General features: G+C 54.4%; 10 protein-coding genes, 1 long non-coding RNA gene and 1 other non-coding gene across 15 annotated transcripts in view; 6 read left to right on the top strand and 6 right to left on the bottom strand.

Annotated features, from left to right (window-relative positions):
* The window catches only part of LOC118248460 (homeobox protein EMX1-like), a 9075-nt gene extending 2119 nt beyond the window's left edge, over positions 1–6956 (top strand). Inside the window, exons 2-3 of the mRNA XM_035547440.1 lie at positions 421–605; positions 6788–6956. Of these exons, the coding sequence (XP_035403333.1) occupies positions 421–605; positions 6788–6955 (353 nt within the window). The 3' untranslated portion in view covers position 6956. The remainder of the gene's footprint in view (positions 1–420; positions 606–6787) is intronic.
* Positions 6957–12785: 5829 nt separating this feature from the next.
* Positions 12786–104422, bottom strand: SFXN5 (sideroflexin 5). 3 transcript variants are annotated; one of them, XM_050710617.1, is made up of 14 exons: positions 104308–104422; positions 94318–94386; positions 83613–83690; positions 68549–68575; positions 67711–67765; positions 65903–65928; positions 61209–61262; positions 59794–59850; positions 58838–58903; positions 47612–47702; positions 43194–43309; positions 41092–41177; positions 32558–32675; positions 12786–13310 (listed from the first exon to the last, which is right to left on the bottom strand). In XM_050710617.1, the coding sequence occupies exons 1-14, from the start codon at positions 104362–104364 to the stop codon at positions 13233–13235; spliced, it is 978 nt and encodes a 325-aa protein (XP_050566574.1). In that variant the 5' UTR covers positions 104365–104422; the 3' UTR covers positions 12786–13232. The 3 variants fall into 3 exon arrangements, with proteins under 3 accessions (XP_050566574.1, XP_035403334.1, XP_035403336.1); XM_035547441.2 differs by lacking the exon at positions 68549–68575 and having other exon boundaries at positions 12831–13310; XM_035547443.2 differs by lacking the exons at positions 83613–83690; positions 94318–94386; positions 104308–104422 and adding an exon at positions 81836–81940 and having other exon boundaries at positions 12831–13310.
* Positions 104423–109093: 4671 nt separating this feature from the next.
* Positions 109094–141091, bottom strand: RAB11FIP5 (RAB11 family interacting protein 5; the record flags this gene model as incomplete). Its single annotated transcript, XM_035547135.2, has 7 exons — positions 109094–112861; positions 113853–114042; positions 114202–114279; positions 119796–121589; positions 129897–130608; positions 131841–132277; positions 140775–141091. Coding segments are annotated over 7 exons (3738 nt in total), but the record flags the coding sequence as incomplete, so codon positions are not given.
* A 9418-nt stretch (positions 141092–150509) lies between these two features.
* On the top strand, positions 150510–152413 carry LOC118248321 (homeobox protein not2-like). The gene is made up of 3 exons (XM_035547136.1): positions 150510–150747; positions 151140–151324; positions 152198–152413. Exons 1-3 carry the CDS (start codon positions 150510–150512, stop codon positions 152411–152413), a joined length of 639 nt encoding a protein of 212 aa, XP_035403029.1.
* A 9429-nt stretch (positions 152414–161842) lies between these two features.
* Positions 161843–166647, top strand: LOC118248427 (homeobox protein not2-like). Its single transcript, XM_035547370.2, has 3 exons — positions 161843–162005; positions 164912–165120; positions 165373–166647. The coding sequence occupies exons 1-3, from the start codon at positions 161843–161845 to the stop codon at positions 165529–165531; spliced, it is 531 nt and encodes a 176-aa protein (XP_035403263.1). The 3' UTR covers positions 165532–166647.
* A 1720-nt stretch (positions 166648–168367) lies between these two features.
* SMYD5 (SMYD family member 5) lies at positions 168368–174830 on the top strand. Of its 2 annotated transcripts, XM_035547331.2 has the most exons (13): positions 168368–168477; positions 168764–168872; positions 169535–169674; positions 169903–170024; positions 170737–170806; positions 171251–171355; positions 171838–171900; positions 172106–172176; positions 172468–172574; positions 173585–173641; positions 174025–174119; positions 174395–174465; positions 174612–174830. In XM_035547331.2, exons 1-13 carry the CDS (start codon positions 168388–168390, stop codon positions 174748–174750), a joined length of 1239 nt encoding a protein of 412 aa, XP_035403224.1. In that variant the 5' UTR covers positions 168368–168387; the 3' UTR covers positions 174751–174830. The 2 variants fall into 2 exon arrangements, with proteins under 2 accessions (XP_035403224.1, XP_050566391.1); XM_050710434.1 differs by lacking the exon at positions 173585–173641 and having other exon boundaries at positions 174612–174829.
* A 1350-nt stretch (positions 174831–176180) lies between these two features.
* On the bottom strand, positions 176181–178831 carry PRADC1 (protease associated domain containing 1). Its single transcript, XM_050710562.1, has 5 exons — positions 178764–178831; positions 178124–178227; positions 177648–177757; positions 176945–177112; positions 176181–176721 (listed from the first exon to the last, which is right to left on the bottom strand). The coding sequence occupies exons 1-5, from the start codon at positions 178816–178818 to the stop codon at positions 176601–176603; spliced, it is 558 nt and encodes a 185-aa protein (XP_050566519.1). The 5' UTR covers positions 178819–178831; the 3' UTR covers positions 176181–176600.
* A 93-nt stretch (positions 178832–178924) lies between these two features.
* On the top strand, positions 178925–191672 carry CCT7 (chaperonin containing TCP1 subunit 7). Its single transcript, XM_035547463.1, has 12 exons — positions 178925–179223; positions 180796–180949; positions 182249–182355; positions 182812–182937; positions 183820–183872; positions 184801–184972; positions 186125–186289; positions 187330–187518; positions 188131–188228; positions 188853–188985; positions 190076–190282; positions 191069–191672. Exons 1-12 carry the CDS (start codon positions 179062–179064, stop codon positions 191291–191293), a joined length of 1791 nt encoding a protein of 596 aa, XP_035403356.1. The 5' UTR covers positions 178925–179061; the 3' UTR covers positions 191294–191672.
* A 5910-nt stretch (positions 191673–197582) lies between these two features.
* On the bottom strand, positions 197583–208152 carry FBXO41 (F-box protein 41). Its single transcript, XM_035547445.1, has 12 exons — positions 207431–208152; positions 204192–204402; positions 203761–203840; positions 203330–203640; positions 202908–203149; positions 202571–202686; positions 202194–202346; positions 200569–200664; positions 199428–199546; positions 199050–199208; positions 198620–198735; positions 197583–197645 (listed from the first exon to the last, which is right to left on the bottom strand). Exons 1-12 carry the CDS (start codon positions 208150–208152, stop codon positions 197583–197585), a joined length of 2388 nt encoding a protein of 795 aa, XP_035403338.1.
* A 6422-nt stretch (positions 208153–214574) lies between these two features.
* Positions 214575–216357, bottom strand: EGR4 (early growth response 4). Its single transcript, XM_035547413.1, has 2 exons — positions 216219–216357; positions 214575–215905 (listed from the first exon to the last, which is right to left on the bottom strand). Exons 1-2 carry the CDS (start codon positions 216355–216357, stop codon positions 214575–214577), a joined length of 1470 nt encoding a protein of 489 aa, XP_035403306.1.
* Positions 216358–241510: 25153 nt separating this feature from the next.
* On the bottom strand, positions 241511–244713 carry LOC118248478 (uncharacterized). Its single transcript, XR_004778760.2, has 4 exons — positions 244625–244713; positions 243384–243575; positions 242130–242229; positions 241511–242044 (listed from the first exon to the last, which is right to left on the bottom strand). It is a non-coding gene; the product is annotated as an uncharacterized LOC118248478 (long non-coding RNA).
* An 8377-nt stretch (positions 244714–253090) lies between these two features.
* Positions 253091–253161, top strand: TRNAG-GCC (transfer RNA glycine (anticodon GCC)). Its single transcript has one exon. It is a non-coding gene; the product is annotated as a tRNA-Gly (tRNA).
* Positions 253162–256009: the final 2848 nt, after the last annotated feature.

Raw genomic sequence — 256009 nt, 5'->3', positions numbered from 1 at the left:
CCCAATTTTTTCCTTTTGATTTCTCACTTTCTCCCCTTCCTTTCCCCTCTTGTCTCTCTTTCTTTTTTTCATCCTGACTTTCCCAGTTGCTCAGCCCCCTCCCACATTTCTTAGTCCTTCTGTCTCTTTCTGCTCTTCTTTCCCCCTTCACCCCATTTCTCTCCCTGCTCCCTTTCTTCCCCAGCTCTGTCCGTGCCTTTTCTCTCTCCCCTTTTCCTCCTCTCTCTCCCCCTTCCCCTTCCCCTCCTGCTCTGCCCCGTGCCCAGCCGGGAAGGAGACGAGCCAGGCGGGATCACCGCGGTGCCGGGGGGGCTCCCACCCATCCCTACCTGCCCCCAGACCCCCCGATCCCCCAGGACCCCATCCCTCATGGTGCCGGGGGTGCCGCCGCGGGGCCTGACGCTGCTGCTCTGCCCGCAGGGAGCGAGGTGTCCCAGGAGAGCCTGCTCCTGCACGGGCCCTTCGCCCGCAAACCCAAGCGCATCCGCACCGCCTTCTCGCCGTCCCAGCTCCTGCGGCTGGAGAGGGCCTTCGAGAAGAACCACTACGTGGTGGGCGCCGAGCGCAAGCAGCTGGCCAGCAGCCTCAGCCTCTCCGAGACCCAGGTACGGCACGGCACGGCCCGGCCCGGCACGGCCCGGCACGGCACGGCCCGGCACGGCACGGCCCAGCACGGCCCGGCACGGCACGGCCCGGCACGGCACGGCACGGCAGCAGCTCCGCGCCGAAACCGCTCGGGGCCGGGGCTGCGCCGGGCGAAATCCCGGCTCCTGTCTCCAGGAATCGTGCACGGAAATTGTGCTGGAGCTGCACAGGCATTTGGGGTCAGGGTGGGCTTTTTTGGTGATGGGAAGCTGCTGCCGTCGGCCGAGCAGCGTTTTGGCATCACGGCCCTCTGCAGCGGGGCTGGGGCTTGGGTAGGGGCGCAGGTTCCCCCCCCCCGCAGTCTCGAGTCGGAGTCGTTTTCCAGTGTTATTCCTTGTTTGCTCGGGTGTTTTGCTGCGTGCAAAATGCGTTTTTAAAAATCCAGTGACCAAAGCAGCAGCGGTGTCACCCCTTTGGCAGAGAGCTGTAAAAATCCGCCTTAACCCGGCCCAGTTTTGGGGTCTGCGGACAGCCCCAGCGGCGCGCGGGACTCAGGACGGTGCAAAGAAACGTGCCCGCGGAGGGTGCTCGCCCCCAGGGCTTGTTTAGCTGCAGCTTTTGGATTTTAGAAAAGACATCGCACAGGCGTTTGGCCCTCAGTGTAGGAGATGAGGAAGCCCAGGAGGACAGGGGGATGAAGGCGAAAGGGAAAGTGTATGGTGCCAGGGGAAAACAGGGGGATTGGGGCCGAGCAGCCCCGCACGCTGGGCACGCCGCTGCTCCCAAAACCCCGGGCGAAGGCACGCCGCTTCTCCTGATATCCAGTAATGGAGTCAACGGGGAGAGTTTCTGCCAAATTCTGGCTGTTAATTTGGCCTGTTTTCCATATCCATTTAATGGAAAATAAAATATATTCATTCCACTGGAAACTAAAGGCAGAGCCGTGGGTGTTCCTCGCAGCCGCCTGCCTTGTCCTCGCCCAGGCTCCGCCGGCTTCGGCACGAGCGGCTGCGAGCAAAACCTGCAAATGCAGCCCGGCGAGAGGGAAGTTAGCAGGGAAAATTCCCTGTAACGGGGACGGCGGGCGGCTGCAGCACAAGGAGATTTAACCAAAAGCAGGCAGCCGGGAGGACGGACCGAGCCCCGTAAGGGCACCGCGTCTCGGGGATGCAGCCCCGAAGCAGGGCATGGCAGGAGCTGGCACCCCGGCTCCGTCCCCCTCGCGCCTTTCTTTGCTGCTTCGGCCACTTCTCGGGGCTGAAAACGGTGCTAAGAAAAAGAAAAAAAAAAGCCGAAAGGTCAAAGAACAAACAGCAGCTTGCCTGGGCGGGAAGGGCAGCTGCGGGGTGCCCGGGGGCGCTCAGAGCCCCTCGCATTTTGCACCATTGCCCCGAGCCTAAACGCAATTTCTTGGGAGAAAGCAGAGGCATCCGTCTCTAAATCCGCCTGCATAAACAGAATCGCAGAGAGAGGCAATATATGTATTTTTACACACTGCAGCCTGGTTTTTAGTTCTGTATCTCCTCGTTGTGGGGAAGCTGCGGCACCGCCGGGTCGTTGTGCACGGGGGGAGCCTCGGCCCCGGGACCAGGGCGCTGCAGAGAGCGGCTGCAGGGAAACCTCCTCCCTCCCAGCTTTGTGCCTTAAAATGTATCTCTATATTATATATTCTTTAGATATATTTATATAGATAAATATTTATATATATATTATATACAGACGTTTTAAATATTCTGTTAATTACCCAGAGGGAAATAACCCAGCCGTGCAGAGGGCTGAGGTGTGGGACCGGGCACTGACTGAGCAGGACCGGAGGGAGGGAGAGGCAGCCAGGGGCTGCTGGTGGTTACCCAACATATTTTATATCCTGTGACCGTGCTGCTGTCACCCCCTTGCTTCACGGTGCGGGCAGGGGATGCTGAGCCCCACAAACCCCTCTAAAACCACCGCTGTGCTCCATGCAACGCGGTGGCATCGCACCAGGCGTGCCTCCACCCGTGCCCCGTGCCCCGTTGTGTGTCCCAAGTGGTGTGCGGACGAGGTTTTTTTTTTCATTTTGGAGCTGTGCGCAGGGGCTGAGTGGGGCTGCTGGGCCCGGCCCCCGCTTCCTCAGCCGCTTTTGCCCTGCAAAGGGCAGCTTGGTGGTGCTGAGCCGGGTCCGGCAACACCTGGAGCAGCCCCGGGGGAGGTGAAAAGGGTCCCAGTGTCCTCCCTGCAGCAGGAACCGCCTTGGGCCATGGGGGGAGCGGTGGGGACAGGTGATTAACCCCTTCCCAGCCCTCCTCCCACCAAGGTGCTGCCTCGGCCTGGGACGACAGGCAGAGGGGAAAAAAAAAAAAAAAAAGGGGTTTGGAGAAAAGGCAGCGGCGGGGAGCAGCCCACGGCAAACAGGGGTGTAGTGGGATGAAGCCGGGGGGCACGGCGCAAGAGGAGCCGGCCGCGGGGCGTGCGTGTGCCGGGATGACGCAGAGGCGTGGGGACAGCGTGTGCCACGTAACCGGGCCCGCGGGACGCGTGGGACGTGCGTGTGTGGGGCTGGTGCGACACGGGGAGACGGCGTGCGTGTGCCGGGCAGCGTGGGACAGGACGGGACACGGGGACTGGGTCGTGCCAGGCTGGGTGGCGCAGGCGGTGACAGCGCCGTGCCCATTGCCGGTGGCATCAGGCCGCCCTGGTTATCTGGCTTCGCTGGCCACGGGAGTGTGCCGGGCTGGGAAATCACTTTGCCGAGTTAATTTTGCACAACGAGGCCTCGTGCGAAATTTTGCACGCCGCAGGCTGAGCCTCCCCATCCCCGGCAGCACGTGGAGCGAGCGCTGGAGGAAACCCCACGCGGGGTCCCCTGCCCAAAGCACCGGGCTCCTGCCCAGCTGCGAGGCGTGGGGTGATTGTGGTGATGCCATGTGTGACCCCGTGTCCCCCCCGGCGTCCTGCTTGCAGGGCTGACTGCCCCACAGCCCCCGTGGGCCGGGGCTGCTCCGAGCAGCGGTGCCGGTAATCATTGACAGAGCGGCCCCGTGACCGTGCGGTGCCAGCGGATGCCTGGAAGTTACAGGAGGAGAAAGATGGGACGCAGATAAACCCGGAGAGCGGCCGCGCTGCAGGGGCGGGTGGGTGGGCCGGGTTCCCTGCGCCCTGCTGGGGCTGCAGCTCCTGGGGGAGATTTGGAGCCCCCCGACAGCTCCGTAACACGGGCTGTCCGCTCTCCCCTGCTTGGATTCACACCGTGGCAGAGGGGTGTCCCCATGGCAGGACGCCTGGAGGCTGGGAAAACAGGGGTAGGGGAGGCAGCGGGAGCCTGGGGGCCTCCAAAGGGGACGAGGTGGCAGCTGGGGACCGTCCCTATAAGACGGCTCTCGGCTCGCAGGGGTGCACAGCGCAGCCCCCCCGGCCCTGCCTGGTACACGAGCAGGGGGCACGCTTCTTGGGCACGGAGCAGCAAGGTGCCGAGCAAGGGCGGTCCTGCTTTGGTGCCCTCGCTTTTGGGGCGCTCCCTTCCCAGCCCTCGTGTCTCACTAAAGCAAACTCCCGAGTTTTGGGGTGTTTTTAAAAGAAAAGGCGGCATAGCCTGGCCGGGGCTTTGTGGCATCGCACCGGGGCTTCCTGCGCTGCACACCGGTGGGTGCAGCACCACCTGCGCCATGGGGGTCCCAGCTGGGGACCCTGGAGGTGACAGCACAGCACGAGGGGGGTGACAGCGGGGCTGGTCCCGGGGTCACAGCTGCTGCAGAGCTCCTCCAGCTGAAATGCTGCTGCTGGAGCCTCGTGCTTATACCGACAGCATCGCTCCCGTCCCGGGGCTGCTGGGGACACGCGGCCAGCCCGAAGGGTTGGGGACAGCCTCGCCGCAGAGCCACCTCTCCGGGTGCTGTCGGCCTCGTGCGAGCAGAGCTGGGAGAAAACCCCGAGGCAGAGCGGGATTTCTTGGTGGACGTGGGCTTGCCGTCATCGCCCGGTGGTGGTAACGTGCGGGAGCGCCGTGTGTGCGCCTGGTGTGTGCGCACAGCGTGCTGCGGGTGGGACGGTGAGCCCACCCCGGGGGGGGCAGTGGGGACCTGGGGGCAGGGACAGCCGCAGGACGTCTGCTGGAGCCGCACAGACCTCCAATGGTTAATGTGGAGGGGGTTTGGGAAGGGCCAAACCCCTGCTTGGGGGTTTAAACCGATTGCTCCTGGGATGGGGCTTCCGAGGGGGCAGGTTATCCCCAGCTGCCCGCTGGGGGGGGGGGTCTCACAGTGCCGGGGTCTCACAGTGCCAGGGTCTCCCACTGCGGGGCTCTCACGCTGCTCTCCTCGCAGCTTTTGGGGCCAGGAACCCCAGGGCCAAGGTGCTGTGGCTCCGTCCAGCTGAGAAACTCCCCCAGTCCCGCAGCCACTGCGGGTGAGACGGCGTCGGGACGGGGTCCTCCGAGCTGAACGGCGCTCGGGAGGACTCAGGAGATGCCTCGCACCCAGCTCTGATTGCCACAGAGCCTCAGCCAAGGAGCTTAATCGCTTTATACCTTGGTTTCCCCTGCTCTGCCTCAGGGATAAGGCAACTTCCCCGCTCCCAGAGGGCTGAGAGCATTAATTAAAGTTTGCAAAGTGCTTTGCGGTTGGTGAATGAAAGGCGCCAGCTCGGTATTGTTCGAGAAATGCCCCAAAGCGAGGAAAGCAAATGGTTTGAGTCCGGGAGGGGGTTATAACAGGCTGCGGTGCCATAAAGCAGCTGGTTCGGTGGAACGAGCACGCCTCGGAGTCACCGAGTGCCCCCCTGTGTGCCGGGGGGGGCTTCACTCCCCTGGGAATCAGGGGCTGAGGGATGACCTCGGCCTCCTGAGAACCCCCCCCAGGAGCAGGAGGCGAGCACGGGCTGGGAGCGGTGCCCGAGGAGTGGGGATGAAGGGGGCACGATCCGGGACGTGCCCGGTGCAGGTGATCGCTCCCACCCGCTGCGTCGCGGGGCTGGCATCGGCGGCCGAGCAGCGGCACCTAGTGTCCTGCCAGGGCCCGCGAGGCTGGGCGGCATCCTGCAGGCTGCTCAGCATCCCGCATCGCTGCTCAGCATCCCACACAGCTGCTCAGCATCCCTCATCGCTGCTCAGCATCCCTCATTGCTGCACAGCTCACTGCTCAGCATCCCGCACCAGTGCTCAGCATCCCAAATTGCTGCACAAGCATCCCGCATCACCACAAAGCATCCCGAGCACCCCACAGCATCCCGCAGCACTGCACATTTCACTGCTCAGCATCGCGCACCGCTGCTCAGCATCCCGCAGCACTGCTCAGCATCCCCCGCCGCCGTACAGCACCCTTCATTGCTGCACCGCATCCCACACCACCGCACAGCGTCCTGCACCATTGCCTGCTGCACTCTGCAGCACTGCACAGCATCCCGAATCGCTGCTCAGCATCCCACGCCACTGCACAGCTCACTGCTCAGCATCCTGCATCGCCGCACAGCACCCCGATCACCGCACAGCACCCCACATCACCGCACAGCACCCCACATCACCGCACAGCACCCGCCAGCACTGCCAGCAGCTCCCTGCACCGCCGAATTCCCGGCTGATCTCAGCCCGTGCCCGTGGTGCCGCGTCTCATCGCAGGAGCTGCCCCCGAGCGCGGAGACGCCGCTGCCTCTGCAGGCTGCTGGGGCAGCCTGGTGGTGGAAAAAGCTTTCCTTACACCTAAATGCTGTAAATTAATCCTCTAGGCTAGCTCCCTGGTTCTCTGCACTCCAGCCCGAGCGGCTGAGAGCCTCAGACCCTTCCCTCGGGCTTTGCGCACAAGGGGCACAAAGCGACGGACCCGTGCGATGGGCCAAGCCCCAAAATGCCGGTTATTGCCCCATTTTATTGGCCCGGGGAGGCGAGGGGCTTGGTCGGGCTGCACCCGCAGCTGAAGCAGGGCCAGGACCTGGCGATGCCACCCCAACCTGGGGGCATGGTGTGCGGGGACAGATCCGTGTGACCTCCAGGAGGCCATCGGAGCCACCCACGGCACCGGGCACCAGGGTGCTGAGCACCCGGTCCCATCCTGTGAACCGCAGCAGGGGAAGGGTCGGGAAGGGAAACTGAGGCAGGGCTGGGAGCGCTCCCGCAGGGACCGGGACCTCTTTGTGGCCGCTCTTGGGGGAAATGGAGAAATGGGAACCGCTGGGGTCCCCACGGTGCCGGGACCCCAGCGAGCGCCTGTCCTCTCCTCTCCTCGCTCTCCCCCAGGTGAAAGTGTGGTTCCAGAACCGGCGGACGAAATACAAACGGCAGAAGCTGGAGGAGGAAGGGCCGGACTCGGACCAGAAGAAGAAAGGCTCCCACCACATCAACCGATGGCGCCTCGCCACCAAGCAGTCGAGCGGAGAAGACATCGACGTCACCTCCAACGACTAAGGCAGGGACAGGCTCCTGGTGCAGCCACCATGGAGAGGAACCCGGGGGACGAAGGGGGGACACGCGCGGCGGCACCACCACGCGAACTCTAGGGACGCCACCGCCCAAGCCACCGCCGCCGGTCCTCCGGGGCCCCGCCGGGGGCCCGCACCCCGTTCCCCCCCGCCGCCCGGTCCCGCGGTGCCCGGGGCATCCCTCGGGGGCGCTTTTTTGGGAAGCCCCCGCCCGAGCCGAGGAGGAGGAAGAGGAGGCTGCCAGGGCCCCGCGCCCCGGGACACGACCGCGCATCCTCCTCCGCGCTGGAAGCCGCCCGTCAGCCATGAGATCAAATCAAAACGTCCTACCTAGAAGCTCAATGTGCCCAGCCCTGGTTTCTGTTTGTTTTTTTCTTTTTGTTTTTTCTCTTTTTTTTTTTTTTGCCTCCCTCTCCCTCCTCCTCCTTTCTCTGTCGTCGTTTGTTTTTTTCTTTTTTTCCGTTTCGTTCCGTTTTTACACGGTTCCGTTTTAATTTATTCTTTTATTTTTGTGCCTGTGTGCGTGCGTTCACCGTCGTAGGTAGTCAGCAGCTGTAGCGTGTGTGTTACTGCGTGGAAATAAAAAGCAAAATGCGCTCCAACCACGTCTCGTTGCCTCGACCGCCCCCCTCGCCCACCCGAGGAGCATCCCACGAGGACGTGGCCGCCGGGATGCCGGCGTCACCGGCCACGGGTGGCGTCCCCGCCGCGGTGGCATCGCCGCAGGGTCCCCGCGGGGTGAGGACGGTGGTGGGAAAGCAGCAGAAGAAGGGGGCTGCTCCCTTGGGGGGGGGGCGGGGGGGGGGCCCTGCGACTCCGCCGGGGTGGCCGCAGGTATGCCAGGTATGCGGCGGCTTGGGGGCTGGCAGCCCCCTCGCACCTGCGCCGGGGATTGAATGTCGAGGGAGAGGCAGCCCCAGAGCCGGCAGGAATGCCCCGGCCCGACGGGAAACGGGGCGCTGGGGGCTGCCCGGGGACCCCCCCCACCCCCCTCCCCGGCACCGGGCACTCGTGGACCCCAAGCTAGGAGGGATTTTGGTGGGGGGCGGGGGACGACAAGGGTCGGGCACCCTCCTGCATCCCACCAGGGTCTGGGGGAAGGATGTTTATAATAATTATATACATATATAATACGCAAATATAGTAGTTATATATCATATATATAAATATGTGTATATATGATATATACAAGTATATATACAAATATTATTTGATATATACAAATATTATATACCAATATTATACACACACACACACACATATATATATATAAGATAAAAATTGCTGCTCTTCGGGAAGGGGCAGCCCCCTCCCCACGTGCAGACAGAAGCCCCGTCCCTGGAGCAGCTCCCCGGCCAAGCAGCACGATGAGAATTTGCGTTTTTTCAAGGCGTTTGAAGGCCTCGTGGCACAGCCCCAAGGGTCCCACGGCCCCGCAGCCCCCTTCGTTCCTCCCCGCCTGCCCCCACGCGGCAAGGACACGCCTGCCACAGGCGGCAAAGCCTCGAAACGCTTTTATTCCAGACACGTGGAAGTGTTACATAAAGTGTCGCGGTCGATAAATCCATTGAGAAGGTTAAAAAGAGGCCCCCCCACCCCCCCCAACCCCCCCGGGCGCGGTTGGGGGCCGGGTGCGCGCGGCAGCGGCTGGAAGACGTGGCCGGGCGGCGATGCCCGCGGGCTGCGGGGCGGAGGAGGCCGACACGAAGCAGCCCCACCGCCAAAAATCCCACGGCAGAAGGGGACGGCTCCTAAAAGGATGCAGGGAGGTGCCACGGGCTGCGGGTACCCGACGGCGCCAGGAGCGCTTCGAGCCGATTTCTAGGCTGGAATGATTTGTTCGCCGCTCATCCCCGGTCGTCGGGGTGCTGGGTCCCCACGGCGGAGCTTTCACAGGGACCGAGGGACCGACCCCAGCCCCGGCACGTGGCACCGGTGTCACCTGAGGGCTGCGGGTGCTGCGTGGCCCCGTGCCTGCTCCAGCCTCTGGATGCTGCGCCGGCCGTCCCAGCACCGGGGCCACCCGCCCTTGCCTCGCCGCACGTGGGGATGGAAAGCAAAAAAAAAAAAAAAAAAAAAAGAGCAAGGAGTGAAAAGCAAAGGAGCTGTGAGTGAGGGGAAGCAAAGAAACCGAGAAAAGGGGAGAAGCAGCCAGGAACACCAAAAAAAAAAAAAAAAACCCAACACAGAAAATAGGTTTGGGTAGCGGGTGTGCATGGGACATGGACGCTTTGTGGGGTGGCTGCTGTGCCGGGTGCTGCTGCTCGTTCCCCCCGTCCCCAGGCAGGGAAATCCGAGGCGGTGAGGCCGGCAGAGCTCAGAGCTGGTGTCTGATGACCACAGCTCCAGGAGGAGGGCAGGGCTGAGCCGTTTCCCATTTCCCATTTCCCACTGCAGGCTCCAGGGCACCGGCTCCAGAGCCCCGTGGCTGTCCCCTGGCTGTCGCTGGCCGGCTCGGGGAGCAGCCGCCAGTCACCCCTTCCAGGAGGGAACCTTAACTCCTTGCTGGCACCTTTTGCTGCAACCTGGTCCTCATTATTTCTTAGTTAACATATCCAAGAAATCAATTAACTGCGACATTTCTAATTAAATACTACAGGAGATGATCATCTCATTATTATTATCTGCTGAGGTGAACAACTTGATGTGTGTGGGGGGGGTTTTTTTTTTTTTTTTTTCCTTCCCATTTCTTCCACTTCCCCAATTATAGGAAATAATAAATGCAAATGGTTGGGTTGTTCTCACAAACCGAAGGCTCCTTTTGTACATTAGGAAAGTCAGAGGGATTAATTAGCTATTAAGTGAATGTGCACAATGTTATCATTAGCTGTTGTGTGTATTCTTTTTTGGCACGATTTGCTGTCCTAATAAACAGTACTAATGTGCTACCACTTCCCCAGTGCCATGCTTTTCACTCCCCAGACGGCACCGAGAGTTGAGCACGACGCCGAGCCGACATCCCCCCCGCGGCCCCAGCGCCAACCCTGCCGGCTGCCACGTGGGGTGCACCAAGGGTGAGCGTGGCAGTTCCCAAAAGTGACACCGGCCACCCCGTGTGGCCCCAGCGGGTCCTGCCGTGGAGCATCCCGGCCTTGGATTTGGGGATTTGGGGTCCGGTGCGTGGCCAGGGGCCGGGCGGTGCCGAAGCATCTCGCCGTTTTCGCGTCCCGGTGCCCTCGTGCTGGGGGACGCTGCCTCTCTCCTGTTCCCCAGGGGAACCAAACGTGCTCCTCCTGCACACACCTTGTCCTGCTCCCCCAGGTGAGGGGACAGCCCGGGGGACACCTGGGGAAGGGCAGCAGAGGGGAGGCCCGAGCCCCGCGTTGGGTTTCAGCTCCGCCGCTCTCCCGGATGCGAGCACAGCCGGACGCACGGCGCCCTCCAGCCCGCACGGCGTTTTGGGGGGTGCGGGGCCAAGCCCCCAGGCCTGCAGCCCCCCGGCACAGCCCTGACCCCACGAGCACCGCTGGCACAAGCGGTACCTTGCGGTGCAACAACCACGGTGATTTTGGCAGAGTTTAGAAACCGTGCGGGACACCCCCCTTGCTTTCCGGATGCCCAGTTGACCTGGAAGGAACAAAAGCTGGAGATGGGCTGGGTCGGGGAACAGCACCGCTCTGCTGCCGCCCCTCGAGCCGGTCCTTACCCCCTGGAGCAGAACCCGGCCCTCCTGATTTTGATTTACAGAGCAGGGGGTAGCAGTGAACCCCAGGCCTATCCTCTGAACCAGCGCAGCCCTCGCTGTGCGCCGCGGGATCAGCCCTCCGCTCGTTAACTCAGCGGCGAGCCGAAACGCTCCGCAGGTGAAGTGTGCGCAGGGAAAAAGCCTCCGTGCGCCCCTTCCCTCTCACAAACCAGGAACCGGCTCCTTTCCTAGGCAAAACCTGCCCGATTCCTGCTTTTTCCCCTGGTACCTCTCCTAAAGAAGTGCAGCGAGCGGGGCCCCGGCTATTTCCCTGCGCGGCTCCATAATTAGCCGTGCGCGCTGCAAATTACTCACTCCATCTGCAGACCCGGCAGGTAGCGGAGTTCACAGCCACGAAATCTTTGATCTGTAATTACGATGTAAAAACCAAATCACCGTCTCCCTCCTTGCTCCACCCCTCAGAAACCACCCCACTACAAAGCGAAGTCTCCATCACTCCCCCCCTTAAAAAAAACAAACAAACAAAACAACAACACAACCCACAACCCGAAGCCCGAGATAAAAAAAAGCTTTGCAGCATCTCAGCGGAATGGCTCGGGCACAAAACCCACCGTGGGGGCTTCTGGGGAGCTCAGCTCTGGGCTCGGCTACGCCGCCAGCCCCCGGTGTGTGTTTAAGACCAGCTCCTTCCCCGCTTCAGGCACATCCTGCAGCACCCCAGGGCGCTCTGCGCCTCCCCACACCCAGCGCAGCCCCGTTTTCGGGGTGACCCCTCTGCAGCGGGATCGCGGGGCGACGCAGGAGGGCAGAAGACACTTCCCCAGATATTTAGTTTGGGGAAAGTGCGCTCCAGCCGTGTGCCAGAGGGAAGCGCTCCCCAGGGTGCTGCTCAGCAGCTGGTTTCGCACGGGGAGCAGCAGCGCTGTCGGTGCCGCCGTGCCATCGCGCCAGCCCCCTAAAAATCCTGTAGGGATCCGAGGGGTGGCCTCACCTGGTGCTGAGCATACATTCATCTCATCTAGTGCATTCGAAGAACTCTGCTGGGCCAGGTCCAGCTGTCCCTTACCCCGGTGGAAATGCAGAGCGCTCCACGAGCTCTGCGCCCCCACCAGCGCCAGGGAATGAAGGGGAGCTGGGCTGCCACGGCTCCGGCTCAGCCTGGTGCGGCTCCAGAGAGAGCAGCAGACGGGGGGGGGCTGAGCCCTCCCGCCCCCAAACATTGCACCACATCCTTGTGCATACATTCTGCGTCAGTGGCAATTTGGTTTCCCCCACTCCCCCCACCCTCCCCAGACCCCCCCCCCCAACCCAACAAGGTGGCATTGGCACGATGGCGACGTGTGCATTCAGCTGCGCCATCACCAACACGCCTCCATCCCTGCAACATTCCAGGCAACCACGACCAAAATCTGCTCCCCTGAGCCTCAGGGAGTCGCCTTGGGGTTTGCCCTCAGGCAACAGACACTGGAAAGCCAAATTATGCCCCCAAACCCAACCGAGAGCAGCCAGGGGACTTTTGCTGGGCCACGGGACCAGGCGCCCACAGGGGACGTGGCTCCCGTACCCAGGAAGCACCCCCAGAGCCACGTCCATGCACGACAGAGCAGGATTTGATGCCCTGCCGGGGGTTTGTCCCACCTGACGTGAAGCACCTCAAAGTGGAGCAGCCGAAGAGCGAGACGGACAGACGGACGGACACCTGCAGGGCGCAGTTAGCCCCTCTGCCCGAGGCTGTGGCATCAGGAACCCCTCACACAGCTGCACCCAGGTAGCTTGGAGCGACTGCCTTACCTGCAGAGCGCCTGCACTAGGTGGGACAAACCCCATCTGTTACAGCTGTGCCAAGAAAAGGCGGAATTAAGCGCATTTTCGCTGTAAGATCCCTTCCCACGCAGGGCATGTTGGCTTTCCAGCCCCTTGACCCCCTTGCCACCATGCCTGGGGGCAGGCTCACGGCACACAAAGCCCCGCGGCTGCAGCGAGTGCCGGTGCCACCAGCACCGCCGGCAGGAGGAGCAGGGACGGGGGGCACGGGCTGTGCCCCCGCGGTGCTCACCGAGCTCCCCACGGCTCAGCACCGGAGCTGCTTTCGTGCGCGATCACCGGCGCAGGACGGCCGCGAAATCGGTACGGGACACTTATCAAACGCCCGGTGAGGCACTCGAAATTCATGCACCCGCTGGGCTCTGCGGAATTACTTCTGTGCAGCGTCAGTGCCGGGGTTTAATTCGCGTTGAGAACAGGATTTGCTCGGTGAAGCCTACTCTCGTGTAGTTAGGTATAGCCAGGGAAACGTCCCGGAAACTTCCCTCCATGCAGTGCTAAAAGTTCAGAGATTATTCCTTAGCTACTTCTCTAAAGTGTTTGAATGCGATTTCTCGCTGTTGCTCCTGTGGCTACGTTAAAACGATTTCAGTGTTAATCTTTTTGAGTGGTGTGAGGTGTCAGTTCTCCCCAAGTGTTAGTTCGCTCCCCGATCTCCGGGAGGGGCAGTACGTTACTACCGCTGAGCTCTACGCTCGTTTCGTCTCCTTGCTGTGTTTTATCCCAGTCGCGATCTCCAGCTTCCCCCGGCCCTCCCCAGCTCTCCTGGGCCGGGAAGGTGCGCAGCTCCCACTTACAGCCCCTTGTTGTAGACCACAGTCTTGCTGGCGGTGGCCATCGCGATCTCCGGCTCCAGCCGGGCCGTCTCGATCTGCAGAAACAAAGAGGAGAGGTCAGAGCTGCTGTGCTCGGCAGGGCCGTGTCCCCAATGTGAGGGGGTTTGCGGCCGCAGTCCGGCCCTCTGGAGTCACTCAGAGTTGTAAATGTGTGTGAAGGATGCAGTAAGAGAGAGCGCGCTGCTACCTGGCGCGTTATTTCTGCCTTTCCATGCCCTTCAGGACATGAAGTCCTGTACTTTGAGCCTCAGAACACCCCTGGGTAGATGGACGTGCATCACAAGAAGCGATGCCCGCTCTCTGCCTCAGTCCCCAGAGAACTGCAGAGCTCCTCGGGGGTTCCTTGCGCACCGCTCCCCAGCAGGCGTCCTTCTCCCAGGCGGGTCCCTCACGCCGTGCAGGAACGGAGCCAGCCCCGGCGCTGCAGCTGGCACCTACGGGACCCGGTGGCCGGAGGGGACAGGGGACAGCAGAGCCCGGCCAGCCCTGCCCCAGGGGGGGCACGGCAGCTAAACCCCGGCGTGGTGCCCCTGCGCCTTTCCTCCCGGCACCCGCCGCCGTTCCCCCAGCAGGCACTCGCCTCGAGCAGACTAGACACCACACTCGGCGTCTCTGGGAAGCGCTCCGATGCACAATTTAGAAACCGCACTGTTTTGTCCCTGCTCCTTTTTCTGTCTCCGCGAAAGCACCAGCCCTCGCCTATTTTTTTTTTTTTTTTGTATTTTTTTTTATTTTTTCCCCAGCCAGATCTGCACGAAGCTTTCCAGCGCGCTGAGCTCTCGCCGAGCCGCCGCGTCCCCGCCGGGGAGCCGGGTGCTCCCCGCGTCCGAGCGGGACGGGGCCGCGTGCGGGACCAGACTTTTGGAAATCCTCGACGTCGAATGGGTGCCGCCGCTGACACAATGCTAAGGAACCCACGTTAAAATCGAGATGCTTTTGAAAATGTTTAACCTAGTTAGACAAATTAGCAAAAATTTGTGCAAAACAATTTAGGTATTTAAAATATTCAATGTTTTTAAAAACTGGAAAAACTGTTCTTAGCTTTCAGCTGCAAAAACCCAACAAAATATAACATCAAAGCAATCTTAACATGAGGTGCAACATAACCCTTCAGCAAAGCTGTTAAACAGCTACTGGAGCATCATGGGAAATAGCACTTCATTTATTCAAATGCACATATGTCAGGTTTTTGCACCATATGTCATTCCAAGCTATTTACAGTAATAATTAAATCTTAATCAACGTTTAACCTCTGTAAAATGTTTGAAGGGATCTAATCACCCTTCAGACTGCACTAATGAAGGAGAAATATATAAACATAAAAAGAAAATGATGCATAGATAGCACACCAGAAAGAACAGTAATTGCAAAATTGTATTTCTTTTAAATATAATCAGCAAATTATGTAAAGTAAGCCAACGAGTATTTTAAGTGAAGACATCTTGGGTGTCAGAGGTGTGATCAGCTAATTTTGTACTGCTATCCATAACAGATGTAGCATATTTTCTTTTAGTGCCATTATTAGCAACTTCACCATTTCTTTCTGTGCTGCACCACAAAGTGAAGCATTGTGCTGGGAGAGCACCCGGCAAAGGTAGAGGGGAGGCTACTCGCACGCACACCGGCACCCGGGGATCCATTTTGAGAGAGGATTAACTCCGGTCTGCCCGGCTCTGACGCAGCTTTTCTGCCTATTGTTTTCCTTTCCTTCTTCCAGATACGGAGAGAAAAGCTTCTAGATGTGGAGATGGGGTGGCTTCACCCCGGGTATGGAGACACGGAGGTGAGAAGAGCTGGAGAATGACCTGGCAGTGGCCAACCCACTTGGGTTGGGTTGGCCCAACCCAAGCGGCCGGATGCCGGCGTCGGCAGGGCTTGGGGACGTGGTGCAGCTCGTAGAGTGAGTTGGGAATGTCGAGGGTAGGAGAGAGAAGTTCAGGAGAGGCACCACCGTGCTTGCAAGAGGCTGCGGCGAGGAGAGAACGAGGGATGTTTTGTTCGTGCTCTCTTGGGACACAATTCAAAAAGCGGCGAGTACGACTCCAGCTGAACAGCAGGAAGAGCATCCTAGCGGGAAGGAGCAAAGTACTGCAACCAAATGTTTGGGGAAGGTGCCGTGTCTCTGCGGTGGGAAGCTTCAAGCACAACTCAGACAAAACCCATCAAGAATTTTTTAAGCGGAGTTGCACCTGTCTCGGTGGAAGGAGAGAGATGAGAGAACTGCTCGTAGGTCCTCTCGGCTTTCTTCCCAGGGGTCTCGGAGGGAAACGGCCTCCTTCTAGAACATGGCTGAGCCCCTCCATCACAGCAAGGCTCTGCGCTGAGGGCCGGCTGGGATGGCCCTAGGAGGGCAGGATCGAGGTGGGAGCTCAGAGACAGGTTGTGGGGTCTGAGCAGAACGACAAGGGAATGGATTCCTAATGGGACACGTCTACGCGGTCAGGGACCCTTTTAAAGACATCCAAAGGAAATAAAACCAATCGTCGGCACTGGCTTGGGGATGAGTGTTACTGAGCGCACCCAAGCCCCTTGCTGAAGCCTGGGAAGATGTGAAATAAATGCGATGGAGGGTGACTGGTTGAACCGGAGCAAACTGCAGATCCTTTTTAGGTTGACTTTATTAAAGCAGATACAAAGATATGAAAACCCTGCTGTAGAGCCTCAGCTACATGAGCTCCAAGGGGCATCCCCACCAAGGAGGCAAGCACGGGAGGGACAGACCCCCAGCAGCACTGGCAAAGCTGTTCAGAAGGGCGCTGGGAACTACTGATTCCTCTCCCTGTGAAATCGAATGCAGAAGAATGAGGAGATGTGTTCAGATGGTGGGTTACAGATATTGAGGTGACATTCACTAGTTGACCTTGCATGTCCTGATAAATTCTTTAGATCCATCAGGATTTTCTGAAGGAAACTGGAAATTCACCTATTTTGGTGTAGACTGCTGGTCTAGCTGCCCAGAGTCCTGGACCTGGACATGGCATCGTGCAACGGACGGGGAGAGCCCAGTTTCTTGTGTCATGTTTCTTGTGTCTGTGCTTCAAAGAAAACCCCCAGGCTGGGTCCTTCTTGGTCATGGCCATGCGAGGAACCCCTCGAACAGGGAATGGCTGCCGCAGAGGGTGCTCTGAGGAACGGGTTCCACACTACGCGATGGGACCTGTCCCACCCCATAACTGTGTCCTTCCAAACTGAGCACCCACCATGGCACTGGGTTTGAGTTGTGCCCATCCTCTTCCTCCCAATGAGGAAGTTCTTCTTGTGCTGGGTCAAAGGAGGGATCCCCTTCCCGGCTCTGGCAGGACAGCACTGAGGTCCCTAACAGAAATAGGACCTGAGCAATGACACCAGGAGAAGACAAGTCCGAGAGGGACACAGGCTCACAAGCTGCATGCAGGAAACCATGGTGTATAAACCCCACTGCTAAAGGGTGCTGAGAAGGGGCTGGTTTTGGGGAAAAAGACAGGCTTTCAGGATGAAAGCTGCATGAGCACCAGCGCAATGTTGACCGCTGCTATCCTGACATACCAGCGTGGGAGATGCTATGATGAGAGAGCGGGAGAAAGGGAATGGCTGCATCCCCCGGGGGCTACTGAAAGCTTTGTATAGGGGTGAGGAGATCCTCGCTGAGGACAAGGCCAGGGTGCAACCAGAAGAGTGGCACAGGAAGGGGCCGCTGCTAGCTGCAGAGCATCGCAGCACCCAGGAGCTCCTCTAGCAGATAACCAAGAACAAAAAAGGTGTCCCCTGACCTCCAGGCCCCTCCAAGCGACTGTTTATAAACCAGTATCACCCAGGTAGTGCAGGCGGTATGGCACCGCTGGCGTTTTGGTGGCATCCCTGACCTGGTGAAACCCATCCCCGCCGGGGGAACAAAGCCGCCGGGAAGGGAATCGCCTCTCGCGGCGCCCGCCGCGCGTGATTCCTCTTCCCCGCCCCCCCCCCCCGCCTCCGTCTCTGCCTTGCAGTGGGAGCCTCTCTCCTCTCATCAGCACAGACAAGGCTAATTGGGGTGATAAAGAACTGGCTCCGAGTGCTGGCGTGGGCTGGAGGAACAAATGGTGCGGTGGTCACAGCTGGTGCTGCGGAGACAGCGAGGGAGCGAGCGCGAGGCAGGCTCCCGGCGCCCGAAGTTCCCTCAGCCCATGCTGGATGCGGGGCTGCGAGGTGGGGGGCTGTGTGTGTTTTGCATTCGCTGCTGACACGGGTGTAACGTACATGCGCGGCCGGTGAGGCAGAAGCAGGCAGAAAGCAGATGCTTTTTGTTTGGGGTTGATACTCATTTCTATCCCAGCTCGGGAAAAGGTGTAGAAAGGAATGTGCTCCGACGAGCGCAGGGAGAGAGATAGGTCTAGGCGCTCTGCCAGGGATCCTGCGACGATATGGAAGGCAGCTAGGGGAGACAGGAGCAGATGGATTTGGCATACAGCTCATCACTCAGCCAAAAAGGGGGGGGGGGAGGAGGGAAGAGAGAGAAGAAGGAAGAAAGCAGCCAATTTTGGTAGGGGGAGGGTCATGCGGCCTGACGGATGCTGCACCGCGAGGAGGGGGAAGGGAGGACCAGCCTGGTCACCGCATCTCCTGCTGCCTCCGCAGGGCCGCTGAGGAGGCCTGGTGGTGGTTTGGAGGCCGAGGGGCTCTGCGGGCCCTGCCAGCCGCCCTCTGCCACCTCCTCCCGGGCCACCAGGCAGCAGGGCAGTGGCTGAGGTGACGCCAAGGATGGGATTTTGTAAACGAAGGCACCAAGCGGCTGCTGCTTGGTGGTGCTGGGCCCAGCGCGCCGCCCGAGAGAGCCTGGGGCACGGCCAGCACCGCTCGCAGGCTCTGCTCCGTCGGCTGTCTGAAGACATGGGGAAAAAATGAGGTGAGCTGCACTATGGCCACCAGACACCTCTGCTTGTAGCTCAGTGCAACCACGGTGTGAAACCACCGAGCTCCTTTGTGGTGCCTCACGGCAAGCCACCGCCGCCACACGGCCACCTAGCCGGGAGGCAGAACCTCATCGAGCTGGCTTAATGTGTTTCCTCGGGGTCAAAACCAGCCTGACTGGGGTTTTGAGGTTTTGTTCCTGCAGTAAAATTGCCTAAATGTTGTTCTTTCAGATATTTCAGACCTTCTTTTCTTCTTTTAATTGACAGTAGCTGAAGGAATACTACTAGGACCAAAATCACAAATCTCTCCTGGAACCTGTGCTTAATTTTACAAGGCTTTCCAAAACTAAAAAATGTATAAAGAATAAGTTAAAGACCGTAAGGTTTTTCCTTAAAAATAAACTCTTTCTGAAACTTTTCCCAGCTGTCAAACAATAAAGCGCCTCACATGGACCCACTTGCTAAGGATAAAGTTGAGGAAATCAGCTATGGAGCACCACCTGGAAATGCCACAGACCTACCGTCAACCCAAGGTGACCTGACAGGTGAGAGATTTGGGAAATGATCCATCTCACCCCAAAACCCACTGGTTAAATCAGAGATGTTTTTCAGAAGATATGCAGGCCAGCTTCAAGGCCTCAACATCCTGCTTCAGCCAGCCTCCTGCTTTGCATTTGCCTAAACTCTCACTTCCAGCGTGGCATTTATTGATCTGCTGCACCAAGGAGCTCTCCCCTGCCAGAAGTTTTGACCCCATTAAAGTTTTCAAAGATCATCAAATCGCCTCTTTGTTAAGTCCTGCTCCTTTATTTAAATTTATTGTTTGCAATACTGATGCTAAAGCTCTTCTTGAGCACTTTAAAGCTTTCCTAGCTGGACACACTGGTTGCCTCGTGACTGATGTGCACAGTAATAAATAACTGTGTCAGTAACCGAGACTCAGTTTGCTGGCTAAGTCACAATCCAGGGGAAAAGGATTTTCAAGCAAACATTTTTGTTAGGTTTTCCCTGAAATTAATAATACAAATCAAACGGAGTTTACTAGAAAATGTCTCTTCATTTTTTGTTTCTCTCAAGTCTTTTAGGCTCCCCTCTTTTAAAGAAACATTCACAGCTTTCAGAAGAAAAAGAAATCATCTCTAGTCAAAATGTTTTCCTTGAAAGCACGGAAACAAGCTATTCGGCTCCCTTTGCACCCCTGATGCTGGCTGGGATACCAAGGAAATTGCAGCAGAGCCGGGACAGACACAGCTGGGGTCAGCAGTCGGGTGCCCCACGGGGCTGTCCCTGGCCACAGCGTGTCCAGATACGGCCGCACCTCGGTGCAGGAGCCCGGCCATGGGCTTGACACCATCCCCATCCCCATCCCAGCTGAGAGCTGATGCAGGGGTCGCAGGGCTGGGTCCCCCAAAAGGCAGGGATCAAAGGGAGCTGCGCCGCTGCTGGTGCAGAGAACCGAGTGATTCCCCGGTGAGGGTTTAGAGCCTCCCTTCTTGCCATCCCAGCTTTGATCACCTCCTTTTGGCTGACACCTCGAGGCGCTGACATCCCCCCGAGAGCTCGCAAAGCTCCGCAGCCACCGACCCATGCACGGAGCCACGGGTGGGCTTCTTCAAGCTGGGCTGCCCCAGGAGGAAGCATCCAGCTCCAGGACGCTCGCGTCTCGCTGGCTCCGAGTCCCCGGGTCAGGGCAGGGGAGACACCACCAGAAGATGCTTTGGGAAGGTGGGGGCTCTGGGAAGGTGGTGGCTTTGGGAGGAGAAGCCAACAAGGGCCAGGAGGTGCTGCACAAGCAAATAGAGTAAGCCTCTCTGGAGCTCTGAACCTGTCTATTTAGGAAAAAAATGAACATTTGTGATGTACTCCTGTAACCACCAGCGTCAGCGTGGGCTTGCTGCTTCTGAAGAAGTCAGGCACAGCCTCAACCCAGGCATCAGAGTAGCCTCGGGCTGTAAAAACAAGTGAATGACTGCAAATACGACTCAGTGACTGTAACTACAACTAAACCATTGTAAATACAGCTCAACGACTGTAAATGCTACTCAAAAACTGTAAGTACAACTCAACAACTGTAAATACAACTCAAGTGCACTCAGGTTGAGCAGGTTCGGTCTCTACCCACCGAAGTTTTCCTCTGTTACTCGCATGCTTTGTAAAACCGAGTCAGTAGCAGACAGAGCTGAAAAAAGTAGACAAGCAGCTCGGGAGAGCATTTGATTTGCACCCCCCTGTCACTGCCTCGTAGGTGGATTCACACATACATATGTAAAGTTAGGAACAATGAGACAAGCCATGTAACTTGCAAGGCTTATTGTTCGGCTGCAAATCTGGAGCCCCCGAGCTGTGCCTAGCAGATGGGCACCGTCAGCTCCCCGCGATGTATAGCTTTGTGGTGGAGCTCCCATCAGAGACTGCATCCAGAGCCCTGTTTGCAAACAGTGTGTTTTTAGGGATGTGTCATGGCTCTGCAGCAAACCAGGCTTACACTGATGTGCAGGGTGGAAATGAAAGGACCCGTGGCCACTCCAGAGCTAACACAAACTCTCCTGACCCTGCCCGTGGGGAAGGCAACCATTCAGTGCTGGCTTCAAAACCCGCCTGAGAGGTGAGGAACAGAGGTGCTGCAGCCTCTGCCCCTGCCCCATCGGCAGCTGCCAGGCCATCAGCTTCTCCCCAGCTCACGGCGGCACATTTACACCAACGGTGCATGTTGGTGCTGCCCCCAAACCTCTTGCTGAACCTGGAACAGGCATTAAGAAGTGCCGTTGCTTGGGATTAATTTTCTCTCTCTTTTCTTTACTTTCCTTGAAACAATAAGGAGGAGGAAAACTGGAGTATTCGGCTGTGCTGGCTCTTGAGGGCTATCCATTTCAGAAAGTTTCTCTGGTTTCTGTCAGGGATGCTGTGACCACCAGCAGCCAAATTCTGCTGCCTGTAGGACAAGGCAGAGAACAGAGACTCTTTTCAGACCTGACTGGAAAGGGTCGGAATGTGGCCACACGCGTACCCTGCTACGACATCTGTTAGATATAAAGTATGTCGGTGCCGGTGCCGGTGCCACAAGCTCTTCACACTCTATCACATCTGCTGACACCTCTGCACCATCCCCTGAACACGTCACTGCTCTTAGCAGAGCACGAAATGCAAAGTGTCAGCGGCACCTTGGGTGCCATCAGGTTTCTGCACCGCGACGAGCAGGAATATTCCTCATGCTCAACAGCTGTTTGGATAGAGACGTGCAATTGCTTCTGAGACAGCTACGAGGCTTAGGATGTTACCGCCCTCACCTTAAATGGGAACAATTGACCCTGCCCCGAAGCAGAATGGGAGAGTTTGCAGGATTTATGGGTCAGTTATGGGATAGCACCTTTATCACGGGGTGGGGGGGGGGGGGGAGTTTTTACCTTCAGCTCTGCGGATCTGCAAGCACGCGGCTGCCTATGCATGGAGTTGCAAATTAGCGTATCACAGCTTCTCGAAAGAAAAATAACATGCATCGCTTCTCCATTAAAAAACAGCACAGTAATCGGAAGGGAAAGAAGGAAAACGTGGCATTTTAGGCTCCTGCCCATCCAGGCTGGAGCAGAGCACCGCTCCCGCGGGGCGACGAGCTCCCCGTGCCCAGCGGCACACGTCTACCGGTGCTGCAGGAATGACCGATGGTAACAAGTCAGCAGGTGGGACGAAATATATGGCAGCAGGCACCTAAGGCAGCTTCAGTGCTGGGCATGTCCCTGCCTGTAGCTCGGCAGTCCAGCAGGTCCCTTCACTCCCAAGCTCCATCCCGCAGCCAGGTCAGTGGCAAGGCACCGGCTGCAGCCTTCCAGGTCCCCGTGGGAAGCCTTCTGGCGTCTCAAGGTGACACTGGTGTTGAGCAGGCTGCTGAGATGAAGGAAAACCTCTCGCAGGAGCTGGGCCCACGGCCAGCACTGGGCTCACACTGCCCCAAGACCCAGTTCCCTGAATGACCCCACCTCCAAGTCCCTGCAAAATTGGGGGTTTTTGTCTTCTGGGGAAGGAGAGTGCTGCCTACCGCACCAGAAACCCCAAGTATTAAAACAAACAAAGGTTTCAAAACCATCAAGCTTTAAGTAGCAAGACCAAATAACAGTTCTTTCTGAGCTGGAGAGAGAAGCCAAGACAAAGGCACGATGCATCTTCCATACAGTGAAGAACCACATAAAAGGGCTTCGCAGGAACTAAGACGCCTCTTGTCCTTTCTGATGGAGAAGATCTCTTCATGTGTAAGATAAATGCTCACGAGGTAAACTCTCTACAGGAATTTCTGCAGGAGCTGCTCCCAAGGTGGGTCCCGGAGGCTGGTACCACAGCAGCAGCACGGGTTCTGCCCACGGGTCGGCTGTCTACGGGGTAAGGAGAGGCCACCCCCCCAGGAGAGGCCGTCCTCCCCAGACTGACTCTGTAGGGCATTCAGTCTACACCAGTAAAGCAAAAGAAACTTCTTCCTGGCCCAGGGAAGAGGCTTCACCTTACAGGACGCAGACTTTGTTGGGGAACGTTCAAGGCAACTGATGAACGCAAGAGTCATCAGCCCGTCTGAAAAAAAAAATCCGGAGAACGCCCCAAACTGCAGAGTTTAGGGCGAGCTCAAGTCACTGCGCCTTGCCAGAACGGAAGGCATTTCTAAAGAGAGTTAGAGTTGTCTCCCCTCTTCTGGAAGAAACAAAATCCTGCGTTTGAATGTGGGCATGATAAATGTGGCAAGTTCCCTTTTGATGAAAAGGAGCAATTCGGTCCCTTCTCGTCATTGCCCCTCAAGCACTTCTGTCGAGGAAGAGACCATTTGCTGCTGCTCGGTGACAACGTCAAGCCCTGCGATTCCCTAGCTATCAAGAAGGACCACGGTGGGTACTGCAGGATTTAGGGAGGGCCTTGCTGCTTTAAAGAAGCCAAGCAAGTTCCTCGGGACCCCAAGCCTTCGACGCATTTCCTTCCCTTGAAGGACCAACAGCCCCAATTAGAAACAGGCCGTTAGATCCGAATGATTTAAAAAGCAATTACAGATAATTATATATACGGGGGAAATGTGATTAATAGCTCGTTCTCTGCAGTAACCGAGCATGCTTACAGCAGGCAAGTCTGGACAACCGGCTGCCTTCCTTCGCTCGTATCCTTGATGTCTCACTTGGAGTAATCTGAGGTACGGCTGCTTCAGAGGAGCTAAAACAAGTGTCTGAGGACATGCAGGAAGCTGCGAGACAGGGATAAGGCAGGCAACAGCCAGGGAAGAGCCGGGGATGAACCCGGCTGCACCAAATACAGAAGCTGCTGGTGAACAAGAAAGGGGAACAAATTATCGGGGTGGGCTGGCAGAAAGAAAGAAAAGGTCTCAGCTTTCAGGCCCAGAGGAAAGAAGCAAAACCAGAGCCCTGTGGGAGCTTGGACAATTGTACGGGGCAGGAGGAAAGCGGGATGAGGTTGGACTGGATGATCTTGTAGGTCCTTTTCAACCTCATGCTTCTAGGACTGCCACCTCCGTGCGCTGCTCTGCGACCAGGGCAGGAATCCCGGGGAAGTGCTTCGCAGGAGGCGCTCTGTTTACAGTAGGTGCTGCTGAAAGGTGTCCCGAAGAAAGACAGCAATTAACAGGCCTGGAAAAAAAAATGGCTTCTTTCCACAAAGAGCCTTTTAAGTGTGTTTTTCGAGCCACTTTAAGGGTTAATGTTTAGCTGTTTATCCGGAGTTGTCGGATGTCAGCTCTTTCTTTTGACTCCTAATGGCTTATAGCCATCAGGAGGTGAAGACTCCTCAAAAGAGATGGTGTCAGGAATGTTTTTTTATGCCCACTAGCACCCACACACCTGCAGGAGCCTGTGCTTGCAGGATAGATAGTTTACATACTTGAACCTGTATCCCAGGGACAGAGATATAAACATGAAACCAGATCCCATCCGACGGGGCCGTTGAAGCCCCTGGGCAGTACAAAGGGGTCCTTTCTCCCACACCCACCTCCAGTGACCACAAATAACAGCTCAGTTCGAGCCGTCTCTCCCCACTAAGAATAAGCTCTGCTGGTCCAGATTTTAGGGCTGGCCCCTGACAGGTTTGCAGCACCTTTAGCTCCAAACGTTGGTTGTGAAACAAAGGGCCGCTCTCAGGAGCAGACTCCAGGAATCAGCCCCGTCACAAATCAAAGCCCCTCGGACAAGGGAACGGGAGAACAAAGACACCGGCTCCCAATCAATCAGAGCGCTGCTCACTCGTGACCTTCCCCAGGTGAGAGATGTCATTGAGCCTAATAATTACACCGCAAGGTGCAAACAGGCCGAGCAGTTGTAAATCTCACCACCGCAACGTTTCCTACGGGCGTTCAAAGGCAGCTGGTGGAGCTGATGCCCCCGGAGACCGGATCCTTCCGCTTCCTGCGCTCTTCCCAAAGCTTCAGCCCTGCTCAGACGAAATCTTCCCTCTTCCTCCTGCTAAACCGAGGCAGCAGCACGGGTGCAGGCAGGGATAAGGGGGATAAGGGCTGCGGTGCAGGTGTGCACCTGGAAGTGCTGCTGCAGCCAGCCAGACAAGCGCAGAAGGAAATCACTACACCGCGTGTCTCCCCCTGCTACAGTCCCCAAAAATAAAATAATAAAGAAAGCAGCATCAAACAGAAGAGATGGGGAGTTATAGTAATGAGAATTTATCCTCGGGCACCCTACTCTCGGTGTCCCTGCTTGAGCAGGGCGCTGGACCAGGTGGACCCCGAGGTCCCTCCCAACCTCAGCCACGATTCTGTGAATTTGGGGCTTTTTGCTGGGAGTTGGGAGCAGGGGGGCAGGAAAAGGATGTCATGGTCGTGGAATCTGGGCTTCCTTGGGTTTGTTTGTTTGTAGAAGCGCGGATGATGGCTCAGCAGCTCCGGCTAAAGCACGGCTGGGAGGGGAGGGCAACTAACCTTGAAGCCTCCAAGTATTTAGGAACACCTTCAGTGTGAGACATGCTCAAGAACAGGGTTTAAGGCACGTTTAAGGCTGTGTCCTTCCAGCCTGCCTGCGTGACCTGAGCTCCCCCAGAAGCCCTGCTGCCACGCTGACTTGGGAATTTACACCATGGAGGCTGGGTCAGACCCTGAAAGCTAAAGGGAACACAGCAAAAGCTCCGGGCTTCTTTCTTTGTCTGTCACACCGAAATACTTCCAGCCATGCACAGACTCTTCCGTGCTCGCAGTCTCCTGGGCAGCAGCCTTCCTGAGAAGCACAATTAGAAGGAAACCTGAGGTTGTTGAGGGATCCTGCAGCACAGCAGACGAGCTGCTGGGGTATTTTTGTTCCCCGTTGCTTTTACAGGAGAGGTGTTCTGCAGATGCCAGGCTGGAGGTGTAAAGGGAAAGCCAAAGGGTATGGCCAAGGGAGAAGCAGTGTGTGAAGTCTGGCTCCTCGAGAAGCACATGCTGGGTCTGTAAACCCTGCCTGACAGCTGGGGTGGGTGAAGAAAGCCTAAACACAAGGAGGGCTAAGCTGGGAGCACATCACCTCCTCCTGTGCTCGACGCTCTCGATGAGAGAGGGCTCGGGGGAGCAGAGAAGGGATGCAGACGTCAGACAAGCAAATGGTAGAAGTGCTCCTGTTCCAAGTCAAGGGATATTGAAACTTTCCAAAAAACTGGCTGTTTAGCCTCGAGTTCACTTTTAGTGCTCACCCCGTAGAGTGCAGCCTCAGGCCAGTGGCTGCTTTTCCTGCTCAGCAGATTGCAGACATTGCACGTCGCCTTCTTGGGGTGCACGGGCGAGGACTTCTGCGGTGCTGTGTGACAAGGTCCCAGCTCTGCGCCAGCTACCGAGACGAGGGCTCAACTCACGGCAGAACTGAGTATGGGGAACTGGTCCCACAGTGCTTCACGCTGCTCTGGTGAAGATTCACGGCCAGGGTTGTGGTTTGGTTTGGGGCAGGGAACAACTTGTCACAAAACGAGCTGGTGACAATCACTTCCACCTCCAGACTTCAGGTCCATGCCCACGCTGACAGCGAGGGCAGGCTGCCCCAGAGGCACAGGAGGACAGATGTACTCCTGGCTTTGTGTACACCAGTCTCTGACTATTAAAGCAAAGGCTAGAGAGATCTTTGCTTTCCACCGCTCAGCTGAGGCACGGTCCCGTCGTGCTACAGGAAGACACGGCTCTTCTGTAATGCAAGATTAAGGCTATGGTCCTGTAATTCCAAAAACCAGCTCAGATAAGCCCCATGAGTCACAAATCAAAATAAACTAGAGGTCCCAGACTAAAACTAACGCACCACGACCCCCTGAATACTTGCAAATGGTCTCTGACCATGGGACACGCAGGGCTACAGCTGCACAGACCAACAGGAACCAGAGCACATTCTCCCTGGTAGAGCCCAGCTTCCACCCATATGGCTGATCTCTTCCCCCAGAGAGGGACGATTTATTGCTGCTCATCGGGAGCAGTCCGTAGGAACACTACCCCCAGCATCAGCTGGGAGGCCGAAACGGACCCAAGAGGATGCAGACAGCCAACCAGACTGGCCACCATGGGCCACTGTATACCTTGTATACCTGGAAACCCTGCTGGGTTTACAAGCAGAAACCTGCTTTATGACTTCCGTAGGCTGCTATTTCTTTGAAAAGACAAGCTAGCAACTTACAACGGGCACTAATGGGCTCCAGCAATCACCTCCACGTTTATAGCTCACATGGAAAATAAAGATACTCACGTCTGTGTCACTAGTTACTTCGCTGTAATAGAAAGAGCGCGCAGAGAAACCTCAGAGGAACTTCTGAACGCTTCAGAAGTCAACAGTGGAGCATCATCTGCGTGGCAGCATGGAACCGAAGCCGCAGGGTACGGCTTGAATCCTCTTCAGTCTTTGGCAGACACACAGAGCTGAGCTCCTAGCCTCCTGCCAGTCCTTAAGGACCTCATGGCTTCTTCTCTAAGATCGACCTTCATTTCCTCCAAGAGCAACCTCCACCCGAGGGTAGGCTTTGGCCAGCAGCACGCCCAGGCTGCTGGACCCTCAGGGAACGGTTCCTCAGACCCAAAAGCAAAGAAACCCCACAGAACTTCTCACTTCTCAAACATTTTTTTCCCCATGGCAGCTGGCAAATCCTTTCCTTTGCTTCTCGTCCAAGTTGGACAAAATTACTGCAGAGAATCCCTCCGGCTCCCCTCCCCCTGCGCAATGCAATCCCAAGGGAGAAATGGTTTCATGGGGACCCCCTGCTGTCTTGCATCTGATTTCCCTCCTAAGTATGGTATAGGGAAGCGTCTCGAGGGCTATGGCTGTGACCTCCATACAGCTCTTTTGTCAAGTGCCATTTCATTAAAAAATCAGCCTTTTAACTGTGGACACATTTCAACCTCACCAAATCTGCTAATTATTGACAGTTGGTGAAGAGGAGATTTCACTTGTTCCTCCTGTTAAACTGCATCTAATTAGTAATTACTGGTTCACTGTCATCTTTACTGCAATAATCCCACTGCACATTGGCTCATTAACCTTTTGCTTTTCTAAAGCAGCCTGCCAACAAGATGAAGGCTAAAACAGATTGGAAAACAATAGCTCAGCCTTGGATTTTAGGCTGTTTATTCCCCTTGTCCTGGAGATCCAAAAGGAAGATTATTTTTAAGAAAAGGCTTTCAGCTGCAACCAGCCTAATTCCAGAAGATGGCTTGTTGTGCCCCAACCAGCTATCAAAGCCCTTTAAACTTAACCTCCGGTGAGGGCACGTGTATTATACATGCGTACAACCCTTCCTAGTGGAAGGGTTTCTCAGCTCTTGCCTTGGCTCCATTTCTCACCTGGCTTTATCCTTCTTTTAGCAGCATGACCCGACACATGGGCCACGGGATAAGGCAAGCTCCCGGGGGTCTGCAGCCCTCTGGAAGCTCGAGAGCATCCTCTCAGGTGCTGAAAAATGAACGATCTGGGTGAGCAGAGCCCAAAGGGAAGAAAATCGGTGGAGCAACCCCATGGTTATTTCTTTTGCTGCTACACTGAATTTCATTTGCACAAGTCCCATTTTCAGTTTGGAACTGTCACAGCTGTTTCTATTGGCAGTGCATAGCTGAGTAGGAGTTGTCAGTGGGGATGCTGTAGGATAGGCAGCTAGAAAAGAGATTCCCCGGGGGGCATGGGAGGCAGTTCGAGGTTGTGGGCTAAATGCATTAACTACACGTTTCTCCCAAACTTAACAGAAGTGAATTATTTAATGCATATTGATGTATTTGGGTTCTGGAGTTAACACTATGTTGGGATGAAAAGTGTAGTTCTCGGTGTCTGAAGCGTGCTCTATCTCAAGGACCTGTCTTTATGGTTCACACTAAGGTTTTATTTTTATAAGGTGATCTTAAAAAACCATAACACCTAGAAAAACGCTCTAATTCTGGAGCACCATGGCAGGCAGCAAAGGGGATTCCATCTGTACAAACTGAAGGAAGATTTGAGGTCTTGGTTAGACCCAAAAGTAAGTCTGGATGCATTATTTTTCCCAGGGCGTGAAGGCTGCTTAGCTCCACAATTTTCATTTAGCTGATACTGATGTTTCTGTATGCAAGCAGAGCTGAATTTTGATTTCTCTTACGCTACTTTAAAACAGGACTAACTGAAGCAGCTACATCTGGGGTACTTTGAAGCAGAATCTGACCTGGTTGAGACCAGCCGTTTAACTGGGGCATGGATGCCAAGGCACCGTGTAACCAGAATGGGACCACGCTGGTCCGAGGTTGCTCCCCAGCTGTGAGTGGCAGCAAACCCACAGGGGCTGCCACTCCAGAAGAAGTTATTTGGCAAGACAGGGAAGGGACATTTAATTGACACATGATAAAATGGCTGCATTGATATGGGACACTTATTAAATATATCACAAGGCTTCAATTCTGCTTGAAAACTAACTGTAAGTTTGAAACATGCTCAAAAGCCCCTTTTGCAGAGAGGATCAAAAGCTCCCATGCTAAAACAAGAGCTTAATAACACATCAGCTTCTCTGTTTGCTCTCTGACTAAAGAAAAAGGACTGTGAATGTGTGATTAAGGGCAGAATTTGGCTCGTTTACAATTCCTGTAAGGGTTGCTGCTCAGACCATAATCATATTTTTGGAACAGAACACGCCTATTACATCTTGTCGTTAATAATTTACTCCCCGGGTAGAGCTCATTATAACAGCATCATCTCTGCTGTGTTATGCTCCTGGCTGCTTCACCTGCTGTAGTTATAAGGGAAAGCACATACACACACACGTACACATATACACGTATATACCTACAGAGAGTGAGAGGTTGGTGTTTAAAAACTGTTAACTTAGTTACCTGGTGAACGGATGGACCAGTAACCAAGAAGCCACACATTCTGAGAAATATTCTCTGCAAGGAAATTCGGATTTCATTTCCAAGATCGTGAATAAAATGACTCTAGAAAGATTCTTTCAGGTAAATCACTTGCTCTGCTTACCTGAGCATCCCCAAAGCCCCTGACCACTGAGGGTGTCTCAATGAGATTGATGAATGGGAGGAACGCCCTTACACACTCACACACATTTATAATGAATGCAGAACTAACTGGGAGGCTGATCAGCCTGGGCTGCTTTGGAAAACCTGACTCCTTGGTGTCAAGAGAACCGAGGTCCAGCTGTGCGAGTGGAGCTCACGCCAGCTGAGCAAAGACAAGCCCTCAGTGGGCAATGAGCCTCACCACCAGCTGTAATGGTATCTCTTCATTGACACGATGCGTGGGCAGGGAGCACATCATTCTGTTTGATCTACTAATCAGCGCTGATTCATGTTTACACTGCGGATAACATTTCATCTGCTTTTAGAAGGTCATTCTCAAGTGATGCTGTACGGTTTTCACTATTGACTGATGCCTGCAATTTGTATATCCTCTGAAGGAAGAGAGACCTTAATTTTTCTTGTGGGCTAGAATTCATTCAGCTGTTAGCATCAACACAGTTTTTCAAGCTGCAATATCAGATACAACACGTTATAGAGTATCTGTCACCCATGAAGTTCAGACTATAATAGAAAAGGTAGAAAGACCCTGTGAGCTTCATTATTAAATGAGGAAACTAAAACAATGAATATTTTTAGAGCTCAAAGTGTTTACCTCTGAATGCTTCAGATACAGGTCCCAAAACTTTCGTTCCCACTGACCTTAGCTGGCATTTACTATTTCAAAGAATTGTGTGTTAAATGTTGCTTACAAAAAAATACTGAAAATGTACTAAACAATAAGTTTCAAAACAGAATTGGAGGGTCAGATTCCTGTCTGTGTTGAAAGAAAGGTTTGGTTTGGCCAATACTATTAAACATGCGTCATCAGTGAGAAGGGAGAAAACATACAATGACTGCTGATAAAGGTTAGAGATGACACAAAGACTGAGAAAGTGGTAAATAATCAAGAGCCCGAGATCCAGAGGCCTCTAGCTCACATGGCCATCTGTGGAAAGGAAGCCCATGTGCATGGTACTACGGTCAATAACGAAGCTGCCTCTGGAAGCAATGAACGTATGGGACATCTTTTTGGGGGAACGGTGTCAATGCTGCCTTTGGGGTAAATGACATGTTCCTCAAACAGGTGCTAGGCCTGGAAATACTTCTCAATCTTTCATAACCAAAACCTCTGAGCAGAACTTGGGATCACGGTAAATAACTGATGGACAAGGAGCTTTGGTTGAGCTCATGCCAAAACGACTAACGTGCTCTGTGGACGTACAAACTCAAGCAGAAACAGGCAAATCACACTGCCCCTGTAACTGGAACTTATGCAATTCCTTACTGGAATACCATGTCTGGTTCTCGTGGAAATGCTCCAAAAAGGATGTTGACTAATTAGAAAAAGTTTAAGAAAGAACCACACAAATCATTAAAGCAGCAGAAAACATGTCTTTTAGCAAGAGACTCCAAGAGTCAGATACGCTCTGTTTCTAACACAGAAGATTAAAGGACAGTTTTATTTCAGTCTGTAAACAGCTAGAAGAACAACAGAAAATTGGTAACACGTTTTTCAGTCTTGCAGACAAGTGTACAACAAGATTCCCTGGCTAGAAGTTGTGGATAAACCAATCCAGACTTAAAAAAAAACAAAAACGGAAGTAACCAATAGAGACTGTGATAGGGACTGTGATACGTGTTCCTGATCGATTGTTCCATATGAAACAAAAAGAACTTCAGCAAAGCCCTTCGCTTTGTTTGATAGAGGTTTTACCCCTTTGTAAGTGACCCTATCTGCAAATCTACAATTTTATAATCTGCAAATCTACAAGCTCCAAGCACTGAATAGTCAAAATTCATGACTCACAAAAAAATACACCTTCACGGTTTGCTCAACCAATTTAGGTACACGTGATTTCATTAGCCCTTCTGCCTGTTTCCTTGGCTAGTTTTCCTCTGTTCGCTTCCCTTACAAAACTCCCATCCTACCTTCTCCTCTTGCATTTTAGTGCCCACAAGATGCAGTATCCATCCAGGGAAGTGCTTTGTATTTTTTCCCCTGAAAACCACCCAGGCTCAGAGTAAACATTATTCCGAAACGCCAAGAATGTAGTGGAGACTGCGAAGTGGGGAGAAGCCTTGCCCCTGAGGTTGTGTCTTCCTGGAGCCAGTCTAGAAGACAAGCAGCCAGGAACCCTCACAGAAGCTCTGGGAAAGTAGGTCCACATCAAACGTGTATCCCAGTGGCAGCTCTGAGTAATGAGATATATACTTATTTTCACCACGTGAATACCATGGAAACACCCCTGCCATAGGGGCAGCGAGCTGAGCCACGTTCTCCCTGGTGCGGCTCAGCTCTGACTAAGCTCAGGACCACCCACAAGACAGGACAAACCCCGCTGGAGCCACGGGGCAGAAGCCATCAGCCAGAAATAAAAAACATCTCTCGATGTGATCTGACCCCGCCAGACCTCGGTACCACTGGAAGAGGAACCAGACACCCAGTTATGGTCAAGATGCTTCTCTGAGACGAAGCAGGCAGAACATTAGCCGCATACACTCCCTAAAATGCTCCAGCCTGCTTGCCCCACTGCTCCCTGGTGTTTTGATTGCTTCGCAGTCCAAACATCCTCCGTACAGGAGAAGCAGATCACTGTGGTGGGGTACAACAGATGTGATGGAAAGGAGGACCACGCATTGTCCCCCCTTGTCTTTAAAAGGTATGTTTGCTGGGTGGAATGAGGATTCCTCTTGGAAAGTACATCCCGCCACATGATCCAACCACTGGTAGAAGCTGGGGCAAAGCCGCGTGCTATTAATCTGTGGTGTAGCATGTGCTAACAGGAGGGACCAACATAGCCATCACCTGACCAGTGACTCGTCAAGGGAAAGAGACAGCAACCAACTTCATCACAAAATGAATTGGAGAAATGAGACCGTTATCCAGAAGGCAAAACGAGCCGTGGCATTGGTAAGCCATTCTGTGACATCCCACTGCAGGGACCAGACAGGTACTGACCTCGGACATCTGCGGGAAGAGGCTGATGGCCAAGGGGAGGGCCAGGCCGAAGGCTGCGAGGCACACGAGGCTTTGCACGGGGAGAATCATCCGGGGACGGGACCTCAGGAGGGATGTCCTGGAAAAGGAAGGCTCTGTTAGACCATTTCATGGACCGGACCCACCAGCCTTCCCCACGACTGGTGCAGGTTCCTCCTGGTGGGTCGTCCCAGCTGAGAACACCCACAAAGGATCCTGAGTCCTGCCCTGAGCTTCTGCATCTGCTGGGGTTACACGGTCCAAGGCCATTTAAGTGCTCACTTTCCCACATTAAACAGGACCACTTCACGCATGCTTCCCCCATTTCAAACCATATCACATGGGAGTAAACTGCACAGGAGGTGATCCGGCCACACACAGGTGCTGCTCGCTTTAAGGCTTCGGAGGCTGTCAGCGAGCAGAAGGAAATTAGGCTCTTGAGAGACACTGGGAACTCTGTCAGCTGCACCACACAAAAAGGCTTCGTTAATGGGGTAATAAAGTAGTAAACTTGACAACGCCTTAATCTGTTCAAAACGAAACTTCTGCGGAGTGGGTGATAAGGATGCTTTACCACCGGCTGTCCCCAGGGGATATGTTTGAGTTCAAGCCTTGTTAACAGCAAACTTGTGAAGCTACCTGCATGGTCAGGTTCTGATAATGACCCATTAAGTGACTCTTCCAAGGCAATTAACACTGAATGACAGAGACAGCATCTTGCTCATAGAAGATGGCATTTTAAGTATATTCCAGGATACAGGACCTTGGATGGTTTACAAACGTTAGGGGATAAAATATAATTCTTGAGGGGATTGTTCGGAAGCTATCTGCACCAAAATGACACCTGTCATTAACTTTTTTTCTACCAATCCAAAACAAATGGAAATAAGACAAGTAGATGGTGAGTTCTGCTTGAGTAGTCAGTGGATGTTAACAGCGTAGAGGGGCAGCCAGATTTGCCACTGGGTCATCAGCTATGGCCTTAGTCCCTTAGTCCCAAGAGTCCGTATCTCCTCTGACCATCCTTGAGGATGCTGATGCCTCAGGGCCATCAAACATGGGCAGAAATCTGCTAGTTAATGCCCTTCCACTGGGACGAGAACACAAAATCAAGGCAAACAACCCTTCCCACATCAGGACATGCTGCTAGCCTGGGATACGAGCGTTTGGCGCACACACACGTTACTTTGCAGGTGCATCTCCCTGCGCAGCCTGTGCCTGCAGCCCATGCAAGAAACCGGATTACTGCAGGCTGCAGGCACACACCTGATGAATTTTAACAGAGCAGCTGATGTGTGGGAACTTGTTACCCTGCCGTAGGTTGTCTGTGTGTCTGAACATTCAGACTCCGTGCCCTTTGCTAGCAGCGCTTGCTGAAAGCTGTCTTCATTGTAAAAAGGCTTGGGGAAAGTGGGGAAGGAAAACAAGATCTGGAGACATAACTCCTCCGATATCTCAATTGCTCCCTAATAAGCTAACGAGACAGAATTGATCCTATCGATTTCTGAAAGCCAGGCTTCTCTTCTTCAGTACTTGGCTACTTCGCTTTGCACAGAACATGGTCTAAATTAAAAGACTCCTGCTGAAGTCCACAAGTGTTTGTGTGAGCCAGGGAAGTACCTGCTCCCTACCTTGCTCCATGCTCTACCTGCATTCACCAGCTACGGTTCTGTAAATGAGACATTTGGGAATTGCCAGCGATGAGTTGTGATAACGAGTCCCTGGGACGCAGACAGACAACTACTGGAAGTGATTTATTCTTCTGCTAAAGCTGCCGTGATCCACGAGAGCCCTCACTGAGAAAATCCTAAGACCAGCCTCCTCCAAGCCTCCCTGGAGCACGGTTTAGAAGCAAGACATCACTGCTTGTACCACCCTGACACCTCAGTTTGGAAGCTGCACCCTCTTTAATTACTGCCCTGTTGGGGACCTTATAATCACCCAAGCAAAAACTCAACCAATTTAAAGTGATCCCTGGCACAGCCCCCAGGTGTGATTTCCAAAAGTGCTTCAGACCCAGGCCAGTTCAAATTACAATGGCTAACCTTCTAATTAAGAAGAGTTATGGCTTGATTTAAAAAGGAGAGGGGACTAATTAACACATGTAGTGTAATGTCTTAATTGGGATTCGGATTCTAAAATTTGCGCAGTTCAGAATAAATGACTCATAATTAGTTGAGAGGTCACTTTTCTTCCGTCCCTAGGATCGTTGCTCTCGACACAGATCTCAGAAGAATATTAAGCTAAATATTGCTTGCTGCATTTTGGTAGCTGCCAAATGTTATCAGAGCCCCTCTGTTCAACCTTCCCTTCCTGGAAGTGAATGATGAGATGTTTCCCGGTGGTTTCACTGCAGAGTATTATAGCAGATTAAGAATCAATAAAATTAATACTCATCTGTTGAGGGAATTAGTTTACAGCATTGTCCTGTGTGCTCTGCCTAGATCATGAAGGTCTGGACCTTTAGATGCTCCTGACAGCCCAGCTTTGCCCCTGGCATCTCCTTTAGCAGATCGCTATATTCACACGAGTGAATATTATATATATTCACAAGAATGAATATTACCTTAATGGTGCAAAAGCACATGAAGCTGTTCTTGGACAAGACCAGCAGCTTTATGTGCTGCCCTGTACACGGGACAGGGTTGGCAAGGCTCTGGTTCAAACCTTGGCACTCGGATTAAACTCCAAGAGACTGAAGTCTGCACCAAGAGAAGGTGTCATGTTGGAAATCTGCAGAGACACAGTAATATGATCTATTGTTCCCGCTTCAGAAGCCAATTTGTTTATGCATTTGCCTTTGGATGAAAAAAGAAGGTCTATTTTTGCGATACTTTCCTCCACGCCTCTCTCTTCTTCTTTTTTTAAAAGATTTGTTTCTTTAGCCCCCTTCAGAGCCCCCTAACCCTTCTTCTTTCTGCAATTTGCTTCCATAAAATTTGCCTGGTGGACAGAAAAAAGGCAGCAACGTACCGGGGAGCTTCTGGCTTAATAATTCCAGGTAGCACTTAGTGTGAACGGATGTACCTAAACCAGCGAGCCCTCACGGGTAACTTCAATATGCATGAGCGTGCGTGTACGTAGGTACAGACACAGACACACGCATACTTGTACAGACAGTACATCTGCTCCGCAAAGACAGTGTGTTGTAGCTCTTGTAAATACACCTTCATTCAACTTTCATCACATTGTTCATTAGTGGTTTAAATTTTGCATAATTTGGCAGCTGCCTCTGGCGTTTTTCAAGAGGTACTGTAATTTATTCCATATGGAAGTCAGTCGCTGTACTAAAAAGGAGTTATCAGGTTCAGTGAACCAGAGCTGTATTTGTCTAGAAGGAGGTGTCAGATGCTAAACTAAATATGACAGGAGTTAACCAAAGTCTCCCAGCTGACAGATTCTGTGGGGTTTCTGTAGTGTTTGGTATAAACAGGTTCAGAGCTAATGCATACACTGCAAGACGCCGAGGATGCCAGCGGGGTAAGAAAAGCACGGGAGGCTGAGGCTCTGGGTATCCCGAGGCACCCAGGCTCCTCGGAGCCCAGGGCTCTGCGACCCATCTGACACAACCATAACATTTGGGGTGACTGTCCCAGCCCAGACTGCGCACCCCAAATCCCTGTTGTGCTCAGAACTTGCCGGAGCCAGCACCGTGCCACGTCTTGCTTTAGAGAGACCTTTGCTGCTCTCTGCAGAGGGTGTTTGAGCTTTTCTCACTCATTTGGGGTCGTTTCAGGAAAGCTGGGCTCCTCTAACAGCCCGCGGCTCTGTCTGTCACTCCGTCTGGCTGGGCCACCAGGGCTTTGTCCACGCTCAAGAGCATCTCCTGCTCTGGCTACGGACTCAGAGCCTGCTCCAGGGGACACAGCAGATGCAAAGGGAGCGATGTTGGGGGATTTTTCTGCCTGATTGACATAATTAAAGGAGCAGTTTCAATGTTTACTTTGGAAACAGCCACGGCAGTTTAAGGTGTCACTGCTGGCAGCTGTTTGGTTCAAACAAACTTCACCGAGGGTTTAGCTGGATGGAGAGACTTTGCACTTGAGGAGGAAGAAGAGCACCTGTAGGAATTGTTCTGCAAGCAGATCTAAAGGGCAGTATCTCCAGCAAAAGGCCACGAGCACAAGGTCCAGGAGGATCTCCTACCTCGCTCTCATTTCTGCAGTGAAAATCATGGTTTAAGGCTAAGAAAGCCACCACCACAGAGCCATGGTCTGAGCACCGAGTATCCTTCAAGACAATCCATTGCTCACACTTCAGTCTGGCTTAGCCATGCCTGAGCAGCTCTGCAAGTTGATCCAGCCTGGGAACATCCTGATTTGATGAGATTTACAGGAGAACAGCCCTGACAGCTGCCGTGTGAGGATGCTGCTATGCTGTGGTGCTAGCAGCTCTGCGAGCCTCAAGATCAGGGTGATGTGGTGGTGAAGGAGGTGTAGAAGAGTTCCTCTTTCAGGGACACAACTCTTCTGCTCCCTGCTTTTCTCAGCTCCTGCCCACCAACAGTTCCAGCTTTATCTCCCCTCCATAAGCTCTGCACAGCAACTCTGGGGACTTTTCCTGTCTAGCCTGACATACGTGAGCTCCTGGAGCCTGTCCTCAGGCCATCTTCTGTGCTTCAGACCCTTTGAGGTTGCCTGTACTGCGAGGTAGAGGACAGGCTTTAGGACAAGGAGATAAGGAAGAGAAGAACTCATGTTCTTCTACCTCCACCGCCAGCAATAACCTCCAAGTGTCCACAGCAGACGTTGCTGGTGGGCCGAGCTGCAGTCTGCTTGTCCATCACTTGTCCAGAGCACGTGAACCAAATGACATCGAATTTCAGTTTTCCCACCAAAGAGATCAGGGGAACCCAAGGCTGGACGTACACAGATCTGGATGCTCTACACACTGACCGTCTGCACGGTGGGCTCCAGTTCTGCAAGGAGTCAGAAACCTGACAAAGACTACAGGAGAAGCCTTGGATGATGGCTCTGTAACTGGTCCTTTCTGGGAGAAAGCTGTGCAGGTTCTCAAATTCCATCACATAAAAGGATTCACAGAAGTGTATGAATAAAGGAAAATGTTTGAAGTGCACAAAATCCAACTTAACGCAGTAGATGTGGTTGTCCTCACATCTTTGTGACACAGGGGTACTAACGAAGTTTTCTTTTCTGATCTGAAGTCAGCTGAGTTGAGATCCCACAGATGACTCTTCTCCATCTTACAGACAATACGAAACCAATATTCTTCCGTATTAAAGTTGCCAGCACGGATATTATTTATAAAACTTAAATGAGAATACATCTGCACAAAATAACTGACACCGTGTTCCCCGCATGGCATATGTAGTCTCAAAATAAACATTGATTCTATATGTTAGCTGCCTCAACAGAGCGTCCAAGCAGCAGGAAATGCATGAAACATGGGGAAAGAATGGAGCGCTGCGGCGCTCGGCAGTGGGAGGTAACATTGAATTACTTGGAGAGCAGAGAAGGCGGCCCCGGGAGTTAAAATACACAGCAGGCAAAGAGATGAGAGAAGCCAAGAGAGCTGAAAAAAATGGCACAAGAGACGAGAGAGGCAGCTGGGGGAGTTAAAACATGCAGATGGAGAGATGGCTGAGAGAGAGGAAAGACCTGGATCCAAGTGGAAAGACGACGACCAGGAACTGGCCACTTAAAATAAACTTTCTGAACGCCGAGACACAAAGGAGGGAGCAGGTTTGGATTCCAAAACCGCTGCTGGGAGAACGCGGCTTGCTCCTGGGGTGGTGCGACCCCAAGGCAGCTGCAGCACGGTCACTTGTTGTTCTCATTTATGGACACCGCAAGGGCTTCTGTAAATAAACTGATAATACATGGCTGGATGTGACTGCCAATATAAAGTCTAACTAAAGTTTTATTGCATTAAAAAAGTTAAACTTTTCACCAAATACTCCATTTTTTTCCCAACATGAGGTTTCACTTCTGTCCGTGTCCTTCATTTAAAAAGATCTGAGAGAACACCTGGACTGCAAACCCCTCGGATATGGGAAGGGATGTCTTCCGTGCCAGGTGGATGCTTTCACATCCCACAGCCTCTGCATGGCCAAACCACACCCCAATCCCTATCCCTGTTGTTTCTCACTCAGACTTCCAGGAATCCAAAGACATATAAAGGGAAATAAAACTGTAGCCATGAAGCTCTACGTAGAATTTAGGCAAAATCAGTGCCCATACATCTTACATCATTCAGGGGTGGTGAGAAGGAAACCATTCTCTTGCAAACCTGGATGAAATCCATCAGATAAAGCGATGAGTTTTTGAAGAGAACCTTGTGTATGTCCACACTTGCTTGACAGATAATCTCAGTTTCAGTACGTCTTGCCTGGAGCACGTGTGCATGGAGTAACCCACACGGTATCAGTGCAGGAGGTGACAATGCCCAAGTGCAAAGCAAGTCTTGCTATTAGTTTTATTTAAGGTTGTGGTCCACGATGGTCCTCAATGTCTCCTGTTGTAGGAGATCATTCTTTGACCAGGTTTCTATGAAACTTTGAGGCTTTGCACATAAAGATTTTGTCTGTTCATGATAAATGGAACAGCAGAGATCCTCTGAATGGCAGGGATAGAAGTTTGTCCTCTGGGGTGATCCTGCCTGGATGAGCTGGTCACCAAGGTACAGGCAGACAGGAACAAGTGACCGCGCTAAGTCAGCAGTAACAGCCACAGCCACCTTGGTGCAAAGCCTCAGGGCTACAGAAAGATGATGAGAAAGAGCCCTGCGGCAAGAATACCACAAATCTGCAATATTTCTTAAGTGTCTGGCATGTGGACAGATGAAAACAGGAGTCCTTTAGGCTGACAACAGCAAAGCGGTTTTGATGGGATTATAAAGGTTGGAATCAGGCATCAAACACAGCACAAAATCATCAGGGCTGGAATCTACGCCCGGTCCTTGTGGGTCTCCAGCAGCCACCTCCAGCCAGTGGCTGGCAGCAAGTGCTACCAAGACTGTGCCCTGCTGCAGGGAGCCACCATGGTCCCTTGGGAAAAAGAGAAAAAAACAGAACGTGTTGGCCAGCAAGGGCTGAAAACTCATTTCAGAGTTCCCAAAACAGCATTTGTTGCTATATTTCTCCCCACACCCAGGTCATGGGAAGGACTGATCTTGGTATGAGGCTCTGAGTGCTGTAGGGGTGCAGACAATAAATATCTTTTAGAATTTGGGTACTAAAAATCAAACTCAGGATTTACAGAAGCAGACCCAGCCTTCCGTTAAGGAGAGAAAATTGCCCAGGGGTGTTTCTACAAGGGCACACAAGGCTAACCAAAGCTATGGGTCAATCCCTAATCATGCTAATTGCTATTTACTTTGTCAGTGGAGTGCTTTAGAGCAGCCATTATCAACAAATTTGTTTAAAGAGTGTTTCCAGCTTGGCTGTCCAGACAAAGGCAGCAAGCCCTTTAGCACCCCCATCTTTCAATGCACTAATCAGTCTCCAAAGAAGGCAAGGTGATCCCCACACCAGCACGGGCCATTCACGCTGCGTGAGCCTCCATGGGATGGGATGGGATGGGCAGGCAGCTGTTAGCAGGCAGATCCTGAGGAGGAGCCCCAAAGGACCCAACAGCTGGGCTCCAAATATCTCTGAGCAGAATTAAAAGCAGAGGTGTTGGGAAGCAAGGTGGGGAGAACATCCAAGGGACGGGGCAGGTCGTTGGGGTTTTTTGTTAGTAAGAAATGTGGGGGATGGTTAGACTTGAAATAATAACCCTACCCACTCTCCTAGCACCGGTGCTCCATGGCGACATCTAGCAGGAGAGATTCCGTCTTAAACAGGGATGGAAAGCAAATTTCTGCGGAAAGTTGTGATGGTTTGTGCTCTGCCTCTCTGCTTTGGCAGCACAGGGGCACAGCTTGGAGTTAGCCAGGGCTGGAGACAGGCAGGAAGGAGAGAAACCCAGCAGAGGTCCTGTGGTCATGAATGAAATGGCAGTGGTGAATAGAAACCTCGTATTTGCAGTCCCCCGCAACGTGAGATGAAGGAAGAAGCTTGATCAAAGATGGGTTTAAAACAAACTAAATGAAGTCTTTTTACCCTGCCGTGCCTAAGGGGTTATTGCAAGAGAGCAGAAATGAGTTCAGCCAGGGCATAAACGAGCCCCACAGTGGCCAGGACACAGCACTTGGTCCCCAGCGCTGCCTGAGCACCTTTCCTCTGACCCCATGTGGCAGCTCCAGTGTTTGCTGCACGCAGGACCGAGAACTTCTGAACACTTTTCCACTGAATTCAGAGTTTGGGCTCACTCTGACCCACACAACATGGTTATGCAAACTGCTGGAGGCTCAGAAAGATGATTTAAAATAACTACACCAATGTAACACTTTACCAGCCTACAATGGCCAAAAATGCTGGAACATGAAAACATGAATAAGCCAAAAAATGTCTTTGATGAACAAATTCTAAGAAATATCACATCATAATACTTGCTGAGGATCTTTCCCCCCTTCCCCTTGAAAAGTACCCCCCCTTCAGAGTACCCACCACTTACTTTTCCAGTATGGACATAATAATTGGAGGTAGAACCAGTATAGGCATCGGCAAGACCACTCTAGTCAGGGCCGTTTCTAGCAGTGCCTGGAAAGGAAAAACAATCAAACAGACCCGAGACATTTAAAACAAATCCCAGGAGGTACCTGCGCTGCACAATCAATGCATGGAAATGGTTTGGCTGGCCTTTCTTGGTTGCATATGTGAACAGATGTATCAACACCCATTTTCAACTTTGCTGTCAGCTCTTTGCACAGAACTGATTTTTGCTCTGTTGCTACAAACGATGGGTGGTTATAAATCCAGTGGAATAAACAGAGAGATGAATGCAGGGAGCGGGGCCGTGCACCTAGCAGCTTCTTTGATGTTACTTTGTGTGACCAAAAGTGCTCAACCACCTTGTCGTATTTCCACACAAACATCTTGGTGCTGCCTGGCAGATGCTGCGAGGAGAAATATCTCAGGATAGGTTAAGCAGCAGCCTCAATCCTTTCTCCTTTAACTGAGTATCAATTTCAGTGAAGTACCTTAGTGTTTGTCTGAGACTAGTTTCTGTACTTTAACCTGCAGTGGTTTACTGAAAAGCACTGTAACAAGCCTGGCTCCTTTTTGCAGTAGGATGTCCAACTGCAGAGCTATCGTCGTCCCTCCATGGGTGCTTTCTCCCTAGCAAGATTCACCAGGAAGCACCAAACAGAACAGCTTGGCAGTGTGATACATATAAATCACCAAAACATCATCATCGGTGCTCTAGGAAGGTGTATAAACATCACTGTGCCTTCGTCACTTACCTCTTCCAACCACTTTTGGCAGCATCCACTTGGGATGCCCTAAGCACTGTGCCCATGGGTGGGGCTTTGCCAGACTTAGGCAAAGGTTACCGTAGGTTTGGGATGGGAACGCTGAAATTTACACATCCGACCAGGCTTGGGAGTACTCAGTCCTCCTAAAGTGGGAGGAGGTTTCAGAGAGGCGCAGATGTGACGCCAAGGATCTGCCAAATTTTACACTACAGAACCCAGCACTGTGCTATTCAGGAAGATGCACCAGGACAAGATGGCATCTGAGCAAAAGTCCTCAGAAGTCTGATGCCTAAACTCCACTTAAACCAGTACCTTCAGTTTTAATACTTATGTTCCATGTTGTCTGTCTTCCCCTAGACCATTAGGATGGAGAGGGGAAGCAGGGTCTTGAAGCCAGTAATGTTAAGTGAGGAAAACTGGCTCAAACAAGTATCTCTGAGCCCTTCAACAGATTGTTTTAAGCTCCCTGTTAAACATCAATATGGAGAAATATTAGAGATCTCCCATTTCTCACTGAAGACTGTAAATCTGTACATTAATTGCTGTCTATGAAGTGCCTTAAGAGCCTTGGACAGAAGGAGCGAGAGAAATGCCAAGCATTATATTATTAACTCCTCTGCCTGGGCGTGTGCTTCTGTACACGCTTTACATTTCAGATTAAAGCCCACTTGGAAACGACATGCCTCAGACAATCAGATGATGCTCAGAAGACAAAACTATGTAAGAAGGGAAGAAAGGGGAATAATTGCAAGCAGATGGCAGAGCGTAGAAGGTTACAGGGGAAAACAAACCAGGTGTTAGCACGAGGATAAAAACATCTGGCTACCCTCACAGAGCTTGGGCTGGCAGTTGTTAATGCAGCTTTAACATGGCAAGGGTTAAAAAGCTCCTCAGCTTGAAAATGAAGTCTTCCTCATTTAGAAAAAGGTGTAAGTTATCTTTGCTTCGTATTCAAAATGAACTGCTTACAAGTTTCCACAAAGAAATCCTAAGGCTGTGAATGCATCAGGGTGGTCCAGGATCTTCCTGATGTCAGCCTGCTCCCTTTCAAACCACTACACCAGGCACTGGGTGTGCCATGCTCGTGTCCACCAGCACGCTCACTTCTGTGGCTACCTTACTGCATGCGTGGCTACAGAGGCATTAAGTTCTGCTGCTTAATTCTTCCTGCATGATGAGTACAGGTAATTTCCAGCTCTTTCAGGTCATCAGTTCCTACAGCTGTGGGAGCTGCTGAGCCTGAAGGTGAGCTGTGTACGTGCTCATGTACGTGTTCACCAGGTGCACCACAGGTACATACGTGTTTTGCAGCGATTCTGGAAGACCCAACGATGTTTCCGTTATTGTCCAGGACATCAATTCCTTCTTCCAGCTCCGTGTGCCTCATCAGGACAACATTGCAGATATTGGCACTAGCTGAGGATGAGAAAAGCATGATGATTAGCAGTGCGGCCCTGGTCAATACCAAATGGCAAGCTTCTGTTCTCCACGACATCCCTTCAGCTTTGATTTCATCAGTCTGCCAAGAAGTTTCTTAAAGTCAAGGACTCACTCTGGTACTGAGAGTGAAATGTGATTCTGGAGTGTGAATAATAATCAAGATCATTTCCTTTTATTTGCCACGATCAGAAACACATCGGCACAAAGAAATAGCAGCATTTCTACACCTCATGTTTTGATCTACGAGGCCAAACCAGGTCCTTGCAGTGGGCTACCAGCCGGCACCGCTGGCTGACAGCTGCCTCATCTCATCTCAGATCTCACAGCTGGGTTTAACTCCTCTTACTACGCCAGCAGACAAGCTCTTCTGAAATAATGAATTTTGGCAGGTGTGAGGGAAATACAAGGCAAGGGATTCCACTGAGCCACAAAGGACAGCTTAGGTCCGAGCCCTCAGGAGGGCAGAAGTTTCCTTTGAACCAAAGGAGACAAGGTTGGGTCGCTTTCATGGACACGTAACCTGTTAAGAGTGGTTCTGCTGACTATTTGCATTTCTTCCGTGTTCTAGGGGGAAAGTGGCCCTGTGGACATACTCTGTAGAGCTGGAGCTGTGGTTGTTTGCTTAATAACGCTTTTCCTAGCAGGGACAAAAGCCCCGTGCGGGCTGGCCAAGCTCACTTCAGCTGCTGTAACTCCTCGAGGCGAGGGCAGCCCAGCCCAAACCTAGTGATGCTCCCAGGGGGGCACTGGCTGACTGCCCCTGCAGCCTCCCCGATTCCCCCAGCCCTGCCGTCTGCCGTGCACGGGCTCTGAGAACTCCCAACGGGCACCTCAGGGCCGATGCAGTTCAGTCACCTGGCAGCAAAAGGGGATAATTCCCCTCTGGGAGGGGTGGAAGGACATCGCCGCCTCTTTTGGTGCCATCGAGCTGGCTGCTGAGAAATCACAACCCCGCACCTGGGGCTCAGGTGGGGACGGGTCTGGTCCCCTTCCCCCAAAATCTCCCTTTGCCCAGCTTTCTGCACTGGTGCCTTCTCAGAATCACCCCAAATCCTGCTCCTAGAGCGACGTGTGGGGCTTGTGCTTCACAAACATCCTCCCCAGGAGCAGCTCTCCCCCGGGGTCCCCGCAGAGGTCTCCAAGTCCCTGCAGGGAATTCTTAAACTTTTCCAAAGAAGAGCTGCTAATTCCTGCAAAACTTTTGTTTCTGATAAAAACTGGCATTTTCCAGCACACCCCCCCCCCCCCCCCCCCCCCCCGTTTCATTTTTCCACCCAGAACTACTGCAAGCCCACTGTTGCTGCGGTACCGCTGCTTCCAAAAATGTGTTTCTGTGCTGCTTGACGGGTTAATATTCGCTAATTAATCTCAATTCATGTCATATAACAAATGTCTAATTTTTTGCGGGTGGTGGGTGGGTGAGCCCTATATGAATGCAGCTCCCTGCAATCAAGGATGATTTGTGGTGACAAATGCTCCTTACACTCCAGAATAAGAGGAACATACACACACGCACACTCTGTCTCCCTCTTTAATATTCTAACTACTGGACCACTCTTCCCATCTATCAAACTCCCTGTGCTACCAGCCCTTCAGCTCACTAACCCGTGATAAAAAACAAAACAAGCATTTCATTTAAGCAAGTTTAGTCCCTTTTTTTTCCCCCTTTTTTTTTTTTTTAAACACTCCCATGCCCTGGACTTGTAGCTGGCAGCCAAAACGTGCCAGCAGCGATGCTCTGTGCTGCACAGGTTGCGAGGCTCGGGGTGAGGTTTCCAGACCCGAAGCTCACCGGACACCAAAATGTGTCTCTGAGTCTTTGCATCCTACTAGGGCTTCCTTGTCCAGATCCCAAACTCAAGACATGTACTCAACAAATTTCCAGCATGTTTGCTTGAGACAACCCCTGGTTTGTTTCAGTAACACACGCAGAAAGCAGGAAATACCGCAGGCTGCAGGTAAACTTTGGCTTTCTGAAGGTGTCAAATGCAAAGGGAAATGGGAAATGCATAAATACATGCGTAGACAATTTGATTTTCAGAATCTGAAAAAAAAAAAATGGTACCACAGCACAGAAACTACTCTTGTGAAAACACTTACTTGAAACTGGATTTGGGTACAAAGCAATCCACCGGTGAACTCTCTCTGTATATATTTCTAAACCAAAAGGGTGCTCACCACACAGTAAATATGCCCACGTACATATTTACAAAATTCACAAATTTAACCCCATTTACAACAGAACTAAACCAAAAAATAACCAAACCGCTGAAATGTTTCCTGGGAGAACAAAACCGTCCCCCTCCTCACCTCCCTTCCCTCCAAGGGGCATCGTTCCACCAGCTGTAACCTCCTCTGGAGCAGGCCTGGGAAGCAACTTTATGGGTTTTGGGTACGTGGCTCTCTTATATCCTTTTTGATGCCCTTTGCCACCTAGACTTCTGAAAACGGCTCCAGCCCCTTCTTGCTCAGCCCTGGGAGCAGCCAGGCTCCAGAACACACCACCACCACGCTCCTTCCTGGCGAAATTCCTGCAGATTTGGCCCCTGCACCAAAAACCCTCCCGGTGAAGAGGTGATGTGCTGGGGTGGCTGACACCGAGCATGAAGCCTTTTGTGCCAACCCAGCTGCACACGCGGAGCTTTGGCCACCTCCACGGGCTGCCCCATGTGCAGGTTTGTTAAATACGTCCTGCAGGCAGCATTTCTGCTCGGTTTGCTGGGTGAAGACAACAGCCTCAGGGCCCCGAGGAGATGGACACGCTGCCGAGAGCATCTCAGCCCGGGTCGGTGGGATGGGGAGAGGGAGGAAAGAAGATGCGAGGGGAACCTGCTCAGTCCTGTGCACGGTGGTGGAGCAAGAGGCTAGCACCAGCTTCTGGCTTTTCGCGTAGAAAATGTTAAATCCTGCCCTTCTGCTGAGGGCTGGCAGCTCAGAAGCAAGGGGAAGGCGTGTCTTAATTAAACAGTTTGTCCAGGTCTGCAAAGCAGCGACTTGCAGCTTTCAGAGCCGCAAAACAGCAATTAGTAGGAGGATTCCTGGTGTCCTGGCACATAATGAAGCATGACAGTACACAAATAAAAGAAGAACGAGAGAATTAATTACAGGCTAAACAAATTAATTACGGGCCCTCAATCAACGCTGACACGGGCGTAACCTCCTGCTCCCGACACCTTGGGACACAAACAGAAGAGCCCGGCAGCAAAGGCTTCCCGCATGCATCTCTGACTCAAACCCAGCCTCCGAGCAGCCTCTCGGGGCCGGTGCTCAACTCTCGTGCCCTCCTGGCTCCAAAAAGCAAAAGGAAGCTGAAAAGCTCTGAAAACAGGCTCCGGGGAAGCAACAACAACATCCACAGATGCCCTACGTAAAAGCTGAGCGCTCAGAAATGCGACTGAGACCCTAATCCCCGTTGTCCCTGCTCTGCTCGAAGGGCAAGCGGCTGGTTTTCTAGTACAAAAAGAGGAAAAAAAAGCCCCAACAACCTGGGAACTGCAGGCAGGAGGGGCAGAGCAACGGGCTCTGTGCAAAAAAAGGAGCAGAAGGACCAGAGGAGGAGACCCGGTCATGCTTGGAAGAAGCTCTGAGAACTTGGACTGCAAAGGAAGAAGCTCGAAGGAAAGTTTTGGATTAAGGAGTTTGAAAAGGGACCTGCACCCGTGAGCAAAACCCTTTGGCAACTGATTTCCTCTGTGCTTGGACAAAAATGTGTTTGCACTGTCTTTATGACAAAAATCATAGGTATAGGTATAAAATAACCCTGACACCACTGAAGATTTCTTCACAACAAAGCCAACTCACAATTTGCTGAATGCTGCAGCCGCTGGATTTAGCAAAGCCTGAGTCCCCCACGTGTCCCCAGACACTAGCAGTTTGCTGACAAACCACAGAACATTATTTTGTGCCCTAACAAGCCCGCAGCAGCCTCAATTCTCCACGCACATTGGTCTTTTTTTTTTTTTTTTTTTTTCAATCAGCGGCTCTTAGAAATCCATGCATTCAGAGCAGGAGCATTTCACTCCATTTCTATTGGAAAAATAATTTTAGAAAAGCCCATGGTGGTTATTTCAGCTGCCTGGGAGAGGAAAGTGCAGCTGGATGGGGCTTTGCAAGCTGCCACATCACTTCTGGGCTGAGTTTTCCTGCGGCCCCGTGGCTCAGCAGCATCCCGGCCGTCCCCACGGGGACGCAGCGGAGAGGCAAGAGCCTGGGACACGTTTCGGTGCTTTGTGCCGGCGTAGGGCGAGGTGAATACAGAGAAAAGGCAGGGTTTCTTACCGACAGCAGGGAATGGCACAAACCTCTGGATCAAGAGACGCGTGGCGGGGGTAAACTTGTTCGCTCTCTGAACCAGAACATTAAGGCCCACCTTTGAAAAGAAAAAAAAAAACAGAGAAAGGGCATCATTCAGCTAGCAGGAACGGGACAGCTGCCACAGCTTGCAGACAGCAGCAGCACCCTTCGCAGTGACACACTGGGGTCTCTCTCCATGCTCCTTTTGAGGACTAAATCCCCGGTGCCACAGGTTTTTGCTGTGTTGGGCTCAACCCTTGATGAAATTGAAGCCATTTCCAGCCAAAAATCAGGCTACAAAACACTGCAACGCCCTTACAGGAATGCCCCTCGCTGCGTTTTTACCCCTTCCACCAGCATTTTCCCAGCTGCTCCTTGCTGACTTTCCCTTCTAGCACAAAATTACTGGGGCTGGGGGGTCCTAACCCCAAAAAACACCAAACATCCCTGGTGGTGGTTGCTCCAACACAACTCATTCCTCTTTGTGGGGCCATACAAACCCCTGCACCCCGCTCCAACGCAAGCATTTGGGCCATAACGGAGCTATTAAGAGGCAAGAGATGGTAGGCAGCTTATTGTAACCGCAGATCTTTTTTTTGTTGCCTCCTCCAGCACTTGAATAATGCAGATTTCTACGGTTTTGCGGGGATCTAAGGCATGGCAGACGTGCTGCAGGCAGTGCGGAGGAGACTCTCTGCCTTCGCAGCCGTGCCGTTGGGTATCGGCGATAGTTGGAGAACCTCCACCAGCATTTGTTTCCAGCAGAAATGGGGTTATTAATTAAACCAACCCCAGAAATGGGGTCATTAACTAAACCAACCTATTCGCAAGGAACGGCTTCTGCCTTCAAATCACTCCCCCCCACAATATTTATTCTTTCTCAGCCGAAAAACAAACACACGAACGAAACCCAACAGCCCCCAAGCGTGGGAATTTTCGGCCGAAAATGGAACTTGTTCGCGGTGCCTGGCCAAAACGTTTTCAGCCAAAAATGCAGCAAAATTCCAAAAAAAAAAAAAATCAGCCAAAGCCAAAAACCTGCCAACAAATAGTGATTTGGGGGCTTTTTTTTTTTTTTTTTAAAAAAAAAAAAAAAAGCAAAGCATGGGAGAACATATTTTGCAAGCTGCTACATTATACATGCATCCGCAGCGCATCTCGTCTCTTTGTAGGCTGCGAGGAAGATGTGGAGAAGCACAACTGCTGGGCAAGCCCCGCATAAGCACAGCCCTGGTTTTCAGCACTCATGGAGCATTTCCAGAACCCCACAAGGCCTTCACCAAGACCCCAAAGGGAACCCTTCCTCCTGTCCTTTGCCACGTCGGCTGATCCCAGGAGAGTGGCGCCCCCGCGGTGTTTCTTCTTATTCCCGGCACGAATAAGGGTTTTGTCTCCTTCTTCTTCCCACTCAAAACTGACCGAATGCTATTTTCTTACATTTTCCGAGTACTGGGACTCGCAGAATCTGAACGCTTCCAGACACCAGCCTAAAAAACGTGCCTGGAAAAGTAAAGCTACAACAGTTCTCAGCTGGCGTCGCTGGTGCTGCCCCGTGGATTCGGGTATTTATAGCCCGGAGACAGCTAATCTGTGTAGATCGCAAATTTCGTTGGGTTTCCAGCCTCTGCTTGTAGGTTTGATGGAAGGATTCGCACGGGAAGTGGAAGAGCAGCAGCTCTGGTAACAGACAAGATGCAGCCAAGCCTGGGAGCTCCTCCACTTCCAGCAGCCACCCCGCTGCGAATATGAAATTAAACCTTGCTGCGGATTGAAACCCCATCTCTCAAATCCCCAACACGAGGACTACATTTAGGAGACTAATGAGGCTCTGTTTTTAACAGTTTTGATATGATTTTGGCCGACCCGTGGTCCCCTTCCTGCAGGTCACCAAGGGGATGGCAGCACCCCCAGGACAGCGCCCAGCCACAGGCGGGCGCCGCCCGATCCCAGCCCTCCACCAGCAACAGGCAGGGCTAAAGGGGTTTAATTCCTAGGGGCTGCCCAAAGAACACCGACTACAGAGTAAAATTCATCCCCGGAGCTGAGAAAACAGCCGCGGGAGGATTATTATCAGCACGCTGCCTACAGCCTGAGTCACAGCTCCAGGATCCACCACGCTGGCGCTGCGCAGACACGTAACGGCGTCAGGTGGGATTCATCAGAGCAGACGTGGTGCCTCCAGATGGGCTCACTTTGCAGCCCAGCCCAGAGAAATGTGCCTTTTTCAGGGTGTTTATTCTCCTCCCAAGATAGACATTTACGTGTGCTCCGATGAAACACCCCCAGCGGTGCCCATTCAGCTCTGCTGACTGTGAAAGGAGCCCAGGGACTGAGCTCGGATGAAGATATCTACGCTGGCGATGTCTAATTTCTGGCAAGACAATGTATTTTAAACAATGATTTCAGTGCAGAACTGGTTCAGGATATTCCCAGGCTGCAGCCCAGACTAGGGGACAGACCCAGCTCTTTTAAATCGCTTTTTTCTTTGGGGGGTTTTTCCAACAAAGCCTTTGCTCAATTTGGTTGATGGAGCATCCCGACAAGCTGGGGAAAGCTCAGTTTTGGGGCTGTGTTACAGCACAATTGCTGCTGAAATCCTGCTCCACAAAACCAGGGCTGCACGCTGCTGATGCTGCTGAGTGTGTAATAATCACCCACCATTTCCCTTTCCTTTTCTTTTCCTTCCCGTCCTAAAAAGTTCTGACTTCATGCCCCCTAAGACATGAATTTAAAAAGCATGGAAACCACACGACAAAAAAAAAAATCCCTTTTTATTTTGAAAGTTAACTAAAAATTATCCTTTTTCCCCTCTATGACTATTAATATTTTTGAATATTATATTTGAATATTTCCTGAGAAATGGGATTTGCAGGCCTAAGGCTGGCAACTACTGAGTCACTTGATAGAGATCCGACCCCACTACTCCTAAACCAGTTCCATGGTGGTAAATACATCAACTTGCAAAGTTCACTTGCAAAGAAGTTATTTCACTTAATTTTGTCAATATTTATAAAATAGGAGGCCACAAACAAGGTGGATGCTGCTGGGCAGCTCTCCACGTTGGTTAGGTCTCTGCTGATTTAAGGGATTCGACTTTCCCAGGTTTCAGCAGCTTTTGGGCAAAAGGGAACACCACAGCACGAGCTGCTCCCAGTGACTTAGAGTCAATGGGGAAGGAGGGAATGGCTCTAAGGAAGCTTATCCTTCAGCCCCCAAATCACCAGATTGCTGAATTAAAACACCACAGCACTAATTGGATCTGATGAGCCCCATCCAGCTGAACTAAAGAAAAGAGCATTAGGAGAAGGAAGGAAAAAAATCATTCATTAGGGCTGAGAGGTGAAGATGGAGGCAGAGAGAAGGGAAACTGGGCCGCTTACCAACTGGAGCTTTACCAAGGAAAGGAGAACAGAATGGAGGAGCACAGGAAAGGGAAAGCAATAACGAACCGGGTGGAAAGAGAACGTGGAGAGGAGCAAGAGTAGGGAAGGAGGTAACGTTGGTCAGACCCAAAATGACGGCAGAAGGGCTAAGAGCAGCAGCCCCGCAGCTGGATGCTTTAATAGAAGAAAATGGCACAGTTTGGAGAAAGAGGTGAGAATACAGGAGAGGTTTGAGCAGAAGAGAGGATTAACAGGGATAATGAGAGAAACTGGACGTGGCAGATGAGGAGGAACAAAGAGGAGGACGGCAGGTCCCATGCCCAAGACCAGAATTTGGTTTAACGTGGAGTTTTCCATGCATCCGGGTCCTGTTCAGCAGCAAACAACGCAGCTGAGCCTCAGTAGGCCCGAGTGGGGTAGGAGGAAAAGGCATGGAGGAAAACAAAGGAGCCAAAGGCACACCAGTGAGATGAAACAAGGGAGCAAATGCTGCTGAGGAGACCAACGTGCAGAGGGTACGGACAGGCCGGAGCCAGGCTCTGCTCAGCGGTGCCCAGGGCCAGGCCCAGAGGCCGCGGGCCCAGCCCGGAGCCCCAGCGGCTCCCCCTGCCCCTCAGGCAGCACTGCTGGGCCGGGCGGGTGCCGGAGCCCTGGCACAGGCTGCCCAGAGCTTGGGGGGCTCCTCCTGGGGGAGCTTCAGCAGCCGCCGGGACGTGGGGCTGGGCACCCTGCTGGGGAGGCCCTGCGAACAAGAAGGCAGCAGGCGAGGACCCTGAGGCTGCTACAAACCCCTGAGCCCAGAGGCAGGGTGAAGGGCACTGGGTGCCCCCCAGCACACCCCATCCTACGGGTGTCTTTGTCCCCACCACATCAAAGCGGCCTCAGCGGAGTGTGAGGCTCAAGGCTGAGCCTTGGGGAACAGCTACGGCAGCTCCAACAGCTTATGGGCTACATGTAGGAGCTGCTGAGGACCACAAAAATCTCTTCTGGACCTCGTAGCTGTGAATCACATGGGGAGGCGCAGCAAGGGGAACTTCTGAGCACAGGTATCGACCGCATCGCTTCATTTAAAGAAGTTTAGGCAGCACACCAAAGTTTACCACCCACTCCTCCAACCGACTGCGATTTCCCTCCTGCTCCCATAAAGGTTTGTCCCCAAGGGGGTCCCGGTCCTGTTCCCGTCCCGTGGCAGCCCCGGGCAGTGGGAGGCTCACAACCTGATTACGGGCATCACACCACAGCCACAGGCTGTCAATGCAGCTGCGCCGCGCGACTCACAAACAATTATCGGGAAGAGGGAGCTGGGATTAGAAAAATCCACAGGGGCGCCTTCACCTAGAGAGGAGAGCGAAAAATGGTGTGTGTGTGTGTGAGTTCAGTGCCATGGGGAGGAGGGAGAGCGAGCGGCCAGCTATGGCGATGGCATGAGAAGGAGAGGGTGGACGGCTCTGGACCACTACGTGAGAGCTCATGGTCCCAAGCAGCGATGCGCAGAGGAGACTGAGCACCTCCTAGGTCCAACGGGTGCTCCTGTCCTCGCTGAACGAGGACACGAAGTTAAGATGCTGAGTTTTTTTCTGCTCTTGAATTTTCCAAGTGCAACGAGCCAGCCTAACTCTAATTTATCTCATTACTGTCTTAGATTCTCCTCTAGATTTGGATAAATGCCCTGTCCTCAAGCATCACATAGCTTTATTTTTTAAGGACAGAGCTGCAGCATTTAAATGCAATTTTTTATTATTCTCACTCCCTGGTGGCAGATTTTTAAACCTGCACACTGAAGCACACATATCCCCTGTGAACGGCATCAGCTACACTGCTCGCTGAGCCGCGGGAGTCAGGACCGCAAGGCCAGGTATTGCCAAAAGCTGGCTGCGACACAACCAGCACAATGCTGATATTATTTTACAGCTATAATCTTAGGCTCGAGCAGTCTTCACCTCTCAACTTCCTCAGGAGAGGGTAAATAAATCTTCCTGCTGAAATCCTACGTGGTTGCAAGAATATCTTAGGCTGTAAGGGGTCTTTCTAAGATAAAGCACATTTTGATTTTACAAGATGTTGACTTCTTCTGGGGCAGAAAAAAAGACAGCCTGGCTTGAAAATACCATTTTTGTCCATTTGTCTTGAAGCAAACTCTGCTTTAATCTCTCAGACACAAACTGGGCTTTGCTGATTAGACTCCTGCACTGTTGTGGGTTTTTTTGGTTGGTGGTGGTTTTTTTACAGCTAAATATAAACTTAGCAGATCTACATTTTGTGTAACCTCTGTGCTCAACCCGTTCTGACTGCAGCTGAGATTCCTGCACAAATTATAATGCATGAACCCTGTGAAACTACAATAAAAAATCTCCGGGACAAATGACCACGATTCAAGAAACCAGAAGCTACGCAGAAACCCTACAGAAACTACAAGAGGCCCCAGAAGCCGCATTTCCAGGAGTGACAAAAGCTGTTCAGAGCTCACAGTGCACAGCAGCTCCACACATTCACCAGCTCTGTTTGTTGTTTTGTTGTTTTTTTTTGTGCAGATTTAGACGCGCAGCCCGGGCAGACAGCAGGGCATCCTCGTGCAGACACCTCTGCAGGAAGCTGCTGCTTCTTTTCCAAGAAGCGAGTCGTATTTTCTTGGAAATAACATCACCAAGGCGTCTGTACAGGAGAAGGCTGCCCCAGGATGACCTACAAGACATCTGCAAGGAGAGGAGGGATTTCTTGCTGCAAGAGCGGGCCTTCAGTGGGCAGGTAGGCAGGAACGGCTGGAAAGACAGACCTCCACCTTGGCTCAGCTCCTTGCAGCCTCAGGTTTGATTAAGCCATCAGTTTTTTGCCCAAAGCCAAGCAGCACTCGCCCACTGCATTTCTACTGAGCCACTGCGGGGACACGAGGGGTGACACGCGGCCGGAGGGACGCAACACCTCCAACTGCTGCAGCTGTTGGCTGGATGAAAGCACGTCCAAACCCACAAACCAACATCATGAGGATCAGTTGTCCTAAAACCCATTTGTACAAAGCCCTACGCTACCAGTATTGCTTTTTTTCCCCTTGTGTTCTTCCAGGATACCACAAATCATGGGGCAAACCCCTGTCCCTCCAGCCTGGAGGTACCCGAGCTCACACACATGCTTGTGTTTCCCTTTTTATCGGGGGAGAACTGAACCCCTCCTGGAATCTCTGGGCTGCCCTACCTAGGCAGCCCCAACAGATGTTTCCTGGTTAAGCTGCACACTTCTATATACATAGGACACATTCTGCCTGCCTGCCAGGTTTTCTGGGGTTTAATCATGGCCCATCCTGTGGACAGGAGAGGACAGCAATGTACGTGGCACCTCCAGGGCACGTGGAGTGGACAACAGATGGGCAACAAGCTGAGCAGCACCACACCGCTTACTGGGGGGCATCAGAAACGTGGCCAACAATACTGAAAGGAGAAAAACCCCTTGGAGGACCTGCACAGGGTTTTCAGCATCCGAAGGAGCAGGTTTTGGAGTCGGTCTTTCCACGTCCAAGACATGGAAATCAGTGGGAAAGCGAGAAACCCAGCGACTCACCACCATGGTCTCCTGGTCCCCAACCCACAGCTCTCAGCACCAGTGACATCCCAGCAAGCAGAGCATCTGCTCACAGCTCTTGCCTGATCAGGTTTGATTTGCATGCATTTAACTGCAGCTGGAAGAACCACGTCGGGCTGAAGTCAGACTTTAAGGCCCTAATGCCAAACAGCTGAGGCAGAAGCAAAAAGGATCAGCAACACAGGGGCAAATCAGGTTTGGATCAGAAACTAAGAAACATAAAATATGCAAAAAGTTATCAACAGCACTAATAATAAAGTTGGTTTTGATTAAGTAGCGTTTTTAACCTTTTAAAAGCTTGACAAAAGTAGCAGAGAGGGAGTGTGTGTGTGTGTGTGTTTCCCTGCTGGAAGGATTTTCTGTGTAATTACAAACCCTCTGATTAGTATAGTTCTTGGCGCTAGAATATTTGGGGAAAAAAATAAAATATTCTTGGTCTTTCTCAGTTCTTATTACTACTCTCTGCCTTTGCTTGCCTTCCTCAGGAAAACCAGCTGGTATTAATTGTGCATCAGGAACAGCAGCCAGGTATCAGAAACCAAGGCCTAATCCCAGGAATCCACTCAATTGTTAAAAAACAAACAAACAAACAAACAAAAAAACCAATTACCACTCCACATTCAGAAAAGCTGTAAATCTGGAACGATCAAAACAAAAGGCAGGAGGGAGGCTTGGGTATGGAGAACACGATAAAAATAAACTCAAATCGCAGGAGGAGGAACACAGATCTAGGTTACCTAAGGGTAATCAGAAATCACAAACCATAGGGCATCCCAAAAGCACAGCGCTGAGACGCCAGGAGTGGTGAGTGCTGCCTGCAGAGGTGGTGCCTTCAGAAAACCGAGTGCAACTGCCACGTATGAAGAGCAAGGGGGTCAGAGGTGGAGGAAATCTGCTACATCAGCTCTTCCACCTCTTTACCTGCAGCCAATCTTAAGGTTACTCCTCCTGATGTCTTCTCTAACCTCCTTTCAAGTGATCACTTCAGCTGATACCATACTGGAGAAGAAACACAATCCTGGCAGAGCTTTCTTTACCCAAAGCTGAACCGTGAACTGGGTGGGGAGTAGGTGGGGAAAAAAGGAGAAAAAAATATTGTAAAAAAGAAATACTGACAAATATTGAAAAGGAATATTTAAAAAAGCACATTAATTCCTCTAAACTCTCATCCTGAAGGACTGCAAACCAGGGGACCCAGATCTAGAGCTGGGTCCGTGCTGCTTCTCCATGACAGCAATTTCCCCCTCTCTCTCTCTCTGAAATGGGAAAATAATCAGGTTACTTGCAAAGATTCGCCGAGGCTTCTAGTTTAATTGCGAGAAGCGTAAAGCCAAAATCTGCTCTTCCCTCCACATGAGAAAGCCATTCGTTTGTCCCTCGCTGTGGATGAAGCCACAGAGGGTTAAGCCGACGGGAGGCACGATCACAACTCGACTGATCTGTCACTCCACCAGCCTTTTCCCTGCGTCGCTTGCCAACTGCAAACATGGAAGGGGCTCGCTTTAATTAATACCGGGTCTCAGCAGACCACTGGAGGCAGTGGCACTTGTTTTCAGGTCATCTGGTCCTAATAGGCTCACACTGGGAGGTGATCTGTTGCTAACTGACAGCAGAGATCAGTTAATGAGGGCTGAGGCCTCAGAATCCAGGGTAATGAAACTTGGGGCTACCGCTAAATTATTTGTCATCATCATTAAAAAAAAAAAAAAAAAAAAAAAAAAAGAAAGAAAAGAAAGAAAACTGCTTCAGGAGACGCTGGTTATTAATCTAGATATTTACAACATAAAAATCACTCCCTGCCTGCAGGATTTTCTCTAGGCTGCTGTGTGGGGATTTGAGTATGCAACAGGGATCAGCAGGGCTCCTCTGCAGCAGCTCGTGCGTCGGTCGTGTCCCTAACAGCTCCTCTGCACGGGGACAGCGGGGTGGGCAGGCTTCACCTTGGCTTCGCAAGTGTCCATAGCGAGCACACCTGAAGTGTCAGAGCTTAATCCGACAGAAGCAGACCTCCTCCAAACATCAGGAAGCATCCATAAAACCTGCTGTCCCCTGCTGCCCCCCCGGCCACATCAGCAGGTGTCGGGAGGGCTGCTGCCCCCTACGACAATACTTCTGCCCCTCAGAGCTCCAAACAACTGCTATGCCACCGTGCACAACACTCTGCACGCACAGGGCATCCCCGTGGCACTCCAGCTCGGCGTGCCCATCGTGGCGTGGTACCTACCATCAGCAGACTGACGAGCCACCCACACGCGTGTCACTGGTGGTGACGGCCACCCTGCAGTTACAGCAGGTCGCTGCTGGCTTGCAACGACTTCTTTTATCCCCAGGTCTTGGTTTTCACCCTGCTTCAGGGAATGGGTGTTTCTCCCACCACCACTGGTGGTCCCACAAAAGCCCCTTTGCAATGTGAACCTATCTTTCTGCTTCAGCTCCTCTGCAGGCAGCACAGGAGGGACCAGAGATATCAGAAACCTGCATCAGCTGTCCCACCACGGGACAGTGGATTCCTTACCAAAGCCTGTCAGCTCCTCGGGGTGACAAAACTGCCAACATCACTTCTCCATTGTCTCCTGCCCTCTATCTGCTCCTGTTGCCAAAACGGAGAGGAGCATTAATGCCAGCAAGGGGAAATTATCTGTTATCATCCCTCTGCTGCAGCTGTGCTTGCCGGTGGCTGGTAGGCAGGTGGTGAGCAGCAGGAGCACGGCAAGCTGGAGCGCTTTGCTTCACTCAATTCACAAGGTGGAAAAAATTCTGAAGTAAGGACCAGAAGGGATAGTGACGCTCTCCTGTGCTACGCCAGGGAACAGCTCACAGAGAACTGCTGCTAACTGAAGCGCTGAGGGTGGTGCGGTGGGGACCTGGATGTCCTGGTATTTCAGCTGCAAAAGCACGGGGCTGGTGTGCATGCATCTACACGGGGTTATGAAGTGTGGGAGCTCACATCAACACAAGGCTGGTCAACGCACACGGGGCTGGGTTAATTCTAGTAGAGGAGCAGAGCGGCAGCCAGTGAGCAAGCCAAGCCAGAAATACGGAAAGCTATTGGGAAGAAGAGTATCTGGTACAGCTCCTGCCTCCGTAATTCTGCTATCAATCCCCAGCCTGCTCTAGAGAAGAAAAAGGGGTGACAGTTTTAAAATAAAAGAGAATAGTTTTATAATGGATGTAAGGAAGAAATTCTTTACTCCCCAACCCTGGCAGTGCCCAAGGCCAGGCTGGACGGGGCTGGGGGCAGGGGGCCCTGCCCATGGCATGGGGCTGGGGGGCTCTGAGGTCCCTTTCAACCCAAGCCACTCTATGGCTCTATGACTTTATGAACTGCACCCTGTAAAGAAATCTAAACAAGCCCATGCGGCCTCTTCCTCGGGGTGAATTAGGGAATGTGGCTACAAACAGGGTGGGGAGCAGGCTGAGCGCTGACTCTTCCCATGGCTCAGTCTGTTTGGGAAAGAACGCCTGGAGAAGAGGGGGAAGAAAAAGCTTCCCGTGGGATCTTTAATGTTCCAGCAGGAAACACAACCATACATTTCAGAGGCTTATCTGAAAAGCCACCAAGGGAAAGAACTTGTTTAAGTTGCTCCTGAAAAATGCACCTGCCTCCTTGGGAATTAGCTGCCAAAGACGTGAACTTGTGCTCCTGGAGCATCACACCGCGATTCTGACGATTACGCCACCAGACCAAGATTTTAGCAATGTAATCATTTAAAATCGCCTCTACTGCAGATTACTTTAACTGTGACTTGAACACCAGGCTCCAGCTTGAACGCTGCCCGCAGGTAAAAGACGTCACTTGGAGCACTGCCTCTCCTTTAGATCGAGGTGCGGAGCCACCAGGGGACCACCTCCAAAAGCTCAGCACATCAGCTCTCACACTGTCACTCTGCAGCCTCAGGGTCACTCAGGGGCTGGCATTTTAACTTGGGCTAGGCTAATTCACCAGAACCTGATGCACACATGGATAATTTGAGTCGCCCAGCAGTAAAGCCACAGTGCTGAGGCGCAAGCGGAGCACAGTGCAGGACATGCTGGAAGCAATCACTGGTAGAAGTCTCCTTCTGCTGAAAAGTTTGGGCATGCATGGACAGAGACATCTTATGGTTAAAATATTTTCTTGTTATTTGGACTGAATTATGTCAATTAAAATATAAACATGCTTGGCAATTCAAAGAAACATCTCACAGGCACTGCAGTACTACTGTAAGGGAGCAGTTATGAGTAGGGAAAGATACAGATATAAAGCGTTACCCACTGCTATTGAGACAGCACTTATGACAGCTCCCAAGTAGCCCTGGATGAACTTGGACGTCGGAGAAGGCTTTGGAAAGAAAAACAAAACATATTTTCAATAAACAAACTTCTGGTTATTAAAATACAACCAAGCTCCTTTTTTTTTTTTCTTTTTTGTATTTGTTTTAAACCAGAGACAGGTTTAGTTTTGTCATATTGTTCGGTGACACATGGTCTGTCATCTAGCAGCGGCAAAACCAAGGAACATTCTGACCTCATGAGCAAGGTTAAAGGGAACGGAAAATTAATTGGCATCAGAAAATTATTATAATAGCAGCTAAAAGAAAGTAAGTGAATGAAATATAACAAATGGTAAAAAAAAAAAAAAGAATAATAAATTGGCATTCTAATCACTAGCGGTGAACCCCAAACTCTCCACATAAAATATTTGTCCTCAAAATGTTATCTCAATGAGTTGGATTCTTTCCATTTTAGCTCTCTGTCTTGATGTCCCACATCCCAATAAGAGATGATCGACACTTAAGTAATGGGAAGAAAGCAGGAAGGCCACCACCACGTCCACGGCACCGTTCATGGCAGCACCGCTAGGAACATGTAGGAAGTCCTTACGACACGGAAGTGTGATCATGGCCCCTTCTGCTATCCAAACACCCAAACAGACATCATCTTCGTGTTCATTCACGTATCAAATTAAACCATTTCATACCAGTTAGACTATATACTGGTTCAGCACGAAGGCATTGAGCATCGTTCATGAGCCTCGTGTGCTTTTGAGATCCTGCTGCCATTTACAGCTGAAGTTTAAAATGGAAGTGTATTCAGGAGAATGGGCAATCTATAAATTCGTCACAGTGCCTACTCCGCAGTTTCTATTAACAGCAAAGAGACAAGACTTATGTCTCCGTGTCAAAACAGAGCTAACGTGCAGCACGCGCTGCATATGTTGGGTCTCCTCACCTTTGTCGCGTTGCGGTTTGCATAGTTGACGCATGCATTGTGGCTCTGATTCAACCACTGAAGAGGAAACAAAAAGAGAAAGAGATAAATATAACTTCACAAAAATAAGATCTACGAACACGGGAGCGACATCTTCGTTTGGGCCTGCCTGTGACTTGCAATATCTTTTCAAAGGCTTGTGCACGCACCAATTCTGATCTGATGCCCTTCAAAGCAAGATAGAAAAACCAACACACGCAGTTTTCACCAGCTCTGCTCCCATACAGAAGCACGTGCACAAGCTCTGGTTCACAAAAGTAAACAACTAGATCTAAAAACAAATCTCAAGATCGTGGTATGGAGCAATTTAAAAGCTAACAGGCATAATCTTCACCTAAAACCTCGTGCAGTATCAGCGTGGGGCTATGTGGGGAATGACTCTGACATGAAACCCTTGCAGAAAATAGTGGAGGGGAAGCATGGATACTCTCTGGCTCAGGAGTTTGACGCTTGTGATATTACTGAAGCAAGAAAGAATAGGAAATTCAAGGAAGGACCTCCAAAATATCACTCCAATTTGGGGCTAACTGGTTTGATACTGGGTCCAGCAGGCTACGAGCTGGAAGAGTTGAGACCCATCCATAAACCCAGTGCCTCAAGCACACTACACTCACCGGCTGGCCTGCTGTGACCTCCCTCTCGAGTGGGCTTGTTTTGATTTTGTGTTGGAAATAATCTATCTAGTTTTAAAAGGATCCCCCCTCCTTTTAAAGCTGAAGGCTTCCCCTGACCGCATTTGGACCAGCTGCACAGAGATGGGGGAGCAGGAGCTCCAAACTTGAGCCACTTACAAGACACCTTGCAGTAGCTATCTCCAGATAGCTGATCTACCCTAAGTCAACTCTTTCCATCTTCAAAGCCCAAAGCCAGGGGAGGGAAATTGCCTTCCAGAAATACGAACTTAGAGCTAAATACACCAAATCATAAGTTACTGGGATGTACCTATATATTCTCAGTTGTGCAGACTTTCTGACATCCTAGGCAGATCTAATTCTGCTTTGACACTTCTTAGCTGTGTAATTCTCTACTGTCAGTTACACTAGATCATAAAAACCAATTTGCAACTAAAAATGAAAATAACTTTTTTTTTTCAGTTAGTCCTGAAATATTACTTAATTGGGGTGTTTACTGTGGTTATAACTCATTCATGTGCACACTCCCTCCCCTTACTCTTAGTTACTTCTCCCTTATGATGGCATAAATTGCTGGGCACGAGAAAGCAGACCCAACACTTTGCTTACAGCCCACTCCAGACCTGCCAAACCCTTCCGTGATCATACCCAGCCACATCACCTTCCTCTTAACAAAGTCAGAGGCTGCTTTCCTTTTCCTTACATTCTCCACCCATTCAGTGCACGGAAACAGATGAGCGTTACCTGCCAAAAAACAGTGGATGCCAGCGTCTGGTTGGGCAAGAGAAGACCAACAACCTGCAAGAGAAGAGATTTTCATGTTAACAAATATACGGTTGGTTTGGGTTTGTTGGTGCTCTGGTAGGCGCGAAAGCAGGAAGTGTATTTTTATTGACTTTAAGAAGTTGTCTTCATTTATGAATTTATTTCATGGTGAGTGGCCAGAGTACAAACCAAGAGCAACTGGGTGAGGGAACAGACCCATCCCTCCAGTTCTTCTGAAAGTGCCCATTCCAGTAAGAAGTGATAAAGGCTAAAAGGGAATAGATTTAGGACACAGCCCTATCGTTTCCCCCCTGAACTTCCCTTCAGCCCACTGTCTTTCAATTTTTCAATGGGGAAAGTGGGTAACACAGCTGCCCCTAAGAGCTCCACAACTTTAATTATTGCTTGCAACACACCTCTAAGAGTCTGTCAGCACAAACTGTCTGAAGATTAGTTCATTAAAAGTAAACGATTGATTTTATCCAAGTATTTCTGGAGTATAACCCAAAAGTCGCAGGAATACAAGAGTTCAAAATTGCTCCTATTGGCAGTGAAGTTTTTTTTTTTTTTCTATTTTCCTTTGGCACATTCTCTGTTTCAAGCACAGGGAAGAAATGAGATTTGAACATCTGAAGACAGGAGTGCCACCTGGAAGCACATGTGCTCCTGTTTGGGAGCCCTGAATTCTGTTTGAAGAGAAGGGAACTGTTGATGTGGCATACTCAGGAGCTGCGAAAACTCCTGCCTGGGTTCTGAGCTGCGGCTGACGACGGCTCGAGGCAGCCTGGCCCCGCACATCTGGCGAGGTCTCTTCCAACCTAGATGATCCTGTGACTCTGTGTACCGCCGCTGCCACGCGGATGCGAGGTGCCGCAGGCTTTGCAAAGTCACCCTGAGCAGCATCTGAGTGCAGACGTGTGTGTGCTGCCCATATGGTCCTGAGAGCATCCCGGAGATGTCTCAAAATACCGTGATATAAAATAGTCTCTGCCAGACTCCTTCCTACCTCGTTTGGTGGCAACCTTTCCTCTTCAAGTGTAAGAAGCTGAAAGAGAGGAAAGAAGAAGAGGAGGAAGAGGAAATTGAAAGCTGGGGGACTCCCAGCAAGGAACCCAACCAAGAGGGACAAGAAGGTGAGTTCTTGGGTAACAAACAGCCAAGAAGTGGTACTTCTTGGTACTATCATCTCCATTTTCTCCCTTCCTGAGCCTGAAATGCCCGATAGCTTCTGAAGACGGTCTTTGTGGCACACAATCACACTTGCAGCTTTGTGAAGGGTCTGAAGACCGAACGACTCCTTTCAACTCCAAACACGTTGATTTTCAGGATGCTCGGGTACTGATGTGAACTGAAACGTCTCTAAGGCATCCGCGCACCTGGGCAAGAAGGCTCCGAGGTCACTCACTCGCAGACCATCTTCGGCACCATTTTCTTTAGGTTTGCTCCAACAGAAGCCCAGAAGACAGAAAACTTCCCTGTCACGGCACGGGGAGCCTGCCGCACGGCGGGACGAGCTCAAGCTGCCTCTGCACATCTGCAGCAGCAGCAGTTGAAGAGGAGGCAACTTCTACGCTCGAGGACATGGAAGAGAAACAACAACAAACCAAAGGGTACCAGGGTTGGGAGGCCTGATTTCATTTACGCCTTCTTTCCTTTCTCCTCCTCCTCCAGCTTTTCCTCCTCCAGCCTTTCTGGAAGTTGCAGCTACTTGGTGCGCTGGCTGAAGGCCAAGCCATGCGAGTTCCCACTAATTTGCTGCTCCCGTTCAATCTGGGGATCTTGTCCTTAATTACGGAGCCGCCGGTCAGAGCCGAGCGAATTCAACAGGCGGTGAACCTCCTCGTCCCCGGGACCGACGCTCACCCCAAAAGTCATCAGGCTAACGAGGCTTTGGAGGAGAGGGAAGGCGGCAAGCGGCTCCCGCATTGTCAGCCGGAGCTCGGCGCGAGAGGAAGAGAAGGGAAGGGAAAATAAATAAATAAAAAAGAGCACCCAAAATCTGTATGACTGAAAGAGGCACGTTTAAATGCAAACTCTCCATATGTGCAAGAGTCTGTCAAGAAATGTACAGTTTCACTTTTAATTACTGTCAGGGGAAAAAATAACTAAGAAGGAAAACAAAATATACGGGGAAAAAAAAAATAAAAAAGGTTCTAAACACCAGAAAAGTACCGACTACAAAATTTAATTGCCTATCAGGTGTGAACAGCCCTCTGTGGCTGCAAAGCCAGCGTTCCCGGACGTCTGCTGGCTCTTTGCACGTTTGGTTACGGGCTCCCAAAAGCGAGCCCCGTGCCCTGCCTCCTCGTCAGGCGCCTGCGATGGACAGGTGGGACTTCTCCAAGCGTTTCCAAGTGGCAGCGAGGCCTCCCGAGCCTCCCGTCTGCCTCTCAGAGGACAAAGGAGCGGGGCTGCAAATTCCTTCGGGCCCTTTGTCGCCGGGGTTGTTTGGAACCGCAGGCACTGCAGCCGGGTGCTGGGCCGGGAGCTGTCGGAGAGCAGCCAAAAAACACGAACCTGGCCAAGGGGCCGGCTGTGCTGGCACTTCAAAAAGGGGAAAAAAAAAAAAAGAGGAAAAATGAAGTGTTCTGCTCTGGTTTTAAATGGCTGGGGAAAACGATGTGCCCCAAGGGTGCCAGGCTGGGTTTCCTAAGTGCAGAAGAGCCTCTTCCTTGGGTGAATGCCTCCTCCTGCGCTGGAAACCCCAACCAAGGTGGGGGGAAACACAGGGAGAGTAAAAGGATGCCCAGCAGCTGCCCTGCCATGACCGCTGGCACATCGCACCCCTGTAGCAAAGGCAAATAACGCAAGCAGCTTGGTTTTGTGCCTCGTGGGCTGAAATCCAGGTAGGCAGAGACAAAGTGGTCCGTCCTTACACATACCCCATCCTGCTGCTCACTCCAGTCCCACCGTGCCCCCGCAGCCCTTCGGGGGCTGAGCCACGAAGACGGCCACGAAGGGATGGAGACCACATAAAAGCCAACGATGGCAGCTCTCTGAGCCGGGTCACTCTGCCCAGGGGACCGATACAGGCAGAGAACACACAGCCACAGGATTTGGTGGTGTCAGGGGAGAGGCTGCTTAAGCCAGAAGAGAAGCGATTATTCTTGGCCAGACCTTAATCTCTTCCACAATGAGCTGAACCGTACTGAATTATTTTGCATTAGCTATAGGGTGGGGGGGACAAAACCCCACGGATAGAGGCAGCGCTGCGTATCGACTGGTGGGCAGCAAACCTGGTAATGCATAAACTGATCCCGTTCTGGTTTGGGGTGGTTAGGTGACCCCAACACACTGGGACAGGCAGCCCTGGAGCAGCGGCACGCCGCCACGGCTTCACCGGCGCAGATCCCACGCGAGAGCTCGCCGCAGGCACACCGAGCCTCTCTTGAGGAAATCCCATCCCCCTATGCTAAATGCAAGACTCAAACTGTTTTTATGCTAGAGCAGGCTGCCAATTTTGTCACTAAATTTCACAGATCGATTGGCATAAATGTTACATTTTAATTTTAACATTTGAAACGTTTGGTTTTCTTTTTTTCCTTTTTTTTTTTTTTTTTTTAAATGACAAGAGGTTCCAGTTTATCCTTTACAGCTAGCGAAATTGGGCTCATCTGACAGCTCTCGGCTCCTCTGACAGCTCTGGATTTGGGCCGATTTCATTGTCAATTTGATCGTTAACTCGTTTTTGTTTAACCTTTTCTTTTAAAATGCCCCCTACAAAGTTACCGCCACGATGTTACACACGACAACAAATAGTACCAGCAGGGCTGGGCTCTGCCTCCAGCTTCCAGCCACCCTGCTACCACAGGTCGGGAAGGGATCGCTACCTTTCAGCGAGCTTCGTGCCACCGTCCCCTAGGTTTAGGAAGATGAAATTTAGCAGATTTTGCTCCTTCGACTGTTTTAATGCACTTGACCTCATAGGCTGGGAGAAAAGCTGGAGGCTGCCCAGAGCAGGCTTCATTTATTCAGCTTTCTGGCACCAGCTTGGGTGGTTTGGGGCAAAACTCTGCGCCCCAGCTGGCCCATTCACAAAAGGAGGTTAATTAATAGCTACGGCTCTGAAGATGAGCTAGGTTTCAACGGGAGGAGCACGGGATTATCTCCCTTCTGGCTGTCAAGAGCACCCAAACGCTTGCAAATTTCACAATAACAAGTACCAACCACAAACGCCCTCAGCAGTAACCCCACGTAAAGCACTCGCAGCTTTAACTAATCGAGATGAGGAGACACAGTGCTGGCCTCACCGCACTGCAGCTCCCCGCGTTTCTCACGGCCGGGAAGCGACTTGCAAACCATGCAAATAATAATGGGGAAAAACAAGAAAAACCCACAACGCCTCCAAAGATGAATCCACGAGTTGCAGAAGTTGCAGGCAATGAGCTCATCCTGGTCTTCCCTTTCCAAAAGGGAAACACGGAGCTGGAGACGTTGCGGAGACCAGCGGGAGCGGTGGGAGGTAGACAAGGAGCCTGGAGCACGCCGCGCTGCGGCCACAGGGCACATTTTGCACCACCAAGCCCCCACGAGCGTGCGAGGGGAAAGGTGTGAACCCCGTGTGAATCTGCGGCGAGGCAGCACGGCGGAGTTCGGAGAATGGTGTGCGGGTGCTAAAAAATGCATTTCCTGTTACTCGCAAACAAAGCGGGGAGGGATGCTGAAGTACTTACAATGGGCGTTCCGAAGGGAATGTAACCTATTAAAAAAAAAAAAAGAGAGAGAGGCATGCATTTTAATAGGTCGTTTGGGGCTGGAAAAACATCACACCTAAGAAATCTAACAGCGCTACCATTTTAGGGTACAAGTCACACCTGGCACGGCAGCCTGCTCTCGCGTCTACCAGCCCGCGCCACCACAGGCACGGAGATGTCAGCAGCGAGCATCAACAAGAGCAGACTCCAGGTGCTTTCTAAATCTCCTTCCCATCCTCTTTTTTTCTCGGGTCGGGGTCTACGAGTTTCCCTGAAACTTATAAAGCCTCATCTAGACCCTAAAACTTACTCCAGTGAACCCAGCGTGTGCCAGTACGTAGTGTGAGCACTTCAGAGGGGACAATGTACGTTAAGGAGCAGGACCATGGTGGGTCCTCCCCCTCCTATCTCTCCAATAACAACTTCCCAGCAGGGGAGCTCATTTATTTCTGGGTCACTTGAAAAAGGAACAGGGTATAAGCACCCTGAAGAAAGCACATTTACACGCTCAGGAGTGGAGGAGATCTGGGCAATTTTAATCATAGGTATAAGTTAAAGCTCTCTATTATGGAGAAGGCTTTACCCCAAATCTTGTTGAGCACCACAAAAATCAAATGTTTCACGTTCTTCCCCTGTTAGGACTGCCAATTTTTGTGCTAATTATAATTCATCTCAACGACTTCCACCAGAAGGTCTCAGGATTTCACCAACATTACTGAATTAACCCTCACAGGTCCAACTTAAGTCAGGAAGGGCAATGACCCGAGAGGATGAAAGATTTTTCCAAAAGTACAGAACAAGGCAGCAGAGGTCCTGGCTTTCCTTCCCTGCACGTCACCTCCATCTCAACCTTCCTCAAAGAACAGGAGAACAAAACCCATCGGCCCCAATATTTGTCCCCATGGAAATATGGAGCAGGTGCTATTAAGGAGGATGCTGCCCATCCCTTTGGGAAAGGACCAGAAAGGACCAAGGTGCACTCGCAGCCTCCGGCGAGCAGTGACCCAGCGCACAGCAGAGGTAGCTGCGGGTCTGTGCGCAGCAGAGGGACACCCCAAAACGGGAAGGAGGAGGTGAGGATTTAATGATTAAGCAGCCAGCTAAGCCAGGAACAAACACAGCTGATCCTTCCCGGGCTTCCCGCTGCTACAGCTATTACGTACGTTTATTTTTTAGTGTTTATTTTTAAAAAAAGAAGCTGCACCAGGGGAAGATCAGGCTGGGTATTAGGAAAAATGTCTTAACCATGAGGGTGGTCAGACACGGGCACAGGCTTCCTAGAGGGGTGGTTGTGCCCAATGCCTGTTGGTGTTTGAGGCATTTGGATGCTGCCCCCATAAATATGCTTTAACTTTTGAGCAGCCCTGCAGCGGTCAGGCAGTTGGTCTCAAAGGTATTTGTGGGTCCCTTCCAACCGAAGTGCTCTGTTCTGGTGTGCACATGGAGAAACAGGGCTCATCCTGCTCGATCCTGGAGGGTAAAACACCACGCTACTGGCTGGGCAGCAAGCTTCAGCGTTTACTACAAAGCTAAAATGACCGCTACAGCGATGGATGCCAGAAAGGACATCAACATGGTAAGGAGAGGAGAACTCTGAGCACTAGATCTCACGTAGGTATTTAGGATCCTAACTCACCTTGATTTCTAAGGGATTTAGGCATTTGAGTTATTTTCTGGTCCTAGCCTAAATACATACAAGATGCACTGCAAAACCAGAGGGAAAAACGATAGCATTTCGTACCAAGTCCCAGTGAAATTAATGAGTGCCTGGTTGGGCTATACTCTACCTGACATTCTGAAAGGCATGAAGATGGTCTCGTTTGTGTCGGGGTGGATGATGGCCTGCAAAACAGTCAGCAAACAGCCACGGTGAAGGCACAGAAACCACAGGTGAGCTGCTGAGGACGCCGCCGGCCTCACCGTGCCCATGGCTCTGCCAGAGGCACCCGCTGTCCCGAGGCCTCCTCCTGCTGCTGCCTTCCCGTCTCCTTAAGTAATTTAGCATAAACTACAAATCGATACGGAAATAATTTGGTTTGAAATACAGAAGTGTTGCTTCAGAATGTGTCTGAGCTTGGAGCAAAGCCTGCCGGCGTGGCTGGCACCGTGAGGGTCACCCAAATGAAATCCTCGTGTGCCGTGGGCAGCCCAGCCTCCACGGAAACCCTAATTCTGGTCTGCCGATGAGCAACAATAAAACTCACCTGGCCCACATGCTTTTTTTTTTTTTTGTAAAAAAAAAAAAAACAAATTTTACAAGGAGGCTGTGTTAAGAGGCAGGGGACGACAGCCTCCGTCCCTCCGTGATCCGGGAGCGCAGCGGAGGGAGGCGCCGCACAGCCACGAGCCTCACCGAAGAGCTGCCAAACTATTTTTGAAAGGCTTGGAGACAAGAAATCTCTTGACAAGACAGGAAGAAGAAAATGAAGACATCAAAATATATAAATACAAAGCAAAAAAAAAAAAAAAATCAGACTCTTGGGTGGCAAACAGTGCTCGCTGCATTTACATGTCTGTGGCAAGGCAAAACAGCAACTGGCAGAGTCACTGACGGAGAGGGGACAGCATCACTCAGCAAAAAGGGAAAAAACAGCAACGGGAAGGAAACACAAAAAAGCGTATTACCTGCTTTATTTTTTGGGCGGCCCACAGCTAGAAAAACAAAAGAGAAAGTGACATTGAGAAAAGCAGCAGCGAGAGCTTTCCCCGTCCCGAGGTTCACGCCAACCCCCAAATATTCCTCGTGTAGCTGCTGCATTCATTTTCTGCATCCTCCCGGACCTCACACTCGTGTTTAAAGCTTTTACACAGACCCAGCTCCTTCCGTTTCATGTGGCCGGCAAGACACCAGGCAGAGAAGTTATTCTTTCGTATACTGAATGATGAGAAAGAACAACCCCAGGCTTTACAGATCAGGAATTATCTTTGAAACTCTGCTGTGCGTAGATCCCAAGGCAAATTTAGCCCAGCCTTCCCCTGAAGGAGCTTCCTGCGGAAACCAGAGCTTGCCGGGGAACAAAGGTGGAGCAAGCAATGCAGGGAAATAAAATCAAGCATCTCTTCACATAAACCCTGGACTCAGAGCAAGCCACCACGAGTTTTCGTTTTTTTACAAGGGAAACGTTTTTGCAGAAAAATACTCGTAAAGGGGAAAAAAATCTCATTTAAAACTCTCCCGGGTGCCTACTGTTATTTACTGATTGCAAGTTAGCAGCAACAAAACACCCCAAATCTGGCTCAGACAGCAGAGATCTACGAGAAATAACAGAAGAAATACAGGAGAAACAACAGAAGCTGTACAGGAGATGCAGATCCAGCTGATGAGTAGGGGACCACTACCAAGACACCTGGCATACTCTGCACGGCTTAAATGCAAATGATAATCTGGAAAAAAAAAATCCCCATTTCGATGTATACATTTCTAGAGATGGACAAATAAAATGTGACTCCCAACAGTTAAATTGCCTTTGCTATTAAAAACTGTTCTACCTTTTCAGCTAAGGTCTGGCTTTGTCTCCCAGCCACCAGCCTGCGCTGCACCTCTGTCTGACAGCCTTCAGAGCCGTCTATTTTTGTTCTTCACTCAGGTACTCAGAGCTGCTAAATCCCCCCTGTAACCTTCACTTAAAGAAAAAAATAAAACAGCAGAGCCAGGAGACTGGCTGTTTCCTTGGCAAGGCACATTTGCCAATCTCTTAACCACCCTCGTGGCTCTTTTACATCTCTCCAATTTGTCAACATCCTCTTGAATCGAGGACGCCAGAAAGCAGACAAATTATTCCAACAACAGTTGTACGGGTGCCAAACCAAGGGTAGGCTAACCTGATGATTTCTGCTCTTGCTGTTGATAAATCCAAAGATAGTGATAGCTCTTTTCGCTCTGAGAGCTCGTGTTTGTCTGACTACCCACCAGCTTACCTACCCAAGCGCCGCGGGCTCATTCTGCAGTCCAGGCAGTCGCACTTGGATTTCGTTATTGTTACGGCATAAATTAAGCACAGCTCTGCCATTCCTCTTTACCTAAGCATTGACTCGCTCCTTCCCCAAATAAGAAGCCATGGAAATGCTGCTGGAGTAAGGTAATTATTCGGCTTTACATAGCACGAGTTGACCCACTGACACCAGCAGCCCCAGGATTTCACTCCAAATCCAGCTCTCGCTCCAGAGCTGGAACTCCGTGCTGAACGCCACCGCGTGCGATGAGTTACTGGAGCATCTAAATGTCACGGGCTGATGCACACATCCCCAGGGCTCTTCCCTGGGGAAAACGTCCCTTTCTGAGGAAAATTGCTGTTCCCCATTTTACAGATGAAGACACAACAAGGCAATCTTTGTGCTTGGCAGGCACACAGCTGGATCTGCCCTCATTAACCCCAAAATCCAAAGGGTGGGAGGCCGCATGCCAAGGCATCGACCAAGGCTTTTCCCCACGTGCCACCCACCAGCTTGAGGGTTTTGAAGGGACGAGCACGCTGCAGGTGCCTGCTCAGGGTGTCCCAGCCATCCTGTGGCTGCTCAGGTCTCGTGCATCTGAGCTGTGAAACCAAGCCACGAGATTTTCCTCTCTGACTGCAAGCACCAAGACCAGCAAAAAGGAAGAGGGATGGTTTCTGAGCCAGCGCTATGGCTTTTTTGGTCAAGTTATCTAATTTCATTAATTGATCCCAATATTTATGCATTTTCCTGCTGCAGTGCAAATATTGTTAGAACATGTGATTTCATTACTTCTCAGAAAGAGACTTTACAAGATGCACCTGATGAGTCACCTAAAGATTCTGCCAGCTCATTTTCACTTCTTTATCCTCTAATTCATTTTCTGCCTGCAGCATCTTTCAATAGCTCCAGTACTCCGAGGAGTCTTGCCAGCTGGGGAGCTCGTTTCTGAGAGCAAGGCTCTGGTTTTGCTGGGGATTTCATTCACGCTCTCTCCGGCCATCTTCGAGAAGCAGCCAGATTTTGATCTCATTTACATCAGCATGAACCCACAGCATCTTCACCAGAGCACGTGGAACAGCTCCAGATTTCTGCTCAATTTATGTCAGAATCGGGTCCATCATCTCTAAATATAGCCTGCACAGGGTGGGTCTCCTCTAGCAGATGTTCCTCCTTTACATCTTACTCTGTATTACTGACTCAAAGCTACACAGGGATTTTGCCATCTTTGTAATTCAGAAGCAAGAAACAAACCTGCTCACACATGGATTTACACCAAAAACCCCAAGGACGAGGGTGCAGGAGAGTTGGAGCAGGCAGCAAAGGACAGTTGCTCCAGCCTGTGGCCAGCGGAAGCTACCAGCAGGACAAATCAGCCTCTGCTTCACGGAGGCATCCTTTATGGCCGTGAAGAACTCCAGGACCCTTCACAAAAATGCTCCCAGCACCAGCATTTTACGATGCTGAACTCACGGACGAGGTTTCCATCCATCCTTCGCAGGGTTCTGATTTTTCTATCATTTTTCAAGGAAGGGATTCACACCACTTTGTTCACCGCCTACAGCTTTAAAAGGCATGAACTCAGGAACTGAGCTCAGTTACACAGAAATGTTTTGTGCTTATGGGGTTGAAGGAAGGGTATCAAAGACTGCCATGACCTAAAGAGATCCAAAGCTGCGGTAAGGAAATAAAGAGGGGAACAACTCTTGGGGAATAGATGTGGTCTTTGGTTGACAGGATGTTCATTAGCATTCCTTACTTAGCAGCAAAATCGCAGCTTAGACATAGCCTTCAAAAAAGTATTTATTTAAAGACTATACCCAGCCCAAATCTATTAGCTAACACCTGCCACTACAAAAACAGCACACAGGGTACCAGCTATTAAGAAATTAACTATCTTCTTATCAAAACCTGGGAAATTTCACGGTCCTGGACTCAAAGACGGGATTTTTTTTCCCCTCTCTACAGTGCAAGTTTCTCTTAGGTTGGAAAGCTGTGTTTGCAAACTGTTCACCCTCGACTGCAGCAGGCTCCAGCACCGCTAAAAGGAGCGGCCACCTCCGCCCGAGGCTGGACCCTGCCCAACTGCTCCTCCGCGAGCTCGAACCCCGCAGGCTGAGGTCAGGAGAGCTCCGACAGGTTCACACCACCACCGTGCTGCCAGAAAGGCCTCCCTGCAGTCCGTGAGACACAGCAGACTTGTGAGATTTGTGTCAGGAACGCGCAGAAGCTGCTCCAACGCTCCCCTCCTTCAGCTGCACAGCGTGGCAGTAGGCATCCAGTGATCTGAAATCCTACAGCAAACGCTCTGGATATGCCATGTCAGCAGTAACCCTATGTAGAAAAAAAATCCCTTACCGATTAATCACACTTTAATGACAGGGCACAGCTGTTTTCAAAGAGTTAACGAGGAGTCCCACATTTGACGGGCCTAAGTACAAGGGAAAACACAGCGGCCTAAGCGCTGCAAAACAAAGTGGCCTACCTGCGTTACACTCCGCACCATCACCCACAGCAGCTTGCAGAATTTCCCTAGTGAAGGCAAAGTAGAAGAATTCCTCTGAAAAGGGTTGTTTTGTCCCTCGGTCAGAGGCAAAGCTCCCTCTCAAATCCGCTGGTCCCGTTTTGCTCCGGCAGGGAGGCTCGCACCCCTCCACCAGGCCCTGCCTGCACCCACAAGGTCTCATTTTAACGAGGTAACAGGCTGGAGTTGGCACCCCGTCACAAAGTGCCAGGAGTTTCACACTCTTGGAGCTGCAGGTTTTATTAAAGTGAAGCTCGGATTATCTATCCCACACTGAATTCCAAATATTGGGTGTCGGGACCGGAACGTGTGATGCAGCAAAGCTGAAGAACAAGAGCAAGCTGCTTTGATGTGAGGGACAGCCTCCAAAACCAGAGGTGATTTTCACTGATCCCAATTGTTTAAACGACATGAAACCAGGGGGAATAAAAAGAAAATATTGTTCAAGAGGCCTAACTTACTGTACATGCAGAGTTCACTAAGGAATACTTCAGTCCAAAGACATGGGTTGGGCATCGTGTTACTGGTAGTAGTGACTGAATAAATTTTACTTCATTCTACATCCCTTAACTGGTAGTCATATATGGTCAGAATAAGACGCCAGGGGTGAGACTCATCCCCTCTAACAGACATCTACAACATCCTAAGTATTTTCTGCAGCACATCCTCTGGATGCCCTTTGTGTCAGCAGGCAGAAATCGGGCAGCTCCTCTCACCCCCAGCAGAGGAGCAGTCCTGGCTGCACAAGTGCACTCCAGCAGGGCTTCCTTCCCTCCGCCGAATTTAGGATGGACCCTACACGATGAGTTCTGGCTCAGATTGGCCCAAAATGTAAAACACCCCGAAGCACCAAGCTCGTACCAACATCAGCACAGCTTGCGAAGATACGGCACCTTTTGGATACCAACGGGAGCCTGACAAAAGTTGGAGATAGTAGGTTAGCACATTTAGGAATCCCAGAATTAATCGCTACAGCTTTTCCAAACAGATCTCCCACAGATGTAACCAAGCAGATCCAGTCTTTCAGCAGGGCCAGCAGCCTGAACCAGGACCACTCACCAGCAGCTCCACTACGAAGTCAGCAGGGTTCGCTCATCTTAACCTTCCCTGCAAGGTTAAACACACTGGTAAAGTCGCACAAGCCTTTTGGCCAGCGGTGCTGTGGGACATTTCCGTTTGCTTCTGCTGCTTCCATTTCCACTGCTTCTTGCAGTGCTTTTGGGAAGAAAGTCACATCTGTAGCACGTGCAGCTGGAGAGAAACGGCCATCCACGGCCCCACCACTGAAGCCCCATTTGCTTAAACAGGAGGCCCATTATAAACAAGAAGTGTTCTCATTGACATTATTTTGCTTGTATTTCACTATGCTTCTGACAGTTTTTTTTGTTTTCTTAACTTTTTTTTTGTTACAGACGGGGACCTCCCAAGTGCCCGCTGCACTGCACTCTCCAACACATCATCCTCGCTGCCAGCACCACATTTTTCTCTACTGCCTTCCTAATTATTAAAAGCATTTATGGTGGTCAGTCCGCTCCAGAATGCTCTGCTCTCTGCTGTTAAGAGGAAAGGAAACACCTATTTTCAGTATTTCACTACACCCAAACACCAGCGCCAAACCCAAGGCAGTTCAGTGCAGCACCTCCTGCTAAAATGTGTGCTGCTCTGCTCCGCTCCCCACCCCTACTCCCTTTCCCATGAGAGCAATCACGCATGCTTTGCATGGCTTTCTCCCACTTCTCTCCAGCTCCAGTCCTAAAACCCACATTCCCACTTCTTGAAAAGTGATATTTTACACAGAGACAAACGCACAGCACCATCTCCAGCCCAAGCATTCAGCTGGGGCTGTAAATGTACGGATTTACGGCGGTGGAATCCCAGACCTTTTGGCTCTGCATTTGACGTGGCTGAAATGTCTGCAAACCTGGTGATGTGCTTAACCCTACCCGCTAATATTTATGGAAATCTGATGTCTGGCTTTAGTAATAAACATGAAAAACAGAATAACATAACGCACTGCCTGCACTTGCTCCTCAGAAGGAACTCTTACCAAAGGACCATCCTCAGCCCCGCTCCTGGCGGGATTTACCTTAGAAAGGTTTTAGCTCTAAGGGGACAAAGCTCAAATAACACATGCATGGTGTAAATCACAACATGTCTCTACACATTTCCTGCACCTGGCATTGAAGTAAATCAGCAAAAGAGGCACCAGAAGCTACCACCCTTCTTGGATGCCAATGGAAATCTCCTTCCCCATCCTAAGCACCGTTACGTCCCAACGTCAGGAGCTGTTGCCCATCTGCAGAACCACAAAACCTTTGAGCAAATGCAGGAGTTGAGGCTGAGACACCTGCCTGCACCGCAGGCGTTGGGAACCGGATCGGAAACCGCGAGCAATTCCCATGAAATACACAGATACAAACCCAGTGTAGGTGGAAACAGAATCAAGTCCTAACTGATAAAAAAAAAGATAGCACTTAAATAACACTTTGCAGCTTTGCAGCACTCGATAAACATTAACTAATTAATCCTTACAGCATTCTACTGGAAAGATTTAAACAGAAGAAGCAGCACTCACAGAAAAGCATCGCTTACAACGGGGTTGGGGAAGGACTTGGATGCCATTACATGGTTTAAAGCACAGCTTTGAAAAGCAGGCTTGCTAATGCAGCTAGGTTGCTCGATATCAGATTTGTTTCAGCTTAGTTTAGCCATATGGAGCTTGCAAATCTAATCTGATTTGTAATCTAGATGTGAATTGAGATAAACTCTCCTAATCCTCAAATGATGAGATGAAGCAAAGCCAGTTTGTAACTGAGTAAGAACATCAGGGGTAGAATTTACAACAGTTTATTTAATGGGCATTAACCTCCAGCACTTTTGCCTGAGCTCCCCAGGTGCCTGCTGCCCTCGGATAGTCTGGAAATGATGCCCTAAATGTTTGAGCCAGCATAAACCAGGCCACAGAGAACATTTAGGCTGCAGAAGAGAGAAGGTCCAAGCTCTGTCCTTGGAGCACCGAGCAGGCTGCTCGCTCGCAGAGACAAGGAAGCAGCAGGACAAGCGATATATCTGCGCTTTATTGTATCCTGCAAGAGACCAGAGGAAAAAAAGTACAGTTTACTGCAAATGGACCTCTTCGCTCTTCATCAACACTGTTAAGAAAAGCTATTATTCTGCAAAAGGGATGCTGTTTAGTCTCTGATAGATTCATTGTTCTCTGCTGTGTCTGGGACAGCGTGAGCAGCTCTTCCCGCTGCTAACATGATTGAAGGAAGAACACAGTAATAAATATATGCCCATTAAGCTGGTGAGTCTCTTTTCACTTCACTGATACTAATGGGGAAGAAATGAAACAGTTTCAAAACAGCAAGTTGCCAAAGCTGCATTTGGAAAGGCTGAGGAGTGAGAAGTCACAACTGACACACCACAGTTCATGCTCCGCCAACGCTCGCAGGAAGGGGCTGGCTGGAGAATAGCGAGTGTCTGTCTCCAAGGGACCATTTCAAAAAGCTGCATCTTTCCTCTCACTACAGATCATTCAGTTTGGAGTGGTTTGTTGTTGGTTTTTCCCCCCCTCCGAACACCCCCCTTATGCTGAAGCTTTCAGACCAGAGTTGCAAAGGGTAAAAAATCATGTAATATTGCCGTCTCGCTGTTATCTTGATTTCTAACAAATAGATTTTTATGCATCTTAACATATATGTATAAATAAACAGTCAAACGAACGAGGAGGTTTCCTGCAGCAAATCTAGGGACCTATGTCCTGAGGTCCCTTCCCACCTGAACCAGCCTGTGATCTGATGGCAGACAAAGAGGAAGGTGTGGATGGATCAAAATCTAAACACCTGGTGTCTCAGAGCTCCACGGATTTGCAGCAAACGATCAGGATGTTTAATTCTGGTCTTAAGAAACCCAGATACATGTCCTACCTCCATCACGGACTTGCCTGACCCCCAGCAGCTGGAGCTGATGCGTGGCAGTGGCACCGCAGCCCCCCCGCGCCTCCCTGTTTCAGGCACACAGCCACTGAGTGAGGTTCATGCAGAGCAGACAGAAAATATAGGGAGCTGCTCAACTCGACAAATGAAGCATTTTGGGAGGGGGGGAAGGGAGCTTTAGTTTTTATTAAGATCAGCTCTCTGAACCAGCTGTGCCAGTGCAAGCGAGCAAGGAGGTGGGAACACATGGCCAGGAGGAGAGGAGGCAGAGACATGGCAGTGCTGCCTTAGATCAGCTCACGCTGCCATGGCATCGCACTTTCCCTTGCAATATTCTGGGCACAGAACAAATTTGTACCCGTTTGCGGATAAAGTTCAGAGAACAAGAAATTCAATAGGTGCTGCCTCTACTGGGGGGGCAATGAAAGAAAAAGTCATCTCCACGAGGCGAGCAGCAGCACAAGGGCTGCATTAGTTAATTGCACAAGTTTTTAAACCTCTTATCGGTGCTGCGCTGACATGAAACAAATTAAGATCTTGCACGAAAAAAGCACCGCTCGCACTTGTGAGCCCTCGTTCCGTGCACACCAAGCACCCTCCGAGGCTCCTGCTGGCACGGCGCTATTCTGTGGCTCTTTGCCTCTCTCTGCTGGCAGGACCAAGGGGAAAAGCTGGGGCGCAGCCGGAGACCAGGACCAAAGGGACACAGGGGAGGTGGAGGAGGGCAGCAAATCTTCGTCGCCGTATCTCTTAGACTGTATTCCAGTTCCTGGTTAACACAGGTTTTTAGGACAGAGCAGTATGTGACTACAAATGAGGCAAATCAGGGCTCTGATCCTAGCTGGACCCAGCCTGGTATCACACCAAATACTGACCAGCAGCAGCACAGACACAGAAGCAGCTCGGCAGCTATTTCTAACACCAATCTCAAAGGCAGGAAGAGACCTCCGGGCTCAGTGCACAACAGAAAGGACACGTTTTGCTGGGCTTGCTAGCTGTGTAGCTCAAGCATTACACTATTGCAGGGAATTTTAGCAATGAAAACGAAAGTATAGGGCATTCTGGGGAGAAAGCTAGAAGAAACGAGCAGAAGTTCGTTAAGAAAATCTCCCCAGCACTGATGCAGACCTTCAGCTGGTGCACTGCTGTGCCAGAACACCTTTGCCCACATCCCATGTTTGCCAACCATTCCCAGGGCTTTACTGTGCTCCCTCCCGCAGCACCAAGCGCGATCACCACACAGTGAAAAGCAGCTGTGTCACAAACCAGGCATGATTTAAATCCCTCTTTATCTGATAGCCGCCGAGAGTGCTGCTTCTCTTAACTTTTACCACTGCTGACATGCCAGCATCAATCTGTTCTTCCAATCTGTGCTGGTCTGTTGGACAGGTTGGGAAAGGGACTCACACACACAGAGGACACAGATGCAATCCTACAAATTAGTGAAAGAAGCCTGGGGATAAAGGACAAAAGCCACATCATTATGCCCGCAGTTGGTACAGCCTTTTGGTTTTGAGGATAAACCTCAGCACCGATGCTCCTGAGCTGGAGAAAACGCCCCCTTTTAAGCTCGGTGTCTCTTCACCCGTGTTTATCAGGCTGATATTTGACAGCCACTGTTTTTATAGGAGAGAGCACTCCCTCAAATGAAACCTTTTTACTCCAGCGGAGATTCCCTCCAGGAGGCAGTTGGGGGAATTGCCTGCCCTGTTTAGAATTGGATATGTTACAGTCTATACCTTCTGCTGCAAATTGGCTCGCGGTGCACTTGTGTGTGTCATTTTCACCTACCCACTCGCAGATCGCACCAGCCACCGGAGCTCCGTGCGAAGGGCCGGATCCTGCCAGCCCCGTCAGCTGCCGGTGGAAACCGGCACTAAAACCGGCTTGCAGCAGCGGCCTTTTAACACATCCTGCTCCCCCTGGTCTGTAAGGAACGCAAGCTGAAAAGGTCACTCGAGTGTAATGCGAGCTCACCTAACGAGGAGCACCAAGTGCTGGAGAACGTACCAGGGAGATGAAGAAATCCCGACAGGAGAGCACTGACACAACGGTACCTACGGGGCTGGGAAAGATGGGACAACTGAACTGGTTTCTTCCCTTAACACAAAGCCCACAAACCTCCCTTCTTGCCCTCTTTGTGGATCCTACAACTTCTCAGCTGGTCCCATCCGAAGGAGGAGAAGTGGGATAGCAGGGGACAGCAGCAGGGCCGTGCCAGCCCTTCCAGTGCACCTGACCCCTACAGAAAGAGCTGAACAAAGGGCATCGATACACACGGTTGCCAAACAGAACCAAAAAACAGAAGTTTACTAAACCCACGAGTACTCCCGAAGTTTTCCAAGCAGGATTTTTTATTTCTAGGCAGAAGAATCTTTGTACTGGAAGGTTCTCATTCCGGTACGAGCAACAGCTGCTTCTTCCATCAAACACTTGTGAAGCCATGGGATCCAAACATCCAACACAGAGACACGCAGCACTCCCAAACCCCCCAGCAGAAGACCAAACCTCCCCAAAGCCTTCAGGGAATTTGTTCTCCCTGCATGTTTTACAGTTCTCACCATCTGGATGAAATATCTAACCCAAACGACCAAAAGAACAGAAATACACTCCAAATGGTGGCATTACCAAAAATATATATGTTTTTAAGAGAAAAAGCATGAAGTCATAAGAGCCTGTCAGGGAGGAGGCTTAATTACAGCGTGGGGTATTGCCACTACACAGAATGGTTTTGGTTGATGGGATTTTAATAAGCAGAAGTTAGAACCCAGCTACCCAGCTAAGCCAAACCAAGTCCGGCTGTCAAACGTTCAGAGAAAAAGTTGGGTAAATAAGCTGAGCTGAGGAGGAGGAGTTTGCAGCGTGTCTTCTTGCCCAAGTATACAGCACTGCATAAATAATCATCAGGCAGCTATTCATCCTCCGTTCTGCTGAGTGCCTAACTGAGATAGCAGCCACGGCAAAAGTCATCTTTTAAAAAACATTTTTCTAATATGGAAGAAAAGCTCTGTTTTCCCTCAATAAAAAGCTATCAGCAGTCTGGCAGCTATCGACAGTTAAGAGATCGATTCTTCATTTTTGCTAATGATGCCCAAGAAATAGGTTTTTACCACCTTAAGTTAATGGTCACGCTCCTGAGCGGTGAAATCACTCCAGTTCAAGAGCGAGTGCAACAGCTGCGGGATTTTAGGCTGCCCAAAGAGGTTGGGGGGCTCCTCCCTGGAGAGCTTCAGCAGCCGCCGGGATGTGGGGCTGGGCACCCTGCTTGGGTGCTCTGGGACCCTGGGATCTGACCTGAAAGCAGCCGAGCTGGGAGTGGTGGTGCCTTTGAATCACTTCACGGAGAGCTGGAGCCAAGCCACGTTTCTTCTGGAATCTGGTTTAGAGATGGCCACGGGGAAGTGGAGCAAAGTAAGATTATGGCTCTTCGGAGATTTTTTTTTTTCCTTCAGATGGTCCATAAATGTTCCACTTCAGCTCATTTTGAAAAACCTGCTCTGGAAGTGCCGAGGAGAAAGCCTAGTCCTACAAGAGCCCTGTCAAGAAGATAAGCGTTGAGGAGACACTTGGCGTTACATAGCTTTAGGCTTCTACATTTTCCATTTCTCAGGCAGTAAAACCATTTCAGCGAGCAATAGAGATTGTGCTGAGCTGTTGTTATGCTTTCAGCTACTGCCTGCCATCCTTCCTGAGAACCATGAGTTTCTGAATGAGGGAAAAAAAAGGAGTTTGAACACTGTCAAACGCGCCGCACCACAAAAGCGGATCAGTCAGGAGATTAGCGAAGCGGCTCTGTCAAAACAACTCATCTTCTCCATCTCGAAGCTGATATTTGAGGGGGGCTGGTGGGTTGTTCAGGAAGCTAATACATTAAAACTCTGTCCAAAGTCTTATTTTAAAGGCTCCTAAGGCGATTATGACTTTAATGGTGATTGTGAAGCCCAGCAGCCCATTCAGACATCTCGTCTACCCACATGCCTTACCCAGTCTGTGGACGCAGAGCCCGTTATATGGGTAGAGATTCCACCTCTAAGGGGCTCCAGCAACCAAACCCTCTGGATGAGCTCTTAAAACAAAGAAGATGAAGTTGAATGTTGTGCTCTTGAGCTTCACATGAAGCTCTGCCCAGCCTTTTTGACCGTACAACTCAAATAGGGAATCAGCCTCTCTCACATCACGATGTTAGGTGAGCCAGGCAGGTACCCAAGTACACTCTTCCTGCCTACAACAAACACCGGGTGACTAGCTCTGTTCAGTCAAAAAGGATTCAAATAAATAAATAAATAAATAAATAAACAGTCAAAAGAATCAAGTTACCTCTCATCTGCCAGTCTTCTGCCAGCACGTGGCAACTCCACCAGTGCCTCAGAGGTGTGCGAGACCTACCTGGTCATGTAAACTCAGGTGGCTCCCTCTTTTATTCCAACCTCAGCCCATGCATGTGAGGCACCCGCCGCAAAATGGGCTCCTCTTAGAGCAGCCTCGATTCCTTTTCCCAAATTAGCCTGGAAGAACTGTTAATGCCCTGATGCCCGAGCCCATCCTGCGGCTCGTGGTGCACGGAGAAGCCACAGAAATGGTAAAACTGAGCTCAGGGAAAGTAAAATAGGACTCTCCGGGCACCTTTGGTTCCTGAGGGGGAAATCTGGGGTGAAATCCATGCAAGCGAGGTGTCTCCCCTCCCCCAGAGCGATCAGCCAGCACATCGTATGTTCTGCAAAGGCACCAGCAATTAATGAGACACGTCCAGCTGTGTATATCTGGCACTCTCGTACTCAGCTCAGCACCGGCAAGCTTCCAGCTCCCCAGCTCCCCCTGCATGCTCCCCTCCAGCCTCTGAGATAGAAACCAGCGGGTGCCTACAGGAAGGGTTTATTTCTGAACTGGTGGCTCTGCTCGAGAGGAGGAAGATATTCCACCCGTTTAGCGACAATGCTTCTCTCACCAAAGACGACCTACAGCCAGATTTTGAGGATTTTCCCCTGCTTTTGCTGCAAGGATATGCATGCAAGTAGCTTGTTCAAGCCACCCAAAAGCGTGCTGAGGAGGAGAACAGCGCTCAGACACACAGGGCTGAGGTTTTTCAGGTGTGCCCAGAGGAGCAGCACAGCCTGAAAGCCACACCAATCCCTCATCCCCTTCAGGTCCTCCCAGCTGACCCCTATCGGAGCGGTTTCGACACCAGAAGCGAACAGTCCAGTTTCACAGGCTCGCTGGGATCTACCCACGGCTTGCTTGCCTTTCCCTGCGGTTTTCTTTAATTAACACTGCAAAGAACAGTAAAACACAGCAACAGGCACATGCTGCAATCTCATGCCAGGCTCCTCTTGGGAGAGCTACTTTATCCCACAGTCAGCAGAAGCTACTTAAACCCCTCCAATATAATCGACATTGCGATGAAAGCAAACTGTGTCAAGATTTTACTACAAAAAATATTGTTTTTAAAACCAACGTGCTAACATTTCTCTAGGAAAGACATTTCTGGCATCATTTTCTCTTTCCTCCTCTGCCCCATACCTTTATTTTCCACTTGAAACCCTCTGGCTTGTATAATAAGGTTCGCCTCCTGCTTACACTGTCCTGACTGAAAGAAGCAAGAAACGTGAGGCTTCTGCTTGCTCTCTCTCAGTGCAATTCTGAATGAACTCTGGGTACATCCTAGGCTTGTCACTACGCAGACCCAAAATGTAGGTCAAAAGTCTGCGTGGTTTGCCTCAGCAAATGACTTCACTTCATCTGCCTGAAGGCAGATGGGAACTGAGTCATCTGCTGCTGCATCATTCTTTGCTTTGCTGCTTCCCTCAGTCCTGGTTGCTTTTTTCTTACCATCAGATTACGGGTGAATGCAGGCGCTGATATCAAAAGACCAGGAGAGCAATGCCTTGTCTTGCACATTGCACAGGGAGGGGATATCTCCTGTTTATTCTTCATTAAAGCCATGCCTTTTTCCCAAAACAGCACCCACCACATATGCTGCCACGTTTTAGAGTGAATTCAAATGTCTTTTTTTTTTTTTTTCGTTTATCTGCTATAGTCATCTTTCATGAGAATAAGCTATTATACATGAGCATTAAAAGAAATAAAGGGGTTATATGACCTGCGGGCTGTAGGACAAGAGCACAGTACCATTTCCATCACTGTCTGCACGGGAGGTGCACGGGTCCTTTGCCACGGCCGCTTCGTACAGCTCCTGTCTGCCAGTCTGTGCAGCTCTGTGTTACCTTACACTGCGTGGGGCTCAAGGTTTTTGTGCTAGATGCACAAACACACACCGCAGTAAAGCCCCTGGCTTGGTGTTATGGTCAGGTGTGCACACGTGGATGAATAAGGAAAAGAGTATGAGATATAAATACCTGCATCTGCAAGAACAAGGCTCAGAAAGCAGTCTGGCTCCTCTGCAATACTTATCCGTGCTTTCACGAGTTCTATGTGTTCATAAAGATTTGATAAATGTTCAGAAAAGAGGACTGACAGGGTCATGGAGAGATCACCCAACCCATCCCTCTGTCCCAAAGCAAAATCAGGTTTTACCAAAAAACGACCCTTTTCTCAGCAGCTATCTAAGCCATGCTACGGTCTTGGCATCAGCGTGGTTTTTGCAACTTGAGCAAGTCTAATCCACGCCTCCATCCCAAGAACAGGCACATTACCCAATAAAAAGTACCACTACTGAATGTACAATCTACAACGTGAGGATATCCACAGGGTTATACGTAGCCCAAACAAGTTATTTCAGTAAAGAAATGGTAATTATAAGCAACAGGAGTACAGTAGGAGAGAGTGCTTATGCATCACTGCTGCTGGTGCAAGAACCTACAAACCTGACCACAAGGTTTCCCTCACCTAAAAAGAAAACTACATTTATTTTTTCTCTTCAATTCTGCAAGCCCCTTTTGCAAGGGGAAGGGAAGCAATAGTGTTGGCCAAAGGTAGTCAACAATTGTGCAAGTCAGAAAACCCAAGATTTCGACTTGTTCTAAAGACAATTTTTGTATGCTCATTTTGCAGACCCCTTGCTATCGTTTCTGTTCAGCAACATTTATACCGGGGGAACTTCCAAGCAACCCAAATTCCCTCCAACATGCTGGCAGTTGAGCTGCAAAGGACCTGAAGAACCACTGGAGCAGGCAGCAATCAGCTCAACAGAGCCAATCTGGGATTTTTCCAGTGGAAACACCAAAAACGTTCTGCAGCAGTGCATTCACTGCAGACACAGCTTGAAGCACCACCGCGTTCCCCCCCTCTTTAGGCTGCACGAAGCAGCAGAAATGTAAGAAAGGCTTTTTCCTCTCACCTCTTTGTTGGTGACTCCCGGGGGCAAAGTCCCATGCTTGTAATCCTCCAGCAGCTGCACGGCTTCCTTCAGGCGACTCTGCGAACACAAGAAGCACGGGTTGCAACATCTGCTCAGCACTGAAGCGTTTTATTGAAGGCAACGGACTCAAGCTATAAAATCCTATCTTCTTTCATGAAAACCTTATGATGGGTCCTTTTATAAATTTACACACGATATAAAAGAGATGCGTGGACATTTGCTTTGTTGGCTGGCACAGCCTTGCTGTTTGATACCTAACCATACATGTAGTATAGAGGAAGAGGGGAAAAAAAAAGGAAAAAAGAGAAAATACAGAAAGTCCCCTTTGCAATGCCTCTGTAGGAGGCATCATACAAACCTGACGGTCTTCACTGAGACCTGATAAACCTCGGAGCAGAATGAGTTCTCCCTTGAAGGTAGAAAATGGATGGGTATGCTACGTTATGCCCTAATGCGTCCACTTTACCCTAACTCAGAAATCGGTATTACTCCACGTGAACTCTCAGATGAATATTTCCTGGTGATATCCACAGGGAAACCCCTCGACACAGCTGCTGCTTTGCCCCCTGCCCTCACCCAGCACACGTCTCCAGAGGGATGAGCAAGGCAGGTGCTGGCACACGTTCAGCACCACCACTGGGGACTCAGCACCCACAGAAAAGCGACACCGCAGCGAGTTTCGGCCCGATCTCAGCAGAGCTGTGCGAAGACCAGCAGCCGTACTGCCTCCAGCACCTACTGGCACGCAAGGCAATGCCCCAGCACCGCTTTGTAACCGCATGCTGAAGTTCAAGTCACTTTATCCTAAATTCTGTGACACTTTCCTGTACTTCAGACAGACATCAGAGCGCCACTGCACTGAACTCTGCTGCTTTTCCACGGGACTGTTACGTATTCGTGCAGACGGGGTTTGTGCAACCAGCCTTCTTCTCTCTAAAAACACCACAAGAAGTCATCAGTGCAAATAAAGTGAAAATCTGACCATCAGTGAGCATGCCTGTGAAATACCCTAGCAAATAAATGGATGTGCAAGTGAAGATCTTCTTCACGTTGCGATAAAATAGAAGGATAAATGCATTTCATGTGTTCAGGTGATCACAGGAGCACCAAGCCTTGCTACCAGCCTGGCAGAAGGCAGAATCATCCACGTACTTCCAGGACAGTTACTCATATATCTATATAAAAGGTTTTCTGCCTTTGAAGCTAAGTTTATATACTTAATATGTATATATATAATTTATGTAAGTTTATACAAATTTATATAAAACCATGTCTAAGCATATATTCTATTTTTTAAAATCCTTTACATATATAGAGCTCTTGAACTAAAAAGCCACAGGACAGGCAAGTACAGCTTCTTTACTCCAAGCTACAGAGGAACAAGGCAGGATACAAAGAGCTGCTTCGGTGGGGTTAAATCTGCTCATCCAAGCCTGCAGAAGGCACCAGATCACCGAGCAGTGCCTCCCAAATATCTGAAGCCAAACAAATCACTCAGCCGAGCATTTTCAAAGGACTCCTGCAGGTTATCTGTCACCCAGATGAATAACACCGCCTTCGGTTTGATGTTTCTGCACTGGCTGTTGTTTTGGCACCTTCTGCAATACTCGTTCTGTATTTATGAAGTGTCCTCTGGCACATTTAGCAGCGTGCAGCCGGACTGCAGCTCCCCTGGAGCCCCGTGGTTTCGGCGCAGCGGTGCCACGGCGCAAGACGAGCATCCTCCGGCTCCGTACGCACTGCCATGCACGGGAGGGCTGCAGGAGAATCCTGCTCCGCCTTCCATCCAAACTTCAAAGACTCCTTTGTGGTCCCCTTGGAAGTGCCAGCAGTTACGCCAGCCTGAAAGCGGCGACTCATGAGTGACTGTTGTCTCTAAAACTCCTGGCACACCAGGGAAAAGTGGCGATTCCTTCATGTCCTGGGGCGAGCGCGTTGCCCCTGGACCTGTGGCTGTTTTCACATGGGCTGAGCTCGCACCCTCAGCATCACACGTGTCCAGCCCTGGCACTTCGTGTGCCCGCAGTTCGTTCCTACCTGTTCCTGGCCTTGGAGATGAGGCTCGTAGGTTTGAGTGCTGACGCCGAGGTCAGTGCTACCACCCGAGGCTCTCCAGTGTCACTAGACACACGTAACAAGTGACAGTTTTCCCGTTTTCTGCCCGATTTCTGTGTTTTCAGCCTGAGCAGGCTCCCTCTGACTCAGCCTGTTCCTCGCTCCATGCCTGAGATGCCCCGTGGGAAGGGCTGCTGGTTGTCCTCACGCTCCACCACGCCACGTGCCGAGGGCTTCAGGAGGTGGCCTGGGCTGCTCTCACCAGGCAGAACATGGATCCACTCAGGTCCTGGCATCATCCTCAACTTGTAGCACACTCATCTCCCACCCCGAGGGGCTCCAGGTCACACGGAGAGCACGAAGGATGTCCGGGAAAGACAGCGAAGACCAAATGTGGACTGTGTTTCAGTAGCAGGCACGAGAGCTTCTTTTGCTCTTCTATACCCATTTTAGGGGGGCATTAAAGTTGGAAAACTGTGCCAGGGGGGTTTTGTGGTGGTGGCAGTGGGTTTTTTCCTCCGGCTTTCACAAAGGGTATTGAAGATGAGCAATGAGCAAGTTTGAGAACCTCCCCCTTCTTCAAAGGCTAGGCAGTCACCCATCTCGCCTACGAAGAGTGGAAACCCTCTGCCTTGCCCCATGAAACAGAATAATTTTAAATATAAAAGCTTCACCATTGGCACAGAAGAAGCAGCCACCTCACTCCAACTTTCTCCAACAGCAGCCACATGCAGATGCACGGGGAAAATCAAGAACAAGGCAAGCAGGAACCAGGTTTCCCCCAAGCAGCTTCCCAACCTCCCGCTGCCTTCAGCCAAGGCAGACGAGCTTTCTGTGGATCCAGCCACCTTCAGGGCATTTCTCTTCCAGCTGCTCGTTCAGCATCCCCTCGAAGCAAAACGCCAGCATCCAAGGAGACTGAACGGCCACGGTGTAGGCAGCAGCTACCGCTTGTGTCCTAACCCTCAGCCCCCTCCTCCCTTTAAGAAGGTTTAAGCCAAGTGCTCTCAATGTTGGGCAGAAAGGAAGGGTTATGAATTAGGACGGCATTTCCCGGGGAGGCAGTGCTGGGATGGGCTGTTATTCCAGAAGGACAGGGATCTCGTACAGGAAGGAAAGTTGGCCTTGAGAAATGAACACCGGGGACGAGATCCAACGGCACAACCACGTGGCCGAGCACTTCTGGGCTGGCCCGAATTTCTGCCAGGTCCTTGGGAGCTGGAAACGACCCACGAGAGGCAAGAGCACGGGCTGGTCACCACGAAACTGCGAAGCAAAGTAGTACCGTGAAAAACAAGTAAGGTTTTTAGGCTATTTGTACTAAGAGCAACAGTTACACAAGGTCATAACAGGACGTTAGCCTCTTCTAGTTCTTCGTAGCTCCTTGTCTTAACAGCCCCATGGTTGTTATCCCATATTACCTCACGTAGGAAAAGCCATTACCTCACCCGAACACCAATAAAACATAATTGTATATAGGATTTTAGATATTCCGATAATCCAGAGGTGAAAAAACAGAGACACCTGACTGCCTAACGACTGCAGATCCGGGGAAGACAACCCTCGTTGCCTCCAAAGCTGGGAAATCAACCAGCGATGCCAGCACAACATTCTGGAGAGCCATTTGGGCTCATTATCGGTACAGTTTTCTGCCGCTGAAATTACCTACGCTGTGTGTCTTGCAAATTATCTACACAGAACAGCATGTAACTCTGAATGAAAAACTGGAAGTAAGAGATGAATGGGTCTGTGTTCTATTTTTTTCTCCTTCTCTTGAGGAAATCTTAGTAGTTACTATAACAACCCTGGCCAGATCCCATCTTGTTTGGTGTGGTAACAAACAGAAAACAAAAAAGCCCGATTTCGCTTTTAAAAATCACACTCTTCATGAATTTCCCCTTTCAGCTCAGTGGGGGGAGAGGGGAACTTTCTCAAAGAAAAGTCCCAGGCCAACGCTGCTGATGGCTCCTGAGATTGACAAAAAAAAAATGGTGCAGAAAGCAAGCAAAAACGTTAAACGCAAGGACCCCGTTAAGGAGCTGCCTTTCACGCAGCTTAGAGGTCTTCAGATACTTTCAGCAAACAACTCAGCCTCAAAATTTTGTTAGGGAAAATGCACGGTTGCCTCGTTCCCCCTCTAGAAAAGCCAAACATGCTCTTTTAACTAAAGCCTCCAAAAAACAACAGCGACAAAACCCAACAACAACAGAAACCCGGGAACTTTTCTGCATGCAGCAGCTCAAGATGCCAAGCAGCTCCACTCCCTAGCTTTTAGCACGAGAAATCATTATTAAGAGTTGGTAGTGTCTAGGATGACACTGCTTTTCCCTTTTAACAAGGGGAAAATGAGGTCTGCCTACAAGGTCACGCTACCATTTCAATATTTATTGTTGCTTGCTTCTTCTACTGATATCTGTAGGAAGAAGTGTTACTGGAATTTTTACAGCATCGCTTAAAAAAAAAAGCACAACCACAGTTTTTACTCGGATGTATCATTTCCTTCACCCCCCTTTCCTCGTAAAAACTAGAGCACTTCTAGCGGTGGATTGCGGGGTCTCAGCTCTCACAATAGGGTGCTAGACGGACCATCTGCACCCAGGGAGCGTTCTCACAAACCCCAGCCCAGAAGCGGTGCCAGGGATCCACCGAGCTCAGCGACTCGGCCGCGCACAAACTCCCCTCTTCGTGCCCCAGCAGCGCAGCCGAAGCCCCGTCCATGCACCTGGGGGACACCACCCAGCACAGCACCTCGTTGCAGAAGGGCTCAGTCTCTGCCTCATATGAGCACAGCCCCAAAAAGTCTTGAGAGCTACAGCTCAGCTCCTTAATAAGCGTGCCCTGGGCTCCCACTGATCCATAAGCCTGGGTTTTACGGTTACAGCTGTGCTACTGAAGAAGCCCAGGCGTGAGGCTGCAAACCAACATCAGTCCTGGTCAGATGGCGGCACCATCTCTAGCACGGCTTTGATTCAGACCAACCACCCCTCTCCCAAGCAATCCCCAGTCGTGGTCTGGAGTTACCACGGGCCAGGAGCGCTGCCAGCGGGCTCCTTTTGGGGAGTAAGAGAACTCAGCCGCACGGCACAAGCCTCACCAGCTGGCTGCACGGCCGAAAGCCAGTCCCTGGCTCAAGCTGGCTAACTAGTTTAGCTGTAACCCTGAGTTTTCAGAGCAAAGAACAAATATAACCTGTGCTGCCTTGACTCAGGGCAACAGGCATTGACCCGGCAGGTCACTGCCCAAAACACACTTGCAGGACTCCATTGGAAGAAGAATTGGTCTTTGTAGAAAGAGTTGCTGAAGGATCACATTATTAGGGGTTTACTTTGGTGCTCCAAAGAAAGGAGGAGAAAGAACAAACCCGAAGATGCCAGCGGGACCTTAGCCCCCACCATGCTGAGCTGATGGCCACTGCCAGCAATCCATCGGTGGCACCCCCAAGTCCCTCGTGGCCATGGCTTCAGCGCTCCGGTGAGATAGAGGACAACTGCATTGGGTCCCACGGATGACTGCACACGTGTGTGAATTTATATATTCGTATCAGACACCTCCTTCCAGCACGTGAGCTCTTCTCCTGTTTCTTCACCTTGCCCCCCGTGCGCGAGGGCACGCCGATTCTGTCTCCAAGATCTGCGCCTCCTCTCCTCTTGGATCTCAGCTGATGCCTACACATGGCTCAGAGCTGCCTCCAGAACCCCATATGTGCACAGAGAGACCAGAATAACAGTCATTATGCCAGAAGCACTACAACATTGCTGTTACAGAATCAACAGAGAGGGAGGCGGGTTCTGCACTCCAGCCTTTTAAGACAATGCAGCGATGGGACAGGGCTCGCCGGGACAGCTTGCGCCTCGCCCTGCTTGACCAGGGCTTGGTGCTGGTGTCAGCCCCGCGCTGACCGCTGCGTGCCTGCGAGCTCTGCTGCTCCCAGGATCCGACCAGCCATGACTTACTTGGCACTCGATCCAAAGCAAGAGTCTCCTGGCCACCAGCGCCACAAACTCAAAGCGGGATTCGGGAATCCAGCTGTGCTCTGCCATCAGCAGCTCCCGGCTTCGTCTCACTGCTCTACGGATGATCCATACGGCAGACTTGACTCCAGCTGGCCCTATTGTATTGGATCTACAGTGACAGACAACAGGAGCCAGAAACTTTTTGTTCAAGTAGAGCCAGCAGATGTGACACTGAATAAACACAGACAGTCAATCTGCTGAGTAAGAAGGTATCGTTCATATAAATAACATACATCTAATCCTGCTTCCATTTTAAACCCAAATATGGGAATGCAAGATGCTCGGCGCTCTGTAGATTTATGCTCTGAACAATGAGATAAAGTAAAAGCAGATAACACGCAGCTCGGTTTCATTCTCATTTCGCTTTTGCTTTGAATCGTTATCAGATCCACAGCTTTCCCCACCAAGAGCTTCCCGCAGAGCGTTAACAGTCTGTCCAGGCTGATGTCAGATGGGATAAGTTAGCCTTGTAAAAATATCTGCCGGTCCCTCCTGCTTCTCCCGATGGGCCTTAATTACGGAGCAATTAAAAGCATTACTCCAATCGTTTTAACCTCACACGTTTGGGAAACAGGCGTCGCACCCACCGAGGGGTTTCTCGTGGTCTCAGCAACAGGCCTTGTTGGGCTTGACCTCTGAAATGACACATTTTCTGCTGGTTGGAAACGCCTGCAAATTTGCAGCTGCAAAATAAATTATTTCATTAGAAAGCTAGCCACGAGATGGATTAGCACACGAGAACTTCTCCTCTTCAGAGAGCACAGGCCATGCTGACACGAGCTTGGTGCCCCGTTGCAACACCCTATGCAGTTGGAAAGCAAGTGGAATTGGTAGGTGAGTTACAGATACTGTTCTACCAGAAACCCCTAAATATAAACCCAAAGAAACTGGTGTTCAACCGCCCCTGCCCCGCACAAGCACGCGCTTTTTGTGAGTTCAGACTTCAATACTCCAGTATTTGGCACGCATCCCTCGAGGATGAATGCTTAAGAACCTCTAAAAGAGGAGGAAGTTTTTAACCGAGTTAAGAATTTGCTTTATTAAAAAAAAAACAAAAAAAAAAAACACAACAAATAAGAGAGGACTGTCACTGAGACTAATTATACTTGATATCGCTGTGCTGGGTTTCTCCTACTCCACGGAATCGCTGTATCCTTCCCCAGAGCACAGCCACCAGTAGGATGCAATGATGCAACACGCGGCAATTAAAAAAAGGACACAGGAAAAAAAAAAAACAAATTATTACATTTCCCAGCCTCTTCCATGGGATTAACCTCCGTTCTCATTAGAGGCTCATTTATCTACTTTTTTCCATTCGCCAGCGAGCTCCTCCAAGACAAACAGCAATTGGTTTGTTCCCCGAGAACCCCGGGCCTGAACGATGCAGCCATCTGTCAGGGGAAGGAGCTCTCCGTCAGCGGCTGCTTTTTCATCAAACCCTTTTAGATTTTAATTTGCCACTTAAATTACCAAGTGAAACCAAACAGCTTTCAGCTCCACGCGTACACACGCGAAGCATTTTGAAGCACGGGATCAGATACACAGAGCCCAGCCAAGCAGCTTTCGTGTTCGGAGAGGTGCTTCCCGTGCCCCCATGTGTTGGTGTCTGCTTGGCCAAGACGCTTCCCCAGGGAGGAAGGGCTCATGTGGACCTCACAAAATGCACTGCAGAAGGTTTCGTGAAGCATTGCTGTTCTTAATTCAAACCCCCAAGGGAAATGGATAAGGGTATTCCCTTCCTTAGACAGCCACCAAGCCATTCCTGAAGACCACGGATGTCAAAGCCATGATTTTTAGACCCCACAGAAGGAAACCAAACCTCCCTCGTTTGTTGGGGTTCTGTTTGGGGTCCAGAACTGCTTGAGTTTCCTGGATTTTCTTTTTTTTTTTTCTTGTGTCTCACCTTCTTAAGAAGAATCACATCAAGAGAGCCTCTGGAAAAATTAGATTATGCCACCCGATGGCCCTCCACCTGCAACCTTACCAACCCCTTCAAAAACTTCCAACAATTTGAAAAGGGAACAGCGGGAAGGTAGAAAAGCACGCAACTGAGCTAAAGGAGGGATCACCTCGTTTAAGTCCAGAGCAGTTATCCAACTCGCAGATGGCTTACCCAAATTTAAGACACCCCCTCTATTGAACAGGCAGCAGGAGCGAGGTAATTGCCCTCAAATGCAGAAGAGATTCAGCCCTCTGAAAGTAAGAAATTCATGATTTCTTGTGAAACCACGGGAAAAGGGAAGCCTTCCAGGATCCTAACCGAGCTGTTTTCATTCTGGGAGCAGAACTGATAGCGAAACACACTGACAGAGTTACGGGTTTGGGGTACACGGCGAGACCAGACTGAGTTCCAGTGCTCAAGCTACTTAAGCTTTTTCATCATACTACCACAACTACAGCGTAAAATCCATCCCAAATGGGAACCCATGAGATTTTCTTAAACCCATAGTGTAGCTGCAAGAAGTAGAAGCGCTAACTCGATCAAGTTCAAACGTGTCTCCCCACTTCGGGGACACACAAGAGGTAGGTTTGAGAATTCTGTATTTTGTCTGTATTAATGCCATTGTAAAAACTAAGAGTTTGGTCTTGTATTGTACGTTAGCCAGCTGAATAAAAACACACACACATGCTACAGATTTAAATGGAGATTTGAGAATGAGCATTATTAAAACACGTAACCACTCCCAAAGCAAGAGAAATTTATCCAAGCAGAAGTGGATGGATTATCTTCACCCCACGGAACTTTCCTCCAAAAAGAGAACAAGAAAATAACCTGTGGCATAACAAAATACACCAAAAAGATGGCCAGGAGAAAGGTGAGCAGAACCACCTGCATCTTTTGGCCCACCAGAAGAACCTCTCTTCCACAAGACCTCGTGGTGCAGCCCCAGGACCTGTGTCCCTCCCCAAAAATCCGCAGCACGTCCTACCCCACGCTCTGTGCCCCGGGGCAGCTGGCTGGGAAGCAGAGTGCTCACCTGCAGCTGCAAACCAGCCGGTCACAGCTCTGCAGAGCTTTCTAACGCACACTAACCTGGAGAGAGAGCAGTGTTTCAATGTTCGCCTAGACCCAGGTATTTCTGAGCCTGTTTCCCCACTGTCTTTAGATGCTTAATTAGCATTCTCAGCCGATTACAGAAATGGTCAAAGAGTTTCTCTCCCTCCTCTAACCTCCACTTCCCTTTTGCATGTGCTCTTCGTCGCTCCGACAAGCATCATTAGGTAGTGGTAGTGCAGGCTCTCTGCATCAGCTTCTGAATTTCAGAATCAAAAGCATGAAAACGGAGAGAGAAGGCTCACAAGTTACACCCAGCAGCCTCTGCCTCACCACAAGTGCACAGTGCAGGATTCGCACGCTCCCGCGCCTCCACCACACGCTGCGTTGCTCTTAACACCAAGTTTCTGCAAGGGAACAGCAGCACCAAGCCTTCAACGTGTAGTTAATGGGTTTGGATTCTGACCTGGGTGCTTACATCCTCCCTAAATAGGAGCTCTAGCACCTGCAAAGCGCCCTGGATCCTCAGGTTGGGATTTTCATTCCCTTTTATCATGACACATGAGGGCTAACAGCATCTTTCTTGAGTCATGATGTTCTTTTCAAAGAGGCCACCTCCCCACGCTGAGCTCTGTATCAAGGATGGTGGCTTTTGAAAACTGATTTCCTATTTGATCTGAACCTGTGCTTTTACAAATGGAAGCATAACCTTCAGTCTGGTGGTGTACAAACAGCTGTTTTATTGTCTGCAGTTCTCCTGAGCACGCATCCAAAAGGTACTCAGAACTACACGACACATTTTAGCCTTGTGTTTTTGAAAAAAAGCTAGCGGATTTGGGGAAAAAAGAATTATTTAAAGTTACAGCAGATCTCTTCCTCCCCCCTCCAGTGTGCAAGGAACTGGACACAGTCCATCACTGGCTGTAGTGGAGAGATCAGCGCCCAGTGTTCTGAGAACTAGGCAAAAAAAAAGAAAAAAAGAGAGAAAAAAAAAGAAAAAAATCTGGCCATCAGGCAGGATTTAAAACCACCAGCAGAAAGAGGTCTTCTAAGGGATTTCTTACAATTAGCTGACGATTTTACGAAAGCGGAGAAATGCAATAATGCTGGACAACACTGAAAGAAATACAAACAGGCCAGGAACTCTAATGCTTGTTAAAAACAGGATAATAACTAAGGAAAAACTACTACACCTTGCTCAGAAAAAGTCTTCTTGAGCAGCCACTGAAAATCTGCGGCTTGTGCCCACCCAGCTCACGTCCTCCACGAAGCACTAGGATTTGCTCTCTCCTCTACTCACCTGTATTTTTTTTTCCCATGAAAATTTGTACAAGTTTTCCCTCTGCGAAGGCTGCATCTGGCCACTGGGTCAGATCAGCTCAGGGGCTCAGCAGACACAGAGGGAGAGGGGCAGACCGAGCCGTGTGGATTCACCAGTGGCTAATACAGCAAGCTGCTGCTCAGCCCTATTAGGGCTTGGCTGGGCAATCAATCAGCTGCGAGACACAAACCCACTGGAAACCTGGCTTCCTTACCGCTGCTGCTCACAGGAGAAACTGTTTTTAATCCAAACCTGTCTAATAAAGAGTGCTTTTGAGAAAGCAAGGAGCATACACCTTACCTCAGTAACAAAGAGAGTGCGCGGATCGATGATGTCCAAGAAGTGCCTGAATCTGCCGTAAAACGAAGTCTGGAAGAGAAGAACAAACAAAATGTGTTCGGTTAGGAACTGCCTTTCATCTTCTGCGCAAAAATAACTTATTTCCTCCGCACAACTAAGTAGCAGCTGAAAAGCAATGGCAGAAAAGCTGTTCGCTGTAACGACAGGAGGTCTGGAAGGAGGAGACGAGGACTTCAGCCCGGGGTTGCTCCTAAGGGGACACCGCTACAGGTGCTTTAATGACGGGTTGCTATCAAGCTGCTAAAACACCTCTGCTCTTTCCCCAAAAGAAGCACTGCCTGCTTTGCCTTTTGCCTTCCCCGTGGGACTGACGGGAGATGCCTCGTGCCTGGGGAGTGCCCAGGCAAGGCTCCAGACCTGGCGGTGCTGCCGAAGGAAGCCCCAGCCCGTGGGGTCTTCAGCACCACCGTGAGTTGCTCCTCCTCATCCCACTCCTCACGAGACAGGCGAGTGATGGGACTGAGCACAAAGCCAGTTTCATGCCTCAGGTTCACTGCAGGACTGTCCAGGTGCTAAATTAGGGCTGGGTTTCCCGGTGCCAGCCTGCACAAACGCAGAGTAAAAGACGGACTGTGAACCTTAACGATTTTAAAAACAATCAAAGCTTTAAGGTTTGGGCTCCTTCCTATTTGCGTGCTTGGAGAAAATCCAGTTAGATACATTTCCAACCTGCAGAACATTCAAACGTTGCAGACACCACACCGAACCACATACAAAACAAAATAATTGGTAGGGTTTTATGGAATTAGAGAAAAATCTACATTCAACCCCACCATGCTCACGTCAGGCAACCCTTCCTGCTCCCAACATCCTCACAGTCTAGGGAGAAGAATAACTGATGACCAAGTGGAGTAAAGCTGATAAAGGGTAAAAAATGAATAGGAAACGTTCTCCAAAGCCAAACAGCTGCTGAGCCTGGAACCAGAGAGACAAGGGGAGGGCGAGAGCCTGGTGCTGAGCCCGGGTGCAGGATCCAGACCCCAGGGAATGAGCCGGGTTCCAGCAGCTTGCACTAAATTCACACCCAGACGCCCGGAGTGCAGCATCACTTGGGCCCGGGTTCACTCCTACGGACGCAGGCAGACGTGGGCTGGGTGCCGGGGCTGCCTCCCCGCAGCCCAAACCCTCACCCAAGCAGCCCGGGCATCGGCGAGGACGGCCAGCCAGCCCGGTTTGGGGGCCGGTCGTCTTCCCTCGGCTCCTCCCGAGCAGGATTTGCACCCAGCACGTCCACAGAAAGGCCACGGCCGTGGAGCTCCACGTGCTTGAGCTTCGGGATGCCTCCGCACGACGGCCGCGGGGAGACAAACCTCTCTGCGTGTGCAGTGCAGGAGCTGCTGTAAATAAAGGGTGGAACGCGGATGCAGTGTGGGAATGGCATTTAGTCACAGCCTGGCAGCATTTTATGAAGCCTGCTGGTTCTTCTCCGCTGAAGCCGTCGAGCACAGAGGCATACCGATGCCACTGCTGACTGATTCGGGCAGAAATCCCTCCCTAAAGGCAGCTCCCGTTGGCACTGCTGCAGCCCCCCCGCTCTCAGAGCTCTGCGCCGTTGTCTTCCCGTGCCCTGCACTAAAAAAAGAAAAACCTGCAACTGAGCACAAACAGCTTCACATAACTTCAGGAGGAAAAAAAAAAAGAAAAAAAAAAAAGCCTAGTGGTTTTTAATTAGCGTTGATTTAATTAACACTAATTCTGGTACTTTCCAGCTTTTTGAGCTTGGCATTTCGCTACCTTGCTTTGATTTTCAGCACAAAAACCTCCGCGGGTGCCGGTGCCCCGCAATCACCGCTGCCCGGTGCTCGCAGCGGTGCGGGGCCGAGCGGTGCCACGGGTCCTCTCCCCTCTCCCAGTGCCCGTCCTGCGCTCTGTGGTCTCACGGGGGAGCCCAAAAAGCCTCAAGCCTCACCCCAAAATGAGGCATCCGTCTCCAGGTGGTGCCCGAACCAGTTCGCTCTGCGCTCGGACAAGCCCCAAAGCAAGGGAAGGGCCATTTGAGTGGGGCCACGGATTGCACAGCAAGGTCCTGAGCAAGAAAACTTGAGAATTAAAACTCAGCACCATCACGCAGAGCTGCCGGCCATCCCTTCAAATGCTTACAGCCACCAGTCCTGTCTTTGAGCACGCAGACTGCAGAAAAGCCCAAGACTTCTTCGCGCAGACCTTTCAAGTTCCACGAAGCCGGAAAAGCACTTTTTCCTCCCGTCTTCCCACTGCAGGTTCCCGGATGGCTTTGTGTGTCCTTCTCCAGGAAGCAAAGTTGTGTTACCCTCCTGGCTTCTTCCTCTGAAGGAACAGACTGGGACCCGAGAAGTGACCGCGGACAAGCAGCGGGTGGCGTGCCGCGGACTTGCTGGGAGATTTTGGCCGCCGTGGCCCTTCCTCAGATATCCCAAAGCTCCCCATAGTGCGAGCTAACCCAGGACCAGCTGCTTTCCTGCTGGCAAACAGGGCCATTCAGCATTTGCTTCTTTCACCCCCACTTCTAAAAGCAGTGGAAAAATGAAGAAATTCTCCTCCTGCCACTGCGACTTTGAAGAAGGGGCGGTGGGAAGGCAGAGGTGCTTTCTCCCTGGGCTGAGCACAAGGCAGAAACCAGCTCTCGGGAACATCTCTGGTCACCAGGGATGCAAAAAGAGCCCCGCTGAGATGGAGCCCGTCCTCCCCGCCCTACGGCAGGCAACAAGACCCGACTGATCACCCGCGGCCTCCACTTTCCTCCTGAATTGTGCAAGTGCGTTTGCAGAGAGCTCACGGCGAGCTCGCTTCTCCTCCTTGCTATTCACGAGCTGCTTGCAAGCGAAAACCGCTCTTAAAAACCTCGCACAGAGGGAATTCTGGCACTCAGACATGACCTAATCTTACTGCTGAGGGCTTTTTCCACACCGAGGTTGAATCTCCAGCACGGCAATTCAAGGCAAGCCCTCCCAGCCCTCTTCTCCCGACCCCAACCAGCAGGGCCAGCGGCAGCCCTGCAGCAGGGAGGACGCCCTGGCGGCTCCCCCTGCCCCTCAGGCAGCACTGCTGGGCCGGGCGGGTGCCGGAGCCCTGGCACAGGCTGCCCAGAGCTTGGGGGGCTCCTCCTGGGGGAGCTTCAGCAGCCGCCGGGACGTGGGGCTGGGCACCCTGCTGGGGGGGGGGGTCCCTGCGGTGTCCCCGCCGGGTCTGGGTGCTCCACGTCCCCCAAAGACGCACAGTGCGAGGCATCTACGGATGTCTCGCCCCGCTGTCTCTCATCCGAGTTCCTTCAGAGGAGGCGATTCTGCGTTAAACCTCAGCTACTCCCACGTCCGGGCCAAGATTTTAAAGAGCAGCTCTGTTAATCAACCGGCTGGAGAAAAGAAAAAATTTAATTGGTGTAAAAAGCACTTTTCTGCTTCTCCCCCTCACATGCGCGCACGAGGAGGGCTCTGTCACAATCACAACTCTTCACTTGGGGAGGAAAAATGCAAAAAAAAAAAAGCTCAGCTTCGGACAGGGAACAGCCACGTCGCAGTGAGGTGAGCACTGGGGAGCGGTGGATGGAGGTCCCAGACCTGACGCCTCGGGGTCACTTCGCTGCTCCGTGCCTCGCGTCATGAAAACCAGCACAAACACAGCCTGGCAGCGTGAGTTTGAACCAAAGCTCACGCTTGGGAAGCACGTAAAACCCGAACCATTCTGAAATTCAGAGGCGAGTTAAATTAGATCCGAGTGCTGCACCCCAGATACAGCCCCAGATGCTTCATGGAATTCACTGCAGCGCTGCTACTCGGAGCGGGTGAGGATTGTGCTCTCCAGTCCTAATCTGAAATCCTTTCCTGCAGGTACCGAGCTTCTGCAGGATAAGTAGGAAATTAAGAGCCAAAACCACAACGGACTGTCCTGCGGGTTGACCACAGACAAGAAGCCTTCAAGAACAGCTTGGTTCCAGCAGAAACAAAGAATTGGTTTTCATGGTAGGGCTACGAGCACCCAACCCAGAGACCCCTGAGCACCTTTACTTCCAGTGACGCGCTGACGTTTTACACTGCCTGCTTGCTCCCTGCCTTCACTGCACTTCCTACGATGGCAGCATCGAGTTTAATGGAGAATAAAAGCCAGGAGAAATCAATAAGACCATGACAAAATTCCTTCAGCTTGAAATACAATCACCTCCCAGATTATTTTCCTACAGCAGCCAAATCCTTTGCACGTCGCTGGTCTTTGCTGCACTCCAAAGCCCCAGGCGCGTCTCAGAGATCAGCATCACTGACTGCTCAGGTTCCTTACAGGATTTTCTGGCTCAGCTAAGAGAAAGGAGAAGCCCCTACTAAGAAAGCAAGCTGATTTAAAATACTTGGAAGAAATAAATTCAGGAACGTTATCACAGAGATATTTTTCTTATTCTTTTCTAGTTAATATTTATCACAGAGATATTTTTCTTATTCTTTTCTAGTTAATATTTTTTTTAAATCTATTCAACATTTAGTGTAAAGTTAGCTCAGAGCAGACACTGCCGTGTCGTCCTGGGGCTCCTGCAGCAGGGATGCCTCACCAAGAGCCCCAGCCTTGGGAAAACGAGAGCCCGACGTCAGGAGAAGCACAAGATCGCGGCTCCCAGCTGTTACACTTTTCTTCTGCAACTGCTTGAAGTTCCGCCGCTGCTAACGCGCGCTTGCCTTCCTAGGCTACGGCCGCTTGCTTTTTAAGCTCTGTTAGTTGAGGGGCTTTAGGATGCGGGAAGCAGCCCCGGTTTTCTGGTCCGTAACAGAATGATCTCAGCAAAACGCTGCTGCTGCAAGCCGGGGAGCAGGACACGCAGGGGAAGCCCGGCTGCTGTGGCACATCCCTGCCCTCGGTGCAGATCACAAATCCCCGTGCTCGGGGATCTGCTGTAGGTCTTCACGAAGGAGCACCCTGTTATCCCTGCCAAGCCACGGCTCAGCCCTTCTCCCCCCAGCTACGACCCGGTACCAGGCTCCGGCAAACACTTGCTCATTAATTATCGCGAGGTCTAAAATGAGGGAATTTGACTTTATTTGCACGCCAGAGCACTCAGCGTCATTCCCTGCTCCACCGCGCCTTCTTTCGCTTTGAATCATCCATGGGCCACTTCTTTTCCTCGCCTCTACCCCGACCCTTTTTCCATGCCCCCGTGCCCACGTTGTGCCTGCCATCATCCGACGAGGGACAGCAAGGTATTTCCATCTCCCTCCGTGCTTCACACGTCAGGCAACCAGCCCCAGATTTCAACGAAAATTCGGGATGGTTGCTTTCCAACCGGATTATTTCCGGGGATGGAGCCTGCAGGAGCTTGACCTTCAGCTCCCAGCTACACCCAGCGTCTCGGTCGCCGTTTTATTCCTGTAACATCTGTTGTAGTAAACTGTCATTTGGAGGAAAACTGCATAACACACATTTCCTGTGATTAATCGGGGCTATTTTGGTACCGCTTCTCACCAGCCTGCACGCAAGATGAAGTTCTGGGAATATTAATTCCCTGCCACGGCACGGCAGCGCGTTACAGCTCCAGCTCCATTACGTCGCTGTGCTGCAGCCACGCAGGATCCAGCTGACTCCAGGACAAACGCTAGAAGAAGCAAAATACTTCCTGCAGGCTCTAGAAATTTGGAGAGAAGGGTAAGTGACCGCTAGGAAGCACTCGTTTAATCACCTTCCTTTAACGACGGGGGCATTCCTCAAAACCACGCGCTGGAAGAAGAGGAGACGTGCTCAACTTTACTCACTTAATTACAGTGTGATTGTAAAAGGGATTTAATTAAGCCAGAGCAAAAGGCACGCAGGCTTGTTGTTTTTCTAGCTAAAAATCAGGCTTAGGTCAGCTTTAAATTAATTAGGAAGAGATTTAAGCTAAAGCAAAGAAAATATATGTTATAAAACACAAGCCATCGAGCAGCTGCGCGCTGGCAAGGTACGGCTGTGAAACTGCACGCACGTTTACGATCCACCCCAATTACAGATTTAGGCTTAAGCTATGGACCCTTACAACGCTCTAACATTGACTTTAGAGTATTTAAGGGCCCAGAATCTGTCCCTGCATCTTCACCTGCAGCAACAGGCAAGGGTTTAGATGTCCTCAGACCCAAAGCAAAGAGACAAATCTTCATTTTCACCTCCTAACAGCTGGCACTGCAGCTCACGGACTTGTCTCGTGGCCGGCAGTTTGCTCCTGGGTTGTTTTATCCCTACACGATTCCCAGCCTTTACCTTCAGCCGCCCAACCCAACCCAACCCGACCCGACCCACAAGTGCTCGCACATACAGGGGGTCTCAACGAGGGGATTCAGGGTGCTGGGAGCCTGGCAGGATTTACACCTTGCAGCACAGGACACAGACAAGCAAACTCCCTCTTGAAAACCCAGTCCTGGCTGACAGAGATGTAGAAGAGCCAGTGGAAGGCTTTTCTGGCAGATCCTACAAGGTCAGCAGCTAAACACCAAACCCAAAGGTGTCTGCACTTCCTCTTCTCTACAGCGGCCGCAAGCCATCCTGAAACGTGCTTCTGTAGCCTTTTAGGAAAATCCCTTCCCTGTCGCGGTGGTCTCATTCATCTTCGGTGGAAAATAACTTCAAACCGGGAAGCAAGAGCAGGAACTTCCCGTGTAACTTCCCGGTGTTATAACACAGCCCTGGTTCCTCGCGCTGCCTGCATCAGGGCTTCCAGCGATTACCGCCTGCAATCAGCAAGCCATCAGGCTCCCGAGAGGCGTATCTGATCAGAGCTCCTCTATCTGGACGTTATTGCAGGGCAAGGCTTATTGCAGGGCTTATCTCGGACCCAGGAGGCACACGGCTCTACTCAGAGTAATGAGGACGTGTTGTAAACTTCCCAGATCAAAGTACGCGGGGAGTAGGAGAGCATGATTTTCAGCACTGACACCCTTAGGAGATGTTTCTGGGATGAGCGCGTGGCGAGGCCCAACACGTAAAATATCTGCGAGGTCAAGCTCTGAGAGCAGCGTGCTGCCACCGCAGTGCCACGAGTGACATCTTTGGCCAACAGAACAAAAAACATCCGAAGTGCATCGGGTACTTGTGCCTGCACGAGGCCCCAAGGATGCTTACAGCTCTGGGTTGGGTTTGCTCCCCTTTATTTCCCTCTCCTTCCCCTAAAGGATCTCAGGTACGCTTTGCAACGAGGACGACACACGTCTGACTTGTCGAGGACGCTCACCTCAGCCGGGAAATCAGCTCACCTCTTGCTCGGCTCCCTCTGCACTGTTTGCAGCCCTCCCCACACCAGCCAGGACAGCCTCGTGATGCTTTTTAGGGGGCTGACCCCAATAAAAACCCCAAAGTTTAACTTGCACTACCTGCCTGCAGCAGTTAAGACCGCTGTTTGGCGAACCACTGTGCCCAAACCTTATGTAGAGCTCTGCTGGAAAGGTTTCCTCAGCTCTTCTGCTGGAGAATGCATTTAATTTGCTGAGAAGAAGCAGGAGCCCTGGGCTGCAGGCAAAGACCCCGGAGCTTTGGGAACTTGTGTTTGATGTTTTGGCTCAAAGACAGGGAGCACTTAGCAAATCCTTTTTAAAAAAAAAAAAAAAGGAAAAAAAAGAGTATGATTAACAAATTAAAATGACTTGTCAGAAAACTAAGCCCTTATCACACATTCTCAAGCCTAATGTCCTTATTTCTTCTTTTACCTAAAAATAACCTGCTTCCCTTGGGAGGCAAAAGCTGCTCCCAGCAAAAGAACCAAAAATGTGACTTGACAGATGCGCCTTGCCTGAAGAGCAGGAAAAACAAGTGAGCTGCAAAGCAAGAGGTGGGAGAAGGGGAAACAAGTGCCAGGGCGACGCTGGGGATGTGTGCCTCCCATCAGCTGCCCTAAATGCTGCTCCAGTCCTTAACCAGGGCTCTGGATCCCAGCGAGGGAAGGAAATCGCCTCTTCTCCTCCGAACCACATCCCCAGAACACCGAGTTTGCTCTCCGAGGTTTTTGTTCCTAGCACACAACTTGTCCTTGTTTGTTTTTAGGACAAAGCTGCCCAACACAGCTCCCCTGCGTCTCACACGGGCATTCTTCCCCAGCGCCATCCCGCAGCCCTGGAGACTGAGGTTCCCTGTGGGGAAATAAATACCAGCTCGCTACGAGGACAGGTCGGGATGCTGCAAGTCAGGGAGCCTGACGGGAGCAGATTTGACCACAGGACCCAACCAGGCGCCCCCTCTCTCTTGCTCCGTGACCCCACAAAGCTGCCAGACCCCAAATCGGGCTGCCTGGATGCGTTGTGGACATGTTCCCTCCGGTGGAAACGCACCCAGCTCGTCTCCCTGGCGTGGCGGTGGGGAGAGAGGACAGCTCTGCTCAAACGCAATCATTAACATCCTGCCATACCCCTCGAAACATTTTCTAAATGTTGCTACAAGTGACAGTCGCTCCTTAATGAACAGAATGCACCGACTCTGTGCCTGACGCGCTGCCAAGTGTGCCTCGAATCATCTGTGGTGTCTAGAAGGGAGTAGTGTCTCCTCCTCCTCCTCCTCCTCCTCTCCTTATTAAAAAGCTCCGTCTCCCCAGCCTGAGCATCCCTCGGTTCGTGTAGCCGAGCAGAACCAGCCCTTGGCTTGCTGCTGGGCATTTGTGGCCCCAAGGAGGTCCCTGCACCACCTCCTGTCCTGCACCTAAGGGAGAGCCCAGGGGTAAGGTGGCCGGGACGGGCACGCAGACCCGCCGAGCGCTGGCCCCACACATGAAAACAGCAACCGGACTTCTCCTTCACCACCCAAACGGGCGGCTTCGGTCAAGCCAAACTCTGGGATCTGCAATTAGCGAGTCAGATGGTTGGCAAAGAGCGGGTCCTCTGCAGATTTCGTGTGGATGGTGGGAAGAAAGTCTCCTTGGAGATCTCCCCAAAAGCCATGGGGGGAGGACGCATTAGCGAGCAGGCTCCAGCTCCTCCTGGGTTTGGTAACCGCAAAGCCTCCTTGCTTTTCGTGGCAGCCTCGCCCCGCTCCAGAGAGGAATCGGGAACATGTGAAATGGGTTGTGTGGACTTTGAGAGCCACGTCAGAAGTCTGATACGGCTCCACGGAAGCAAAGCGTGAGCCGCACCACGGCAGGGGCACTGATGGTAACTCAGGAACAGCAACTTTGGGGTGTGTGGGCGCCAAACTGCCCTGAAACCTGCACCAGCTTTCCTCACCTCCGCCACATTTACTGGCGCAGGCTGTTTCAGGCCTTTTATCCCACAGGATCTGGGGTGGCCGAAACACCACCAAGCTCCACAGGATCCTGGTGGCACAGCTCCCCAAGGACCCCCCCCCCCCAAGCCCCACGCAGACCCAACCTCCCCTCACGGAAGCTCCTTTCCTCACAGAAAGCAGCCATAAATAAATAACGAAAACTCCACCTTTCCCTCACACTTCACGTTTTTTATTTTAACGGACTAATCACCACACTGAGGACCGCCTCACACCGGCGGGGGGGGGGGGGGGGGGCAGCGCCCACCCCTCAGGGTTTCGGGCACCATCTCGCCCCTCACCTCCACACAACCTTGGGCTCTCAGCCACCTCCGCCGGGGCCTGGCCCAGCCTCGCTGCACCGTACCCGGGGACAGGCGGCCACGCTGCGACCCCTCACGGGGACAGGCGAGTGACACCAAGGGGTGACACCGGGGGACCCCCGCCCCGATTTCTCCCATCCCCAGCCGGGTCTCGAACCCCCGACCCCAACGCCGCCGACCGCACGCCCACCCCCCCGCGCCACAGGGGCACGGCGGGAGGCGCCAATCGCAGCCCGCCGCGGGGCGGGGCGCCGCGGCTTTGAGTGACAGCTGCGCCAGCCAATGGAAGGCGGGACGCTGACCAATCGGCGCGCAGCCTGAGGCGAGGGGGGGAGAGGAGGGTGCTCTGCCCCCCGGGGGGGGGGGGGGGGGGGGGGGCGCCGTGAGGGGCCGCTCCTGCCGCCGGGCCCGCCCCCCTCCCGCCGCCCGGTGACGGTACCTGCTCGAAGCGGGGCTTCCCCAGCTGGAAGGGGGGATAGTCCGCCGGCTCCGCCATTCCCTTCGCGCGCTGCGGGCGCCACTTTAAACAGCCTCCCCCGCCGCCGGGCCCGCCCCTTGCGGCGTCGCCGCTCTGATTGGCCGCGGCCCACCGCAGCCCCCGCGAGGCACGACGGGAAATGTAGTCCTCCCCCCCCCCCCGAGCCGGCGCATGGCGGGGCGAAGGGGACGCTGGGACGCGGTGGCCCGCTGCTGCCAGCCAATGGGGAGGGCGCGGCGGCGCGGGGCAGCATGGGAGATGGAGTCCGCAGCGGGGCACGGCGGGAAGCGGGGTTTGGGCGGGAAGCTGAGGGGAGCCCTGAGGGGCGAGGGAGGAGGGCTGCGGGGGGGGGACGCTCGGAGCGGGCTCCCCTCAGCTGCGGGGCTCCCCCTGCCCAAACTGCCATTAAAGCTGTGGTTTTTGGGCAGCGAGAGGTCCTGAGGGAGCAGCCAAGGGGGGTTGGTGGAGCAGCTGTGACACAAACCCCTCAGATGTCTGCCCGAGCACCCTCCGCACTGGAGGGGTCCCAGTCTGCCCAGTCAGAAGTGGTTAGAGGAAGCAGCATCAAGGAGTCCGTGCTCCGAAGGACACGTACAGGATATTTCAGTCTTTCCCCTGCTTCAGCTGCCACTTCTCACTGTCTTCTTCCCTGTTCTCATTTCCGAGGAAGAACTGTTGAATTTAGCAACCACCAAAAACCAGTCTGAGGCAACACACCACGCCCGGGTGACAGAATTACATTCTTCCTTCCCCAAAAGCACGTACACCTCACAGCGCACATCTCAGCCCAATTCTGAAGGAACACACTCCGAAGTGTTATTTACATTCAAATGCCAGGGACACGGCAGCCACAATATGCACAATATGATAGAGGATGCACAGGAACGTGACATGGATAGCAGACACCTGCCTTAACTCCAAAATTGAGAAAATAATTGCACATAGCAAGGTGAAAGCTCAAAAGCCTCTGAAAAAGAAAAAAACCAAAACCCTCAGGTTTCATCGTATCCTTGTGAAAATAATATTCTTGCTTTGATGGGAGCCTAACAATTGCTATTGACCTCTAAAATATATGATTAAAAATAAAGAATGGGAAACCTGGGAGTAATAAGTTTACTTTGATGCAGGCTTACTTATCGGCTTCATCAGTATTATGATTTGTGGAGATAAAGGCAAGGTTCGTGTGGGGCTGGGAGCAGAAAGGGTGCGTATGAAGCAATCTCTGGAATCCTCTTCTCTAGATTAGTGGAATAAGAAATGCCCGGCCCTTCAAATGCCGCTGAAATTGTTTAGAGGATTAGAATCAATTCTCCGAGGAAGAGCAGAGAGCCGGTGACGACCCTGAAGATGCAGATGAAGCAGGGAATGCGGTCAGGGTATAAGAGGAAGGCTTGGTGCAGCAGCAGATTATAGAGCAGGTCAGAACCAGAATTTCCAGCTAAAGAGAAATTAAACCATATACCTGATTTTATTTATTTATTTATTTGCCATACAGGGAAAAAACAGCAGAACATTTTGCTCTGGGGATGCTGCTGCTCTGCTTCATGGTTGTGGCTGCTGATGTTTGGTGCTCTCTTTTCACGTGCAAAACCAGTTTCATTCTTCATTTTTTAGGCTAATTCGGCACTGATCCCTTTCACTGAATCTCAAATCTCTCTTGCAGCTCCAGGCAGAAAAGGGACCCAGCACCATGCCTGTCACAAGGGCGATACCTCACGGCATTACCACAGCATATAAACCATCAGAGCTGGTCGTACAGTGGGTCAGAGGCTCTGCTGAAGCTCGTGCTGGCCCTGAGGCCCTGTGCTGTCTCATCACCACTCTGTCTGGTCTCACTTTGTGCCCACAGCCCCTTGGCCATGTTTGTTTGAGGGAGTCCCGTGGTGTCACACAGGTTATGTGGGAAGGGAAGGGGTGAACCTGGCTTTACCTGAGCCTTAATCCACAGTGGGAGCAGAAACTGGGATACACAGCCCAAAACAGCACGCCAAAGTGCACTTACCCTTTGTACCGGCACGAGAAAGGATCGGACTGGAACAGAGAAAGGGCATTTTCTCATTTCTTGTTCCTTTTCCATTAGAGATACTGTCGAACCCATTCCTTCACAGAACCCCAGACTGGCTGAGGTTGGAAGGGACCTCTGGAGGTCATTGGGTCCAACCCGTTGCTCACGCAGGGTCCCCTAGAGCAGTACCCAGGACTGTGTCCAAGTAGCTTTTGAATATCTCCAGGGAAGGAGACTCCACAACCTCTTTGGGCACCCTGCTCTGCACCAACCTGCCCCCACAACAAAGCCTGATGCAGTTGCAGGCTGCCGGCCTCCCACATCGCCTCCCTTTTTGCCCTTTCTCTGCATAGCTGTGTGAAAGCACAAAAACGTGACCCTCAGGGATGGACAGATGATGAGCAAAGACCTGGTCCCACAACAAATTCTGCTTACTGCTGCGTGCCCAGTGCTGCCCTTGTACCTTGTCCTCGGAGTTAATGGTTTGCTTCCTCTAATTAAACCCCGCTGCAGTGAGCACTCGCTGCCTGCTGGCCCAGCTGTGTGACCAGGACAGGGTTTCGTGTGGTTTAAACCTCATTTTGACCCCACAGGACCCTGCTGCCCTTCTTACCCACTCCTCGTGGTGCGGTATCAGTCCTAATCCCAAAGAACGGTGTGTAATTAGGATTTGCTTTCTTCTAGGCAGGGTCTAACACTGCTTGGAGCCCTAACACTGTCTTAAAAGGGAAAAAAAATCCTGTTGCTATGACTGATATTTTATAACACAAGTCTTCTTTTTCTAAAGGTTTTATTCTGTATTTCACAGAAGTTAACCCAGGAAAATCATTAGGGCTCTGCAATAAATACGGGTTATAACCCAAATCTCTCAGCCTCTATACCAGGGAAATCCCCCTCCCTCCTATCGCAGCGAGAGCCAGATAATTGATACAATCCCTAATGTTGACACACTAAATGTTTTATAACAACAGAGGGGAGAGAATCTGTTTATCTAAAACCACATTTGGAGTGACATAAGACTATCACTTTTTTGGTTAAATACCAGAAAGAATATCAATTCTTTGGCTGATATCAATCTAACCAGATCCATTTAGACTGACAACTCGCGTTTCACTGGTTCGGGGAAGGAGGCGGGGGGGGAGGATTTGCTTCCCTAGATCAGGGACTGTTAAGTCAACATTGACATTGCTTCCCGTTTTGGCGGGGGGACACGCACACACGACAAAGCCCCCAGCCACTGAGCAAACTTGTCTGGAAAGCAAAAAGAGAGATTTGGGGGGGCTCAGACAGCCACCCCGCCCGTGACAGCTGGGTGCAGAGCCGGGCTGCCTGCTGGCTCTGGGAGAAAGTCGCAGGAACATTTCTTGTCGGCTTCCATCTGTAAAGCCAGATTTTGAAGAAAACTTGCGGCGGGCTGCAAAACTCAGGCTTCGAACAACAAACGCCGCCAGCTCTTCCTGCAGGGACAGGAACCATTTGCCTTAGTCCCGAGTCAGTGTGTGGAAGCTTCCAAGCCGCCAGAGCGGTTCAGAGCAATCCTGTCAGCTTTAGCAGGACTAAGGTCTTAAAACCCTTCCTTTTTTTTCTTCCTCGACAGACGCCCAGCGATCCTGCCTTCTAATTACTGCCGCTCTGCTCCACCCCGTGCGCCCCTGCCACCGGCGGACAGCCCGACCAGCCCCGTCATTTCGGGCTGCCTTTATTTAGGATAGGCTTTCAGAGGGTCACGGGTCAGCAGCGCCCTGATCCCGCTCGGCGGCGTGCTGAACAGTTCCCCCAGCCGATCCCGGCTCTCGGGGCTAACATGATCCCCCCGGGCAGGTGCTGGGCCCGCGGTCCAGCTGGGGGAAAAACAAACCGGGATTAGAGCTAACGAAACTCTTCTGTCTCTTACAGCAAAGTCATTTACTGAAGCTTAATGGAGGCTTTTTTTTTTTTTAAAGGAAAGGGCATGAATGAAGGAAAAAAGCAGGCCTTGGAGAAGGAAAACAGCTGAGAGGTAAAACAGGTGTGTGGGATTAGGGCACAGAAGCTGAAGGCAAAGGTCTGGGCTGCAGATCAGCCCTCTGCCGAGCCAGTGTCTGCTGCACAGAGGGCAGAAACAAGCACTTCGTGCCCAGGAGGAACAGGTAAAAACCGTGTGCTCCCGTGAGCAGTGGCACAAACAGAGCCGGGTGTCCTCACCAAGCGCCCTGAGGCTGAACTCTGGTGTCTGTGCTGCAACACGAGCTCTTTCTGAGCTCTTTCTCCCTCCAGCACCGTGCTGTTAGGGTCTCCCTCCCCTCCTCAGCTGCCGTTTTTCCACAAACCCTCAGGAATGCAGCAACCGCCTCTACGCTCCCGCAGCATTTTGGCCAAGTCAGCAGCCAGGGAGCCGCAGATCCGAGCCCCCAGGGCAGCGTGGCCGCCCGAGCCGAGCTCCTGCAGTCTCTCAGCACAAGACACAGCAGCAAAGCACACGGAAGAAAGGTAACGGGGGCTTACACCCCTCTGGGTGCAGCCATCAAGCCACGCAGGGGCAATATTTGGAGAGGAACTCAAGGTAACCCTGCAGCAACAACACCCCCTCCCAGCCACACACGGCAGCGGGTGCTTTGGGACTGCTAATGATGCTCATCGGAGTGGAAAAGCTGCCGGAGAAGTTGGGCACCAGCCTCCTCCTTCAGAAAATAAACAGATAAATGTCACTCACTGTCCAAGTGCTATCAGCACAGACGCTGTTGTCAATAAATCAGAAGTATCTAGGAACAGCTTGAACAACTTTTATTATTTTTTTTTTTTAAAGTGCTTAAAACGTAAATAACAAGCTCTTTATAAACATTAGTTGCAACTATTAAAACATGAAACACACAGAACCCACTTCCCACGTACGCGAAGTACAGGGAAATCAACAACTCCCCGAACCCCAACACTTCTCTCTCCCGTTTTGGGGATGTTTCTCCACCCCACGTTTACAACACACGACACGCGCGGCTCTTTCTTCACAGACAAGTCGTAAGGCTGGGTCTACGTCACACTCCGGTACCCACGTCCCTTCAGGTTTCTTCCAGTTTAAGGATATACCTCGGCTGGTCTTCCGTCCCGTAACTCCGGGCCGGAAGGGGCAGCAAACACAAAAATTAATCACTCGGCCAGAGTTCTTTAAAAGCAAGAAGCCCAGTTGTGGGCTGACAACAGAACAGAGCAGATGAGAGCAAACCCTGCGGAAAACCTGTGAAACAGCTTGAATGTGGGAAAAAAGAAGGACGGACCAGGATGCAAAAGGCAAAATACGGAGTTATTGCTACGGCTGTGGTTGAAACCGAACCAGTGAAACGCTGCGGCTGGCCCAGGCGACTTCGTTAAAATCCTTTTGTCTGCTCCTTTCAGCAACGGGCGACAGAGCCCCGGGTGTCATCCTGCACGCCGGGCAGCACTGCTCGCCTCCCTGTCTTCAGATAACCACTGAATATGGATCTGGGACGTGAGCAACCTGAGAACATCTCCGCCAGTTATTTCTCTCACCCCCCGCACCTAAGAGAAAACATCGAGGTCCCCACAACCGGTCCCTCGGGTGGCTTGGAGGTTTTACTTCGAGGTTTTAGCGACAAAGTTACACAGACTCTGCCTTTAGCGTTGGCGCGTGGTGTAGTCAAGTGCTTGCTCTTATGCAGAGAAGAAAAACTGCGGGGAGGGAACGTTCTCGGGGTGGTGGGGTGGAGAAACAGAAGACGAGCACCTGTCAGATGCCTCCTAAACACAAGCAAGCGGCGCGCAGCGGGCAGGCGGCAGAAGGAAGCACGTGTTGCTGCGGAGGCCGCGCACCTGAGACGGCGCTCCGTAGCTCTGAGATCGACTTGAAGATCTAAAGTGCAAAACGGTGGAGCTTCGGAAGAAAAGGCAGAGCTGACTGAGGCAGAGCGGGGCGTACGGAGGCGGTTAGACGCGGTGAAGAGGAGGAGAGAGGCAGGGAGGAGGCGCAGCAAGCTCCTTAAAAACATCGGCACTTGTGTGTGGGGAGCACCTGCGGCGGGGAGAAGTCCAAGGAAGCAGCGGAGCCAGCGTGGACACTGCAGGACTTCTGCCCTGTGTAATTTTCTGTCCCCTAGTAACGTCCCTTTGACGTGAGCTTGTACTGCTCGACATCCCTGCCCCCTCTCCCTGCCCTCCTCCCCACGCTGCGCAGCTCTCCTGACGCCGTTCCAGCTGTCCACAACTCCCTGCCCGGTTCCAGGTGAAAGCGAAGGCTTTTCTACAGGACACGGGCACCCAGACAGGGAACCCTGCTCCCAGGCCATGGGAGATTTTGATTATATAGGCAAAGAGAAGTTTCTTTTTTCTCTCTCTCTATATAAAGAGTGAAACACCTTCCCTCAGACCCTCACATCTTACACCAGAAATGCAAGTCCCCGCATCTGAGACACACGGAGGGAGGAGGAACAGAAAGATGCAGGTAGAGAGGTGCAAAACCCCAGATTACCTCCCTGTTAGGGACAAGGGCAGGTCCAGGCTCACAAATCCTCCTTTTATTACGGTGGCGTGCAAGCTAGATATGACCAAATACCGTCGCCGCCATCAACGCCAGATCCCCTTTTAAGCTGATACCTCCTACTTCCAACAGCCTCAGGCTGCGAGCGCGACCCAATCCTGTCTTCACGCAGCTGAATTTTGTCTTGTAGTATCTGCCATGCCCTACGCTCAGCATCAGCCCTTAGTATCTGCATCTCCCCTGTCACAGAGCTGTCCACGCAGCCTGCCTGCCGAAGACCAAAGCAAACAGCCCACAGGGACGGGAAGGCTCTGCTGATTGCTTTTAGAAATAAACTCACCTAGTTCGAATTAGCAGGCAAAAGCTGGCCAAGCCACGTTACACTGCGCTGGAAATTGGATTTCAGAGCCTTTTTTTGGTAGGAAACTGCCATTGTTCTTTTGCGAAAGGCACAATTTTTCAGTCACGGTATACACGGAAACAAGTAAGGAGAAAAAAAAAAAAAAAAAAGAGTATGAAGTTTAAAAAAATCCAGGAACTTTTTAAGATCTACAGAAAAGATGCCCTGCACGTTGAGACAGCTCAAGTCCCACACGCACTGATCCTCCGCCTGCACGGGCACCTTGTAGCCAAAACACCGGCACAAGAAGAGAGGGAGCAACACCTCTGACGTGCCCTTCCCCAGCATCTCCAAACCAAAAGCTGCGCCGTACTCCAGGGGCCAGGAGCGTTGCTCACCAGCCTCAGACTGTCACCACCTACAGCTACTCCACCAAGCGTTCAGGGAGCCTTTACACGCTCACTCCAAGTTAGCAAGAAGCATTCAACTCCCGAGAGAGCTCGCCTAGGACGTCTAAGGGTGGGCCCAAGCTGCCCGAGACCCGACACGGGCGCGTAGATGTGATAGAACTCTAGCTGCTTTGGGACTAATACTGGCTCGAAGGGGATCTGCGCTGATTGCCGGGTCGCTAGCTGTCACAGCATGTGCTTGCGTGTGTCGGGCGGCTGCCTGACCTGCGGGGATGTCATGCATAGAGGCGGCAGGGCAGCCGGGCAGCCTTTGCACACTAGCTTCGGTCCCTATGGCATCTTCCTGTTGCGTTGAGAACGACAACACGAAGTCGGTGGCGGGGGGGGGCAGCCGGTGGAAAGCACTTCCTGCAGACACAGGGCCGGGGGGGTTAATACTGATCCGAAATTTCACCTGTGGTTTGTACGCACGGGTGGAGGGCCGGGCGGCGTGCGAGGAGCTCTCCCCCAGCACCGACGGTGCACAACAGCATCCGACAGCAGCCCCTTGCCCTAGCTGCCCTGCTGAGCACACTCAGGGGACAGTGACGGGCCGGTAGACCCTCACCCGGTTCAAGCATCCCCAATTTCTTCAACCAATTTAGCCCTGCCCATCGGCCAGGGCACACCAGTTCAGAGAAGAGACCGCGGAAGACTGTAGGCAGGAGAGCAGCAGCAGCATGACGAAGACGAGGGCGAGGTGGCCGCTTTCCAGCTCTCAGAATGCCCACGGACCACTTGAAGCATCGGCAGGATGAGGGCCTGAGAAGGTGCCACTTGCACAGGAACCTCAGGAGGCATCTGCCTCCCGCAGAGGGCTCTGCTCCTCCCCATAGGGCGGAGGAGGACAGCCTCCCACCCTATAGTTCCCAGGAGCTGGGTGAAGCTGGGGCTGGGGAGGAGCAGACCACCTTTCCTGCTAAACTCTGCGAACAGAAGCCACCGGAGCCCTCTTGCAAGAGGAGGGGGGGAGTGCAGGGATGTTTGCAGCGCGGTTATTGGAGAAGTGCTCTAGGCAAGCGCTGCTGGGCTCCGCGAGGAGGTTACTTGGTCTTGGCTTCCCCCAGCGGGATCTGGAGGAGCGTGGGGGACTGCTCCATGATGCGCACCAGCAGCTGGTCAATGTAATTCTCCAGTTCCTGGATGTGCTCCTCCTTCTTGCTCAGCTCCTTCTCCCTCTGCAGCAGGAGCTGGATGAGTTCGTCGTGGGTCAGGTGGTAATACTTGGCGGACTGGTCCAGCACGGTGGGATCCTGCGGCAGAAACCAAGAGGAACATTCAGCGAGTCAAAACCACCGCCCCCTTTAGCGTTTGCAAGGTCTAGCAGCACCCAAAGCGGTTAAGTTTTCCCTGCGTCTGTCTCGTTTCCAAATCTGACCTGATGAGCATGGGACGTCCTGCAGCCACCACGTCTCACCTTCCCAGAGCAGCTCGCCCACACGCCATCGGTTGTGCAAGAACACAGGAGGTGGAACAACCGCCCGGACATCCAGGCCCGTACAGCCTGGATGCACCTCCCAAACGGCTAAAAGCTAAAGGCATGGGCACAACGGAGCCCATTAGCCTGGCAAAATGAGACACGGCATTAGCTGCGCCGGGGCTTCCTCCTCTTTCCCCAGTCCCCCAGCAGCAGGCCTGGGTGATGGCCCGAGAAGAGAATTAAGGGCTGAAAGAGCCCCCAGGAGCTCCCACGGGATGAAAGCCCCCGGGCAGTCGGATCTCTCAGCAGAAGCAGCGCAGGGCAGCAGGACCCAGCCAGAGCTCATCCCAGAGGAGCTGAGACGCTCGTAACTCACAGCGTGCACTCCCCACAGCACCACGAAGGGCTTTCTGGGTACAGCAGGGATGCACTTCTCTTTCCACCCACGTGAACCCCAGCAGCAGCATTTTACTCGTTGAGCTGGGGAGGCAAACGGAGCAGCAGCAGACAAAGGGAAAGGGAAGGCACCCCCGTGAGATGCAGATTTTGCTTGCCTCAACACACCACCATCTGAAACACAGCCAGGCAAGCAGCATCTGAACGAGGCTCCAGGAAGCATCCTCCCTCTGCCGGGAGAAAAAAACCTTCATGCCCTCAGTCAGGCAGCTGCCAGGACATCCTCCACCTTCCACGGCTTGCAGATGACCAGGATTTGCTCACGTATGGTACAATAAAAACCCAGACCAAAGCCGACGGGAGAACTACACACCACCACGAGCAAAGCAGGGGGCAACGCAGCTCGGACCTTCGCAATCGGTTCCTACCTTCAACTTCTTGGAGTCCGCTTTCTCCGGGTGAGACGACGGGGCCACGGGCTGGATGCTGCCCGTGGTGACCGTCTTCAGCTTCTCCAGGCCGTTGCTCAGAGCCGCCGTCAGGCTGGACTTGTGCTGCTGCTTCTTCTCGCCGGGGGCCTCCTGCACCGCAGCGCTGATGGGCTTCACCGGGTGAGGGCTGAGGGGAACAAGGAGGTCGGGAATTTAGCATCCTGACAAGCTGGGGAGCGACGCTGCTGGCTGTCCCTAGGGGTTTTAAGGAGGACGGGACCCACTTAGCAGATTTGGTCACCTCCACGCAGCTAAATCATCTGCGTACGTGTTGCTCAAAGCTCACCTGCTCCAAGGAGAGAAGAGCCAGCGCCCTGCAGAGCCCACAGCACTCTCCAGCGCTGCTTCCACCCCGAGATGGGACCTGCACAGACAAGGAGCCCCAGGGTGAAACTCCTGGCGGCCAGGTGTTGGCCCGGCCGGGGGAAGCTTAACCCAGGTCCCACGTAACCAGGGGCTGCTACACTGCCCGGATGGGCCTTTGGTCACCCAGGAGCCCCCAGACGAGTGCCTGGAGTCACTACTAACGTGTCAGCATGATCCTGAACCACGGTGCGTCAGTTCCTGCCCTGTCCCAGCCCAACAGCCAGGCTCCACCACAAAGTTTGCCCCCTTCCACTGGCCACAAGGGAGGGCAAGGAGAGTGGGTCTGAACGCACCTTCTATGTCAGCTCTAGACAAACTACATTTTCTTTCATTTTTCCTTCACCCTTTACCCAGAAGATTGAACGAAGTGCGTTGCTTTTCAGCACGATGGAAAGAGAAGTGACCTGACAGCACCTCCCTGCAAGGAACGGACAGACCTGTGCAATGTACTTGGGATGGAAAGATCTTAAAAAGATCTGAAAACCTACCCAGGACCTCCAGGAAGCCTCTGCACTCCTCGGGAGCAGCAGGCACCCTACAAAGGGTTATAATCCGAACAATTCTGCAGGGGAAGGGGGATGTTGCGTTCACAGGGCCTCAGCTCTCGAGCGAGGCAGGCAAAGCACAGCCTGTCTTCACAAACAGGGACCTCAGGCGTCGGTGGGACGAGGTGTGGGAGGCAGAAGAACACCCACAGTTACCGTGCGAGCTGCCAGCCAGGCTGACAGACGCCTCTCTTGTGCTGTCAGTGCCTGGCTGTGCTTGATTTCAGCTCCCAAAGCAGAGCAGGCGGCTTTCAGCCCCGCTGCGGGTCAGAGCTGGCAGGTGAGGCTGTGACGGAGGTGGCATCACATCAGGCGTCTGCCCCAAGTCCCCAGGGCTGGTGTCCTTGTGCCTTGTCAGCAGTGGCGGATCAGGACGTGCCACGCAACGTCCCCATCGTGCTGACAGGGAGAAGTTCTCTTCGTATCTAACGTGCTCTCCAACCACGCCGCCGCCTCCTGTCTCCCATTTTCTAGGAGAGGACAGCGGCGGTAACACCGCCCGGCTCCGACAAGCCATTAACACCCCTTGTCAGAGCTGTCCAGCTGCACGGACAGGTCCCACGCAGCTTGGAAAGACAGAGAGGGATCCTACAAACCTGGGTGGGAGCCCACTGAAACGTCAGGGCTGGGGAAATCACCGTTCTGCACGCCGGCCTCGAGCACTCAGTGCCCTGCCTTAACTCCTTTCACCCGTAACGGTAAGCAGCACGATGCCTCCCAGCAGCTGGCTGCATCCTTTTGTTGCTACATAAGATGTGCGAGGATGAACCAGAGCGGACCAGAGGCCACGAACAAACCCTGAAAGATGTCCCTTCCCAGTCCTTTTAAAAAACAAAAAACAGAAGTAATGACTTTGCTCGAACCACGGAGCAGGGCTGCAGAAGCAGGAGACACACGTGTAACAAAAAGCCTGCCGGCAGTCAGACACTTGAACCATTTCAAACACCTAAAGGCATTTTTCTCCTGCGCCAAACTCAAAGGCCACTCGGCAAAAAGAAAACCAGCACCAGCCCTGGGACGGCAGCGGGATAACCGGGATGTGCTTCGGTAGCAGGGGGACGTTTCCCACGGCAGGGCTGATCTCGAGCAGCTCTCGCTCCTGTTGCCAGTGGGAACACACGAACTTCTGCAGAGCTGGAAAACACTTAAAAAAAAAAATAAAAATCGTTATCCCATTCTTTGCCATTGCTTCCTGGCAGCAGGAGAAGCCTGATCCACAGGGTCGGGTAGCAGGGCACTGCCAGCAGCACCCAGGTCGTTTCACGGCCCCATCCGAAGTCCCGCTGGGTCTGCTGAGATGTGGGACCCGTTTCCATCTGCGAATCCACCGCTGTGTCTCCAGGTGATCGTTAATAAGATGAAAACTAACGCCTTTGAGGTGAAACATCTCAAGGTGAAGGCAGCACGACCCTGGCACCTCTCCCTGCTCTTGAGCAAGCCTCGCCGGGTCGCGGCACAGCTTCCAGCGCTGCTCCCAAGGTCGCTGCTGAGTGCAGTCGAAGTCTGGGGGGATTTCCCCACAGCAGCTTAGGAATTAAGTCCTTTATCTTCCCATTAAAATGCTCCTCACAGAGAACAAGGCAACAAAGGACAAATCCGAGGAAACCGGCCTGACTCTCCTTGCTGTGCCCGCAGCACACCGCACCCGAGGGCCACACCTCCCTGCAGAGAGGGGTTACAGAAGGAAAGGGGTAGAAAAAAAACTCGGGAGAAGCAACTCCTCTCCTGAATCTACATGTGGATGTGGCAAACCACTCTCCGAGCACCAAGCGCTCCACGGGAATTGCATTCAGGTCACCAAGACTGGGACGTGAGTGGACCTGAAGCCTCATTTTGAAACAACAACACTTCTGCTGCGCCCTCAGCACGGGCGGCACAACAACCTCAGCACCAGTGACACTCCCAGTCCTGCCACCTGCAAGAGCCGTCACTTGCCACCGTCACGCATCCCCTGATCAGTAAGGAGCTGCCGGGCTCCTCCGAGGCAGGGGAACCCCCCCGTCACCACGGGCTGGCCTTCAGGTCCCACCTGCACCAGGGGACGTGACCGCAGCCACCTTCCCGGCAGCGAAGGCGCCCTCCTGCCCTTCCCCAAAGGGCCAAGAGGGGAAGCCCCTGCACACCCCAGTGCTGCCGCTGATGTTCCAAGCACCTGCCTTACCTCAGCGGCTCTGGATTTGCGGCAAGAGCCCCCTCCCATGCTGCAGAAGGGCTGGGGAAGAGCACGTGCTCTTCTGGACTCCCCGTTCCCCGGCTGTGTCTTCAAGGCTGGCCCCCAAGAAGCCGTTGAGAGGAGGCAGAACCGCAATGGGACCAGGCAGGACGCTGTCACTCGCAGACACACACGTCTACCCGCTGCCTTCACGAGACGACCAGCAGAGAGCTGCGCCGGCCACCAGGAGGGGGACGTCACCCCATCACACCAGACCCAATCGTCCACACCACGCACCGCTGCGTCCTCTCGCCGGTGGAAGAAGAGGCTGTGTCCCAGCTGAGCCCTTCTGCCTGCGCTAGGTTTGAAGCCTTTCCTTTGTCCTTCCACCTCTTTTGTACCATATCTTTTTTCTGCACGCCTCGACTGCGCTCATAGATGCTTCTGGGAAAGGCAGGTGCCACCACGGGGACCTCACCTCTCCCCCACAAGAGTTAGTCACGTCTCCCCAGCCCTGGAACGCACTCAGAGCCTCCCCCAGAGACCCTGGTAACTCTTCCAAGGTCCTTGAACCATAACACCAAAGATCCAAGCCATCCCTGCCTTCACAGGCAGAGGAACCGGATCTGAGATGCCCAAGGACTTCTGAGACCCGTAAGGTGACAGAAGCCAGCACCGACATGATGAGATCCAAGCCCCCTTCCTTCCCACGAGCCAGTCAGGCCTCGAGTGGCTGCACAGGGTGTCCAAAGGTGTCTGTGAGCACACGCTATTGGCAAAGAGGTCCTGGCCCTGCACTTCTCTCCCTGCCCGAGTTCAGCCTTTGGGATGGCAGGACACTTCTCTTTCCATGAAACACTAACACGACTCTGGACACCTGCTGCCTGCACGTTTTGAACAAGGTGATCTGATAGAGAATGAGTAATCCAGTTAAGAAGTATTTAAGGAACTGGCCTCGATAAAGAAAAAAAATCACTTAACAGACCCACCTCTTGCTGGTCTGTGCTCCCAGCATCATTCTGCACACCAGCCTCACGCCAAGGAGGGATCCTTGTGCAGGAGGACTGGAGCTCAGGTAATTGCCACCATCCCCATCCTCCTGTCCTCTCTCTCCCCAGGAACATTACCCACGTTATTCTTGGGCCAGAAGGGATTTTATCATTTCAGCACCCCCACAAAGCTCCATTTGCCTTCTGTTGCAGGCTGTTCAAATCACTGCTAGGAGAACCAGGTCCCCGTGTAAACCGTGAGAGTTTCCAAACACAGGGAACCTGACCCTTGGTGCTCTGGGCAGCCGGAGCCTGGGACAACCTTCTCCTGCCCAGAAGGACCCGAGGAAGGGCTACCACCACAGGAAGGGCTACCAGGGAAGCCAGAAGAAATATCGAAGGACACAGAGCAAAGACTCCATGCCCTAAACTCAGCACCTTTCTCCACTTCACAGCGTTTCCACCAGCACGAGACCTGGGAGGAGGAAGAGAGCTTTCTTTCCTCCACCACGGTACCCCCCTCCCAGTAGCCCCATGGCTAAGCCCTGCTTGGTTCCTTACCGATGGACACCTTGGCAGAAGGGAGTGGGAGATGGCATTTTGCCACCACCCCGGTGAAGCTAATTTTTATTTTGGCTATGGAGAGAAGTTTTTAGTACCTGGAGGTTGCTTTAAAAGGAAAGAAACCAAAGCTGAACTAATGGAAGGGGCAATAGCTGTGCACATGCCATGAAGGAGCTCACGAGAGCTCTAACAGCTGGAAGCTCTCCTGGCAGCCATGGGAAAGGCACCCGGTTTGCAAGCAGGGGGAAGATGATGGAGCCAAAATCAGCACCGAGCGAAATGCGGATGCAATTTGTGGCTGCATTTTCAGCTGGGGCAGATCTCGGGCGTGTCAAACCTTTCGCCCCGGATTAGAGCAAAGAGGGGACACCAGTGGCCGTTCCCCACCGAGATCCAAGAGAGCTGAGGGCTTGGGCTGCCCAGGCAGGGCTCTCGAGGACCACCGGTACTGATCAGGAGGGGAAGGAGACGGAGGGCACCTCCGTGGCGTCAGCACGGCCGGGAGCTGCCGACACCGAGCCGGGGGGTCCCCGATAGGAGCAGAAGGGAGACGGGGTTACGCCTCTACCAGATACACACCCTTCGCCTTCCCCGGAGTGCTCACCTGGTCGTCTGCTGGCAAAAGGGCTTCTCAGCTGGCTGTGTCTCCCTGGGCAAAACCACGAGCGCTGAAGCTTGTGTGTCACCGGACTGCAGCAAAGGGCAGGGCTGGGCTGCTGCTGCGCGGCTGGTGGCGGCAGGGACCCCGCTGCTGGCGGGGCACGCGACAGGGGAGGGGAAATCAAACTGCTCGGGGTTAGTCGCAGCCACGAGGAAAGGGGTGGAGAAGGCCAAGGGCTGGCTGGCATGCAGGGAAGGAGGCTTGCCTAGCGGCTCCCTGGGGAGGTTAGTGGGCTGGAAGCCTTGCTGAAGGGCTTCCTCGGGGAGCTGGGGGAACCTGAAGCCCCGACCGAGCCTTTCGGGCAGCACGGCTTGCGCGGGGAGGCTGTCTGGTGGCTTCTCCACAAAGGGGTTGCTCGGGGCAATGGGGCTGACTGCCGGAACAAAGGGATTGCCCGGGACCAAAGCATCCTGCTCGCTCCTCTCCTCCGCTTCTGGCTTCCAGAAGTCAGCCTTCTTGAAGTCTATCTTGCCGTCGGCCGAGCACCGGCGCCGCGGCCCCTCGGGCTCGCCAGCGGACGGCCGGCCCTGAGCCTGCCCGCGCCGCCCCGCACCGTGCCCCCACGCCGGCTCCGGCCGGGGTGGGCTGTGCCCACGCGCTAACCTTTGGGGACAGCCCGCTGCCTCCTGCTCTTCCAGAGCCGTCCAGAAGGCTTCAGGCTGGCCCGAGTCTAGCCTGGAAGACGGGGTTAATCCTGAAACACTCAGCTCCTCGGGGAACTGCTCCTGCTCCGTGGCCGTCTCCAACTCAGCACCGCCTGCCGGCCCCGGGGATAGAGGGGGTAAAGCTGGCTGGCTCCAGCTCTCCGGGGAGAGCTTCGACGGGCAAGTCTCAAACTGCTCGGCCACATCCTCCCCACTCGTCTCCGACGGGTCTGTCCCCAGAGAGGTGTCCCCTTTGGCCAGCTCCGCAGCTTTTGCCCCCACGTCAGGCTCTGAGTCTGTGGCAGCACCCTCGGCATCCCCAGAGGCCGGGATCTCAGGCGCAGCTTCGGCGGTGGCGGCCCCGGGTGCAGTTGGGCTTGGAGGAGCTGGGACGGCCGTCTCGCCGCTCCGGTGTCTCCTCGGCAGCTCCACGTCCCCCTTCAGACCCTCCACACCTTCCCGCCGCTCCTCGCCGCCCTGCTGCCTCACCTTCGGGTCGCACACCTCCTCCTCGCCGTCCCCTCCGCCACCCGCGGCCGCGAACCACCTCGGAGGTTTGGGGGGCGGCGCAGACGCCGACGCATCCGAGCCGGGCGCCGCGTCCTCCTCCTGCTCCCCTCGCACACCCGTCCACGGGGAGAGGACGACGTGCCTCTCGCGAACGTCGGAGCTGAGCCTCACGCGGCCCTCGCCGGCCTCCAGCCGCATGCTCGCCTGCAGCCGGTACACCGAGGTCCTGATGTCGAACGTCTCCTCCTGGCCACCGGCGCCCTGGGGGTCCCGTCCCGGCTCGGGGGCCGCGGGGAACCGTCTCACCGCCGCCTCCGGGAGCACCCGCGGGGGCACGGCAGCGACGTTGCCCCCCGGCAGCGTTTCGGAGGCGGTCTCGGGGGGGAATTTGCTTCTGGGCAGGACGCAAGCGGCGGCGCGAGGACCGCTTTTCGCTTCGAAGGTGCCTTCGCTGAGGAACGGCCGCTGCCCGAACGCGCTCTCCTGGCCTATGCTTTGGGTGCTCTCCGACGGATCAGGAGCGGTTTCGGTGGCGATGGTCATCCACCCGTTCTCCCCCGCACTAGAGGTTTCCTCCTCGTTACTGTCCCTGTCCTCCCCGCCGCGTTTTTCAGCAGTTCGTGCCGCCGAAGCCTCCTTCTCCCCCGGGTTTCCTGACGAGAACGCAGGCGCCCAAACCATCGGCGTGCTGCTTTTCCTCCTCCTCCCCCCCGACCCCGCGGACACGGGGCTCAGCACGTCCTCTATCACGGTCGCTTCCTGCGTTGTGCTCACCAAGTTCGCCCCCACGTCCAAACCGGAGAAATTCGTCCAAGACCGTAGAGCCGGGGGCATTTCGCTGCCGGTCTGCGGCTCGGCCTTTTCGAAAGCCTTCGCCCCCTTCTCGGCCGATCCGTCCGTGGGGCTCGCCGCGTCGGGATCGTCGATGAAGGCCATGCCCTCCGCCGCCACCGAAGCCAACAAGTTTTCCTTCTTCGGCTCCGGGTTGAGCCTGCTGGTGGCAAAGGCGTCGAAGGTGGCGTCCCACTCCGAGAGGGGAGGAGGACCGGCGGCGGCTTGCTCGTCCGGAGGAGGAAGGTCTCCGTGCGACGGGGGAGTGGTTTCTGGGACAGGGACGCCAACGTTTGGGGCTGGAGGATCCCTCTCCGGGTCCGTGAGCCTGAGGGAGGCAGAGGGACTGCAATCCGCAGAGGAACACAAGCTCCCAGCGACCTCTGTTGAAGCATGCGGCCCAGGCGGGAAACTAGAGAAAAAGTGAGTAGGTGAAGGAGAATTTAGTACCTGGCCAGCGAGGAGGTCCTCAAAGAAGGGATTGCTCTGCAGGGAGCTGAGGAAGGGGTTGGTAGGGGACAAGCAGCCAGGCTGGCTGGCTCCAGCAGCGGGAGGGAGGTTAGCGTTCAGCATGCTAGCGGCGGCGGGAGGAAACCGGGCAGGGGAGCGGGGAGGAAAAGGAGCAGGAGCAGCCGAGCTGGTTTCTACCTGAGGAGACACTTCCAGGCTGTGGAGGGAAGACAAAAGAGTCCTCCTGGTTAATGCCGTGACAGGGCTGCAAGCACACGCACCACACACACGACAGACGCTCCGGCTCAAAGCAACGCAACGCTCGGACACACGCTCGTCTCTCTGGTTAGGCAGAGCGATGGTGATGGAGTCAGTGCGTGGACAGGGCATGCACTACGACAAGGAAAGGGCGGCCCTTCTCGAACAGTCCTCCAAGCTTCCCCCTCCTGCCTCAGCGAGCCCTACGACTCGGGAGCCGGGGAGGCTTCCCCACCTCCTGCGGCCCAAGAGCTCATTTCGTTTTCTGTCCCCTGCCGGTGCACACGAGGGGCCGGGCTGGGGTAAGAGCGCACGAGCAAGTCTCTCCCAGCCTACCCAGAGCGTTGTCCGAATGCTCCTTCAACGGCAGGCTCGGTGCCGTGACCGCGTCCCTGGGGAGCCCGTCCCAGTGCCCGACCACCTCTGGGTGCAGAACCTCTCCCTAACACCCAGCCTGACCCTCCCCTGTCCCAGCCCCGCGCCGTTCCCTCGGGTCCTGAAGGTTTTCACGTTGTGCTGGGCACGGCGCGGACACCCCGCGACCGCAGTGCTCCCTGCCCCTCGACTTACCCGTGCTGGGACGGGGCCGGGCACCACGTGGGGCTGCGCCGACCCGTAACCGAGCCAGCGGTGCCACCTCGGGCTGCATCGGCCACGGCACAGCCAGGCCTGGCTGGGAGGCGGGGGGAGTCCTCACGGGAGGATCGTTGGAGGGGGGATAAACACAATTTTCCTCTCTACTTTTCAGCCACCAGTCCTCGTGGAAAGGGGGATCGCAGTCCGGGGGCTCTAGAAAGGTTCCTCTGGCCAAAAGCCCACGGGCAGGCGGAAGTGACCCGAACCCCAGCCCTCCCAAGGCTCTGCTGCAACGACCCAGCCAGCGAGGGACAGCGCAGGGACGAGACAACAGGGCGCGGGCACCGGCTGCTCGTGCAGACGGGACGGGCAGGCACCAGCCCTGTGATGCTCAGCACCACGAGCTGGGGGAGCTGGTGCAGGTCTGGGCCTTGGTCTGCCCCCTCGGAACCAGCTCCTTTTCCCCGCGGAGCTTCAGCGACCCTGCTCTCGGCTTGGGAGAAACGCGGACATCGATCAGCCAGCACCGGGCGCATCGAATTTTAATCGAGGATGAATAAAGAAGTTTTATAAAGGAATTGTTCCGCCAATACGCACGGGGCACGTGCAGCCCGGACCCATCGTGGCATCAGCCCGCCTCACTGTCAGCGCCCTGCTCAACGGCAAGGTGGCTTGGACAAGTATTTTCACTTGTTATTATGGATGGTTTTGACACGAAAAAAAGCTAGGAATATTTAAAAGCACCAAAATGCCACCTTGAGGCAAACGCTAACGATTCGTGAAGGTGTCCTGGAAGCAGAGGGCTACGTGCCGGCAGCGCGCCTCTGCCCGCAAGCGGTGCACGGTGCATCAGGACCTGCTCCCACTGCAGCAGGGCGAGGGACCCCCTGCTCCTCTTCTGGCAGCTTCAAAGCCCCGCTGCAAGCCCCAAAATACCCCGACAACTCCTCCTTCCTGCCCTCGTTTAAGGTAGGTCGCGCACACAGCGAGCGGCCAGGCTCTATTAGAGCAGTTCCTGCGCCTCCTGCTCCTCCTTCCCACCACGGGCAGGTTTTACCCGGAATTTTCATCCTGCCTCAGCTCCCTCGTTGCCCAGCTGGGAAGCGTCGGGCACGCGAGGTGCCATCCCTCACCACCCACCGAAACTGGTGTCAGTTCTGAGCTCGGAGATGGCATTTGAAGGGCATCTGCCCGCACGCACGCAACCAAACCAACTCCGGCACGCACCAGACACTCTGCCAGCTGCTACTTAGCAGAACTAATCATTCAGGCACCAAAAAGCCCCCCCAAAAACCCTTCTTTTCCACTCAAATCAGCATCTCCCTCAGCGCTGCGGGCACAGACAGCTCGTGGGTGCCCTCTCCTGCTGTCACAGCAGCAGTGGTGGCCGTGGCACGGGTGCCCATCCCCGTCCATCCATCGTGTCTCCGCGTCTCCCCCCGGCACGTAACGGGGAGGACAACCCACCGGGGGCAGCCAGGCGTGCACCACTGCAGAGGACAAGTCTCTGAGCTGCCCAGCTCCTCCTGGGTGCTTTAAGCTCACGGGGAACACAGCAAACCTCCAGGAGAAGCGATGGGAGAAGGGGATGCAGCACGCGGCATCCTCGCCGCTCTGTGCTCTTCCAAACAAACAAAAACAAACAAAAAAAAAACAAACCAAAAACCCACAACAATGGCCACGAGGCAGCAGAAGGCAGCGTGTCAGGGGCTGCACGGGGAGACGGGGCCACCAAGGTGTCCCAAACTCTCTCTGTTTGTTGCTTGCCGTCCCAAAGACCGCCAGGCTGCTGCTGGCGCTGAGCGGTGCCTCCACCCTCACGCCTTTCCGAACGCCGGAGGTGTGCCGGGCACAGAAACGTCCCCGGGGCAGGAAGCAAACCCGTGCAAACGCTGCGTGGCTCCCAGCCCCTCGGCTGGGCGCACGTTAGCCGCGGGCTCTCCTTCACCACTTGCTGCAGGCTGACCTTTTCCTCCGATCTCCCTCGAACTGAGGCTCTCCAGAGGAGCGCGGTACCCGCGAACAGCCTTCATCTGCGGCAGGAGCCCGGGTGGAACCGAAGGAAACGCAGCCAAGTTCCCCTTCCGCCCCCAGGGACGGGGCACTGCGCGGGGCAGAGCACCACAACACCCGCTTGCAGCTTCCCTGGGATGCTCACAGCGATTTTGGCAGCTGCTGTCCCAGCCCAGGGGCTTAACTCGAGCAGAGCCCCCCCAGGGGGCTGCGAACGGAGGCAGCAAGGGGTAAGCCAGGAGACGAGACCTCGGAGAGACTCCGCACGCCACCGCCCTACCTCTGCTCCTTGTCCACACTCGTACCCTTCAGTGATGTGCTCCAGACCAAGCTCCCTCATCCACGATTCTGCCCAAGCAGCGTTTGGTGCGCAGGAAGAGCGACCGAAGCCCGACCCAGCCAGCTCCGCCAGGCCCCAGCATTAAACGGCTTCAGGGCATTGACCAGACCACCACTGACCAGACCACGCCAAGCTGAATGTGTAAAACCAGAGCTCAAGTCCATCGTTTATTTATTTATTTTTTTTTCCCCGGTGAACATCCCTCCTCCAAAACCCCCTGCCAAAGGGGGATTTTCACCGCCCGTCCCCGTTCCTGCTGGTGCCCGCCGGGGCTCGCTCAGGGGCTGCACGAGCTGCTCTCGGGTACAACCTCCCAGCAGCATCCACCCCCCGGCTCTCCAACGCACCAGTTACACCAGTAACCAGCATTAACCTCCCTGCTCTGGTTACCGGCCCGGTGCTGGCAGCAGACCCGCGCTCCCCAGGAGCAGAAATCCTGCAGAAATCCTGCTTCTCTCGGAGGGAGGACGCTGGAAGCGCGGCGCTGAGGACGGCACGCTCCTCTAGAGGGAAACCTCCGCTTGCAGCAGCCCGACGGAAGAGCTCTGCTGACTCACCCACCTCCTCCCATCCCCAGCACGCCGCTCCGCCAGCCAAAATAAATAGCGGGTACCTTTCTGCCCTCGTTTATTTGTTTGGCAGCGCTTCCCAGGCGCATTTTAGCCTCCCAGCAGAAAAAAAAAAATAAAAAATAAAAAGAGAAAAAGAAAATATTGCTGAGCAACCGCCGGATGGAAAGTCTATTGGAAACAGCTCGTTCGGTGCAGGATCTGCCCCCCCCGGCTCGCAGCCTGGGTTTGAGGCTCAGTGCAGCCACCCCAGCCCTGCGGTTGCAGAGCTCCGGCCCAGCCCATGGGCAGGAGGGGGTGGGGGGGGGGGGGGGGGTAACTGCGCTCTGCAGATAAAGGAAACCACACTTGGGCCGAAAAAAGCAGGGTTTTGGGGAGGGCAGGGCTCGAATCCAGCTGTAATGCATCGAGGTTAAGAGCTGTGCTGAAGGGGGGATGGAAAATCCCTCTGTGGGCCCTAGGAGAGCCGTGCCCCCATCACCTGGGGCCAGGATTTCCATGGACAGCCTGGGAACCCAATGCATGCCCCTGCCCGGGGAGGGGGTGGAAGCCCCTGAGGCACACAGGTCCCCCCCCCAGCACCTGCAGACGGGGTTTTGGTGGCTGGGCACCGCTCTCAGCGCCACGAACCTCCCATCCTTGCCCCAGGACGGACGGACGTGCTCTCGGGAACGCGGCACCGCGCTGCCCCTCGTCCCGACGAAAACGGAGACACAACCTCGAGATTTGCCCCCCCCCCCCCCCCCCAAAACCACAGGCATAAAATAGCAGCAAAAAGCAGAAGTAGCGTCGGAGTGCAAGCAGATGCGAGCTGCTAACGGCTCGCAGGGGGGGCAGCGGGGCTGTGCCTTGCCCGGACGGCTCCAAGGCAGATGGGTCTCACCAGGGCTGAGCTGGTGCAGGCTTAGGGCCTGATTCACCATCCTGCCTCACGTCCGTTCCCGGAAAACACACACCCAGCGGGGAACGGGCAGGCACAGGCGTTTAAGAGTCATTCTTCACCCTTGAAGGCTCCTGGCAAGGGAGCAGCGCCAGCGTGTCGCACGTGGACTCGGGAGATACGGCGATGGGGTGAGGCGAGGGAGCAGCAGCGCCCCCAGGGGCGCACCCAAAGCACCCTTGGGCCAGAAGGGAAGACATCCAGCTCTTTCCCCGGTCCTTTTTACCCCGTGCTTGATCCGAGGCAGATGTGAAGTTTTGCAGCTTGTGCGGACGCAGAACAGCAGAGATGCAACCCTGGTGGCTCCTGCGATGGACTCGCCTGCAGCACCGCCGCGATCCGCGGTGCCCTGGTTCTGGGGGCACGGAGCTCCCCCGAAACCTTCTTCCGATTTCCAGCATTTCGGAAATGAAGCTTTTTACGAGCGCGTGATGAAGAGCGAAGAAGTCGGGTCAATATTTGGCCTCTGCTGACTACGGAAAGAGGAGTGACAACCCAGGTGGGGAAAGGTTTTACGTTTTCCTCCCATGAAAGCAGAAGGAAAGGGCTTTAATCCACAAACGGTGACGATTTGTAAAAAAAAAAAGAGGGCGCAACTTCTCTTTTTGCCTGTTGCCAGGCACAAGATGCAGCCCCGTTTTATCATCCCGATTCACGCCGCAGGAAGCACGACCTGTGGAGCTCTGATAACGTTGTGGGAAAGGCTGAAAATACTCAAACCGATTGTTTTAGCCCCAGGCCTTGCCTCAAATAAACCTGCTGAGCTTCTTCCTCACATACAACTCTCGACCACCGCAACCCTAAACACAACAAACACCAAACTGCCTTTTTTTTTATCCAGGCCTCCCTCTCTCCTCCCACTTCCATTCAAGCTGATATCAAAGCCCCGCAGACACCAGGGGTTAGCAGAGCCTGGGTGAAGGCACGGGGGACAAAGGCACGTAAAGAAGGGCTGAGGACAGAAACACCCCGGGTAAAGCACGGGAGGTTTGCAGCGATGGGTCAGCAAGAACAACCCACGACAGAAAACTTCCCCGAAGTCCAAAGCAGCCTCGAGCCAGCCGCTTCCCCGCTCTACAAAGGGAGGGGTTTTGCAGAGCAGGCAGCTCGAGACGAGCTGTGCCGGACCTGTCTTCGCCGCAGGCTGATTTAAACCTGAACTGTAAGGCATCTTTCTAATTACAGACCCTTTGACTAATTACAGGGTGAGACTGCCGGTCTTGCAAACACGACGGCTTTTGATGCTCTCTTCCCCACGGCCCGCTGCAGGTGAAACTTGACCGAGCCACGACGGGCACCGAGGAGGCACCGAGGCTGCTTGCTTAGCTACAGGAGCTGCAGAGCTGAAGTTTCCAGATCAGGAGAGTGGGAGGGGAAAAAAAAAAAAAAATCCTTGCTGCAGCTAAGTCAAAGTTGCAGCATAAAACTGCTCGATTCAGAGGACGGTTCCCTCTACGAAGCAAAGGTTAATCCGTCTCCAGATCCAGAAGTTACCCTGGTAAATGAGTAGCAGGCTTGCTTCTCCTCCGGATGCAAATGGATGCCTACAAAACACCCACAGATAAGCCCTGCTAGCTCTTCGATCGCACGCCTGAGAGAGAACACGCGTTTGATTATTGAAATGCAGACGGCATCGGCCCCTGTGTTCACCCCGGCACCGCCAGGACCTAATAAACCTTCCGACAGCTTCGGCTCCAACCGGCGGCCCGGCCTGCGAGGTCACCCAGTGTAAGGAAGGGGAAGAAAATGAGAAAAGCGAGAGTTCTTCATAACAGAAGAAGTAACGATGCTGTAATTAGTGGCTTGAGGAAGAGGAAGATCCGGGGAAGCAGGACTAAGCCTCTCCGTCTCCCTGTGATGATGGGAAGGACGTTTTTGCACCCGAGACTCGGTCGCTGGCTCCCACCACCCAGCCCGGGCCACATCAAGGACAAATGCTTCTTACCGGGCTGCCCAAAAGGTGCTCAGCCACTCTGTCCCCGAACCGAAACGCTGCGGCTCCTCGCTCCCAGCCCAGCACTTCGCCATTCTCCATCAGAGACTTCGCCAAACGTTTCATTTAAGCCCCCCCTGCTGCACTTTAAGCTCGTTACTCCCCATCTGAAAATTGCCAAGCGCAATTAGAGCCCGTTCGGATGCTGGGGAACGTCCCAGAAGGGTCCCCTGTGAATCTGTTCCCTCCAGCCCGTGCTGCTTCAGAGGGATTCCTATTTTGGGGAGCAAAAACCTGCAGCCGGAGGAGTTTCTCCTTATAAGACAGCCGCTTGTGGACGGGGTCCTCATCACGCCCGAAAAGAGGCGCCTGCAAAGCTGAGCTTGGGCACGCCACAGCAAACCGAGCCTAAGCAAAGCTTCGGCTCAGCTGGAAATTAAAAAATAAAATAAAGCAATCCTGAACGGTAATATTCTGTCCTTCCCCAGAGACCAGCTTCGTTTGGCCTCATGCAGAAGCAAACCCGCAGCAGGCAGCGCTCCTGGTAGCTGCAGCCTCCTGGGAAGAGGACGACGAGGATGTGCGGGAGGGAAGGGGCTGGCACCAAGCTCCTGCCACCCCTTGGCCTTAAAGGCTACGACGGCCACGAAACCCTCCTGCGGGTGGAGAAGGTGACAATTTTGGGGGCTGCCCCTGTCCCGGAGCTGCTCAGAGCCCCGTGCGCACCGGAGCAGCTGAAGTCGCGTGGAGCTGGCTAGGTGGAGGAAACCTCCTCGTTAGAAGCTCGGCCCGAACGAAAACCCCTCCGCTTAACAAATTAGGTTAAAGTCAGCCCAGATCAGAAAAATCCCGATAACGACTCGGCCCTCTGGATTCAACCTGCTGGTTATTTCCTCCAGCTGCTTTTAACCCCACCGAGCAATGATAACACGGCACCGTGCCCTCGGTCAGGCCCCGGACCCCCAGCTCAGCCGCTGGGGACTCTGGGGACAGACGTGGGCATTTCTGTGACAAACCCAGCACCAAAAGGGCACGGGCACCACGTCGTCTGTGCCACGAGCAGGGGCCGAGGACCTGGGGGGATGAATCGCCACGTGGAGGGAGAACAGTCGGAGATTTGTAGTCGGGAGCAGGGAAGGCTGGGGCGGGATAGGAAGAGGAGAGAGCAGGGCTGGGTTAGTTACTTCAGAAATACTAATTAATACCTCCGATTAACAAAGTACCGCACCCCGGGCCAGAGCAGCGATGCAGAGGGTGTGGAACGTCAATAAAAAAGCGACTGCGTGTCGCTGCGTCCCCCGTCCTGCTCGGGATGCTAGGGAGCTAATTAAAAGGGAACAGATTTCTGCCTTGCCTTCGAGGCCACGGAAAGCCCGGGCACGACCACGCCGCAGGGGAATTCACCTCCCCTTCCCCAACCAGGGCACAAGGTGGGGGGGGAGCACAAGAGAGGCGAGGATCCAGGGAAAATATCCCCCCTTTTGAGGTGTACAACGCCAAGGGAGCATTCCCCCCACTACGATCCCATCTGAGCGAGGGGGGCTGGTCCTCCAGCGGTGCCGGAGAGCATTTCCCAGCACAGCCGCGAGGTTGGGGCAGGCGGATCCCAGCCCGGGCACCGACACCCGCGTGTCACTGACCTGGGTTTCTGGGGGCTCTCTTTGGGCTCCTTGGACGCGAACCAGCCGCCGGCCCTGCTCCTCTCGTCGCCTGCCGCGGGCGAGCCTCCCGTTTTCTCTCCCTGGCCTCTGCCCCCGGCGTCGCTCTTGGTGCCCCCGTGGTGGAAGAAGCCGCCTTTGGGTTTCTTCTCTTCCTTCCTCGATTCTTCCGCCTGCTTCTCCTGCCGCGCCTCCGCGGAGACCACCAAGGGCGCCGCAGCTTGGGTGGGCTTGCTCTCCGAGCGGCCGCTCTCCTCCATCCTGGCTCTGCCCAGGTGGTTGCTGAGGGTCACGGCTTTGGTGGACACCTTCAGCTCTTCCTGCAGGACTAAGCTGGGAGGAGACGGGATGAACCTGGGCTCGTCTCTCTGCTGCGTCCTCTCGAAGCCCCCCCAGGGTGCTTCGGGGGGCTCCGGGTGCAGGGGGGCGAAGCCGAAGCCCTCCTCCGGCCTCCTGGGGCCGCCGGGCACGGGCAGCGGCGCGGAGCTCCGCGGGGCAGGCGTGGGGCTCTGCAATGCAGGCTCGTCGCCGTAAACGTGGCTGCCGTTGATGCAGAGGGAGGACCGGGACACGGGGTCGCTCTTTGGCTTCAGGCTTTGGATGGCTTTCGGCTCCAGGACCGGGCTGACCTGGGAGACGTCGTCGCTGAACGCTCTCTTGTGGGTCAGCCTCGGGGACGGCAAGAAGTCCCTCACTGCAGGGACAAAACACAAAGCAGGTGAGGCCCCGCGTGAAAGGCACGAGCAGCCTTATCTGCTACTTGCAAACGCCGAGGAGATCTGCAAAATTACACCGTTTTTCTCCCTCCCAGGCTCTGCCAGTTACTGGAAACACAAAGCACCGGTCCCGAGCACGAGGCTGCACAAGCTACACAACGCACACGCACAGCACCTCCCGCTGCGGGATCCAGACACGGGTCTTTGCGAGACAAAACCCTTGTCTGAGAGGATCCGAGATCTATAATAAATGCAAGAAGCCATCCAAAAGCTCCTTAAAGGGCTCATGCTTCGGTGTGGCTTAAGAGTTCGCCTTGACCAAAAGCCACCGAGCCCCTGAGCTCCGCTCCGACCGCCAGGTTTGCGTGGCACAAGTCAGGACGGCGCAGCGCCTGCTTCTCCCTCCGGCAGCTGCTGCCAAATGCTCAGCAGACTTCAGAAACTCCCCGAGGAATCGCATTAGGTGATGCAGAGCTGCTCTGCCCTCCCCGTCTCCCTCACCACGGCACCAGCCCGGTGCCTCCGCTGGCTCCGGCCGTGCCCAGGACGTCACCCAGCAGCGCGTAGCCCGGGACTCCCACTCCATCCGGGAACCGGCTGTCTCCAGCCCATTAAGCCACTTAATTATATATTTTGTTTTCAAGGGACAGCAAGAATTAATTCACTACAAGGGCCTTTTTTGTTTGCCAATCGCCGCCCTCCCAGCGCCAGGAGCTGGGATTGCTTTAATCACCGGGACCCGGTCACTGCTTCGCCCCCCCGGCCGGCAGCACCTCGTTAGGCAGCACCTCGTTAGGCAGCACCGCGCTGCTTCCCTCCTCGAGGGCCTCCGCTACGAGCCGGTGTTTGCGACCTGTTTTGGGGTGGCAGGGGGGAAACGGCCCCACGCCACCCCTGCACCCTGCTGCCCATAGGGTTGGTGGCGCGCGGGCTCGTGGCGCGCAAGGGGTGCGTGCAGCAGCAGCGCGAACCAGCCCCGCCGAGCAAGGCTGTCTGCCCACAGGCTTGGCGTTAAAAGCAAAATTTTGGATCTTTTCCCCCATTCTGGCAGGCAGGGAGAAGGCCTCGGAGGGCTCGTGCAGGACGCTGCTCCTTAGGTAAGCGATTAGTTAACAGATTTGCGGGAAAGCCGCAACAGCAACAACGAAAAGAAGGGAAAAAAAGGCTGGGGGGGGGGGGGGGAGGAGAATGAAACCCGTGATCCTCTTACCAGAGCGCTCCGTGGACAGGCTGCTGTGTCTGCTGGGGGATTTGGTTACCTCGGCAGCGTTTGCAGCCAGGCCCAGGCTGGCCGAAGAGATGGTGCTGTCGGAGCCCAGCGAGGTGTTGGACTGCGTCAGGGACGACTTGCGCAGCTTGCTCTTCAAGAAGCCCTTGATTTTGGACTTCTTGCCCCCGATGTCGAAGTCATCCTCCCCGTCGAGGGCGCCCACGCTGCTGGGGATGATGGCAGAGGCCGACTCCAAGTCGTATTTCTTCTTGCCCTTCACCTTGTCCTTCAGCTTGCCGAAGGGCGAGCGCGGCTTGTCCTTCACGGACAGGTCGAACATGCTGGCCGTCAGGTTGTTGCGCACGAACTGGACGCTCACTTCGACCTCGCCCCGCTCCTTCTCCTTCTTCCCAGCCTTGGAGTGCAGCTTGTGCCACCTGGAGACACGGAGAAAAGAAAAGGAAAGGCGTCTCCGTCACCTCCCAGCGCTGCAAACCCCAGCACAGGGGTTGCTGTAGGGCAGCAGAGCTCTGCCACCGTCCCCGCGTGTGCGACCGGGCACACACCGACATCGGGCACCCCCGTGCATCTCAGGGGGATGTTACCAGTGGCCAAGCTCTCCTCTGCCGTCTGGAAGGTTGCTGCGAGCCCACTTTTTTTAAAAAAAAAAAAAAAAGACAGCTTTGTGCCTGCTTTTTGGTGCTTAGAGGCAGTGACTCAGAACAAATCCTTCCGTTCGGGGTCGGTGCTGCCGTGGCACAGGAGCTCAGGGGCACCGACACGACGTTATTCCAGTGGTTAGAGATGGAGGACGCAACACACCTCCACGCCTTTTGGTTTATATACATTATACTCTCTATATTTATATAATACCACCCCCCAATACCCCAATTCTGCAGAAACGTCACCAGAAACGAAGCAGCCAGAAGCCCAAAGCGGAGCCAAAAGGCTTGTCCCTATCTCACGGCCCTAAACGCAGACTTTGGTCGGCAGCTCTGCGCACAGAGATGGGGCAGCACGGGACACGGGGGAAGCAGTTCTTCCTAAAACTGCCGTCCCGCACCCACCAGCCCAGCATCCTCCCCCCCCCTCCTCCCGCAGCGCTGCCGGGGCAGGACGGGCTGATCTCCGCACCCAGGGCAACCCCCGGGTGCCCCGAGGGCACGATAGGGCTGTGCCACGGGACAGGGACCCGATAACGCCTCCGCCACTTATCACACGGCTGCGGGAAGGCAACGAGACCCGGACGGTCCCGGGTTTGTCCCCGCAAAGATTTCCTCCCAAACCCCCGAGGCAGAGGAAGGAGAGACGGCCGTGGCTTTGCTGGCCCCAAAACCCAGCCCGGGGATTTGCAGGGTCCTCCAGGAGCTGGAAGAAACCTCTAAGAGGTGCGTTAACCCCGTCCTAGTGACTTCCCAGCAGCTGAAAATCCCCGCCGAGTTTCCCATCCTTAGCGTTGGCTGGAAAGGAAAAGATAGGGCAGGAAAATGTGAAGCGACGGGGGACGGGCGTGACCCTGCTGAAATCACCGGGGCGAGGAGGAAATTCGAACCACGTCCCCGAGCGGTTCCTGAGTTCCCAAATCAGGAGCAGCAGCGCTTCACGGGGTGAAATCCTCCCCGAGCCCAAAGCCCTGTCCCAAAGCTCATCCTCTCCACCCCCACAAGATGCCAAATTTAAAGCATTCAGCACCAAACCCTGAGGCTTGAGAACACCCAGGGCTGCAGGAAGACGCACCGAGCCCGCAGCCGGACCTGGGAGAGGTTCGGAGGGGGGGGACGAGCGACGTGCGGCTGACTCATCGGACGGGAAAGATCCCGAGAGGCATTTTTATACCTTGCATCACCCCGTGGAAAAGAAAAAAAAAAAAAATCAAGAGCGAGAGAGAAAATCTGGATGGGTGAATGCGAGGAAAGGCGAGGATGAGGAGATGAAACAGCCCGTGAAGCCCTGCACCGCATCCCCCGTCCGTCCCTTCTAACGCTGCAGTCATTAAACCTCCTTTGGTTGCTCGCCGGCGACGCCTTTAAAAGAACAAGCCTTAAACCTGCCTCAGAAAAATACCAGCTCGAGGAAAACCTCTGCTTACACTGGCACAGGACCACGGAGCTATTTTGGGCTCCTGAGAGCCAACCGGCAGCCGGTCGGAAACACACCTCGGCGAGGGCGAAGCGGCATTTTTGGGCAGGGCTCCCAGCGGCTGGCACACGCTGAGCCTTTCCACGTCGGGGTTGTTTGGGGGGTTTTGTTGTTTGGTTGGTTTTTTGGTTTTTCTTTTTTTTTTAATCCTCCCAGAGGCCTGCCCGTACCTGAAGGGGGCTGCGGGAAAGCTGGAGAGGCGCGCTCAGCACCCCATCCTGCTCCTTCCCTCGCGCCCTGCGGCTGGCCACGAGCCCCCCAAAGACGCGGAGCGCGTTTGCCCCCTCGGGCACCGCGTTGGGTGGCGCAGGGGAAGGGCTCAGCGAGCTGCCCGGCAGAGGAAACCACGACCGGAGAACTGGCTCCCTGCAGGCGCCCCGGTAAAGGGGAAGCAGCTGGGGCCCCGTCGAGCTCTCCGGATGCAAAACGTTCCCTCCTCCTGCTTCGGGATCACCGCGCGTCGGCACCGATGCGCGCTCATCTAGGTCAGCGCCCTTCTGCGGCACATCCGGAAGCCTTCCCCGTGCCGAGGCTCCGCTCTCTCCTCCCGCTCACCTCCTCCAAGGAGAGCGGCGAGAGGCAAAAGGCAGATCGGGGAGGAGAGCCCAGCAGCTATTTTCTGCCGCCGGGATCGATCGGGAGGCGCGGAGAGCAGCGCGCTGCCCCCACCCTCCCTCCGGCAGCGGCCTGGGTCGGAAAGTGCTGAGCAAAGAGGAAAAATAAAAAAAAAAAAAAAAAAAAACAAACCTCCTGGCGCGGAAAGGGAGCGGAGGAGCCGGTGGTGAAGGAGGGCAGGGGGCCACACCGAGGAGGCCGCGCTCGGGGTCAGCGCCTGGCCCGTGCCCTCCCCGCTCCTGCGCGCGAGTGACCTGGATGAGGGAGGCTGGGAGCTGGCAGGGCACGGACCGGCATTTCCCTCCTCGCAGCCAGCAGACAAACGTCACACGAAGCCTGCTGTCCCCACGGCTGGGGAAGCTCCCAGCCCTCCGTCAGGCCACGGGTGACCGCTTACAGGCGGCACGGGGAGCGCCCCGCGAAGGCGGCGCTCCTGAAAACGCCGCGTTGGGCATCCGAACCCGAGGGCGAAGGCGCCCGGGTGCTCCCAAATCCGCCAGGGAGAAAATGTGTTTGGGTTTGAGAGACACCCGGCTGCCTCGGGCTGTCCCCCAGCTGCCGAGATGGCTCGGGGGGCACGGAGCCAAGCCTTAATGGAAATAACCGTGCAGGGGGGACCCCAGGGGGAGACCGAGCCCAGGCTTCCCGTCCCTCGCCCCTTCCACGGCCCCCCACGACTCCTTCGGCATCACATCACGCACCGGCGGCTCGGCGGGCGGGCGTCCCAAATTCCTGCAGAGGTCTGATCCGAGAGCCCTCCCGCGCGCCCCGGGGCACCTTCGGCGGTGGTGTCCCAGCCTCACTGCCGGACCGGTGCCAGCGCTTCGCCAGCGGCAGGGTTCCCGAGAGCCTCCTTGGGCGGCCAGGTCACTTGGAGACCCTCACGTTCGGGGATGCAGGCAGGGAAGGACGCACGGACAAGGGGGTTCCTGCAGCTCTCCGGCAGCCAGCCTCCTCCCCAAAGCTCATTTGGTGTGGACGGGGCGGCCTGAGCTGCGGGACGGAGCCAGACAGCCCAGCACGGAGCCAGAGCCTCGTCCCCGGCCGCACCAGCCCGTCATTTACTGCTGAATCATCCCTGCACCAAGGTCAGCCCCGCTGCCAGAGGAGCCCCACGTCTTTAATTAGCGACAGAGACAGGGCTGGGGGCAGCCCAGGGCCCCCGGGGCGGGGGGGGGAGAGCAGGAGAGCGCAGAAGAGGAGATCCAGGGGAAAACCCCAAACCTCTGCAGACGGGGCACGGCTCCTTCTCCCGAGGGACCGCGGGGAGGAAGCTCACCAAGCCCAGAGGGGAAGCAGAGGGTGGGAAACGGCCCAGCCGGCCCCGGAGAGTTTGGGCTCCCCATCTGGGTCTGCGTTTTCGATGCAGCTTCCCCCGCCGGGGCGGGGAAACTTTTCCGCCGGGTAGGTTTGTTTCGTGGTGGTTTTGGACGGCCTGGTTTGCAAGGCGATCCCCGCGAGCCGCCCAGAGCACGGACGGAAAACAAACCCAGGCTGATCCCCCCCCCGCGGACGGGGAAGGAAGGGGAAGTCCATCTCTCCAGGCGTTGTTCCTCCGAGAGCTCGGAAACAAGCCCCAATGAACTGCTCGTCAGGTAACGGGGCGCGCTACCGAGGCGACCCTGCCCTGCTCATCCCGTGGGTCCAGCTCCGACAAGACCAGCCCGGCACGTATCCTCGGCGCTGAGGGCACGAGGTCTGTCCCAGCAAGGTCCTGAGCATCCCTCACCACCTCCCCTTGGCTTTGGGGGCCTAGGGGTGGCCCCAAATCCGCGCCTGCCACGTTCAGGAGCTGGAGGAGGGAGCGGGACAGAGAGCAGGGATGGGTAGGAGCTATCGGCAGCAGCAGCACGGGAGCAGCCGCGCGCAACTCCACTGCGCATCAATTTGTGCTGAAAAGCCTGGAGAATTTCTCCAGCCCGGCACAGGACGGGCAGGGAGGAAGACGAGGGGAGGGAAGACGGAAGGAGCTGTAAAAAGGAGCGTGAAACTTTTATGAACGGAGAGGAGAGAGTAATAGCTGGAGACAGCGACCGGGCTCCGCAGCCGTATTCATCTGCTTACGCTCCGGGGCTTCCAAGGTTTGCATCCTCCGTGCCTGTGGATGCCCCGACCCGCCAGGCAGGGGGGATTAGGACCGCTCTGCTGGCCCCGAAAGCACCAAGAAGAGGAAGAAGCGAGCCCTGAGCCATCTCCGTGGGATCCCAAAGCGAGGAGCTGCTGGGCAGGCTCCGCCGGCGCACCTGCAGATGCTGGGGCACTGAGCAGGAGGCGAAAATGAAGGCAGGGGTGGGCAGGAGCAGCACGGTTTTTTCCTGTGAATCCTTCTCCAACAAGCAGGGCTCGCACAGGGAACCAAGCGCCTAGAGGCACGAGGCTCAGAGCAGCCCGGAGGAGCACAAAGGCTGGGAGAACACCCAAACCCTGTGCCCCCGCCAAGCCCCGAGCTGCAAAGCCCTGGCCAAGGAAGCCGATCCTCACGGACACGGGCAGCAGGCAGAGCACCCCGACCTGCGTTTCGGCAGGACCGGCCTCTCCTGCCCCTGCCCCTGCCCGCGGGGTTTCGACACAGCACAGCATTTCCTGGCTCGGCCCCGCCGCGGGGATGCAATGACCCCTCGGGGCTGCCTTTCCAGCCCCCAAACGAGGATTTCGTCACAGCCCACAGCATCCGAGGCCCTCACTGTCGGTCTCAGCCACCCCCGAGAACCCGCTTTAACATTTTTCACCTCCCAGACCCGCTCCAAGGGCACGACCAACAGCTGCGGAAGGACCAAAAGACAGCCAGGGAGCCCTGGCGGGGATTTGGGGACCGTCCCTTCACCCCAAGGATGCTCCTCACCCCTCCGAGGTCCCTGTCATGACCACGGGCAGGGGTGATGGGACCTCCTGGGGGTCTTCCCCAGCACCCCGGGGCCACCCCGAGCTCAGGGCAGCGTCCCCCAGGGTGCCCCAAGGGCTTTAGCTAGGAAGGGTCGGCACCCAGAGGAAAGGCATCGCAGGAAGGATTTGTGCCCCTGGCCTCAGGCTGCTTCCACGAGGGACATTTCCACGGGTGACTTTGCACCAGGGCTCCGGGCAGGGATGGAGAAAGGATGCCAACGGGACCTGGTGCTGTAAAACCCAGAATTTTGCTCTTTGATGCCCCAGCTCCAGCATCCACGTGTTTCCACACGAGCAGGGCTCCATCCTTCCCACCAACACAAGAAGCCACCACCACAATCAACGCAGAAAAAGCTCCGGGCAGAGCCCTTTGACCAACAGGGTTAAAGCCAGGGGTTAAAAATAAAACCACAAGTCAGAAGTGAGGAACGATGCTCTGCACCGCGGCTGTCGCCAGCCCTGAGCCGTGGAGCCTGGTTTAAGCGCTGGGATACCCAAAAAGGCCACGGGAGCCCTCGGGCTGCTCCTGGGCGGCTCCAGGAGCGGATTTTCCCCCAGACAAAACAGAGACGTTCAGAGCTGAACGAGGCAGCTCATAAATGCCACCGGACGCCGGCCCACGGCCCCGCTCCGAGCCACGGGTCCAAGTTTGACGGCACTTTTTCCATCGGGCTGAAAACAAGGAGAAAAATCACCACCGGGAAAGTTTCCGCCCAGCAAAACTCAGCAGTAAAACGAGAGCAAGGTCAACATGCTGACAAGCGAGGCCTGTTTTGGTTTGTTGTTGTTTTTTGTGTTTTTTTTTTTTTCTGCTCTTTTTTGGGCCCTTTTCAAGCCCGCAGCAGTTTCATGCCTCGGAGCAAGGGCTGCAGATGGGGACCTAAAACCAAAAGGGCACCGAGGGAGCTCCCCGTGCCCCGAACGCTGCAGAAAAAGGGAAATGTGCGGGGGATGAGGGGCAGGAGCAGGGCTCAGCCCCACCGCATTCACCAGCACGGTAACACCAGCTCCCTCCCTGCCACTGCCCCACCTTGTCCCCACCAGGGTTATCTGCATGGCACAGCCCGTGCCTGGAGGTGGGGAGTCTGGGCTTATTTTGCCATTTATTCTTTTTTTTTTAAAGCTAAAAACTTCCTCCTAAACAAAGCTGTTGGTGACGGGGCCGGGTGAGGTGCCAGAAATTGGTTCCCCCTGTGAAAAACGCGCAGCCCCGGCGGCGTGCAACGCTGCGAGGCGGACAGCGAGGAGATTTTTTTTGTAATATTTGCCAAAAAACAAATGGTTTTGACTTGCAAGCTCCGCTTTGGGGGTTAACGTGAATGTAGATGCTCAGGGCGCAGCCGGAGATGCCCCCCCATGTTTTCTATGCTTGCTCCCATTCCGGAGGCCCCGGGCGAAGATAAAAAGCCTCGAGAGCTCCAGCGAGGGGAAGTCGGTTCTCCTTATGCAAGCAGAGCTACAGGAAGGGAGGGAGACAAACAGCAAAAAACAAAAAACAGGGCACCCCCGGCCCTGAGCCCCAGGGCCTCGCACCCCAAGGCCTCACACCCCAAATCCCACTGGGGCCGCGGGCACGCAGGGCCCAGCTGGGGCGGACCTTGCCCCACAGAGCAGCGATCCCTGATGCCCAGACCTTTGCCACGAGCCCGTTAAACCTTCCTGGGATCACCACAGGCCCCTTAAACCCTCCTGGGATCACCACAGGCCCCTCTCTTCACAGGGCCGTGACGCTGGTTTGAATTAGGGCCGAGCTGAGGGAGTCAGGCCCGGCTTCTCCCCGGCGCCGCCCGCTAATAAAAGCGAAATAAACGCCGGGGGGGGAGCACTCAGACAGCAGCTTCGGGGTTTGTCCCTTTTTCTCCCAGTTTAGGGCTAGCAGGAGTGGCTTGCAGACACAAATGAGCCACAGGAAAGAGCTCGTGACCCCCTTGCACGCTCGTTGCACTCCCGTCAGCGAGGCCGTGCCCGGGTAGGGGGGCGAGGGATTCGTGGGCCAGCCGAATTCCTCGGGTCTGGGGCACAGAGGAGCTGGGTGTGCGTGGAGCCAGGCTCAGAAAGTTCTTCCCTGAAGGAATTTCATCCGCATTCCTGCCTCTCTGCTGCCTGGCAGAACGCTGGGAAGCGTCAGGCTGTTTTTAAACCCTTCTGGGAGGAGGAGGAAGGACGGCAAGTCCTCCGCCCGCAGGGGGATCCCTGCTGGAGGCAGCGCCTCATGGGGCTGGGAGCAGGACCCCGGGATGGGGAACAAGACTGGGACAAACTGGGACATGGCAGCGAGACGTCCCCGGGGGCTGCAAAGCCACCAGACCCCGCATGGATCCATGCCACAGTCTCCTGGGGGGGCCTTGTGGCACCCCAGTTCCCGGAGGAGGAGGGATGCTGGGGTATTTCCAGCCCCGTGACTACGTTTGGGGTGATGGGGAGCCCTGTGACACCTTTCTTGGTGCTCCCACGGACCCCGCAACACCTCATTGCCTTCAATCCCCTTTGGGGTACACAGGGATCCCATACCACCCTATGCCCTGTGATGCCCTTTGGGGGCTCAGATGGACCCCGTGACACCCCGCCTCCTGCAAGCCCCTTTTTGGGGCATGCACAAACCCCACAACACCCTACGCCCGCGACACCTTGCCAGGGCCACACAGGGACCTGGTGACACCTCATTGCCAGCAATCCCATTTTGGGGGCACACACAAACCCCACAACACCCTACTCCCTGTGACACCTTTCTGGGGCCATGCACGGACCCTGCGATACCTCATTGCCTGCAATCCCCTTTTTGGGGGCACACGTTGACCCTGTGACATGCTGTTGCTTTCAATCCTGTTTTTGGGGCACGCATGGACCTGGTGACACCTCGTTACCTGCAGTCCCCTTTTGGGGGCACCCAGGGACCCTGCAAACTGTTGTTACCCGCAAACCACTTTTTGGGGCGCGCACAAGACCCCGTGACACCCCATTGCCTCTGACTCCCCTGTTGGGGCCCACACGGACCTGGTGACCCCTCCTTACCTCCCACCCCCATTTTGGGGCCCACACGGACCTGGTGACCCCTCCTTACCTCCCACCCCCTTTTTGGGACCCACGCAGCCCTCATACACACCCCCCCCCCTCACCTCCCACCCCCATTTTGGGACCCGCAGCCCCCCCGCCCCCACTCAGGACGCTCCCAGGGACCCTACAACACCGCCCCCCATACAACCCCCTGGGGGGGGGACCACACACAGGCCCTACGACACCCCAACCCCCCCCACCCCGGGATGCCCCCCCCTCCCCCCCGTCCCCTCCCCCACTCACCCCAGCTCCGCGGCTCGGCCGGGGGGGGCCGGGCAGGGCAGGGCCAGGCTGCAGCGCCCCAGGAAGCGGTCGGCCCCGAGCAGCGCCCGCTGCAGCACGGTGACGGTGAGGACGGGCGGGGAGCCGGGCCCGGGGGGCAGCTCCAGGGCGCAGCCGTCCTGCCACTCGGCGCTGCCGCCGCTCCGCTCCGCCACGGCCGTGCGGTGCCGCTGCCGGCCCAGCTCCAGCACGGCGTACACGTCGCCGGGACCCGCTGCTGCCGGGGCGCTGCCCCCCGGGGCCGCCGCCGCCCTTGCAGCGCAGCCCGCGGGCCCGCACCGCCGTCACCTGGACGTGGGTGGGCAGCCAGCACGGAGCCGGCTCGGCGGGCAGAGGGGCGGCCCACAGCAGTGCCATGGCCGGCACGGCTCGGCACGGCTCGGCTCGGCTCGGCTCGGCCGGGCACGGAGCGGCGCGGCCGGGCTCGGTACAACGCAACCGGGCTCGGCCGGGCCGGGCCCCGAGCCCCCGCTGCCGCTGCCGCAGCCGGGCCGCAGCGGGAGCCGCCCTAAGCCCCGCCCCCGAGCCGCGCCCGTGCCAATAAGCCACGCCCTCTCGCCCTAGGCCACGCCCACATCGCCAAACCCACGTCCGTTCACCCCCAAACCACGCCCGTTCGTGCCCAAAGCCACGCCCACACCATCAAAGCCACGCCCGCGGCCCCACCCATACACCCAAACCACGCCCCCTTGACCGTAAGCCACGCCCACATCGCCAAACCCACGTCCGTTCACCCCCAAACCACGCCCGTTCTTGTCCAAAGCCACGCCCACAACACCCAAACCACGCCCCCGACCCCACCCATACACCCAAACCACGCCCGCTCACCCCCAGGCCACGCCCACATCGCCAAAACCACGCCCATTCACCCCAAACCACGCCCGTTCTTGCCCAAAGCCACGCCCACCTCGCCAAAGCCACGCCCACCCGCCCCCAAGCCACGCTTGTCTCGCCCCAAAGCCCCGCCCCAACGCGCGGCCCCGCCCCCTAAAGCCCCGCCCCCGCGCACAAAGCCACGCCCCCGTGGCCCCACGCCGGTTGCAGAAGCCCCGCCCCCTCTCGGTGGCCACGCCCCTCCTCGGGTGGGAGGGGGCTGCAAGGGGCGGGGCCCAGGGGCTGGGAGCAGGGGGACGGGGGCGCTGCAAGGGCGGGTGTCGGCTGTCGGCTGTCTGTCACGACAGGGCGGGGGGGGGCCTGCCGTGTGTCCCCACATCCTGCGGCGCCCCTCTGCGCACCCCGGGGCTGCTGCTGGCAGCGTTCCCCGTGCTCGTGCCTGCTGCACCGTGTGCGTGGGTGTGCACGTGTGTGCGTGCACGGGCATGTGTGAGCATGCACCTCCTTGTGTGAGCATGCACCTGCTTGTATGTGCACGTCTGTGCATGCACGGCCATGGGTGTGCATATGTGGGCATGTGTGAGCATGCACCTTCTTGTGCGTGCATGCATGGGCATGGGTGTGCATGTGTATGCATGCACATGTACGTGCACGTGTGTGCATGCATGGACATGTGTGCATGTGTGGGCACGTGTGGGCATGCACGGGTATGTGTGTGAACGTACAGCATGTGTGTGCATGCACATGTGCGCATATGTGTGCATGCATGGACGTGTGTGCGCATTTGTATGCATGTGTGTGTGTGAATGCACAGGCGTGTGTAAGCATGTACCTGCTTCTGTGTGCACGTGTGGGCTTGCACAGGAACGGGTGTGCGTGCACAGCCATGTGTGAGCGTGCACCTGCTTGTGTGTGCGTGCACATGCATGTGTGTGCATGCGTTGGCATGAATAGGCATGTGTGTTCATGCACTTTCTTGTGTGAGCATGCATCTCCTTGTGTGTATGCACATGCACATTTGTGCATGCACGGGCATGTGCGAGCATGTACTTTCTTGTGTGAGCATGCACTTGCTTGTGTGTGCGTGCACATGCATGTGTGTGCATGCATGGGCATGAATAGGCAAGTGTATTGGTACGCTTGCCTGTGTGAGCACGCATCTGCTTGTCTGTGTGTGCACATGCATATTAGTGCATGCACAGGCATGTGCGAGCATGCACCTGCTTGTGTGTGCATACACGTCCATGTGTGTGCATGCACGTACAAGTGTGTGCATGCACAGGCATGCCCATTAATGCGTGTGCATGCACTTGCTTGTGTGAGCATGCACCTGTTTGTCTGTGCGTGCACGTGCTTGTGCGAGCGTGCACCGTTTGCAGCAGGAGCACCCCGCGACCCTGCACCCAGCAGACCGAGCGGTGCAAAGCCTCCGTGGTGCCTTGCACAGCGCCGTGCCCTTGGACACAGCCCCGGTGGCAGCAGCACCCGGTGGCCCCGCGGGGCTGTTCCGCAGCCGGGGTGCCACCGGGCCCTGCACCACTTCCCCCTTCCTCTAAACACCCGGAGCCATTTCCCACGCAGCAAACGGGAGCGCGCACCCGGCCCCGCTCCTAATAAGCAATTAAAAACCTCCCCGGCGAGCCTAATAACCTCACCGCACGGCAAAAATCCGCCTCTCCCCGGCCCCTCAAGCAAGGTCACGCCGAGAAACCGTGCCGGGGCTGTTGCACCGTGCTGGTCGGGGTGTTCGGGGCGCTATCGCGGGGCGATCGCAGCCCCCCGGGGCCAGGGCCCCGATGCCACCGAGATAAGGCTGGCGGCGGTGGCACGGGTCAGCGGGACGGGGCCGGGGCCCTGCTCTATCGGCCCCATCGCCGTTCCGCTCGGCCAGCGGTGGGGCACGGGGCCGACCCCCCCCCCCCTTGCGCTTATTTTTCTCTCTGCCCTGGCCCCATGCAAATTTCCCACTAAAATGTGCCTGCAACGGGGACAACAACAACAAAAAAAAGATTTTTTTTTTTTCAGGGAATTTCTTATCGCCGCCGAGACGAACCGAAATCCAATTATACCTCCGGTGCCGGTGCCCGGCCCCGCTCCGCTGCCGCCTCTTATCCCTGCGCAGCATCTGCCTTTTATTTTTCCTTCCTTTGATTGTTTTTCCCCTCTTTTTTTCCCCCGCTGATTATCTTTCCCCTTGCTACACCCCCTCCGCTGTCATTGCCCCGTAATTGTGTTTGTGCCCCCCCCAAACCCTTGCCCTGCCCGGTTTGCAGCTCTCGTTTATTCATCTTTAAATAATAATAATAAAAAAATCCTGCCAGTTTCATATTTTGGGCATAAAGAGGTTTTTAATTACCCCTGAATCAGTGTTTTTTATTATTATTCCATCCCCTGGGCTGGGAAAGCTGCTGGGAAAAGCGGGGTGACGGGTGCTGCTCGCCCCACGGGGACACCGGGGTCACCAGGGGGGTGTCCCCACTGAGGGAGGCAAAGAAATTGCATTTAGGTTAATTAAATTAATTAATCCATCCTGGGATTAATGGGGGCAAGGGATGTGCCGGGGAGGACCCCAAATCTCCGTCCAGAGATGGGGAGCACCCCAAATCCCCTGCCCACGGCTGCACATCCCTCCCATAGCCCTGCTGCCCTGGAAATCGCACCCAAACCGCCCCAAATTTCGGGGACAGATGGCCAGGGCACTCTGCAGACCCCCACAGGGACGAATTTTGGGAAGGCTGCGAAGTGCCCCCCGCTATAGGGCTGCGCCGGCGAGTCCCCGCTTGCAAAACCCGGCTGCAAAAAGCCGGCTGCCCCCCGGGGTAGAGGGGGGGGGCTGGAGCTAAGACAAATAAAGAGTTCAAATGTGGAACGATTAAAAATAAAATAAAATAAAATAAATCGAAAGCGGGGGAGATAAGGCGCGGGCGCCCTCTCTCCCTATTTAACATTCATTGGATTGAATAATCAGGCCTCATTATCTCAAATTGTCTGCATATTTGCCCTCAAAATGCTAATTTGAAAGTTGGCTGCGAGCGCCGTCTGCCTATTTTGACTAAAATATTATTTTGCTTTATTGTGCATTGTTTGTAGCTCCAGGGGCATTTCCAGTTTCGAACCGAAAGGGGAAAAAATTCAAAAAAAAAAAAAAAAAAAAGAAAGAGAGAAAAAAACTATCAAAGGCTGGCAGGGAGGGGACCTGGCGGGCCCCGCGCCGCCTGCAAATGGCATTTCCAGGCCTGCGAGGGAAATTCGAGGCGTTATCGGGGCCGGGAGGGGATGGGCGGTTTATCGTTAATCTGGGGAAGGGAAATAGGAGAAATAATTCTGTTTTATTATTCCGGTTTTGCAGCGTGGCACGGCTCGGGTTGACCTTTCCGGAGACGCTGCTGCCTCCGCGTCCTTGTCCCCGCCAGGATGAGGCACGGCACGGTGGGGGTCCTCCGCCGCACCCCAGCAGGCGAGACCCAGAAACCGCGGGGCCGACCCCGAAATCCTTCAGCGGTCCCCAAATCTCCCGAAGGACCCCGAACCATTACAGCTGCTCCCGGGGGGGAAGCGGCGACGCGGAGTGAGAGCAGAAATCTCTTGCCGTCGTTCCCCTTCCTACAAGCCAATCGATAGCTCATAATGCGGGAACGACGTCCCGAGCTGAAAACCCCATTCACGGCCGAGGATTAGGGTGAGCGAAGGGCAATCGCCTCGAAACCGCCTCAATCCGCCGTTAGCGATGCCGCCCTTCGCCCGCCGGCTTACCCACCGCGCTGCCGCCCGTCCCCGGGGACGCGCCGCCGGCGCTGCCCCCGCCGCGGCGAGCTGCGAGCGCAGCGGGGATTAGCGGGGGGCCGCGGGGCCGGGGCTCTCGGTCGCCCTTGTGTTGACAAAGCACGGCGGCAATCCCCCGCCATCAATTCTACTTGCGCCTCCGGGGCCGGCAATGACACAGCTTTTGACTTTCCGGGCAGATGGATGGGGCGGGAACCGGCCCTTCTTCTTTTGGGGTGCAGCACGGGGGGACCCCAAGGCGCAGAGACCCCCGCACCGTGCCCGGCAAGGAATAAATAACGGGATCCCGGGTGTCTCGCGCCACTTTTTGCCCCATTACCCCATAGCCCACAGGTGGAGGAAGGCGCCCCTCCACCAGCCCGTGGTCCCGAATTGATGCCGCCCCATAGGCAGCAAAGATGTGCCCCTTTTTAGGGCTGGTTGGGGTTTTTTTTGGAGCTGGCTGCAGCCCCGATGCTGTCCCGGCTAGTGATGGGCTGAATTTGGCCACCGTGGGGGCTGCCAACGCGTGGGGTGCTGTGGTCACCGTCCCCACGAGGTTTGTGCAGCTTTGGAAGCCACACAGCTTGGGATGGGCTCTGGGGCAGGTTCCAGCCCCAGGCTGGGGTCAGAGTCCCCATCTGTGCCCCTAAAGCAGCCGCGCTGGGGGACAGCACCCCTGGGTGCCACAGCCACCCTCCTTGGGTCACCCTTGGGTTGCTGTGGCATGTGGTGGGACCGCACCCAGCTTCCTCCCAGAGGTGGTCCTCACCCTCCTGGTGCCACCTGGGGCTCAGCCGGGGGGGCGCGGGGCTGATGGTGGCACCCGTGCATGGAGAGGAGGCTGGGTGTCACCCGCCACTGGGACCCCCTCTAGCCATGCAGTGTCTTGGGAGAAAATGCATGGCCTGGGGGTGTCCCATCGTAGGGTAGGGTGTCCCATCCCATTGTGTCCCATCCTGGTGTGTCCCATCCCACTGTGTCCCATCCCATTGTGTCCCATCCCATTGTGTCCTATCCTGGTGTGTCCCATCCCACTGTGTCCCATCCCATTGTGTCTCATCCCATTGTGTCCCATCCTGGTGAGTCCCATCCCATTGTGTCCCATCCCATTGTGTCTCATCCCATTGTGTCCCATCCTGGTGAGTCCCATCCCATTGTGTCCCATCCCATTGTGTCTCATCCCATTGTGTCCCATCCTGGTGAGTCCCATCCCATTGTGTCTCATCCCATTGCGTCCTATCCTGGTGTGTCCCATCCTGACATGTCCCATCCTAACATGTCCCATGCCACTGTGTCCTATCCTGGTGTGTGCCACCCTGGTGTGTCCCATCCCATTGTGTCCCATCCCATTGCATCCTGTCCTGGTGTGTCCCATCCAGGTTTATCCCATCCTGGTGTGTCCCATTCTGGCATGTCCCATCCTAACATGTCCCATGTCACTGTGTCCTATCCTGGTGTGTCCCATCCTGGTGTGCCCCATCCCATTGTGTCCTATCCTGGTGTGTCCCATCCCATTGTGCCCCATCCCATTGTGCCCCATCCCATTGCGTCCCATCCTGGTGCGTCCCATCCCACTGTGTCCCATTCTGGCATGTCCCATCTTGGCGTGTCCCACCCCAGGATGCCCCATCCCTGCAGTGTCCCACCCCGCCGTCCCTTCCCGGGATGTCCCCTCCCGGGATGTCCCACCCCAGGGTGTCCCAGCCCCGCTGGGTGCCACCGCAGTGTCCCCCCCGTGTCGCCCCGTGTCGCCGCCCGGTGTCGCAGCGCGGTGGCGCAGTGGCCTCTGGCGGACAGCGGGGGAACGGCCCCGGCCCGCCGGGACCCGGCCGCTGGCACCCAGCGGGACCCCGCTCCTGGGGTCCTCCTGCGAACTGGGACCCTGCGAACTGGCACCCTTACTAACTGGGACCCCGCTAACTGGGATGCTCACCAGCCAGGATCCCAACTAACTGGGATCCCCAGTAACTAAGATCCCCACTAACTGGGATGCTCACCAACCAGGACCCCCTCTAACTGGGATCCCCAGTAACTAAGATCCCCACTAACTGGGATGCTCACCAGCCAGGACCCCCTCTAACTGGGATCCCCAGTAACTAAGATCCCCACTAACTGGGATGCTCACCAACCAGGACCCCCTCTAACTGGGATCCCCAGTAACTAAGATCCCCACTAACTGGGATGCTCACCAGCCAGGACCCCCTCTAACTGGGATCCCCAGTAACTAAGATCCCCACTAACTGGGATGCTCGCCAACCAGGATGTACACTAACTGGAACCCCACTAACTGGGATATTCACTGGTTGGGACCCCACTAATTTGTATGCTCTCTAGCTGGGATGCTCACTAACTGGGATGCCCACTAACTGGGAGGCAACTAACTGGGGTGCCCACTAACTGGGGTGACCAATAACTGGGACCCCACTAATTGGCATCCTGCAAATTAAGGGGTCTGCTAACTGGGATGCTTCCTAACTGGGATCCTGATAAATAGGAAGCTGCAAACTGGGATCCCCGCTTACTGACTGATGCTGACTGGGATCCCTGCTAACCAAGATCCTCACTAACTGCGATCCTACTGATTGGGATTGTGCTAACTGGGATTGCACTAACTGGGATGGCTCTTAACTGGGATGCTTGCTAGCTGGAATGCTGACCAACTGGGATGCTCATCAACACGTCTCCCCACTCAGGGGGACCCTGCTAATTGGGATGCTTGCCATCCGGAAAGCTGAGTAACTGGGATGCCCCCCAACTGGGATCCCTGCTAACTGGAATGCCCGCTAACTGGGAAGCTCACTAACTGGGATGCTCAGTAACTGGGATGCTCAGTAACTGGGATATCCACTAACTGGGATGCCCACTAACTTATCCCGAGCCACCAACCCCACAAAAGCCCTGAAACAGAAAGTGAGGGAGATTATGGAAAAATGACCCGGGCAGGCACATCGCTGTGGGTGTCTCTAACCACCCTGCACCAAACCCCCAGCCCCTGATGCCGAGGACCCCGACACCATGCTCTGAGCAAGACTCGTTTCCCCCATTAATTTCCCCTTAAATTTTAGTCCGCCTCATAGCTCCGGATGATTTCATTTGCAGGAACACCTCCGTCTGCTGAGGTTCTTAACCTCCCAGGGCTCCTGGGCGAGGAGACCCCCTTGAAACTGGCAGGGTATATATATATATATATATATATATATATAAAAAGGTTTTCCTTCCGACTTTTAAAACATCCTGGCTCGTCACCGCAAGCAGAGCTCCTCGGGCACCTGATGGCAGCGGGCACCCCGGCTCTCCTCTGCTTTGTATGGGAATTTCAGCTGCACTGGTTAAAACACTGATTTCCCCTAAAAAGTGGGGTGTCCCTGGCCCCCAGCAGGGCCACTCCTGATGTCCGCTGGCTTGGGGGGGGGGGTGAGGTTGGAGGCCCCATCCCGGTGGGCAGACGGGGCAATCCACACCGTGCCCAGACAGCCGGGCCTGGGCTAATGACCAGCAATTGATATTAATTAGCTCAGGAGCTTCCCCCCTCCGACAGCAGGGCCTTGGGGCTCAGGATCAGGCAGGAGCCAGCCAGGTGCAATGCCCAGGTCCTGCTCACATTCCTGGGTCCAGACCCGGCTGAAGGAGGCAGTGACCCCCCAAAAAAGCCCTAAAAACCTCCCCCCTCCTCTCCGGGGCAGGATTTTCCCACCTGCCTGCCCCAAAGCACCACAGGGTCCCATCCCGGTGCATCCCATCCAGTGTCCCCATTTCGGTCCCGTGTCATCCACATCCCACCCCCCCGGATGCTCTGAGCCCTGTAGGCAAAGAAAACCCCCGGGGGGGGGCCGGGGACCCCCACTTTTGGGGCCGGGGGTGTTTGCTCAGTGCCATCACACAGCTCCGCCAGGAGAGAGAGGAAAAAGGGAATTAAAAAAAAAGGGAAAGCACCTCCTAACCAAACATGCACCTCGCCGCGGCGGGGGCCTCCTGCCTTTTTATCTCGGCCCTTTCAAGGCCGTAATTAAGAACTAATAACGCCAAATCTGCCACCCTTTCATCTCTGCCCCCCTCCCCAGGGCCTTTATTTGCCCCTGGCCGCAGGGGCTGCGGGGTGGTGTCCATGGGGCAAGCCGGGGATGGTGGCCTCGCGGTGGGTTTTGGGGTTTTTTGCTATAAAACACCCAGGGAGCCTTCAGCAGCCAGCCCCGTAGGGAGCCGTGATCTCGTCCCCACGGTCCCCAGCCCCATACGGAGCCGTGATCCCATCCCCACGGTCCCCATCCCATGCAGCTGCTGATCCAAGGATGCTCCGCGATGCTCAGAGCCCCCAAAATGTTTTTTCCTCCGTGCCATAGCGATGCCCCCGTTATTCCCAGCGCAGGATCCTGGCTCCCTTGGGAACACCGAGCAAGGGGGGGGGGGGGGGGGCTCGAAATGCCCCACAGATGTGGGTCCTGGCCCCCCAGCTCCCCCCGCACCCCATTTCCTCCCCAATAAACCCGGTGGCGTCCTTTGACCGGGACCCGCTCCCCCGCCGGGCTGGGCCCGAGGTGTGACTTTTCCCAGCTCATTAGGAAAAGCCGCTCGGTTTTAAGCATCTCAGGCCCTAATGACCATCTGAATCCCATCAGCGGGGCCCTGCCGGGGGGGGGGGGTGGGACCCGGTGAAGGGGGGGTGCCCACCTCTGCCACCGCATCCCCGGGTGTCCCCGGTCGTGTCCCTTCACCTGGAGGGCCCGGGCATGGCTGTGCCCCCCCCAAAAGCAGGGGGTGCAGCCAGCTGAGGATGACGGGGGGCGGGTCCAAGATCTGCCCCCACACACACCTCGAGTGTCCCGGGGGGGGCAGCTCTGGTGGCTTCGGGGTGTCCCCCCCCCCCAAACCCCGGGGGGCCGCATCCTGAAGCGGAGAAGGGGGGGGGGGGGAAACAAACACGGTGGGGGCGGCCGCAGGGGGGGGGTGTCCTGGGGCGGTCCCCGCCCGCTCCATCCCATCCCATTGCATCCCACCCATCCCGTCCCACCCCACCCCATCCCATCCCATCCCATCCCATCCCCTACCCCCCCCCCCGGCCCTATAAAGCCTGGCTGTGCAGCCCCAGCAGCCCCCGCCATGCCGCCCCCGGCCCCGTCGCCCCCCTCCCGGCCCGGCCAGGCCTTCACCATCGCAGCCCTGCTGGGACGAGCCTCGCCCCCCCCGACCCCAACCCCGACCCCGACCCCAGCCCCGCTTTTGCCCCCCTGGGGACCCCTCCGGGACCCCCCCCCCGGTCCCACAACCCCTCCCCGGCCGCTCTGCGCCGCCTGCTGCGGACCCCCCCCAGCCTGGGCAGCTCGCCTGGGAGCCACAGGTAGGGTCCGACCCTCCCCGGGGGGCTGGGGGGGAGGCTGTGGGGGGGGTCCCCAAATGGCCACCTCCGTCCTTATCCCCCTGGGGACCCCTGCCTGCTTCCCCCTTGGGGACGTTTCTGGGTGGGGGAGCTCCTTCCACCTCTTCCAGGGACACCCCCCCCACCCCCCCCAGGTCTTCAGGAGGGACCAGGGTGTGAGGAGATCCTCTCAAAATGGGGGGGGGGGGGGGACGGGACACATATGGAGAGACCCCTTCTGCTCCCAAGAGGGGACGGCTCCCCACAGGGAGGTCCCCTCTGCCTCCCAAGGGAGCCCCTCGCTCCAAGGGGGCACCCTCGAGGAGATCCTACCCCCACCCCAACCCGCCCCTCTCCTTCCCCCCCCCACCCAGGCTTCCTCCTCTCCAAGTGCTGCTTCCCCATCCTCAAGGCCAAGGCCGGCAAGGCCAAGCGGGTGCGGACCATCTTCACCAGCGAGCAGCTGGCCCGGCTGGAGAAGGAGTTTGCGCGGCAGCAGTACCTGGTGGGCGCCGAGCGGGGCCTCCTCGCCTCCGCCCTGCACCTCACCGAGGAGCAGGTAAGGGCCCGGGCACCGCCGAGCTCCAGCAGCCCCCAAACTTTCCCTCGGCAGGCTCAGGGGGATCCCAAACCACCAGGCTTTCATCCACGGCGGGTGGGGTTTTGGGGACGTTCCCAAAAATTCCCGTTAAAAGGGTGGGCAAGCCGAGCCACAAAGCGGCCACCTGCTGGAGGGGTTGAATTTACGTCAAATCTAAGCATTTGGATCTTATCCCCCGCCGGCGGGCTCCGGCTCGTCGGGGTGGGACCAGCTGCTGGGGGGACAGCTTTTTGTCACCTCGGGGACAGACGGTGGCAGGGGACAGCAGTCATGGACAGCCAGGGCTTGTGTGGGGTCCGGGCACTTGGGGGGAGCCATACAGGGCTTGGGTGAAGGCCTTGTAGGGCCCGGGAGCTTGGGGGACGCCGTGTAGGGCCCAGGCACTTGGGGGGCGCTGTATAGGGCTCAGGGGGAGGCCATGTAGGGCCCAGGTACTCAGGGGGAGCCATATAGGGCTCAGGGGGAGGCCGTGTAGGGCCCAGGTACTCAGGGGGAGCCATATAGGGCTCAGGGGGAGGCCGTGTAGGGCCCAGGTACTCAGGGGGAGCCATATAGGGCTCAGGGGGAGCCATATAGGGCTCAGGGGGAGGCCGTGTAGGGCCCAGGTACTCAGGGGGAGCCATATAGGGCTCAGGGGGAGCCATATAGGGCTCAGGGGGAGGCCGTGTAGGGCCCAGGTACTCAGGGGGAGCCATATAGGGCTCAGGGGGAGGCCGTGTAGGGCCCAGGAACTCTGGGGAAGCCTTGTAGGGCCCGGGGGCACTGCCTTTGGCTGCTGGTCCGTGGCAAAGCCAGGTTCGAGCACCAAGCTCCGTCTCGTCTCTTCCTAAGGTGAAAGTCTGGTTCCAGAACCGGAGGATCAAGTGGAGGAAGCAAAGCCTGGAGCAGCAGCAAGCCAAACTGGCCAAGATGGGCCTGGCCGCCCCGCAGAGGAGCCCCGACTCGCAGAGCCGCCGCGGCGAGGAGGAGCAGGACTTCCCGGCGGGGGCAGAGGACCTCCAGGAGGCCGCGGCCCCCCCTGCACAGACTGTGGCAAAGTGCTGCTGAGCCGCCCCGTTGGGAGGTTTTGTTCCGTGTATTATATGTTGTTGTATCATAGCTGGCAGGGAGCGTATCTAATATATACCGGGCACCGGTTATTTTTGCAGTGCGAAAATAAATTATTTATGCGAGGCTGGGTTTAGAGGATAAAGTGGTTGTGGCTGTTCCTGGGTTCCCCCGTGGGGCTGGGAGTCCTGCCCTGCTGTGGGGTGGATGGTTAACCCTTGCAGGCCATAGGGTCTGTGTCTGGGATCATCATCGGTGGAATAGGGGGGATGTGGAAGGGGTTTGTCCATGGGACCAAGTCCTGGAGCCCCGGGGGCATCCCACACACCCCACCCACTATCAGCCCCCTTACCTGGGCTCATCCCAAAGGCAGCGGGGTGCTCAGATGCCTCCTTTGGCTCTAAAATCGCTCAGGACCTTTGCAGACCCCCTCTGTCCTGCAGTCCATCCACCTGCCTGTCTTTCCTGCCAGCAGAGTTCCCTTGTAATGCCCTGCTCTGCCTACAGCTCGCATCGAGCGGGGACTCGGGGCTGCAGCGATGGCATCCTGCTCTCTGCAGGAGCCAGGAAAACTGGGGAAAAACGGGGAAAATGCTGGCCGGGGGATGAGCCAAGGCTGGATTCCCTGGGGTGCCCCCTGCAAGGGTGCAAAGCAAGAGACTTATCAGGGGCCCTGGACTTCGTAGAGAAGGGAAATGGGGAATCCCAGTCCCTGCTAACCCTGCCTGGGGATGGGAAGGATGGGAGCCGGGTAGAGAGTTTCTGCTGGCAGGTGAGAAACAGGGAGAGGACAACGCAGGGAGAGGAGCAGCGCAGGGAGAAGGGGATGGTGCAGGGAGAAGGGGACGACGTGACGGAAGCTGCCCTTTGTTCCGGCTGTTTTTAGAGCCGGGATTAGCCGGCGTGTCTCAAAGAGCCCAAACCGTGCTAATGTCTTCACATGTCTGATGGGAGCCGAGGGCGCGCCGGCGGGTTTGACCCGCTAATCTGGCGTGCCGGTGGGTTTATTGCAATCATCCCCGAGACAACAGGGCTTACGGGGGTGTTTTAATATCGCCCGGCCGGGGGCCGAGCTGATTGAGAGAGTTAAGTTGTTCTCAGGACACGTTTAATCCCCTGGGAACTGGCAGTGCTCAGCATCGGGCAGGATCGGGCCCTTTGGACCCGTCCCTGTGCCAGGCGATGCCCCTGCAGCTCAGGCAGCATCCAACCGGGGAAACGGCTTTAATTAAAACTGATGGGCTTGATTGACTTTTTCAAATGCTCCGAGAGCTTGGCAAGGTTTTGGGCTGGATAAAATCACCTGGGACAGAGTCTTTGCTCCTTGTGTCCCCTGAGGGTCCTTCTGCCCTGCAGCCCACCAGTCCCTTCCCAAGACTGTGCACAGTACTGCTGTTCTTTCACCCATCTGGAAAAAAATTAAATGAAAAAAGGGTTGGTTAGTTGGTTTTCAGTGGCAGGCAATTACGAGGACGTGAGAACTGAGCAGCCTTATTAAGAGGATAAAGGCTATCTGCTCAGGACTGCAGTGCTGAGCCCGCCCTAGCGAGCCCAGCTCGGTGCCTGCAGGTAGACGAGCCGGAGGCAGCTTGCAGGACGGTCGCTGGCTGTGCCTGGGTGGATTTATTTGCCCAGAGGAGCACGGTCTGCACACGGACGGACGGATGGAGGGATGCGGGGGATGGATGGAGGGGCTGGATGCTGGCCTGCTGGCGTGGATGAATAGGTGCGAATGGGTGGCTGGGTCAATGAGACGGGGTGGGAGATGGAGGGAGAGATGGCAGAAGGGATCATCGGGTGGAGCCGCAGCCCTGCGGCTCCCCCGTGCCCCCCGCTGCCCTTCCTGCCGGGATTATTCCTGCTGAGCACACGGCGACGGCCGCGATCTGTTTGCAGGGCCGGGTTTGCTCAGGGCAGTAGGAATTAGCAGGGTGCTGGAGCAGCCACCAGCCACGGGGTCCCTGTGTCCCGGGCACTTTCCCAGGCACATTTGTGTCCCTTCCCCAAGCTGGCAGCCCCGTTCTCCTCCTCTGGCTGTCCCCTCACCCTCTCTTTTTGCTAAATGGGATTACGGCGTGCCGTGGAGGGGTCGGGGTGCTGGGGCCAGCAGCCTGCCGGCAGCAGAGGCTCGAGTCACGGGGCACCGGGGTCGGCCGTGCACGTTTCCCGGCTCCGTCTCGTCGTGTAATCTTGTTAAATGGTCAGGGAGCATTTCCCCCGCTTCTCCCTCCCCTTTAATTCCCGATTGAAACATCAAATAAAGCTTCCCGAGGCTGCCAGCAGCTCCACCTGCTCGGGGGAGAGGAAGCGCCACCGTGTCCCACCTTCTGCAGCCTTATGGGGTGAATCCACCCCGTGCTCGCTTTGGGACACCTTGGATTGCCTGGCCCTGCTGGAGTGGCACTGACCGAGGGGCTCTCGGCATCACGCTCCCAGCTGGCAAGCAGCGCCTGGCTGGTGCATGAAAACCGGGTGAAAATGGGGCGACCTGCCTGGAAACACAGCTGCAGTGTCCCAGATCTCTGAGTTTAGGGGTCACAAACCTAAGGGAACTATCTGGGTTTGCCATGGGGCCCTGCCGCAGCCGCTGGTGCTCCTGGCCCTGCTCCTTGCCTCCTGGCCCAGCACCGGAGCAGCTGCCTCCCCTGCTTTGCTCTGCTCCCAGCCACAGGGCTCCGAGGAACCTGTCTGGTTCGTTTCGGTGAGATGAGCAGCTGGGGAAAAGAGAAAAACGAAGAAAAAATCAAACTAAATTGCACCATTGGTCATGGGGGTGGGTACAGAGGCCAGAGCCCGAATTCCTCTGCAAGGGAGATCCCGGGATGGTTTGTGGGGACGTTCCCAGGAGGGTTCTGGTGTGGGCAAGCCCTCTCCGACTTTCAGGAGAACGACTTTTTATCCTGCTTGTCTTAACCCCTCATTTTTCCTTCTGCAGACCAGAGCTCAGTGGAGGGACCACTTAAGCAGCCCCTGGGGGCTCCCGGGTGCCAACCCCTGGGCCCTTCTCCCCTTCCCACCCCCTGCTGGGGCAAGGTGACATCGGCTCAGCCCTCGATGCACGGCGACATCCCCACCCTCTGCAAATGGTTGACTGGGAATGGGCTTTTTTTTTTTTTTTTTTTTTTTGGGGGGGGGCTGATTTTATTATAAAACTCGATTGCATTCAATCAAGTCCGTCCTGATGGGGTGGGACGGATGAAATAAGGGAAATGTGGGAGGTGCGGGACTGGCGGTGGGATAAAGCGTCCCCTGAGTGCCGAAACACCCCGGGGCTTGGGCTGCCGTGCCCCTTGTGCCTCAGTTTCCCCAGCCGCAGAGGCTGGGAAATGCAGCCTCAACCTCTCGGACCATCCCCTCGACACCCCGCACCCCTGCCGGGAGCCCAGCAGGATGCGACCCCCGCGCTGCCCCACCTTTCCCCCCGCTCCCTCTCTATTGATTTAATAAGATGGAGGGGAATTAACGGGGCCGGAGCGTCGGAATAATGAAAGATGAACAAAGGGGCAGCGCTAGCAAAGATGCTGCCAGCTTTTAATGATGAGGCCGGGCAGATCCCCTGCTAGCTGTCCCTTTGGAGTGGCGATTAAGAACATACTGTTGTTGTTAAGGCAGGGAGATAAATCCCTGCACCGTTTCTGATGTGATCAGCCGGGGCTTCTCCCTACAATTTGTGATCCTATTGTGGACGGGTGTTTGCCCTGGGCAAGGAGAGTCTGGGAACCACTTATGAACCATCCTTTGGTCATTAGCCTCCTCATTAGGAGAGAACAATGTCGGGGAGAGAAGATAATTGAAGGGAGCAGCGGGCTGATGGCGCACTCAGGACTGTCCCAGGGCTGCCTCGGTGCCGGGCTGGTTTTCTAATTCCCAATTAATTTGGAATGCGGGGCTTCGGGATGCTCCTCGTCCTCGCAGCTTCGTGGCGAGCTGGTGGAGAGTTGTGGCGAGCATTTTGGGGTCCCCCCAGACACTCAGCAGCCAGCTTGCCGCAGCCCCCCAGGGCTCCATCCCGCAGTTTTTGGGGCAGGACCGGCTGTATCCCGCAGTTTTTGAGGCAAGACCTGCTGTATCCTACAGTTTTTGGGGCAGGACCTGCTCTATCCCGCGTTTTTTTTGGGGCAGGACCTGCTGCACCCTGCAGTTTTGGTGCAGGACCTGCTGTACTCTGCAATTCTGGGGGCAGAACCGGCTCCATCCCGCAGTTTTTTGGGGCAGGACCTGCCGTACCCCGCAGTTTTTGGGGTGGGGCCGGCTGTACCCCACATTTTTTGGGGGGCGGGACCGGCTGCAGCCCGGTGCCGGAGCACGGAAAGCCCCCGGGGACCGGCTCGGGGAGAAACAATTCCTCAGGATGCCTGACGTTATCAAGTGCTAATGGGAGCTGGATGGGGCTGAGGTGCTTTGCAGCCCATTACCCCAAATTAACCTGACAATGCAGCCGGGGCCAGCGTCTGCGGGCCGGCTGGGTTGTGTATTGCCTGTCTGGGGCCGGGGGCCAGGAGGACGCTGCCCTCTGCCTTCCCCCAGCAAGCGGGGGCCCCCAGAAAGGAGCGTCCCCTTTGGCAGGCTCCGTTTCGGGGGCCTGCACCCAGCGGCCCGGGCGCTGGCAAGCAGAGGAGCTGCAGCGAGGCGATGGGAATGGCGAGGACAGGGCGAGAGGAAAATCCCCTTCGCAGGACGGTGCCCGGCACATCTTCCTCGGAGGAAACACCCTCCCAGCTCCTCCCGTCCATCCTTCCCTCCCCGCGCTGCCGCTTGCACGGGGCTCTCACAGCCCGGCCGGTGGCCAGTGGAGCAAACCGGGGGCGAGCAGCAATTTCCCCGCAGCCAGCAGCCACCCCTGGCGGTGCCGGGCGATGCAGGGAGCTGGCCGTGCTCCTGCCGCCTGCGAAGGGGGCTCCTGCTGCTGTGCCACGCTCCCAGATGCCGTCGCTCCCTTCCTCTCCCCGGTTTGGGTCTGTTAACGGCACCTCGCAAGGTGCTGAGGGTCCCCAAGGCAAAGCGTTCGGTGGCCGGATCCCTGCTGCAAGCGGGGCTTGCCAAGGGCAACCAGCACCGTGCTCTGGACCCCGGGGCCTTGGTCGAGGTGGCAAAGCCACCCCCGCGTCACGGCCCAGCACCGGCACAGCTTCCCCGAGGAGAAAGCACGCGCGGAAATGACACCTGGCCCGAGGAACTTCTCTTCTCCAGATTTATGTGATGAGGGGCTGGACACCTCGGTCAGCCCCCGGGGGAGAGGGCCCCGCGTCGCTTTGCGCAGCGGGCACGAAGCCCAGCTCCCCTCTCCCCATGGGGGGGATCCGTTTTGGGAAGGGGGAGCCACCAGCTCCAGGACCCACACGTGGGACGCGGCTTGGGGAGGGGGAGCCAGCAGCTCCAGGAGTCCCCCGTTTGGGGACGTTCCCCGCCGCCTTTCCGCGGGCACCATCGCGTCCCCGCTTGGGACGTTGGCTTGTTGGGATCCTGGCGGGGACGGTTTGGAGAAGAGGCTGCAAAAATCCGGCACGGGGGTAAAGCGGTCTAAGCCGAGTTTTGTTGCCCTAAAGCAAAAGGCCCAGAGCTCATCTTCTCCCCGCTAGGCCCTGCCCCAGAGGATGCTCAGCGCCGGGACGATTTTCTGCCCCTGGCAGGACGCCTCGCGGCCCGGGTTACGAACGCGCCGAGCCCCCCGCTCGCTCAGGTGGGGTTTGGGGGGAAATTTCCGCCCCGTCTTTTCGCCCACCGGGAAGGCCTCGAGGCTCGGGCCCGGTGGCGGCCGGAGCCCGACGGAGGCTGGGTGCGAAATTTCTCAGGGGCGAACGAGCGAGGGCGGCGGGGCGCCCAGGACCGGGGGGGGGGGGGGCAGAAAAGACGAGGGGGGGAGCGGAGGAGGAGAGAAAGCAGCGGCCGGGGAGAGACAAAAATCCCCGAAGCAGCGACCCGGTTTGAAGAGTGGGGCGTTTTCTATGGGGGGATTGTAAAATGCGCTCTCTCTGTCCCCTTTGCAGGGGGGAACGGGGGCCCCCACTCTATCTGATAGTCATTAGCATCAATTAGCCCCGTTTGAAGTAGGCAACATCTTTGTCTCCGTGCAAAAAAGAAATAAAAAAACCTTTCAGGGAGCCCATAATAACATCTGGAGCAAGGAGAGGCTGAGCTCAAGTTCCCCACTTTCATCTCTTGCCGAGGTACTTGGAATGTTAATGCAGCCCCATTCTTTAATGGAGTTATCAGGAAATGCTTTTCACCCCCGTCCCTTTGCTCAGGGGGGATGTTTACAAAGGGCTGGGGGCTTTTTTTGGTGTTTTGTTGTTGGGATTTTTCCCCCCCCCCTCCCCTCCCCTCAGAAGCTTCCCCCTCCCCTTTTATTTTCTGCGCTCTTGAAAAACAAAACTGGGGGGGGGGGTGGGGGGGAGAAAAAAAAAAAAAAAAGAAAACACCCCCCCCCAAAAATAAAATAAAAATAAAAATAACAAAAATAAAAATAACAAAAATAAAAATAAAAATAAAAATGAAAATAAAATAAAATAAAAATAAACATAAAAATAAAAAAATAAAAATAAAAAATAAAAATAAAAAATAAAAATAAAAAAATAAAAAATAAAATAAAAATAAAATAAAAATAAAATAAAAATAAAATAAAAATAAAATAAAAATAAAATAAAAATAAAAATAAAAATAAAATAAAAATAAAAATAAAATAAAAATAAAAATAAAATAAAAATAAAAAATAAAAAATAAAAAATAAAAGAGGATCAGGGTCCGTCCTTTCATCTCCCCCTCGCAGCCCCTGCAGAAGCGCCTGCGGACGGGGTGGGCCGGAGCGGCTCAACCTCCCCTGCTCGGCCTGGCTGCTGGGTGCTACATTTCCCAGATCGTTACCAGCGGGTGAAAATCTCCAGCTTTTTAACCGAAATGCATTAGCTGAGCACACAGCACTAATGGGCAACAGGGCGCCTCGTTAGGCGGCTCGAGCGGGAGAGGCCTTTTGCCGCCTGTCCATCCCTCCGCCTCGGGCCTCGTCCGTCCGTCCGTCCGTCCGTCCGTCCTCCCCACCACCGCCGCCCTTCTGCCCATCCCAACGCCTGCAGGGCAGAAACGCCGATGGGCAGAGCACCTCTCCCGTCTCTTCCCACGGGGAGCGAAACGGTGGCATTTCTGACTTCCTAGAAGGAGAAAAAAAAAATAACAATTAATGCTTTCACAGCCTCCTAACGTAAAAAACAACAAAAAAAAAAGTTGTCCAGGAGAAGTCACGTATAACCGTGTTTTAATCCCCGTTATCTGGGCAAAGCGGAGCCAGGAGCTGTGAATCCCTCGCACCTTTTCCTCGGTGGAGCTTTTTTTTTTTTCTTTTTCTTTTTTCTTTTTTTTTTGGGGGGGGGGTGGGGGGGTGGAGGGGGGAGAGGTTTCGGCGCTCGCCCAGCTTTGAACGTGTGATTTCAATTAGGCGCACGGTTACCCGCCGGCAGGGCCGGGGCTGCGTGTTTGGATAGGGGGCAATAAAGCGGCAGCTGTATTTATTCACCGATTTTTGAAGCCGCCGTGGAAGGCAGGATGCTAAAAGGGGAGGAAAAAAAAAACGCGTTTCAAAGGCCGACGTGAGGATTTCCTTTGTCCCCCCCGGAGGCTCCCGTAGCCATCGCCAGGGTGCTGCCACGCCAGCGGGGGAATCGCCGCCGAAAAGGGGGCCAGCCCTTCAGAAAGGAATCAGCCCCAAAATTTCCTTGAAACGCCCCAATTGCTTAAAACCCCGAGCTGCTCCTTCACGGGGAGGCCTATTTCTCTGGCTCGGGCGGCGAAAAGGAACTTGGGAGCGCGAGCAACCTGCGCGGATCCCCCGTTTAGGGCAGGGTTTGCTGCGGACGGGCCTGCGCGCGCAGGGACGCTCAGCGCTGGGTTGTTAAAGCCAGGGGGGATTTTGGCTCCGTGTTCATAACCCGATCGCTCCGCTCTGGGGATCCCCCTGCGCTCGCGCAGAGCAAAGCGAATTTTGGGTGTGAATTCTGCGCTCGCGGAGGCATCCGCGCCGGCTGCGGCTTTCCGTCGGCTCCGGGGGGTGTCACGCCGGGGGGGGGGGGGGGGGTGTTGTGCCACCCACGCCAGACCCCGAAGCACGGTCACGCGCCTGTGCGAGGATGGTGGTCCCGCGTCCCCAACGTGTGTGTGTGTGTGCGCGTGGGGGGGGGGTGCACAGCCCCAAACACACCCACCGCCACGTGCACCCCGCGCGCGGGGGGCGATGCTCCGCCGGCACGCGTGGGGGTGGGTTTGGGGTGCCGCGGGGAGAGGTGTGGGGTGCCCATGGGGTGTCCGTGGGGGAAGGGGTGGGTGGCAGTGGAAGGAGGGGTGCTGGAGGGTGCTGGCGGAGAGGAAGGGGAGTCGGGGGGCGAGGAGGGGAGTCGGGGGGCGAGGAGGGGAGTTGGGGAGGGTTTGGGCAGGGAGGGGCGGTTTGGAAGGAGGAGGGTTGGGGTACGCGTGGGTGGGGAGGGTGGGGTGTCCCTGGGGGCGTTGGTTTGGAACGGGGGCTGGGGGGGGGGTGTCGGGGGGTGATATGATGGAAGGCGGGGTGTTGGGGGGGGGTGGATTTCGGAGGGAGTTTTTTTTTTTTGGGGGGGGGGGGATGATATTTTGGAACGAGGGGTGTCGGGGGGTGTTGTTATGGAAGGAGGGGTTTGGGGGGTGTTGTTTCGGTCAGAGGGCGGTCGGAGGGCTGTCATTTCGGGAGGAGGGGTTTGGGGGGGTGTTGTTTTAGAAGGGGGGGTTTTGGGGGGCCGTTATTTCGTAAGGAGGGGTGTCAGTGGCTGTTATTTTGGGAGGAGGGGCGTTGGGGAGTGTTATTGCAGAAGCAGGTGTTTGGGGGAGCTGTTATTTTGGGAGGAGGGGTTTTAGGGGGGTTGTTATTTCGGGAGGAGGAGTTTTGGGGGGTGATTATTTGGGGAGAAGGGGTGTCGGGGGGTGTTATTTCAAAAGGAGAGGTTGGGGGGGTGTTATTTCAGGAGGAGGGGTTTGGGGGGTGTTATTTCGGGATCAGGGCTGTTGGGGGGGCTGTTATTTCGGGAGGAGGGGTTTGGGGGGCTGTTATTTCGGGAGGAGGGGTTTGGGGGGCTGTTATTTCGGGATCAGGGCTGTTGGGGGGGGGCTGTTATTTCGGGAGGAGGGGTTTTGGGGGCTGTTATTTCGGGAGGAGGGGTTTGGGGGGCTGTTATTTCGGGATCAGGGCTGTTGGGGGGGGCTGTTATTTCGGGAGGAGGGGTTTTGGGGGCTGTTATTTCGAGAGGAGGGCTCTGGGGGGCGTTGGCCCGGCCGGGGGGGGGGTGTCCGTGCGGCCCGGAGGTGTGGGGCAGCCCCCCGCCAGCCCCCTGCCCCCGTTTTGCATACGGGAGCGCGCCCCTTCCCCGCCGCCCCATATAAACCCCTCGGGCCGGCTGCCGGCAGCAACTTCAGGCCATGCCGCCCCCCAGGACCCCCAGGACCCCCTTCCACATCGAGGCGATCCTGGCCGCCCCCCCCCGGCCCGGCCCCGCCGCCCCCTGCCCGCAGCCCCCGAGCTGGCCGGGGCCGGGGGCGCTGCCGGGGGCCTGGGGCTGGGGCTGGGGCTGGGGCTGGGGAGGCAGCGGCGCAGGTGAGAGGGGATCCGGGGGGGGGGCCGGGGGGCTCCCTGCTCCCCAGCCCCGTGTCGGGTGTGTGTGGGGGGTGGCCGGCCCCCCAAAAATGCCTTTTTTCCACCCTTGCGGCCGCGGTTTCATCTCCTGCAGCCTCTCGGCCGACCCCCGGGTTAAAAGGGCTGGGCTGGAGGAAGGGAAGGGGGGAGAGGAAAAAATCCCTAATAATAATTTCTCCCCCTTCTCGCTCAGCAATTATCAGCCACGTACCCCCGACAATAATTGGCTGGGGCGAAGCCAGCCCCTGGTGGGATTTAGTCCCTCCCGGTCGCTTTAGGGGCACGGGAGAGCCCCCTTGGCTATGCCTAGCCCCGATCGAGGGCTGCTTCAGTTGAGGGAACTGATTTTTTTTTCTTTCCGCCCCCGAAAAAAAGGTAGGTCAGGGGTTGGACTAGGTGATCTCGGAGGTCTCTTCCAACCTAGGTGAGTCTGTGATTCCGCAGCGCGTGGTGGTGCCCTGCGGTGTGCCCCAAAGCCCTGGGTCCCGCTTCTCCCGCAGCCGCCCTGGGCTTTGGGACCGCTTTGGGACCACTGGCAGCAGTTTCGCAGCACCTGGCCCCCACAAGTGGTCGTGTTCCTAAGTGAGCACCCGAAGAAAACGTGGGTAAAATTTATGCTGTGGTTATGGACGATGCTAACGCAGCACGCTCTGCGTTCTCAGGGAGGGGCACGGTAAGGTTCTGCTCAGAATCATTAATTTACTTTAAGGCAGTGCCTCTCTGCAGGATAGCTGCCCCCTTCTTTTTCTCGAAATTGTCTGTATTCGGAGCGTGTTTCTCTGTTGCACGGGGAAAACCTGCAGCCAAGCACAGAGTTCTACCTGTACTGGGACCTCTAGCCCGATCCTGACAGCTACAATATTCAGACACCAAAAATACGTGCTATCTGGATCTTTTTTTAACTACTTAGTATAACTATTTAACCTATTAATTCTTCTGCCAGGCAGCATCTTTGTAACTATGTATGTTACCGGATGTGTTATGTCAAATATACAGATATGAAAATATAGTTGATTGTATTACATATACGGATACGAAAATATAGTTGAACAGCTTGCGAGACTATTTCCACAAAGTATTTCATTTGAAATCACACACGCTATTATCCCAAGTACCAAAATAGGGAAAAAATTTCACCGGTCAGCCTATCTGAATGCTGAAAATAGTGTAAGTGCAGTTAGGGTTGTTAAGCTGGCATAAATCCTTGCACACATGCAGAACTTACGCACAATTAATGAGACGAAGTAGGTCAAGGTGCCCGTTTGTGCCTGGAGAATGTCTCAGTCATTACAGGATAGGAATCGGCGTCGTTCTTTACAGCGTGTCCCTGAAAGACAAAGGAGTTGTTGGTTTTCCAAGACCCGTTACACCGCCGAACGGCCGGTGGCTGTCCTTGCTGCACCCTGGTGACGCCGTGCGGTGACACCGGCTGCACGGGGCCCCCACGGGCTGCCCCAAATCCAGCTCCTGCTCAAAGCTGAGCCGATATCCCCCCGCCAGGTCGCGTTGCCTGGGGGCTGAGATTTCAGAACGGCGCTGGTTGTGTTACTGCCCTGCTCCTGCGCACGCAGGCCGCATGGTTTTCTTTCCATCCAGGGAAGCCCCATTGGCTTTGAAAGCGGGTTCTCATCCTTAAAGCGTGTCTGAGTGTTGGCAGGACAGAGGCTGCTGTAGCATCAGACGTATCTTGCCAGGTTCCTAACACCTTCACCAAGTGTATTTTGATACCTGGGGGTGTTCTCCTGGCACCAGTTACCACCAGTGACCGGGGTTCTCAACTGTGTGCGCAGGTCCCACTGCCTGGAGCCTTTCTGGGGCTCAGAAGAGGGGCAGAGGTCCCCGATCCAGCAGCCTGGGGACTCGACCGTCCCTCAATGCTTTACACCCAGCGGTGCAAAGCCCCCACTAATGTACCTGTGTGTGCCGTAACTCCAGCACCAGCATCTTGGACGCGCAGTTTCCTACCTTGACAGCTGCTGTCCCCTTTGCTCGGTCCTTGACTGAGGTCTCTGCAGTCCTGGCGGTGACACTGGGGACATCTGGCTCGTGGGCAGGTCCTTGGGGGGACAGGGCTGGCTGCAGGCAGAGACCTGGGGGTCACAGCCTCACTCCTGTTCATGGAGATATGTTCAACTCAGGATCCGTGCGGGCAGGATGAGAGATTTAGGACCAAGACGCAGCACTGCTCTTAGGCTGGTGCCAGCAGATCCTGTGATGGTGGTGCTGTTTTGCGTGTTAATTAGGCAATTATTGTTATCATCAGGCCACAACTAGGCAGGGGGCTGTGCTGGACACAGAGAGCAGATCCCGCTGATGATGTTCTGGCCCCTTCACCCTGCTGAGGGACTGGGTTGAGGAGGTGAGGACCTGCTCTGGGAGCAGCTCTCCTGCATCGGGCCAGCTTCAGTATCTTCCCCCTGCTTCTGGCTGGCTGCAGGTGCCGAGGGAAGGGTAGGAGCAGGGGGCTGACGTTGGCAAAACCTCCCCATGAGGCACTTGTGATTAGGGACTTCTGGGGTGGAGGTGGCATTTTTGCATTCAACAGCTCCTGATGGACTTTATAATGTTACAAGGATCCTGTAAAAGGGCTAAACCCTGCTCATATCGAGTGCTGCCTGATTTCTTTGGGCCTGGTTGCGTGTCCAGGACTGTTCTAGGTTGTACCTGTCTGTAGAGACATCCCTGCTTTGCTTTTTGTGCTACTTCCTCGCAACCCCCTTCAGTGCAGTGTGCTGCAGGGCAGCTAGCTGAGCTTGGATTTCAGCTAGAGCAGAAGCAAGCAGGGCATGGCACTTGCACTGGGCTGGAGGAATGGCCTCGACCATGCAGACCGCTTCAATCCCCGTTTCTTGCAGGTCTGGAGTTGTCTCACTGCGTAGGGACCGATCCCCTGGGCCCCGCTGGGCCCTGGAGGTCCGGGGGGCCCTGCAAGATGAAGAGGGTCCGCACGGTCTTCAAACCAGAGCAGCTGGAGCGGCTGGAGCAGGAGTTCCTCAAGCAGCAGTACATGGTGGGCACGGAGCGAGTCGACCTGGCTGCAACTCTGCATCTCACGGAGACTCAGGTAAGAGACGGGGCAGCTGGGGACGATCCTTTTTATTATTTATTTTTTTAAGGAGAGCTAAAAACATTTAAGTGCACAAAGCTGTTTGCATGGGAGTTCGAGCTGGGTAGGACTAATGTAGAGTATTAAGATCCTCTGGAGACAATTTATGCACTATAGATCCTTGCATGACACTGGATCTAAAGTTTTTCTGCTCCTCCCAGTATGTTTCTGAAGACCTCGGGCTAAGCTGTTGTGCCGTTTTCCTGCTAGGTGAAGGTCTGGTTCCAGAACCGGAGGATCAAATGGAGGAAGCAGAGCATGGAGCAGAAGAAGGCAAAGCTGGCGCAGTTTGGGGTGATGCAGCCTGCCTCCGCAGACTCGACGGACGTCAAGGACAATGAGGAGGACACAGTGGACGTTGAGCTTTGAGCAGCTGATGGGATTCCGCTGCCACTCTTATTTTTGCAGATGTGCCTGCATGATGGAGGTGTACTGGGGGTGCAAGCACTTCAGTGCTTAAACCTCTCAATCTGAGAGAACTGCAGCTGGCTGGGAGGAGCCCCCCAAGTGCAGAGACCCCTCTTTGGTAGCCACGTACCATCGTTCCTGGGGTTCATCACCAGGCCAGCTGCAATGATGGTGCCATCGTTGTGGCAAGGTGTGTGATCTCGTTTGCTGTTGAAGTGCCAGGGAGCACAAACATTTTTCTGTAGAGAGGCTGGGGTGAAAATCAGGTGGTGTCTGTGAAGGCTGTGAGCGTGAGGGCATTTGAACACAGGGTGTTGCAGGTGACCGTGTGCTCCTAAGAGGGAAACCTGTGCTGGGAGGAGAATCAGCCCTGGTTGTTTCTCCTGGACATCTTGATTCCCATGTTTGATACTGAGATCACAACAAAAAAAAAGTGAAAGTTGTAAAGTCCTTTGCTCCCACCCGTAGTATCTTTATTCTTGTCATAATCGTATTTATGCTCATATATTATCCTTGCAGTATGATGAACGGGGTCTGGGCCTGCCCCTGGAGCAGAAGTGCCTCCTGTCCTGTGCCTTGCTGTATTTTGCCTTCGTTTTGCCTTCCAAACCCCTGTGGGTCTCTCAGCCTTCTGACACTGCCTTACTCTCCACGGTGTGTGCATGCTGCCGCAGCAGGGAATAAGGGGCTCCTCCGGCTTGCTGAGGTGCGGGGATCGGGGCTGTTATAAAACAGCAGCTTTCCAACACCTCTGCTGGTTCAGACGGCCCCCTGCCCCTCGGCCAGATGTGCTGATCCCGGCCCAGACGGCAGCTGCTCTCTTCTGTCCTCGTTATACACCACGGTGCTGCGGGAAGCAGCACCTGGAGCGCTTGGCGAGCACATCTGTAACCACACGCTGTTCTATGGTGGGTGGAAGGGCTCTGAGGGGCTGGGACTAAATAATTGTTTGGGCTTTCCCGTCTGTTTTAGTAATTCTTTGGGGCTGGTGTCCACACCAGCAGCAGCTAAGCACGCTGGCTGTCACCTTGCAGTCCCAGGGTGCTGCGAGCTCAGGATAATTCATTGTGCCTCCTCCTGACCCACAACACTGTATATCACTTTACTCTTATATTGTTATTTATAGAAATAAGGGTTTTTTTTTCTTGGTGTTATTTATTTGATTTGTTTCTTAATAAAAATAGCGTATTTTAAAAGAGAAACGGGACTGGGTGGGGTTGGCAGGGTTTGGCATCACCTTGGTTTCTAGGTGGGGAACGATGCCTTGGTGGCTTCTTGCCCCACAGCTGCCGAGGATGGGCTATCCATCCTTTTTGTTGTGCTTGGTTTTCTGTGTTTCCCAGGAAATTGATTTAAAAAAAAATAAAAATGAAAACCTCCTAATAAGACTCCTGTTGTCAAAAAGTAACAGCTGCTTTCAAACAGCAGAAGACATCAAAATGTGCTTTCTTCTGACCCATTCTCATTCCTGACATGCCAATACAAACACAAGCATTTCCCCCTCACACGCTTGTGTGTTTGCCGGTAAACCTGTGCACTGACATCGGCTTGAATACTTGGAGTTGAGCAAGGGCAGCTTTTAAACTGATGAGCTGAAATTTAACCTGTGAGTAAGTGTCAGAAAGCAGGGGGGAAACATATTTCCAACCACTTGAATTTTCATGTGGAATTTATTCAAACAAAAAAAGCACATGTATTTCCATCCCCCCCCCCCCCTTTTTTTAATGGAAATTGATAGCCCATGTTAAGGTTGAAAGTAGATATTTTTTGTCCAATTCCTGCGGAATTGGGGCTGTATTTATAGTAAATGCCACATTGGGTTAGCATGGGCAGAAAGGATTGGGTCATGGCTCAAGCTGATACTCCTACACTATGACTTCCCACTGAAACCTTACAAAAAGAGGACACACAGCGCTATTATTACATTAATGGCTACTCTTGCTGCTGTTAGCGTGAATATGCTATTAAAATAGTAGTCAAAAGGTAGCATTTATTCACCTGTGCACGCGTCCTTGTCTGCAGGACTGCGGGCATGGCTTAGCAGAGCAGCGCTCCCAACTGGGGTTCACAGGAAAAAAAAAAGCTAAAACGATTTTAACCACTTGGAGCAGAACCACAAGCCGACAGTGACACCTAGTGACACCGAAAAAAACCCCAAAGCTCCCCAAAGAAACCATCCCACGTTCCCAAACCCGCGATCAAGGTGGGGGCTGAGTGGAAGCGGGCTCTGGCAGCGCCGGCATGAATTAAAGTACGATTAAATACAACTAAACTCTCTGTTTTCATGGATTTTAGGTTTTTGCAGACGGCCAAGCAAGGGAAAGCAAGGGCGCATGTTAACGTGTGTAAATTTTGTGTTTATTTTGCAGAAGGCTGGGCCAGCTTTGAGGGCAGCTGGACGTCTCCTCACACCGAGAGGGGCACAGCGCCTTCTCGCCTGAGAGGTGCTGTCCCTCCCCGTCAGGGTGGTTAAAATAAAACAGAAATTTATAGTGGAGAGCCAGTCGCGCTCCCGGCTGACAGTGGAGGCTCCCCGGCCCCGTTTGGAGGATTTTTTGAGGTGGTTTTTTTGTTTTTGTTTTTGGAGGGGACCAGGGTGGCGGCGAGGTGAGGGGAGGGCTAAGATGGCGGCTGGCCCCCGTGCGCCCTCCGGCCGCGGGGCTGAAGGGGTAAGGGCGGCCGCGGCCCCGGGCCGGTGAGGAGAAGGAAAAAGAGGAGGAGAAGGAGGAAGAGGAGGAGGAGAAAGAGAAGGAGGAGGAGGAGGAGGAAGCGCTTCCCGCCCCCGGCGGGTCAGAGCGGGGAAGTCGCCGCCCGAAGATGGCCGCCGCGGCGGGGGACGTGTGCGGCTCCGCGGCGGGAGCCCAGCCCGGGGCCGCGGCCGAGGCTCGGTTCATCAGCAGCGCCAAGGTGAGCCCGGCCCGAGGGGCGTCCTGCCCTCCCGCTGTCCCTCAGCTCTCCTCCTTCCTTCCCTTGGCCCCTCGGTGCCACCACAGCCCTGATGGATCCCAGCGGATCCAGTTGGTAGAGGGGGAAAAGCCTCGGCGCCGCCTCGGTGGGGTCGCACCCCGCCTCGCCTCAGCCAGCGCCGTGCCCGGGTGGGCTCGGTTTTGGGGTGAAAACCTCCCCGGTGGGGTTCGGTTTGGGGTGCATGGCCCCTTCCCGGCTCCCGTGAACCACGTTTCATCCCTCGCAGGGGAAAGGCTTGTTCGCCACCAGGAGCATCCGCAAAGGGGAGACCGTCTTCGTGGAGCAGCCGGTGGTGGCCTCCCAGTTCCTCTGGAACGCCCTGTACAACTACCGAGGTGAGGCGATGGCAGCCGCCGGCTTCATCAACAACTTGCCTTTTTTTTTTTTTTCTCTCCAAAGGAAGGGGTTTTGGGTTGGTTTCGGCACCGGCAGGCGTGCGGCACTGCTGGCATTTTGCTTTGCGCTGAGCTGTCGACAAGCTGAAGGAGCAGGCGTGGTTTGAGGGGATAACCACCCAGCCATCGAGCTGGAAAAAAGCACCACGTGCCACTGGGAGGGTGAAGACCCCGATTTTTGGGTGGTTTGGGTGCCGATCCCGATTACCCCAGCACAGGGTACAGCCCACAAGGATGCCAGTGTTCTCTGGAGGTGTGAAAATGCAGAGCACTGGTTGGAAGAGCAAGGATTTAAACTTTTTTAGTGTATGTGGCTTAAACTGCTCTGCTGGGCTGGTGCTTTTGGGTCTAGGGCAGAAGGAGAAGATGTGGTGTGACTTTGAGAAAAGAAATGCAAAAGTGGGGTTTGTACACAAGCCGAGCCATGCCCTACGTAGACCCTGCTGTCTGCTGAGCTGTACCAGAGATCAGCAAAATGAGGATGCCTGTCACGTGTATCATAAGTCCCTTAAACACCGGGCTGTGAGCATGCTTGTCTTGTGTATCATATGGCCCTTAAACACACGTCTCACTGGGTGTCTGGTTGTGTTTTCTCCCCACAGCCTGCGATCACTGCCTGCGGGCTTTGGAGACGGCGGAGGAAAACGCCCAGCGGCTGCTGGGGAAGAGCTCCCTGGTGCTGCCTCACCCGGAGCAGTGCAGCATCCGGAAAGACCTGCACCAGCAGTGTCCCCGCTGCCAGGTATGGGGCTACCGGGAGGGATCGTGGCCTGGCTGGGGTCGCTGACTCCTTTATAGCATCTGGCCAGGCCCTCAGTCCAGCCTTCTTCCCCAAGATGGGTGTCTGCCTTTCCCTTTCTGCATCGCTAAAGAGCTGGGGCTCAGACGGTCAGGGAGGGGACACAGCAGGGCCCAGGAGCCCTTTTCCTGCCGCTGTAGCCAACGCTGGGCGCTGTGCCCCTCGCTCTAGGTGACGTACTGCAGTGCCGAATGCAGGCAGGCCGCTTTGGAGCAGTACCACCAGGTCCTCTGCCTCGGCCCGTCCCGTGATGACCCCACGCACCCCCTCAACAAGCTGCAGGAGGCATGGAGGTAGGGGATCGACCTGCCTGTTGCTCCACGGGCAGAGGCGGTGGCTCTAGTGTCACAGGCTGGGTGACACTAACTTGGGACCAGGGCTGAAGACCGTTCTTACTTTGCATCCCTGCATGGGGTGGCTGGAGGGACCTGGTGGCTGTGGGATGCTGCTCTGCTCTGCAGCCCTACCTGAATTTGTGTCGGCGGTGCTGAGGTTTGGACACGGGCTGAGCAGTTCTTATTTTTTATCCAGTAAAGGGCTACAGAGTCCTGAGCTGCATATTGCTCACTCCTGCAATTTTATAGCATGCCTGCACTTCTCCATCTGCTTGGAGATCCGCCTCACAGAACTCCTGCACGTACATAAATTGCTGTCCCTGCTTGCAAAGGACAAAATGGGCACAGAGGGGAGAAGTGACGTCCTTGCCCCAAACCTGGTCACAAACCCCAGCTCTTGTTGCAGTCTTTGGCTTTGTGTGGGACCAGGACTATTCCCTGGGCTCTGGTTTAGCAGAGTTGTAGGGGATTATTTGTATCCTCTGAGCTGCAAGGAGGGTGCAGGCTTCTTTCCCTGAGCAGCGCTGGGTGCCCATGCAGTGGCACTGGGCTGGCTGCTTTGGTGATGAGTTCAGGCCTGACCACAAAGATAGCAGCTGCCCCTGCCTCCCTCCAGATTTTTCTTTCCATACCAGCACTGATCTCATCTTTCTTCTCTGTTATTCTCCAGAAACATGCATTATCCGCCGGAGACTTCCAGCATCATGCTGATGGCCCGGATGGTTGCCACTGTCAAACAGGTACGGCTGTAGTTCGAGTCCACGGCTGCTGGTGTGAGGTTTCTTCCTCCTGCTGTGGCTGTTATTCCCAGGGACCGATCTCTTTTCCAGCAGCTGGCAGAGCGCTTTCCTTCTTGAAGAGATTTCAATGTCTAGCGATCCCTGGTTGTAGAGGCAGCAGGCAGCAGAGGAGGCTTCAGTGTCCTGAGCCAAGCAGATCTTTTTTTTTTCCATACCAAATTAATTAGGCAGGACGGAACCCTTCCTTTGGCTCTGGTTCTTTGGCCTGGCTTTCTTGATGCTTTCGCTGGCAGTAAACTACTGCCGTGCAACTGCTTCTGGTGGCTGGACAGAAAAGCAGGCTGGACACCTCTGAGCTCAGCGGGGCTCGTCCTCTCCTCCCGCTCTCCTGGCAGGGGAAGAAAGCGGTGTCGGTGCAGTGTGTTTGCTTGATTCCTGTTTCAGGCTAAGGACAAGGACTGGTGGATCAAGGCCTTCTCCCAGTTCTGCAGTAAGACAGCAAACGAGGAAGAGGAGATTGCGCACAAACTGCTGGGGGACAAATTTAAGGTAAGAGCTTGGCAGCGCTTGGGTATGTTGAATGTTGGGAGTTCTCCAACCTGCCCTCTTCTTGCCTGCGTCAGGGGCCCTGTTGAGGCTGGGATGGGAGGCACTGGAAGTCCTCGGCACAGAGTAGGGTGCGGAGCTCTGTTTGGGGCTGGCTGAGCTGGCAGAGGGGAAGCGGATTGCTTAGAGGGCTTTGGGGTTACGATGCTGCAGCAGAACCTGCCGTTCCTTCTGTTGTGGGGGTGCTTCAGCTCTGGGAACGGGACAGGGTGATATTTAGCTGCTGAATATCACCTCAGCAGGTGGCTTTTGCTGCTAAAATGAGTGGCTTTTTGCTGCTCTAAGGACATCAAGCTCCAGCCTTGCAGGGAAGGACGAGGAACCTGACTCCTGAGCCTCCTGCGCTGTGCTGGGCTCGGCTGTCAGCCTGGGTCTGACTCCCCGTGGTGGCGATCCGCCCTAATGGTGTTCCCATGTTCCGCCAGGGCCAGCTGGAGCTGCTGCGTTTGCTCTTCACCGAAGCCCTTTACGATGAGCATCTCAGCAGGGTGAGTTGAGTTACCTGCCAGCTAGCTCAGGAGCATGGCAGGACCTTCCTTTGGGTGCCAGTTCCCCTGGGTCACGCCTGCCCTGGGACTCTGCCCCTTTTTCTTGCTTCCCCCAAAGCTCCCGGTGGGGTTTGAGGCGCACGCAGGGTGAGGTGCTGCTGCAGACTGGCCTGGCCTCAGCTGATTTCTCGTCTCCCTTCTGCAGTGGTTCACTCCAGAAGGCTTTCGGTCTCTCTTTGCCCTCGTTGGGACCAACGGCCAAGGCATAGGAACCAGGTAATGGGGCTTCCTGGGTGCTTGTTGCAGGGCTGTGCAAATGGGGCGTGGAGAGGGTGCACAGCCTGCAAATCTGCATTGGCCCAGGTAACGTCTGGGTTTGGACACGAGAGGTGGGAGCAAACTTAAAAGCAGTCCTTCATTTCAGCTCTGTCCAACCCTCTGGTGCCCCTCTGCCAGACCGTGGCCACTCGAAGCCCCTGAGTTTACCCTTAGATCCCCCACGTGAGGTCCCACCGTGCCCCAGCGGCGCCGCGGGGCTGTAACGGCGTTTGTCCCGCTTCCCGGCAGCTCTCTGAGCCAGTGGGTGCACGCTTGTGACGCGCTGGATCTCCCCATGCTGCAGCGGGAGGAGCTGGACGCCTTCATCGACCAACTCTACAAGGACATCGAGAAGGGTGAGGGCCTGCTGCGGCCGCGGGCAGCCTCTGACAGCGCCGCGCGCGCGGCTCCGCCGAGGTCGGCGCGGTCAGAAGGCTGACCTGAGGGATCCCGTTCGGAAAAACACGCTCAGCGCTCGGAGACCCGCCCGTGCCGTTTATTTGGCTGAGGACAGGGACAGGCAGGGAGCGCGCGCGCTCGAACGGGGGGGGGCGCAGATCTTCGCGTCCTTGTGGTGGTTTTACCGTGCCGGGCAGCTGGAACTCCACCGCAACCGCTCTCTCGCTCCCCCCTCAGAAGAGGAGGGGAGGAAGGAAAGGAAAGAAACAACTCACGGGTTGAGATAAGGGTAATTTAATTAATGGGAGCAAATAATTATTAGGGAGAGATTATTATTAATTAAACAATTTAACTAAAGGGGAAGAGGGGGGGGGAAAGGGGGAAAAAAAACCAGGGCTGCGTGGAAGCGCAGAGGAAAGAAATTACTCTCTACTTGCCACAAACGAGCGACGCTTGGCCGCCTCCTGGAAGCAGGGCCTCAACGCACGTAGCCGGTGTTCGGGAGGACGGACGTTTTCACCAGAGCCCACCCCTCCCCTCTTCTTCCTTTTCCCACCGTTTATTGCTGAGCGTGGCACCGTGTGGCGCGGGACGTCCCTTGGGCTGCTTTAGGTCAGCTGCCCTGGGGATGTCCCTTCCTCGCTTCCTTGCCCACCCCCCAGGAGGGTCAGGGAGAGTCCCGATGCTGCGCCAGCCCCGCTCAGCAGCGGGCGCGACGCCGGCGTGATACCCAGCGCTGTTCGAGCTGCCAGTGCAGAGCACAGCAGCGCGTGGGCTGCCGCAGGGAAAGTGAACGGCCCGGCCAGACCCGCTCCTCCGTTTCTCCCGGCGGGAAGGGAGCGGGGCTTTGGAAACCACCCCGAAAAGCAGCGCTGGCTGGGGGCGTTCTCTTCGTGCTGCGCGCGTGTGGCAGAGCCAGGACAGCCCCCACAAAGCCTTCCTTTACCCCCCCCCCTCTCTGCTGCAGAATCGGGGGAGTTCCTCAACTGCGAGGGGTCGGGTCTCTACGTGCTGCAGAGCTGCTGTAAGTAACGCGAGGGCTGCGAGAGGAACCGGCAGCCCGGGGAGGGTCGCGCCGTGCCGGTCGCGCCGTGCCGGCCTGATCCACCTTTTCCTAGTCCCCAGGGTGAGCGGACAGTGCAGCGCTGGCGTCCCCAGCGCAGGTGGGGTGGCTGCAGCGTTGCGCTGCCATACCCTTCGCCCGGCTGCGGCCCCTCCCGGTTGGAGGCACTGCTTCCCCCATGCCCCTGGCCACCGGTAGCCGAAGGAGCAGGGTTCGGCCAGCGAAACCGGCCCGGTCCTGAGCCGCGTGGGACGGCTGGCACAAGCCCCGCCGGCTGTTTTGGGTTCCCGGACGTTCCCTTTGTCTGGAGAAGCGCTGGCAGCGGTGGTTGGTGTTCCCCCCAGGTAACCACAGCTGCATCCCCAACGCCGAGACGTCCTTCCCGGACAACAACTTCCTCCTGCATCTGACGGCTCTGGAGGACATCGAAGCAGGAGAGGTGAGACGGGCGCGCGTGGGCGAAACCTGGGGCGGGGGCGCAGCTCGGCGGAGACCTCCACGTCCCCTACGTTCGCCACAAACCCCAGTCCTGTACCTCTTGCGTTGTCCTGGCGCAGGGCGGTTCCCTGGCTGTGGTGAATTGGAGCCTCATTCCGCGTGGGCGCCGCCTGACCCCACGTTCCCACGTGGCTTTTGGGGTGACCGGTACGACCTGTGCTGCTTTGGGTTCCTAGGAAGCGGCTCTCAGCCCGGCCCTTTTCTCTTTGCTCGCAGGAGATCTGCATCAGTTACCTGGACTGCTGTCAGAGGGAGCGGAGCAGACACAGCCGCAACAAGATACTCAGGTAGGGGCTGCCTGAAGGGGCAGACGCCCCCCGCCACAGCTGAGCGTCATCGTTTTAGCCCCCTGCGGGCCGCCCTGACCCTCTGCCTCGTTAGACCTGTGCCCGTCTCACCTCCCTCCCTCTTTTCTCCCGCCCCCCTCCCCCAGGGAGAACTATTTGTTCGCCTGCTCGTGTCCCAAGTGCCTGGCGCAAGCCGACGACCCCGACGTGACGTCGGACGAGGAGGAGGAGGGCGAAGGGGAGACGGACGACGCCGAGCTGGAGGACGAGATGACCGACGTGTGATCCTGGCCCCGGGGCGAGAGGAGAGGGACGGGAGAGAGGAAAGGGTCCTCCCCGAGGCAGCAGCTTTAATATTAAAACAGGGTTGTGTTGTGGGGTCGGGGTGGGGGTGGGGGGGGGCGGGAGAGGCTCTGTCGGCGTGGGGCAGCGCGGGGGGAGCCGGAGGCGGGCCCCGCTTCCACCTGCCCTCGTGCTCTGTGCGTGCGAGGCCCCCCCCACCCTCCCTGCGAGGACCGGGTGTGAGCCAGCAGCCCCCTGCCTCGTCCCGGTGTCCCAAGGGGCCGGCTGGTGGTCGCGGGGGAAGCCGGAGAGGCCCCGGGGTAGGGCACAGCGCGGTGCTCCCGCTGCGGCCACCCCCCCGAGGCTGCTCCCGGGTCCGTGCCGGGCGCGGAGGGGCGCGTCCTTTCCTACCCCGCAGGGACGAGGGGAGAGCGCGCGCGTGTGTGTGCGCACGAGGGGTACTATTTAATGTCTGTGTTAGCACTATCTACGCACCGAGGAGCCGGGGGGGGCCTCGTCTGTGCTCCGTTCCACGCCTTGAGCTCGGCGAGCAGCGAGCGAGGGGCGAAACGGGCGTGAAGGTGGGGCAAAAGTGCCTCGGGGCGGCTCAGGCACCCGAGCGCGGGCCATCAGTCCTCCCTGCCTCAGCCCCAGCCTTCGGCCGACGCGGCCTTGCTGGGCTCTTCTGGGGGGGGGGGGGGGGGGGGGGCTGCCGCTGCCACAGGCTGGGTCGCGCAAGCAAATCCAGCCCCAAAGCCCAGGAAACGTTTGGGGGTTTCGCGGCGAGCCGTCCCCCAGGCTGGCGGGAGGAGGGTGAGCGCGAGGGGCGGCCTCCTGCTTCCGCGGGGGAAGAAGGACGCTCGCTACCGGGGCCCCGCACCGAGACGTCGCCCGTCCCGTAGCTGGGTGCTGGGGCGGGCGGTGTCCACGCGGCTGTAGGGGGAAGGAAACGGCTCCCCGTGAGGGGCTGGGAAGCACCCGGGGGTATTTTATTTTTTTTTTTCCCCCCACCCTATGTGTTTTTTTTTTTTTGTTATTTGTTTTTTGGAGCTGTTTTCCAGCCCGTTTCCTCCGGGCCGGCGGCGGTTTGTGGGACCGAGGGCGACGCTGCAGCTGGGCGCCTCCGCCACGACCGTCCCTGCCAGCCCCGCGCCCTTGGGTGTCGGTAATAAACTGAGCCTGGTGAGACCCAGGGCTGCGTCGTCTGTGCGGTTACGTGGGGGGGGGGGGGGGGGGGGGCGAGAGCAGGTACAAAAAAAGGCTGCGGTTTAGGGTGGTTTGGGGGCGCGGGGAGGGCTGAGGGCAGACGTAAGCCCTGCCGCAGTCGCAGGAGGCAGCTTGGGAGGCATACTTGGGGGGGGGAAAAAAAAAGGGGATGGAATTGTTCTTTTATGCACAGCTGCTGAAAAAAAAAAAAAAAGAGGAAACCCCCCCCCCTTCCTCTAAAACTTCATTAGCTCAGACAAAAATACACAGGGGCCGGGCGAGCCCTGCTAGTACAGACCGAGCCCGTATCAGCCGCCCCCTCCCCTCCCCTGCGGGCTGCCTCCGTGTAATACCGCGCCCCTCGGAATCAGCAGCGCGCCGTTGGCATCGTTAAAGTGTTCCTCGGGGAAGCGCCGGGCCGTCCCCTCCCTCCCAAGAAGTCTCTGCAAAGGTTGCTCGAGGTCCCACCCTGGGCGCTGGGGTTTTGCCCAGCTCCACGCCGGCACGAGGATCTTCCCGTCGGGCCGGGAGGTGGGATTTCGGGAGCACAGCGGGGGTCCTGTCCTCACAGCCGGTCCCCGGGGCGAGCTCCAGGGGTCCCCCCCCCCCGCCCCCCAAAGTCCTCGCTCTGCCGCGGCCTCCCGCCGCTACCAGAAGGTCCAGGGGGGCTGCATCATCTCGTACGTCGGGATGCTGGTGACGTTGACGGGGATGGAGATGACGGCCCACGGGAGCCCGTGCTGCTCCAGCGAGCGCCTGATCATGTACCTGCGAGGATAAAGGCAAGGTGGGAGGGAGAGCGGAGCCCCAGCGCACAGCACAGGCCGCCAGCCAGCTCCGAAACTGGATGAAACGTGACAAAACCCACCAAAAATCTGGCCCAAAGCTTGGGTGGGAGACGGGGACCTCCCCCGTTCAGCGGGAACGGGACTTATTCAGCCCTTCCCGTGAGGCTCGGGCCAACCAAAGGCCCCTCGGCCGAGGCACCTACCCGTCCCTGCCCAGGAGGAAGAGCGCGGGGATGTCGGCCGTCCTCCTGGTGCTGTCCTGGATCATCTCGATGTAGAAGCTGTCGTTATCGTAGGCGTTGTCCGCGATGATCACCGCCCGCCCTCCGTGCTCCTGGATCACGCGCGTCTTCGACAGGAACGAGCAGCCCCTGGGGCACGGAAGCGTAAATCTCGCGTCAGCAGCCGCAGGGCTGATGGCGTTGGGGGGGAGCGAAGCCGGGAGGCGTGTGGGTATCTGCCTCTGGTTCAGCCTCCGCAGCCGGCAGGGCAGCGGGAGGTGGCACCGCTGAGACAGCAAGTGCTGGAGGCGCCCAGGGCAGGGACTGCCTCCCTGTCACCGTGCCACTCCCAACGCCTCTTTGCGTAAATCGGACTCAGATAAATAAAAATAGACCTCTCTGCGTCTATTTTTAAGGACGCGACTGCCCACGTTTTGCTTGCTGGGCCACTTTCTCCTAAGGGAGAAAAAAAAAAAAATACAGCTTTTTCCAACTGTCTTCTAAGAGCTGCCACACAAAATGCTCAGGGCTGAAAGCATCCCCCCCCCCCCCGTTTTCCACACGTGGATAAGGTCACAGGAAGAAGCTGGGGGTGACGGCAGCACGTGTCTGGGCCCTGGCACTGCCACCCACTGCCCCACGGGCAGCTCCCTCCTGCCCCGCAGCTCCCGCAGCGCAGACCTACCCCCGCTCCACCAAGGCGATCTGGTCCTGGATGAAGACGCCATTGTTCAGCTCTCCGCAGGCTTCGGGGGGATCCGCTGGGACCAGGTGGATCTGGTCGTACCTTGTGTTCTCCGAGAACAAGACAGGCAGGGCTGAGCGGGGAGGGGGGGGGGGGGAAGCAGGACCGCTGCTGCCCCCACCCCTCCGTCCCGCTGCCCCCTGCCCCGCTCGTCCCCCTGTGGGATGTGTCCTGGGGAGCTTTAGGGCTGCCAGCTGCCTCTCCAGCACCTCCCTCCTTCCATGGGAAGGCTTGCGGAAAAGCGATTAGCTCCTTTTCCATAAAAACCTTCACGTCAGCGGGCCCTGAAGTGGTGAAATGTCAAGGTGGGGGCCCCGCAGTGAAATGTCAGGACGGGACCCGCGTTTATTCCCATGCTTACAAACACCCCCGTGGTGAAATGTCGGGATGGGACCCGCGTTCATCGCCGTACTTACAAACACCCCGCCGAAATCCTTGGCCGGCGTGGCCGTGAAGATGTAGCGGATGTCTCCAGGGCTCAGCACTTGGAAGTACAGGTACTCGTGGATGCGCAGACCTGCTGGGGGGGGGGGGGGGGAAGAGAGCAGTGAGAGGCCGAGGCAACACAAAACTCCTGAAAAATTAAAAAAAAAAAAAAAAAAAACAAAGAACAAAAAACAAAGAACCACAAAAAACAGAACCCGGGCAGGTGCTGAGGGAAGCTGAGGGGCGCTGAGGGGCGCTGAGGGGGGTTGAGGGGCTCTGAAGGGGGTGGAGGGGGGCTGAGGGGGCTGAAGGGCCCTGAGGGGGGCTGAGGGGCTCTGAAGGGGGTTGGAGGGGGCTGAGGGGATCTGAGGGGCGCTGGGGGGCCCTGTGGGGGGCTTAGGGGAGATGGGGGGCGCTGACGGGAGCTGAGGGGGCTGAAGGGCTCTGAAGGGGGCTGAGGGGATCTGAGGGGCGCTGGGGGAGCCCTGAGGGGGGCTGGGCTGGGCTGGGCCGGGCGGGCCCCGCACCCTCCGGCAGCGCCTGGTCCCGGCCCCGAGGGTGCCCGGGGGTCTCCGGTGTTCTCCGGGGGGGGGTTCCCGGGGGTCCCCGGGGGTGCCGGGGGCCGCTCACCGCGGGCCGGGCAGGAGCAGAGGCAGAGGCAGAGCCACAGCGAGCGGCGGAGCATGGCTGCGCCCGGCCCCGCCCCGCTCGCCCCCGCGCCGCTCCCATTGGCCGCGCTGCCCCCATCTCGCCTTCCCATTGGGCGGCGTCGCTGTCAATCTCCTGAGAGGCCGAGGGGGGCGTTGTCAGTGCCGGCCGCCTCGGTCCTCCAGCGGGCCTGCCAAATAAAGAGCCACCCGCCTGCGCTGCTCGTCGCAGGCCGCGCCCCCTGCAAAATAGTGAGCCTTCGTCCCGTCGCTGCCTCTCTATGGTCATCGGGGGACAGAAGGGCGCCCCCGGCGGGGCCCGCTCTGGCCTCCCCGCACCACCGAGCGCGGCCGGAAGTGGTTGCCTAGCAACGCGCGGGGCATTGTGGGCGCGGGGCCTGCCGCAGCCGGGAGCCGCCGCGAGGAGCGCCGCCGGGATGATGGTGAGCGCCATCCGCCGCCATCCGCCGCCATCCGCCCCGCCGCCGCCCCGCCCGGCCTCCGCCGCCCTCCGGGGGCCATCGCAGGCGGGGATGCGGCGGGTTCCGCCGCGCTTTGGGCCCGCTGATGGCGGCGCGGCCGGGCCTGCGGGGGCCGGGCGGCGGGCGGGGGGCTAGGCCCGGGCTTGGGGGGCGGCCGCGGGGCCTGCCGGGAGTTGTAGTCCGGGGACGGGGGGGTGCGGGGTTTGCTCCCCCGTTGGGATCCGTCCCCCGGGGGGTGCGGGAGGGCGCCGGGCGGTTCCCTTCGCGTGGGGCTTCGAGGACGGGGCTGGCTGTGGCACTCCCAGCCCTCGGCTCGTCACCAGGCCCTCGGCGGTGGTCGTGTGCGCGGTGGTTGTCCTGTGGTTCTGCTCTCGGCCTGGTTAAAGCTGGGGGTAACAAACTGGGGCTGTGGCTGGACTTGGGGCCGTGCCGTCTGGTTCCCTTTGTGAAACCTGGCAGTGGGTTCGTGGAGCACAGAGAGGAGCCTGCTGGGGGCTTCGATGCCCTCTAGGCCCTGCCTGTGTTTCTGAGACCTCTCTCCCTGTTTGGCATCAGGCAGGTGTGGTCACTTAGTTTGCGTTCGTCTACCGCGTCCTCTCTGAACGCATTGTTCTCCAGTTGTTCTCCTTGGGGTCGCATGGGCTGTGGCTTGAGATGTGGCAGGGAAAGGGCCGTTAGTACCAGAAGGACATCGAGGCCCTGGAGCCTGCCCAGAGAAGGGCTGTGAAGCTGGAGCACAAGTCCTGTGAGGAGCGGCTGAGGGAACTGGGGGTGTTTGGGCTGGGGAAGGGGAGGCTCAGGGCAGACCTCATTGCTCTCTGCAACTGCCTGAAAGGGAGGTGTGGGGAGCTGGGGGTCGGCCTCTTCTCACAGGTAACCAGTGATAGGACCAGAGGGAATGGCCTCAAGCTGTGCCAGGGGAGGTTCAGGTGGGAAATGAGGAGACATTTCTTCTCAGGAAGAGGGGCCAGGTGCAGGGATGGGGTGACAGGGAGGTGGTGGTGTCACCGTCCCTGGGGGTGTTCAAGGGAAGGTTGGACGTGGTGCTTGGGGGTGTGGTTCAGTGGGTGACAGTGGTGGTAAGGGGGTGGTTGGACCAGACGAGCTCGGAGGGCTTTTCCAGCCGTAATTGTTCTGTGATTCTGTTGTGCCGAACATCCTGCCGGCTTAGCGATTACTGCATGTGCTGTCCTCTCCAATCTGGCATCAAAATCAACCTCAGGGAGCTGCGCTGCAGTGAGGGAAGCCGAGAAGTCTTGTGGACAGTTACAGGCTGCTCCCAGGGAGGGGGCGTGCTGGAGGCATCTGGGTGAATTGCAGTTACCCCGCGGAAGGGCTTGGAGCCCCGCTTTGGAGCAGTGGGGTCAAAAGCAGTGTGACTGGTGCCCTCTGGGCAGAGGGGTTTGAGGGGTCTGTAGGTTTTGGCCTTGGCCTCGTGCGGTGGGCTCGTGCTGGGCTGCGCCAGAGGCAGCTCTGGGCTGAACGCAGACCGCTCAGATCGGGGTACCAGCCCTGCCGTGTGTTCTCCTCCAGCCGACACCGGTTATCCTGCTGAAGGAGGGCACTGACACCTCGCAGGGGATCCCCCAGCTCGTCAGCAACATCAATGCCTGCCAGGTGATCGCCGAGGCCGTGCGCACCACGCTGGGGCCGCGGGGCATGGACAAGCTCATCGTGGATGACCGGGGTAAGCAGCCCTCCTCAGCCAGGCGCCTCTTGCTGCTGGCGGGCGTTCTGTAACGCGATTCAGTTCGCACCTTCACGTCTGTTAAACCAACGTAAGCGTTTGTACAGGATTCAACTTCTCTGCCCCGTACTCGTCTCGGCTCCCAAGGCAGGGGGGCAGCCCCTGGCTCAGGGCTCGGTTCAACGCCTTGGTTCTGGCCCCAGCTGTCGCAGGTGTCCCACCTGCCTGCTGCCCCGGGGTTCGGGCGCCTCTGCTTTCGTTGGGAGGCTGCTGAGATCCAGGGTTAGGGTGACTCGACGCACATCTGTGGCAGGAAGGAGGAGCTGGGTGTCCTGGGCGTGATCCTCGGGTATCCCTGACTCTCTCTCTCGCCCTCTGCCCCCCATCCCATCGTTTTTATAACGAGGCTCATAATTCGCGTGGGGTTGGTTAGCTCTTGGTTTGGCTGAGCGAGCGTGGGGTCAGTGAATGTTACTGGGCTTATTTTTTGTGTGATGAGGGATGAGACTCACCCCTCTGAAAAGACTTGCTTCGAGCCACTAAAAGAGCGGGTTTTTTTAATCCCTGTTACTGTAAGGTCTTAGAACTCTTTTAATATTTTTTACAAACGCGAACTATGATAATTGCATTTAAAAATGTCACTTGAAATTTCAATATTGTTTAAATTTAATTTAAATTTTAAAATTACTCTATGGATAATGTGCTTTCTAGCCTCTTTCTTTAGGTGAGTATCAGGCTAGAGTATAAGTTTTTGTTTTTTGTTTTTTAACTTGAAGACTGTTCAGAAGTAGAGGGAGATGAATTTAAAGCCTCTCCCTTAACTGTTGCGGAGACTCGTTCTGCACTTTGACAAGCTACGCTTAATTTGCTCCAGAACCGGGCTAAAAGGACGCTGTCACTGTGGGATTTTTCCTGCTGACGCTCTGTGCAACGGCCGTCCTGGGCTCTCCCCCTCTGTCGTGCCGTCCGTGTCAGCCAGCTTAACAGCTCTGTGTCTGGCTGTGTTAAAATATCGCGGTGACCGCGTTGCAGGTCACACGGAAGAGAAAAAACAACGCAGTAGTTTGGCTGAAAATAAATAATTTTAAACGGAAGTTTGGGGTTACAGCCTGTGGTGGTTTCAACTCGGCGAAATTCACAGTGATGGAGCCCAGCGGGGCTGGCTGGTTGGTGTTACTCTCGTATTCAAGTCCCTTGAGGTCTGCAAAGCTCCCCAGCGCGCTGACGCGTCCCTTTTGCGGTGCTGAGGGCTGTATTTGGGGCAGCCGAGCTTGATTTCCTCGTCTAAATCCATTGCAGGCAAAGCCACCATCTCGAACGACGGCGCCACCATCCTGAAGCTCCTGGACGTTGTCCACCCGGCCGCGAAGACGTTGGTGGACATCGCCAAGTCTCAGGATGCCGAGGTAGGAGGGCGGCCCGGCTGTGTGCGGAGGCACGAAAGGCAGCAGCGGGCTGGCTCCTGCTGGCACCGGTGTGCGCTTGGCGTTAGCTGGGGGGGGGATCGATCACGCAGTGCTGACGTTTAGCTTGGCTTCGTTACTGCCGCTTTTGTTCTCGTGGTAGCTTTGCGATCCCGTGTGCTGTTTCCGCCAGAGGTGGGAAGGGGGTTGGGAATTTCAAAGCGCCGAGTTCCCATCTGATGAGCACGGGGAAGTGGGAGGTGGGAGATGTCACCGCGCCCTCAAACGGGACGGAGTGTGAACCCAGTGGTTCACAATAACCAAAGAATCCAGCTGCGGATGCGTGAGCAGAGAAGGTTGCGCCGCCTGCGCTCCTCAGGAAGCCCCTGCGTGTGGTTTTGAAGCCCTTACCCCGGCAGCTCTGCGGGCGGTGACACAAAACCTTCCCTGTCCGCGCAGGTCGGCGATGGCACCACGTCCGTCACTCTGCTCGCTGCCGAGTTCCTGAAGCAGGTGAAGCCCTACGTGGAGGAAGGCCTCCATCCTCAGATCATCATCCGTGCCTTCCGCACGGCGACGCAGCTGGTAAGGCGGCGCCGCGTGCTCTGCCAGAGCGTCTGGGGGGGGGGCGCAGCCTGTGCCAGGGGAGGAGGGGGATAAAATAAAACCGTTCTTCCAGGCCAGAGCCAGTGGTGAAGCCGAGTGGGGGTGACAGTAGCGATCTCCTGGGGTCCTGCTGCAAGCATCAGCTGTTCTGTGGTATCACCCAGCTGTTATTGCCAGCCCCTGCCTCTGGGGCGCTGTTCCCCTCTCTGTTTTTTCCTCCAAGGAAGAACGAATAGGCGGGAAAATTCACTTCCTGGTCTCTGCTGCTCCTTGTACGCCTTACGTCTCGCGAAGCAAATCAGTCAGTCAGGCTGAATCTTCTCTGGGGGTTAACTCCCCTGGTTGTAATGCCTTGGTGGATTGGAGAACTGGGTTGGGAGGCTCTTAAATGCGCAGAGATAACGGTTCGAAATCCCACCGGAGTTTTTCAAAGGCGTTATTTTTATGGGTTGAAAAGGAAGAAGCCTCTTAACGACCGCAGTAAGCTTCTGGTAATTAAAACAGGAAATAGTACGGCAGGTGGGATCTGGGAGCTCTGCTCAGAGCGTGGGGTGAGGTTGTGTATAAACGTTCTTAGCTGTCCGTGCTGCTGCTGGTTGTCTGGTGTGTGTGTGTGTGGATGGGGCTTCCCAGATCTCCGCTGAAAGCAGCAGCGCAGCTTTGAGCCTCTCCCCTTTCTCTTAAACTTGCTGGGTTTCTTACAGCTGCTCTGCTGGAAGGGTTGGAACAGTGAAGTGCTTGAAACTTCGGTTATGTTGAGGGAGGGAATAAAAGACGGCGTCAAATACAAAGGGAAGTTGGAGATCTGCTCAGCTCACAGGCACGAGTCGTTAACCCAGCTGTTGGCTTGTGTTTTGGCAGGCTGTGAACAAGATCAAAGACATCGCTGTTTCCGTGAAGAAGGAAGACAAAGAGTAAGTCTCCCTCGTGGATGGCCTGGTTGTGTAGCTGGGCTTCGCTTGGTGGCTGCGAGGCGTTTCTGCCTTCTGCTGGGGCTCTGGCTGAGCTCTTGAGGTCGGGATGAGCAGCTGGGGCCCCCCACCGGGGTTTTTCTTGGGCTCTCGGAATTTCCTGCTCCCCCAGGGAAGGGGCCGTGCTCGCACTTGGGTTGCAGCGAAGTGGGGCAGCGTTTTCCCGAGCGCTTGGAGGAGGCTGGGTACCAAAATGAGCGGCCTCGTTTCTTCTGTCGAGTGACAGCGGAGACTTGCAGCGTTTGGTGCAATCACCGGCAGCGTTGAATGCTCGGTGCTTCCCTTAAAACCAAATCCGTCCTTAGCTGCCGAGTACCTGAAGGGAAATGGCTAAGAACATTAATGAAATAATTACTGAAATGAGATGATAATGCTAGAGGTGACTTTCTCCCTGCATTTTATGCTCTCGTCTGTGTGGTTAGACCTTCCTAGCACCTCGAGTAGAACTTCACGTTGAGCTGTGTGGCCCTATTGAATACACCAGAACAATTCTTGCTCTTTCTGCTCTCCTGTTTCCCTGGTGTCCCTTCCATCACCCGCTCTGCCACGACTTGTGTTACCCGAGGGAACGCTCGGAGAACCTAAATCCCTCTAAAGTTGTCCCAGACTTCATACCACCTTTGGATGAAGATGAGGGTGCCCGAGCCCCCCTGTTCTGGTCAGGCGTGTGGTATCTAAAAGCCGACCAGCCCCATTGGTACGGGTCTGATGTCCAGGCGTTACAAGTCTGTTTCGGCTTCCACGTGCCCTGCTTTCCCCGTCCGTGGCCAGGAGCTGATCCCTGCCTCCTCGTGTGGGTCTGTCGTACACGCAGTTTTGGGGTTTCGTGAAAGGAATCAGCAGCAAGGCTTTGTCTTTTCCTCCCCTGCAGCGAGCAGAGAAGCCTGCTGGAGAAGTGCGCAGCCACAGCCCTGAGCTCCAAGCTGATCTCCCAGAGCAAGGACTTTTTTTCCAAGATGGTGGTGGATGCTGTCATGATGTTAGACGACTTGCTGCAGCTCAAAATGATTGGGATAAAGAAGGTGCAAGGAGGTGCTCTGGAAGTAGGTGCTCTCGGAACCTGTCTTGAGGGGTAGGGGACAGTGGCTGCAGCCCCTTTGAAGTTTGGCCTGCTGCTTGGCCCGCCCCTGCTGGAGGGGAAAGCCTGCCACAGTCTCTGAATCGTTATTCTGTGGCCGTTACTGTCTGTAAACACTTCTCACGAGCATTTTCATTGAGAGGAGTCGTTACCGTTACCCCATGATCTTGCCCGGACACCTGATTTAGTGAATTAGGAATGTTTCAGCATCTGTTCTCCCTGTGTCTGGGCCTAGCGGTATTCTGGGGCTTGCAGAAATCGGCCCCCTGGGCAGGGGGGAGTCTCAGTTTTGCCCTTGTATTCGCCTCTCAGGCTCCTCGGAGACGTGTCTGTGGCTGGGGCAGATAACTTAGCACGCTGCTTTTTGGGGCTGGCTTGTTTTGGGTCCTGGTCACCCTGCCCTGTCAGCACGCACAGAAAATCTGGGCTTTGCCTGGCTGAGGAGGGTGAAAGGACGGATGCTCCCTGGGCAGAGCTGAGTGCGCAGTGAGGTTTGATGCCCGTGGCGCAGGGGATTGAGGCGCAGGGGATTGAGGCGCAGGGGATTGAGGCGCAGGGGATTGAGGCGCAGGGGATTGAGGCGCAGGGGATTGAGGCGCAGGGGATTGAGGCGCAGGGGATTGAGGCGCAGGGGATTGAGGATTTCTCTCCTAGCCACGAAGTCGAGAAGTTCGCTGAAGGGGGCAGTGTTGGGCAGGGTAGTCCTGCTGAGGAGCAGTCGTAGGGATGGTGGTGGAGCTTGTAGAAGCAAACCCGGGGGGGGAAAAAAAAAGGTGTGGGGCTGTGGATGAGAAGTATCTGTCTTCAAAGGGCAGAAATGGGAAAGACATCAGAGGGAGAACAGATTGCTCCATCCCTCGGTCTTAAGATTGTGTATAGCGTCTTCGGCTGCAGCGTCGTGAGGGATAGGGAGGAAACGATAGAAGCTGGTTCTGTGAACAGAGGGAAGAAAATATTTGCCGCTTATTTGCTTTAAAAGTGGGTTAATCAAAGGAGACAGCTGTTGGTGAGCGCTTTGTAAATGAGGACTGAGAAGCAGGGAGTCTCCCGTGGGAGTTGTTAACCCCGCTGAGAAAACCTTGGGAGGCTGAGCCTAACAAACTTCCCCCTCCTCAAGGACTCGCAGCTGGTGGCCGGAGTTGCCTTTAAGAAGACGTTTTCGTACGCCGGGTTTGAAATGCAGCCCAAGAAGTACCAGTCTCCCAAGATCGCCTTGCTGAACGTGGAGCTGGAGCTCAAAGCGGAGAAGGACAACGCTGAAGTCAGAGTGAACACGGTGGAGGTAAGAGCTGAAAGGGGAGCCTCTCCTTCCTCGTGCCTGCCAGCTGGGAGCAAATGTCAGGGAGCTGGGCGCTCTGACCGCATCTGTCCCTCCCGAGAGTCCCTGCTGCGCTGCGCTGGGGGAAGTGTAACAGACCTTGAGTTCCAGAGGCTTTAGGGCGTGTTTCTGCTCTCAGTTACAGCCAGCAGCTGGGTGGTGACTTTTTTATGCCTAACGAGTGGCCTCCCAGGGAAGTCTTAATTAAGCGGCACTCAAAATGTGGAAGAAGATGCGTGTATTTAAGCCAACGAGGTAGCAGTTCAGGCAGTGGATCTCTTTCCATCTTGTGGACATAACCTTAAGAAACGAGGTGTCAGAGAGTGACCCCCTTGGAAAGTGCTGCGTGCGCTTGGCTCCTGCATGGCCGCGGTGTCTAAAAATCCGCGGGCTTTGCTCTTTGGGTCTTGGCCCCGCTGTGATGTCAGTAATTGTTTCCTTGAGGTTCTCCTCGCTGCCTTGGCGAATGCGACTTCCCGTCGCGTTCAGCGGCTGCGTGTGGCGTTGCTGCGTGCTGTCAGCAGCTCTCCTAGCTGCCTGTGGCCGTGCTTCACTGAGCTGGAACGCGGCGGGCTCGTGTGTAAGGCTTGTCAAGCACGGGCGCGCTGCTAAAGCACGGGGTTTCTCCATGTCTTTTTCCTTTCTGAGAGAACGCCGAATTTCTTCGCCCCGGTGTCTGTGCCCGGCTCTGTAAACACCTCTGACATCAGTACAATCCCTTCCTCCTTCCCGTGTTCCCTCTCTCAAGCTGTTGCTACCTTTTTCTTGGGTCACGCAGCCCCTTTTTCTACTTGGCTCTGCTGCCGGCAGCATTTTAACAAACGTGCTTCTCCGTCGTAAGATGGAGTGACCCAAAACTGCCTCTGAGTCTCGGGAAGCCGTCGGCTGCCACGGCCACGCGGAGCAGCGTCAGTGCTGCCTTTCCTTTAGAAGAGCCCGGGTGCAGTGGGGTGCGTTTAATCCTCTGTAACGCCAGTGCTGGCCGTTTCTCTCCTCCCTGCCAGGACTACCAGGCCATCGTGGATGCCGAATGGAACATCTTGTACGACAAGCTAGACAAAATCCACAAGTCGGGAGCCAAAGTCGTCCTGTCCAAGCTTCCTATCGGTGACGTGGCTACTCAGTACTTCGCGGACAGAGACATGTTTTGTGCTGGCCGTGTCCCGGAGGAAGATCTCAAGAGAACTATGATGGTGAGCTGCCTTGCTCTTGGGGTAAAGACTTGAAATTCAGCTCGAATGGTGCCAGGCTGGTCATGCCATCCCCAAAACAGGGCGCGGTCAGCGACTGAACGTGCAGATTGAAAACAAAAATCACGTGGTTTCTTTGAGGAAACGGTCGTTGCGTAAAGCTGTAGCATCCTGAGTAAGCTGCTCCTTGGTGGAGTGACCGATCACAAACTGGCTGCGGCTTCGCTGCTTTTTAGTTTCCCGGGTGTTACACCATATTAGGTTCTGCACGCTGCGTTGGCAGAAGTTTCTTTTCCCTGCTTCTTGCCCGTTCTGCTGCGAGTGGGTTTCTCTGAGCTGCCTTTGTGTTGCTGCTGGACCCCAGAGCCCCGTGAGTCAGCACTTGAAAGAAGCGTAATCTCATTTTGCTGTCGAGGGTCACTTCGGTTGCTGGTAGCCTGCCTAGATACTCGAGATGGGGGGGAAGTAGATGATTTTTTTTGCCTGAATCTGACCCGCGGGGTGGTTCTGCATCAGCTAAAAGGCTGGGCTGTCGCAGAAGAGCAGTAGCCTGCTGGGCGAATTTGTCTTGTTTGTCAGTGCTGGTAACGCCACGCTTATCTTCCTCCCCTGCAGGCCTGCGGCGGTTCCATTCAGACCAGCGTGAATGCCCTGTCAGACGACGTGCTGGGCCGATGCGAGCTCTTCGAGGAGACTCAGATCGGAGGAGACAGGTAAACGTGCCGGCTGCGAGCCTGGAGTCCCGTGCAAACACTCCGATATTAGCTGGAAAAGTTAGGGTGTGAGTGTTAGCAGGTGCGAGCGTCTCTCTAGGCGGTGCTGAAAGCAAGACTGCATCGTTACTTCTTTGTGTGAGGCTGAGGAGCAGCAGTCAACTCTCGTTCAAGTCTTACCTTACCTCTCTTACGTGCTTTTTAACGATCTTTTCCCTGGTGCAGCGTAGAAGGCCTGGTGGTATTTCATTCAAACTTAAAAGCAGCGCCTTCCGGGCCTGGTGGCGGCATCGTCTGGTGTCCCGCGGCGCCACTTCACGCGGTGTAAATGAAGCTGGGTACCGCGCGGTGGGGTTCTTCCTGTTGCTAGAGGAGAAATCCTCTTTTGGGGCCGTCTCCGAACATCTGCTGCGCTCCCGCCAAGTGAAAATGAGAGCGCCGGCTTAGTGCAAAGCCTTTAGCAGCAGAGAGCAGATTTCCCTGGGTCAGCTGGCGTTCCACTCGTGAATCTCGCTTGGAAAGAGCTGCTCTGTCCTCGTGCTGCGCTGTGTCGCTGCTGAGCCCGCTGAGGAGCGGCGCTGCCTTTTGGTCGCCTCAACCGTTGCTGTGTTGTGCCCTTGGCAGGTATAACTTCTTCACAGGCTGCCCGAAGGCAAAGACGTGCACGATAATCCTGCGAGGAGGCGCAGAGCAGTTCATGGAGGAGACGGAACGGTCCCTGCACGATGCCATCATGATAGTGCGGAGAGCCATCAAGGTAGGGACCCGCGGAGGTGCCTCCCTGCTGGCTTGGGCGGGCCCTGGGGCTGGAGATCAGCCCTGGCACAGCCGTAACGCCTTCCAGCAGCCCTCTCACGCCCCCCGGCGCTGGCTGAGGTCTCTCCTACTGGAATTCTGCTGAAGCAGGGAGCCGCAGCCCGTAGACCGAGCGTGCAGACAAGCAGCGCCTGACTGATTAACTCGATTGCCGTCTTCTCTGCGGCACTGCCAGCTGCTTTCCAGGCACGCCTGGCTTTGTCTTCTCTTTAGTTTTTAACTCAATTGCCCTGGCTGGGTTGCTGCGTGTTCTGTCAGCACCTTCACCCTGACAGGGAGCAGTCTTTGGGGTGTGCTGGGTAGGTCTGCGGTGGATGTGAGTAGCAAGGTTGATTTTGTGCCTGAATTTCATCTGTTACAAGCCCATTCCTCCCTCTCTCGGTGACTTCCCGGAGGGATAAGCGTTGGTGACCGCCCCCTTGTGTGAAGGTGGGCTGGTGGCACCGAGAGGGGGGTCTGAGGTGTGGGGGACTGTGCCGTGCTTGCAGGGTTGCTGGTCCCGTGTTCCCTAACTGCAGGCATTTCTGGGTTGTGCATGATAATGTGTCGATGTGTGGTGGTTTTTTTTTTTTTTCCTGTGAGGCTGAGCGCCCGTGGAAGGAAGCATGTCAACATTTTTGGAACTGTTCTGGCTTCAGAAAGAACATCCTGATCTCTCTACTTACTGAAGCAGACAGGCAAGGGAAAAAATAGCTAGTAGGAGAACTCGGCTGCGAAGCGCTGCTGCGAATACCTTCAGTTCTGAACGCTTTACAAAAATGAGGGGTGCTTGTGCAGCACAAGGGAGGCTGTGGTCTGCCGTGCCCTCGCTGGCACAGCGTCGCCCAACCACGGGACGGAGCTGCCGGCAGGGGCCACCTGAGGGTCTCGACCTGTTTCTGAAGTGTGATGGCCCAGGCCGGGGGCTTCCCCTGGGACTGCAGTGCCTGCGTTGCCCCGCCGCAGGACGCTCCTGGGAGAGGGGCTTTCCTGCTCTCCCCGTTCCCGGGACAGGAGCGCGAGCGTCACCTCTTTTCCCTGTCTTTTTCCAGAACGACTCGGTGGTCGCCGGCGGTGGCGCGATAGAGATGGAGCTCTCCAAATACCTCCGGGACTACTCCAGGACCATTCCGGGCAAGCAGCAGCTGCTGATAGGAGCTTACGCTAAAGCCCTTGAGATCATTCCCCGCCAGCTCTGTGACAACGCGGGCTTCGATGCCACCAACATCCTGAACAAGCTGCGAGCCAAGCACGCGCAGGTGGGTGCCCGCCCTTGGCAGAGCCGCTGTAATTCCTCTACGTTTCTGCTGGGCTCGTGTCCCCTTTGATGAAATGCTGGGTTTTGTTTTCAGATGCAGTGTGGGCTTGCGGCAGGTTGCTGTGAGGGGAAATGATGTGTTTTCCCTTTGATCGCAGCTGCCGGGTGACTTTTTTTAGAGCTGGGAGTTCTGATTTGCTTGTTAAAAATGCCTCGTTTGTCAGGAGGGAGGCTTCTGTATTAAACATGAAAGTAATTAGTGGAAACGTTGGCTCCGCGGTGTGTTTTCCAGGGGAGCTGCAGACTGGAGGTCCCCGATTACTTGCGATCGCTTCAGATGTTGCGGAGCGTGTGCACGTGAGGCCCTAATTCAGGCAGTTAGGTCTCGGTTTGCTGCTCGTGCCCTTTAGCAGCAGTTGTGTCGCTGTGGCATCACCTGTGTCGCGTGTCACGCTGCAGATGACAGCGGCGTTGGGGGGACTGCTCTGAAACGAGCGGCTGTGGGTAAGGGGATGAGACAACAGCGAGGTGGAAGGCGGTTGTGAAGCGTTCGGCAGCTTCTTTGTGAAATGGAGCAAGTTTCCTGTCCTGTGAGGCTTCGCTGCCACTGTTGGCTGACAGCTGAGCCTTTTTTCCTCGTGTTCTCCTCAAATTTCCCCCCCCGCCTTCGTACAGCAAGGTCCAGTCTTCATCTCCTCGAGTGTTTGCATGCCCTTGCTTCTCGGGACGTCATCCCTGAACTGCTCCGCCCTGTAACCAGAGCTTCTCCCCTTCTCTCTCCTGCCAGGGAGGCATGTGGTACGGCGTGGACGTCAACAACGAGGACATCGCCGACAACTTCGAGGCCTGCGTGTGGGAGCCGGCCGTCGTGCGCATCAACGCGCTGACGGCCGCCTCGGAGGCCGCCTGCCTCATCGTGTCCGTCGACGAGACCATCAAGAACCCCCGCTCCACCGTGGACGCCCCTCCCGGCGGCCGGGGCCGGGGCCGAGGCAGGCCCCACAACCACTGAACCCCGCTCTCCCTTCCGGCGTCCCGACGCGGCTGGGGCTCTCCTCCAGCGTGCAGATGGGAAACGATTCCTAGCTTAATTAACAGGCCCTTTACCAGATGGTCACTTCGAGGGTTCGCAGGCAACCACTGGCCTCGTTTAATTAGAGTCGAATCTTGGCAGGGGCAGCGGCAGCCTCCTGCGAGGTGCCCTGCCCCAACATTTCCTACACAGCACTGATCCCCCGAGGCTCGCCCCGCGGAAGCCGTGCTGGGCAGAGCCCTCCTCGATGCTGGCAGGCAGCGCGGCGAGCACGCCTGGGGTTTCTTTGTATTTATACGTCTTTCTGCTGGGGGTTTGAACCCGGGCTCAATAAACGAATGGCAGTGTTTCCGTGGCAGGCTTTGGTGGCTTTCTTCTCTTTGCTGCTTGCTTTATTCTACAGGGTGGTAGCTTGAGGTTGTTGTACCTTTAAACCATTTTTTTTCCCCCATTTTCCCTATCGATACGGCTCAGGGACTTGCGTTTGCCTAACGGGCTGCTTGCGTCCTGCCTTTTCTTCGATGGAAGCTGGTGCTGGGGTGCCAGGGGAGTGCTCCAACAGCTCCAGCCCTGGCTGGGGGCTGTGGGGAGGAGACGTGGGGCTGGTGGGGCTTCAGCGATGGTCCTGGGGCTGGGGCTTCCCCACCAGGGAGCAGGGGGACACGGGCTGGGGCTCTGGAGGTGGGGCAGGTCGCTTGAAAACGTAAATGGAAGGCAGGGGGAGAAATTTATGTCTGTTATCAGCCCTTTGAGATCTGATATACCTTCGAGATCTCACTTAATTAGTCGAGCTGATGCTCTGTTACACCACCAAACGCGTTACTGCTCATAAAGCGCTGCCATGCAGTTGGACGTGATCTCTGTGGGTCGCTTCCACTCGAGCTGTCCTGTTACCTGCTCTGTGCAGCACGTTGTACTTCAAAAGCGGGGGCAGTTGCAGCCCTTGTGTAAAAACCCTCCTGCCTTAGTTTCTTAGCCTGGCCGTTAAAACACCAACGCTCCGGAGAGAAAACACCTCTGCTCTCCAGCTGGGAGGTGTGAAAGCAGGGGTTGGGCGTCGAGCGGGTTTGGGAGCGGTTGGCGACATCCCTGCAAGCTGCCCCGCGCGTGGCAGCGCAGCCTTGGCCGTGCCCTTGGCTCCTGGCCCCGGCTCCTGCCCTACGGCTGGGTGCTGCTGGATCCTCTGCGAGGAGCTCGGCTCTTTTCAGCCCCTGGCAGTTGGGCTTGGGTTCGAGCTCTCCCTGTGCTCGTCGCTGACTCTGGGCTCTGGCAGCATCTTGCAGCTGGGCGCTGCCAAACGCTCCTGAATGCCCTGTGCCCACGGGGAGAGGGAAGTAACGGCGGGAGGGCTGCCTCCAGTAAGCCTGGAGCAGCAACTGGTCGCACTGGTTTGGTGCTGGACTCAGGGGTACATGCGCTGGCCTGGGTTCCTGGTAGCCCCGGGGTGAGCAAAAACCCCACCTCGGTCTCAAGAGTCTTTATTCAACGCCGAATCATAAAATAGCTCTTTACACGCTTTTTTTTTTCTTTTTTTTCTTTTTTTTTGTAATTCTTTAAATACACATTGTTTACACTCGGCAAAGTTTCAAAGCAACAACATCAAAGTGCGTCTACAGGTGATAGTACCAACCAAAGTGCTAAAACCACGGGGGCCCGCGGCCGAGGGGCAGCAGCCGCGGGGACACCCCGCTGCCACCCCCGGAGCCACCGCGGCCACCCCCCTCCTCCGGCACCTCCAGCGTCGGGGACCCATTTTAGCATCGGGGGCGGCGCGGCCGTGGGATGTGGGGGGGGGGAAGGGACGTTTGGTTCTCCAGACACTGGCACATCGCTGCGAAAGACTAAAATAGACCTAGATTTATAGAGAGTTAAAAAAATAACTCAGGAGGCAAAATCGCTAACTTTTGGGGTGGGGGTGGGACGGGGACACTGTACAGAGCGCCTCGGGCATCGCTCGCCGGGGCTGAGCTTCGGCTGGAGCAGCCACCAAGGGAAGTGCTGTAGGGCAACGATTGCGATGCGGGACGTGTGTCTGTCCCTCGGGGAGCCCCTCCGCTGATTATCTCGAAGCAAGTGTGCGTTGCCCTCGCTGCCCCACAGCGATCCCGCCCGCCCCCACCATTGCACCCGCTTGGCCCCGGCCCCAGCCCGGATCCTGCCCCCTCGGGGCTCGGTCCTGAGGCTGGATCAGAAAATCCCATTTAATTTTCCTGCTTTCAGGCAGTTTTCCCCTCGCTGCTGTGCGGCAGGGAGGGGTTTGCAGCAGCTTTTCCTCCCGCTGGTGGGGACGGCCTGCGCCGCCGCCCCGCCACACTTTGGTTGCAACAAACCATTTCCAGCTGCTAAAATCACCCTGCTCCCCGTTTTTTATTTTATTTTTTTTTTTAAAGCATGTTGTCATTTGGCACCGATTCCCAAACGCTGTTGCTCCACCCGAACCTGCAGGTTTTCAACCCAAAACGAGAGGCTGGAGCCATGTGCCAGCTCCCAGCAGGGGCTGGCTTCGTCGCGGCTCCTCTTAGAGCTGAGGGAAATCACTCGTTGCCTGCTTTGAGATGAGCCTAAGAGCCTTTATCAACATTTTTCATATATTTTGTTTGTTTTTTTGTTTGTTTCAACCTAATTCAGAGCCTTTCGGCTGTGTAAGACCTGGCCTTGCCCGTGCCTTGGGCAGCAGCCAGGGCTGTGACCCGTGGCGACATTTGGGATATTTTTCCCTTGCCATCCGCCTTGCTTGCTCGACAAATTTAAATCCTCCTCGGACGGAGCCGACGCGGGGCTTTTCTCCTCTCCTGGAGCCATTGCAGCCCTGAGCCCAGCTGCAGGGGAGCAGCCGCTGCCCTGGGTGCGAGCGATGGATGCAGAGCAAAACCCAATGGATGAGGGAGGGAGGCAGAAAAAACATGGATTTGGGGTGAATTTGGCCCCCGAGCTGGCTTTTGCTGGTGTTATTCCTCTTGATGCCCCTGCCCAGCACCGAGGTTCAAGAGAAGGGGAATGCGGCTAACGTTGGCCATGGGACAACTTTGGGCAAGCTCGCTAGAAAAGAAAGAAATCCCCCAAAACTGGTCCTGTGGGAAGCCACCACAACCCCAAAAGAAAGCTGCTCGCCCTGGACCCCCTGGATTTTGCTGGGGATTGTCATCGCAGAGCCCCAGTGGGGCTTCTCTAGGTTCTGGTATGGGGTTGAGCTCACGCTACAGCAGTGCCTTCCCTCCCGGCACCCTAAAGCGCTGCGTGATTTCAGGGTGCTCCTGGGGGATTTGGGATTTTTGGTCTTCATCGTTTCCAGAGGGAACAGGGCTGAAGCCCCACGACCGAGCGGAGAAGCCTGCGGCCACGGGCAGCATTGCTGAGCACCCATGGGGGGGGGGAGAGGGTGGGCGATGGGGGCTGTGGGGCACCCGGTGGCACCATGCCCGTGGGACTGGGAGCCGGCAGGGAAACCATCACTGAGACACCGTTAATGAGCTCGTTGCCATTAACAACCTCGGCAATTAAGAGCCCCCGGGAAGGCTGGGGAGATGCAGGGCTCTCATTACCACCAAGCCCACGTCACCGTGTCAGATGCCTTCATCCCTGGCTGAGGAAGAGGAGGAAGAGGAGGGGATGTGTCCAAGCCCAGGCATTGAGAAAAATGGGGGAAAAACCCCCTCACGTTCCATCTTCAGAGCCTTGAAGCCGCTCAAGGCCTTGTGTCGTCACGGGTTTTTGTAAAAACGGGGCTTTGCCAAGCCAGAAGTTGGACTTTTTGGGAATGCCCCAGGGGGAGGCAGTTGGTTTGGTCTGGTCTTGGCGACGCACCGAAACACCGATTTGGGATGAGGCTGTCCTATGTGACAAAACCCTCATGGGGCTGGGGGACGGGGACGTCACACAAAGCCGAACCACCCACCGATGCCCCACACCACCATGTCCACAAGCCAAAATGTGCACCGACAACACCAGCAGCCACTCTGGTGGGCACCAAAGGTTTCTCCAAGTCCTCAACATCTCCCCAGCCTCTCCCCAACCCCATCCTCGCCTTCCTCGCAGCCTCCAGGAGCCAGCAGGGACCAGCAGCACACCTGGGGCAGCCACCTTCAGCCTTGGGCCACGACTCTCCGACACGATAGTCTTTAAGCATAGAGTGTATAAACATGCTGAGTATATAATTTTCCTTTAAAATCTCTTTTTTTTTTTCCTTCTTTGTTTTTTTTTTTTTTTATAGAAATAAATACTTACTTTGTTTCTTTGAAGGGAATTTCACAAGTCTCTGCGCTGTTTCCAATGGGGACGTCCCCACCAGGGCCACCACGCTCGTGGGATGGTGACAACAGCGGCGCATGGGGCCGGGGGCTGTAGCTTTGCTGGGTGGTTTTTTTTGCTGGTGGGGGCACCCCTTGCTCCTTGTGCCCCCGTTTCTGCATGTCCCAGCCTCCCCGGGGTGGAGGTAACCCGTGGTGGGAGCTTGTCCCCAGGACGTGGTTGTTTCTCGCAGGCAGTTTTTGGGGATCCCATGCTTGGTGTGCACAGGGAGTCAGCGGGGGGTGGAGGTGCTTCACGTCGGGGGTTACGGCCAAAAAAAAGGCACGCGACCCTACCCTGCTTTGGAGGAGAGAGTGGAGATGGGATGAGGAAGGGACGAAATGGTCTTCTGGGGTTGGAGAGCCAGGAGCTGCCTCCACCCCACTGTCGGCCTCGGCAATTTGGGTGTTTTCTATTGGGGTCCCCATGGGTTGCCAGCATGGTCGGAGCTCCTCGCTGAGGTCAGTGATGTGGGTGGGGAAGGTGTACAGGGACGGGCCTGCGGTCTCCTCCATCCCAAGGGGACGCTTGGTGGCAGCCCAGCACCCTGGCAGGGCTGGAGGAAGGGGAGATGCTCCGGGAAGAGCCGACTCTTCTCAGCCCCGCACGCACCACAGGTGGTCCCATTGGCCAACAGGCACCAAAACCTTCAAAGATGGCCCAGAAGAAGACAAATCCCTCCCCATATCTGCTCTTCCCAGTCGGCTCCTCTCGGCATAAGGCGTGGGGTCCAAGCACGCCTGGTTGGGGCCGTGGATAAGGGCACCAGGTCCCTGCTGCGGGCAGTGCTGTGATGGGGGTCCCCTGGGGTCTTCTCCCCAGGGCTGAGGACGGAGATGCCTGACCCTGCTGGAAGCCTTTCAAGAACCTTCGCCTTTGGAAAAAGAAAGGTGTTTGGTGGCTGACGAGGTCGCAGGAAGGAGATAGTCAGAGGAGCAAAAGCAGAATTATAAAAGAAGCAGTGGACAGAGATATGGGCTCTACCAGGGTGGTTGGGCTGGTGCTTCCTCCAGATGCTTTGGATTTCAGGATGATTTGGCCTGGGTTTCTCCTTCGGGCTGCTGGGGATGGCGAGGAGACGACAGATGTGGGTGTCCCGTGCCAGTCCCTCTCTCCACACAGGACAACTGGCTCCAAAAGGAGCCTGAGCAGGTGGTCAGCACTGGTGGGGATGGGAGCATGACCCGTGTTTCCTGGTGGGCGAGGACCTTGGGGCTGGTTTATTGCCTTGGCAGGGAGGGATGGGTGTGTGTGTGTGGGGGGGGGGGCGAGGCTGGAGGCCTCTGGACGAGTGGCCTTCTCCTGGCGTCCTCTGGCTCCTGCAGCCCCCAGACGCAGCTGTGCTGTGCTTGTGCTGTCGTGGCTGCTGGATTCTGGGCAGCTTTTACCCACCTTCGGGCTTTCTGTCACAGAAATGTGATGAAAGTGAGCAGAAACCCCGCAGGAAGGCTGGGCACTGCTTCCTGAGGAGGAAAGGCCCTTCCCAGCCCTCCTCCACCAGCCCACGGAGGGGACAGGACAGTCTGGTGGTGACACACTGGGCCCAGTGCTCTGCAAAGAGCCCACGGGGGTGGCCTGAGCCATCCTCAGCTCCCACACCAGCAAGTGGCCAAAAACCAAACTGAAAAAACAACCCCCAAAGAAAGAGAGTTCAAAGAAAAAGACATTCCCCAAACAAGGATCCTTGGCGATGAGCAGCCGTGGGGTTTGAAGCCGTCTTCCCTTCAGGGAAACAGCACGGGCCTGCCCCTTTGGGCAGCTGAAAAATTCCCCTAAGTAGCACCTTCTGGCCCGCCACACGTCCGTGGAGCTGGCCCCAGGGCGAGCACGGGCTGCTCACTAAGGCCTGGAGAGTTTTGGGTTTTTGTGCACGGGCCAGCGTCTCCGGGCTCCAGGAGCGCGGTGGGCTTGGGTTCGGTTGTGCGGGGCCTCTGGCTCCGCCGGGCAGGAGAGGGAATGTGCTTGGTGGTTCCCTGAAGGTCTAGCAGCCTCCTTCCACCTTGATGTGTAAGATCTTGGAGAAGCCGGGTCTTTTCCTCAGGGCCTGGAGAAGGAGCAGAGAGTGGGGTTGGTGTGGGATGTGACAGGCCCTGCTGCCCCACGGGGCCGGTGAGGGAGAGGGGAGAAGATCTCGTGTCCTACCCATGGGAAGGGGTCTGCCGTGGTCCCACCCCACCACCCACACCCCGTGGGGACTTGGGTCCCTTATGGGACTGCCTCAGTGCCCCTGAAACCAGCTCTGGGGTTGGTTTCTGTTTGGTTTAAGGCACCTTTTCCAGGCGGCAGTGATACTTGGGGGCAGACAACGTCGACACGCAGGCAGCATTTGCGTGGCGTGGTGGTGGGCAAGAAGGGGGCCTCCAAAACTCCTCTGCAGGTGCCCGCGAGCCCAGGGGTGGATGTGGGTCTGGGTCTCTGCCCCCCAGTGCTCCTGCGCCAGGGCTCAGCAGTGCAGGAACCACACGGGACGTGTGGCCCCCATCTGGGTGTGCTGGTGGGCCTCCATCCCCACCTCCTGCCCTGCATCTCACAAGCGTTTCACCTTGTGCCCAGCCCTCTGTGGGATGAAGGCAACCAGAGGATGAAGAGAAGCGGAAGAACCTCTCTTTTTCCTCTTTTTTTCCCTTGGGCATGGGTGGAGACGTCTGCTTTGGGGACCTTGCCCAGACCCAGGACAGCCCAGACCCTGCCGAGCATCAAAAACCAAGTTCTGCAGCTCTGTGTAGCCAGCACTGTGTAACTAAAATTACCCCTATTTCTCCTTTCATGGGTGGATTTTAAGTGACTTTACAGAGATAAGCATGTAAGTTGTGCTGGGAGGGAAGTAACAGCCCTTTTCTGCCCTCGAGGAACAAACCTGCAGTGCAGCAGAAGGATTAAGGCAGTGGGAAGGAATCGCAGCACTCTAGATCTTGTTTTGGTCTTAGGGATTTGGGTCTGAACCAGAGCAAGTCTTCACGATGTCCCCCAGAGAGCCAAATGTTCTCTACTGGGTGACCCGGGACCAGCACCCCTTACCTGAAGCTTGTTCACCATTTCTTCAAACATCTTCTTGGCCTCAGGGCTGTGGGGTTCCTTGAAGTAGTCCACAATGCCCACCTGCACGACGATGGACTTCAGGTTCCGGCACACACCTGGGGGCAGAGACACCCCATTACTGGTGGGGACAGCCTCCCTACAGCTGGGTTTAACCCTACAACCCATCCCGTGCTCCTCAACGCATCAATATTCGGAGCAACCTCATCCTGATGATGGAGGAGACCTACTCTTGGTGACCAAGCCCTCTGCAGGGAGGATGCTAATCTACGAGAGGTCCCAGCACCTCGTGGTGTCAGCAGCATGTTCCTGCTGGTGGGGCTGGATGGAACGGTCTGCTTTGTGGATCTGTGGTGGCATTTTGGTCAGCAGATGATGTTACGAACCCTGCTCCACGAGCATGGCTACTCACTGTTGAAGTGCAGCAGGGCTTTGGGGGTGACCGGCGTGGAGGTCAGCACCAGCATCTCCAGCCCCTTCAGCCCCTCGCGACACATCTCAGCTGCGACCTCCTGGTTGATCTCCGCCACGTGGTCCAGCTCCAGGACCTGCAGCCGCATGCAGTTTCGGGCTGGAAGGACAGAGAGCCCACGTCAACAGTCCCAGGAAGGGATGGGGACAGCCAGCGCCAGCGGGGTGGTGGGAGGAAGGGTGGCAGCAAGGAGAAGCAGCGTCCACCCGTGGTCCTCAGGAGTCCGTGGGGTGGATTCATGCCCTGAGATCACCCTGGGGTGCACCATGCCCTTGGCCAGGGCCCTTCTCCCTGTCCCCTGGGAGGAGAACCACCTACCTAAGGAGGCCAGTCCCTGGACACCACAGCCTGCCCCTCCGATGCCCAGCGCCCGCAGGTGTGGCCAGCACCGGCCGATCATCTGAAGGCAGCGGTTGCTGAAACGCGTTGGCTGCTGGCTGGGGAGAAGAAGAAGAAGAAGGAAGAGCTGGGGAGGGCTGGCAGAAAAGCTCACCTCCCACCATGAGCGTCCCTGTGGGTGGCATGGCCACGCTGGCAGGAGGTGGCCCCAGGGCAGATGTCTCCATCGGAGCAGCTACCCCAGGCTGAGCTGCAACCAGGACAGAGCAGGAAACAGGAGATCCTACAACCAGGGCAGAGCAGGGACCAGGAGTTCCTACAACCAGGACAGAGCACGAACATGCACGCAGCCGAGTCCTTCTGCCCCAGATCCTTCACCTTTGGAGGTCCGAGCTCTGTTGCCTGCAGTGATCGAACTAGCAGCAGGTGGAGAAACCTACATGTCACCTGAGGTGTCCCCCAGGGAAGAAATAAGTCATCAGGGACTCGACATCGAGCTTCTCCTGCTGAGAGATCCCCTTCTGTACACCTTGATCCAGGCATTGCCTTGATGGAGGGCACGCCATCACAGCAAACCTCTCGGGACAAGAAGAGATGCCCAGGAGGTGTGCCCGGCCCCATGGCACAGAGCTGAGTGACCTGCCTGATTTCTCAGCTAGCCCTGTTTGTGGTGTTTCCCAAGCCATGAATTCCTGAGCACCCAGGTGTCACAGAGTGGGGAGCCCCCAGCATCTTCATGACCCAAAAAAAGAGAGGAGCTGCAGTCAGTGACTCCGCAGTGACTCGACGCCCTTCTGAAATCATCCGGGCCCTTCAGGCCTGCTGCTCTACAAGCAGTGAAGAGCTCAGACAAACATTTGATGTTCAGTGTCACCACCAGAGTGATCACGGCCCCTGTTTCATCTCTATTGCTGGCAGTCTCCCCAGAGACATTGCTGGCTGGCAGGGAGGTTCCCACACCCAGCATCTCTCGGTCTTTGCAGCCAGGGATGGGGCTGAGCTCCTGATCCCCCAGGATCCAACTCCCAGGGATCCCACAAGCAAACGTGGACCTGGGACCCGACTTCTCTCCAGCCTCCATACTCAGCCCAGCCCCTGCCAGCCTCAGTAGGACCCTTACCACGGGTGCAGAGGTGCGACCTGGAGAGAGATGATATCCCTGCAGCCTGCTCCGAGGGCCCAGATGACTTCGTGACCCACGGGGTCCGTAGAGCTCCTGGAATGACACAGAGGACACATGGGGGGCTGCCCAGGGGGCTGTGCCTGCAGCCTCCACTGCATACAGCCCACAGCCTGCCCGGGAACCACCACCCACACACGCAGGAAGGCTGAAGGCATTTCCATCTGGAATTGGGTTTACGGACGTGTAATATCTAGAAAAATAGAAGGTGAGGTGAAGCTGAAGTTGGGTTTGGAGGTGAGGCTGAAGGTGAGGCTGATTGTGGAAGATGAGGTTGAAGGTGGAGGCTGAAGTCTTCCAAAAGAAAGGTGGCACATCAGCCGTGCGGTGCTCAGGTGCTTGGATGAACGCAAGAGGTTGAACTGGGACTGCCCAGGCCATGTATCCTTGCAGAGCAAATATTATGCCCCTGCAGATCCCGCTGGGATGGTTTCACAAATACCTCCCCAACCAGCGTTTGTGCCGTGCCATGGGCTCAGGGGAGCTCCCACTGACACCCGTGGCTCCCTGAACCGAGGCAGTGCAGCAGCGATGTCAGGGATCACTGTCCCGAGGCCACCAGCCCGGGCTGAGGTCTCCGGCCACATCCCCACACTGATCCCTACTGAGGACTGAGGCTTCCTAACTCTGAATGACCTACTTCGAAACTTCAGGCGAGCCTAAAAATAAGCAAGAGGTGTTATCGTGACCGTTTCACACATCTGCACCGAAGGCGCCTGCCGAGAGCCCCCTGGGCGTGCGGTGGGTTAATTGGGCGTGAGTCAGAGTCACAGGTTAGCGATGTGCCCTCGAAGGGCTGGTGGCCGAGTCCTTGGGTTACAACACCTGGTGGCACCATCCTGCCTCGCAGTGTGGGGTCCCTGTAGCACCCAAGCACCTGGTCCAACCCTTGGGGTGCCCTGGGCACACCTGCCCACCTGAAGGACTCTCCATCCTGGGGGGGACGAGGAGACCCGCTGCCTGCAGGCGACATGGGGTGCTGAGCCTGAATGGTTGCTTGCAGGGGTCAGTGGAGCAAGGATTGTCCTCCCTAGGGGAGGAGGAAAACTAAATCTTGCCTCCACAGGAGGCAGAGCCTCCTCGGGAGGTGGCCAAGGTGCAGGAGCAGCCCCTGAGCTCCTCCAGGACCTGGGCACTGCCATGGGCCTTGTGTCCTTGCCCTTGGGCAAGGTATCCACGGTGGGTTTTGGTGATTCCATAGCACACCAGTCCTTGTATCCAGGATGGAAGGACCCCAAGGGCTCTGCTCCCGACTGGGAGCCTTCAGCAGGCAGGCAGAACCTCACTGGGACCCCATTTTGGTGCCCCTCTCCTCCTTTGTCCATCTCTAACATAAAGCAGCATCCCTGTACCGAGACCCCAGACACACTTCCAGCTGGGAACGGGGTGGTGGGAACGGACCAGCAAGGGAAATGTCTACCTGGGAACATGCCAGAAGAGGATGAGGGTTGCAAGAACAGCTCTTGAATTGCTCCTTAGGGACACTGGGGGTGGCGATGGGCATCAGAGGGGTCCCAGCACATCCCATGGATGTTCCCTGCCTGCTCCCCGCGGGCTGCCCTTACCGGTAGGTGACGGCCTGCAGGGCCCGGCAGTAGCAGCTGGCCAGCCAGAGCGAGCGGTCGGTCAGCACGTTGGGGCAGTGCGAGATGCGGAGGATGAGCAGGTTGCTGCCCGTGGCCTTCAGCAGGGACTCCAGCCCGGCTTCCAGGCAGCCCCTGAGGGGACGGAGGCGGGATCAGGCACGGGGACTCCTGCTCACGCTCCCTCCGGCCACCCTGGGTGGGTGAGGTCCCGTGGGGGTTGGATGCTGGGTCCCAAAACCCACAGCAGGAGCCAGGGGGTGATGGAAGGCCACCAGTGGAAACAGGTCATTGGTGCTCGTGGAGCATCACCATCCCTGGAAGGGTGCTGGGGGGTGCCCGTGGCCGCGGGGACTCACCGCGTGCTCTTCATGTAGTCCTCCTTGCTCTCCTTCTTCCCCCGCTGGCGTGGCTTGAGGTTTTGGAGGGTGAGGGAGTGCATCTGGGTGCACCACTGGGACAGCATGGCCAGGAACTGGGGGACAGGGGTGGCTGTCACGAGGGGGCATTTTCAGTGATGTCCCGTCCCACCCATCCTTGGCTATCTGGGGCAGGTCTGTGCACACCCCACCGCGCGCACACACAATCGTTTCTGCATGCACAAACATACGCATGCCATAACTCTGTGAAAATGCACGTGCAAGAGTGTATGCATGTATGCCCTCACCCCGGGCCGTGCCACCCCTGTCCCCGTACCTTGGAGGAGACCCTGGCATTCTCCAGCAGCACCCGTGTCCACACGGCCGGGTGCCGGGCCACGAACTTCCAGTCCTTGCACACCTCGGCCGCCCGCAGCAGGGTCTTGGTGTCCAGGTAGGTGAAGATGCAGAAGAGCGCTGCCCTCATCTTGAGGATCTCGGGGCTGATCACCTCGCTGGAGTGGACAGGGCTGCCCCTCTCCAGCCGGCCCCCCTTGCACATGGCCCCCTCGGACCTGGCTGTGGGACACGTGCCATCAGTGCCACCGGCGAGCCGGGGAAGGGATGCTCCTTGTGGAGACAGGGAAGAGGAGAGAGGCGACCCAAAACCTCCACGCACCATGATGTTGCCCAGCATGGTCGCATCCCTGTCCCCAACCTCACACCCTCCCATTCGCAAGCCCCCCAGCGCGGTCTCACCAGTCAGCCGGCAGCTGCCGGGGGGCCGGGATGCGGCAATGCCGGGCACCTCCGGGTCCCAGCCCTCAGCCTCCGACTCGGTGGTGCGGGACCCCACGTCAGAGACGTCGCCCTCCTCGCCCTCGGTGCTGTTGCGGTAGGGCCGGCGGTGCCAATTTTGGATGGCCTGGCGCCGCAGCCCTGAGCCCCGGCCGCCGTCCCGCGCCACGTAGGGGTGCCCGTCGGTTGTGTCGTCGGTGGGGCACGGCTCCGCGCTGTCGCTGTCGTAGCAGCCCGAGCTCTGCGACACCGCTTTCGCCCTGCTCGAGGCGCTGGGGGATGGAGGTGTCCAACCTCAGTGCCCGCCACCAGCCCCAAGAGCACCCCAGGGAGGGAGTCCCCTTCCCATGAGCACCTCCCATCCCATTAAAATCCCAAATGGGCGCACTCACCCGGTGCTGGAGGAGGAGCGCTGGTTGGGAATGGCGTAGGGGCCGTGCACGGCCGTCCCCGGCCCTGGGTGCCTCTCTCTCTGTGGGGAGAGGGGACGTGAGGAGCCAACACGGAGAAAGCCATTGGATGCAGGGAATGCGGGTGTCCTCATCCCCCATCACCCACCCAGCACCACGGATGTGTTGGTCCATGCCCACATGGGATGCAGAAGAACATCCCCAGCATCATCCCTGCACCTTACCAACCCTCACCCCATGTGGCACCCAGACACCAACCAAGACCCTTTGGGAATCCCCCCGCCAGGGTTACCCGCATCCCCACGGGGGTCCCCGTGTGTCCCCCGCTCAACCCTTTTGCAGCCACCCGAGAAGCCACGCGAGCGCTCGTGCCCGGATGCGCGGGGTGCCCGTGCCTGTGCCCGCGCCGGTACCGGTCGGCCAATGGCCTTGGCGCCCGGCGTGCCGCAGCGCCCCAGGCTGCCGTTCGGGGTGGTGCCGCAGCTGCTGCTGATGATCTGGAGCTGCTTCTCGGCGCGGTCCGCACGGTCCAGCAGCTCCTCGATGAAGTGCTGGAGGCGCACCTTGGCGTTGGCCTCGCGGGCGGCCGTCTCCTTCAGGAACTGGTCGATCTGCAGCACCTCCCTGCGCGGAGGGGACAGGGGGTGACGGTGGCACTCGGGTCCTTCCCCACCCAGCCCTGCTGAGCACCTCCACCCAGCCCAGCAGCTGGGCAGGGATGGTCCTGTGCATCCACATCAGCCTCATTTGGGGCTCTCCCAGCCCGGATGGTTCCACATCTGGACATGCTGGGGACCAGGGGATGCTCCTGCATGCAGCATGGATGCAGCCACCTTGATTAGGTGGGGATGGTGTCTCCAGCACCTTCTCTGGGATGTACACCCCAGCCCAAGCCCTCGCTGCCAGGACTGGGGTCAGGCCCCTGGGCACGGCAGAGCAGAGGGAGGAGGATGAAGTTGATGCAGGATGGCAGAGGGTGGCAGTGGTGCCCTGCCTCATTTGGGAAGGGCAGATTGAAGGGAATGAACTCAAGGGCAGCCTGAACACTTAAACCCCACTCAGCCCCATATCCCTGGCTGCACCTTCAGCTCCTTCATTAACGTATTAATTAACAGGAGCTCAGAGCCTTGAGCCTCTGGATGTGTCCTGGCAAGGCATTTGCTGTACTGAGGCACTGCAATGTTGTCCCCAACACGCAGCGTGCACAGTGACCTGCTTTCACCCCACACATGCGTGAGCCCAGGCACGCACCCTGCTGCTGACTTCATCCGATTCCCAAAAATATGTGTGTATACGCACAGGCACACTCAGCCATCACAGCCCCATGAGCACGTGTGTCCCATAAACACGTGCATCGGACACACTGCTATCACATCGCTGCAAATATGCCTGTCACACGAACGCACGCTTGCACACCCAGGTGCACACACACGCACAGCCATCTCGCACACCCACCAGTGCATCACACCCACGTGCAGAGCCACTCTTACATGCCAAAGCACCACGGAAACACACACAAAAAAAAACCCACACCCTGACACACACACACAGCGTGCACACCCATGAGCGCACTCACCCAGACACACCCAGCTGCGTGCACACTCAGCACCAATCACTCCCCGTAATCTTCCTGCCACAACTGCGCAGGTGATGTACACATGGATATACACACACACAACAGCTCTCACACCTTTGCTCAGACTGACAGATGTACAACCACAGCTCTGTGCTCCTGCCTTGTGCACACCCAGCCTTGCACACCTGGCTGCATGCATGCCCTGGAGTACGAAGGGGAAGGAGAGGGGGAGGCAGCCCACAGCGATGCAATTCATGTTGTTGGTTATTGCCCTTTAATTACCAACTAATTGCCCTCAAACCTGCCATTTGCAGGGAGAGCTCACCGGCAATAATTTGGGAATGCTCCTGGTGAGGGGTCCCTGAGACTTGGAAGGCAAATGGGGTGCTGGCACGCGGCTGGCAGTGTAAGGAGATGCTGATGGTTATCTCCCGCGTCTCTCATTCCCATGGACCGAGTGGAAAAACACCCCTGGCAAAGCCAACGGAGCCGAGGTGTAAAAAGCCTCCCCGTGCCAATGGCTGCAGGGAACAAACGTCACCGGCCACTGCCAAGGGCTCTTGGGTGTCATTGGGCGCATGGGCTGGGTGTAGGTTAGCCTGCAACCTCCCCACCTTGTGGCTGATGAAGCCTTACTGGAAATATTAATTTAAGCTTGGGGGGGGGGGCGGTCAGACAGATATATAAATGGCAACACAGATTAATTTTTTTGCTCTGGAGTCCCTTTTTTTCCTGCTTTTCACAGGGGCTACCATGAGCCCCAGCCTGATGCCAGCTTGTGGTCTGTTCCTGGTCTGCCTGGAGGAGGTGGGGGACCTATGGGGATGGTTGATGGGTAGGAGGGTTTCTCTAAAGAGATTTAGATCCAGAAGGTATTTTTGGGGTATAAAACTAGGTTCCTAGGTGACAACAATGTCCATGGACCGAACAAGCCATGCTTGATCCACTGGTCAACCTCTGTCTTCCCCAATTCACATCTCTCCAGACTCCACTCCAGAGCTGTCCACCCTGTTGGCCCTCATCCTGCCACTGCACATGCTTGAGATGCCCCTGGAAAACACCCCATGGGGCAGTGATGGCAGCCCCCAAACCTCCTGTTCCATACACGTGCACCTTCCAAAGGAGAGGTGTCCCCTTATCCAGCGTCATCCTCCTCTGCACCCCAGGATCACCCCCAACACCAGCAAATCCCATGAACACACACATTGCTTCCCAGCCCCAGTCATTATTTTGAGGGCAAAGTCATTAACGGATGTGTGGAAGATGGTGGGCATCAAGACAGCTCTTCGAGGAAGCTCCCCATCACTCCCAGGCCAGCACAACTGTGACTGTCCCCCTTCACCTGCTCCTTGCTGACTTTATGGACACTACCACGACCTCCAGCTTGGCCAAGAAACTCAAGAGGAACAAGGTTTGGTTGGGTGACACAGATGAGCAAGGACCCAACACTTGACTGGGGGAAACTCTAGAGCAGCCCTGGGGTGGGAAGGGCGGGGGTCTGAATGGGGAACATGGGATGAAAATGCAGAGGGCAGTGCCACAGCCCTAACAGCGAGTGGAGGTCACACTGCTCGGGCTACACCACCCTCCTTCTGGGAGAATAACCCTGAATTTGGCATGGCCAAGCTGGCCCTTTTCATGTTTATGACCATGGGGTGGGTCAATGGGTCACTCCATGAGCACTTCACCTGTGGGGTTAGTGGGGACGACCCAGTCCTGATGCTGGGGGACTCCAGTTGGCACCAGAGGTGGGCTGGAGCAACGTGGCCACCACTGTGTTCCTCAGCCTGATGGCCACATGCATCCCCAGTTTGGCCGTGCCCTGGGGCACTGGTGGCTCTGGGGCAGTCTGACATGATGTGACAGCTTGGTCACAGACATGGAGGAGCTCAGGTGTAAGTGGACACTGCCCACATGGGATAAGAAACAAACCACGATGAGTGATGATGCCAATGGGCATTGCCAAGGGGCTCGCACCCAAGCACTGCTCAGAGGGTTTGGTGACAGTGTTTGGGACTCATTCCCAGGGCTGATGTCCCCTCACCCCACCACAAGGAGGAGGAACGAAGGACTCACTGCTGCTTGCGGGTGAGCTCCTGCTCCTTCTGCACCAGGTCCTGCTTGAGCGAGGCCAGCATCTCCACGCTGACGTCCACCTGGCGGGACAGCTCGGATGCCCGGTCCTCCAGCTCCTGCTTCTCCCGGCTGAGCCGCAGGCTCTCCTGCTTGGCTTTCTCCAGCTCCGAGCTCTTGCGGTCCAGCTCCACCTGGAGCCGGCCGACCTGCGAGGCGATCTTCTGCTCCACCTCCTCCGTCAGCTTCTCCAGCCGCTTGTCCACCTCCAGCTTCTCGAAGGCACGGATCTTCAGGCGGGCCAGGCCTTCCTCGTAGGCAGCGTCCATAGCGGCCGGCGGCGTGGGGGCCGGCGCCACGGCTTTGCCCCGGGTGAAGATCTCGGTCAGCGGGATCTCGATCTCGTGGACATAGCGGGGCGAGGGGGAGGAGGACGGGGCCGGCTCCAGCTCCTCGGCGGGGACGAGGTCGCAGGAGAAGCGCTGCTCCTTGCCTTGGAAGGAGGTGCTCTCAAAGTAGTCCCGCCGGGCGGCCGGCGTCAGCAGGGCCCCGTCGGCGGCCAGGGGGAAGACGGCGGCATCGCAGATGCTGTTGGTCTTGGAGAGGACATAGAGGGTCTCATAGGTGTGGTTGTACTCCAGGTGCGCCCGCAGTGAGGAGAGGCTGCGGAAACGCTTGTGCTCCCCGCACCGCGGACACCGGTAGGGCAGGTCCAGCGAGGCCATCCCTCAGCTACGCGCCCCGACGCAGGGGAACTGTGCGGCCCCGCTCATGGCGTGGGACAGACGGACGGGTGGCACGTGGGATGGATCAGGGAAGCCCGGATGGTGGGGCCACGGCTCCGCTGGGGCATGGTGGGGTGGGAGCCCTGGGATGGGAGAGGGGGTCCGGCAAAGTCCTGGGGGGGCATCAGCATCGGGTGGTGCTGGGCGCTGGAAGAGAGAGAAGGGTTAGTGACGCAGGGATGGCGAGGCCCCAAAAGTCCTTCCCTGGTCCTTCTTCTTGGCACAACCTTTGGGAAGGCCCACAAACCTTGGAGACATGATCAACCTCTTCTTGGGAAAGGTCTGAAACCCTTGGGAAGGTCCACAACCCTTGGGAAGGTCCATAAACCTTGGGAAGGTCCACAAACGTTGGGAAGGTCCACAGCCCTTGGGAAGGTCTACAACCGTTGGGAAGATCCACAACTGTTGTTGGGAAGATCCACAACTGTTTTTGGGAAGGTCCACACCCCTTGGGAAGGGCCACACCCCTTGGGAAGGTCTACAACCATTGGGAAGATCCACAGCTGTTGTTGGAAAGATCCATGACCCTTGGGATGGTCCACACCCCTTGGGAAGGTGCACAATCCTTAGGAAGGCTCACAGCCATTGGGAAGGTGGATAACCCATGGGGAATCTTTGTCCATCAGCCCTGGGCTTGCCACAGAGAGGTGTCCCGCATGCCTTCCTGCACAATCACCATGCGAGCGGCCTCTGCGGTGCCAGGGATCTCCAGCCCAAGGAGCATCCCTGTGGTTGGATCCCACCTCCTCCAAGCAAAGGGTGACCCAGTGCTGATAGCCCATGTCATAGAATCACAGAATAATTAAGGTTGGAAAAGCCCTCCAGGATCATCTGGTCCAACCACCCGCCTACCACCACTGTCACCCACTGAACCACGTCCCCAAGCACCACGTCCAACCTTCCCTTGAACACCCCCAGGGACGGTGACGCCACCACCTCCCTGGGCACCCCATCCCTGCACCTGACTACTCTATTTGAGAAGAAATTCCTCCTAATTTCCAACCCGAAATGTCACCCCACAGCATGATTTCTCTCCCACAGTCACTTCTCCAGCCCCTCACCGCAACCATTAGGTTTCACCGCTGCCCACGGGGATGTTCCCGTTGGGACTGTGGTGGGACTGATCACAGCCCGTGGTTGTGATGGGATCACCCCACGGGTGCTGGGCTGTCCATCTCCCCTTCCCCCTGCTACAGGCACAGGTGATGCTCCTCAATCCCAGACCAACCCAGACCCATGGGGATTTGTCCCGTTTGTTGCTTGGCCACAAAGCCCCAAGATGTCCCCAGGGAGGTGGTGTAGGGATGAGACATCCCCAGGGGCCAGATGGGGTCACCTCGTGGCTCCACACACCTCAGGATCCTGCTCCCCATGAGGTTTTTTGGCCCCAGGGCTGTGGGATCCCCGAGCTGTGGAGCTGCAGAGGACAAGCTGGCTTCCCATGCCGAGTGTTTCCATGGGGACCTGTTTTATCCCCTGCCCACAAACCCTTCAAGGTATCGGGGGGAAAAAAAATACCCTTGGGGAACGGGACAAACCAGATGAAACCCAGCCGCCAGAACCGCGCCGTTTCCCGCGCAGGGCCGGGAGCACCCAGCTATCGCCTCCTCCTCTCTCGAGGAATTTGGTTTAATTATTTTAGGTTGTCTCCATGCACGAAGCTGCTGGCCTGGCATGGGATTCCAGCTTGAAAAAAAACACAACCATGTTTCTGCCCCAAAGAGATGCCGTGGCTGTTCCCCTCCCCGAAGCACTGAGGAGACCCATGGGTGGGAGCATCCTTGGCTCACCCCTCTGCAATAGCCTGCAAAGGGCAATTCCCTGCACCCTAAAACCCCTCTGAGCCTCTTTGCACCCCAAAACCACGGACCTTCAAGAGGGCTAAATCACCACTGAACCCTCCTCCACCCAGGAGGGTGGCTGTCCTGCTGGCTCAGAGCCACCAATATCCCCCGGGGCTCAGCACACACCTCAAAACCATTTTTTTTTAAGGGAAAAATTAGTAAGGGAAAGAAATCCATGCAAAGAACAATAATAAAAAGAGAACACAGATGTGCAGGGTGGATTTATGGAGCTGCCTGGCTGCTCCCGAAGCCGTCTGCTGGCCGGGTTTGTATTTTGGGGTAGTTACAAAACGCATCCATCCTCTCCCCTTAACCCCTCCTGGCTCAGCGCTGGCCAGAGCCCAGAAGCACAAAGCACGGCCGGGAACTCTGGGTTTCCATCGGTTGCCTCTGGTGCTGGGGGGATGATAAAGCGCTTTTCTGCTGTAGGGCCGGGGCCACGGCATCGTGCCGCCGGTGTTTCAGGCCTGGATCCCTGCCCGCATCTCCCGGGGTACCCGATCCGCTTCGCTTGGGATTTTCCAGCCCTAAGCCAGGGCAGGATCCGACCCAGGCGGGTGCGATGCCCACACCGCCTCGCCCCTCGTCCTGGGCAGAGCCCAGGCTCCATGAAAACCTCTCCTGCCTCCTTCCCCTCAATGGTGACCAGGATTTGGGGTTTGATGCCGCCGTGGCCGCCCCACAAACCCGCAGCATCCCGAGCCGGGCAGCGCTCGTGGCCACCGAGAGATTGCAGCAGCAGCAGCAGCAGCAAAACCCATCCCTGGGCTGCCTTGGTGCCGCTACCTCCGATCCATCATGGATCCTTTCTTCGCATTGTCTGGCTTTTTTTTTTTTTTTTATTTCCTACCCCCAGTAAAATAAAATAAAATAAAATAAAATACAGAATTACCAGCAGGCTCCAGCTGCTGGGCTGGAGGGGGGCGACGGGGAAGGAGGTGGCGGGTGCTTCCCCATCCTTCCCCAGCTGGGGCTGCAGTGACAGCAGCGGGGGGGTGCAGGGCGGCCGGGCCCCCCCGGATCAGGGCACAGCGGGTCCCCCATCGCCCCCCCCCCCGGCATCAGCTTTGTCCCCAAGGCCAGCGGCAGCCCGGGACCAAGCTACCCCCCGGCTCAGCATCCCTCCTACCTGCTCCTCGCTCCTGCGGCCAGGGCAGCATCTCTGCCGCTTCCCCGTCCCCGCCGAGCCGCGGGGGGGAGCAGAGGAAGGGAAGGGGGGGCCCCGAGAGCTCCCACCCGCCCCGGTGCACAAAGGAGGCGGCTTCAGGGCTTGGTCGGGGCGGAGGGAGGAGGGCTGCGGGCTCCCGGCCCCGCGGGCAGCAGCCGGCTCCCTGCGGCCGGCAGCTCCATGGAGGGCCCTGGGGAAGGGAAGGGAAGGGGGGGGGGGCTGCGGGAGGAGGGGGAGGACGGAGGGAGGAGGAGGAGGAGGAGGGTAGAGGCTGAAGGCCCCCGCCGGGGTGGGGAGCGGGGGTGCTGGGCACCCCGGGGCGCTGCGGGGCTCAGGGGGGGCTGCGCATGGCGAAGGATGGAGGGATGGAGGGAGAGGGATGGAGGGAGGGGGAAGGATGGAGGAATGGAGGGAGGGATGGAGGGATGGAGGGAGAGGGAAGGAGGGAGGGCGAGCGCTGGCAGCCGCCTCCTCCTCCTTTGCAGCCTGAGCCCGGACTGTTCCTCGCTGCCGCTTTCCTCCCGCACAGCTCCCTCTGCCTGTCTCCCCACGAACCTCCGCCGGGCCTTGCTGCTGCCATGCGGCCTCATCCTGCACCCCCCCCGCCTGCCGTTCCCCCCCCTGTGCCCCCCGAAGCCATGCCCCAGCCGCTGGCAGCTCCTGCCTGGCATCACCCCAGAGCATCCCCACCAGGCGTTGGCACCTGCACGGCTCCTTCCCTGGTCCTGGTCTGGTCCCCGAGCTCCAAGGCTTGGTCCCTGGCTCGGTTCTGATCCAGAACCTGAGCGCCTCGGCTTGGTGCTGAGCCTGGTTCCCAAACACCGTGGCGTGGTCCCCAGCTTGGTATTGGCCTCACCTCTGAGCGCCCCGGCTCGGTCCTTGGCTTCATCCTGACTCGGGCCCCAAACACCCTTGTCCAGTCCCCAGCTGGTCCCCGAGCACCTCAGCTTGGTCCTGATCCAGAGCCTGAGAACCTCGGCGTGGTCGTGCTCTGGTCCCTGACCACCCTGGCTTGCTCACGATCCAGTCCCCAAACATCTCGGTTTGGCCCCCAGCGGGGTCCTGATGTGTCCCCTGAACACCTCAGCTTGGTCCTGGTCCGGTCCCCAAGCAGCCCTGCGTGGTTCCTGGTGCTGAAGCTGCCCAGCACCAATATATTTCATCGTCTCTGACGGGGACGTGGCTTTGGATGCAGGTGGAGATGGCAGTGTGGGACCAGGGTGCTGCCAGCCGGGGGGAAAAGTGGATGTCCCCATCCCTGGGAAGCCCTGGGGTTTGGGGTGCTCCGGCCAGAGAGCAGAGGGTGAGGCTGGAGCTCTGCCCTCTCAGAGCTTTTGGGGCCGGCATCAACAACAGGCGCACTTCTGGGTTGACCAAGGCCTTGCGCACCATGCATGGTAAGTGGCACGGAAGGCTTCTTGCTGCAGGGTGAGAGCCACCGGCACCCAAAAAATGGCCTTTTCCCAAAGAAAAACGGGTGCTGAGGTCCCTATTAACCATATCTTGTATATCCCCCAATAAAAAGAGTGGTTTTTTTTCATGGTGCCCAGGGCCATCCGCATCCCATGGGGCTTGCAGGCTCGATGGCAGCAGAGAAGGGAGGGCACCGGTGGGATTTCTCACCGCAGGTTTGGTGTGAATTTGGCGGAGATTGGGGGTGCTGAGCGTTGTTAAAGTAAAGCCGGCAGGTGGGGGGACGTGGTGTGTGTGCCGCTGGTGTGGCACCGCTGTTGGTGCCAGCAGTGCTCGGGGCCAGCAGGATCCCACCCGCTGGGTGTGAGCACCCTTGGGTGCCATCAGAGCCCCGAGCCTACGGTGACAACACTCTCAGGGACAGGTCCGAGGGGACATTTAGGAACTCCCCCTCCGCCCGGTTTCCCTCTGGCCCCTTCCAGCAGGGCTGACCCCATCCCATCCCCGGAGGCAGCCCCGGGGGACCCGCAGCCCCGTCCCTCCCCGTCTCCCACCCGCGGTGTGGGGCAGCAGGTTCTGTGGGGCAGAGACGTGGGACAACGGTGTCACTTGGGTCTAGCTCTGGGATGCTCAGCAAAGGGCTGGGGGACACGGGGGCTGGAGAAGGAGATCTCTCTCCTCCCCAGGGCGGTTTGGGGACAGATCCCTGCTTTTCTGGGCTGGGAGAGGGCAGGAAAACAACCTCAAGCCCTGAGGTCCAAAGAGGGGAGCGGGGCTGCATTTTTCCCAGTTTCTTCTGGGGTTTCTCTTTGTTCCCCCTTTGCCCAAGCCTTGCTGGAACCGGGGGGACGCTTCCACCCCGCTGCTCACATCGACACCCCCACGATGTCCGTGCCTCCTTCCCTCCATCCCACCCCAGCCGCGGGGACCTGGCGGGCTGGGGACCTGAGGCTGAGCTGGCTCCGGGGCTCCAAGTAGGACAAATCCCTCCAGGAGCAGGATTTGGCCGCTGCCCAGGGCCGCCCAGCATCCGTGGCCCCGGCACTCCTTGCAAAACAAGCCCAGAGCCACAGCCCTGTTTTCGGGGCCCCTTTCCCATTCCATCTGGGGACAGGACCCTTTTCCCGGGACGAGCTGCCCGCCTTGGGATGAGGGATGAGGACCGCAGGCTCCCCCGCTGATGGATTTTCCCTCCCTGCTAATTATTTGGGCACCTTTCTCCGCGACGTGGCAGCTAAAGGTGAAAAACGCAGCAGAAATCCCGCTGCCGTTGGCCGCCGCGCAGTTTCGGCAGGCAGAGAGCGAGCCCAGCGAGGCCTCAGATCAGAACAAACGTTTAATTATAAAAATAGACGCGATTCTCTAATATTCCCCATAGAATCTCTTTACAAACGGGAAAATATTCATAATACCAACATCACCGCTACCAAAGGGACCGCTGCCGCAAAAGGCAGGCGGTGGCCGCGCCATCCCCACCGTGTGGCGCCGAGGGCACCGCATCCCCGCAGGGGAGGTGCTGGTTTACACCATTTACTCCGCGCCAGGAGCGGGGTAACTCACGGCCCGGGCGCTGCAAAGGCAGCCCCAGCCGGGCTGTCCGTGGGTGTATAAAAAAATCGGCGGCGATTCCTTTCTGTACATCTTTTGTTCTGTTCCTCCTCGGCGCAGGAGCTGTAGGAACGGCTCGGTCCTTGCGCTTTGGAGGCGGCTCCGGTGGCCGGAGCTGCTCCGAGCCACGGGTGCAGAGCGCGGCTCAGCACCGCCTCGGCCCTCTCCGCCGCGCTGCTCTCCTCCTGGCACAGCCGGGCACGGCTCGCCCGCGGCTGGCGTCCTCTCCGGGGCCACCCCAGGGTGTTCCCAGCCCAGCTCTTCCTCCAGATGCTCGGGGGGGTCCCGTTTCGGGCAAACGCCGTCTCGCAGCGCTCAGCGCGGGGGCTTCACAGCGTCCCGAAGGAGAGACCCACCGAGAAGAAGCCCAAGCCTTTGAGCTTCTCCTCCGTCCGCGCTTTCTGCTTCAGGTGGACTTTGCTGTGCCGCTTCTTCTCGTCGCTCCTGGCGAAGCGGCGGCCGCAGGTGTCGCAGGAGAAGGGCTTCTCGCCCGTGTGGGTGCGGATGTGGGTGGTGAGGTGGTCGCTGCGGCTGAAGTTCCTCAGGCAGATGCGGCACTGGAAGGGCTTGTGGCCCGTGTGGATGCGGAGGTGCCTGTTGAGCTCGTCGGAGCGGGCGAAGCTCCGCACGCAGTTCTCGACGGGGCAGGCGAAGGCTTTCTCGTGGGGCTTGGGGCAGAAGCATTTGGAAGAGCACTTGGTGCGGCGAGGCTTCTTCTTGGGCTCGGCCAGGGCCGGCGGGGCGGCAGGCAGCAGCGAGGGGATGGAGGCCGGGGCGGGGTGGCCCAAAAAGTCCGCGGGAGGGACGGAGGGCGAGGGGTGGGGATGGAGGAGCTCGCCGGAGCTCAGCAGAGCCGGCAGGACTTCGGGCTGGGCCAAGGAGGAGTCGAAGTCCGGCAGGAGCTGGGGGGCGAGGCTGTGCAGCTTGGCGTCCCCGAAGTCGCCGCGGGCCGGGAAGTTTTCGGGCTCGCAGCCGAATCCCAAAGAGGCTCCGGGGAAGCAGCCGGGGTCCTCCGCGAGGCTGCTGAGCTCCGACTGGCAGCTGACGGACAGCACGTTTTCCATCTTGGAGCCCAGCGGGTGGAACATGGCCTGGCCGCTCTCCCCGGCCGGGAAGGCCTCGGGGGAATGGTAGCCAGCGGGCAAGTAGGCTTGGTGCTGGGCCACGGGCTCCCACTGGGCGCAGGAGGCTTTGAACTTGTCCAGGGACGGCGAGCCGGGGGGCAGCTTGATGTCCTGCTTGGTGTCCAGGAGCTTGGGCTCGAAGAAGCACTGCGAGGGGCTCCCCAAGGAGGGCTGGGGCTGCAGGGGGTGCGTGGCCTCGGCGGTGGGGAAGGTGCCGTAGCCCTGCTCGCCGAAGGGGGCTGGCACGGGGACGTTCATGTCGGGCTGGCAGCCGGCGTAGAGCTCCAGCTGGCTCGGGGGCACCTCAGGGCAGGGGTAGAGAGCGTCCAGGTGCCTTTGGTGGCCCTCGGAGGGGGCGAAGGGGGAGATGCCCAGGATCCCCGACATCAGGTTGAAGAGGGATTCCTGGTCCTGGGGGTGCTCCGGCACCGCCTTGATGAAGAAGCTGCCGGTGTAGCTGAGCGAGGGGGAGGGCTGGCTGCCCGGGGGGGGGTAATCCGCCGCCCCGCCGCTCACCGGGGCGCCCAGCAGCTCACCTGGGGACGCAGAGGGGACGATTGTTAGAGGGGATAGAGGGATAGAGGGATGCTGGGATGGGGAGGGGGGAGATGCGGGGGAACGGCGGGATGCTGGAGCTGCGTCACCGCGTGGTCCCCATCCCAGCCGGGTCCCCTGTGCCCCCCCCCCATGGCAGGACCCCCATCACCCCCACCCTGGGCTGGCCGGGCACTGCTGGACCCGCAGCCAGGGGCTGGGGGGGCAGAGTTGGGGACGGTGCCCGGCTCCTAGCTGGAGATGTCGCCCCCAGCGGGGTCCCGCATCCCTGCCCGGCTCCCCCCCTGCCCTTACCTCCGAGGAATTCGGCCTCCGCCAGAAGTTGCTGCTCGGTCTGCCCCAAGCCCTGCAGCTCCCCGGCTTTCATCTCGCAGCTCTCCTCGTACTTGGAGTAGAGCGGGTCCGGGCAGGAGAAATCCATGACGTTGAGCATCTCCCTGGGAGGCACGGTCGGAGGAGAGCAGCTGGGAGGTGCTCGGGGGGGCTTGGGCCGAGCCCGAGGATGCTCCGGGGGCTGCGTGGGGTGAGCCGGGAGGTGCTGTGGGGTAGCCGGTGTGGTCCAGGGGATGCTCGGGGCGATCCGGGGGATGCTCAGGATGATCCAGGGGATGCTCACAGTGATCCCGAGGATGCTGCGGGGTGATCCGGAGGATGATGCAGGGTACCTGGCGTGGTGCAAGGGCTGCTCACGGCGATCCAGGGAATTCTCGGGGTGATCCAGGGGATGCTGTGGGGTACCCGGTGTGACGCAGAGGATGCTCAGGGTGATCCGGGGGATGCTTGGGGTGATCCGGGGGATGCTGCGGGGTACCCGGCGTGGTGCAAGGGATGCTCGGGGTGATCCAGGGGATGCTTGGGGGGATCCGGGGGATGCTCAGGGCGGTCCCGGGGATGCTCGGGGTGATCCAGGGGATGCTCGGGGCGAGCCGGGGGATGCTCGGGGGGATCCGGGGGGTGCTCGGGGTGCCTCGGGGGGTGCCCGGGGTGCCGGGGGCGGTGTGTGCGGGGGGGGGGGCTGCGGGCTGGGGCAGCCGTGCCCGGGGCCGTGGGGCGGCAGGGGCCGGCGGAGCAGCGCAGCCCGTGCGGACGCCCGGCTCGCCCTCCCCGCCGCCCCCTTTATAGCTGCCGCGGGGCCGCTCCGACCCTTCCGCCGCAGCCATTTCTGGAGTCCCCAGCGAGGCTGCCGTGACGTAAATGCCCAAATATGGACTCAGGATGTAGGCTAGGGAGCCCCAATAAGGAAATCTCTCCCGTGACGCTGCTGCCCCCTCCCTCCCCCCCACCCCTCCCTCCGCCTTTTCTCCAGATTATTTTTTTTTATCTTTTTTTTTTTTTCCCCCTTTTCCTTCCTCCTTCTCTCCCCCCCCCCCTTTTTTTTTTTTTTTTTTTTGCCCTAATAATCGCGATATTTTTAACAAATCGCTGCAGGCCCCGCGGTGCCGCCGGGCTTGGGGTGCATTGCTGGGTGCGTGGCTGCGTGCATGGCTGCACCTGGTTGTGCATCTGTTTGCGTGTGTATTTCAGTTGTGTGCGTGTGTTTGCGCGTGTGTTTTATTTGTGTGTGTGTGTTTTTGTGTGTATTTGTGCCCGGACTCTGTCCGTGTGCATGCACATCCCCCCCCCCCCCCCCCCGTCCCACCCGCACCCCCCACCACACCTTTCTCACCACCACACCCGTGCACACACACACAGGTGCAAGCACACACACACACACACACGTACACACATCCCTCGCCTCCCTCCGGGCTCAGGTCACCATCCCCACGGCCGGGGGATGCTCAGGATCCGGCCCTCGCACCGCAGCAACGCACTCCCCGAGCGCTCGGGCTCTGGCTCCCCTCCCAACGTGGGCTGCTGTTATTCCAGATTTACATCTCCCCAGGCTCTTATTCGCCTTATGCTATTTTTTCCCCGTGAATGCCTTTTGTTGCTCTTGTTCCTTCTAGAAGCGTGAAAGGTGCTGGGCTTGCGATTCCCCCCCCCCCCCCCCCCTGCCCCGTTCCTCCTTCCCAAGGAGGATTTTGCAATGCTTTCCCATTTCTGCTGGCATTCTGCGTTTGGAGCCGCGAGGCAGATCCTGGCTGCGCCGGCTTCTCCTGCGATGGGGCGAGCTGCCAAAACGAGAAGGCAAACGCTGCGGCCAGCTCCCTCACCGTGTCCCCGTCCTCCTGGTTCTTGGCTCCTGGCCACACCGGTGCGATCGGCGTGGGTTCAGGCTGGGAGAGGGCAGATCCACACCGCAAACCCCACCGGCGCATCCAAGGGGGACGTTGAGAGGGTGGAGCTGGTAGGAGCAGCTCTTCGGGAGGCTCCTTCCACTGCTGCCACGGTGCCCTGAGCATCCTGAAGCATCCACTGAAGGAAGTGTGGAGGCTGCTGCTTGTCCTGGTTTGATTTTGGAGATTTCCAAATTTCCAAGGGCAACTTTGAGCCGGAGCCGAGCCCGGCAGAGCGGCGATGCTTTGGGGAACCGGCATCGAGCATGGGTGGTTTAGCCAAGGAGGGGAAGTTTTTCTCCAGGCAATTCAGACCCCACCACAAAACACACGTGGAACAACAATTACAGGTGGTTTTGGAACAAACCCACCACTTTTGAGCAGAATGAAGCCGGTGAGGAGGCCGGCGTGGTCCATGAGCATCACCTACTGCATCCGCGGCACCAAGCGGGGCGCCGGCAAGGGCGCAGCGCTATTCCTGGCTGGGGCCGTGACTCAGCGCCTCACCTCGGGCAGAGCACTTCCAGATGTGTCTAGCAGTGCTTCCCCACGCGGGGGGCAGGCTGCTAAGCGCTGCCTCTGTAAAATGCGCCGAGATCTCCGGAGAAGAGGTGCAAAGAGGCGTTAAGCCTGGCTGGTGATTCAGGGAGTGTCAGGGGATGAGCTGCGAGGTTCAGGCTGGAAACAAAAGAGGGGATGGAGAGAGGTACAGGACATTGTCACTGGTGGAAATGGTGAGCAGGACAGAGTTATTCGTCGCTTCCCAGCTCTCAGGAGCTGGGGGAGTCCAGTGCCACGGCCACAACGCAGATTTGGGGCAGGCCAAAAGCAACGCTTAGCCCTGCAGGGCTCGACGAAACCGAAACTCACGGCTCCAGGATGTCACGGAGACCAGAGCGACAAATGGGTTCAAACAGTCTGCCTGTGGCTGCTGGCCACAACCACAGCCTCCTGTTCATGAGATCTGCTGCTCGCTGGCGGGACCCAACCCGGGGATGGACCTTGGGGTCCTTGCTCTCCTCCTCCCCCTGCCCTGGGCATCTCTCCGGGGATGTGCCGGACAGCCCCAGTCCCTTTTCTCCTGGAGGTGGAAAACCCTGTCCCACCTTTATGGGATGCCAGGCAGCAAGGGCTGACGTGCCCCACATGTCCCCCGCCACCGCCACGGGGCAAGGGCAGCCCTAGGAAACCTCTCTCCATCCGGAGAGCTGATCCTAAAATCGTGGTGGTCTGAGTCAGGAAAACAACGGTGTGTTGTTTATGTAAGCCTTGTCTGCCTGGGGGAGCACTGCTAATCCTCCAGGGGCGGCTGTGGTGGTTTGGGTATGGTCCCACGTACCCTCTCCTTTTTTTTCCTGCTTAGCTTGAGAGAAATAAAACCCCACTTGCATTTGTAAATCGGTCTCTAAATGACCCTCTCTGAAGGCAGCTCCTGTTGGGGAGCGTGGCCGTGTTAGCGAGGGGAGCATCAGCTCCGGCCGGGGAGGTGATGCTGCCAGCAAGGGCTCCAGCGAAGCGCATGAGGTAATAGAAAACGTGACTGGGAGCGGAGCCAGGCTCCGGGGCCAGCTGCTGGCACAGCGCCTTGGTGCCCAGGAGGGTCCTTGGCCGGGAGGACGCGGGATAGCCTTCCCGTGGCGCACCGTGTCGTCACACGGGGACAGGAGGGAATCCATGCGCCGCCGCCAGCTCCCCTCCTGCCTTGCAGAGGCACCCGGGCAGATAACAGATTTCACCCCCGATTTTCAGGTCCTCTCTGTCTCTGCTCCTTGCAGGAGCCTCTGCTGAAGCTCTCCAGGAGTGGAAGCGATTTGGAAAGCTGTTGTGTGAGCTCCAAGCGTGTACCTTGCCGTGGCGATCGCCCCAAGGAGAAAGGGTTCGGCTGCTGTCAGGGCATCCCTCCCTGCCTGCACCCCCATGGGAGCACCCTCGGGGCAGCCACCGACGACCCCAAAGGGAGCAGAGCTTTTGCTCTGGCATTGCCAGGAACCCAAAGACAGGACGCAATTTGCTCAGTGCCCTCTGACCCCTGCTGTGTGCGCACCCCCGTATCTTGTCCCCAGCTCGCCCAGGAGCGCAGCCCCCCCGGGGGACACGGTGCCAGCCCGGGGGCTCCCCGGCCACCTGCAGCTGGCTGGCACAAGCCACCAGCCCTGGCTCCAGCCTGGGTGAGTGTTCACTTGGCGAGCTCCTCTCCGGTGCCTGCTGGTCCGCCCAGGCATTTCCTCCAAGCTGGACCCCAATGTTTTTTTTGGCCTCCCCCCCACGACACACAGATCATCACGACAAGCTGCCTCCCCCCCAGCGGGGCTATAGCATGGAAATCAAGTGCAAATTCTTGGCTTTGTCTCATTTCTCCCCCAGCTTTCACCTTTGGGGGCTTGGTCTGGGCTCTCCCTTATGCTCCAGGGGGACTCTAGCAAGGGGCTGGATGCTCCTGGGACTCCCAGCCCTTTTTGAGGGAGAAGGTGCTGTGGAAAGGAGGCAAAGTGTCCTCCTGCTCTTGCCCTGCCTTGCCTTGCCATGGCCAGAAAGGAGCTGGGGGAGGCCTGGGGAGATCCCTCCCCACCACAGCCTCCCAGAGGTGGAGTTGGGCAGCACGGAGCTGAGGCTGGAAGTCGTTTCTCCAAAGGGATGGACTAAATGTGGGTCATGGTGATGCCACACGTAGGGAAAGGGATAATTTCCGTGTGTCTTCTTCCACATCCCAGGTATTTATGTCTCCTGCTTCTTCTGCACTAGACCTATATTTAATAACCCTTTGTAGTTTTTTCTCCGTTGTCTAATTATGTTTTGAACCCTTAGCACCCTGTGCTCATCCCTGTGGGTTGAGGAGCCTCCAGGCACACCGGGATGTGTGCGATGAACCTGCCGGCTGCCCACCAGAGACCGTGGCTCCATCAGCTGAGCCGCTGGTCCTGAATATGCATCAAGATGTTTCTGTGATTCCTTAAACCACCCCCACCAAAACAAAAGAAAACAGCAGAAGACAATGCTATTTCTTTACAAACCACCCCAAATTTCCCTCAGCTGGGCCCTGGAGAAAGAAAAGGGAGCAGAAGCCTGCCCTGAAGCTGGTGATGGACTTCACGGGGGGATGGATGGTGAGATGGGATGGGGCAGTGACCCATCTTGGGGTGGCTGCTGGAGGTGGCACACCGATGGGTCGCTGCCCCACTGCCGGATTTCTCCTCTTCGCTCTGTGCCACCCCTCCAGGGAGGGGTACATCGCCCCTTTCAGGAAAACTAGAATGCATTGCTCCGCATTTCCATGGCAACTGGCACACCACCAGCCCTGCTGCCAGTCCCTTCCCTGCTCGGCAGAGGGGATGCTCGTGTGACGGAGGGGACACCGAGAGGTCGGAGGGGATGCTCGTGTGATGGAGGGGACACCAAGAAGTCACAAGGATTGCCTCCACCTCCCACCCATGCCACCACCGAGGACTTTTGCCCAAGCGCATCTTTCCCCTAGTGGCTTCAGCAGATTTGAGCAGCATGTGAGGCTCTGTAAGATGTCTGCCAAAAGGGCTTTTTTTTTTTTTTTTTTTAATTATTATTTTTTTATTACCTGGCACGAGGGAGGAGCAGCTGGCTGGAATTTCAGAGCTGAGCCCGGCGGGAGGTCGGGGCGGATGGCTATCTCCCTCCAGGTTTTATGTTGCTGCACATCACCATATTCAGCGGGCGCTCAGCGACAGTGCCGCCTCTTCCTGACCTTAACATTTATGGCTTCTCCTGCATCCTTGCTTTTTTACCAGCTTTGGGGTGAAATCCCTCCAATTCGGGTGCTGTGGCTGTTCCCTGCAGCCCGGGAGCAGGCGAGGATGGCGGAGCAGCTCGCCAGAATGGAGCTTTTCATCCTAAAAATAGGCTGGGAGGAAAGCAGCTCTTCTCCTGCCCCCCAGCCCACCAAATGATCACACCCAAATCGATCCCAAAGGCAAAGCACTATCACTGTGAGCTCGCAGGGAAGCAGAAGCAGTGTTTCTGCTCTCTCCTTCATCACACATCCTAGCCACAATATTTTTAGTGTTGGTTTTGCATGTGCTGCTTAGGGGCAGGGCAATCAACTGGGCTCAGGACAAGCACCGTGACTTTGCCAGGCAGCTGGTGGGCACGTTTCCCTGTAATAAAGCAGGAGGGGACGATTTCCTCAACTTCTTTCCAAATTCACGTTTTTCTCTAAGAGTCTCTCCACCGCGGTGCGTTGACTGGAAAGCTGCAGGCACTTCAAGCAAGCCCTCCTTCCAGGCTGAATGAAGTGATTCACTGAGCCCCAAATAAGCCTTTCTCCACTCGCTCTCACACTGGTTTTTAACCACCTCTAAAAAAAATCTGTATGTTTTTAATAAAACAATATTTAAACTGAACCATTGGGCTGTTTTATTTTTAACTTCTGAGTTTCCAGAGGGCTTTGACCAGGACCTTGATGCCTGAAATGAACCAGCACCAGGGGGTTCCCTCAGGGCTCTCAGCCCCCCCAGGACATCGCAGGCTGCCGTGCCCCCAGTATCACAGGGCTCTGGCTTTGCCAGCACTCTGGCAGAGATGCCCTGAGCGGGACACAGACGTCCACTGCCACCCTCCACCCGAAACAGAGCCGCCTTGCCATCAGATAAGGCTGCTCATTAACAAACCATTGCAATAAAATACCCTAAGGACGGATGCAGAAGAGCTGAGCTGGCTGCAGAGGTGCTGCTAGCAGAGGGCAAGTTACCAGAGCCATTCCTCCACCCACTGGTGTGAGTTAAGTGACATGGCCAAGGACACACGGAGTGCCTGTTGCAGAGATGGTGGCCAAAGCTTTTCCAAGCACTGGCTGCAAGCCGTGCCCTCGAGCCCCCTGAGGTTCCCAACCTCTCTGATTTTAAGGGGCACCTGGCCCAGTGCCTGCCTGGTGAGGAATTTATCCCACAGCTCTTCATTTGTGAGGGCTGTCCGCTTCCTTGACCAGATCCTTTTCAGGAATGTTTCCAAGACTCCAGAGAAACACACTCCAGAATCATTAATCAGTGCAGCATAAAGATTTATTAACTCTCTTCTCCATGAAATAAAACCATCAGCCTCCGAAGCCGGCTTTCTGTGCCATCAATTCTTCCTTCCAAGTAAATTTAAAGGCTGTCACCATCAGCTGCTAGAGAAGGCAAATCCATCTATCAAGTTCTGATTTGTTGCTTGTGGTTACAGCATCGTGATCTCGACTCGCATCCAAAATACGATTGTGAAATGATGGTAGGCTTTCTTTTGCCATTAGTATTAATTATATTAATAAAACTTGATGATATTCTTGCCAAAGGTTGGAAGTGCATGGAAAGTCATGGAACTCTGCGAATTGACTGCTCTGGCCTCTTGGCATATAATTAGGAAAACTATTAAACGTGGTGTTTTGTGCAAATTAATACAAGCTGCATCTATTCTGCAGTGCCCCCGTTCAGCTACAAGAGCAGAAGTTCCCTTCTCACATGCAGGCAGCAGGCTGCTCAACCTAGGCATGAATGGAAAAAGCATCACTCTCAAATATATTTGCTAGAGTGCATTTTTTTTTTTTTACCCCAAAACCCTCTCAGTGGAAAAATACTGTGGTGCAGGAGAGGGGAGAAGTCAGTGCATCCGCTCCTGGCCTGATGGGTTCCAGCCACGCATCCATCACCCTTTTACCAGCATTGGCTGGAGCTGGGAACAGATCAGTAGGTAATGAGGCGAGGAAGCCGTATAGGAGCATTAGGCTGAGCTGGAAAAGGATGGGGTTGAAACTTTCCTATAAACTTGAATCACCACAATGACACACATCACCGGGAATATTTACTCGTGTCACCTGGAAGAGAGTCAGGAGGAGGAAGGGTCTTGAGTGGGCCTCCACGGGGCGCTCCATGCTTCAGTCTCTGAGGTGAGCAGGAGGGTTTTTCTTTGCCTTGGAGCTGCTGAAAAGGGACTGGAGCAAGGCCGAGCATCCCCCGCAGGAGCCTCCTGGTCCTGGGACACTGCTCTGCAGGGCACACCGTGAGCAGTCTCCTCTTGTCTTGGCTTCCTTCAGCTCGTGGTCTCATGGCTCCTCTCAGCCTTCCCTGGTGCGTCCTCTTCCCATCATCGCCCGAAGCTGGTGATGCCAGCTGGGTTGAAGGGTTTGTTTGCATGGAGGTCCACCTCAGCTAATGCCACGGCCTCTAGCATCAGTTCTGCAGCTTATATCCATCTACAAGTAAGCACAGCAATTGGGAAATTACCAGTGATTAAATCTGGGATATAAGATCGAATCGTGGAATGGTTTGGGTTGGAAGTGACCTTGAAGACCACTTGGTTCCAGGGGGTACCCTGCCTTGCTTTGGGCAGGGTCTGGGTGTCCTGATGCCAACAGCCAGCTGCAGCCAGCATCAGCCCATTGGTGTGGTGGACCTCTGTTTTTTTCTCTGCTTTATTTCTCTATTTTTTAAAATATAAGCAGGATGCAATCGCTGGGGACAGCACCGGGTGCAAGGCACGGGATGGACACTGCACCCCTGGTGTTGTGACAGCGAGCGATGACAGACGCATGCTCAGCTCGCACCGATTTCTCCTTTGCTGCTCCAGTTCGCAACTAAAAATAAGCAGAAGGAGCTGAGTCTGCTCCAAGGAATTGTGGGGTAATAGATAAATAAAAATAAAAAGCAATGCTGGTGAGCGGAGACGTTTTTAAAGCTAGATCACCTCCGTCATTGCCACAGCTTTAAACCTCTGCCCAGGAAACACCCCCAGATCAATGCCTTCCTGTTAAAAATGAAAATTCCTTTCCTGTATGGCCAGGAAATGTCCAGGGAGGAGGATGCAGTCAGAGCCGCTGACCCCACCTTCATGGTCAGGTGGTGGATTAGGATCCTGGCTAAAAACCTCCAGCGAGCTCTCCTAGCAGGTCGCAGCCTGACCCCCGCTGCAACCTTTTGGTCTCTGACAATGAGCCTGGGCTTGTTTCGTGCCTCGACCATGCCTTGGCTCCCTGCTGGGAAGAGGCCTGGCAGTGCAACCTCCTTCTGTCCCCCGCTCCGTGCTCTGGTTGCCTACAGAGGGGCATGCACGGAGGTGCTGGGGGCTGCTCAGGGGGATCTCATGTCCGCCAAGCCCTCCAGTGAGGTGCGGAGAGGCCGGAGCCAGGCTCTGCTCAGCAGTGCCCAGGGCCAGGCCCAGAGGCCGCGGGCCCAGCCCGGAGCCCCGGCGGCTCCCCCTGCCCCTCAGGCAGCACTGCTGGGCCGGGCGGGTGCCGGAGCCCTGGCACAGGCTGCCCAGAGCTTGGGGGGCTCCTCCTGGGGGAGCTTCAGCAGCCACTGGGACATGGGGTTGGAGGTCCCAGACCCTGGGGCCCTGTGCTCCATGGCCACTGAGTGACCCGGTCTGGCTGTCTGGGACTCCATAGAATCATTCCTTGCAGGGCGCACGTGAATTAAACATTTTTAACATTTATGTTAATAAAATAACATTAATAACAGGTTAAGTTTAATAACAGTCTGCTGCAGAGGAACGCTGCAAGATGTATCATTCTTGCCCAAAAAGTGTTTGGAAAGGGCCTACAAGGTGCACATCCCCTCCCAAGGTCATGCACGAGCTGCCACTGGAGAGACTGGGGTGAGCTTCTGTGGGAACATCTAGTGGGATCGTCAATGTTGGCTTTAAGGGTGCCAGCACTTCGGGGAGGTTTCATCTCTATCTCAGGCTCTACTCAGAGGCATTTCATGTTGTATCTGTTTTGTTTGTTTCTTGACTCTTTGGTCTGATTTCTCCTTTCCTCCTCCCCCAATGAGGTAAATAAAGCTTATTCTTCAGGAAACATTCATCTCCCAGTTTGCCCCAGGCACAACCCAACTGTCCTTAGGGGCTGAACACGACCATAAGCATTTACTCTTACCTCTGAAACGCAGCCAGCTTTGGCATAGCACATGCTAATATTCGCTACTTTCACTTGCACATGACATTTTCTTCTTTTTTTTCCCTCTCCTTTCAGAATTCAGATTCAATCGGTGATAGCAAAAGGTTGAAAGACCACATCATGCTGGAAGCGTGGACATTTCAGGGGAAGAAACACGCCTGGTTTTCCGAGGAGATGAAACAAGGCTGCGCTTTGTCGGCACAGCCGCGACTTTCCCACAGCGATCCGTAGGCAACGCTTTGAACGTGTCCGACATCAGAAGCTGTGGCTCTGCCCTTTCTCCTTGTCCTCGCTGGCGATTCTGACCCCTCGCTGTAAGCAGCTCCAGCTTCCTCTGCAGTCACCGAGGGCGGTGATTAATCCCATTCGATGCCTCGCTGATGTGTTAAACAAAATGCTGCGCCGGTTTGGAAATGTCAGGCTCTCGCCTGAGTGTTTGCTTCCGATTGTCAGGTTTTGCTCCCCCTTTGTCATGTTTAGCTTCACAAAACACAGGCATTGCATTTTGATTTCCATTGCATTTTGATTTCCATCGGATCACAGGGCCAAGTCTGGAGCTCGAGTCAACCAACTGACACTGCCTGAAGTCCTGACTCATGAAACTTGGCTGGGGTTGAGTTACTCTTCCAGAGAAGACCGAAAGCTGAGGTCTTCAGCCCCAAGCACCGGCTGAAACCGTGTGGTGCTCTTTGCCAGGATGTTTTCATTAGCTCTTTGTTATTATCCCTAGCACTTGTCAGATAGGATAATTTGGAACGAAAATGATGCAATGCGTACACTAAGTGCTTGTAATCACTGCTTCCAATTTTTCTGCCATTCACAGGGGTCTTTCCTGCAGCAATACAAGCAGCGTCTACCTGCAGCCCGCACAGCACACCAGAGGACAGGATGCCCCAAGCAGGGAATGCCAGAAGCAACCAGGATGACACCAGCCTATGTCAAAACTGTTTCCTTTCTCCCAGTCTCCTTTCCTCCTCTACCCCGTTGTTCCTCCTGTATGAGAGACACACACCTCACCCCTCTATGGTGCCTTGGGCAGAGGCAGACAGACTCCTGCTATTCGTGTCAGCTCTTGCCTGTTTCATCCTTGGCACTGGCCAAAAAGTCCTCCTGAGCTCCTCTACTCCCAACATGTCCCGCGCACTGCAGGAGCAGCAGCAGAGCACGTGCTCTTCAGTTTCAGGAGCTGTGGAGGGCTGAGATAAGCTCACCCGGGGCAAAGCATTCCCAGATCATGCCTGTGAAGTTGCCATAAACCTCCTTGAACACAAGGAGAAAAGCCAGATTTGTCAAAGGTTCCACCTGAGCACGTTCAGGTGGATTTTCCCGGGATAGGTATCTCCCTGATCATCCCACATTTTATGGCACTCCAAAACACTTTTTAATCTGGCCAAACGACATATTTTTTTCTTCCCCTCATTCCTGAAAACCACAGAACTGTTTCATCTGAAACTTTACACAAAATCTCAGCTGGAGGGAGACTTTTGTCCCAGAAAATTCTTGTCCAAACAACTACAGTTTGGCAAAAGTTCTGAGCAACTGAAGTTGGGCGTTGGAAACAGGAAAAGCTGGGCTGCCGTAACGAGTGGAGCGGTCGGAACCGGCAACGGACCATATATGCTACCTACAGCAACAGTGTCTTTAGCTTTGCATCCCTGAAGCAAACTTCATTTTAGTTAAACGTTTGGCTTCCATATCTACAAGGCTGTCATTGGCAAAATATTACAAGACAAGTGCACTCACTACTTGTCCGCGCTACGCGGAGTCTTCCCTCTTGCTTCTGATGGTTGCCCATGGCCAAAGGCAGGGACATTTCAGCCTTTATGATCCAACTCAGTAGCGAATGAACCCAAAAAGCAGGTGCCTTCTCTTTCTGAGGAGGTGGAACGCCAGGGTCTCCTACAGATAGGTGGTCAGCCAAGGCGGACTTTGTCTCATGACAACAGATCTTGAACTTGGGTTTCCTGGATTGTCGAAGGAGACCACTTCCGAGCTTCTAAAATCTTAGCAGAGTGGATTACAGATATATAAGCCAAGGGCATCTTGCTTCACAGATGGAAAGATACAGAAATCATGCTGATAAAATTACTGAAAACTGTAACACACCCACAACACGCTGGCTACCATATTTTTTGCATGCACATTCCGGGTGATCCTGTAGCCAAAAACGGCAACTAGAAAAGCAACCCGAGGGGACGCAATTCCTTCATATAACTTTGCGCCCAGGAATAATGGTGTGTGCCAGTTCCGTGGATATGTGCTGAACCAGCCAGAGTGATTCACAACGGTTGGCAAAACGGAAGCGTTAGTCACTGCGAAAGATCAAGGAGTTAGTGTTGGCATATCGTGGGCACACCGAGGAGAAACGAGAACCAAATAGGGAAAGGGTAATGCAGTGGAAGAGAAGCTGAGAAGAGGATGGAAAGGGAAGGGTAACTTCGTAAATAAGGAAGGCTCTGGAAGAGGAGGGTAGTGCCAACACGGGCAGGTAATGGGCAGGACAGGGTGGTAGCAGGTGTTCGAGTTCAGAGAGTAATGTGACTTGTCCAACACATCAGTGCCCTCACACGGGTTGCCCTGCATCCTCAGCCCAGCATTTCTCAACTTAAAACCACGACCAGGCACTGCTGTCTGAGATCTGGCAGCTCTGCAGGCAACGGCAGGTCCCCAAGCCCTCTGCAGGAGATGCCAAAGAGGGCTCAAGACCAGGCTCATGTGCGCCAAGACCTCCAACCTCTACTTTTTCACTGTGCGGGCTGCCTGAGAGGCTGAATGCTTGTTCTGGTTGGTACAAGCTCCATTTGGGATAGCTGCTGGGGATATGGGTGGCCACATTTGGGCCCCATTCTGTGCTTGGAGGCCGTGAGCTGGAGCATGGTCTTTCCAAAGGTGCAGGGACTCTTTCCCAGATGAGAGTGAGTGGGGCACCCTCTGCTGCCAGGGTTTGCCTGTCAGATAGCTCGAGTTAACTCAGGTTTTTCTTGAGTATAACACCAGGAATACGAGGCCTCCACGCGTGGTGAGCTTTGCCCACAAGGTGTGATGAACCATGTAAGTGAACAAGGTGGGCAGTGATCAGCAGAGCCGGTGAAGCCTGATGTCCTACAGAGCTGTAGCTCTTAATTGGGTCCCCTGGCGTTTCATAAGGCTTTAATTAACAGACTCTGTAAAAATCCTCCTGTGGTCGGGCAATTCACAACATTTGGTTGAAGCTTCCCAATGGCTGTCAGCCAGTTATTACTTTATTCCTTAAAAATCGGGACGATGAGCAGACAGACAGATGCAGGCACAGGCAGGATGCGATCACCTCAGCCTTGTTTCCAAGGAAGCCGGGCTCAGAGGTGTCTCAAGGAATTAGTATGGACATCTTACACTTCTCAAGTGTAAGATTTCATAAACTCCCACACGGGGGTGACCTGCCAGACAGAACTCAACATCGTGCTTTCTTTGTAACAGGCTCCGACAATGCAAGTGTGTGAAATGCCAGCAGCTGAAGAGGCATGAACGGGAATGAAATGCACTTTGAGCCCATTGCTGGTTTACATTTGTTTCTGTATTGAAAGGAGCATTGAAAGGAGCAAGGGAGAAGAAAGACTGAAGGGTTGAAGTAGCAAAAAGTGATTCACCACGAAGGTGGGGGTGAGCTGTACGTTCACTCAATCCTGTGCAGGGATTTCAGGGATGTAAACAAGGTGCCGATGACCCTCTGAAAGATAAATGGATGTGTGACCCCTCCTAAAGCTGCACTGTGGGTTTTCGTTTTGTCTTTGCGATTAAAAATTACAGCTTACAGAGGGGGAGCACATTGTAAATGTTTGGTTCAGCAAGTGGAGACTGCAGAGGGCACATAAAAATTGATTAACTTTTAATAAACAGCTGACCTTCTATGCTGGTATAAACAGGCTCTATGTCTGTGGTCCCCCACACCCTTGGTCTTCTCAAAATGTATAAAGCAGAGCAAATAATAGCATTTTAGATGGGGTGAATCACCCCCTGGGCTCCATTGCCTGATCTCTGTTGACTACATGGGAGCTTGGATGCCTGCCGTGTAGCATCCACAGGTAGACTCGCAGAACGGGGTACATCTTGTCTGCCCGTTTTCCTCCAGCACAGATAAAATGCCTGTGAGTTGGGTTTCTGCAGCTTGGAGCCCAAGGGGACCCGTTTCTTTGTTGGACTGTGGCCAGGACCCAAATAAATACACCAGGAATAGTAACTAAAATAATAATAGTTATAATGATATAATAATAATAAAGTATTGGTCCAGATAACACTACATATTATGATTTCTAAGTAATCATAGGAAACCCTAGGAGAGGAGGTGAGAATTTACAGGACTTGGCTTTTTAAGAGAGACAGTAATGCACTGGAAAGGGTCCAGCGCAGGGCCACCGAAATGATCAAGGGATCTGCTTTTTTTTTTTTTTTTTTTTTTTTTTTTTTAGCCCAGAAAAGAGGGGGCTTGGGGGATCCCATCCATTCCCATAAATCCCTGCAGGGAGGTGCGGAGGGGATGGAGCACCCAGCCTTGCTCTGGCCGTGCTGCAGAGGGAGAAGCCGTGCTGGGAAACTTTGTGCAGAGCAAATGTAATTTTGCCCGCAGTGCTGGGAGCCCTTGGCCAGCTCTGCCAGCTTCCCTGTCTGCAGCATGAAGGAGTGATGATAGCGGTATTCAATGTGAATTCCCACCTGCCTCGCGCGGCTGTTTTGGGCTTTAATTAATACTTGCAGAGTGCTTAGAAAGCCACATATAGGAGATGTTATGTAAGCACAAGTTATTATTAAAAAACATTATGAGCGAGCTGTTAGACCGGCAGATGGAATTATCAGTGGAATTATACTTATTAATCGATCATCTTTCATTTTGTTTCACCTCCCATTTCTTTTATCACCCCCCAGCTCCGGGCTGGCCATCCCAGCACTGGTTAAATGGGCACCATGATGAGTGCTGCACCAGCGGGGGCACGAATTATTTGCAGGCAGTGATGTGAGCACGTCGTAAAACCAACCAGAACCCATCAGTGGGCTGAAGCGGGCACAGATGATTGAGAACGGAGGGTAGGTGAGACCTGGTTGTCATCTCCAGCACCAAGGCTCGGAGTTTTGGCTAAGCAAGTGGCTGCGAAGAGGAAGCCCGCTAATGGGAAATGTTTATTGTTCCGCAGCAGTAATTGTTCTCTGTTCGAACTGGCAAACTGCTGTGGGGCAAAGTCTAATTTTATCTCTTACCTTCTCGGGATGTTAGGGAGCTAAAGGCACCATCACATAAAGTCTCTGTGCCCGAGGGCAGAGGCCAAAGCCAGCGCTACAGATCAGTGCGTGTCCTCAGGGAAGGTTTACAGGAGGTGGGACACACAAAGTCTGTGCACTCCAGCACACGCATGTCCCACCTCCTGGAGGAGATGCGGGAAGAATTTGGAGGATGACCAGGAAAATCTCACAATTGCCCTCGTGATGGAAGCTCTGGGGCAGCTCCTTCCAGTAAGACGGTGATGGAGAAGTGGTTCATGGGGCTTCTCAAGAGCCAAAGCTCCCAAAGCGGTGACCATCCCCACCACAGTGCTCCCGAAAGCCAACGCGATGACTGTCCCCACCATAATGCAGCTTTGGTAATTATTTCTTAAGTCTTTCATCTGTGCACCTGTACAGCAAACATTTCCTTCTGCACTTGGCCAGCGCCTAGCACAACCGGCCTTTGTTTCTGGCTGGAGGTTTTCAAACGACAAGACAGGAATATTCCTTTTTATTATTAGATTTCCTTGGAGTGGTTTGGTACCTAGAATTAGAAAAGTCTCTGGAGTATATACTAAAACTAAAAAAATCAGAACCTTTTTGAAAAACATCTACAGATAACATAACATGTTCCTAATTTGTGTTCTAGGAAATCCTGTTTCCTCCTTGACTGTACTGGGAAAGACCAACTGGGACAACTGGATCCACTAAAACACATACCTGTGCCTGTTGCTTTCCTACTGTTCCCTCCACCCAACCATCCCGTCTGTCAGAACTTCTCATTACATTACCTGCTTTTTGCTACACATTTAATTGCTACATTTAATTTATGATGCCCTTACATTCTAAAATAGGTAACTTGCTCAGCAGCTTGGATTCCTAAAATAATCAAGTTCATTAATGTGTTTAAGAGCAAAATCACTTACTGCTTCTGCTACTCAACATCAAACTGAAGAATGAAGAATGAACGTTTAAATAAGACAGTTTCTCACGTAGGTCTCTTACTTTTGCAAAGCATAAAAACTCTGTTAATGTTAAAGATTTCCATCCAAAAATAGTATTATACTGTACTTTAATAGTAAAGTACTCAAAAAAAAAACAACCCAAACCCTTCCATGAAGTAAGAAGGAAACAAAATGTTAAGCATTGTAAGTTCCCAGACGTTCATTGCATGACTAATACTGCAGCGATGATTTTAGACTGGTCAGAAACCAAATGGCAAAGATTCTGTGTAACATCCGACTATGAGAAGAAGATGATTGTGCATTTAACATGGGGCGACGGTTTATGATTTGTAGGATTTTGGTTGCCATGCTAAATTTAAATCCTTAATTTGCTTTGAATTGAAATTGCTCAGTCTGCTTACAGCCTTTTCTTAGCCAAGTCTGAAAATGAACTACAGTTCCGTGTTATTAGTCTTACTTTGGAGGCTGATAATTATAAGTAATGTAAGGACAATCAGAGAGTTAAAAAGGAGGTAGTTTCCCATTACCCCGGAAGAGGATTTGGGGAACAGAGGTAAAGTCTTGTACAAATTTAAGGCCTTTTTTTCTTTCTCGTGAGAGTGGAAGGCTGGGTGCCCATTGCTGTGAGTGTGCTACTGTTATTTTATTGTATATTTATCATTAAATTGCCTTTCAGCCCTGCTCACACACCAGGGCCACACTGTACCATGTGCTGCACAAGCACAGCAATCAAAAAGACAGTCTGCCTCTCAAAGGCTACGGTCTAAGGATAAGGCAAGATATAACAGATGGAAACAGACAGATGGAGGAAAGCAAGAAAACAATGATACAATGTCAGCCAGCATGACGGGAAGTCAGCTCAGCACCCCAGTTAGTCTGCTAGAGAGCTTTCTGCAGGAATCGCAGCAAAACGGGGGCAGTGGCATGGGGAAGGGCTTGAAGGTGTTTGTCTGCACACTGGCACAGAGGTTGCACAGCAGGATGGAGGCTGCACACCAGCACGGATGATGCACACCAGCAGGGAGGTTGCACACCAGCACGGATGATGCACACCAGCATGGAGGTTGCACACCAGTACAGATGTTGCACACCAGCATGGAGGTTGCACACCTGCACAGAGGTAGTGCCGGCTGGCTCCTGATGAGAGAAAAAGAAAGCTGGCTTCCTGATGCTGATGAAAGATGGGGATGCCTGGCAGTAAGTAGAAAGGACCTTGAAAATGAAGCAAGCGCTCGAGTTGGAGGCAACAGAGAGCAGAAAGCCAAAGGACACAGCAAATAGGGCAACTGGAAAAAAATGTTTCGTTTTGCAGCTACCTCTTGAGTAAGTAAGGGGGCGTCAGGCTGTGAAGCCCAGAGAAGAGGACAGCACAGCATTTAGGCTGTGAGATGACTGGGTGTGGGAGTGCATCTCTGAGCCTTCAGGTGGAAAATGTCAGAGACACTTAGACAGCTTGAGCAGGGGTCCAGGGAGGAGACCCAAGTCAAGGTGAGGGCTGTCATATGCAGCATATGGAGCCCTGTGAGACCTATGCAGAGACCCTGAGAGCAAGAAGAGAAATTCTCTGAAGTACATACTGAATCATCCACTGGAGAAATAGGAGGATGCCAGAGAAACACAAGACTTCAAGAAGAAGTTCACTGTAACTTCTGGAACTAACTGCTCAGGGACGGTGAGGATGAAAGATTGTTTTTGAGATTTAACCCTATAGAAGTCGTGAGGGACTCTGGAATGAGCACATCTTAGGTATTGAAAGGATGGACACTGGAAGAATCCAAATAAATTTGGTATCTCTGTCCTTGGAGGTATTCAGAACTTGCCTGGACAAAGCCCTAAGCAACTTGATCTAGTTGGATCTGCTAAATGACTTCCCAAAGTCCTTTCCAACCCTAAGTGTTTCTACGATTCTGTGGCAGCAACTGTGTGCTCAATGAGCTTTGAGGTGGAGAGAGAAAGAAAGATGGGACAGGAATGGAGGTGGCAAATGGGCTTTGGAGCGGGAGGTTTTGGAGATGGTAGGGCTTAAAGCGTGATTGTACTGTGAGCAGAAGTATGCAGTCAGGAATGAGGGTGTAAGGAGGCAAGTAGGGGAAGGGATGAAAGTGAGAGCAAAGGAGATCAGGAGACAGTGTGAGATACTCGAAGCAAATGTGGAAGATCAAGAAACTCGTGCATTGGTGGCCATGGAGGAGAAGAATGAAAGGCAGACGGAGGTCAGGGAAGCACAGATGTAGGGAGCGATCACACTATATTTTGTCCATAAACTCATGGAAGTATTAGGCAAGATCTTCTGAGAAGCAGAGCTGAGAAGATAGGGAACTTTAAGGAGTTATCAGTGCAAGAGTCTAATACTGCATCAGCCAGGTAGCAGAACTTGAGACTGAGTGAATCCACTCAAAATAATGAATATCTAATGAATGAAGTCACCCTTGCTCTTTAATGTTGGGATTCATCAGACCAAAGATAGGCTTTCATACTACAGATATCTCTATTTGAGCAAGACACCCTGGGCTCCCTTTAAAGACAACACAGAAGAAAAGAAACTTTGAGGGCACGCTTCATCTCATCCTAAAATAGATGTTTAAAACAGATCAGCTGACTCATGCCCTAAAAGAGCATGATTTTTCCCCACAGACTACAAAGGAAGCTGACACTCCTGAGCTCCGATTAGAAGCCGATCCTGTAGGAATATAGCTTGAGATGAGTGCCATGCTGCCTCTCCGCCCCAACAGCCTGCAGCTGAGCACAGGAGCAGAGAACTGGGCAGCCCTGCAGTGGGGAAGAAGGGAAAAAGAGGCAAAGGTAGAAAAGAGGGAAGAGTGGAGGTGGGTTGGAGATGAGAGGGCTGAGCACTGAAGAGAATTCGTCAATAGCGGTCATCTGGAGGGCAGAGAAAATCTGTCTGTGGGTTTACAGTCAGACCTGAAAGGGGCAGGCTGCTTCAGAAGGCCTTCAGAGGAAAAGTGTCTGGAGAGTGTTGGGTGAGTGAGTGGCTCCTCTTGGGAGTGTGCAAGTCGACCAAGTGTTGCTGGGGCTCCTCAGACAGGAGCATGCGAATACAGGAATGTCTGCATCTGAGTTGGGTGTCTAAGCTCCCTTTACACTCATTAAAAATCTGAGGATCAGGCCCCTTGCCCAACACAGGCACCCAGTGCTACTTGAGATGCCCAGCGGCGTATCGCGTGCCCATTTCCACAGGGGCACAGGTCTCCCACAGGGCTGGTGTCAGATTTATGGGCCCCACACAGAAATCCTGGGTACTCTGCCACTTCTCAGGTGGCACTGGATGTGGATAAGTAACAAGGGTTGAGCCTTGTGAGGTGTAGGAGTGATTCAGCTGACCCTACAGCAGATACCCACGTCTCAGTAGCTGACTGCATCTCCAGAATCGCTCCTGCAGGCGGGTGAGGGCCTTCCCCCACCAGCTCCAAGGGGATGTGCAAGGACCTCAGGTTGAACTAGGTCCTATATTTAGGCAATGGGATCCTGTCCTGCATTGTCACTGACTGCAGAGGGTTTTAAACACAATCCATATGTAGAAACCCCCATGTAGGGACTTAAACTCAGGTGTTTTGTTTACTCTTGGCCTGTAATTCAGACAGCTTGGATGCCAAGGCATGATGGCATTCTTGTGGTAGAAGGACTTGGGAGTGCGCTACTGAAGACAGATTGAAAACTTTTAGACTTCTCCACATTTCAAACACAAAACAGATGCTTCAGCTTCCACAAGCACAGCCTCAGAGCCCTTACACTACCGCCAGTTTATCAGGGAGATTCGTCTGAAGAACCAGGTAGGCCTGGCACAAGCAGGTTTGAAGCATTCGAAAGCCACCAAGACAGCTAGCAGAAGTTAATGTATTTTTGACAGCCCTAGACAACGCAGAAAGCAAGGTCTGAACGGGTGATGGAGTGCAAACAATCCCAAGGGCCTCTGCCACTGGAGCTGAAGCACACCGATGGGGTGGCACAGGCAGAAAGTCCTGCAGGTGCTATTCTAACCCAGCAGGTAGAAGGAAGACTTCAGTTTCCAAGCATTGTCAGTTTGCCATTTTTCATCCCCATTAAATTCACCTTTTTTTTTCTTTTTTTTTTTTTTTTTTAAACTTAGCACATAACTCAAGGAATGTAACATTTTAGCTTGACATGTGGTTTATTCAGGCAGCTGATTTACCAATTCAAAGGCTACTCCCTACAGACTCCCACCAGAAATGTAAGCGTTCAGTCGTAAACCTCTGATTTAATTAAAGAAAAAGTTAGACCTCCAAACATTATCTCAGCTGGAAAATCCATAATTAGCCGAACATTTTTCTGAAGGAACTTTCCCCTAATTTGTCTGAAAACTGGAGAAGGGCTCCATAAATCTATCATAATTTTCTAACACTTTCAGCTCAGGCATTAGAGACGCTGTGTGGGCAGATTTAATAGGTTCTTTCGAGCTTCCTGGTGAGGAGAAGGATTGCATAACATGTGAGTCAAGACACAAGTCCTCAATCTGTGGCTGTGATAGTTGCTGGAGTTGCACTGTCTGTTGTCGGAGGGGATGCCAATAAACAGCACACCAGCCTGCTCTGGGTCACTGGGGAAAGGTTGGCTATGAGATTCTCCTTTTGCTTGAAATCAGGGCTCAGCATCACCCACTCTTTGGGAGGAAGGTGCTGGGGCTCTTGTTCTTATCCCAGCTTACCCTTTCATGCTTGTAATTGCATCCTAAGCTTTGTCATCCCTTGGATAAAGCTTTCTTGGTGATGAGTCCTCCTGATCCCTGTTTCTGAGCCCCTGATTATTCACAGTATCCACTCTGAGGTTGTTTTCCACCCAGGTCCAGAGACTTTTGATGCAGTTTCCCCTCTAACAGGGGACATAAATTTTAAACAAGTCATGTATCATTGACAGAAGTTTCAAGCTTTCTCTATGCTCAGGTCCCCAGAGCTTGACTCTATTTAAGCTAATTTCGGGCATCTTACCAGAGCACCTAACTTGGATGGTTAGCTACCCCAGGCACCCAAGTTCCTCAGGTCATTTCATGTCCTTAAGTAGCTCTCTTGGTTTAATCCCGGTTTGCTCTTTTGAGATGGAAGACAGCAGCCAAGCCCAGATTCTGTTTATCCCTCCATATAACTTAGACAGAATCGGTTAATAAACCCTCTGGCTTTCTCCAACAGGATTTCAGTAATCATGGCAGATAGTTAGCACTACTGCAGACAGCAAAGAGAAAAACCTTTTAACAGCTTTCCTCAAAATCCCATTGCCCTACTCCAGTTCTTTTCTGTGTGTTCCAGCTCCTATGCTATACCTGCAGTCTAGTAAACCCGGGCATGTAGCACAGCCTCCCATTCATTTATCTTCTTATTTCCCAAACAGCACTTATTCTTTGGTGCCTCTGCTCTAGTCGTGAGTTCTAACTCACTGTTATTGTTATCCTAATACCTGGTTTCATGTCTTGCATCCCTAGTTTGAACTTCCTAGCTTGCACTAATACATACACATTGCAGCTTTTCTTTTAACGGAGCACTCCCACTGTCCTTTCACTAATTGTGTCACCTACCTAATCAAGTCTTCCTGAGCATGAGCACTTTTTTCTCTTTGCTGCCCACCCTTCTGCCCACTGACACACTTTATCTGTTGCCATTCACCACTCACCTGCTTTTCCCTCACTTTTTTTTTTATTTATATTGTTTTTATTTTTATTTTTTTAACCAAGACTAAACCAAATGCATTTTTTAAATCACAAACCAGGAAAAGACAGAGCAGGGCAAGCTCTGTTAAGTGTTCACAAACACAAACACTAAAAGAGCTGAGATTTTCTAGTCCAGCTGAAGAATCCTGTTGACTGGCTCCCAGTGATGTTGACTTTCCAAATACCTCAGTGCATCCAAATTCTACAGCCTGAAAACTCAATTAGATCTTTGGCAAAATACTTGAAAAACAATTTCCTATTTTGTCGGTGTGACAAGAGGACTGTCAAAAAGCGCAGTATCTGAGGCTATCACAGCCATTCATAGATTACTTTTCTCTCTATCATCTCAGGTTGCCTGGTATCACCAGCTGTAGTAAGGACAGAGACTCTTATTTAACAGGTCATAATTCATTCACAGTACTATGTACCTGTTTTTATTAAACATTTCCACTAAGGCCACATGTAGAGTCCCCATATGCTTGGGTGCTTTTGCATGAGATAGAAACAATCCCTATGCCAAAAGCTTTGTAATGAACATCACTAGCACAAGTCAGGACCTGATTTTTAAATATTTCTTTTTGCAAGGTATCTGCAGTTACAAGGGATGCCTATGTTTTATATTCTGCTTTGGAAATAGCACATTATTTAATTGCTATGTGTTAATACACTTCACCTTTAAAAGCCCTTGGAATTTACATAGTTTTGGGGAAAGCCAAGCCAGGCAGGGCTGGTCAGGCCTGGCTCTCTAATAATCTTTCACAGTGATGGCCTGTTTTTAATTCCTCTCTGATTTTCATTTCAAGTGACATTTTATTGAAAAGGATTTTAGCATATTACATCTCAGACTGAGTAAGTCTCTGAATATTGTTAGAAAATTAATAAAGAATTTGAACAGCTTCCTGTATGATGTGTAAGTGATAAACATTCAGAAAACCCTTCCTCCTCCCCTCTCTGCCTGTGAATTGCTCTTCTAAAAATAAAGGGTATGACAGAATTTCTGTATTGTATGACAAGAGAAGCCCTTCAGTCATTTGCAGCTGAGAAAAGCAAATGGCAAGCTTTCTCACAGATGACATTTGGAACTGTTATTAGCACTACAACGTACGGGCTAAATTCTGCTCCCCCCTGTACCACTGTAATTAGGGAAAAATGGCACTGAAATCAAACAGGCTATTCCTTGTATTTCGCAGTAAAAGCAAGAATGGAGTCTGCTTCCTGCAGAGGTATTTACTTTTTTGTTGCCGCCTCTTATCTTCCTCATTCAGTTTTCCCAGGCACACACCCTTATACTTTTTTTTTTTTTTTTCTTAAGTTTCACTTGTAAATTACTAGGTGATGGTTTTGGGGATGTGCATAAGCAAGGACTAGGATGGGCTGAGAGCAGCAAATTTAATTTCATTTGTATTAGGCGATGGGTTCGGATATAAAGCTGCATTTTTTTGTCAGCATTTTAATTATTTTAAGGAATGTTTTCCTTGATGTATTTGACTGTTCTGATTTATCCAGTACCGAAAAATAATGCCCAATTGGCTGCAGAATCAACAGAGACAAAAATGAGCATATACTGCCCTTTGGGAGATGTTACACTGGATACGTGGCAGATAACTGCTGTGAGGAGAATAAATAACTTGGGAAACAGAAAATGTCACGGGAGCGCCTTTATTTTTTCAGCCTATCTCAGCTTCCCTCTGCTTAGCAGGGAACGAAAACTGGCGTAGTTATTTATTGTCTAATACCCAGCGAGGTGGACAGTCTGAATCTATATCCAAACGGACGGCTGGATGTATTGCTTATCCCATCACCAGAAAAGCTTAATTGCTTTTGAGAAGGAGCTCGGTAAGTTTATGAAGATTAAATTGAGCTCTGCACATGGATTGCCTGTGGCACACAGGGTTGCCAAGCTTCAGCCAGCGACGCCCAGACTCCTCCATGGCACTGAAGGAAGGTTTGTCAGCGCTGTGTCACCTCAGTGACCCGCAGCTTTTGCTGCTCCTGGTGCTTTAGAGGAAGGGTAAGCCGAGCAAGCACAGCACCCTGCTTTCGTGGGGACATTCCTCCCTTACTAAAGCAGCAGAAACATCACATATCATGCTGGGCACTGGCAGCGACAGCACTGTGGCTGCGTTAGGTGAAACGTGAGGCTCTGCCTTCCTCCGTGACACCCCAAGGGAGGGCAGGAGCGACAGGGAATGGTGCTTAGTAACACTCAGGCCTGACGGCGGCCATGACACGACTCCACCATTTCCCCCCCTCCCATCCGGGCACCGCCATGGCGCCCTCCCAACGGTTACCGCCGCTGGCCGCGCATGCGCGGGGAGGGGAGGGGGGGCGAGCCCCTAGCGACGGGGCTAAGGGGGGGGGGGCGGCCATGGCGGCGGGGCCGCGCTGGGAGGAAGAGCGGAGGCAGCAGGAGGAGGAGGAAGATGAGGAGGAGGAGGAGGAGCAGGAGCAGGAGCAGAGGGTCCCCGTGAGTACCCACACCGGGCTGTAGGGGGGTGTGGGGAAGGGGAAGAAGGGGTCTGGGGTGGGATTTGGGCTGGTTTCGGTGGTGTTTGTGGTGCTCCGCGAGGGACGGGGGTGGTCTGGGGCTGGCTGGCTGCTCGCCGTGCCCCGCAGAGGGGATGGGGGACGCGGCCCCCGCAGGGCACCTCTCCTCCTCCCCCTGGGCTTAGAGGGCTGTGGGGGGCCTGATCCTTCTCCCCTGCTTCCCCTGGAGGAGGGGGGCTCGGGGACTTTGCTGTGTTTGTGCCGCAGCACTGGGGGCGAGGGGGGAGCTCTGGAGATCCGCCGTGTCCCACCCTCTGGGACCGGCATCTTCCTAAACTTGCACCTCGTGGGAGCTTTGGGAAGCTGCCCGTGGTGTTGCATGTTTGTGGCACCTGCAGTTCCCTGTCCCGCTGTCTGCTCGGTGCTTTGCAGAAGCAGAAAGGGCTTGCGACACCTGCACGTGTCCCCAGTTTCCCAGGCTGTTGGGAGGCAGCTTTGTGCTGGGTGCTCGGGCAGCTGATGTTGGATGCTTGGGGCTGGAGATGTTCGTGGGTGTCATGTCCCAATACGTGTACTAGGAAAGGTATAAAAGCTCAACACTAATGTAAAGCTGCAAGGATCTCACGGTGATCACTCCAGAGCTTCACCATGGAGCTCTGAAGGACCTCCGAGGTGCCACCACCAAATGACAACCCGTGGTAGGTGTCAGAGCGATTTTTGCAGACCGAATCATTAAGGTTGGAAAAGACCTCCAAGATCACCTGGTCCAACCGTCAGTGTTCTTTGGGAAGAACCACGGATTGGTACAGCTTCCCATCTTATCACAAAAATTAATAGAAACTAAAATAAAGAATGGAGGCAGTCATATGAGTAAGTATGGCACATCCAAAGCAAGTCCAGCGCCAACAAACACGTGAACACAGGGGTTCAGATGGTGTAGTCTTAATTTGGTGTCTGAAAGCCTTTTGGTGAAGGACCTTCACCCTGTGTTTTCAGGAAACAACTGAAGAGAAGTTTTTTGTGCGATGGTGTGTTTTTGTATATATTTATTAGAAATGAAGTTCATCTGCATGCTGATTTGCAGATGGACAAGTCTCGTAGTTAAATTTGTGGTACTCGGTTGTATGTGATGGTACAGACCAGGGAACTTGCCTCCTACTTCTTATTTTATCTTCATGGTATTCATCATAGCTCAGTTCAGTTTGATCCGTTTTGGGTTTCATGTTTTGTTGTTTCACGGTGGCCAGTGCTTCCTTCTCTGCGTTTGTTTAGCTCTGAGGTTTAATTGCTGCTCTGACAACCAGAGCTCAGGCCTGGGAATACCAGATGGAGCCGAGTCAAGCCTGTTACCAGAACGCTACCTCTGTTGTGGGTCGAGGGGATGCAGGTGCAGGTAGGCAGGAGGGCAGCTGGATCTTCTGGTTGTCCCAGCATGGTTGCTCTTACACCTTTATTGCATGTTTTTGTTGCAAGAGATTATTTTATCTATACTGTCAAGTGACAAAGAGAGACTAATGCTGAAGACCCATGATTGTAAGGTGTAATTCCTAGGGCTGTGATTTTGTGAGTGGCATATAAATCAGGAAGTCTACACCAAAAGAAGTAATGTGCTGCTGTGTCCTGGTTGCTTCTTGTCAGTGCTGTCTGTTCTGATAGATAAAAATCAATGCAGTTAGGCAGTGGGCTGTTAACTGCATTCAAAACTGTCTTAAGAAACATGTAGACAACTCTTACCTCAAGTTTTTGCTTGCTGAAGAGAAACTGGGACTGTATCTTGCTGCTGAAGTGCCAGTTTATGATAATTTAAAGATGTTACGGAACTGCTGGCATTGGACTGTAAGAATGAGAGAAAATTCTGTCAACACCATAGCGCTACTCTTTACTGTTTATGCTATTGTTTTATCAATGAAAACAGTTTGGTTTTAGTTTGTTTTTGATTGTGAGGATGATTTAAGCAAAGTTTTTATCCTCAGTTTAGTTAAACATATGTATTGCAACTGAGATCCAGTCGGATCAAGGTTGTGGTTCTTGCTCTTACGCACTGTGTATTAGTGCCTACGGTCTGTAAAGTCCATCATTGATTGTCAGAAATACTTATTTTTTGCTTTTTTAACTTAAGTAGAAACATCATATTAGGGTACATCTGACATGGTACCTTTTACTTCAATGGTAATTTAGTATGGAAGCGATAAAGGAACGAGCATTTTCTTAAAACTCAGATGACAGATAATGGAATACAGGTTACAGCTCTTGAAAGCATTATCTACGCAAAAATCTAAAACTCAGAGATATGCATGGCATTTTTACTGATGCAAAGCAGTGAGTATAAAGAAGTTGTTGACCTCATTACTTAAAAGCATTCAGGAACACTGCTAAGTGTTCATGCTGGAGTTAAAATTTGGATAGTAAGCAATTAAGGGGTTTTTTTTCACAGGAATGGCGCTAAGATGGATTAACTACTGTACGAGAAACAAGCAGTTCTGAAATCTCAGGTAGATGCTTAAACTCTATTTAATTCAAATAAAGACAAAATGTGGAAGAGCTTGATGCTTGGAGGAAAGTTCATTCTAATTATTCGCTGTTAGATTGCTGTAGAGGCTGTAGTGGTGTTAACAGATGTCAGGAACTCGGTGTGTTCTTGCAACTGTAAATCCAAAATAATTAGTTTTGAATTAATAGGGCAGTTCAGTGCCAAAGAAGTGGGATAACATCATAGTTTCATGTAAATCTTCTTTAGCTTCAGTGCCTGGTCAAAGGGCTTGTGGGCGAGAGGCAGTGCTTGGGGCAGGGGCGGCTCATGACAGTGACCCCCTGGGGGAGCCAGCCGGCTGTAAGTCCGTGGGGATGGGTGGGTGCTGATGGCACAAACTGGCCTCTGTCGTCTCTGAAGAGCTGCGGTGACTGGGAGATATCTGCGATATCTGGAAAAAGGGTGATGCTACCCTCTTGCAAGAAGGGCAGGAAGGGGGAACCTGAGGAACAACTAACCTGGTAACCTCTTCAGACCCCAACTGGTGGTGTTCCTCGGGCCAGTCCCTGGCCTGGTGCTGTGTAGTGTCACCACTGATGAACTAGGTGGATGGGGTGAGCACACTCACATCGAGTTTGTGGATGACAGCAAGTTGGAGGAGTGCATGATGTGCTGGAGGACGTGGATGCCATTCCGGGGTCCTGGCTGAGCTGGGGGAATAGTCCAAGAGGAATCTCATGAGTTTTTTAGGAATGAAAAATGCGGAGTCTTTCTCGCTGAGTAGGAAAATCCCCATGCTGGAGACCCTTCAGAGAGGAGCCTGAGGACCTGGCGGACAGTAAGGTGAACAGGGGCTGGCGGTGTGCTCTTAGCAGTGATGCAGGTCTGCCGCTTGCTGGGCTCTGTTAAAGAGTAAGTAAAGTGTAAGTAGCAGCTGGAGGCACCTGTGTGGTCCCTCTTCTTGGCCACACCAGGTCCTGTCACCTATGCTGCCACCACAGGAGAGGTGAACAGAGCCGCCCGAGTTCCCTGGAGGCCTCCAGGACAGTCGGGGCTGGAGCATGTGGTGCGTGAAGAGAGGCAGAGGAGGCTGGGTTCACTTGACCGTGTCTAGATCTGGCCTTGAAGTCCGTGCTGCTTCCAGCAGGAGGTTGGACCCGGTGACCTCCAGAGATCCCTTGCAACCACAGCTATGCTTTGATGACACAAATAAAGCTGCTGCTTCAGGCGTCAAGGTGCTTTACAGCAATCAGCTTTGAGTGCCTTACAGTGTGCATGGTTGAGGTGTGACAGGGAACAGAGCACGTGCTGTGAGCCTTGGAAGCCTTACTTTTGTAGGAAACTGGGCAAAAAATAGGCAGAAATTGACTAATTTTGCCCTGTCCTTTTGGGACAATCCATAAAGATGTTATAACCTTGCCTGTGAACTATTATTTTTAAAAGATTCACAATGCTGTGCTAGCAGCCGTTGCAATGTCAGTGCCTATTGTGTAAATACACAGATTATCTCCCTGGAAGACATTTGGCACACCCTGACAGCTCACCGTGTTGTGAGTTTTGCCTTGTATTGGAGATGTGTGCTGGTTGACGTTGCCTTCAGGCCAGAAGGGAATGGCATGGGCCTGAGAAGTACTGCTGGCATACCAGTCCTTATCAAGGAAACTAACACAAACTGTTTTGGCTGTACCTTATCATACCTGACAACGCCAAATCATTGTTACATTCTTCAAATCCTATTCTCGAAATCAGTATTACTTACAGGTATGCTCACAGATGAACCTCTAGTACCGGATCATTTGCAGACAGCGGGAATCTTGCTGTTGATTTCCGTAGCTGCGCGGAAACGCTGACAATTTTCATACAGCTTGTGGTACCGGGCTTCTGGCCAAGAACAACTCTGTAAAAACCTATTCTGCATTTGAATGAGGAGCGAGACTGATTTATACTTAGTATTCTGACACACGAAGCAGGTTTGATACGGACTGTAAAGCCACGACAAATTGTTGGGTTACGATGGAGTAGCCGTGTTTCTGTAGCATTCACGGAGTTCTGCCTTTGCATGCAGCCCTTGAAGCGCTTTTGCATGGCAGCTGCTTTGCTTTTCCTTGACTGTCCGTTACCAGCTGATAACTACACCCTGGAAGGAGCAGGGCAGGTGTGAGACAGCGTGCCCTGTGTTCTTCGTGTCATAGCAAAACCGATTTTTTTTTAATCCTTGGGCATGGCTGGGTCTGGTGCTGTGCTCACACCTCCCTCCCTGAGGCTCCCTAGGCGAGGGAAAAAGCTGTGGAAAGCTAGAATCAGGTATGATCTGTGACAGCTTAGAGCATTTACAGGTCTTGCCAAATAAAACTTGAACGTAAACTAATGGATAAATGTGAACAAGGGTCTCTTAGTACACAACGCAAGTTTTGCAGCAGTGAAGAAACCTCCAGCAAAAGGATTTCAGTCGTAGATGCTCTGGGTGCAGTTATTCAGCACACGTGCCTGGGGTTTCTAGGGTGGGGATTTTTCTGCATCTGAATCAAAAAGCAGTGTTGTATACAGATGATCGAATTCATGTTTGTCTGAAATATGAAATGTTGCTTGTCCAGTTATTCATTAATTGTGTTTGTGTTTTGTATGCTTGTTTCACCACGAGCAGCAGGTGATAAAAGCACAAAAATGCAAGAATTCAGAACAAACTCTTTGTAACTAATGGAAATGAGTTAAGAAAATATCCAAGTGTGACTTTTGTCGAGAAACAATTTCAAACCCATTGAATTAGTCTTTGAAAGGGTGAGTGATCTAGAAGTGATGGTGTTATGACTGTGTCTTGTCAGTGGGGTTTGCGATCTTGGGGTAAGCTAAGGAAGTACGCAGCACATTTGGAAGGCATTTCAACTGCAGTTCTTGATGTTTTTCCTGGCTCGTTCCTATTCAGTATTTTCATTGATGAATTAATTGCACGATCAATGAATGGTAAGTCCTTGAAAATAAGTAGCTAAAGCTATGCTGGGGAAAGTGGCAAGTGCTCTGGAAGATGGCATCAAAATGAGGAATGTTCTTGGGAAAAAATGAAGGGAGGTCCTGAATTTAACAGTTTGAAATGTAGCATGGCAAGTCGGAGTGGCTTCTGTCTCTAGCACTGTTATAGGATCACCTTGATTTGGTGCAGATGCTTGCTGATGTTGGAAGAGCTGCTCCTGAACCTTGCTGCCTGCTCTTGCTGGGTTGACGGCTTTGCAGCTGCATGTTCAGCTGGGTAAGGAAACTGAAACACAGATTAATCCTGAATTAACCTGGCCATGTATCGTCGATTTTTAGGAGGCAGGAAAGAGATGAAATAAAGTATTTTGAAGAAGTTACAGTGTGTTTCTGATGTTTGGGGAAGATCTGTTTCTTCAAATTGCTCATCTAGGGTGTTCTGTTTCCTATACCTCTTCAGATCTCTGTTGTGCTGTGGTCTATTGTAGGATATTTCTACTGGGGTATTTTTGGTGATCAGTGGGTCAGAATAAAGTAAGCAGACACAAGTCTGGATATTCAAACTTTCAGTGGTCCAAAACAGAGGAACTTTCCCGTTTCTTTCCACAAAGCGTGGCGTCAGTTAAGCATGCCAAGCAGGAGCTGTTCCTGCCATGCAAATCAATGGCACTGTGAGGGGTGGGGGTGGCTGGGGTTGGTAAGCTTTATTTTCGTCTTTCCTTCTCATTATGTATTTAGCAGCACAAGCTAACTTTTGGATTGCAGGAAGAAAAACCTGGTTAAATTTTCTTCATTTGAATTTAGCTATGTGGAAGCCCTCCGAGATGATTATACTAATTTACTCAATCCCAACTTATTATTATTTTTTTTTTTGCTTGCAACTGCTTCGTTATGTGCCCTGGTACACACAGTGCTAATATATGGCAGATCTGTTCCATTGTACCGTTCCTTTAATATTGCTCTTTGCTATGAGGATTAAAACCAAAATAATGAAACAGAAAGTGCTGTTTGCACATTCCCTTTGCTTCCCTCCAGCTGCTAACGCGCGAGGTCCGAGTGACTTGGCTGGCTTTGAAAAGGAGAGATTATTTCCTTTGCGGAGCTCTGCTAATGTCATGTCAGGCTCCTATAAAGAGCGATGCTAAATACGTGGCACGGCTTTACGCAGGAACGAGAACCTCCCGCTGGTAAGCCTGGTGGTCTCCAGCCCTGAGCTGGGGCGTTTACTGGGCGAAGATAGATCGGGTTGGGAGGTACCAGGAAAAAAAAATCCTGCAGCGTGAGAAGTACTTGAGTTGAGGAAGCTTTCCTTGGGGTCCTGTTGCTTCGGTACCTCGAGCATGATTGGCTTTTGATTCTCTCTGATTTTAGAGCGTAAAATTTGGAAATGTGTGGCTGTGGATGTATGAAGTTGTGTAAAAACTGCTTTTTCTCTCTTTTAAGGGAAGTTTTAAAGGTGCGAGTTCATGAAATCTTCCCAGAAAAACTCTGACTTCTTTGTATCAGAGTAACTAACGGTTTGTGAGACCCCAGTAACTGTTGATGGATGTGATTTCTTTTGGAGATACGCAGCTGAACTATTTAAATAGCAGCAGTGGAATGGATAAATGTGTGGATAACTGATAAATGGCTTCAGTGAGCATCTGCCAGGTGGGCAGCCAGACGCTAGGACAGTAGGATTGCTCCTTGATTTGTAGAGCTTTTGACTTGTTGGGTGGCTGATTTTCCAGGGTTTTGCATTCCAGGACAAATCCATCAGTTACTGACAATAAATGTTTGTTTCACATGAGGTATCCTGGATGTCATGCTATTGATGTTTTCTGAAGAGTGTGTTTCAGTGGAGAACTCCTGACTATTTATATTCCTTTCCCAGTGGTCCTGCTTCATTTTTTCCTCACATTCAAATCCTCTTCCGTCCCAGCCCCTGGTAGTTTCGCAGAAAGATCAGTGATTTATGGGCATTTTGATAAGGAGTGGTGTCAAACAGCTGGAAATCAGAACTGGGCACTGGTAGAGTGGGGGACCAACAGCGAGTGTTTCTGGATTTTTTTTTTGGTCATTTTTTTAATTTCTTTTTGCCTAAACAAAAAAGGTACTTTGCTTGTTTGGATCAGGGAGGTGCATAATGCAAAATAATCATGTTTCACAGAAATGGACTGCAAATATCCCTTCCCTGTAGCCACTGTGCAGCGTGCTTTTCATGTGGATCCTATGGTGTCACCGTGACAGTGACAGCAGTTCCCGTTGTAATACAGCATGTTATTAAGGGGCATCGTTATTTAATTGTGATACAAAAAGCTTTGTCGTATTTCACGTTCTCATTTCATGCTTTAGCCTCTTGGGCTAGTGATACAGTAAGCGCTTCTCTTTTGGACTCTCTCGTAAGAGGCAGGCAAGGACAGAGGAAGGCTCAGAGCATCAAACAGGAGATGTGTGCAGCATTGTGGTCATACCACGCTACTCCGGGCTCAGCTCTGGCATTGATTTGTGGTGGTGTTGTATACGTTAAGGTCTCCATGCCTGGTAAAAGCAGGATAAATATTTATCATATGCATTCTAAGTAGGGTCAAGGATCAATGTTTGTGAAACAGCTTTGGGTCTTTGCACTGCGTAGGTCCTCTTAGCAATAGCAGTGCTGCTTTGGCTCCTTGCTCTCCTGGGTGAGTGTTTGAACCTTAGGTAGTTCTGGGTGTAATTGTGCTTGGGATCTTCTAGAATATTACTGTTTGTCCAAAATGCATCATAACTCGTTAGTGCTTTCACATATTTTGAGTGTTGTTTGTCTTGTGGCATAGTGACCAAAATACATCGCTCCATGTGCACTGAAAGTATAAAGAAGAAGGGTTAAATTCAGATTCTGTCTGTAAGATTTAATGAAATTGTCATCTTGGTCATGTTTTCTTTAGGTTGTCAGACAACTTCTTTAAAAAATCTTTTTTTTTTTTTTTAAATCTTTGTAAGCAAGTTAATCAGTGGGCTTCGGGAGGTGAAGGATTCTCCTCGTGTGAAGTGGTTCCTGTGGCATGTTTGTGGGAAGTCTGCAGTGCAACTGCTGGACCACAGAGAAAGGATTTTAATGTAAGTGGCTGGCAGGTATACAAACAATGAAAGGATTTGGAGAGGGTTTGCTCACCATAGGCTAAAGAAGGTTACTTTAAAGAGGAGCATGAAGAATAACAGGCACAGTTCAGTTGTTTGGTCTTTTGTTCGTTGTGTGCATCTCGAATGCTGTCATTGCTCGTGCATTCTGCTGTCCTCTGGAGCCCTCACTCAATTAGCCGCGCGGAGCATAGCTAAATAAAATCAGTACCTATTTTGGGGGGAATTGGTTTTCTAAGCGCAGTATGGGGCCCCTACCTAACGCTATTAATTTCCAGCTAGATTAATAAAGTCGCCCTTTGTTGAGGATGTAGAATCAAATTTTCAATAACAGGCCTTAATTAATTTACCAAATAGCTCCTGGAATATTTAGCATTCGGAGCTGTTGTCACGTACACTTCAGTGCCACTTCTTTTAATGACTTGTGTAGAGCGAACAATAAAAACTAGGGGAATGCAACGGCGATTGAATATATGCGTACAGGCTACAATTATTACCTTTAGTCTTGACACAAAGCCCAGGCAAAGCCTTTTTTTTGTGTGCAGGGAATTAATTTGGAGAAGTGTAGGAGAGCTGCTCCTCCCTGCCTGTGTCCCCAGGACAGCAGGGCAAGCTCCTCGGGGCTAAAAGGGGTGCCCTGCTCGGCGTGGGTAAGGCTGCACAAAAGACTATGATCACTGCTTCACCTAGTGGTTTCTGCCGGGCTGAGGCTTGGTTCTATCCGTGTGGATCACAGAGCTCCTGTCATCTCTAATTTTAGAGCTGTTGTCTCTGAGAGTGGGGAGCTTCATCAGCATCGCAGCGACGCTTTCAAGAGAAGCTTCTTTTTTCACTTAAATCTTCATTAAAGGTGCAGTGACGTGGAAAGTAAGTCCTCATCAACAACAATCAACATCTCTCTGTTGAGTGCTAAAGCTTGTTTAAACACAGACAAAAATTTTCTTGCTGTTCCAGGTAATTTTGGGGTGCTGACCTACCCAGAAGCAAGGGGTGCTCCACGTGGCTGCGAGCTGTCAGTGCCACGCTGCACGCCCGCGGCTGCTCAGGGCAAAGGAAAGCTGCATGTTTTTGGTTCGGTGGTGCTGCTGCGTGGTAGAATGGTGCCGAATTTTGGCAACTGTTCTCCTTCCAAAAGCTAAAAATTGTGAGATTGCTGCATGGACTTGAGGTCTGTGTAGCTACGTATGGAAAAGATGCAGAAGTGTTGCCCCAGAGATGTTCTTTAGTTTAAACGTGTACGTTTGAGCAAGCAATGTATTTTAAAGGAAAAAAAAATTAATTAAAAAAAATTAAAAGGTCCCCGGAGCAAGCACTTTAGAGGCAGGAGAGGTTCAGCTCTGTGCCTTCCCAGACTTGGTAGGGGTGGAAATGTGCCGTTCCCTGGAAGTTTGGATGCCTGGTAATTGGGATTTAGAGGGAAGGCCCAAAGGCCTGTAGGTGACAACCCAGCCTGGTTTATTTTTTGTGGATGGACCAAAAGTGTTGGTATGCTTTGCGTGAGAAATCATCTTCAGCTGAGATTCTGTAGTAAAAAGTCGTCTCACCTTTTTTAAGTTCTAGCAGTCACATAAAAAAAAAAAGAAGTTTTAAAAGCTTTTATTCATTTCCTTGCCGGCTTTTTGTGCGTAAGAAGAATTAAACAGAATTCAGGTGTAAATTTAGCTAATTTAGTCAGTATTATCCCTGTCTAAAGAAAGCAGTCTTAAATACTGAATTGTCAGTATTTCTTTTGCAGTGAAGCAGGTCTGTGCCCTGGACTTCTTTTTTGCTACGTTTGCGTCTGATCTCTTCCCTTAAAGACATTCATATTCTGTGAAAACTCTGGCTTGCTTTTCAGGCTGCAGAAGGTACTCGGTCAAATGTAGATCTGTGCTACTGAGTGGAAATTGGCGAATGAATGTTAGACCACTTTATCAGAAACATATAATGAAAGAAGAAGTCGCCGAAGGGCTTTGTATCTGAAGGTTTAGATCCAACAGTATTCCGGTTAGGTGTGTAGAGGGAGAGCTTCCAGGAAATCCTCTGCTTCTCAGCAGCCCTGTCCTTTTCTCAGCGTGTCCCTGCCTACTTCAGCCCTTCATCCCCTGCCCGGGTGATGGGCCCTCATCACCCTCCTGCCCAGCTCGCTCTGGTTGCAGCGTTCTTCACTAAATACACCTCCAAGTGTGGCTGAGCTTTAAAAATTTTTTAAATATTTGTTATTAGTAAGTTAAATTGGAACCAGAGTTGGCGTGAGGAAGAGTATGAGGGCAGGGAGGTGTATTAAAGGGGTAGGAGAGCTACAAGCCCTTCTGGTTGGGACTTCACGTCAAATTGCTGCATTAATAACCGAACCCGATATTCACCAGTGCCAGTCTCCAGATTTTATTTATTTATTTTTAAGCTAATATCTGCTTTCCTTGGAACACTTTTGTTTTGGCTGAATCTGGGAGTTCTGAACATGTCTGTTTTCACACTTGTATACAACTGTGCTTGGACCTGGCCGAGGAAGGCTGTTAGAGTCGCTGGGATGGCAGGCATGGGATGGTCTGGGAGAGAAATTTGTTTCTGACTGCAGAATAGATTCCTCTGCTACCTCGAGGGAAAAATGTCACAGCTGCTCTTCTAGGCAGAAGTCCAATTTAACTTCAGTTCATGTCCTCAAAGTCAGGTAGTGCTAAATTGTAATGTAGAGATCATCTTGTAGTTGCTTTAAGATATTTACATAAATTGCCTTTAAAAATTGAGTTAAAAAAACTTAAATTGAGTTGATAACACTGATATAAATTAAAAGCCTTCTGTTTTTAACAAAAATAATATAAAAATAAAAAAAAAGACTATAAAAAGAAGTCTGCTGTTAATAAAACAGACAGGACAAATGCCAGAATGATTTTGATCTAGACAGTGAGTTTAGTGTTTTGTGATTTACTCAGAGCTGCATGTACGTAGGATGGGAATGAGAAGTAAGTCTCTGGCCCTCAAAAATGAGTGGCTAACGTGCAGAAAATTAAACTCTGTTGGGACTCTGCATGGAATTTTGTTTGCTGGCTGGATACACTGGGGTGGATGCCTAACTTCCAGCATTAGGGATGTCCTGGCTATTTTGTATATTTAATTGTCTGTTTACTTAGATATGTACGCATGATGAAATACCCAGAAATTTTCCGCTTAGAAAACGCACGTGTTTTTTTTTTTTTTTTTTTAGCCTATTGCAACAACTCCACCGCATCGTCGTTGGAAGGAGGAATCGCTAAGCCAGAGCAGCAGTGAGACCCAGGCGTCGGCTACCAGCGGCATCTCCCTAGGAGAAGCAATATGTCAGAGAACTGCCATTAATCAGGTACTTGCCTTGTGCCTTTTTTTTGTCACGGTTGAAGGTTAATTATGTGACTTAAAATAACACAAAGGGCTTTACCTGTATAATTCAGGCCTACCCCCCGTAAAGTTCGGTATTTCTGTATGTTGGAACTGCAGAACTACAGGACTGTTGTAAAATCTGTCAAGTTGTCTAGCCGTGATCCAGGTGTTACAAACCTTTTTTACATACAGTGTTCAAAACCGAGTCACCAGTAGTTCAGCTGAGAACATACCTGTGCTGAGGAGAGGGGGGTGACCTCTGTTTTCTGGTTATTAACTTACACAGATTTTCCAGTATAATGTTTTCTGCATCACAGCAGTGATGTGTATCCAGTTTGCAATTCACTATAATCCTGATCCTGCTACTCCTTCTAAGTTGTCAGATCAGTCTGCCTCAAAATACTGGATTTGCCTGTTAGCAGAGAGCCATGCTTCAGTTCACGTAAAGTGTGACTACTTCCAGTCCCTAGTTTTAATGACGTTCTTGATTTGATTAAGGAAAATTGTACTCGCATTGTGATGCAGTAGTTCTATCTAATGGATACGCTGCTAAATATTTCAGTACTCCAAGAACTGCATAAGATCACATTTTTTTGGAAACAAAGCTTCTCATCAACTCAGAGTTTTTAAATGGACTATAAAGAATCTTGAGCAAAGATGATAGCTCATGTAGTAAAATCCTGATATGAAAAGCAGCTTGTAATACCTTAGCAGTGTTTCAAAAGGCAGAAGAACCTGCAACTATTATGCAAGGATGCTACTTCAGTCACAACTGAGTTTTAGGAAGGTGGTCGGTTTGTAACAGCAAAGCACACGGCATCTGGCATTGGTGGTTCAGTGGTAGAATTCTCGCCTGCCACGCGGGAGGCCCGGGTTCGATTCCCGGCCAATGCAGAAACGCCCAAATTTTTGTGCCAAGAAGGCCAACAGCATCCTGGCTTGCATCAGGAATAGTGTAGCCAGCAAGAGCAGGGAGGATCATAGCCCAGTACTCAGCTCTGGTGAGGCTGCACCTTGAGTGCTGTGTTCAGTTTTGGGCCCCTCACTACAAGAAGGACATCGAGGTGCTGGAGGGTGTCCAGAGAAGGGCTACGAAGCTGGTGAAGGGCCTGGGACACAAGTCCTGTGAGGAGCGGCTGAGGGAACTGGGGGTGTTTGGTCTGGGGAAGGGGAGGCTCAGGGGAGACCTCATTGCTCTCTGCAACTGCCTGAAAGGGAGGTGTGGGGAGCTGGGGGTCGGCCTCTTCTCGCAGGTAAGCAGTGATAGGACCATTGGGAATGGCCTCAAGCTGCGCCAGGGGAGGTTCAGGTGGGAAATGAGGAGACATTTCTTCTCAGGAAGAGCGGTCAGGTGTAGGGATGGGGTGACAGGGAGATGGTGGAGTCACCGTCCCTGGGGGTGTTCAAGGAAAGGTTGGATGTGGTGCTTGGGGGCGTGGTTCAGTGGGTGACAGTGGTGGTAAGGGGGTGGTTGGACCAGACGAGCTCGGAGGGCTTTTCCAACCTTAACGACTCTGTGTGCTCTGTGTACTTCTGCCAATTTACCAGGACACTTTCTTACTTATATTAATGTATATGTAATTATGTTATATATGCTCATGATAATGGTTTGCCTTAAGTGATTGATATTCTTAAGTCTTTACACCAGACAGGTCTGTACCTTTTCTATAATTAAAAATTACCCATTTAATTACTTCCCCAGTAATCCCAATGCAAATTCTTTAATGAATTACTTGAATTGACGATGCACCTTTCCAGTTACGCATGAACTGTATGTCTTTTTCTGTTAAAAAACAAAACGAAGGGTTGGCTAGAACTCTCAGGCACTGTCTGTGTGAACTCAGAACTTTTATAACTAAAATCTTTTCAAAGTTGAATTGGTAAGTGCTCTGCTTGTTAATCCCCAGTTGCAGAATGCAAACCACATTTACTATACAGTGTCAGGTACTGTATTGGCCCAGCATCCTGCAGAAGCATTTGTCTTCATTGGGGTTGTCATTTCTAAGTGAGAGATTTCATTCTGGTTTGGAAAAAAGTCTTCTATATTTGTAGGATTTGGAGATGGAGCTCAGTTTCTGAGAAGTGATGGAAGGCTGGTGAACAGGTAGTGAATGCTGAGAACTCAGACCATGGTGAGAACTGACAGTGGACTTCGGCAGTTCATTAGTGCATCATGATTCTTTAACAATGACAACTGAGTATTTGTATAGAAAATACAATCTAGAAGCAATAGCTTCACTATTGCAAAACCTAGGCTTTAATTTCTTGGTTAAAATGCCTTAGAATTTTCTTGATGCACGGTTTAATCTCCCCACTTGTTCTTAGGAAATTGAGTCGTGGTATCAGCTTCCACCAGAAGTGGATGCCAGCCGATTAACTGCTGCCTCAGAGACGAAGCTTGGCCTGACTTGTGATAGAAATGACCTGACAGAGTTCCCTACGCTGGAGGAAGGAGTGGTGTCTTCAGCAGAAACATCCAGAAGGCAGTATCCTGGAGATACATCACGTGGCTTACTGCTGGGTATGTTCAACACGGCATCTTTAATCTGCTAAATGATTAGGATTTTACTTTTCCTTTCAAAGCAGTCCTCAGCTTGGATTTGACTTCTTGTGAGAACTGGTGTTCACAAAATATGTTCTGTGTAATTTTGTTGTCAAAGCCCGTCTTCAAAATGAGATAGAGAGCTTGTGTGCCTTCCCTGGCTCTTTTAATAGGTGAACTGATTATCTTTGTTCTCAGGTAAAACTGTAGTCTTGTTTTCCTGGAGAATTAACAGTAAGCTGTATTCAAGTTAGAAATTTTGGGGGTTCTTTTTAGGTGATCAGATATTCTCTTTAAAATCTGTGTTAGTTTTAGTCATAAATCTTTGTTAACTTCAAAACAGTAAACTAGATGTAATTGATAGCATCAAAAACTTTGGTGTGTACATATTTGTACCCCTGTCTCATATATTCAAGCTACTGTGTACTGCTTCCACCTTTCTCTGCTTATTTTGTTACAAAGCAATCTCCAAATACAGTTTTAAAAAGTTTTCAGTGGCCCTTTATAGAGGTACTGTATAAATGCTGCTGCTCTTTAATTAATTGGTATTTGTATTCATTTGCAGATAAGAAGAAAAACTGAGGAATTTTAGCTAGAAGTACTGTACTACTGCAACCCAAACTATCCAGATAAAGGGATTTGCTCACGTAGGAAGTTAGTATAACAAAGACTACCTAGAAGGGGAAGGTGATGGTAATTTTCAAAGTGTCTGAGTCAGCTGATGTCCACCCACTCGCACTGTTGCACTCAGAACCACCAACTTTTTTTTTTTCACCTGGTGGTCTAGCTAGGATGCACTAGCCTCAGTGTTACAGGCCAGCTATCAAAACTATCAAGTTCTGGTTATGGGGTGGTGCTTTGCTGTATCCTGCTGTCCTCTTGGGCTAACAGGAGAAGGCACCGTGTATATGAAATGCTGCAACCTTGTTATCCTCCTGTTTTCAGGGCACAGGGTCTTCTGCTAAATAGCCTTCTGTTCTGGTGCTTGCATATGTGTTCACAACCAAATTCTTACTTCATTCATATCAACATTAAGGTTTTTGTTACAAGTCCTTAAATTTCTGTCGTCAGACAATACCTGTATTGGGATGTAACACATTAAGGGAAAGAATCACTATCTGTATTAAATTGGTCATTTGGGCCTTGCAGTGCTTTTTCAGGCGGTATGTTCTCCTCAGTATTGTTAATCATAGCGAAGAT

Source organism: Cygnus atratus, chromosome 4 (assembly GCF_013377495.2).
Source record: "Cygnus atratus isolate AKBS03 ecotype Queensland, Australia chromosome 4, CAtr_DNAZoo_HiC_assembly, whole genome shotgun sequence".
Taxonomy (NCBI): Eukaryota; Metazoa; Chordata; class Aves; order Anseriformes; family Anatidae; genus Cygnus; species Cygnus atratus.
Note: the sequence above shows the minus strand (reverse complement) of the source record. Positions and strands in the feature narration are given on the sequence as shown.

What these genes read in the sequence shown, in the direction of transcription:
- SFXN5 (XM_050710617.1), bottom strand. Translation starts at nt 104,364, where the DNA reads ATGGCGGAGCCGGCGGACTATCCCCCCTTCCAGCTGGGGAAGCCCCGC. An exon ending in TTCCCTTCGGAACGCCCATT is followed by an intron (nt 61,263 to 65,902) that starts GTAAGTACTTCA and finishes CTTCTCTTGCAG; the next exon opens with GTTGTTGGTCTTCTCTTGCC. An exon ending in CAAACCGCAACGCGACAAAG is followed by an intron (nt 58,904 to 59,793) that starts GTGAGGAGACCC and finishes TTCTTTCCAAAG; the next exon opens with CCTTCTCCGACGTCCAAGTT.
- LOC118248321 (XM_035547136.1), top strand. Translation starts at nt 150,510, where the DNA reads ATGCCGCCCCCGGCCCCGTCGCCCCCCTCCCGGCCCGGCCAGGCCTTC. An exon ending in AGCTCGCCTGGGAGCCACAG is followed by an intron (nt 150,748 to 151,139) that starts GTAGGGTCCGAC and finishes CCCCCCACCCAG; the next exon opens with GCTTCCTCCTCTCCAAGTGC. An exon ending in TGCACCTCACCGAGGAGCAG is followed by an intron (nt 151,325 to 152,197) that starts GTAAGGGCCCGG and finishes TCTCTTCCTAAG; the next exon opens with GTGAAAGTCTGGTTCCAGAA.
- LOC118248427 (XM_035547370.2), top strand. Translation starts at nt 161,843, where the DNA reads ATGCCGCCCCCCAGGACCCCCAGGACCCCCTTCCACATCGAGGCGATC. An exon ending in CTGGGGCTGGGGCTGGGGAG is followed by an intron (nt 162,006 to 164,911) that starts GCAGCGGCGCAG and finishes CGTTTCTTGCAG; the next exon opens with GTCTGGAGTTGTCTCACTGC. An exon ending in TGCATCTCACGGAGACTCAG is followed by an intron (nt 165,121 to 165,372) that starts GTAAGAGACGGG and finishes TTTTCCTGCTAG; the next exon opens with GTGAAGGTCTGGTTCCAGAA.
- SMYD5 (XM_035547331.2), top strand. Translation starts at nt 168,388, where the DNA reads ATGGCCGCCGCGGCGGGGGACGTGTGCGGCTCCGCGGCGGGAGCCCAG. An exon ending in AAGCTGCAGGAGGCATGGAG is followed by an intron (nt 170,025 to 170,736) that starts GTAGGGGATCGA and finishes GTTATTCTCCAG; the next exon opens with AAACATGCATTATCCGCCGG. An exon ending in TGGTTGCCACTGTCAAACAG is followed by an intron (nt 170,807 to 171,250) that starts GTACGGCTGTAG and finishes TTCCTGTTTCAG; the next exon opens with GCTAAGGACAAGGACTGGTG.
- PRADC1 (XM_050710562.1), bottom strand. Translation starts at nt 178,818, where the DNA reads ATGCTCCGCCGCTCGCTGTGGCTCTGCCTCTGCCTCTGCTCCTGCCCG. An exon ending in ATCGCCTTGGTGGAGCGGGG is followed by an intron (nt 177,113 to 177,647) that starts GTAGGTCTGCGC and finishes TCCGTGCCCCAG; the next exon opens with GGGCTGCTCGTTCCTGTCGA. An exon ending in TTCCTCCTGGGCAGGGACGG is followed by an intron (nt 176,722 to 176,944) that starts GTAGGTGCCTCG and finishes TTATCCTCGCAG; the next exon opens with GTACATGATCAGGCGCTCGC.
- CCT7 (XM_035547463.1), top strand. Translation starts at nt 179,062, where the DNA reads ATGGTCATCGGGGGACAGAAGGGCGCCCCCGGCGGGGCCCGCTCTGGC. An exon ending in TCCGCACGGCGACGCAGCTG is followed by an intron (nt 182,938 to 183,819) that starts GTAAGGCGGCGC and finishes GTGTTTTGGCAG; the next exon opens with GCTGTGAACAAGATCAAAGA. An exon ending in GTGAAGAAGGAAGACAAAGA is followed by an intron (nt 183,873 to 184,800) that starts GTAAGTCTCCCT and finishes CCTCCCCTGCAG; the next exon opens with CGAGCAGAGAAGCCTGCTGG.
- FBXO41 (XM_035547445.1), bottom strand. Translation starts at nt 208,152, where the DNA reads ATGGCCTCGCTGGACCTGCCCTACCGGTGTCCGCGGTGCGGGGAGCAC. An exon ending in AGCCCTGCTGCACTTCAACA is followed by an intron (nt 198,736 to 199,049) that starts GTGAGTAGCCAT and finishes CTCTGCCCCCAG; the next exon opens with GTGTGTGCCGGAACCTGAAG. An exon ending in AAATGGTGAACAAGCTTCAG is followed by an intron (nt 197,646 to 198,619) that starts GTAAGGGGTGCT and finishes CTCCTTCTCCAG; the next exon opens with GCCCTGAGGAAAAGACCCGG.
- EGR4 (XM_035547413.1), bottom strand. Translation starts at nt 216,357, where the DNA reads ATGCTCAACGTCATGGATTTCTCCTGCCCGGACCCGCTCTACTCCAAG. An exon ending in GGAGGCCGAATTCCTCGGAG is followed by an intron (nt 215,906 to 216,218) that starts GTAAGGGCAGGG and finishes CTGCGTCCCCAG; the next exon opens with GTGAGCTGCTGGGCGCCCCG.